Source organism: Euleptes europaea, chromosome 2, assembly GCF_029931775.1.
Source record: "Euleptes europaea isolate rEulEur1 chromosome 2, rEulEur1.hap1, whole genome shotgun sequence".
NCBI lineage: Eukaryota > Metazoa > Chordata > Lepidosauria > Squamata > Sphaerodactylidae > Euleptes > Euleptes europaea.
In genome coordinates this window covers 116,460,116-116,748,473 of record NC_079313.1, presented here as the reverse complement: position 1 = coordinate 116,748,473, position 288,358 = coordinate 116,460,116, and the positions used below count along the sequence as shown (strand labels likewise).

General features: G+C 43.3%; 2 protein-coding genes across 3 annotated transcripts; one reads left to right on the top strand and one right to left on the bottom strand.

Moving 5' to 3' along the window:
* Positions 1-69,121: 69,121 nt before the first annotated feature.
* Positions 69,122-199,546, top strand: SULF2 (sulfatase 2). 2 transcript variants are annotated; one of them, XM_056867450.1, is made up of 20 exons: positions 69,122-69,362; positions 82,949-83,188; positions 110,528-110,679; positions 124,650-124,819; positions 128,761-128,911; positions 133,626-133,801; positions 143,392-143,520; positions 148,960-149,016; positions 150,216-150,345; positions 166,472-166,679; positions 179,081-179,330; positions 180,341-180,437; positions 188,936-189,030; positions 189,798-189,857; positions 191,862-192,031; positions 193,443-193,585; positions 195,957-196,080; positions 197,641-197,671; positions 197,934-197,990; positions 199,333-199,509. In XM_056867450.1, exons 1-20 carry the CDS (start codon positions 69,170-69,172, stop codon positions 199,361-199,363), a joined length of 2,664 nt encoding a protein of 887 aa, XP_056723428.1. In that variant the 5' UTR covers positions 69,122-69,169; the 3' UTR covers positions 199,364-199,509. The 2 variants fall into 2 exon arrangements, with proteins under 2 accessions (XP_056723428.1, XP_056723427.1); XM_056867449.1 differs by lacking the exons at positions 197,641-197,671; positions 197,934-197,990 and having other exon boundaries at positions 199,333-199,546.
* Positions 199,547-205,394: 5,848 nt separating this feature from the next.
* On the bottom strand, positions 205,395-238,338 carry NCOA3 (nuclear receptor coactivator 3). Its single transcript, XM_056867453.1, has 21 exons — positions 238,244-238,338; positions 237,434-237,606; positions 236,548-236,648; positions 233,455-233,629; positions 230,933-231,121; positions 230,652-230,753; positions 229,770-229,907; positions 227,943-228,090; positions 226,734-227,122; positions 225,099-225,961; positions 224,007-224,145; positions 220,316-220,510; positions 219,411-219,647; positions 218,952-219,078; positions 216,276-216,447; positions 214,845-215,141; positions 212,294-212,398; positions 211,009-211,240; positions 209,941-210,115; positions 207,833-207,974; positions 205,395-205,426 (listed from the first exon to the last, which is right to left on the bottom strand). The coding sequence occupies exons 1-21, from the start codon at positions 238,330-238,332 to the stop codon at positions 205,412-205,414; spliced, it is 4,203 nt and encodes a 1,400-aa protein (XP_056723431.1). The 5' UTR covers positions 238,333-238,338; the 3' UTR covers positions 205,395-205,411.
* Between the last annotated feature and the right edge of the window lie 50,020 nt (positions 238,339-288,358).

The window sequence follows — 288,358 nt, the reverse complement described above, 5'->3', positions numbered from 1 at the left end:
CCCAGGAAAAGTTTTCAAACTAAGCAAACTTCCTGCCTCATACTTTGCAATCCCTTGGGGGGCTATCCGCTTTAATTTGCAGCGTATTGTAATTTCAGTTCTTTGTTGACTCTTAATTCCATTCCATCATAACTCCGTGCATCATCTGGCTGCTATTTTTCCCAAGGTTTGCAGCACCCACACCCACAACACCCGTGGCATGTCACTTTTGATTAAGCATTCACAAAGCCCTTTCCCCAGCTTCTAAAGGGTAAAAGTCAAAAATCAATAATGTGCTAGTCCTCCCTGAGTGCAGTAGCAGTCAGAGGTAAATGAATGATTAAACATGATGAATAATGGTGTAATGGAAGACGCAAAGTAGGGGAAAGTGCTCACTTTAGCCTAAACTCTGAGATTTATTGCTGAGTACTACATATAATGGAATCATCAATCTTCCAAGGACTAAAAAAGGCATCTGCTACAGTAACTTTAAAAAAGGAGTGAAAGAAATCTTAGCACCTCATCCTTGATAGTTGTCATTACCCATTTAGCACTGTCACGATACCCAATTAATAAGTAAATAGGAAGTGTTAACTATACCATGGAAAGAGGGTGTTGATGTGGTAGATGCCACCAGAAGAACAGCCTGCATTAATTGTTCCCTGGGCTAAATTCAGAGCTCTTCCAAATGTGCTTGGCCTTTATTTAACATAGTTCAGTTGTCCATTTGACTTCTGAAAAATGTAATGCAAAAAAATAATAATGCCCAGGCCTTATCAGATTAGTTGATCTATGTATATCTTTGTGTTTAAACAGCCTCAAATTAGCCAACAATAAATTCATACATAACTATGGTGGGATTGTAGATAACGGCCAACGTACAATATTGGTCTTTTGCCAATTTTAATCATAGATAAGGATATATCTTTTAAAAAATATTATGTTGCACTGGGAAAAGCTTGAGCATTTGGCTTAGGGAGGATCACTGTGATAAACGTTTTATAATGTCTGTTTTTAAGCATTCAACCTTTTAAAGATGAGCAAAATTCCTTAACTAACAGCACGCACAGTCATCTCATGACCTTGACTCTAAAACCCATATGTTTAAATTTACACTCATGCCACAGCTTCATTCTTCCTTGTTTCACTTACTGAGCTGGAATATTCTTCCAAGTACATTTGCTTAGGTTCACAACCAGGGTTGGCATAAGCTATTGAGGTACCTAGGGTTGCCAACCTCCAGGTACTAGCTGGAGATCTTCTGCTATTACCGTACAACTAGTCTCCAGCCAATAGAGATCAGTTCACCTGGAGAAAATGGCCGCTTTGGCAATTGGACTCTATGGCATTGAAGTCCCTCGCCTCCCCAAACCCCACCCTCCTCAGGCTCCACCCCAAAAACCTCCTACTGGTGGTGAAGAGGGACCTTGCAACCCTAGAGGTACCCCAAGAACCCACCTCCCATGCTGTTCTGGCAAGTTCCAAAGCAGGGTGCAGAGGAAGTAGCTCTTCAGGCTACCTTATATCCAAGGTGACACTGGTACCACGACAGGAGATGAAGACAATCAGAAGCCTTATGTGTAGGGTTGCCAACCTCCAGGTACTATCTATAATAAATGGCAGCACATGGCTTCAAAGATAATATAATGTGAAATATACCAACTGGAAAAGAAAACAATATTATAGAATATAATAATTCTATTTTTTGGAAAATCCAAAACACAACATATATTCATAAACACTGTGTTGAAAGCCACACAGAAACCTCACTGGGTCTGAAATAACAGAAAATGTATATATACAGATTGCTTTTAACAACAAAACATGAACAACATAAATTCAAGAATTATTTCTGTGGCCTTAACAAAGGTTCATGTATACTCAAGAATTATAGTCCATGAAAAATCACGAAGAGACGAAGAAAGGTCCAAGGTGGGTCTATCACAAGTACGCGTTTCAGAATCCAATCCTTCCTCAGCTTGGCGACCACAACGATTTTTAAAGAGACCAATAATAATGGCTTCACTGCTTTTCAAAAAGTCCAAAGAATCTTCAAAAGGAAATTCATGGGAACAATTTTTCCCCATATGAAAGGGATCTAGAAAGAGTAATCAACCCATTCAGAAGTCAGTTTTCTTCGAAGAATACTGACTTCTGAATGGGTTGATTACTCTTTCTAGATCCCTTTCATATGGGGAAATGTTTTCCCCATGAATTTCCTTTTGAAGATTCTTTGGACTTTTTGAAAGGATTGGATTCCGAAATGAATGAATGAATTTTATTTGCGGTCAAAGACTAATAAATACACACTATGGGGGTGGGGGTTAAATATGGAACTTTATGCATGTAAAACATGTGGTCTACCACTGTGCTATAGCCTTCCTCAAAAAGAGAGAGCGGCCCATTTGCCTCTGAAACTCAGATCCAGAGTCTTGGTGTTATTAATGTATGCAATGCTAAACAATGGTTAATATTGACAACGAAAGGTGGAGAAGAGGGGGAGAAAAGTTGGAGTACATATTTCTGGCTTCTGATTTGTACTGTGTATATGTGTAAAGTGCCGTCAAGTTGCAGCTTTATCCCCATAAGGTTTTCAAGGCAAGTGATTAAGCAGAAGTGGTTTGCCATTTCCTTCCTGTGAAGAGTCTTCCTTGGTGGTCTCCCATCCAAGTACTGACCCTACTTAGCCTCTGAGATCTGACAAGATCAGGCTATACCATACCATTCCATGCCCCAATCTGTACAATACTTTGCAGAAATACAGTGTTCTGACTGCACTGGGGTCATCTGCTGAAGCTGGAGGGTGAGATATTCAAAACAGATAAAAGGAAGTATTAATTCACACAATGCATAGGTAAATTGTGGGGCTCCCTGCCCCAGGATGTGATGACGGCTGCCAGCTTGGAAGGCTTTAAGGAGGAAGTGGACATGTTCATGGAGGAGAGGGGTATTCATGGCTACTAGTAAAAATGGATACTAGTCATGATGCATATCTATTCTCTCCAGGATCAGAGGAGCATGCCTATTATATTGGGTGCTGTGGAACACAGGCAGTATAATGCTGCTGCAGTTGTCTTGTTTGTGGGCTTTCTAGAGGCACCTGGTTGGCCACTGTGTGAACAGACTGCTGGACTTGATGGACCTCGGTCTGATCCAGCATGGCCTTTCTTATGTTCATATGTTCACTGCGTTGAGTTGCTCCCAAGTCCAATATTCTTCATTCACTGTACTGTTTAGAATAGGCAACGAGAGCCAAAATGTTATGGCTAAGCAAATGACCACTGACACAGAAATGGATATTGGTGCAGGGGAGATAAGCAACATCCAGACCTGGATGGCCTGGCTAGCCCGATCTTGTCAGATCTCAGAAGCTGAGAAGGGTCTGCCATAGTTATTACTTGGATGGGAGACCACCAAGGAAGTCCAGGGTCACTATGCAGAGGAAAGCAATGGCAAACCACCTCTGTTCATCTCTTGCCTTTAAAACCCTACAGTATCACCATAAGTCAGCTGAGACTTGGCAGCACTTTCCACCACCACCACCAAGCAATTGAAGGTTAGTTTCCAGATAGGCAGTAAGAACAGAGAGGTATAAAATAAGAGATGGGGAAAATGTAAAATAGGTTTGAGAAAGAAGCTGTTACCTCCTTTCAAGAAAAGGCCGTTTAATTTCTGAGGCTCTTCTTTTTCATCCACAATGCCTCTCTAATTCTGTTTCACTCTGGGATCAAAGAGCTCGTACATCAGTGCCCTAAGGTCTGTTCTCTCCCAAGCTGGCTCGCCATTTATTACGTAAACAATTAATTTGCCGTGGGGTGGTAATGATATCGATCCCCCACCCTAATTACAGTCAGTAATAGGTTAATTCCTGTTCCTATATCTTTTTCTCCTTCTCATTAATAACTGCTGGCTAATCTGCATGTTTTCTCTAATGTGCTTGAAAAAGGCCTATAGCTAGATCATTGCCTTTGTCATGTTCCACGATAGGGTTTGAACTACAGTCAGTTCAGGGTGAGAATCCTTTGTGTATGGGTGATGGCACTTCAAAGAACATGAATTAATTCTTTTTTCCTCCTCATGTTGCTGTGTATGTACTGTGGCCATGGACCTAAGAGAAATATTGATGCTATCAGACTTGCCGTAAGAAGTTCAGCCCTCTTCTGCTAGTCTCCCTTGGCTTGATTTAGACTACACACCATCTGTTGCTACTTGCTGGCTTTCTTTCTCTTAATGACACTTTCTTCTGGTTTTTAATTAACTCCTTTTTGGGGGGGAATGTATATTTAATGTCACCCCCCAGTGCTAAAAATTTCCCATGCATATTTAATGACTAAGTACTACAGTAAAAAAAAAACCACCCCTTATTCTTTCTTTTTTTGCAAAAACAACAACTTTAAACACATTTGGCGTCTTAGTAACAACTGAAACTGTCCAGAATGCCTTGTTTATTTCACAATTTCCAACGAAGAAGGTAGACTGGTTGCTTCTTCCAGAGGGCAGGAAAAGCCCATCATTCGTTTGCAGACATTTACTTAAATTATGCAAATTTGAAATTGCCCACTAAGAAGCATTAAGACTTGAGCTAAGGAAAATCGGTGATGCCTTTTCAAAACTAGTCAGGCAGTAATCGTGTGTGTGTAATAACATTCAAGCTTCTGGATTTTCCATTCGTTGGGAGGATTTTCTGTTTCTAGGGATATTTCTCTTGAGCTGGAGACTGAACAGGCAGCCATCTTTAGAGCACTTGTTACTGTGCTGTGGTTATGGAACATTCTTGTTGATGCCAATACACATAATTCCAGTTTCTAGCAGACTTCAGTTACAAGGCTCTAGTCCCTTTTCTCCATTTCTTTTTTTCCCTCCCTCCTCTAAAAATACCTTGTTTGCCTTGCTATCGTATGCTTTCTCCTAAAGAAGTCTCAGGTGAAAGCAGATGCTAACAGACCAAGCAACTTAATTGTGCAACAAAAATACAACAAGTTTCCTGTTTTAGCTTTTGGGAGAAGGGAAAGCCCTCCCTTTTTCTGCAAGGCTACAGAGGGATAGAGAGAATACTATATATGCATATTTTATAACTTGGAAAATCTGCAAAAAATGTTGGAAATTTTTATTTGGGGTGAATTCAGTGCTCCAAGCCCAGTTCCTAATTCTACATATCACCAAGAAAATCCATGTTTGTGACAGTAGAAGTGAATGTTTCACAATAGCCAAACTTTGGACCCCAGATGATAGAAAACCCACACAACCCGTGAATGAAAGTATCTGTCATTATCATTCATCATCATTCATTTATTATGGTCAAGGATCAGCCAACGCCAACATAACAGCTCAAGTTAAACACAGGTAAAACATAAAAACAATAAAAAAATCTTAACCTCATTTATCACTCAATTCAGTAATACAGGGTGGTTGTTAAAAGATTGGAGTATCTGCTTCCTTATTGGCCGAGCCAAAGTACAAAATTTGGCCACTTTAAGGGTGGTTTCATTAAAGCAATCTGCAAGAAAAATAGATGTGTAAAATTTATCAGAGCTGCCTGGAAACTTAGATAAAACTGGAGTGATATATAAGGAACTAATATCCTTGTACAACGAAAAGTGGAGTAGCATGTGTTCAACTGTTTCGGCTGCATTCAAGTGGCAGAACCACAAAAGTTGAGAACATTTTCTTGCAACAGAACTGAAGGTAAAGTGTTAAAATGGGCCAAAGTAAAAAGCTCTGTGGTATATAGGAAATTCTAAGGTGCGAAGCTGGTATGACATTTTGGGTATGATTCCCTGTTGCCAGATAAGAGTGGACCAAGGCTCCATCAGGGAAGGGGGGCCAGGGAAAGGGGGTCTGGGAAGGGTGAGGGTTAGGGTTAGGGTTAGGTTTAGGGAGGACAGGGAAAGAGGGATAGGAAAGGCGGGCCAGGGAAGGGTTAGGGTTAGGGTTAGTGTTAGGGTTAGGGTGGACAGGGAAAGAGGGATAGGAAAGGGGGGCCAGGGAAGGGGGGCCAGGGAAGGAGGGGCCAGGGAAGGGGGGCCAGGGAAAGGGGGCCAGGGAAGGGTTAGGGTTACGGTTAGGGTTAGGGTGGACAGGGAAAGTGGGATAGGAAAGGGGGGCCAGGGAAGGGGGGCCCAGGGAAGGGGGGCCAGGGAAGGAAGGTTAGGGGGCCCCGGCATTTGGACTGGGCCCACCCACCCTAAGGAGGGGGAAGGGGGCCAGGGAAGGGGGGCCAGGGAAGGGTTAGGGATAGGGTTAGGGTTAGGGTGAACAGGGAAAGCGGGATAGGAAAGGGGGGCCAGGGAAGGGGGGGCCAGGGAAGGAAGTTTGGGGGGCCCGGCATTTGGACTGGTCCCACCCACCCTAAGGAGGGGGAAGGGGGCCAGGGAAGGGGGGGCCAGGGAAGGGGGCCAGGGAAAGGGGGCCAGGGAAGGGTTAGGGTTACAGTTGGGGTTAGGGTGGACAGGGAAAGTGGGATAGGAAAGGGGGGCAAGGGAAGGGGGGCCCATGGAAGGGGGGCCAGGGAAGGAAGGTTAGGGGGGGCCGGCATTTGGACTGGGCCCACCCACCCTAAGGAGGGGGAAGGGGGCCAGGGAAGGGGGGGCAGGGAAGGGTTAGGGTTAGGGTTAGGGTGGACAGGGAAAGAGGGATAGGAAAGCGGGGCCATGGAAGGATTAGGGTTAGGGTGGACAGGGAAAGAGGGATAGGAAAGGGGGGGCCAGGGAAGGGTTAGAGTTAGGGTTAGGGTTAGGGTGGACAGGGAAAGAGGGATAGGAAAGGGGGGCCAGGGAAGGGGGGCCAGGGAAAGGGGGACAGGGAAGGGTGAGGGTTAGGGTTAGGGTGGACAGGGAAAGAGGGATAGGAAAGGGGAGCCAGGGAAGGGGGGCCAGGGAAGGGTTAGGGTTAGGGTTTGGGTGAACAGGGAAAGAGGGATAGGAAAGGGGGGCCAGAGAAGGGGGGCAGGGAAGGGTTAGGGTTAGGGTTGGGGTTATGTTGGACAAGGCAAGAATGATAGGAAAGGGGGGCCAGGGATGGGGGGCCAGGGATGGGGGGGCCAGGGAAGGGGTTCGGGTTCGGGTTAGGGTTAGGGTTAGGGTAAACAGGGAAAGAGGGATGGGAAAGGAGGGCCAGGGAAGGGGGGCCAGGGAAGGGGGGCCAGGGAAGGGTTAGGGTAAGGGTTAGGGTTAGGGTGGACAGGGAAAGGGGGGTAGGAAAGGGGGGTCAGGGAAGGGGGGCCAGGGAAGGGGGGGCAGGGAAGGAAGGTTAGGGGGGCTGTATCCCAGATTTGCTGTCTGATTGTTTGTTTAGCTCTCAAGAACCCAAGACTGTAGAGCTGGAGTAAACCCTCAGAATCGTAATTTCTTCTCAATGACTTCTGCCCAGCCTGAAGGAAAATTATCTAAAAAAATTAAAGGAGTCAGTCCAAGAGGATTAAAGTTTATGTTACCCCAGAAGCTTGCCACTTGGTACCAGTTGTGTGCTTCAAGTTATCTATCATTATTAATCACTGACATTGGTATTTGAGGATTATTTTTCTGTCTCTAAAAATATCTGTCTGTAGTGAGGTATAAGTTCTCTAATGAAAGCCCATGTTTGTGCCAAGCTGCTGACAACTATAACCGTTGACTTTGTGCTTATCGGGATCACTATTCCTATGCAAAACATTACATTTACTGGAATATAAAAAGGACTCAGTGGCACAGTAGATTTCTGTGGTTGTTTTATCTTCCAAGCTGTTTTCTGTTTACAGAAAGAAAATTTCAAGTGATAAGTGGCTATACTTCAAGAACATTGTTCATGCAGGTGTCGATGTCATAGTAGGATTGTTATATGGATAAAAAGGAGGAGAGGAAACTAATGTAAGCTGTTTTGGTCCCCACGGTAGAGGCTGCAGGGTGGGAGGAGATGGTAAAATTAAGACAGAGGGGCAGATAAAGGTAGGTTGGCTGTTGGGTGGGAAGGAGATAAGATTGCCAACTCATGCCTGGAAAATTCCTGGAGATTTGAGGGGTCGAGCCTGGGGAGGGTTTGAGGAGGGGAGGGACCTCAGAGGGGTATAATGCCACAAACTCCACCCTCCAAAGCAGCCATTTCCTTCAGGGGAACTGGGATTGCAACCTCCAGGTGAGAACAGAAGATCATCCAGAATTACAATTGATCTCCAAATGACAGAAATCAATAACCCTGAAGAAAATGGCTGCTTTGGAGGGTGGGGTCTATGGCATTATACCCTGCTGAGGTTGCTTCCCTCCCCAAACCTCACCCTGCCAAGGTTCCACCCCCAAATTTTCAGGAATTTCCCAACCTGGAGCTGACAACCCTACAGGGAACTGATCTCTGTAGTTGGGAGACCCGCTGTTGCTGTGGGGTGGGGGGAGAAGATGGGCGGCTGGGAGAGTGATGGGGGGCAGAAAGGCATGGAAGAGAGAGTAAGAAAGGGGGTGGCAGGAGGGAGAAAGAGTAAGAGACTGAGACGTAGAGGGAGAGGTAGGGTTTCCAGGTCCTTCTTCGCCACAGGCTGGAGGTTTTTGGGGTGGAGCCTGAGGAGGGCAGGGTTTGGGGAGAGGAGGTTCTTCAATGCCATAGAGTCCAATGACCAAAGTCGCCATTTTCTCCAGGTGAACTGATCTCTGTTGGCTGGATATCAGTTGTAATAGCAGGAGATCTCCAGCTACTACCTGGAGGTTGACAACCCTAGGGAGAGGGGAAGAAGCAAAGGTGGGAGGAATGGGATAGCTGCTCCCGCAAGTTTCTTATGGGTCCCCACTTGTAAATGTTTTAGTATGGGAAATAAATGCATACCTTTATAGCTTGCATATTAGTATCAAAAGTCATCTTGTTGATCACAGTTGGAAACTTACTGGGCTAAATGGACCTTGATGTAATCAAATAAGGTAGTTCTTAGGGCGCTCTGAAGAATAAGTTTATCATTCCACATGGCAAGCAAAACAGAAATGTTCAGGAGGGTATTTTTGTAAAGGGAGTAGAACTGTAGCAGAATGGAACAGTCCAGGAGGGCGCCTTTAGAATGGAATAGGATTGTATTCCATTGCAATGGTTATTCTATGTATTCTTTTGCTTTTATTGCAGTGTCTTTTACCTTTGTAATTCTGCTATACATTGCCTAGGCGGTATGTTGCTCACATTGCCTTCTAATTTTGTACAATTGCATTGTTTATTGCACGTCTTATGCAGTATACATTGGGGCTTTTTAAAATTCTGTAATCTTCCTTTAGTCTCAAAGAGAAAGGCAGGCTATAAATAAAGTAAACAAATTTATGAATGTGTTTAAATATGTTAACCTCACTTTTCTCCAACCCTGGGGAACTCAGCATAGTTTCCAAGTACACAAAACAAAATACTGTTGAAATAAAGTCATGCAACCCAACAGATGCAGGTAATATACATTGGGAGAAAGTGGTAAACCACAACGTCTTCCCAAACTGGTGATGGTACCACCACTGTAGCTCACAAAGGGCGAAAACGCACGGTCACTTTAGCCTCCTTTATTCCCTGTTTCAGCCAGGATTCAGCCAGGATTGAATGCAGTTCAGTGAAAACGCATGCCTTCGATCCTGGCTGAATCCTGGCTGAAACAGGGAATAAAGGAGGCTAAAGCAACCATGTGTTTTCGCTCAAAGCATAATGGCTGCAAGCCATAGGCTAAGAGTTCTTGCCCATTCTCTAGCCCTGCCCTGGCTTTAAATCACCCCCAGAAAGGTAGAGTCAAATTGCTAGGACCCAGGCAACTGTATACTCCCTAAAGGTGAAAGCACTCTTCTCTTTTTCTTTGGCTATACAAATATCATGCTATACTGTACAAACAAACAAACTTCACGCAATGGTGAATGGAGTGTTTTTAAAAAGACAGAAACAACCTCTCAACAGGATGCACTTTCCCAGTGAGCAGGCAGAGACCATATCAAACTCTCTTTGAAATACAGATATTCACTGATGTGATCCTTCACATAGAAATGAAGGCTTAGCTCCTCGGCAGCTGGTTTATTTGTATGTGGTGAGTGGTTGCAATGTTGGCTTGTCAGGTTCTTTATTTTCTCCTGGAAGTACACATTTATATAGGAGTTCTGATCTACTGAGTGTTTTATGCGATTTTTTTAAAATTTATGTTAAGTTGCTTTAAAACACACACACACACACACAATGTTTCCGGGGGCTTAAAGATTTCCAAGGGCTTAAATAATTAAGGAAAATGATTTTTAAACGCAAGCCAATTGATTGTCCTGCTGCAACACCAGATGACTTGAAATAAATAAATCATTAAAGCCGCCTGATACTTCACAGCAAAGCACATGTTTTGATGGGCAGGCCACGAGCCGATTCAATTAGGGTAACAGCAAGCAGTGTTGGGTTTGACAGCTCTGTGTAAAAATGCAACCTGGGCATGTTGTGGAATTTGCAGAAATGAACTCCCAGTATATTTCAAAGGGAGGTTGACAGTAGCCTCCCCCTGTTCCCAGGACAGGTACACCTTGCTGAAGGATTGTGAAGTGTGTGTGTTTTTAAATCCCATTATCCAGACAGTGATGATTATGAGTACTGCAGCACAATATAGCCAGAAGAATACCACTTTGAACATCTGGGACAACCTGTTAAGTAGACATTGAAGTTGCCCCAGTTCCGCTGCACTTCAGCATAGCAATGAGGAGCTATGCTCTTAATCTGGGCCATCACACAGAGTGCTTTTACCAGCTGAAGTGGAATTATTTCAGCGCATTTGAAGATGGGGGAGACAGGCATCAAGTGAGCAAGTCGGAAACTTCTTTAAGGCTCTTTCATGTAGCCGCAAACCATGGTTTATTTTTATAGGACTCTGTAATATGGTACAGAGCAGTTATCCTCAGTTTTGCCCATGGGTGCCATTGCTTGCCAGTGTGTTTCATGGCTCCTACAACAGTAAGCCATGTGGCGCAGAGTGGTAAGCTGTAGTACTGCAGTCAAAGCTCTGCTCACGACCTGAGTTTGATCCCAACTGAAGTTGGTTTCAGGTAGCCGGCTCAAGGTTGACTCAGTCGTCCATCCTTCCTAGGTCGGTAAAATGAGTACCCAGCTTGCTGGGGGTAAAGGGAAGATGACTGGGGAAGGCAATGGCAAACCATTCTGTACACTTAGTCTGCCTAGTAAACGCTGGGATGTGACATCACCCCATGGGTTAGTAATGACCGGTTGCTTGCACAGGGGACTACCTTTACCTTTTACTTTCTTCATCCCCAAAGCAAAGAGCCATCCCCCCCCCATTCACTGGAGTAGGAAGTGCTTCAGAAGAGCCCAGGAAGCATCACCTTTGTGTCTGTAGGGAACGTTTTGTTGACCCTCCCAGCGTTTCCGTGTTTTCTGTCAAAACAAAGTCTTTGTAGTGGCCATTTTGTTGTGGTACCAACAACCCATTCTCAAAATGCAAGAGTGTCCACAGGTTCAGTAGTATTAAGGACAGCAGCTATGGCCCAAGCAACATAGTTCTTGTTTCCCATAAATCTGGACAACTGATCACTGTATTGGGTTTCTCAAATGTTACTTTAAAAAAATCTAGTCTATTTGATACTCTGCTTTTTATCTAGCAGCAGGATGAATGTAAACTGGTTATGTTCTTTTTAAAATGACTGGCATGTACTCGCAGTTCAAATCAAAGAGTACCTGATAAATATGTAACGCTGGGCATGGTTCTTAATGAAATGCACTAGAACTTATTTGGTGCTGTTTGAAATTCAAATCTGCTTTTCCTTTAGTTGGTTTTTTGAATAATGGAGTAATTATTTAAAACCTTAACAGCCGTTTTGACAAACCAGTTCTCCTATACCCTCTGCTTGTCTCCATTATTTGTTTGTTTTAGAAACTAGTAATCTTTCTTAATGGCTTTCTATCTTCCATGGCTGAGATTTGTTTCTAAGATAGAGTTTCGTAGGACATCATGCATATATGCTTTAGCTCATTTATTGAGCTTACCAGGGTATAATTCTTTGGAAACCTCAAAATGGGCTTACAGGCACTGTATTTCTCTCTGACAGTGCAGAACAGGGTGACATTTGTTTATGGAGAAGTTCATGGGACAAGCTATGATTCACTTTTTAAATAGTGTAGAAGCTCTTTCGTCCCATCAAACAGATACATTTCTATTTTTAAGCTTTTATTTTACATCATTTCCAGACATGAGACGGATATGCTGTAAAGCTAAGTTACTTCTAAAATAAATTAGTTATTCCCGGAAAAGCCAAAAGCGGGCTTTGTTTGTGGAATGGGTAAAACACTCCTTTGAAGCCATAAAAACTTGGTAGGAAGTCCTGAAACAGGGAACTGTGTTGATGCTATTTACAGAACCAAATGAAATACCTGACCTGAAAGCGGTACAGTACCACTGACCTGGAAGCTGTAAAGTAGCAAGCCAGTGGCTCCCTCTTCTAGAAATTTATAGTGAACAAGAGAGCATTGGTGCCTTGGTCCCAAGCATGAGATAGCTGAAGTCTTACACACATCCATGTTTTTGGGGGTGCATACAGGAGAAAAGGATGCATAGCAAACAAGTCTTTTTTCCCCTAGTGTAGCCATTCATACTATGCTAAAGAGGCAGTTTAAAATCAGTTGTGCATGAGTGTGTTACTTCAGTATTGCAACCTCAGATTAATCTTGTATGAACATTACTGCTGAAAGCAATACCACATGTGCAAGATCCTACTTCCATATTCCAGAATATTTAGTAGATCTGGATCTGCACTCAGTTTTCTTGTGCATGAGAAAATTTAAATGAAGATTAGTTATGATGTTATAGTCATGGCAGGGATGCCAGCTTCCAGGTAAGGCCTGGGGATCTCCAGGTAAACAGCTCATCTCCAGACCACAGAGATCAGTTCCCCTGGAGAAAATGGATGCTTTGGAGGGTGGGCTCTATGGAATTGTACCCTACTGAGGTCCCTGTCTTCCCCAGGCTCCATCCCCAAATCTACAGGAATGAGATAGCAACCCTACCCACCCCACCCCTACTCCCATGGGGGGACCTGACAACCAATACTGCTCTCTTTTCAATGCATATTTACTGCAGGGAGTGTGGATTCTAACTATCTAATTGTGAATGGTAGTTACTGCAGGTTAGCTTGGAGTACCAGGTGGTACATTCAAGTATTATGTGACATGGGGCCATAGCCAAAAATTTTGAGATGAAGGTTACTGTGTAGGTTACCTATGTAGGTAGGTTACTGTGTAATAAGGTGGAATGCACTTTGCGTATGCCTAGAAGTACTTTCTGTACCCATTTGCAGTTTTGGCACTGGGATCAGGGCTTGTCCTTGGCTCGAATTTATTTGGGTTTCCGTGCTAAGATTATGGGACTTAAGACTGCCTGGTTTTTATGCCCTCTTCACCCATGCCTTTGTATAATGTATTTTTGGTGAGAGGATCTAGAAAGCTGGAAATTCAGAGAAGGGGTTATGTTTAGTGGGGTAGACCACTACAAGCCCCGCCCCAGTCACAACCCATACTTTATCTATGTACTCATTCTGAAAGTGTGCATAAAGTAGTCTCCTCTGCAAAAACAATTGGATAAACAATATGTTTTAAAGCCCCTAAGGGAAATTTAGCCACATGACTGAGAGTATGTACACTTGAATTGTTGTTGTGCTTCAGTACATTTGCTTGCTGCTGATTTAGTTCCCGCTAAAGCATAACAAATGGGACTTGCAAAGGAAACATAACTGTGTAGCATGTCCACTACTTTAATTTGTATTTGAAGTTCGCTTCCTTTTTTAGATCACAATGGGTAGCCGTGTTAGTGTGTCTGTAGCAGTAGAAAAGAGCAGGAGTCCAGTAGCTCCTTAAAGACTAGCAAAATTTCTGGCAGGGTATGAGCTTTCATGAAAGCTCATACCCTGCCAGAAAGGTTGTTAGTATTTAAGGAGCTACTGGACTCCTGCTCTTTTCTACTGCTACAGACAGACTAACACGGCTGCCCATTTTCTACCCATTTTCGACTACTTCCTTTTTTAGTTTTAATTGTGTTTTGTTGAAAAATAAATAATATACACAGTTAAAACAAAAATACCAGTTAAAACATCACCTTAACAACAAACGACGGTGGAATGCACTGCCTTGAAGGGTGGTGGAGTCCCCATCTTTGGAGGTCTTTAAGCAGAGGCTGGATGGCCATCTGTCGGGAGTGCTTTGATTGTGGGATCCTGCATGGCAGGGGGTTGGACTGGATGGCCTTTGTGGTCTCTTCCAACCTTGTGTACTTGTGAACTTGTGAACTCTGAAGAATTAAAACAACTGGCCAGCTCCCCAGTTCATAACACTAACGAAAGGCTGCACAAAACAAAGAATTAAAACAACTTGCCAGAGACCCAGTTTGTAATGTTAACCAAAGGCAGCACGAAGCAAAGCAGCCTTACATGCCCTACAGAATGCTGGAAGATCCCACAGGGCACAAACCTCCCCAGGGAGCTGGTTCCACAGAGAGGGGGCAACCACTGAAAATGCCCTTGCCCTGGTGGTTGACAAGCGGGCAACTCGCAGGCCAGGCACTTGTAGGAAGACCCTGCGATAATGATCTAAGGAGGAGAGGGGGGTTATACTGGGAGAGGTGGTGGCACAGGTAGGATGGTCCCAGACTATTTAGGGATTTATAGGTCAAAACCAGCACTTTGAATTGGCACTAGAAGCTGATCGGAAGCCAGTGCAGGTGCTGAAGTACTGATGTTATATGTGCAGACCGGCGAGACCCAGTCAGCTAACAGCCGTATTCTGAACTGCCTGAAGCATCCACAACATCTTCAAAGGCAGCCCTATGTAGTTGCAGTAGTCTAACCTGGAGGTGACCAGCACATGGATCATGGTAGCAAGGTCAGAGTGGGACAGATAGGGAGCCAGCTGGTGGGCTTGGCGCAAGTGATAAAACACTGTCTTTGCCACTCTGGACACACCCCTAAGTAGGGTTGCTGACCTCCAGGTACTAGCTGGAGATCTCCTGCTATTACAATTGATCTCTAGCCAATAGAGATCAGTTCACCTGGAGAAAATGGCCGCTTTGGCAATTGGACTCTATGGCGTTGGAGTCCCTCTCCTCCCCAACCTCTGCCCTCCTCAGGCTCTGCCTCAAAAACCTCCTGCCGGTGGTGAAGAGGGACCGGGCAACCCTACCCCTAACAGAATCCACTGCAGAAAGCTAGACTCCATCAAGCACATACGTAAGGTTGCCAGGCTGTGTCCAGCAACCAGCGGGATGCACAAAGGCATGGAGGGGGGCAAACTAGCATGTGAGTTGCTATGGGGAAACCCAGGAGTGATATAGGTTAACTCTAGGAGTGGCCAGAAACGTTATGATTTTATGATAAAGTTTCCGGTGATTCGTAGAGGTACTCTGTGTCACTTGTGGGCTTTCCCTGAAAGTGATATAGTCACGCGCACAATGCCAACTTTTCCCCCCCTCCAGCTGCCACTTGGAGCTTGGTAGCCATATGCATACCTGTTACTGCGTTTAAAGTGTGGCTTGCAGAACAGAATAGGATCTCAGCCTCAGTACAGTGCCATTCTAAGCAAGTCTGCTCAGAATCCTACTCAAGTGTACCCAGTGGGGCTTACTCCCAGGAAAGGGTTCTTCAGATTGCTCCGATTGAAGCCTAGCTCTCAAGGTAATAATTATTCTAGGAATAAGATTCAACAGGAATTGCAGCGTGTTTTGTATGCATTAAAACTATTGGAGAAATGACAAATAAGGTAATAATGAGATTGTTGACAGCATGGCCTTTTTTTCTCATTACATCTGCCTGGTGATTCTAAAATGACAGATGTTTAGACAAACAGATTTTTGGCTGCAGTCACTCTTTATTTTTGATTTTGTCCTTCAGCGTTTAGAATAAAATACTAATTATAGCCTGAGTACATGCAATCTGTTATGTACTAAAAATATTATGTCTTACATTCTTTCTTCCACAGGTGCTACTAAGCTTTAAAATAAATGGTGTAGGGTTTTAAAATATATCTATATATTGTTATTATTTTGGCCCCTTTATGAGAAAGCAGCCAAAAGATTTGAGGAAATAATGGCTATTAAATAACAAAAGAGACTGGAATTTCGCTAATTGCTTATGAAATTCATCACACACAAAAAGGAAACGCTTTGTACTTCTGTAATTATACGGAGGTGTTTTTCTAAAGGGAACGGATGATTACAGTAGCAAGCAGACTTGTGTGTTAGATCATTAGCAACCAGCCATTTAAAATCTCTAATCTTGCACTTTCTGAAGGCAATTAGGTTTGACTATTCCTTTGTGGGATGCAAAACAGAAGTTAAAAGTTTGAAGAAGGTATCCATAAAAGGAAAAATAAGGGGGTGTTATACGTAGCACACATTTTGTGTGAGGAGAGCAAGCCAATAGTCAATACGGAGAACCATTTTTCCAAGTGTTTCTCCACACACACAGTGCGCCTGTAAACCATGTAGCGTGCGTGTAATCATTTGATAAGCCAGTCATTTATAATGCCCTGCCAAGTGATAAGGAGGATTCGATCACTCCTGCAGCTTCCTCAGATATCTGATGTGCTCCTGAAGTGCAAAAAAAATTCTTCTCACCTCTTGGAGGGATGACACAGTTGAATGGTTTACGGAGTGGTTACATCCAAACTGAAATGAGTTGCCACCTGGTAAATTATTGAATTCACCTTAAGGTGGAATGGGTTTTTCAATACATTTTATACTCCCTTCCCTCCTCAAAATGGCCCTCCCATAAAATCAAGTAGCAGATCAGTACTGTGGCAGCTCTCCAGTCTGATCCATGAAGCTACAGTGTTGGCATCCGGGAAGAGCCTGGAGCTAATGAATCAGTGAAAGTTTCTTTACGAAATGGGCAATAGGCCAGGTTCACCACACAGAATCCAAGCATTGTTCACCTCCAGAAAAAGCATTGATTTGAGGAGGGGGAGCAGGTTGTATGTTAGAGCAGCAGTAGGCATGCAGGGACCCTGGCCTGGATAGCCCAGGCCAGCCCCATCTTGTGAGATAAGCTAAGCAGGGTCAGTGCTGGTCAGTATTTGGATGAAAGACCACCTGAAAATACCAGTGTCACTATGCAGAGGCAGGCAATGGCCAACCACCTCTAGGGTCTCTTGCCTTGCAACCCATATGGGGTCACCATAAGTCAGCTGTGACTTGACTGCAAAAAAAAAAAAAAAGGAGGCTGGGAAAATCCATGGAAGAGTTAAATTCAGGATGCAGATAAAGGCCGAAAACGCATGGCCGTTTTGTCCGGCTAATCTCCCTGGCATGTCATGAATCTCTCAAGTCAACACGCATGGCCGTCTCCAGCCTGCGTGATTGACCCACCCAATTCCGGAACTTCCCCAGGTCTTTAAAGTGCTGGTTTATAGCGACTTTAATTTAATTTCCGCAGCAACCTTTAGAGTTTCAGCATCCGGGTTGACTTCCCCACCGTAAGAAGCCTCACTGGCCCGACAGCAACAGCAGCAGTGCCCCCGGAACCCATGCCCCTCTCTTTCTCTCTCCCCCTCTCCCCCCTCCACCCAATGCCAGCTTCCCCTCACCTCCACCGAGGGGACAGCAGGGTGGAGGAGTGAAGAGCGGCGGCAGCTCCTTCTGCTGAGGCAGCTCTCTCCAGCCCCCAGAGACAGGATAGAAGGAATGCCCAGAGCTTTTTTCAGGTGGCTAGTGCTGCTGCTGCTCTTGTGGGTGAGAGGGGCAAGCAGCTTAGTGCCACCCCCTCGGCAGGCTTTCTCCATCATGCATTCAGTTTTTTTAATGTGGGATGGAAAAGTGTGGGACATCACAGGGATGAAGCAATGACTTTCCAGCCATGCATTAACAGCCAAAGATGGTCAGGAGGCAAAAAACAAGGGGCTATTTTGGAATCAGCTCCCTGCAAGCTTGTGTCTCTAGTCCTTGAGCAATGATAGGCATTTGGAAGGGCAATAGTAGAGGGCTCAATCGCTGCATTGCATTGACACTGGGCAGTGTGAACAGAAAGGACTTGTAGAAATCTGTCAGTTGTGCTTAAGTGTGGTTTTACAGCTGGGATAGAACTTACTATAGGGAGTCAATCTCCAGCCTTCACATATTCAATGCACATAACTCTTACCATGTGGGTTTATATTGCTTACTATAGAGAGTCCAAAATTTGTGGGGTAGAGAAACCAGAGAGTCTTTCATTAGGTCTTGAATGCTTCTCAGAGAGCCAGTCTGGTGTAGTGGTTAGGCTGCTGGGCTAGGATCTGGGACACCTGGGTTCAAACCCTTACTCTGCCCTGGAAGCTCACTGGGTGACCTCGGTCAGTCACACATTCTCAGCCTAACCTACCTCATGACGTTGTTGTGAGGATAAAAAGAGGAGAGGAGAACAATATAAGCCACTTTGGATCCCCATTGGGGAGAAAGGCAAAGCATAAATGAAATAAATGAGTAAATGAAATGTATCCCATATTTTTCACCTAACCAAACCGGATATTGAGCTTAGAAAATCTTGGTAGGACTTGGGCATGAACTGACCAAGCCAGGCTGAGTGACTCCTGCCAAGCTAAGCAGGGCTACTGGGGCTTGGTTCTGTTTGTTCCTGGGCACCAGCAGCCCTCCAGGTCAGTGGCTCGTCAGGAACTTTCCAGCCTGCCCCAGATAGTACTCTTAATAATAAGCCATTTAAAAAGCCAAATTAGATACTTCTCAGCAGGAAGACTGCCTAAATTAAGCTCAGCACACCCTAAGAACATAAGAAAGGCCATGCTGAATCAGACCAAGGTCCATCAAGTCCAGCGGTCTGTTCAAACAGTGGCCAACCCTGACTCTAGACCTGAGCTTCTTGAGATTCATAAATGGACAGGATGGACTACTGTTCCTGGCACAGATTGTCCGTATCTACTGTGCCAACTATATTGACTGATTTTTCCTCAGTACACATCTGGGTTCCAAACCAAGCCACTGGCACGACATAGTTTACATCAGCTGATTGCTTTTATCAGCGATATATACATATATATTGCTGTCAAGTCACAGCTGACTTATGGCAACCCTGTTGGGTTTTCAAGGCAAGAGACGTTGGGAGGTGGTTTGCCATTGCCTGCACATTATGACTCTGGTATCCCTAGGATGGTCTCCCATCCAAATACTAGCCAGGGTCAGGGCTGAGAGTGTGTGACTGGCCCAAGGTCACCCAGAAAGCTTCCATGGCACGGATGTGGTTTTGAACCTGGGTTTCCCAAGTCCGAGTCTGACACCTTAACCACTACACCATGCTGTGCTGATTGGTTTTTCCAAACATGCAACAGCATCAAAATCAAAGAGAAAAGAATGAAACCTGGTCCACAACCAGCCAGTGCGTGCTTAGGCAGGCACAACTTAAGGGACCTTAAATTCAACATCTGAGTCCTTGAACAACATCAATGCTTTTATTGAGAAGCTAACATTGCAGGACCAAAAGGTTTAATCATTAATTAGAAACTGAATCCATTGTCTGAATCTTTGTCCTCCTTGGCTGCTGCAGTCAGCAGATCCTGGCAGTTGCGTTGTAGGTGCCAGCACGCAGTTCTGGCAGCAGCTCAACAGGGTCATTCCAGGTAAGTGCAACATCGCTGGTAATACACATTGAGCTATGTTCCCAGTGTCTTCAGCAATAAAAAGCAGAGCAAAGAAGACTTGGGTGTGAAGTATTTTAGTGCACTCCCAACTTTTCTGTGCATTTTAGGCAGAGTTCAAAACCAATGGCTCTTATTCTGATTGAGAATGTTAATTGGGTTCCCTAAACTCTTTCCATTAGCACAGCATCTGTGGTTTAATGTAAGCTGATTTTTTTCACAACCCTTTTTCTTTTCCTATCATTATCATGAACAAGGAAGTGTGGGGAGGGAGTCTGTAGAACTATCCATTGCTCAAGACATTGTACTTCCTCTTTGGAAAGGACTTTCCTAACTTCTAGCTGAAAACCTTAAGTCTTTTTCAATGTGCTGTAAATTCAATAGAGAATATATGCTGTACACCTGGGTGCTACTCAGTGGTCCAAGAGAGGCCACCAAGAATTTTACAATAAAAGTAAAATTACCAGTGCTGGAAATACTTGGAAGCATAGTGCTATGATGGACAGCTTTATTCCAAGGTGTTGTCCTGGTCATAGAACTCCCTGTCAATCACAGGGGTTCTGTGATCAGGACAACTCCTTGGAATGCAGCTGTCCATCTCAGTGTATATTGGGAAAATTTCTTCCATTTTTTTCTAGGTGGTTAGGGCCACGTACTCAGGTCATTTGCCACACCTCTTTTTTTAATTCACAAAAAATGTTGTTACATTATGTACAGGGCTGGCCTGACCATATAGGAAAGCTAGGTGGCAACCTAGGGTAGCAAGCTTTAATGGACACCAAATTAGACAGAAATGAATTTGTTTTCTGTATTTAAAAATATATTAATATATTATCATGGTTTTATCTGTATTGAATGGGGTAGGTAACGCCAAAGTCATAGTTTTCCTAGGGCACCAAAAACCCTGAATGTGGATTTGGTTGGCCAGGAATGAGAGATAATACTTAAGTTTGCCCTGACCTGGATGGCCTAGGCTGGTCCAGTCTCATCAGATCTCAGCAACCCTGTCTAGCCTGATTATGTCAGATCTCAGAAGCTAAGCAGGATTGGCCCTGGTTGGTACTTGGATGGGAGACCCCCAGGGAAGTCCAGGGTTTTTATGCAGTGGCAGGCAATGGCAAACCACCTCTTTTCACCTCTTGCCTTGGAAAACCCTACAGGGTCACCATAAGTCAGATGCGACCTAATGGCACTTTCCACCACCACCACAGTTCAGTTTCCTCTCTTGGACACTCATTCAGAAGAGGCCTTTATACACTCACTTGGATAAACTGATGTAAGAAAATAGTTCATTATGTTTTTGAGCCCAGTTCCAAAATCTGGACCCATGTTATACTTCCAATAACATTATCAGAAGTGAGAGAGCAAAGAAAGCTGCAGAACCATTTCTTTTACTACATGTTCGTGTCTTCCTCACTGTGGCTGCTTTCTGCTACTTGGAATGAAACTGCGCCGCAGCCATGCAAAAAGCTTCAGGGCATTTCGTACCCAAACTGAAAGAGGAGGTGACAACAACAGAGCAACCTTCCAGTGGTTGTATCATATACCAGCATTGGATCCACTAAGAAGCACAGGCACACTTACATTAAAATGATTGTTCCAAGCAAATTCGCAGGATTGAGCTTCCTTTGAATGTATGTCTTATGCAGCCCACCAATATCTATTCATGATTAAACCAATGCACAAGACCCAGGTGTGACAGCCAAGAATGCAATTTCAGTCAGGTGTATTCCCCCATCCCAAAGTGCTTGAGAATACTGCAACATAAAAAGCTTCCTGATACTAAGTCAGACCATTTGCGTCCAGTGTTCTCATCTTTGACTGGCAGTGGCTGTCCAGAGGCTGAGGCACAGGTCTTTTTATCCATGCTACATGGCAGGAATGTCCAAGGTTTTTTTTCAATAGTTGGGCTGCATGTTCAGAAATCCATATATGTGCTGTCTGCATTGTTATTAATAACAATGGTGAAGAATAACCTGTCAGCTCTTCAAAACTTTTTTTAGCCATTCAAAACTGGATTTTTAGTAGGAACACAAAAGCAGACCAAAAACCAGCTTAATCAACTTTATTCGTACAAAAATGGCTCAGTTACAGGCCTATTGGTAGTCACTGATCAGTTTTGCTCAAGTCAGTAGGGATACTGGTATTGAACAGGCTGGAATATTTTCAAGAAATGATGGGTGTATTTTGTCAGGGCACACGGTGACTCTCAGCTTCGATTTCAGCAGTTTAATGAAAGAGAATGTACTTTCAGAGAGCCAGGTAGACCCAAATATTGCCCAGTGTTTGGCCACATAGTCAGAAATTTCAGGATAGTTCTGGGATTCTTTTATTTTGTTGTTTTTTGCTGTCAAGTCACATTTGACTCATGTCGACCCCATAGGATTTTCAAGGCAAGAGACATTCAGAGGTTGTTTGCCATTGCCTGGCTCCATGTCACAACCCTGGTATTCCTTGGCAGTTTCTCATCCAAATACTTGCCAGGGTCAACCCTGCTTAGCTTCTGAGATATGATGAGATCAAGCTAGCCTGGGCTATCCAGATCAGGACTGTATTCATATAGCATGGTGTAGTGGTTAAGAGTAGTGGTTTGGAGCAGTGGAGACTGATCTGGAGAACCGGGTTTGACTCCCCACTCCTCCTCATTAGCAGCGGATGCTGATCTGGTGAACTGGGTTGGTTTTGCCACTTTTCCAGATGAAGCCAGCTGGGTGACCTTGGGCTAGTCACAGCTCTCTTAGAGTTCTGTCAGCCCCACCTACCTCACAGAGTGTCTGTTGTGGGGAGGGGAAGGGAAGGTAATTGCAAGCCGGTTTGATTCTTCCTTAAATGGTAGAGAAAGTCGGCATATTAAAACCGACTCTTCTTCTTCTACTTCTCCTCCTCCTCCTCCTCCTCCTCGTCTCCAAATTTCCAGGGATACCATGTCTTCTTGGTGGGCATAGTTTGCTGTCAGCTTGATCAGTTCCTCTTGAAACTCAGCTTGAAGGGAAACCATTAAAGTGTGATCTCTCTCCAGCAGCACTGAAACCTGGTCATCAGCAATAGTGATGAACCTATGCTCATTCGCTGCCTCCTCCCATACCGCTGCTAGCCAGGTCTGGGTCGAGCAGCAGCTGCAGACACAACAAGGGACAGGTAAAATGACCTAGCAGCAAATGGACCTGAGCAACCCCTAAAGTAGCCACTTCACTCAGCTTGCTCCTGAGCCATTTTAGCAGCTCATCTTGTCCTGGCAGAAGCTCAAGCTATAATAGCAGTTGGAGGTTGATTGAATCATTGGGGAATGGTATGGCTTCTCTCGACATAAGGTGGGCTGAACTGTATCCATACACCCAATTACAAACATCGTACCATCCCTTTTCAGTGGTTTGTTCTGCACACCCTTCTCCCTGCCGCAACAAGGCAACGGCAGCCGTGCAAAACATAAAACACCGTTTTATTAAATTAAATAAGTTGACCTCAGAGACTAGAATAAGACAAGGTCTGTTAGCAAGAATCATATGAGGATGATGCTTCTGTTTTCACAGTTGATTTTGTTCCCAAAGTACTCTAATTTTGTTTATTTGCAGTTTATTTTCAGTGCCCTTTTATGTGGTTTCAGTATGATAAATGCATTTGAACCGTTGCTTTGAAAGAAACCAAATGAAGCCCCAGTTTTGGTCTAAAAGATAGCAATATTTATCTTGATTACCCTGAATTTGTTAACCTTCCAGAAATGGTGTAAAGCTTGAAATGTTTTGCTTAGCTGCTTTTAAGGAGGGAATGGTGTTATCTGGGAGAATCGTTCGTGGAGTGTGCAAGCCCTCCAGTTCAGGATACAAGGGACAGAATGTTTTTGAGTGATCATGAGAATCTTTGCAATGGGCAGAGTTTGTAAGAAAAGGGGAAGCTAGAGAGAATTCCCGAGTTCCATCTTTCCAGGTGGTGCTACTTATTGTTCAAATAAGACTGCAGGGGACATTTTCTTCTTTGCTGTGTTTTTTTGGCAGCCTTAGCTAAGAGCCCTGTGGCGCAGTGTGGTAAACTGCAGTACTGTAGTCCAAGCTCTGCTCATGACCTGAGTTCGATCCTGACGGAAGTCGGTTTCAGGTAGCCGGCTCAAGGTTGACTCAGCCTTCCATCCTTCCGAGGTCAGTAAAATGAGTACCCAGCTTGCTGGGGGTAAAGGGAAGTTGACTAGGGAAGGCACTGGCAAACCACCCAGTAAACAAAGTCTGCCTAATAAACGTCGAGATGTGACGTCACCCCATGGGTCAGGAATGACCCGGTGTTTGCACAGGGGACCTTTACCTTTTACCTTTTAGCTAAGTAGCAATAAAATATGTCCAATGGGACAGGACCATGCACTTCTCCCCTTTTATAAGGATCATACTTTTATTTTAACTGACTTACAGAACTTTTTAGCATATGAGAATCAGGTTACTGTTCATGAATCTATAAAATCTTATTATATTGGTTTAAACCCATTGATTAAAAAAAACTGCTTGGTATGAATAAGATCCTGGAAAAAGTCATCCTGTTCTTGCTTCATCGAGCTTTCCCTGAGCAGAAGTTAACTTAATAACATACTTGACCTTTAATCTCCTGGTAAGAATATTCCCATGTGTACAATTAAGCTGAAGGCGATAAAGGGAAATATTAATAAAGCTGCAGATATCAAAGGTGTTGAGCAGGCTTTGAAGATGCATCAAAACAGATTTATTAAACTGGTTAAAGTCAGCACTCCATGTATATACGTGACAGTGTTGCTGTTAGACTCTGAAAAGCGTGGCCTTGCACAAGTGTGAGGAGAGAGAGAAATAAGGACTATATATTCTTATGCCATAAAGTTTTCTATACTTAAAGTTACACTTGTTTTTATTGTTTTACTTCATCTTAAGTGCATTAAAAAACAAGAATTTGTGCTGTGTGTGTAGTAGAATATGAGATGCAAGCAAGAAATCAACTTGAGTTTGTTGGATTCCCAGTGGGCATAGTTTACCAGGAAATTCTCCTAAACAGGCCCCATGGAAATGAATGGGAGTTGTTCAAGCCTGTGTTTCTCTTGGATTACTCCAATTCATTTCAATAGGACTCACACAGGAGAATTAAAGTCAGCACTCCATATATATACATGACAGTGTTGCTGTTAGACTCTGAAAATCGTGGCCTTGCAGATGTGTAACGAGAGCCAGTGTGGTGTAGTGGTTAAGAGCAGTGGTTTGGAGCTCTAATCTGGACTCTAATCTGGAGAACTGGGTTTGATTCCCCACTCGTCCACAAGAGCAGTGGATGCTAATCTGGTGAACCGGGTTGGTTTCCTCATTCCTACACATGAAGCCTGCTGGGTGACCTTGGGCTAGACACAGCTCTCTTAGAGCTCTCTAAGCCTCACCTACTTCACAGGGTGTCTGTTGTGGGGAGGGGGAGGGAAGGTGATTGTAAGCCAGTTTGATTCTTCCATAAGTGGTAGAGAAAGTCAGCATATAAAAACCAACTCCTACTCCTCCTCTTCTTCTCCTCCTCCTTCTCCTTCTTCTTCCCAGTGAATGGTGCCCAGTGTTCTAACTTGCTACTGGTGAGCCATGCCTCCATCTTTATAGCATACAAACTTCTGGAAAACTATTCAAGTCATCTATTATTTATTTTTAAAGCAGTGGGCCAGCGTGGAGATTTCTAATAATTTTGCTATAACAGAGAAAGAGGCATTATGCTCCATTGTAGCTCCCTACCATCAATCTCCTCTGTAGCCAATATTATGCCCTCTGGAATAGCTGTTGGAGCTATAATCCTTAGGCTTTATGATAATGGGTGAGGGTGAGCATGAAACACTTCAAAGATTAAATTACAGAAGGAGCCACCTTTTTACAAACACAGATGTAGCAGAGTGGCCCAAGAGACCTTTTTTAAAAAAGCAATACATTTCGAGTTGTAAAAGCTACTGAGCCTGGTTATTCTTATCTTAACTTTTATTACACCACTAAACATAACCCAGCGTTTCATGAGCACTACCGCAGACCAATGCAAATGGAATTTATATGGCTTTCTGTATGATTTCACAACTTAGGGGAAGAAGGACAGGTCGTGTGGTCTGTGACCATAAAGCCAGAGACAAATGAACTCCTCCGGTAACGTGGATGTTTATGAGGCTCAGAGAAGGGAAAACGTGGAAAGAAAGGCAAATATGCATTAGTGGTCACACTGCTGATATTTATTTAGTAAGGCTCGGTCTGCACCGTTAACTGCTTTACCAAAACATTTTAGGTGGCTTCCCATCCATTCACACACCTCTCACTCAGTTTTAATAGCTTCAGCAACCCCAGGAAACTCAGCCTCTTAATTCTCCTTCATTCAGCTCAATTGAAATGATTACAAGAGTTCTAATGAACTTCCTCTTGGGATCTGTATGAGTCATAAACTCATAAGGGCAGAGACAATGGGGTTTAAAGTAGCCACTCTGTAATCATAGGGCTGTGCTGAGTGAATTCAGAGTAGAGAACTCTACCTGCAAGCAGCAGCAGCACCTGCTACTTCTTTGTATCCAGACCGGTAGTTTTACAGAAGGAGAAAAGACAGAGGGCTTCTTCCATCAGCCTGACTGGTCCACCTCCCACACGTCTTATTCCCCCTCAGACTTTAATCAACAGCCAACCATTTTGCAGGGGGTGGGAAGAGAAGAGAATCATTTTCCGCTGGCCTGCTTTAACCTGTGTTATTTTTATATCTCATATTAAGAGCCTTGAGTTTTTTTTCTGTTGAAAAATAAATGTGAGAGACCAAAAAAACCCCCAAAAAACCCAAACCAAAAACCTTGGTTGTGTTTCATAATCCACTTCCAAAAGCCATAATGATACAAGCGAATGGACTCCTGTAAATGTCTGCAATGCTCCATAACAACAGACACTGTATTTTTAACTAAAACCTCAGATTAATAGATAGCTGCGCTAAGGAGTCAACGTGTTCAAAATAGAGTAGGAATTTAGGACTTATGGTACTCTCTAGCTGTTCCCTTGCAGAGATATAAGGGGAAAGGCACATGCTCCCAAGGTATGGGGATAGAGACTTACTTAAAAAAAATGAGAGCTGGGAATTCAGAGAACCTGCTGCCCCTACTGTTACAATTATATATATAAAACAGTATTCTAGTGGTGATTATTTTTTAAGTGGCAAAAGCCCTGGTGGCCCCGGGGAGGGGGAGGGGCCACTTCCGTGGGGATTGGAGCAGGGAAATTGTAGGGAAACCTGGCATGTCGAAGACCCATTTCTGCTATACTTCATCTGCAGCTAGGGTTGCCAGCCTCCAGGTGGTCTAACTAACAAAAGACACAGCATTTATGACCAAATGTATGTAAAACCATAAATTAAATCTGAGTACGCTATATATAAATCAACCATATATGTGTATGCATATATAAATAGGATGTGCATAAGTATAACCAGATCCAAGAATCATCACAGTTGTGCTCTACAATTTTTAATGTCAACCATGTGACCTCATGGTTGACATTAAATTCTAAATTGTAGAACACAACTATAGAGCACATTTGGTCACAAGTGTCTTTTGTTAGAGCCTCCAGGTGGTATCTGGAGATCTCCTGGGATTACAACGGCTCTCCAGGCAACAGAGATCAGTTCATAGGGTTGCCAGGTCCCTCTTCGCCACCAGCGAGAGATTTTTGGGGTGGAGCCTGAGGAGGGCGGGGTTTGGGGAGGGGAGGGACTTCAATGCCATAGAGTCCAATAGCCAAAGCAGCCATTTTCTCCAGGTGAACTGATCTCTATCAGCCGGAGATCAGTTGTAATAGCAGGAGATCTCCAGCTAGTATCTGGAGGTTAGCAACACTATCAGTTCACCTGGAGAAAATGGCTGATTTGGAAGGTGGACTCTATGGTATTATATCCCATTGAACCCCTTCCCCAAACCCTGTCCTCCTCAGGCTCCATTCCCAAAATCTCCAGGTATTTCCCAACGTGGAGATGACAACCCAATCTGCAGCAGCACCAGCAACAGGAAAACCACAAAATCCCATCCCTTTGTGGAAGCCACCTATAAGATCACAGCAGTGACACTGATGATTCATTGCGTAGTTTGTGAAGCAATACCAAAATGCAAGAAATATTGACCATTTTGCCTCGTGGAGCCCTTGCTTCAAAGCTGTATGAGTGCAGATGGCAATTGTGATAATTTATACTTCAAAGCAAGCTTCATTTAAGTTGTTGTTTTATTTTTCCCCTTGACTCACATAAGATATCAGTGCTTCTCATGAACAGATGCAATGGTCTTCATATTACATGGGCTTCAGATACAGGAAAAAAATCTGCTTGTGTGTGTGTGTGTGTGTGTGTGTAAAGTGCAAATGTTAAACTATGCCTTAGATACAGTTTCCACTAATTTCCACTGACAAATGTGTGTGTTCCGTCTTTCATTAATAACATTCACACGTTCAAAAATAGCACAAAAGTGCGCAGTGCTTTTAGTGTTTACTTGTGAAAATGTTCCTAAGTGTCCAGGTCAATCCACAAACTAGTTAAAATGCAGTAACACTAGGGTTGCCAACCTCCAGGTGGAGGCTAGAGATCAGTTCAACTGGAGAAAATGGTTGCTTGGGAAGGTGGACTTTATGACGCTATGCCCCAGCGAAATCTGTCCCCTCCTCCTCAGGCGCCACCCCCCAAAATCTCCAGGTAATTCCAAGCCTAGGGCTAGCAACCCTAAGTAACACAGGCATTAAGTAATAGCAGTTGTAACAGCAGGAGATCTCCAGCTACTACCTGGAATTTGGCGACCCTATCAGTTCACCTTAGGGTTGCCAGGTCCCTCTTTGCCACCGGGGGGAGGTTTTTGGGGCGGAGCCTGAGGAAGGCAGGGTTTGGGGAGGGGAGGGACTTCAGTGCCATAGAGTCCAATTGCCAAAGTGGCCATTTTCTCCAGGGGAACTGATCTCTATCGGCTGGAGATCACTTGTAATAGCAGGAGTTCCCCCGCTAATACCTGGAGGTTGGCAACCCTAGTTCACCTGGAGAAAATGGCTGCTTTGGAAGGTGGACTCTATGTTATTATATCCCATTGAACCCCCTCCCCAAAGTGCAGACATTACTAAAACTGCACTTAGGCAATGTGGAAAATATTCTATGCCCTGCTGAACTACTGACTGGGATATAATTTGCAATCTTCCTCTCTTTGTATAGGATATGTTAGGTACTTGTGAGAACAAGGCCCACGATATTAGGCATAAGAGAATGTTTTGAAGGTCTGAAGGTAGAGACAGGAAGAAAATTGAAATCGCTTTGAGAATTTTTCTGGGTGTTTTTTCTTTTAATCATAAAACTAGAATCCGTTCTTGATTGCATTGCCATTCAGAAAGAGCTCTGAAGTCACGGTAATTTAGTGAAGTGCTCGTTTCTGCTTTTCACTTTAACACATTTCTAACTTCATAGCAAAGTGTTCTAAGTTTTAATGCCATAACTTTGAATTTGTGCACATAGTATTAGCCAGAAGAAAAATGTTTGTGCTGTTCATTTTTCTTTCTGCACCTAGCAGTGGGAATGCTGAATATCATGAAGGTAGGGAGAAAAAAGACAGGACAGTGAGCACCGGTTTCCATTACAAATTACGAGACAAGGAGCAATACTCTCAATACTCTCAATAATCTCTTAAATTTGCCATCTTTATTTTTCTTTCTGTGTATTTTTGTTCTTTTGCACAGTGTGGCAAATGCCAAAGCACTCTGTGACAGTCTTGTTATATCGCCAGTTAATGTGCAGAATTTTGTTACTAGTTATGTTAATTTGGTGCTTTGGTGGCCCCACCAAGGATATTTGGATCCCATCTAGGGTTGCCAGCTCCAGATTGGAAAATACCTGGAGATAGGGGGTGGAGCCTGAGGAGGGCAAGGCTTGGGGAGGGAAGGGACTTCAATGGGGTGTATTGCCATAGAGTCCACCTTCCAAAGCAGCCATTTTCTCCAGGTGAACTGAGCTCTGTCGCCTGGAGGTCAGTTGTAATAGCAGGAGATTTCCAGCCACCACCTGACATTTCTCATTCTTAGGGATGCTTGGTTGGCAGCCCCCAGGAGGATTGGGGGGGGTGTTCCTATGGAAATTGGTGTTGCCCGATGCTGCAATTTCTGGATAAAAAACCAGAAGTGATGTCACAGTGCCGTGGAATGCTCTAGTAATCTCCCAGATCTTTTCCAGGTACATAACCAGAATTGCCATTTCACATCACATGATGCTGATTCAGGCCCCTTTATTTTGCTCCATCCGGTGGCAGCAGGAGCCCTGGCTCCCCTACTCTTTGCAAAAGACACCAAGACATTCTGTGTCATCAAGATTTTATTAGGCATAAACATAATATGCTATGAAACAATATTTCATCAGCATACATACCTTAATAGTATAATCCATCAATTCAGTGTATGCAGCTTTCTGGTATGATACATTACACATCATGTGGAGCTTTTGCATTTTTAATTTTCGTATTTCTTATGGAAACCAAATGAATGGAAGCTGCAATGCATTTTAAATATGCATCTGAGATGCCTGCCTCCTTTGTTGCCTTGCCAGGCAAGGTCTAGGCCCAGGTAGTATAGTCCTGATTTGGCTTTAGAGTTTTTTTTTCTCTGTAAGGCAGATTCTGCCAAATATTGCTGAGGAATTGTTGCTTGACCTCTTGGCCTCAAACTGTTTCCTCAAACTGTTCACTGTTTGTATGAAGTCACTGGAAAGATAATCTGGACATTAGGGGGAACAATGATGATGCACAGCCATACCTCTTGTCTAGGGACAGGGGAATTCCTGACTTACTTACCAGGAACCCACATGACAGGAAGGAGCAGGTAGCTGCCATTGACAGGGACACTGTCACTCCAATAGCTGATCAATGGCGTCCTGAGATGGTCCTCAAGGACAGAGGGTGGGGGCCCAGCCATGGAATTGAACAGTGCTGCTTCCATCTTCATGAGGGGCCAAAAGCAACTGGGTATGTGTAACTTGCCAGGGGTCTTTGAAAGGGGCTGGGAAGCAGGCTGAGGTGGACCAGCAAGAGAGAGCGCCAGAGGATAGGAGGAAGAAAAACCTATGAAGCTGCCTTACACTGAATCAGATCATTGGTCCATTAAGGTCAGTATTGACTGCAATGACTGCCAGCAGCTCTCTGGAGCCTTAGGGAGAGGTCTTTCATATCACCTGTTAAACGCTACTTTTAAATGAAGATGCCAGGCCAAGAGAGGAAAAGGGAACAGATAAACCCAAACTCCACCTCTCTTCTTGCCAACTAATTATGGAAATTGTAAATCATAGTTTGAAAGCTATGAAGAACTGTATGAGGATCAAAGTTGAAATTTAGTCCAGAATACATGGAAGTGCTATGGGTTGGGAATATAGCTGATACTGGAACAGGTGTGCAGAGTATTCTGGGTAGGGTTTTCCCACAGGTGCACAGATGTGGTCATCTTTGATGTATCATTGTTGTTGGCTAGGAAGATGGCAGAAGTTGTTCATTGTACCATTCCTACTTCAAGCATTCCCCCGGTGTGGCCATTCCAGAAGAAAGCTGATGTGGGCCACTATCACACTTGCCCTGGTAACATACTACTGTATGTTACCTACTGTAATGCTCACTTACAAGGGCCTACCCTTGAAGATAGTGAAGACGCTTCAGCTGATACAAATGGCAGTCAGAGCCCTGAGTGCCACCTGTTGAAATAACATATAACAAGAACAGTCCAAATTGCATTGGTTTCCGGTTTAATTGCCAAGCCTGATTCAGTAATTCTGGAATGGCTTGAGAAGAAAGTAGGGTTGATATTAAAGTTTTGTTGATCCCTTGTAGTTGAGGGGCATGTTGACCCCACCCCACCTCCACTTCCATGCATGAGACAGACCTAATGCCAAGTGCAGGTATAACTCAGTTTTATTGTCAAGGATTGGTGCAGTGTGTGTAGACTTGCGGTTCACCAAAGCCATGCTTGTCATCACTCCCTGGTTCTCCTCTTTAGAGGCGGGATGCCTTCGTGGCCCCCTCTTCCTCCTTCTCTTTCCACTCCAGTCATCTACTTCCAGTGTCACTCCCACTCTGGTGTCTCTCTCCAGTCTCACTCCAGTCTCTCTCTCCTTCTCCATCTCTGCCTCTCCCTTTACTCATCATACTCTCTCCATACTACTACAAGGAACCTGTGCCTTCTCCGTCTCCTCCATTGCTGCTCTTTACACTCACTGCTGTCTTGGCCTCTTATCCTTGCTCCTCCTAGGAAGTCTTCTTCTGTCTGCTTAGCACCCTCCAAGCCCCCTAGTTGGGTTTTCACAATGGCTCTAGATGGCCAAGTTCCTCCAGGTGTAACTTCTGGTATGTCTGCTAGCCAAAAGCTTTTTTTTAATTATTCTTTTAAATTATATTTTACCCCGAACAGAAAGAAAAATATATAACAAAATATAATAACAATGTGGCAAGCCTACAGATAAGCATCTATAAAAGGTTTCCAGGTATCTAAAAAATATGTCCATGTGCAGTTGTCATCTATATGCCATATGTTGAAATGTTGATAAGTTTATAAGGTCCTCATCCATTGGATTATTGGAGATGGGTATTTATCTTTCCAGTGTCGTAATATAAGTCTATTAGCAACAGCAAGTGCACAGAGGGTCCATTTCTATTGACCATCACTTCGTCTCCGGAAGACAGGCAAATAGTTTAAAAGTATGTAGGTATCCCCAAAGATCAATTAATATTCTAATACCAAATTGGTGTGAATAATGACTTCTTCCCCAAAAGACCAAATAACTGGACATGCTCAAAGTATATGTTTCAGAGACGTGCCTTGTAAGTCACAAAGCCAGCAATCATACACTTTACTTGGTCCTTCACTAAAAAGGCTTTTATTATTATATATTTTAATTGTCATTTATTTTACCCCAAACAGAAGGAAATAAACCATAAAGTCTACAGATAAGCATCTGTAAAAGGTTCCAGCCAAGGAGTTTGGTTCCGGACACTGCCCAAATCGACCAGGCCATTTATCAGCCGGGCATGGCTGGAGGTATTGGTGGCCCTTCTACACCCCTCTGAAGCTGCCTCAGCTTCTCCTCCTGGGTGAGCCCTTTTCTGTAGCCGCAGCATAGTTTATTTTTTTCATGGAAGCTCTAGCATTATGGAACCCTTTCCCCAAGGAAGTGTAGAAGGCCCCTACACAATCTGCTTTTCACAAGAAATGCAAGACTGTCCTTTTCAGGCAGGCATTTAGGAGTTAATCTGTAACCTTTCTTGTTGCCTAATTTTGGTTTTCATTCTTGTGGGTCGGGTTTGTAGTAAAGCTCCTTGAGCTGCCATGGTTAGGAAAGGTGGCATATACATATTTTCATTTTAAAAAAACAAAAAAAACAAATTTGCACATTGAAGTTTTTATTGCCTTGACAATTTTTTAATGGTTTTTATTGTCTTGGCTAGGCTTGTTTGGTATTGTGTTAGTTGTGAGCCACCTCAGTCAGGTTCTGGAGTGGCAGCATACATATTGTCTAAATAAATGAAGTCCAATCAACATGAATCCAAATTGTCAGGGCAAAAAATGAGAATTGTGTTTGGTCCACAATCAGGTGCCTAGTGCTGCATCATGGGTGACATGAGAAGAGCAAGAATAAGGGCAAGATGCAGGCCTAGGGTTGCCAACTTCCAGGTACTAGCTGGAGATCTCCTGCTATTACAGCTGATCTCCAGCCAATAGAGATCAGTTCACCTGGAGAAAACGGCCACTTTGGCAATTGGACTCTATGGCATTGAGGCCCCTCCCCTCCCAAACCTCACCCTCATTGGGCCCCGCCCCCAAACCTCCCACCGATGGTGAAGAGGGACCTGGCAACCCTATGCAGGCCAGCACTAGGCAATGGTAAGTCTGTCTGTAAGCATGAAGTGCTTAAGAGAGAGCAGTAGTTTAACAAGGGAATAATGTATGCCTTCCATCTGCAGAATGTTCAAATTTGCTGCTCCTTAAAATTACCTGAAGCCTGTTCAGTTCCTTCAGACCATGTTGGAGAGTAGCTAATATTCTATAAAAGTCCATCATGCAGATCTTTCGGGTTTGTGAGCTTTTGTGGAATCGCTAGCAACCTACATGCCAAAGGTGCTTCTGTTATAGGACTCTGGTGGTAGAAAGTGCCTTCAAGTCGCAGCCGACTTATGACAACCCCATCAAGAGATGAACAGAGGTGGTGTGCCATTGCCTGCCTCTGTGTAGCAACCCTGGACTTCTTCGGTAGTCTCCCACCCACATACTAACAAAGGCCAACCCCGCTTAGCTTCTGAGATTTTATGAAACCGTGCTAGCCTGGGCCATCCAGGTCAGAGCTTCTCCTGTGTTGCAATTCTATTTATTTTTCCTGTGTTTATTTTCTGTATTACATCCTTTGACCCAGCTGCCATTGAACTCAGCGGTTAAAATTGCCATTGATTTTGTTTTCTCCCACTCTGGGTGGCTCTTACACTGTGAAAGAGAACTAGAAATTAAAAAGCTGTCCTTTAGTTATAAAGGGACAGTGCTGGGTGTGCAATAAAATCTGGATATTCTGAAAGGCTCGTTCAGTCTCAATCTGCCAAATATAGTCGCTGCCTGTAATGATGATTACTTGTTTCTAAAAAAGACAAACATAAAACGGAGTGACAAGCGTCTGCCTCCTCTTCGAACGAGGACAGGAATTAAAGCTTCTCATGACTCCGTGACAATATTCAATAACAAAGAGAACTGGTTGGAGTCTCCAGTGTAGTTCCTATTAATAAAACCAAGTGAGATATAAATCAGCCAAATGGGTAATTATGCCATGTTTAATACTGGTTGAAACTCAGATAGTTAATTATTCGGAAGGCTCAAAATGCTACGGAGTGTATCAGAGTAATTATTACCAACTTCTGTCAGACTTGAAACAAATTTAGAGTAAACAGAAAACCGTAAGGTTACGAACAGAGAACATGTATGAAAACTCTTCTAGTGGTTTGGATACTTGTGGATTGTAATGGGATGATTTATTTTTGCGAAATACAGGAATCAAAGAGCATCTTTGACTGGAAATGTATTCTGAGGGAACAGAGAGCTCAGAGGTCTGTACCTATGTCACAATAGATATGTTGATATACCAAGTTGTGCCTTCTCTGTGTTCGTGCCACAGTTCTGGAATTTACTCTCTTAACTATGTCATTGTACCTGTTTAGGCATTTAAGGAGCATTCCATTTTATTCAGTGGGCCTTATTCCCAGGAAAGGGTTCTTAGGATTACACTGTAAATTCTTGGGGTGGGGGGTGGGGGAGTGGAGGGCTATAGCCACATTTTCTCTCAAAAATATTTTTGTGGAGCAAACTTTTTTTTCATGAGGTGCAAAAATGCCTGCCCAAACACCCCACTTCTCTGTCCTGTTTTTGCAGTTCTTTGTGGCTATTGTTCCTAGGATTGCCAACTCTGGGTTGAGAAATTCCTGGAGACTTGAGGTGGAGCCTGAGGAGGGTGGGGTTTGGGGGGGGGACAGGACCTCAGCAGGGTATAATGCCATAGAGTCTCCCTTCCAAAGCAGCTGTTTTCTTCAGGGGAACTGATCTCTGTTGCCTGGAATACAGTTGTAATTCCAGGGGATCACCAGGTCCCAGCTGGAGGTTGGAAGCCCTAATTGCACCCTAATCTGGTGTAATTTCTGTGCCATTTTTAAAAGCACAGAAGACTCGTTTTTCTTTTCTGCACCATTTCTCCCAGTCAGGGATTGCATAGTGAATGTGATGATGTCACAGAAGTGCAATACAGTACAGAGAGGCAATATTTGCAAATGTGAGTGGAGACCATCATTTCTGTTTTCCCATGCTATGCTGAATCAGAAAATCCTATATTCAGGTCTTGCCTTACCCACAAATTTACAATGGGGCTTTGCAAAGCAGCATAGATATAAAGCTGGGAATAACAGCCAAGCTGTTGAAGCAATATGGATTCCTTTCCCTCTGTTGACCCCTAGAAACAATTTTGTACACTAGAATATTTCCCAAAGTGGTGTGAGCTTTTCAAGATATAAAATTGTTCACAAATAGGGTTGCCAACCTCCAGGTACTGGGGAGAAAAACGGCACCTCTGTACTCGTACCTGGAGGTTTAGAAAAACAATACAGGAAACTGTATATACACAAAGTGCAAATATTTATAAGCTACTGAGGTGAAACATAGACCATATACGTGACATATACACAACACAATTATATACAATATGTACAGTTCACACAAAAAATGTAGAGAAATTTCCAAAGGTCTCAACTGAGTACCAAAAATATATAGAGGAAGTTCCAAAGGTCTCAACTGAGTACCAAATGAATGCTAATATTGTAATCCTTGTGTAAAGTTCATATAGAGCCACAATCATCGATGGATACGGCCGTTTCAGATCCACAGCAGTGGAAATCTTTCTTCAGTCCTTTTAAAAATTAATATATTACCATCAGTATATAAATATATAAAGATTATGACTATTAAAAATGAGTCAATACAATATACTTACAATACAAAAGTGCTGTTACATATTCATCATTCCTTCCCACACAGGGTAAGTATAAGCAATTACAATCAGACGTCAGTAAAGTACATCACATAGTGCAGCTAGTAAACTAGTGACAGCTAGTAAACAGTGACAGCTAAAATATACACTGTCACTTTAAGAATTCTAACCTACTTCGGGGATGCATCATCAGCAACACCTGGGTTTTCCTATGTATTTGATTAAGACTCTGTTCTAGTTTACTAGCTGCACTATGTGATGTACTTTACTGACGTCTGATTGTAATTGCTTATACTTACCCTGTGTGGGAAGGAATGATGAATATGTAACAGCACTTTTGTATTGTAAGTATATTGTATTGACTCATTTTTTAATAGTCATAATCTTTATATATTTATATACTGATGGTAATATATTAATTTTTAAAAGGACTGAAGAAAGATTTCCACTGCTGTGGATCTGAAACGGCCGTATCCATCGATGATTGTGGCTCTATATGAACTTTACACAAGGATTACAATATTAGCATTCATTTGGTACTCAGTTGAGACCTTTGGAACTTCCTCTATATATTTTTGGTACTCAGTTGAGACCTTTGGAAATTTCTCTACATTTTTTGTGTGAACTGTACATATTGTATATAATTGTGTTGTGTATATGTCACGTATATGGTCTGTGTTTCACCTCAGTAGCTTATAAATATTTGCACTTTGTGTATATACAGTTTCCTGTACTGTTTTTCTAAACCTCCAGGTACTAGCTGGAGGTCTCCTGCTATTACAACTGATCTCCAGCCGATAGAGATCAGTTCACCTGGAGAAAATGGCCACTTTGGCAATTAGACTCTATGACATTGAAGTCCCTCCCTTCCCCAAACCCCGCCATCCTCAGGCTCTACCCCAAAAATCTTGCACTGGTGGTGATGAGGGACCTGGCAACCCTATTCACAAAGCAGCCTCCTCTTCTGTTGATAGCTAACATGGTGTAGTTGCTGAAAGTCTTGAGCCGTGAGCCAGATAATCCTAAATTCAAAGCTTTACTTTAGCCAAAGACCCACCGAGTAGTCTTAAACAAACCATTTTTATCTCTTACCTCCCCTCTGTAAAATGGTTTAATAATACTGACCTGTCTTTCAGGATATCTTTATTATACCAATTTGTATGCAATATTTTTTGTAACATCCAAAAAGAACTGTATACAGTTCTGCTGGTTTATTTGTTTGTTTTCTGGTAGGCCTTTGAGGATCATAATAACTTGTTGTGCTGACAGCTCTGTGGTAGACTGGTCTTGTAGGGTTCCAGTAGTATTACAGATTTCATGATGCTATTTTAATGGTGTGTTTTGAATTGTTTACTGAATGTTCTGATTTCTTTGTGTTCTGTTCAATGTGGGAGAGTTGTATAAAATTTAAACGTAATTTACATGAATCTCTAAATATACGCTTCTGTCTCTGTTGAAAAAATACACATCTGGAGCCCAGATGCCCTGTTGGTTTAGAAGTGCAAGAAAAAGGGCTCTTTAGAAAATGAACAGCAATATTCTGTGTCCTTACAGGTCGTTCCTCACATGGATTGTTCAAAGTCATTGATAGAATCATAGTGCTAGAGTGGGCATCAAGGTTTCCAACATCTGACCTCATCTATCCAAAGTCCTGTTACTTTACACATCTACCAAGACTGCTCCCATATAACCAAGAAACAGAGCACAAGAGTTATTAACAGTGCAATCCCAAGGAGAGTTACTCCAGTCTAAGCCCATTCATTTCAGTGGGCTTAGACTGGAGTACCTCTGCATAGGATTGCACTGTAAACTGCAGCACATAGCAATATGGCTGCATTTTACAATGGCATTTCTATAAAGGGAACAAGGCTGTAGTATAATGGAATGGAGGGTCCTTTTATGAAGGGAACAGGATTGCGGTCTATCCCACTGTTTACTGTATTATTATCTTGCTCTTACTGCATTGTTTCTGCTTTTGTAATTCTCCCCCCCCATTGTTTATGACACATATAATACTTTTTTTTGCATTGTTTCTAATTTTTGTGATCCTAGTCCTATTTAATTGTTTGCTGGGTATGTCATGCTATTTCACTGCATTATACTCTGCAATCTTCCTTGATTCTCAGAGAGAGAGGCTGCCTACAGATAAAGGAAATCAATACATAAATGAACATATGTTCTTCCTACAAGCAATACTATGCTCACTCTACAACTTCACTCTGTGCACAGACACTCATACATATGGGTCATCTAATGGCAGTGTCAAGAAAGCAAGTTTTCCTTCTCGCCATTGAGGGAAGAAGTGTTGAATAGGTAGAGTGGCCCTGCATGATGAGACAGGATTGAGCCCTGTGAAGTGATCCTCCCATAACCAGTGTCAGTATAGGAAAACAAGATCAAAGCCTTTCCTGAATTATCCACAATGTCACCACCTAAGGCCAGGCATGGATTGCTGGTTGTTCTGGCCAAGTATACAAAATACATTGCATGGGACGGATTGACAGAACTGCTGGAGGCAAGACATCGTGAGCCAGAATTAATTATGCAATGCTCGTGATTACTCGTACAGATGTGGTCCTGGTACTTATAAAAGATTATTTGTTTGCATTCGTTTGGACAGAGCTCTCCTCTTGAAGACTTGAAAACCTGGATACTTTAAAGTGGTATGTTTGTATGGACATCATAGAAAAAGGTGAGGACAGTTAAGTGGATATCACTGGGTTTTAGAAGCAAAACCCAGAAGAGTTCAACATTTGACAGACACCAGGCCACAGATTTGTTTGCTTGTTCTTTAACAATATATAGGAAAAATTGTATTTTCCTGGCCATCAATAGGATATGCTTTAGTTTCTTCATTTTAATTGTGGCAAACAAGGTCAGGGTTCCCTTGCGTAGCTCAGAACTGTTTTGAAAGCCAGTGCTTTACCTGTAAAGATGCACAGGGATAAAGAGCACATCGTTTGCTCTGATTGCACAGCCCTGAGTAACTACAAGCAAACCCAGCACCTCTGGGATTAGGAGAGAGGGTTTCCAAGGCAAAGATGATATTTCCAAGCAGGTTTGAGTCCTCAGAATCTCTCGTTTTAGTTCTTAAACACTGAGCAAGGTTTGTGTGCAAACATGGTGTCGATATTATGCCGGCATGGGAACTGTTCGCTAAGAAACCCCAGAAGTGGAAATGATCATCAGAAGGGAGAATTTTTGTGTCTAGAATCGTTGATGAGGAGTTCCTGTACACAAACAACTCCCTCAAGACATATCGCATGGAAAACTCTCCTGTTCTGATTCCTGTCAAGGGATCGAAATATCGGACCTTACAATATGGTTTCTACTTTTTTATGGAAAACATAAAAGAACTGAGAGGTTATACAAAGAACTGAGAGGTTATACAAAGGAACATTTAGAAGCAAAACATTATGCATCAAACCTTTCAGATTTATTCCATTTTCTATCAGAAACTGTTTAAGGATATTCAATTATTTTCCTTCCAAGTTCACAGTAACCGCCACTGCTTTCCCCATGTCGCCTTGCCTTCATCCCTTATACAACTGTATGCATTTACGTGCCATCTAGTGCCAAAGTAAAGAATTGCTGCTTTGCTGTTATTAATCACAACACTGTAGCTGCTCCAGGGTTTCTCTTGACATTTTCTTTTCCTTTGAGCCTGATAGGTTCATGTGCTGCTCTTCACAGGTTGGTTCTCCAACCACAAAGAGCAAAAAGAATTACAGGTAGAGACCCTCGCCTTCTATGTTGGGTAGCTGGGTGGGCTGCTTAATCATGAGCAAAGCCTGCTGTTTGAACACTGCCTGGCAGGTTTACCTTCCCCAAGTGTAGTGAAGACAAGGATCTTGAGGAGCTAAATGTTCATCCTGATGAGTTAAATGGACCTAGACCACATATTTTCTACCCTGCTGTTTGAAATGACAGACTATGATGCAGAAACAGAATACATTTGCATCCCCTAGCTTGCCATCCCAAGCTTGCCACGAGTGGAGTGTAGTGGTGTAGTGGTTAAGAGCAGTGGTTTGGAGTAGTGGACTCTAATCTGGAGAACCAGGTTTGATTCCCCACTCCTCAACATGAGCGGTGGAGGCTAATCTGGTGAACTGGATTTGTTTCCCCACTCCTGCACATGAAGCCAGCTGTGTGACCTTGGGCTAGTCACAGATCTCTTAGAGCTCTCTCAGCTCCATCTACCTCACAGGGTGTCTGTTGTGGGGAGGGGAAGAGAAGGTGATAGTAAGCCGGTTTGATTCTTCCTTAAGTGGTAGAGAAAGTTGGCATATAAAAACCAACTCTTCTTCTTCCTCCTCCCACAGTGTCTGCCAAGACATCACAAGGAGCCCTGAGAGGGAACTAAATGTCTCTTTATTGAGGCGCTCCTCAGCTCTGCCAAATGAACATGGAGATCTGATGACAAGGGGGGAAATCCAACTGACCAGAGAAAAAGCCAGTCCTACACTTGCGCTTCTAACAGAAGAAAATCAGGGAAGGTTTTCATAGCATAAATGCCAACTGTTTATTGCAGCTGGTCCAGCCAGCATTAAAAGCACACAATTGAAAACGGTGCTGGGGGGGGGGGGGTTGGATCAAAAGTTGGTTTATTATTGATTATTGATAAGCACAACTCAGATGAGAGACAGATTCCTCCAGCTGTCCCAAATAATAGCCTGGGGGATACAGTTGTACAGACACAGCATAAATGTGCTTCTATAGATCTGCGTTTTGTATTTCTTTTTAAAAATTCAAAAAGGATATGACATCCAGAGGGAATCTCTTTTGGAATTGTTCTTGGAGAAAAAAGTCTCAGGAACCCTGCATACATTTAATCAGCAAGTTCCATTGGATTCAGTAGGATTCCTCTGTATGTATACATAGGGATCAGGTTGTGCATCTTACAGTGGTAAAGCTTTGCAGGTTGCATTTTGCTGTGCACATGGCTTTCCAGAAGGCATCTTGCCAGAGCATGGGAGAGACTGGGTTTGGGGAGGGGGGGCTGTCTTAGAAATTACTTCTTTGTTGTATAAATCCTCCTTTATTCATTCAAATGGTCATTTAATCTGCATCTTCTGTATGGATTTGCACTTGCTGCTGTCAGCTTATTAATCATTTTAATACTCAATTATACATTTATTAATCTAGCTTGCATGCTTCCATTTCATTGCAGTAATAACATTTTGCATGTTAATCATTTCAGAGGGAAGGGTGGCTGGACATTGCAGGAAGATAGATTACTATTTTGTTAAGCAGCTGGGTGAATTGTCATATTAATCAATATTATCTCAGTAATTCAATACCACTTTTGCTGTGAGTCCAGATTTCCTCAGCATCTTCACTTCCTAGTTATTACCAGCCAATAGTCTGCTGCTAAGCAACATATATGCATTATTGTGAATTATCACAGTTATTTACATTGAGGCTTTTTAACTTGCAGATTAGACTCCTGTTCATGTGATATTTACAGCAGGATCCTATGCATGTTTACTTAGGAGTAGTTTCCACTGAGTTCAGTGGAACCTTTTCCCAAGGGAAGTATGCATAAGAATTAGCGCCTGCAGATGTTTTAAATTCCATAATGTAATTTATTCACAATTAAGTAAAAGTATTATAATGTATTATCTAACCTCTCCGTCAATCATGTGCAATGCATTCCTTTTAAGATTCATTGTGTAATGGCAAGGAAGTTCTTATTCTGTTTTGCTGCTTTTATAATACTTCATTGCAAATGTGGCTGATTTTCTACTGCTTTTACCTTGTTCAGTGAAAAGACTAGCCATAAGATTCAATTTGATAGGGTGACCCTGCTGTCAGCCATCTAAAATGCTGTGTGGGATCATAGAATCATAGAGTTGGAAGGGGCCATACAGGCCATCTAGTCCAACCCCCTGCTCAATGCAAGATCAGCCTAAAGCATCCCTGACAAGTATTTGTCCAACCGCTGCTTGAAGACTGCCAGTGAGGGGGAGATCACTACCTCCCTAGGCAGTCAATTCCACTGCTGAACTACTCTGGCTGTAAAAAAGTTTTTCCTAATATCCAGCCGGTTCCTTTACGCCCATAATTTAAATCCATTATTGCAAGTCCTAACCTCTGCTGCCAACAGGAACAGCTCCCTGCCCTCCTCTAAGTGACAGCCCTTCAAATACTTAAAGAGAGCAGCCATGTCCCCCCTCAACCTCCTCTTTTCCAGACTGAACATTCCCAAGTCCCTCAGCCTTTCCTCGTATGGCTTGGTCTCCAGGCCCCTGATCATCCTCGTTGCTCTCCTCTGCACCCACTCCATTCTGTCCACATCCTTTTTGAAGTGAGGCTCCCAGTACTTCAGTTGCAGCCTGACCAATGCAGTGTACAGCGAGACTATGACATCTTGTGATGTTATGTTGAGATACACCCCAAGATCACAGACCTTTTTGCTGCTGCATCACATTGGCTGCTCATATTTAGTTTACAATCCACCTGTACCCCCAAGATCTTCTTCACACACACCGCTACCCAGAAGTGTATCCCCCATCTAATATGCATGTTTCTCATTTTTGTTACGCTAATATAGAACTCTGCACTTATCCTTACTGAATTGCATCATATTCACATATGCCCACTTTTCCAGTGTGTTCAGATCTTGTTGAATTCTATTTCTATCTTCCGAAGTGTTTGCTGCTCCTCCCAATTTGGTGTCAGCTGCAAATTTAATGAGTAGTCTCTCCACCCCTTCATCCTAGCCCTGTGGCACCCCACTGGACACCTCCCTCCAATCAGATGAAATTCTGTTGACAACCACGCTTTGGGTGTGGTTCTCTTACCAGTTCCCTACCCACCTAACTATCCTAGTCTAGTCCACAGTCCTCCAGTTTACCCATCAGAACATCATGGGGAACCCTTTCAAAAGCTTTACTGAAATCCAGGAAAACCCTATCGACGGTGTTCTGATCTCTAAGAACTTGTATTTAAGTTCATTTTCTCTCAGTTTTCTTCATATTTACCTTGCCAACCCTTTGATTAATTAGGCACAATCATACTGAACAGTTCTCATCCTAGTCTTCATCTTAAACAAGCCTATGAAGTAGGGTAGGCTGAGAAACAGTGATTGTACCAGTAACCTTTATGGCCAAGAGTCCATCCTGGCTTCTGTTCTTACACATATTCTTACACATCTATGGCTCCCGCTCCTTCAGATGTTGGAAATGTAACCAGGTATGCAATGTAGGGCAGTGGTATTCACTCTGCAGAACATGGAGAGCATCAACCAAAAGACCCCACATTTATTTTTTATTTGTGGCAGGAGAGGGGGGGCTGGCAGCTCACCTGCTGCTCTGGTGGCAACCATTTCATGGTGGGAACCACTTGCAAACTGCAACCTCCACTTGCCCTCTTTCTTGAACCATGAGGCAGGTGCCAGGTTGGGGAAAAGGTGCTAAAAACTTCAGAAGAGACATGGGTGGCATGTCAATGAGCCACATGTGGCTCTTGAGCTGCTGAATGAGCATCACTGGTGTAGGGTCTCTCCTATTGACCTGTTATTTTCCCAACAAGTAACTTATCATTACAGAAATGTTCAGGTGAAATTTTTGAAAGTGGTTGTATCTATAATTCCTGCTGTCTACATATTGGGATATGACATTTCCCAGGGAGAGGGGAACATTATACTATGATGGACTTCCATCCTTAAAAGAAGAATGACACCCATGGTCTTCTGATGATAGCTAATTCTTTATTGGTCATTTTGAGAGGCAAGGGGGCTCTCCAGTTGTATCACTGGAGCCCTTCAAAGATTACATCCCAATAGCAGCCAGGAGGCCCATTGGGATGGATCAATATCTTCCTTTCCCAACTGTTTTCCTGCCGTGGTGTCATCTACCTGCTTCTCTTTCTCCTGACCCCTCTGCTCCTTTGGGTTTTCAAAGAAGAGGAGTTGGTTTTTATATGTTGATTTTCTTTACCTTTTAAAGAGAATCAAACCAGTTTATAATCTCTTTCCTCTCCTCACAACAGACACCTTGTGAGGTAGGTGGGGCTGAGAGAGCTCTAAGAGAACTGTCACTAGCCCAAGGTGACCCATCTGGCTTTCATGTGTTGGAGTGGGGAACCAACCCAATCCACCAGATTAGAGTCCATTGCTCATGTGTAGGAGAGGGGAGTCAAACCTGGTTCTCCAGATTAGAGTCCCTGTCTTAACCACTATACCAAAGCTGATCCCATCCACAAGAGCTGTCCTGATATAGGTGCTCTCCATAAATGGGCACCTCTCTCTACAAGAGTGGCAAGCTCTTAAAGTGGTGAGAGATGTCTTGAGAGACCAGCAAGGGTGGGCATAACTCTGGGAACCCTGGAGGTAGTCTAGACTTGACCCAATGCCAGGAGAAGAAAGGCCTGTGTCAAGCTAGGGATGCTCATGTAATGTGTAGTGCCAGCCAGGGAGAAAAGAACTTCACACCTCCTGAAGAAAGTGCAGTTGTGAGTTAAACCAGGCTTGGGTCTCACAAGGGGGGGGGGGGTCTTCAGTCACTGCTGGTCTTCTTCTTGTGTAGTTGAAATGCCAATTCAAACCAAGCCATAGGCACAACTGCATTTGCTGTGCTAGTGAATGGATCTCCTCAAATGAAGGACAGTCTGTTTTTCTCCCCTAGGGCTACCTCCCGAGCTTCTAGTTCAGTGATAAAAGAGGCAGGCTCAGAACATGAGAATCTGGTGTCGATATACCTTGAGCTATATGCCTTGATTTTACTTTGTGCATTTGGCTTGCTGCAATTTGCCAGTGTGCGCTCGCCAGTTCTTCCAACAGAAAGCGAAACAACAAAGTCTTAAACGGATGTGGTCGCAAGGCAGGTCATGGTGCAGCCGTTACACAACTGTACTGAGAACCCAACTCTGCCAGACTTGCTCACCTTTTATTATCCTCCTTCCAGTTTGGTTGGGTTTTTTGCTCCCTCCTTTCATCTTCTTTACTTGCTCACAGCTAAAAACTAGCTCTTCCTTGTGATGGTTATCTCTACTTCTCATCTGACCATTTTCCTATTTCACTACTATTTTAAACTTAATTGAGCAGTTTATGCCAAAAGGCAGTTGAGCAATATCTTGAATAAATAGAGCAACTAAATTAAACAGTAACTTGCCATGTTCCTAAAAAGCTAGGTAGCATCATCCCTTACCCTTAGCATCTTGAAATTCAGCAGTGGTTGTTTTTAATCCCATGTTGCGATTTGGAAACAGAGGCTATTACTTGTGTGTGTGTTTTAATTTAATGCTATCATTGTGCCTTACAGAGTACAAGGCAAATCAATAACTTGCCTAATATTACCTTGAAAAATCTATGGCTTTGTTGGGATTTGAATCTGGATTTCCAGCACTGGCATATAATGAGAGAGGCGTAATGTGGGATTCGAGATGTGGTGAGCAGGGTAAGGTTCAGTGGAGCAAGCAATGTACCCCACCCCCAGAAAAACCACAAGTAGAAAAAGGCTATTTTACTTATCATTTAAATAGCATGTAAAGTGCATAATAGGCCTTAGCTCTTTCTTTTGCATTTGCATTTTGTGTGGGAGACAAACTATGATGATTTCCACGTTACAGATGGGGTAGTAAAGGATAGAGAAAGTCAAGCCATTCAATGATACTATGGCTGTCATGTGGGTTCTTCCTTCAGTGGTATGTAAAACATAGCCATATTTTTAGGGGTCCATGCTTTGCATATAAATTTGTATGTACATATAAACAGGCGCATGAAAAAAAATCAGGCAGAAAAGTAAAAAACGCCTTCTAGCAAGATAAGTACTTATCCAAAGCTACAGTGATCGTATTTTTCTGTAAATTTCACAAAAGTGTTTTTCCTTAAACCGTATTTCCAGTGCACTTTAGATACTTAAAATATCTTTTTTAAAAAAAAAATGCATTGAGTGAACTGTACTAAAGCTATCAGAACAATCTCACTTTGACAAAATAGTGCCAGGATGAAGTCACTTTGAAAACTTAGCACTAAACAATTGCACAGCAAGCTAGCTCTTTTGTGACATGAAATGGAAGACCCCTTCGCTTCCTATGGGAAGCCCTAGTTACTTTGAAAGCTTGTCACTAGTCAGGGGGGACATTATCCTCTTAATGCACTTGTGTAACTTCCATTAACATTGATTGGAATTGCATGTACTTGCTGAGAGAATATGTATTTTTGTTAAAATGGAAGCAACAGTCCATTGTGACTGGTTTTCATATGACGTTAGCAATTGTGTCATTGTTGTATTTTTATTTTTAAGCTTTGCTGGCTGCTGGTTAATGCTTTCTCTTTTAAAATAATAAAACAGAAATTTGGTATTTAAAACTGCTTTTCTGTGCTGGCCTGAGAAACTCACAGCTCATTCCTGAGATCTGACGGCAAAAGCCCTTAGGAAGTTAGGAAGGCGCTGCACTGGCATCCAACCCCGCCCCCCCCATACTGACATCCGGGCAGCAAATGCTGGCGTTAGTGGGCTGAACGCCGCCGGGAAGGCCTGGACACTGGTTGTGGGGCACTGCCATGGCAGCGCCGGCCCAGGACACTGACGGAGCCCTCCAGCGGCGCTCGTAACGGCGTCCCAGGAGCCCTTTTGGCCCGGGAACGCCCCTTTTTATTTTTGGTGAGATACGCCACCTTTTAGGTTAAAACACATATGGTCATTAGCATTGTGTTTTTTGATTAATTTTTTTAGCGCCATCCTAAGGGGGGTAGTAGCCACGGGGACAGCGCAGCCACACTGCCTCCTGAGCGATTTGCTGCACAGTGTCCAGCAAGCTGAACAGGAAAATTCCCCAAATGCCTGTGAAACTGCTGTATGCAGTTCCATGGGCTGCGCCACCATTTTTGCTGGTGTAAGTTCACGCCTGCAAAAGGGGGCGTTCAGCCCCCCCCCCTCAGGAACACCCCCTTTGGCGCCAGGACGAGCCCCTGCGCCAGAGGTGCACTGCGGCTATGGCTGCACCAGCACCCATGTGTTGCACTGCCACACCATTCCCCAGCACCAGCATAAGTGGCCCGGCACCGACATAAGTGCCCATTTCAACGGCGCAAGTGGCATTTACCTAAGGGTCACACTACCTCCTAAGCCCTTTTGGGGCTCCCCACTTAGGACTGCACTATTAGTCTGTGCTTTCAAGCAAATTTGTTTCAGTGTGGGATTCTAAAAGCTGGAAAAAATATTTCTCCATCATTTTACAGACTATTTTCACAAGGGTCACTAATTTGGTTTTTGCTTTTCTGTATGTAATTTGAATGTAATTTTGGCTAGATTGCACATGTAATCTATTTATTTACCACATTGGTTGGTTGCTTGTTTCATTTATATCCTGCCCTTCTCCCCTAAGATTTATGGTGGATTATAAAAAAAAAAAAAAATTAAATCAGACACCATAAGACAATGAACAATGCAATAAGACTAGGATTTCTGAATTAGAAAACAGTGTAAACAAAAAAATTGTCTAAGGCATTTTACACCGTACTGTAGAAAGTGGATTACAAAGGACAGTGCAGGAAAAACAAGGTAATACATAAACATCGCTAACGACTACAATCCTATTTCCTCCTGAACTGTTCCATTATACCACGATTCCATTCCTTTTATGAAAATGCCCTCCTGAACATTTAAGATCTGTTAAGTGGAACATGCAAGCACAACAAAAAACCAGGTTTGTGCCCATCATGAACAGTAGGCAATGGGTTGGATCTGGACTACATTTTCTGCTAATGGAGCTGTAATTCCTGCCAATGCCCTTCCTATTTGCCACTCATGTCATTCCTGAGAATTTCCTGTTTCCAAGGAGTAGCATTTCAGGGAGTACAGTGGGCTGCAGTAGAAAGAGAGGCAGGAAAAGTGTTCTGCTGGTAGAAGAGCTTTCCGTTAGTGGACAATTAGTCTGGATCCAACCCAATATCTACTTTTATCCTAACTGGACAACACAGATATGGTATAACCCCATTTCTGCTATTTCAACAGTTATAAGAGACACCTTCAAATTAAAAGGCATCCTAGTGAAAATACATGACGAATGTTTAATAAAGTTTGATTCCGTAAATTTAGTGTACACTCCCCCTACAAAGAAGAGCCAAGTGTCACCATTAAAGTTCTAAAAATGTATCACAATAAAATTAACAGTGCAATCCTATACAAAGTTACACCTCTTTAAGGCCAGTGAGCTTAAAATGGGCGGAACTTTGTTTAGGATTGTACCATAAGAAATTTTCTTTATGCCCAAGAGTTTATAAAAAAAAACCAAGCTAAAAGCTATTATTTAATCTGGGACAGGGAGATGGCGAGAGGGAATAAATCTACAGACGGTCAGACTTAATCCTGTGGGCGATCGAGCTCAATTTAACTGTTTTACAATACTTTGTTGGCAGCGGTGGAGTCACAAGCTTGTGCTCGAACCTCCTACTGAAATCAGTGGGCCTTTGAAAGTGCTGAACTTTGTCTAGGCTGTATATATTTGAATGATGCATAAATGCATTTACTGATAGTGAATTCAACCTGACAAATGCTGCTATGTCCCAGTGCAGATCTCCCAGTTCTGTGCCTGGTGCTTTATGTTCAGGACCGCACCTTCTCCACTATTTTATGTTTTAGTGCTGTTGCCAGGACCCAGAGGCTCCAGTCAGGATCAGGCCCAGTCTTGTATCACTGCAGCGCTCCCTCCCCAGAGGAGCTCATGCTCAAAATTTAGGCGCCACATCTGGCAAAAATCATAAAAGGAGCCTCGCTTTTAAAAAACGAAGCAGTTAAAATCAGTCAGGGTTTCCTGTGATAAACTAGATTATTATTATTAATAATAATTTTGCAAATGAAATCATGATTTGCAGCTCCCCCTAGAGAGTGATCTTTTACCACCTACCGTGTAGGGCAAATAATAATAATCTGCACAAAGATCCTGGGCAAGTTAGACAAGTGCTTGGCATTCTCTGAAGGGAGGTTTTTTTTCCCAACAAAAGGGGGGAAACTCCCTCCTTCGCTCCTGGAGAAGAGGTTCCGCGCCAGGCAGGCGCTTCTGCTCAGAGCTTCCTCTTCCAGGGCGGCATTTTACTTTGCAAGATCAGGATTGGGCTTTGAGGGACGGTTCCTCTACGCTTGTCCCGGCAAGACTCGCTTGGCTTCGCGGCTGGGGAGGGGGCGGCGGTGCGGACCCTCGCCCTGGGACGGTGGCCCTTGTAAGAGGCACTCTGGCTGTTGTGCCTTTTAAGGAGGGAACGGGCCGGTGCTGGAGCCAGTCGTGGAGATGAGAACTGGCAAAGGGGACGTGAATCGCCTGCGATGACCGGCTTTGCGCCCGGCTATGACTTTTCGGGCCAGGTCAATCTCCGGCCGGCACAAGCCTTCAGCCTGCCGCGGCTCCTGCTGCTTCCCTTGGACTTTGCACAAACGCCGGGGGCCGGCGGAACAGGTTTCCACCCCCTCCGAGCCGCCCGGAGAATTGCGTCAAGGTTGGAGAGGAGGATCCTCCTGGAAATGAATTAACTTGCAACCAAAAAAAAAAAGGGGGGGGTTTCCGAGCTCGCCTCTCTCGGCTGGCTCCTTCTCCTCCTCCCTCCCTCCCCCCCGCCCCGTTTGGAAAGGGGATGCAGGCGCTGCCTTTCGCCAGGGCTTAATCGCCTCTCTGCCCCGCTCCGATGCGCACCGGCCGCGGGGAGAGCGGCGGCTTCCTCCTCGCCCGGCGCGGAGAGGCAGCTCGCCAGCCGGGGGTCGCCAGCCCGCCCCGGAGAGCCGCCCGGCGCGCCCCGGCCCTCTCCGGCGGGGAGTAGCCTGCGGCTGGGCGGGGGGGGGGAGAGGAGGAGGAGGAGGATGGGACGCCGGAGCGGCCGGCCGAGCTCGCCGCCGGCTGCAGCCCTGGCCGCGGCGGCCGGGAAGGCGAGCTGAGCCGGAGGCAGCGAGGGGCATGGTGCCGCCGCCGCCGCGCCTGTCCTCGGGGCCAGGTGAGTCGGGGCCAGGTGAGCCGGGGGAGAAGGAGCCGCCTAACGGGAGAGCGGCAGCCCTGCAGGAGGGCGAGGGCTGGGGGGGGGGGGTGCGCCGCCCGGGAGGAGCGCGCCGGGGACCTGGCCGCGCTGCCGGGGAGTCGCTGGCTTCGCCTCGGCCGGCTGGACGGCGGCCTCGCCCAGCCCGGGCTGCGAGGAGGCGTGGGCGGGGTGCCTGCCCTCCTGCCGGGCGTGGCGGGCCTGGGTCCCGGGCGCCGAGGGGCTGGAGGCGAGGGGAAGCGGCTTGCCAAGCGGCGGCTCTGGGCTGAGCCCCTTGGGCATTTCGCAGAAGAGGGGCGCCGGGGTGGGGGGAGAGCCCGTCCAAGCCATGCCCGCTTGGCGGGTCTGCCTCGCACGTGCCCTTGGGGGCTGGGTGACCCGGGGCCGAAGGTGGGGCTGGCGGCGGCGGGGAAAGTCCTGCCCGTGCGGTTGGACCCGAGAGTGGGTTCGCCCCGGGACTCGGGGTGGAGAGGCAGGCGCGTCCTCAGACCCGCCGGAGGACGATGTGCGGACAAGCAGCGAGTTGAGGTCCTCTTCACGGATCTGCGCTTCCACGCGCGCGGGTTTTTATAGCGGCGGGATCGTCGTCGAGGTAGCGGGAGAGTCGGCAGCGGTGTCCCGTGTCCCGGCTCCGCGAAGGGCTATGGCAGCTTGCAAGCGGTTTTGCTTTCTGCCTGGGAACTTGCGCTTTCATAAGCGGCTGCCACTTTGATCCGGATCGTGAATTGGGGGGGAGGAAGAACCCATTGGTTAGACTTGCTCGAAGGTGTGAAAGGCTGCTCTGCTTGTGTGCCCTTTGCCACGAATGCAGACACATGGGATGGGATGGGAATTGGCCAGAAACAATGACCTCAAGTTGTTAGGCGCTGACCTGGCTGGCCCAGGCTAGCACAGTTTGACCAGATCTAGTGAAGCTAAGCAGGGTCCGACCTGGTTAATATTTGGGTGGGAGACCACCAAGGAAGTCAGGGGTTGCTATGCAGAGGCAGGCAATGGCAAACCTCCTCTTTCCACTCTTGCCTTGAAAACCACCCCATGAGGGGTTGCCATGAGTGAGCTGAGACTTGAGGGCACTTTACACCCACAAAGTTGTGTTTTTTAAAATGGATCATCCTAATTTTTTTAAGATTGTCTTTTAAATACAAACCCTTGCAGCCTCATTAGAAGTATGATCACTTATTTCAGAACCGTTTAGCTCCATTAGATAGCTTTATGATGGAAACTGGTTTCCCAATGTGCCTTATGTATGCATGGAGTGTAGAAACCTTAGTAGCCTGTTTTAGCAGCAGAGTTAGCATTCATGGTTTTTCATTTTTTAAGGGTGAATTTAAGGCACTACTGGAAGAAATCCTGAGGTCTTTTGGCTTGAGTAGAGAGGGATGAGCTTTTCCCATTCTGCTGAGATATAACAAAGGGGCCCTATAACTTTGGTATTTAAGAACAAAAAGTCTCCCAGTCAGGTTCACTTGTAAGTAAATCCCATGTTTGTCAGTTAATATTTGTTCCAGAATGTCTACTTAAGATTGTAGTCTTCATTGCTCAGGGTTTTAAATTTAAATGAAAAAAGTCTTATGATAGTAAAGATATTATATGTAGGGAGAATATTAGGAAGGAAGACATGTTCCCACCTATAAGGGTGAGGAATGTGAATGTTGGTTGGCAACTTTTATTACCTGCAGTCTGCAGTAATTCGTATCTACCCACATGCCTAGATATGTAATTTAATGTTCAAATAAGTACCTAGAACAGTTTCTTCTCTTCTGATGAAAACTCAGACACTCGCACAAAGGGTATAATTTTTTTTTCTTTTTCCGACTGCCTAAGGTATGCACATTTGTGCTGTTGGGATAACCTTCAGCTGTCAAGGTTAGCAATGGCTTGGCGGGGGAGGTTTATTTTTGTCTTACTTTAGGATTACAGTGCAGTCCTATGCAGAGTTGCTCCAGTATAAGCCCATGGATTTCAGTGGGCTTAGACTAGAGTAACTGCATAGGACTGCGCCATTCATCTCTCAAACAGGAAAAAGAAGCCCGCCTATAAAAGCTACAGTGTGAAGAACAGATTTTGAAAGATGAGCTTCCATTCCTGTTTGTGGGCACCCAAGGAGCCATCCAATGAAATGGTGAACTGAAATTGTATACTGAGTTGGGAAAAATGCAATATGCAACCTTTGCAGGGTGGAGTGGGAGGGTTAGCTTAGTTGGAAAACACAAAAACTAGTGACCACTGTTTTACCTGAATGGTTGCTAAGGAATTAATTCTCAGCATGAAATTTCCATCATTATGATTACAAAATGTGATTTAGTCCACTCTGGTAGCACACCTGCTGAAAACCTACAGCTGCTCTGCACCTCTTAACAGGTGTGAGCTGCTGTGTGCTAGGGCAGGCTATATTTCCTAATGTATTGATGACCTGTTTTCCTTCTGTGTTTAGGCCACTAACTAAATCATATTTCCCTTGGATCTCTATCCCAAACAACCTTAATTTTGCAGTTATTACCACTGAATTAAATGGGACTTGCAACCAATTAGGGAGGCATAGGATGGCAGCCCCTAGTGTCTACCGAAAATTGTACAATTTGTGTTTTGGTGTACTGATCTGTGAAAGGGGGTGAGGGAAATCATTATGGAAATCTGCTTTTATACTCCTGTCTAATGCACTGTGAAGTAAAAAATGTTTAATTTTGTACCACAGAGTTAACCATAGAGTTATTTACTATAACACTTATATCCCACCTTTCCTGTGGTTCAAGGCAGCTTACAATAAATAGTTTAAAACATTTTCAATCAAAGCCAAAAATAAAATAGCAAGCTCCAAATCTCTCCCCTCTCCTCCCTTGCATGGGGGACATGGTTTATTTGCTGCTAGAATGGGGAATATCACATTTAATGATGCAGTCAATATATGTATGATAAATATTTTTAATAGTGCAATCCGAAGTTGTACCCTTCTAAGCCCCCTTACTCCAGTGGATTTAGAAGTAGAATTGCAGTGTAAATTTCTAGTAGTAGCAATAAGTTTTCAGTGCCTAGTACACCTTTATGTCCATAGCACTGAACTATAGCGCCAAGTCATGTCATCTGTTTACCCTTCTCCTGTTTCCTTACCTATACTTTGCTTTGCCTTATTCTTTCTAAAGTAGTTGCCTCGAATCATAGAAACCAGCAAATGTGTCCTCAGTTATGACGCTCCCATGAAGTATGATACCCCTGGCTAGCTTTCCACTAGGCTCCCATACATATGTCAAAAAATTTCTGAATCCACCAAATGCAGTTGGGATAACATGTAAACATGGCTAGCTGGGTCACTAGTACGTAAGAGTCCAACAGCTGTGCAGCTAAGTTGACAGAAGAGGTGGTGGTGGTGGTGTTCTGGACATCCTGGAAAGAGCACTTGATTTCTGCAGGACAATTATTTATATTACCAATACAATATAAATAGAATTCTGAAATTCTGCTTGGTGTCAGTTTTTGAAAATAGCTATTTAATTGGTTGGCATAAAGAAAAAAATCTAAAATGCTTGCTTGCGAGAATGGCCACACTTTCTTCGATCTTGTTCAATGACATCGTTATCTCCACTGCTATTTATTGTTACCTCCGCTGTTGTTTCTTGGGTTAGTCTTATGGGCCAACCCAGCTAGTTGAGGATCATGTAGTGGATGGGATAACATCACAACACTACGTAGCCAGTCTGCCTTGGTTGTCTGATGACATCACTAAGGCAAAGAAAGTCACCAGAGGAGGAAAAAGCAACAATTAGGCAAACATTTTTTTGCAAGCATTTCCAAAATAAATAGGTAGAGAGGAACTTTTCAACACTACTGAAATGTCCCTGAAATGAATAACCATTTTTAAGAGCCTTACTCAGTTCTTACGATATTTAATAGGGATCCCTCTAGTCTAGTTACAACCTCTGATTAGTTTTTCAAGCTGTTCTTTGGAACGTTGGTTCCTTAGAAATTTGTTAGTGGCTGTTTGTTGATATCAGTAGGGGTGGCTGGCAGGTTCTCCTGAAATACAGAGTTCTGTGGTTGAACTGCTCTACAATTACCATGGTCTCCCATTGCCAAACAATATTGGACATCTTAGATGGATTCTTTGTTTTCATAGGACAAAGGGGCCTTGCTAGTGTCCATGTGACATGAGAGAGAATCTTGCACACCTCAGAACATACCATGGTTAATGTTCCTCACCAGAGAGATCAGTATGGAAATGGTTCCATAATGGAAGGAAGAAGAGTTGGTTTTTATACCCTGCTTTTCTCTGCTTTAAGGAGTTTCAAAGCGGATTTCCTCTTAGGCATCGTGTTGTTTCCATAACTTGTTTCTGTACACACTTCCATTGTTTTAAGTGGAATCAGTACTACCCAGTGCTAGCCTATGAATCTAAAGCCCTGACATTCTTTTCAGAAAATTCTTTTAGTAAGAGGCTGGCGCTTACAAGCCACCACTACACTGGAGCCAGTTGCAGAGTTTAGCATGGTTCAACCAGTTCTTATTAAAAGCAGACTCCTGGAATCCTGGTCGGCCTTGCACATTAACAAGGAAACATCAAGCCTCACAGGTATTTGGATGGGAGACCAGGGACGTAATGCGAAGACTGGCAATGGCAAACCACCTCTGATGGTCTCTTGCCTTGAAAATCCTATGAGGTTGCTATAAGTCAGCTGTGACTTGATGGCCAAAAAAAAAAAAAAGGCACCCAATCCACTAGGGCCTGGGAAAGTCCATTCTCATGATCTTCATAGTGAAGTAGGTGGAACTACACCACCACCCAGCTTGTGCCCAAATGAGCCAGAAAGGCAAAAATTTCCTGCTAGGCTCCAAAAATGGACCAGCTTGTGCCTTTTCTGAAAAGTTGGGAAGAATGTTGGGTGCCATATCTGGAGGGAGGTCAAAGAGGCAGGTGGCGATGTGATAGTGCCTTAAATCAGCCACCTCATGTGCCACCACCCCATGTCACACAGGCATGCTAAGGCATGCTGGCTTCCTTCCACAGCCCACTGGCAAACCCCCAACCCTTTGCCTCACCATTTGCTGTGGGGGGCGGGAATGGAGTGGCAATCTCAGGATATCTGATGTGGCAGCTGCTGCTTGTACTGTTCTGGCATCAGTAGCATTCCCAAGAGTCTGTCTTGTGCCAAGTTAAGTAGGGCTTTTTGAGTGCGCTGAGCAGCTTTCTGTATCTCTGGTGGATCATTGCATAGGGCCACCACTTTGGGTGCCAGAGGAAGATTGAGGTTGATGTAAACAATGGCCACCATGCCAACAATAGTCTAGAAGACTGATTTTCCAGAAATGAGTTAAGCAGCGGCTCAGTATGACGTGAGTTGAATGGCATGTCTGATATGCTGAAGAGCAATTATACCAGCACTTTGCCACTTGCCAAGGGGTGCCATGGATCTGTTCAACATGCTTGGCAGTTTTACTAATGTGAATTGTCCCTTGCTTTTTTTGGTGTGCCTCCACACAATCCTACTTTCACCAAGTTTACTGAAGAAGAAGAGGAAGAAGGTTGATTTTTATATGCCTACTTTCTCTACCACTTAAGGAAGAATCAAACCGGCTTACAATCACCTTCTCTTCCCCAGACACCCTGTGAGGTAGATGGGGCTGAGAGAGCTCTAAGAAAGCTGTGAGTAGCCCAAGGTCACCCAGCTGGCTTCATGTGTAAGAGTGGGGAAACCAACCCAGTTGTCCAGATTAGAGTCCAGCGCTCATGTGGAGGAGTGGGGAATCAAACCCGGTTCTCTGGATTAGAGTCCACTGCTCCTAACCACTTCTCTTAACCACTGCACCATGCTGGCTCTCAGTAATTGAGAGCCAATAATTGGAAATAACTTAGCAGTGATCATTTTACTCTAGGATGGTCTCTTGACCACTCTGAATGCAGATACCTCTTCCAGTGCCACTTCGATGAGAAATGTTGAGCTGTTAATTAGGTTTCACAGCTAATGTGGCGTTAGCAGCAGCGTGTCTCTGCCACATTCAAACACACATTTCAGGAGCAAATAGGTTATTTCATAAAAAAATTCTTCCAGGCCTACCTAGTTATTATGTGCAAAACACATTCTGATTGCAGGCTTTCAGTTCTTTGCAAAAGGTACTTATGAAGAGTACTTATTTTGATAATGACAGAGAAGTAATGTGTGGAAATAGTTTAAACATCTGTGTAGGGAAGGTAAGCTGGAAAGTAATTATTTTGGTTAAAGATGTTTGAAAGCGAACACATCGCTTTATGCTCTCACAAATAACTGTAATTTTACAGCTGTAAACATCCATAAGAAACTGTAAGTAAAACCATTTGAGAAATAACGTACATTTGCTACTCTAGTCCTTGAACAAGAAATTCCACAGACAAGTATTTTATCAAAAATGTGAAATCTGCCTCAATCGGCTTGCAATTTTATTTTAAAGGCAACAGAGATTCAAGGCAAAGTTAATAATAGTGATAATGGTTGAAAGAAAGACATTGGTAAACAAAGCCATGAAGGTCACATAGCATCATTTGACTTTCATATTTTTCTTTTGAAAAAGCTAACTAATAATGAATGAAGAAGAAAAGCAAGCCCTCTGTATTTTAAAGGATATACTTATAATATAAAAATAACGAAGTCATATGGTTCTTTAATAGCTGTCTGTGATAATTACTTGTTTTAGTGATCTTAATAGGTGATTTTTTTGCATTGTATTTGTTGCTGTGAGAAGATCCTACTTTGCCAAGTTCACTTAATAATTGGCAAGGACTCAGCTGTGATTTTGACTTGGGTCTTAACTATGTCAGGAGAAGTGCAGGCCATATAAATACTCTAAATATTGTAGCCTTAGCTTTTGTGAGCTAGAATTTGCTTTGTCCTGTGCATGAAGTTCATAATTGAAATGGGTTCTGTTTTCATGAAGCCTTATGCCCCAATACCGGTAAATTTCCTAGTCTTTAAGGTGTCATAAAACTCTTTCGCTTGGAGGCATGGTGCCTAATCGGTGATGTTCCTGACCCTTCCTCTCTTCACAGCAGTTTTTTGGTCCTCCTGAAATGAAGCTCTCTTGCATCAGTGGCTTGAAGGTACATCATGGGGGCCCTAGTCAGTTGCTGCAATGAGAGGGGGAAATCAGCCTCCATGCACAGAAATGGCCCTTTGGATCAAGCCTTTGTTTTGGCTGCAACTGACTAATGTGGAAAATTCTCTGATATCACGAACAAACAAAGTTGTTCATGGCAGGAACAAACTGATTAATTCTTCATTGTTCACATTTCTCCTTCTTCCAGCTGTGTAATAAATCAAGACTGAAGATGGAAGTTCATTAATTTGAATGGCATGATTAACAGAACATGGAAATCTTGTACCCCTCTAGTACATTAATATCTTATCCTTCTTCCAAGGAGCGCAGGGCAGCATGCATTGTTCTTCCTACACCAATGTGGTGTAATGGTTAAGAGCGGTAGTTTGGAGTGGTGGAGTCTGATCTGGAGAACCGGGTTTGATTCCCCACTCCTTCACATGAGCGGCGGAGGCTAATCTGGTGAACTGGATTTGTTTCCCCACTCCTACACATGATGCCAGCTGGGTGACCTTGGGCTAGTCACACTGTCTCCGGCCCACCTACCTCACAGGGTGTCTGTGGTGGGGAGGGGAAGGTGATTGTAATCTGGTTGGATTCTTCCTTAACTGGTAGAGAAAGTCGGCATATAAAAACCAACTCTTTTTCTTAATTGATCCTTACAACTGAAGCAGAGAAGGCAGAGAGTGTGTGACTGGCCAAAGGTCACCAGGAATGCTGCAGGGCGGAGTGAGGATTTCAATCTGGGTCTCTCAGATCCTAGTCCACCCCTCTAACCACTCTTCCACACTGGCTCCAGCTGATGTGGTATGGGCATTAATCTTCAGCTAACTCCAGTCTTGGCAAAAGTACATGAGGGAAAGAGGGAGGAAGCATGTGAAGCTGTCAGAAAACCTGCTTCATGCACAGGACAAAGCAAAATAGTTTCCATCTAAACATTAGGAAGAATTTTCTAACTGTTAGAGCAGTTCCTCAGTTTTCTAACTGTTAGAGCAGTGGAACAGGCTTCCTCGGGAGGTGGTGAGCTCTCCTTCCCTGGAGGCTTTTAAGAAGAGGTTAGATGGCCATCTGCCAGCAATGCTGATTCTATGACCTTAGGTAGATCATGAGAGGGAGGGCATCTTGGCCATCTTCTGGGCATGGAGTATGGGTCATTGGGTGTGTGTGGGGGAGGTAGTTGTGAATTTCCTGCACTGTGCAGGGGGTTGGACTAGATGACCCTGGTGGTCCCTTCCAACTCTAGGATTCTTCCCATTACGAACAAAATTCTGTTCATGACCCAAGGAACAGGGCTGTTTTGCGCACTATGGGTTTCCTACATAGATATTGCTTCTGGGGAGTAGCATTAACAGGCACATCTATTTCACTATATGGCCTTTCATACATTATGCTGTACTGTGCATACAATTGCTTATGTGGATGACATTCAGACAGATTTTGTATCGGGGATCAGTAGCCTCAAAAATCCAGATTGCATGTACTTTGGTACGCACAATGAATGAACATGTATACAGTCGTAAGAATAGTGCCATACAGGCATTAAAAATTGTACGTGGAGCACACACATGGAAGGAGTGGAGTTCTGCCTGCTGGCCTTGCCTCCTCACATGCATTCAGCCAATTGTTTGTAGTAAACCACTTTGTGCATACAAGGAGATGCTTGTAGTTTATCCAGGTAGCTGGGAATTCTGCTTTCCTAATCGACATATATTATTTATGCTATTTGTGTGTACTTGTAGCACATAGGGCTCCCTGCAGACATTTGGCTGAACCGAGGACAGTGAGAATGGGACGAGTGGGACAATCCTGCTGCACTCTGAATGTACAGTGCATGAGATTTTTAAAGTCTGCGTAGGGATAGTGGTTTTACGCATGCATTCTCTGTCTAGGGTAAATACTAATTGCATCTCCAGTTAAAGGGACTAGGCAAGTAGGTGATGTGAAAGACCTCAGCCTGAGACCCTGGAGAGCTGCTGCCAGTCTGAGTAGACAATACTTACCTTGATGGACCAAGGGTCTGATTCAGTATAAGGCAGCTTCACAACTGAATGTGAAAAGATCTTGTGTGAACAAGGCAGAGTTCTCAATTACATAATGTGTCAATCTGTACTACCAAACACTAGATGAAACAGGTAAATTCCTGCACACTTGAGTCCCCTGCATGTAGGGGATCTGCCTGAATTAATTTCTAAGACCATTTATCATCCACCTCTACCACTCCTCATTAAGGCGGTTCACAATAAAATCAAAAACGAAACAGAACTAGTCAAATCAGTGGAGTTTGAAATCAGAACTACCCTTAAGCTTCCAAAGTGCTTCACCCTCTGCCTAGGGTTGCCAACCTCCAGGTACTGATACAAAGGTAGTAAATCCCTAAGGAAATAATTTCAGTACACAGCCACTAATCGTTTTAACTTATGCAAATTTACTTATATTTTTTCACAATATGCACATGTATATTCGTAGCACTCTTCTCACTAAAGTTCTGAGCTGCAAATAGCCTAAACGTGTTGAAAATTATAGGCTTAAAACTCTATGTACATAAACAATTTTCTTCAAATAATACATTCATCTCAGAACATACAACCCCCCGGGGGAATCATTCTTACAACCAGCAGTCGGGTCGCAAAGTCTTATTGGATATATTTCAATTCGCCACAACTCAGGCAGTATAAATCAAGATTGTTTCCAATCGCGGTCAGCTGATCCCGCGTAAACCAATCCGGTGGCTCCAATCCCGTTCCTGCTGGTAAACCGGTTTCAAACGCTAGCTTCTGTAACTTCCCGTTGTTGTTGTTATGGTAATTATGGCACAAAATATGGTTACAAGTTCCCGGTTGTCTTATCCTTGTTTCGCAGAGTAAACTTCGCTTCATCAGTCTGTGCCCTTATTCATTTCTGACTGCAGCCTTGCAGTTCACAGGCATGACCCATAGTCTCTATTTCTTCTCAGAACTTTAGTGAGAAGAGTGCTACGCATATACATGTGCATATTGTGAAAAAATATAAGTAAATTTGCATAAGTTAAAACGATTAGTGGCTGTGTACTGAAATTATTTCCTTAGGGATTTACTAACCTCCAGGTACTAGCAGGAGATCTCCTGCTATTTCAACTGATCTCCAGCAGATAGAGATCAGTTCACCTGGAGAAAATGGCCACTTTGGTAATTGGACTCTGTGGCATTGAAGTCCCTCCCATCCCCAAACCCCACCCTCCTCAGGCTCCACCCCAAAAACCTCCCTCCGGTGGCTTCCACTATGAAGGCCAGGGAGAATAAACAAGTTCAGAGTCTTATCTCTTGCTGCCAGCCCTCTCTGCCTGACCCACAGAGAGACTGGTCTTACCAGTTCATTGGCATCATCTTCTGGAGCGGTGGGTCAACCAGAAAGCTTATAGCTATGGGTCTCCTCTTCACTTTATAATCTGGACACTCTTAATATCAGTTTGGACTCTCTGGGCTGTTGTGAAAGTTGCTTTACAAGTTTGACTGCCTGGCCAAGGGCTGATAATCCTGCATCTTCTGGGTAAAATGGAGCTGAGCAGTACATTGTTTCACCATCTCAGCTCTGAGGTCTAAACTGGCCTACCTTCTTTGCTGTGAATCTGATGTGATGTTTGCTGTGTTCATTGTTGATTCCGAAAGTTTCACTGGAAGGAAGTAATGAGGGGTATTCTGGACCAGTGCCCCTCTGTTACATTTGGGATGGATAGCCATGTTTGTCTGTGGCTGTAGAATAGAGAAGTTTTATTCTTGTGTCACGTCTAGTTTTTCCTCTGTTCTTCTTCTTCTGTGTGTGCCTCAAAAATATACTAAGATCTTTAAAGGCATGGTGAGATTAAAAAAAAAGATGCAACAAGGGGCACATTTCCTGCTTGAAAAAGCAGGTTGGGGTGCCTGCTCACAAGCAAACTTGCATGCATGACATTTTGCCTGATAATATCTAGAAACAAACTACGTTCCTTAGGATGCCTTCTGTTTGCTAGAAAGCTTCTTTAGTAAGGCACTGACTCTTGCAGTAATTGACTTTTGAAGCCCTACATGGCTTACGAATAACATACTTTAAGGGCTGCCTACTTCCATATGAACCTACCTGAACATTGATGTAATCTATAGGGGCCCTGATACAGGGGCTTCCATCATCTTAGGAATGATGGGTGGCAACCCAAGAAAGGACCTTCTCCATCATGGCACCACAACTGTGGAATTCCCTTTCCAGGGAGATTCATCTGTCATAAGAAGAGGCCTTCTGGATCAGACCAGTGGTCCATCTAGTCCAGTATCCTGTCTCACACAGTGGCCCACCAGTTTCCACTCGGTCCCCCTCTATCACTGTTTTGCTTCAGCAGGTGAAGACTTGTTTTGTTTTGTGTGGTGTTTCCTTATTGGCCTTTCTGTTGGTTTTGGTTGCTGGTTTCATAATGCGTATTGTTTTAAAGTTGATTTTAACATGTCTTTAACATGTCTCCTTGATGGCCTTAATTGGGTAGAAAGGTGGGATGCAAATGTTTTAAAATTTAAATAAATAAATAAAAGAGCCAGAATCTAGCATGCCACCACTTGCGATACAGTTCAGACTCATATCAGATGTTACTTAATGTTCTGATCCAAACAAAACATAAGGCCTGGCACTGTTTTTCAGTATGAATTTAGCCTGTACTGCTAGTACTTACCTGGAAGTTTTCTTTCTTTCACTAGCAAATTCTTCCTCTCTTAAGTGTTTAGGTTGTGCCAATGGTGATGTCAAAGTGAGGTGTTGTCCCCAAAGGGGCTTGTTGGAGTAGGTGATGAAACTGATTCTCCCCCCCCCCCCACCAGCTCTATCAGAGCACTCATGTCAAGAAAAGCAACATCGATCTTGTAGTGGTCTTCAGCGAAATCGCTTCCAGTTCACTGTAGCAATTTAATGCTGCTTTTCCCTCCTCTGCAAGTATATGAAAGCTTGATCATAATTCCCCAGACCAAGAGTTCTGTCACAGCTTGAGAACCTTTTTAATCAAGGCTGATCTGAGCCAAAGGAGTCTCTGGCAGAGATGCACTGATAACATTGCTGTGAAATAATCTACCAGGAAAGGGAAAGAGCTTTCTGCTGTTGCTTTCTAAACAGAATGCCGGCTTCATTTCACTAAGCAAAGGCTGCTGGGCTAGGATTTATCTTTTTCCCCCCTACTCAGCCACTTCTGGTCCTCACAAAAAGTGGTTTCCCTCTTGTGTAACCTTTGATTGATTCCCTTCAAATTAGTAGGGCTAGTTTCTTGAACTAATAATCATAATTGTGTGCCGTTAAGTTGCAACCAACTCATGGAGACTATGGGGTTTTCAAGGCAAGAAATAAGCAGAGGTGATTTGGCGCTGCCTTCTTCTGCATAGCAACCCGGGTCTTCTTTGGTGGTCTTCCTTCAAAGTACTGACAAGGGGCGAACCTGCTTAGCTTCCAGGTTCTGTTGGCCTAGAGGAAACTAATGTATCAGGAATGAGTAAAAAACGGACTTGTGAATTCCTTGGAACTTGATATGCCCAGTGCAATTCCTTCAGAGTTTTCCCTCTTATTATGATAAGAACATTTCTTTTGGATGGAAAATTGCAAGGAATAATTATGAAACTGAACAAATCATATATTAATTTAAACTTCAAAGCCTACTAATAATAGATAAACTCTGTATGTGGAGGTTTTGTTTAACTTTTGTTGCAGCACATCTTCCATTCCTGGAAACTTTTAATAAAGGCAAAAAGTCTACCCTGTGCATCTGTTCAATGGATTTCTATTTTTCTATCATAAATTTAAATAACTCCTCATGGTCTTGTTATAACCCATTGCAGTGTTTCAAATGACATGCTCAATGGTCTATAGTTCTTAGTATTAATAGAAGAAGAAGAGTTGGTTTTCTCTACTTTTAAGGAGTCTCAGACTAGCTTACAATCACCTTCCCTTCCTTTCCCCATGACAGATACCCGGTGAGGTAGGTGGGGCTGAGAGCGCTAGCAGAGAACTGTGACTAGCCCAAGGTCACCCAGCAGGCTTCATATGTAGGAGTGGGGAATCAAACCCAGTTCTCCAGATTAAAGTCCACTGCTCTTAACCACTGTACCACTCTGTATCTATAATTGGAACTTGCTTGAGAGCTATATTCTGTTAATAATGGAAAATAAAAAATAGAAGCCATACTGTGCAATCCGAAGCAGGGTTATGCCCTTCTAAGTCTGTTACAAGACAGGAAATACAAGGAATGATACAGACATGGCACTCCAATTTTTATGTCAGTGTAAAAAAAAGTTATGTTCTTTACAATCCTTCAACCCATATCTTTGCTGATATGTATGACTGTTATAAAATAATGGTACTAAATAATTTCTCAAATCACGATCCAGGGGAATCTGAAAATTTCCAATGGCTAGTCCCAAATGTCTTAGATTGAGAATAAAATGCTTTATACAGCAAAAAAAGGTTGGACCTTGCAGTAGATTTCTGCCCGTGGAAGGTGATATGGTTCTTCCCCATCTCTCCCCTTCCACTGCAGACTGCCAAGTTGCCCTTAGAGTCCATTTTGGGGCAGCATTTTGGGGAACAGGGAAGTACTGTTCTGCTGATGAAAATCACTTCCCCAGTGAACATTACATTTGGATCCAAGCCAAAGCTTCATGATATACATGAAGCTGCCTTATACTGAATCAGACCCTTGGTTCATCAAAGTCAGACCGGCAATGGCTCTCCAGGGTCTCAGGCAGAGGTCTTTCACATCACCTACTTGCCTAGTCCCTTTAACTGGAGATGCCAGGGATTGAATCTGGGACCTTTTGCATGCCAAGCAGATGCTCTACTACTGAGCCACAGCTCCTCCCCAGTCTATGTCTGTAATATGTATGATAATCTATGTATGTAAGTGCCATCAAGTCACAGCCAATTTATGGCAGCCCCAGGAAGCGGCTTTCGAGGCAAGTGAGAAGCAGAGTTGGTTAGCCATTGCCTTCCTCTGCAGAGTCGTCTTTGGCAGTGTCTCATCCAAGTACTGATTAAGCTATGCAGCCTTCCCTCCATGACAATCCAGGATCCCACTAAATTAGTGACACAGTGTCAGGGTCGCTTGGAACATTTCAGACATGGTTATAGGGGGTGGAGGAACAACTAGCTTTTCCTTTTTGCTGGCTTCCTCCTTACCTCCCCCTGGATATTTTTAAGAGAACTGGGGTACTTCTGCGTGGTTACAATAAAGCAGGAATGGGTAATGGAGGGCTGGGGTCTCTTGCCACTCCTCTAATTTTCTTAGGGTTGCCAGCTTCGGGTTGGGAAATACTTTGAGTTTTGGGGGCGGAGCCTGATGAGGGCAGGTCTTGGAGAGGGGAGGAACTTCAACGCCATAGAGTCCAGTGGCCAAAGTGGCCATTTTCTCTAGCTGAACTGATCTCTATTGGCTAGAGATCAGTTGTAATAGCAGGAGATCTCCAGCTACCACCTGAACACTGATTTTGACGTCATGTTTTCTCTAACTTTCCTTTAACTTCCTTCTGGTTTTCCTTAAATTTCTTTAGAACTCCTTAAGAATTTCCTTAAAACTCCTTAAGGGTATCCTCATCCCCGTTGAGAAGATTGTAAATAATAATTTTGTAAACAACAACTTTCCAAATTAATCAAAATAGAATGAAAGTACTATTGGCATGCTGAATGGCTGTTCCTTTAAATGAAATAACCTGACTCATGCACTAGGTGTGTGACTGCAGCTGACGGTGGTTTGCCACCAACCGCATTAAATTGGATCCATAGCAGAGACCACTGAACCTCAGGACAAAGAAAGTGAACCCATTGAGGTTTTGGTGGTCTGAATCTTATGGCAAGCATGATGATTTGCTTTTCTGATGCTCCTTTAATAATAATAATTCAAGAGGGACTTATGTTATAGTAAAAAATGTTATTTTTTGTAGAGGTGCTTCTCACTCTTTGAAGTGGTTGAATACTGGCAATTTGCTGTGAAAACTGCGTTGCATGTTGGCAATTTGCCATGAAATTATACAGAGACCAGCTTACTGATGAAGCAGTCTCTTTGGTGAAATACGCACTAATCTAGAGGTGGCGTCTGGATGTTGGACTCCTCCGATTCTATCCAAGTCTTCTCTTTTCGACATACCATCTTGGCAGGGGCACGGGGCTCCGTGCTCCTTAATTAAGCCATACGAGTATTTTTCCTGAATTAAGTTTTGCAGTTATTTCATATTGTGTTTGGAGAGATTTGATTATACGTGTGTTTTGAATCTTGTTTGTACATAGCCATCAGTTGTATATTATTTCATGCAAAGGAGTGTAATGAATTAATTACATGTAAAAATTGTGGTCTACTCAAGAGTAAAAATTTGTGGTCTACTCAAGAGTAAAGATAAGACTTTAACATTGCATATATGCCTCATGCTGTTGTTTCTTATTGGGAAAAAAACCACCTGGAGGTTGGCAGCCCTAAATATTCTCCTTTTATTAACTTGGCCTGCCCTGCCCTCGATCTGGCTCATGCTGCATTCCATGTCATAGCGAGGAATAGGGTAAGTGAGCGAAACTTGAAAAACTTGGCCCCAAAAGATTTCTTGCAGAAATGAAGCCTGCTTATTTACATCCGTTATGGCAACTTCCTCCAATAAGTAGCTCAGAATGACAGCTGTGCTGATAGGGAGGAGCATGCACCCACATGTTGGCCAATTTTTAAGAGTAGGGATGGGAAACTGAAAATTCACTTGAAATATCTTCTTCCTGATATTATTCTGCCTCATCTCCCCAATGCAAAGAACATTGGCTTGTTACAAGTTTGCCTTTAAGTGCATTTTAGTGTCAATCTGTGTTCATTTCACAGTGAATCTACTTGTGGGTAAACAACTTCCATTTGTGGTTCTGAAAACTATCCATTAGATTGTTGTATGCCATCGTTACTTCAAGAGACAGTTCACCCAGTATACGTCATGTCTTGGTGAGGATTTGAACACAGGTCTCCTAATCTGACAGTAACCTCTAAATTACCGCTAGCTTTCTGGAATTCCATGTTGCAATAAGGCATGGGGGGATCTGTGCCATATACAACACCTTTTAATTAAAGTACTCTTGCCTTAGACATAGTCCTGCCCCCTATTCATAATACATGTTAGAGGCTTTGCCTTTAACAACAGAAAAACTGTTATGTCTCACTGTTATATTTTCCCTTCACCCTTCTTCCAAGGAGCTCATAGTGACATATATGATTCTCCCTCCATTTCATTTTCACAATGACCCTTTGATCTAAGTTTGGTAAGAGAGATAGTGGAGATGTGACCCATGGTTGTGTGGAGATAGGAACCTCCAGCCAGCCATGATACACGACTCATTTGTGTCTGAGAATCCTCTGATATGAATCGCTAAAAGAGTGAAAGCATTGTGTGTGGTTGCCCTTTGAGAGTCACTGGGCAAAAACGCATGGTCGCTTTAGCCTCCTTTATTCCCTGTTTCAACCAGGATTCAGCCAGGATCGAACACATGCGTTTCGCTGAACCTGCTTTCGATCCTGGCTGAATCCCGGCTGAAACAGGGAATAAAGGAGGCTAAAGCGACCATGCGTTTTAGACCACTGTGGCATAGTGGTCAGAGTGCCAGACTAAGATCTTAACGCCCCCTGTTCAAATCCCCACTCTGCTGTGAAAAGTCGCTCGGGCCAGTCACTTTGGCTCAATCTAACCTACCTCACATGTTGTTATGAGGATAAAACAGAGGAAGTGAAAGATGCTGTAAGCTGTGTTGGGTCCCCATTGAGGAGAAAGCAGGCTATAAATAAATGAATTCTATGTGAGGAGAAGTGGAAATGGAGCAGTGTACAGGGAGGAAAGAGCAAACGTAGTGACTGAAGAGAGGGGGAAAGAGAACTGAGAGAGAGGGTATAGAGAAGGGCAGGGGAACAGGAAAAATGAGAAAAGAGGGGAGGTAAGACATAGGGTGTGTGTGCTGTGGGGTCCAGGGATGACATGGGGTGATGAGAGAGAGGTGCCGAGCAAACAATGGAGCTGGAGGTGGGGGAGAGAGAGTTGTTGAGAGCTTGTGGTACTGAGAGAATTGTGGTACAGTGTTTCATAGACAAGAGAGTACACGGGCAAGAGAGACAAGTACATAGAGTACACAGAGCAAAAGGGTAACTAAGGAATGAATCAGCAGAGAGGTCTGTAGGTCTGTGGGGAAATTGCAGAAAAGGGGTAACTGAAAGATAGAAGAGCAAACCTGTCAGAGTACAAACATGTTATGAATTAGGTAGTCTCAAAACAGCACTGTGGACTAGAGAAAGGGCAAAATAAGTTAGCAGAGAGTGGGTTAAAACGAAACTGAGCTGTGATCCTCTTGAGTGAGTCAGATATTAAAGTTTCCCTCAGAATGATTTGTGTACCCTTGTGGTTGGACTTCTTTTTGCTCACCAATGTGATGAATGACTGGACTGTTCACAATTTGTCAAGTTAAAAAGGAGGCAACCCTAGTGTCTACTCAGCAAGAGGATGGGGTTAGGGAGTGATAGTTGCTGCCTCTTGGTTGAGGGTAGTTGCAGATAGGAGATGTGTTTGGCAGTTGTTGAAATGTTCAAGACTGGAACTCTGTGGTTTGTCTCCTCCTTAAAATGAACCCAAAGCCCTGAGAAAATGACCCAAACGATGTTGACCTAACACGGAATATCCACCCACATAGTCAGGAAGTTCAGATTTAGTTTTGTAATACTGGACTAAATTAATCCTGGGTTCCACGTGCCCTGGAAGAAAAAAATCAGTTGTGGTGTGAAGAAGAAATGGATCTGTTTGGTGTGAGTCTGATGCTGCATTCCTGCAACGTTAGGTGATTAACTGGGGTGTTTTACTGCCGAAGGTATTGTTTCTGCAGACAATTTAGGGCATGTCAATTTAAGCCATCAATTAATTCAATTTCACTTTATTTTATAATCTGTATTCAATATGGAATATGTTATTCCAGATAAGTTTTTCTGTATAACAAAATAAAATAGACATAGGATTTTCAGTGTTTTCAAAAAGTAGAAATTCACATAATTTTGGTCTTAACGTTAAATTTCCATGCTGAAGGTACATTTTGTTTGAATGCTGCAATCGGTAAACTCTTCATGGGAAGCATACGTGTAGTATGCTACATGTAGCAGTTGTGTGCATTGCATACTGCACAATTGTTTGCTGTAATGAGCATTTAAAGGAGAGATTCTTGTTTTCAAAGCATTTTAAGACATGCTAGCAACCGCTTAAGACTTGTGCTAGCAACTGCTATCTGCAAGAAATTCATTGCGTGTTTCCAAGCATACACTTTGCACACACACTTTAGTCCCCAACCTTTTTGACCCTGGGGGCACCTTTGGAATTTTGACACAGGGAGGTGGGTGCAACTACAAAAAGGCTGCTGCAGAAGGGAGAGCCAATCACAAATGTCAGGGAATGAGGTTGTGCATAAGTCAGATAGCTAACTCGTCAGCATTTCAGGCAGAAGCTCTGTTTCACAAGATGCCTTTTAAAATGGACATAGTGTTTAAAAATATTTTCTTGCATGCTCACAAAATAGGTATACCTATTGAGCTAGCTAAGGAACCTGCATCTGGCAGTATCTGTTTTAATTTTGATAGCATCTAGCCTGGCTATCCCTTTTACATGAGCTGGGCAAGAGCCCCATGTGGCTCCTCCCTTTGTGAAAAACACTTGACAGGCTCCAGGAAAGGTATTGGTGGGTACCATGGCGGCCACATCCGCCATGTTGGGGACCTCCACTTTATACTGTGTGCGTAAAACAAACATAACTCTCATGTTTAATTTCTCTCTGAATGTCCCCCTTCTAGTGTGTACAAATAGATGGCGGAGACTTTATAAACTCGGATTATTTATAGGTCTAACCTTGCAATCCTAAACAAAACAACACCATTCTAAACCTATTGACTTCCATGGATTTAGAAGGGTGTCACTGTGATTAGGGTTGTATTGTAATTGCAAGAAACTCTGTTGTCTTCCTCCTTAAACCCATTTTTCATGAGGTTTTTGTTGCATGCACATTTACCTACTTGCTTCTTTTTTTGCTCTGTCAGACCTGCCTTTGAAGAGAAAATAGAAGACATCCCCACACCTTTGTTTGAAGAGCATGCAAAATCAGAGCAATATGGCACAGCATAGCATTGCCGTGGGATTATTTGTAATGACTGTTTTATCCTTGCTGGATGACAGTTCAGCTTTCCTGTTAAATCAGCGTCTGAAAGGAAGGTTTCAAAGGGATCGCAGGAATATTCGTCCAAACATCATTCTCGTCCTCACAGATGATCAGGATGTGGAACTCGGTAAGAGCTAAGGAGGTTGGCGCGATAGTGATTGACAGATGTGCTTTTTACTGGACCAAGAATTTGCCCTTGCAGGATTTCACTTTGATTGCTAATAGTATGGGTAAGAATTCAGTTACTTCGTTGGCGATTTTAAAAGGAAAAAAAGTCATCCAAGTAGTTTTTATTTGTTTTGTTTGTTTGTTTGTTTTTAAGTAAAACCTTTCCAATTTCAAGGTTATTATTTTAATCCCTGTATTTTTCAAGTAGTCAGGCATTCTGTAGCCATTGAAAGAGGGAACTCCAGCTTGTCATATAGATTGGCATCCATCAATAACAAAGGACTCAGTATTGTTACACTGTGCTGATTCATGCTATGGTTTTACCAACACTGCTGCAGCCTATATTCTTTTAATGTCTATTTTCAGATGTATGTGTGTATGTGAGATATCCTTCCAACCTTATGCAATATTTTCATATTATTTTTATAATACTTTTGCCTTATTATCTCTTCTCTAAATAATATGAAAATATTGCATAAGGTTGGAAGGATATCTCAAGGGTATTCTTTTTCTCAGTTTTGCTGCTTGTTTATATATTTTTTTTTAAATCTTCTGGTGTTTCCTGCATACGTAATGCAGTTCTTGCTCAATATGTTTTGCCATCAAAACAAGGCCCTCATTTCCAATGCTGATAGTCCTGTGCACTAGTTGAGGACATGACTGTTTAGAGGAGATGATAAATGCAGGCTTTTGACCTGGAGATAACAATATGAATCTAAACAGAATTGCATATAGAGTCCAATTGCCAAAGCGGCCACTTTCTCCAGGTGAACTGATCTCTATTGGCTGGAGATCAGTTGTAATAGCAGGAGATCTCCAGCTAGTACCTGGAGGTTGGCAACCTTGTGCATCACAGTGGTCTAACCTGGATGTGATTTGTGAGTACTTAACCATTGCCAAGTCCCACTTTTGGTGAACAGGCCAAAGATTGTTAAAGATGCTTGGTGCAACAAATGAGATCTATACTTCCACCTGAGGATCTGAATCTAACAGTACCCAAAGCTGTCAATGTTCCATCTCAGAGGAAGTGACACTCTGTCCATAACAGACTGACCCTTAACCTCTGACTGGCATCATTTTTGACTAACAGACAGTGTCTCCATTTGACCTGGACTGAGCCTAGCATCATCTACCCTGTTGCTGCCTCCAGGTACCAGTTCAGAACATTCACCATCTCATTTGATTCGGATGACAAAGAGAAATATGGCTGAATGTCATCAGCGTATTAATGACACCTTATCCATATCTTCAAATGATCTCTCCCAACAGTTTCTTGTAGATATTTAAAAGTAAGGGGGACAAGGTCAATCTCTGTGGTACCCCATGGTTTGAACAGAAGTTGTCCATTCTGAAACTGATCAGACAGATATGAATGGAACTATCAGTGTGTGCTGCCCCCAATCCCTATTCAATCCAGAGGATACTGTGACCCGCGATAACGGAAAGTTGCCAAGAGTTCCAGCAGAAGCAACAGAATCATACTGCCCCCTCCCCTGTACACGTTATCCATTAGGATGACAAAGGTGATTTTTGTACCATAACCAGGCATTAACCTAGAATGAAATGGGTCTGGAGAATCAGTCTCATTCAAGCTGCCTGGATGTGCTTCACTTGAGTACCTTGCCCCCAAAAGAGATACCCCTCAAAGGACAATAGGTGCTTATGTGGCTTTTCCAGAAGGGATTCCACAATTACCTCTTCCTAGCTCCAGGATTCACACAGTTAATTTTCCTCAACTTCATGGATAAGCCATGAAGGACAAGGTTCAAGCTCTGAGGATGCTGGCCAGACTCCTCCAAGAAATTTATCCACATACTGCAATAACAGAAAGTGATTCAAGCAACTGCAAAGTGGGGAATCATGCAGTGGCTCAGATGAAGGGTCATTATCATCGACTGAAATTTACATAAACATAAGACATTAATGCTGATTTAATAAAGTGCTAACATCACCACATAGAAACCCAGAAGTGGAACCATAATTAGGGATGATTATGCAATGGTGTGGACCGTGAGAATTATTAAAAAGTATTTGTAGGTGCAAACAATTTTGACAATTGGCTGCTCTGTATGTATTTTTAGTAGTTGAACATAGACACCATTTTATTTTTGATATAATTTTTTTTGCCTATATATGCAAGAAACATAAACCAAGGGTGTTTTTATTTTTCTTCATGTGCATTAAAATAAAATTTTCATATTTGACACATTCATGCAAGGAAAACCCAAAGTGGCATTGTTTGCCTTCCACAGGGGCAGCCACTGTTACAAATAAGAAGATAACCAACAATGGCTGGGTTTCAGTGATTTTGTTCATGGTTCCCTTTTGAATCAGTCCTTCTGTCAAGTGCTATTCCGGTTTTCCTTGGGGGTCATAAAATGACTAGAACATTTATCTCACTGCAGTAGAATAGGAATTAAAACCTTAGTTTAAAATGAGTCAAGGTTAGGTAAGGATTTTTGTCATCTATTTTGGTGAGAACGTTGTGTTTTTCAGAGCTAGACAGACCTGTTTCAATAATGCATATACCAAAAAGCTGTGCACATTATCTTGGAGTCTCCTGTGACTAAAACCCAGAGGGTGGTCCTTAAAAATTTATCCTCTATCTGTTTTACGCCAGCCAGCTTGTCTCTGATGCAATTGTCGATGTCCTTTGGGCGGCACGTTCGTTTGCTCTGTTGTCTCTTTCCAATTTCAAGCCCAATGGCCCACGTGTCCACACAAATTAAGATCTGTTCAGAGAAAATGTGTTTCCTGAAACTTGTAGGGGGGAATTGTCAGGTCCCTTGAGATCTGTGAGATCACATCGAAATAAGAACTTTCTTTGAAATGGCTTTAGGGCTGACATGTCTAACTTTATCAGTCTAAAATGGACAAATGGAGTTAAAACATGAAGATGGATGCTAGCAGTTTGGGTAGTAAGCAAGAAGTGAGCTTTTGGAAGAGTTTGGTCATGCTTTGCTCCTGCAGATAGAATGAATATTTACTGGAGCTCATTGCTGAGAGACTTATGCAATTTATATCAGTGCAGTCCTAAACAGACTTACACCCTTCTGTGTGTGTCGTCAAGTCGCAGCCGACTTATGGCGACCCCTTATGGGGTTTTCACAGCAAGAGACTAACAGAGGTGGTCCATTAAATTAAGCGGATTTAGAAGGATGTAACTTTTTAGGAATACACGGTGTGCTACCTCAAGCTCTTTAAAAATCTATCCTTTCAGTTTATAGTTATATCAAAGATTTCATCATATACTGAGGAGGGTTTCGTCTCAAAGTACCAGTCTTCTAGATTCAGAAGGTTTTACAAGCAGGGGCAAAAATCTAGGAATTTATTGTTTGTTTGTTTTAATGCAGATAAGATTTTTATCTGGATTCCTATTTCCTAGGATATCTATTTACACTGATGTTAGCGAATACGGAAAGAACATGTGTAAATAATCTGAGTTGTGGACAACAAAATACCAAATTGGACCCTTACACGATGTTCTTTCTCTTTTCTTGTGTTTAGCTGATGAGAGAAAGAAGCTGAGTAGAAAATGTAAGGAGAAATCCTGTTTGAAAGGGTTTCGTTCTCCCACGAATTTCATTTATATTTGACGAGTGTTGCTCCTATATCTAGCCTTTAACTGTTGCTTCCATTCCCCAACTGTTCTGGTGACCAGGACATATGGAGCCTGATCTTGACTATAATTACCAGTGGAACCAGCTGGGCTTACTTAGGGGACTTGCTTCCAAATAAGTATGCGCAGTCATGCAACTTTAATCTGCCTTTCTTTAATGTAACCTGCTGCCTCTTGTCAATGGCAACCAAGAAAAATAGATACTTGTCTTCTTTGTGGAAGCCTGTGAAATAGTTGAAGATCACTATCCAATTCTTTTCTCTGCTTACTTATTTATTGGTGTTTGTTAGCAACTTCTCAAAAATGTTTGAAGAAGCTTACAAAAACAAACACAAAAAATGTAAAAAGTGGAAATTAATAGATAAGTTATACCGTAAGTAAAATCACATGTTTTAAGGCCCGGTTAGCCCTGGTCTTGCTGTGTTTGTTTGTTTTAAACAGGCTAATTGGGATCAATTTCTCCAACTATTGTGTTTTTGCTATTGCAAAACTGGATGCCATAGAAGTAGGGTTGCCAGTTGGGGTGGGGTGTGTGTGTGTCCTGCCCCTTTCAGAGAGGTTTAATTACCGTAGTCGAAATGGACAGTTGAAGCTTTTCATGGCATGGTTACTTAATGGAATAGTTTTACAGGGGAATCCTGAGCAGAGTTACAGCATTTTAAATCCACTTAAGTAAATGGACTTAGAAGGATGTGAATCTGTTTAAGATTGCATTATTAATTGCTGAGTAGATCCCTAGTCAGCAGCTAATTTTGCTAAAATAGAATTTTGTAAAAGGGGGTAAAAGAAGATGGGTTATATTCCAATAAACGATACCCTCCACACATTCCTTTTGCTTCTGGGCCCAGAAGTTACAAGTTTCTAATCCTTAAAGATGTTTTATATGTTCAAGAGAAATTGAAATAGGTTGTTCGTTCATACGCTTATTCAGGAGCTAAAAATGAGGCATGAAAGATTCATATTCATCTTAACACAGAGATTGCACGAGCAGCTTTTTAAAAGCAAATTAAAGGAGAACCTAGATGACAATTTATATATCAAAAATGTTCACATGGAAAGTAACTATTTATGACAGTCCTATAATTACATTTTTTCAGAAAGACTGAGCTGACTTGCCCACTTACAGTTGCAACCTCCCAAATTGTAGTTAATACAGACTCACTTCAGACTTTAATTCATACTCTTCAGTACCTTGAGCTGTCAGACCTGGCGTTAATTGCATGATCACTAGTAATAAAATGCTAGGTGGAGAAAATTCAATATTGCTTCTACAGAGGGTCAATACATGATACAACTTTGTGTAATTCAGCACATCTCCATGATGTATTTATAATGGACAACACTTTCTTTGCATAGGCATTTTTGGGGGGGGTTACATATTTGGTCTTTTTTCTACTTGCACTTCCAATATTAAAACATCCTTTATGAACATAAACCATACAGCCTGGGAAAGTATTTTGCAATATTACATTGCAATCTTTTTTATTTGATATAAATTTATTGTACTGTGTGAAATGTTTCACTGTTATCTTCACTTACACAATCTGGTGAGGCAGACCATTAATAGTCTCATGTTACATTTTGCAGAGTGGGAAAAGATTGAGAGCATTTGATTTGCCTAAGGCTATCCCAGGAGCCTCTTATTGAACTCATATTGAACTTAAGTCTGTCTCCCAGCCCTATATCCAGTATAGTCCACTACACCATACCGTTTGAGAAAGTTGACAAGCTCTCTGTATGGTGCAGAAAATAAAGAGTTCCTCTTTTCAGTGATTGGTTCTGTTGCAAACCATATCTTTTGTGTATTAGGCGAGTGCAAGTGTTATTATTTTTTGCCATCAAGTCACAGCTGACTTATGGCAACCCCATCTAATTTTCAAGGCAAGAGATGCTCAGAGGTGGTTTGCCATTGCCTGCCTCCGCATCATGCCTCTGGTATTCCTTGGAGATCTCCCATCCAAATACTTACCAAGGTCATGGCTAGGAGTGTGTGACTGGCCCAAGATTGTTAACCTTTTTTTTTGCTATCAAGTCACAGCGGACTTATAGTTGACCCTGTAGGGTTTTCAAAGCAAGAGACATTCAGGGGTGGTTTGCCAGTGCCTGCCTCCACGTCATACCACTGGGACTCCTTGGAGGTCTCCCATCCAAATACTAAGAGTGTGTTACTGGCCCAAGGTCACCCAGTGAGCTTCCATAATAGAAGTGGGGATTTGAACCTGGGTTTTCCAGATCCTAGTCCAACACTTTAACCACTACACACATTGGCATTCTCATAACATAATAATTTCAGTGGGTAACTGTGTTGGTCTGCAGTAGAACAGTTTAGGGTCCAGTAGCATCTTAGCCACCAATAAGATTTTCAGGGTATAAGCTTTCGACAGTCTGATGAAGAGACCTTTGACTGTTGAAAGTTATACCCTGAAAATCTTGGTCTCTAAGATGCTACTGGACGTTAACTAAAATAGTAACAATGTAGGGAAATTATGATTCTATGGAGGAACCAAACTGAGGTCTGAAATTGGTATTGGGTGTAGAATATATCATCCCAAGAACATCAGCAGTCTTTTAAAACAAACCTTCACTTTCTTTGTCCTTAGCACTGCAAAGGCAAATGAGAAATTCCTGTTCATATCTCAAATAGAGTGGGAGCTTAGCAGGATTTTATTTATGACATAAATATTCCACACATCTTCCAAGAACCTCAGGGGAGCATACATGATTCTTAAACACCTTGGGTAGGATCCAGACTAAATTTTCCATCAGCAGAACGGAACTTTACTGCCAACCCTATCTCATACTAGCCCACTAATTTCTCTAAGATGCAGCTCTGAGGGATAGGGAATCTTGAGGAACTTTATACAACGTTGGTTTTAGGGAGAAGGGGAAATCCGCGGAAATTGCCTCTCCCCTTCCATTAGTGGAAAATTTAGTCTGGATAATTTGTTGAGGAATCAGGGATCACCTGAAGTTGAATGGATCAACCAAGGAGCCCCCTTCTCCCCTCCTCAACCCACCACCTCCTTTCCACCTGCCCTGATTAGCCTGTGGGTAGGTAGGGGGTTTGGTAAACTACTACCACCACCTGGCTTTTTACATGAGAGGAACCGAGGTCACCCCCTCCCCCTTTGTTCCCTCAACCAATTGGATAGCATGTGAATCTAAGACATAGAAAAGCTTCCTGCCAGGTTTTAAAGGGTTGCATGCAGAGTACAAAAGCCAAAAAAGGGTAAACAAAAAACCCTGTGAGGAAATCCACACAGCTTACGCCATCTCCTACATGAAGTCACATATCCCACTGGCAACACTCTTGTTAATATTTCCAGTATGCCGGACTTCCTGGGATGAGATATTTGTAGATTGTCCAAAGTCTCTTCCTCTCTGCACAAAATTGGAGTGCCGCTAGTCAAATAAATGGCTGTTTGATAGTGGTTCACATATCAGAGAGGGATGCTGTGGATGTCTGAGCAGGCCATTCTGTCAAGGAAAGGTCATAGAAGCCCAGGAAATTCAGTGACAGGTTGGAAAGAATTATAATGAATCCATGGCCTTTAGGCCCTTGATTCATGACTGAAGGTGGGTAAGGCTAGGAGGCAATGACTAGACCAAGGTTTCCCAGCGCATTGATGGCTGGGTGGGGACTTGATCCCAGTTTTCCCAAGCCCTAGTCCAACAGTGTAAACCATTCCAACACCCTAGTTCTACAATGTTCAGTGCATCAAAGCAGGTATACTCTGTATCTTTTTGAGGTCTATTCAGAGGGGTTTACTGCCAAGAAAGTGTTCTTAGGATTGCATTGTTGATGCCCTACATTTCTGTTGTTCTTTCCCCAATCTAGCAGAAGACTGGGCTCCACCATATAGGCCAACGCATAACATCACCATACGCTTCTAATCTTCAAAATGTTTTAGTTGTTGCTCTGATTTGTAATTGGAGATTGCCTTCCATGTAAGATGCTGACATTTTTCAAAGGCACAGTACTTTGGAACATAACTGATGACAGTCTAGAAGGCTTTTCCTGCCCCAGAGACAGATGTTTTGCTTAGATTGCAGTGACTGATTAGCACAAAGCGATGCTCTACAAAGGAGAAGAATCCAGTTTCTGTTTTTCCTTTTGCATTTCCAAGTTTGTGTTGGGAGGCAGTACAGAGGGAACAAGTTTTTGTTGGATGAGTTGACATTGCTTTAAAATATTTAAAACTGGCCTAATTAAGATAGCACTGAAAGGATATCCTGGATTTTTTTTTTAACCTTCCAGTGACCTGTCACTCTGTGTTAATTCTTATACAGTGAAAGTAGATTAGATCATATGTTTCTGTATTAAAGACTGTTGATATATAGGGTCTTGTCATTACAATGGTTTTATTAAAGGAGGTTAGTGTACCCATGGGGAGACTTAACATGTAGTGTTATTTCCGCACAGATGCCTCCATCATTTAAAGGGGTGGTTAAAATTGTGTTTTAATAGCAGTGACAAAACATTGATTCAGCCGAGGTTATTTTGGAGGGAGGGAGGGCTCCCTTCTTAAGCATGAGATGGGAAAGCTAACATCTCCCATTTCCTGACTGTCTGCAGCTTTAAAAATTGTCTACAAATGGTTGCTCCATTTTTGAAAAAGGAAGAAAGTTAGCATTGGAAGAATGAAAGTGCCAACCAATGTAGTGTCTGCTGAATTTGCAAAACAGGGGGTTGCATTTATGTTGTTGTTCACTGCATGCTTTTCTTGTTGCCAGTCTTTGAAATGACATGTGAAAAACAGACAACCTTGATTCTTTTTGGGAATAGGGTTGCTGTTGCAGCATTTTCCATACCTGAAGAAAGGCTATCTAGGCTATTTCAGTTATTGGTTCACCGATTTAAGGAACCACAGTTGTCTCTGATGTCTGCACTGAGCATAAGGTAGCTCACTTTCCCCTGGGAAATTCTCACAATAGTGGCCTGTATCCAGCCACACACCCTGAAGACCGGGGGGTGGGGGCACTGAAACCTCCTAGATAAAAATGAAAGGGAAGGGCTCAGTGAGCTGCAGCTTCTCCATCGTTAAGTGTTTTAGGTCTCACTGGAGTAGATCCATCCACTCTGCTCAGCAAAGACTAAAGCCTTCTTCCCAACCTAAGGAGACTTCCTCCAACTTAAGTGGCTGTTCCTCCAGTGGAAGAACTTAAGTTGGGGGAATGTTCCTTAGGCCGAAGGAAGGCTTCAGACTTTGCTCAGTGGAGTGACTGGATCCAACCAGGATTTCTACCGGTGAAAAAGGAAAGAAAAGGTCCTGTTTGACCACACAAAAGATGGCTATGATGAGGGTCATGAGAACTGCATGGATAAAAAGTTGTGTCAGCCTCTTTTTAACCTGTACCGTGGTTGCCTCTCCTCATCTAATTCATCCTTGTAACATCCTTGTGAAATAACTCATTAACACATCATTCAATGAGTACAACAACAACATTTAAAAGAGACAGTAAATGAAATGACTGAAGTACCATGCCTAGAAGGAGGCAGATGGAGAGAAAAAATCCAGTATAATGCCCTACTAATGCAATACAGTTTAAAACATCAATGCAATAGGTAAAGAGCCACAGTTTGAACCGTATGCATGCCTCCTTGAGTTCTACAGAAGAGAGGTGTGATATAAATCAATAAATAAAGAAGGGAACTGTCCTGAGGTTAATCTTGCAAGCATTCTGGTGTATAGCTTGCACTCCTCAAAGATATAAACAATATAGCCGCTAACCAGGTCACAGGTAGTCTAATTGTGTGGTGTGTGTTTTTTAACCTAACAATAAAAAACTTGGGTAAGCAGAATAGATAGGGCCAGCGCGAGAGTAGGGTGACAAAATTCTGGCGGCCCTGGATATCCTTGGGGCTCATAGAACATAAGCAAATGGGGCGCAGTGGTTAGTCTGAGTATGATCTGGGAAACTGACGTTTGAATCCCCCACTTTGCTGTGGAAGCTTGCTGGGTGACTTTGGCCACTGTCTCTCAGCCTCACCTACCTCACAGGTTGTTGTGAGGGTAAAACAAAGTAGGGGAGAATGATGTTAAAAGCTTTCGGTTCCCCACTGGGAAGAAGAAGAGAGCATTAAATAAATGAAAATAATATTTGGATTGGGTCTGTGACGGAGGCCCCAGGGAATCTTTGTCTCTTAGTGGTCCTGAGAACAGAAGGCACTTGCCGCTCTACCTCTGCAAAATATTTTCTGTCAGCCCCAGACGATTTACAATAAAGGGATAATATTGACTCACTTTACAGAATTGTAAGGAACATTAAAGGATATGTTTGTAATATGTTCATCAATCTATACCGTTACATGCGTGCTAAGTATTTTTATTGTAGACATCACAAAATCACTCCAAAATAACTTTATGTCTATAGGGGAAGTATCTGATTTAGGCAAGTTCTATCATCAGTCCTTCTAATGCTGTTGTACTCTGGCCTTCCACCAAGAAACTCAAGTTGGCATACATGATTTATCTTCACAACAACCCGATAAAGTAGGTTAGACTTACAAAGAGAGTGACTAGCCCAAGATCACCCAGCACACTTCATGGTACAGTGAGGATTTGAAACTGGTTCTCCCAGATATTAGTTCTATGTTCTAACCACTACACCACACAGGCTCTTTTAAACAAAATATGATTTGACATAACATCTGAAAGTTGATTCAGATAGCTATATTAACTAGCTGCATCATAGCTGTGCTTTCTGTACGTTTCTGATACACAAGTAGATTGTTGCAATTATCACACCAGACAGATCTGATTGGCATGATGGGTACTGAGGGAGTTTTCACACATGAGGGTTAAAGCAACTCTTGGGTCAGTCAAGTTGGTCGTGCAATGGTAAAACCTAACATGGTCAGAATTATTAAAATTACAAATGTTTACCCCTCTCGTTTCTCTTCTGTGTAAAAAAAAATTATCAGCATAAATAGCTTGAGAAAGACCCCAAGATGGCTTAAAACCATATGAAAATGCTCACAGTCCACCATGCACTAGATCCATTTAGGCAACAATGTTTATATGCCAGCCCTGCAATACAGTGATAACAAAATATTCCCTCACAGTTGGAAAGTCTAGTACTCTCAGCCTGCGCTGTTAGACTCTTTGATTTGTCCTATTGTTACTTGACTTATCTATGGAGAGGTACAATAACTGCTTCTTACATCTTCTGGCTGTCTCATCTCTCTTAGGAACTAGGTAGAGATGCCCTTTTTATCACAGAGTGTTGCCCAGAGCAACATAGGTAACTGAGCTCTCTTTGACCTTTGCTAACTGCTGATGGAGAGATCAAAGAAAACCACATGGCCCTAAGCCTGCTGAATCTCCCTTAATGCAAACCTCTTGTCTTGAAAAGGTGTTATTATAAGTTTTACTCATATTAATTCTCACTGTATTTTAGCCTGAGGCCCCCCTCCCATTGGACAGCTATGCACAGGTAGGGGGCTTGCAGGCATACAGGTGCGTCCCTTGGTGCCCATCAAACATGAAAGGCTGTCAAAAGAAGGTTTAAAGCAGTTTGACCTTGTGGCTAGTAGAGATTTCAGAGAGATCTTTCTTTTCTTTGTTTAATTGTTAAATGTATAACACACAGCTTTCTTCTGGAACTCAAGAAGGAATACCTAGGTGTAATATTCAGAAGTCCATTTCATGTTTTATTATCGTTTCAGCTGGGTACCCAAATCTGGAGGAGTTCCAGACCAGGTTTTGCTCTGGGTAATCTGCATCTATGCTGCATCTAGGGAAGAAGTCATAATCAGGGCATGGAAAGAACAGCCATCAAATTCACACATGTGCATGTCCAATTAATATTCTCTAACCCTGAAGCTGAAAAACATTCAGTCCAGAAACTGTGACTTTCTCTCATCTGTCCATTAGGAAACAAAACCTCCCGCTAAGTTGCATCTGATGTGTATTGCCTGCTTAAGATAGAAACCATAATGGAGCATATCAAGCTATGAAAATCCTTGGAAAGGCAAATTAAAATTTGAAGTGCAGCAGCTGCTTTGGGATGAACTCCTAGGAGAATTATAAAAAGAAATAGTGACATTTGGGAACAGACCAACATTTTCAGGGTGTCCTTGTTTCCTTTTTTTGTCAGCCCTCATTAAGATAAAGTAACTTCTGTGTGTATGTAAAGGGTTGCAGACAACTTATGGCGACCCCGTAGGGGTTTCAAGGCAAGAGACTTACATAGAGACCTTGGTATTCCTTGGCAGTCTCCCATCCATTTACTAACCAGGGTCAACCCTGCTTACCTTCTGAGATCTGATGAGATCAGGCTAGCCTGGACCATCCAGGTCAGGGCAAAGTAACTTCTAATCTAGGCAAACCATATACCTTGAACCTGCTTTGGAACAGGAAAAAGACGGAAAGAAGCCATTGTGCTTTTATTTTTAGAAGGGTTTAATATAAAGCATCTTCCTTGTCATCCATAGCCATTTTGCATAATTCACTGTTGGTTTGGGGGTTGTGTAAACTCATGGGGATGGAAGGAGATTACTAGTTTCCCCCAGTGTTTGCTGTATTGATTCAGTTTCTGGGCACTGTAGAACTAGGTTTGCCAACTGGCTGGTTTTCCTCCAGCATGACTGGTTTTTCTCCTTTCTGGCTGGTTGCTTTTTTTTTTTTTTTTTTTTTTGTATGATGGGAGGAATAGAAGAGAGGTTAGTTTTAACTGTTTAATGCCATTTAAGGCAAAGGAATACACAGTGTTGAGCCTTTTTCAGCTACCTTTAAAAAAAATTCCATTGTGCCTCGAAGGCAGATTCTCTAAATACTGCAGCTCTTAGCTATTTTTTTTTTTTGCTTCCCTTTTCTTCTGGATATCTCCATAGCCAGAGGAAAAGAGAGTGAGTACTGAATAGTGCCACTATAAAAAGCATCCCATTTTGCTCCTTTTTTTGTGTGCCATCCAGTAGGTGAGAATAGAGCATTATTTTCAAAGCTTAAGTTAGATATTCTATTGATTTTGACTAAAAAGCTTTTCCAAGCTCACTGACTAGGGACCTTCAGTGATGTTCTATCTGTGGGGTTATATACATCTTATCTTGGGTCCTTTATGCATGGGTACTTTCACTCACGTTTACCCCCGGACTGACTCGATTGTTCCTTGGAGTTATGCATGAGTTTTCCCTCCATTAGGGCATCCTAAGCGGTGCCACTCTTCCCAAGTCCTGTTGACTTCAATAGACTTAGAAGAACTTAAAGTCTTCTTTGGATTGCACTGCAGGTCTTCAAAACCTGATGTTTGAATTAACCTCAGTTCTAGAGTTGATGTCATGATGAGTGCCATTCTGGCTTCTAAATTCCTTGAGCAGAGCTATGAGTGGTAATGAGGGCAGGATAAATTGTTGATTCTCGAGATGAGAAAGCTAAGCCCTAGATTTATGACATTAACAAGGCAGTTTAAAAAAATCCTCCTCTAAGTAAAAATCTTTAGATGACCCCCCACCCAATCTATGTGCAACACAGTTGGCACATAAGAGAAGCGGAAGGAGGTAGGATGACTTGGACCCCACCTTAAATTTCCATGGATGGATGGGTTTCCATCCACAGAGCTGTGATTTCCCTTTGTCCCCACTGCAGGCCAAAAGGCCCCCTGAAATGCTATTCCTGAAGGAGGCAGGATCCCCCAGGGATAGCTTGTGGAAAATCAGAGGTCTGTTGCAGGAAGGAGAACTGGTTAAAATCCACACACACACACCTTGCACAGGCAGAAATTTTAGGCAGGATCCAACCTGATATATCTACCAAATGACATCCCCCCCAACATCATTGTTCTCATTGCAACATGATGTGTTTTCTTTTGCCTAGCATTTACTGAATTAACCACGTTACAGATGGTTCCCTCAACTGAAAAATAACAAAAGCAGCTTCTTTATCTTGTTCTCATGTGATGTTCTTTTTTCTTCTCCCTTTCCTCAGGTTCAATGCAAGTGATGAATAAGACAAGGCGGATCATGGAACAGGGAGGGGCTCACTTCATCAATGCCTTCGTGACAACGCCAATGTGCTGCCCGTCCCGCTCCTCTATTCTCACAGGGAAATATGTCCACAACCACAACACCTACACCAACAATGAAAACTGCTCCTCTCCATCCTGGCAAGCCCAGCATGAAATCCGCACTTTTGCAGTGTACCTCAATAACACAGGTTACAGAACCGGTAAGCAGCATCTCTAGTGGGTTATTCACCTCCCTTGACTTGCCTGTTGCCTTGAAATCCTGGAATGCCATGCATAACTCCTCACTAGTTCTTGCCTGGCAAATGGACCTGAATTTCTTTCATGCAAATGGACGTGTGTGTGTAAAGTGCTGTCAAGCCTTAGCCACGTCATGGCAACCCCAGTCAGGGGCTTTCAAGGCAAGTAAGAAGCAGAGGTGGTTGACCATTGTCTTCCTTGGTTGTCTCCCTTTGACCCCACTTAGCTTCCGAGATCTGATGAGATCGGGGTATGCCATGCCACCATCTCTCCCGCAAATGGTCTTTGCTCCATTTAATTCAATAGATATCACATCAGTTGTTGGGACAGGAGAGGAGAACAGAAAAGGTTCTCTTAACAGTGAGGAGTGGGGAATTGGATGTTGAGTGCCATAAAGGGTTCCAAGTGGAAGCCGAATTTGTGACATGGGCCACAATTCCACCAGGAATCTCTCCTGCACAAGTTGTGTTGAAATGAATGGTCATCTGTCAGCAATACTGATTCTGTGACCTTAGGCAGATCATGAGAGGGCATCTTGGCCATCTTCTGGGCATGGAGTAGGGGTCACTGGGGGTGTGGGTGGGGGAGGTACTTGTGAATTTCCTGCCTTAGGCAGGGGGTTGGACTAGATGATCCTGGTGGTCCCTTCCAACACTGTGATTCTATGATTATGTGAACGGGCTGTGTGCAAGGCCACAATAATGCTCTTATGCAACTCCTGTTCACCATTTCAACATAGCTTAAGCTCCCAATGGAAAGTGCTGCAAATTGTGTGTGAGTGCCTGACTGTACCATTTGGATTTGCGTCTCACGAATGAAAATGCTTTGGACCAGCGTTAAATGCTTAGGCTGCAGTCCTAAACATACTTACTAGGGACTAAATCAGGGGAACTTACTTGCAAGTACACATGCTTAGGATTGCACTAGTGGTGGTGTGGCTGTTTATGTATTGGGCTAGTATCTGGGCGACTTGGGCTCAGATCCTCCCTCTGCCATGGTGCATTTTGGGTAGCCTTGAGCTAGTCCCCCTCTCACTTAGCCTAACTTACCTGACAAGATTGTGGTGAGGATAACATGGGAAAGAAGGACCATGTATGTCGCCCTGAACTTGTTGGAAGAAGTGCATGATAAAAGTGTGCTAGATATATAGATGCTTTAGAACAGAAACTCTACTAGATTCTCTATGTCATAGATGCCCAGGAGGAACCATGCCCATTGTTAATTCCCTACAGTCATCCATTTTGATATGGAGGAAGCTAGTAGTTAGCTTGTAAATATGCCTTTCATCAATCCAATATTGAACATTTTTAGTATGGAAAAAAAAGGTAAAGGTAGTCCCCTGTGCAAGCACCGGGACATTACTGACCCATTGGGTGATGTCACATCATGCTTAATAGGCAGACTATGTTTACAGGCTGGTTTACCATTGCCTTTCCCGGTCGTCTACACTTTACTCCCAGCAATCTGGGTACTCATTTTACTGACCTTGGAAGGATGGAAGGCTGAGTAAACCTTGAGCCGACTACCTGAAACCAACTTCCGTTGGGATCAAACTCAGGTCGTGAGCAGAGCTTGGACTGCAGTACTGCAGTTTACCACTAAATATGGGAAATGGATGTATTAATCAGTGTATCTCAGCTATAGTTAATATCTGCCAGCTGTGAATTGGGATATCGGTCTCTGAGATGGTACATTGTAACTAAGCCTGTTTACTAGACATTCAGATACAGCAGGCCCTAAGTTAATAATGACAAGTTGAGTGGATGTATTTATACTGGTGCTTATGGTTAACTACTATTTGTTTGGGTGACAGGCAACGATTTATTTCATGCTTCATGGAATAATGGCGTTTTCTCACTAGACTGGAGTCTCAAGATGTTCTTGTGATTTAAAAGTGAATGCAACAGCTGTATTTTCTAACTTCTCATGGTGTTTGTACATGGCAAGTTTCTACAATCTGGAAACCGTCAGACAAATTAAGCAATTTCCCTGTTTTTGTTCCACTCTGATAAAGACCTGAATTAGTCTGGAGACAAATAAATTGAAGGAAGTGGGGACACCCAATTGCTTTGTTACCATTTGCTTTTGTTTTATTGCAAAGGGGCATTGATTCCTTTGAACCTATGAAACATACCATAGATAACAAACACCCTTTTTTTAAGTTAGCACCTCTGTACATAATGGACTGGTACATTGCTGCTGTTGCCAATTATGGTTGCTGGACTATTCTGTGAAAAACTGTACTATCTACTTAAGGAGATGTTTGAAATACGGCTCTGAACTAGCTGCATTGAGCTGTATTAACATGCTTAAATTTGAAATAATTTCTTTCTTAGGCACTGCTATCCCTCTTTTCTCCCCACCGTGGAGACTTGAAGTGACTTACAAAAAAATATATAAAAATGATATCATTCAGACGAACATGCAAAGAAAAAATAAATATAGAAATGATATCATTCAGATGAACATGCAAAGAAAAAATACATACATCTGGTCCAACTCACAGGTTCACAGGCAATAGCCAAGAGACCTTTGGCTTTTGCCCTTTAGCACACACTAAAGACTCATGCTTTGACCCACTCCCAGGATAAATATCTGCAGCAGAGGAGGAACAGAAAGTCAGCCTAGATCTCATGCAGCTGGCACAAAAATACAGACTTAAACCAGATATTCAACTGATCCTGTTTGGGGTTTTTTAATGATTGGCATTGTGTTTTAAAATATTGTCAAAGGCTTTCACGGTCAGAGTTCATTGGTTCTTGTAGGTTATCCGGGCTGTGTAACCGTGGTCTTGGAATTTTCTTTCCTGACGTTTCGCCAGCAACTGTGGCAGGCATCTTCAGAGTAGAAACACTGAAGGACAGTGTCTCTCAGTGTCAAGGGTGTAGGAAGAGTAATATATAGTCAGAAAGGGGTTGGGTTTGAGCTGAGTATTGTCCTGCAAAAGTATTGTCCTGTAAGTATCAGTACTTACAGGACAATACTTTTGCAGGACAATACTCAGCTCAAACCCAACCCCTTTCTGACTATATATTACTCTTCCTACACCCTTGACACTGAGAGACACTGTCCTTCAGTGTTTCTACTCTGAAGATGCCTGCCACAGTTGCTGGCGAAACGTCAGGAAAGAAAATTCCAAGACCACGGTTACACAGCCCGGATAACCTACAAGAACCAACGGCATTGTGTTTTATTTATATGTATTATTATTATTTAAAATTTAATTATTATCAGCATCAGCATCATCTCAAGCACATTCCAAGATAATATAAAGACAAAGACTTAATTGAAAACACAATATTCATCATAATCCAACAAGGTAATGTATAAACCATATTTAACATGTACACAAGACATTACACAGGCAGTCACCCAATCTATAAGGCCCTCAAACAACCGCCAGTATTATCAGCTGAACTAGAACACTAATTTATTTCTACCTTATGTGTAAAGATTCACAATAGATTAGGACCCAGTAATATACAAAAACCCCTACATGCAATCTGGGCTACATTTTACTACACATGCCGTTTCCACTTTCTTCCTTAATAGCAGTGAAGTAAAAACAATAACCCTGCTGAAGTCTGCAGTCTCTTCTGGTGGCTTTGCTCATGGTCCCAGTAGAATGCTGAGTGCATTTAGGATATCTTTTGGGAATTTGTGTGTAGACCAAATCAGTGTTAGCAATTGGGAAGCATTCTGTCATCTGCTCAGAGAACATATGCAGCCACCAAAAATCAATGGATGACATTACTGCACAGCACTTAGCTACGGTAAAGGCACTCCTTGAATGCCTTTTTTGCATACCTTTAGAGCAGGACAATTACTTATTTTAATTCACCAGTAAGGAAGAGTTTGACATAAGGTTGCCAACCTTCATGTGGGGGCCTGGAGATCTCCCAGAATTACAGCTGATCTCCAGACTAAAGAGATGAGTTCCCCAGGAGAAAATGGCTGCTTTGGAGAGTGGTATCTATGACATCATATCCCTGTTGAGGTCCCTCCTAAAACCCCACCCTCTCCAGGCTCCACACCTAAAGAATTCGCCAACCCAGAGTTGGCAACCCTATAATTTGACCATTTGCAAAGAGGTGTGAATCAGATGCATCAAGAGAATCAATTCCCTCCCCTTCCCCATAAGTGTTAAAGAACTGATCAGAAGCTTTAGGATAAGAAAAAGGTTTAAACTAGCTGAGGAACTTTTGAAGCCAAGGACAGCAACAATAACTGATATATCAAGATTTATTTTTAGCACATGGATGTGGAGAGGAACATGTGCACATGGGGAAATGGAATGTGGTTTTTTTGTTTTGTTTCTGCTGCTTTTAATTTTCAATCCAGCCACTTCTTCTTTCTTTTTCTTTTGGTCTTTTCCTCACAATGATGTCTTTTTGCATCCTTCCCCTTTCCATCATTTTGGGATCCAGGCCTTGGAGGCGCTAGGGACCTACGTAATAAATGTACTGGTGGATGTTTTTGGAAACCTTTACCTTTTTCTCCTGTAAGTGGCTGCTCTAGAACATAATGTTTTCTGAGGGGAATTTTTCACGGAGATTTGCTGCTGTTTCGACGCTGATTTGCGTCGGAGTCAAATTTTGGTTATTCACTGCAGATCCGGCTTTTCCCTGATAGAGGTATAAAAGCCGCATTGTGTCAGCAGCAAACCAAACCACTTCTGAGCCGTACTTTCCAGTAGAAACGCGTTTTGTTGCTCGGATGCCCTTGAAAAAATGTTTGCTTCGGTTCCGCTGTCCTCCCCTTGACGTCTCCTTTCTCCTCCCCCAAGAATGGTGATTGGCTGGGGGAGTTTTGTGCTCGGGCAAGAATACCGCCCCTTTTTCTGCCTGTCTGCCTGCCTGCCTAGAGTCCTGGCACTTCTCTCCGTCCCGGAGGCTGGCTGGCGGGCCTTCCCCGCTGGCGGGCGGGACTTACCCGCCCCTCGCCCGGGGTGGGCCTTGTAGCTGGGCCCACACCTCCAAGCCCAGGGGGACATCGGACGGACGGCTCCAGGGGGAGACCGGCGGGGCCACGCCATGTGCTCCTCGTGCGCTGGGCACCACCACGGTGGTGGCAGCTTGGTCTAGGGCAGCTGGACCCGTGGGGGGGATGTTCAAGGGAAGGGGCTGTTGGCTCCTCTACCCCAGCGGGGAGGGGGGATTTTTGAGAAATCAGATGGGAAAAATGTGCATCCTGAGAGCGGAAAACCCAAGGCAAAACTCCCTCCCATCACTCTTCTGAAGAGTGGCGACCAGCCTGCTCTTATCTCCCTCCTCTCTCTCGATGCACTGTGGCCGGATCATGGCCTGCGCGCAATCCAGGGGGCTTCTTTCCTCTCCCTTCCCGCCATGCACACTGGCTGGATCGGGGCTGGTGCGCAAGCTAGGAGCCCTCCTGTCTCTCACGATGCAATGTGGCCGGATCATGGCCAGCTCGCAATCCAGGGGCCTTCTTTCCTCTCCCCCCCCCCCGCCATGCACACTGGCTGGATCGGGGCTGGTGCACAAGCTAGGAGCCCTCCTGTCTCTCACGATGCAATGTGGCCGGATCATGGCCAGCTCGCAATCCAGGGGCCTTCTTTCCTCTCCCCCCCCCCCCCCCGCCATGCACACTGGCTGGATTGGGGCTGGTGTGCAAGCTAGGAGCCCTCCTGTCTCTCTCGATGCAATGTGGCTGGATCATGGCCAGCGCGCAATCCAGGGGCCTTCTTTCCTCTCCCCCCTCCCCGCCATGCACACTGGCTGGATCGGGGCTGGTGTGCAAGCTAGGAGCCCTCCTGTCTCTCACGATGCAATGTGGCCGGATCATGGCCGGCGCGCAAGCCAGGGGCCTTCTTTCCTCTCCCCCCCACCCCGCCATTCCCACTTTCAGCTAAACACTTCTCTGGGCACATGGATTCCCTGCCCCCCCCCATCCTGTCTATCATTAAAGGGCAATGGGTTCCACACCTATAAAAAATAGAGGGAAGCTTTGAGGAAAGCGCTGCCTTGCCCCCCCCCCCCCCAATTTGGAATCTGACTGTTCCAAAAGCAGAACAGAGCGAGGGTGGAAGAAAAATGGAGACCAGAGGGACTGGTGCTTGTTTTTTGCGCTGGGGCTGGTGAACCGCACGAGGTAATCTGGGCGGAGTTGGGGCGGAGCTGGGGGCAGGCATAAACAATGAGCCTGTTGGAAGGGGAGGCCTCCTGCAAAAGGGACAGACCAAACCATTGTCAAATACAGCGTGCTTTGTTCCCATGAAAAACCAAAACTACATCGAGATTGACAGGGATAAATCGCTGCCATGAAAAAAACATTTAAATCGTGTGTTTTTTTAGTCCGTGGCAAAACAGAAGCAAAATCTACCCTGAAAAATGCCCCTGAGTTTCTCCTCAGTTACTCTTCTCTCTCTTGCCTGCCTGTCTCATCTCGTCCACTTAATAGTGCTTTATTGTTTGATTTGACCTAAGTGGATGAGCCCTCTACAGCAAACTATGAAAAACATCTAAGCCATCCATTAACCTCTTGTCCTTTCTCCTCACACACTGCTTTACTTGTACCTTTATTTAGTTTGGTGGTGGTGGTAATGGTGGTAAGTGCCCTCAAGTCGCAGCTGATTTGCCTTGAAAACCCTACGAGGTTGTCATAAGAGACATTCAGAGGTGGCTTGCCATTGCCTGCCTCTGCACAGTGACCCCGGTTTGTCTTGCTGGTCTCCCATCCAAATTCTGACCAGAGCCAACCCTGCTTAGCTTCCAAGATCTGATGAGATCAGGCTAGCCTCGGCCACCCAGGTCAAGGCATTTAGTTTGTTAGTACATTTTATCCTGACCTCCGTCCAAGTATATATTGTTCTCCCTTCTCAATTTTATCCTCACAACAACTCTCTGTTTGGTAGGTAAGGCTTTGAGCAGAGTGACTGGCTCAGGGTCATCCAACAAGCTTCACAGGGATTTGAACTTGGGTTTCCCAGTTCCTAATCCATTTTTAGCCACTTCACCAAATTGGCATCTTATAAGGTCTGATGTCCCACTGCTGAAATCTACGAACAAAATCCCACCTGATGTTTTTAAATTTTCTAAATAAATAATCATTGTTAGCATCTCTAGATATTTATCTATTTAAAACATTTTTAGGCTATCTTTCTACCCAACTTAGGATCCTCTAGGCAGTGAATAATAAAAACAATGAAACATGTTAAAATACCTATATATACATAGAAGTGTGTGTGTACACACACACGCACACACACGCACACACACACACACACATATATATACACACACACACACACACACACACAAAACAATTTAAAGCAATTAAAACAATTGTAGACACGTGAACAGGAAGGACAGTCACTGAGAATCAGTGAGGGAATGCTAAATAAAACAGAAATGTCTTCACCCACTGGTGAAAAACAATGGTCATTTATGCATGGGAGTTTTACTTGGAGTTCGAAGCTTACTCGTCCCACACTTTTCTGTTGTAAATCCAAAAATTGCTATGCACCAGCAGAGTCACCAAGCTCAAATCAGAAAGCATTTGAGTCCCTGCCCCATGAAACACCAATTTGTAATTGGCTGTAGTGCTTACTCTGAGAAAACCATCCAATTCCCCTCTCCCCTGCGGAAACCCAAGTGCCATTTTAAAAACCAACAGAGCTCTTTAAAAGGGACCGGGTGGGGGGGAACCCAAGCGTGTACTGGCTTCGTTTTGAAACCATTTTTATGTGACTGCTCAGAAAATAGAACTCTGTGTGGGAAACAAAAAAGCAGGAAGCATTTGAGTCCCCACCACTTAAAAAGCTGCTTTGTAATTGGCTTTAATGCTTACAGAGAGAAAAACATCTCACACACACTCCAGCTCCCCTCTCCAGTGCTTTTGCTTATGCATGGAGATTTCACCTGGGCTGATCTCAGGGGAGATCGAAGAACAGGAACGAGAAGACCTGGGATTTGTGGGGGCTGGGTATGAGGTAATCTCTAATGGATGGAAAACTCATGCATAACTTTAAGGAACAACCGAGTCAGTCCAGGGGCTAATGTAAGTGAAAGTACCCATGCATAATGGACCAATGATAGAAGGGGACAGTCAAATCTCCCTGGGAAGGGAATTCCATAATTCTGATGCCATGACCAAGAAAGCCCATTCTTGGGTTGCCACTTATGTAGCCTCAGATGGCTGGGGCAGCCGAAGCAGAGCTTCCAAAGGAGACTGGAGTGGATGAGTAGGTTCATATGGGAATAGGTATTCCTTAAGATATGCTACCCCCAAGCTGTAGAGTTTTTAATGTCAACACTAGCACCTTGATTTGAGCTGGAAGCAAATTGGCAGTCAGGGTAGGTGGAACAAGACTGGAGTGATATGAACTCTATGACCCACTCTAGTTAGAATTCTGGCTGCAACATTATTAACCTATTGTAGCTTCCAGACATTCTTCAAGAGCAGCCTCATGTAGAGTGTGTTGCAGTAGTCTAATCTAGATGTTATCAGATCAATCACTGCAGTGTCAAGAACTACATATGCAAATGAACAGCAAAAAGCTGCATTGGGGACCAATTTAGATTAGAGACACTGCACAAGGGAAGGGTGGACATGGTACTGGGGAGAAGATTTTAAATTATAGCACCATGGCCCTATCCATATCATCTTCCCCACACCCCCAGCTGTTGTTCTCTCAGCTCAGTTAAATGTCTGGAGAAACAAATATGTATCCCTACCGTCACTTTTGGAGTGTCTCTATATCTTTGCTGTATATAAGCCTGCTCTAGAAGTATAGCTTCTTAAGTCTTAAGAGAAGACTAAGTACCCATCAAAAATATTAAGGCTGGAGAAAGACAAAAGATTTATTTATGTTTTTACCCCAGAAAGTTAATGGCAGGTTGAAAGACACATTACAATGGTGTAAGTTCATCCCACTTTGGCCTCGGGTAAAGTGATTTTTCAGGTTTATGTATTGTTTTAAAAAACCTGCAGAGGCTACAATGAGGCAGAACAAAGACTGCAATGAGAATGAAGGGTTTTTGTGTGTGAGTGTGATATATACACGCATATATACCATGGGGAACTACATTTCCTTAAATCTCTCTCATCTTGAAAACATTTCTGTCTCTGGTCAAATTTATTTCATATTTATCTCCAAAGATCTCAAGGGTGATTTACTTAGGGTGGGTCTCGTTTTACCCTCAAAACAACCCACGTGAAGCTACTATATACTGAGTCAGACTAGTGGTGTACAAAGGCCAGTATTGTCTACTCTGACTGTTACCCAAATCAGTTCCTGTGCCAGGCCTGTCATGTCAGAGCGGGCTTTTCCGCATTCTCATTTTCCTCACTTCTAAGTTCCTGTTTATTTGGGTTTTTTTTCCCAATTCTACACGTGTTTTGCTCCCACTGTATTGCAGAAACCAAACAAAAGCAATCACACAATCGTAATGCAGAGTGTGTTACTTTAAGCCAAGTGCCCAATTAAAATTAACCTTTAATCCAAATTATGTTCTCACTTAGCTAGTCCAGAGCAAACCAACCCAAAGAGATAAGTGATGGACATCCCAAACTGGGCCTAAAAGGTACATTGTGGAAAACACGAATGGAGCTTCGGATAAGGGGAAAGGAGTCCCTAACCAGGATGCAATGGGGAAGGGCTGGCTGTAGTTGGAACAGTAGACGGTAAGAAGAAATAGAAGAGCTAAAAGAGGGGAACCAGGAAGAAATAAGTGAAAGGTTAAATTTGGGAAGTAATCAGAATAGGTTGAAGGGTCCAATGTCATGTTCATGGTGATTGAAAGATGGTTCTGGATTGGAGCTATCTACAAAGGTCACTTGAATTTACCTTGGTTCCTATGGGGAAGGGTTGCTATTGGCCCAATATTAGGATCTTTCCTGGCATTGGACTTAACTGTCATTGGTGGACTTCGAGCTGGATCCTGATTGGTACGGTTCTGGATGAGAGACCCTAGTGGTATAAATTGAAAATTTTGGACTATTATAGGATAATGTAGCCAGTCTATAGAATAGGGGGCATTAAGGTGCACCTGGAGTAAGTGTTAAAACATAGATATGCTGATGTTGAGAGATGACCAAATTGTCCTTCCTGGGTTGCTTATTGTATTATCCTGGAATTCCATTTGCAAAGGAAATTTTAGTGGCTTCACTGGAATACCTGAGTCATGCTTCATGGCCAAGAAGGTATGAGGGACTCTGGAGCTTCAAAAGGACTTTTGATCCATGCATTTCTGCTGTATCTGGGATGAGAGGTTGTTCTCAATTAGAGCATGCCCTCTATCAATTACTTCCTTTGATAAAGAGACCTTCTTTTGATAGGAAAGAGATGCAGTTTCCCTCACATCTGGCATCCTGTGGCCAAACATTCTTGGGATAGTCAAAAAGGGCAAGAGTCCAGTAGCACCTTAAAGACTAACAAAAATATTTTCTGGTAGGGTATGAGCTTTCGTGAGCCACAGCTCACTTCTTCAGATCTGAAGAAGTGCTACTGGACTCTTGCCCTTTTTGACTACTGCAAACAGACTAACACGGCTACCCACTGTGAATTCTTGGGATAGTTTCTTTCCACACTCCTGCTATTTTAAAAGTCAAAAGATTTTTAGAGAGTGCTGACCTATGCCTCTGGGTCTGTTTAAGCCAAAGGGTCTTTTTGGGGTGCACTCATATCTGATATTAATGTGGGGCTAGAGGGCTGTGTAACATGCCTGGCAGCAGCTCAAGCCAAGACCTTTCCCATCAACTGCTAAATGATCCTTTTCACTGGAGATACCGGGGATTGATCTTTATTGCTGAGCAGGGCCTTCTTCAACTAAGGCTTCCTTGTAAGTCAAATACTCTGTTCAGCATATCACATTGACCCATTATGACTTTTGCATGAACTGTTGTATTAAGCCAATAACTTTTGTGTGTCCAGATGCATTTAACCATATATTTGTTTTTACAATGTCAGCTTTGTGGCCATAGCTTACCAAGGAGAAAGTGCTTCTTCTGTCATATGTATTCTAACACGCTTTCCAACTCTGATGTCAATCCACTTTACCTAAACCCTTCCCTGGCTGCTGTTTGCGGATGTATTTTCTTTGTGGTGAAGGATCATCGTTAACCTGTTCTTTTATTTGCAGTGTAGAGCTGTAGCAGTTCTTTCCTGGTAGCAAGAATATGGTAGACATACCCAGACTTGGCAGCATCAGTCAGATTTCATATTGGTCCTGCTGCAGCTGATACTGTTGGAAAAATACTGTCATGTGTGTGGTCAAGTGAACTAGTATTAACTGGGATTCTTCCACACATTGTAGAGTGGGAAATTGTAGGAGTGAATGGCAATGTACAGTCGGCTATCACTGGACAGCACTTTCTACCACAAAAACCCTCACAACAAAATAGTAGCCCTAAAACATGACTAAAATCAACAGCATAAAAGTAGCCGTTGATTAAAAAAATTAGCAAATCAAAATAGTAGTGTGGATTGAAAACAAAGAAGGGAAAAAGAAATGCCAAATGCCTTCCAGAATATTATAGTTTTTACATATTCCCTGAAGGCCAAAAGGAAAAGAGCTAGGTTCAGAGCCCATGCAAAGGGCATTCCACAGTTTGCGGCCAAAACCGAAAGTGTCCTGCCCTGTTTCTTAACACTTGGGGGGGGGGATTCTGACTTAGAGGCGTTCAGCCATAATCCCATGTCCTGCCCTGCATACTTCTATTAAAGCAAGAATAGGGTACTACCAACCAAAGCACTGGTAGATCATGTGGCTGAATGCAATTAATTAGGAACTGCTAAATGAGATACCAAAACTTTACCTAGAAACAAGATGGTAACCAATGAATGTGGTAGAAGAAAAAAGAGGGGAATGAAACCCAACCTAAAAACAAAAGCTGGGTACCCGAGGTTGGGTGAAAGGAAAATTTATGTAGGTCTATATAAAAATATTGCAAGTATAATTTATTAGAAGTGCTATCAGTGGTTAGTTAAAACCTTTTCTTAAGTCTGCACACATATATGCTTCACCAGGTTGATACCTGCACACAAAATATACGAGAGACTTATACTAACCAGTATTCCAACAAGAACCCAATATACCAGTTGTTTGAATAATTGAGAATAAACTTTACAACATATTCACTTGCCTGGTTGGGTTTTAAACTGTTTGTATTTGCATTTGTTTACATCATTGTATTTCTGTATATGTGTGCAGACTTAAGAAAAGGTTTTAACTAACCACTGATGAAGGCCCTAGAGGCCGAAACGCGTTTGGTTTGTGGTTACAGATATCAACCTCAAGATTTGCCATTGTGCTATTTTAATGCTTTTAAAGAATTTTAAATTTTGTATGGTGCTTCTAATAAATTATACTTGCAATATTTTTACATAGACCTACATAAATTTTCCTTTCACCCAACCTCGGGTACCCAACCAATGAATGTGGACCAAGACTAGTGTGTAGTTCTGTGGTGGGCACTTCTTAGAGCCCTTGCGGCCACATTGTGGATCGATTGAAGTTCCTGTTCTTCAAGGGCAAACCACAGAGCACAATACAGCAAACTCAAAAGAAGGGAGCCTTCACTTTCTCTCTTGTTGCTGCTGAGCCTTTGGAGACCATGGAATGCTTCTCCCGGGCTCTTTTTGCATGAATTCAGCTGCTATCTGGAAAATGCCCACATTGTAACGAAATATTAAGGATATGATGTCATATCTACATATGTGCTCCATACCGACAGCAAGTTCTTGCATTAAAAGCAACCCTACCCCTAAAAGAGTGTTTAATGTCTCTGCTTTTATTTCAATACTGTGGGAAGTTGGGCAGGAAGGAAATTTATGTAAACATGTCAAGTTAGTTGAAGGATTAGTCGGTGGAAGATACGCCACTTGATGAATCATCAGCACGTAAAGAAAGAGGCCAATGATGCTCTTGGATTAAGAGGATGTGGCGAAAAGAATGGAGGAGAAAACAAAGACCTCTTGCAATGGGGATTTCTCAGTGTCAGAAACTGACTTTGCTGAAGATTCCTTGTATAAACATTTTACAAAACGAATGTTCTGTTTCTCTGTTTTCGTGCATCTCTTTCCAGCAGAGAGCATTTAAATTGAAGAATGAGATTGGGAAAGATAGATGTGAGGGTGTGGTTGACTGATTTCCCTTTATAACTAAAGTACAAATATTTGAGCTTTTAGGAAAAGCCGTTCTCTGTAGTCATTTTGGCTGCTGTTCTGATGAGAGTAATTTTTTTTCAATTTTCACCCCTACCCCCTACTGTTCATATGGGTTTGAATCCAAAGGTGCTTTTTAACCAGGGTAATGGCACATAGGCTAGCAGATCACCACTTCCACCGATAGAGGAATCAGGTTTCCCAGGGCTGGAACTGGCTGCTGGTGAAGGGGAATGCAGGAGAGATCTGCAACCACTGGCACCTTGTGCTGATGGATCCCTGGAAATAACCGAATGTCACAATATTACATAGGCAGTTATGGCATTAAAGGTAAAGATAGTCCCCTGTGCAAGTACCGAGTCATTACTGACCCAGGGGGTGACGTCACATCCCGACGTTTACTAGGCAGACTTTGTTTACGGGGTGGTTTGCCAGTGCCTTCCCCTGTCATCTACACTTTACCCCCAGCAAGCTGGGTACTCATTTTTCTGACCTCGGAAGGATGGAAGGCTGAGTCAACCTTGAGCCAGCTACCTGAAACCGACTTCTGTCGGGATCGAACTCAGGTCGTGAGCAGAGCTTTTGACTGCAGTACTGCAGCTTACCGCTCTGGGCCATGGGGCTCCTGAATTATGACATTGTTGTGGGCAAAGGAAGCCAGTTGAGAGTAAAGGCTTCACAGAACAGCCACATCAGTGAATGGGAAGACATTATTATGACAGGTAGCCAAACAGATTTGGTGTGGTTTTATGTCACCAAAGTGAACCACAGTTAAAACAAACCATGGTTTTGTACTTATGTCTAAACCTAGCCACTATATTATATTTTTACAATGTATGGGGGTTACCGCACTTGTATTCCCAGCAATGTATTAAGAGTTTGAAAACGTTATAAAAAATAATCTTCGCACTTTGTTTGGCCCCTTTAGCTGTGAAGACGTCTTCCAACCATTTATAAGCCGTGGTATCCAAAAACCCTTTTAAAGCGATGTTTTTTACAACATTTTCAAACTCTTAATACATTGCTGGGAATACAAAGTGCGGTAACCCCCTATAAGTCGCTAAAATGTAAGCATAATTAGGGCTGTTTACATTAAAACCATGATTAGAAACACCATGCAAATTCTTCCTGGTGAGCCTCTAAAGAACCATAGCGGTTAAGCTGACCAATCACTGCTGCAGTGCCCAAAATGACACTGTTAGAATAATATCTCCTGTCAATGAGTGGTTTATTGTACAGGAGCAGAAACTGCTCAAAGTCAAACAGACGAAGGGCAAATGACGGAAGCGTGTTACCTAAGGTTGTAAAATGTCAGAGACAGGAATAGGAGCTCTGGTCTCTGAGTCACTGTTCTGTGTGCTGACTCTTAACCACTAAAACCAGATCACTTCCCGCTGGGACTTCTCAGCTTAACTCCGATGTAACGCATATGCCATAAAAAGAAAGCCTGAATTCCACAGGGAATTAAGTATGGGATGTTTTATTCTATTCAAGGATGGCCTAGCTAGTACTCCTATGAGTAATTAATTCCCAGGTGCTTATCAGTGCAGTCCTAACAAGAGTTACACCTTTCCAAGCCCACTTCAATTTATTTATTTACATCATTTGTAGTCTTCCTTTCTTACTGAGACTCAAGGCGCGGATCACGCAGCGTGAGACAATTTAAATGGACAGGAATAGAACATCCAGTAAACAATGCAGTAGGGCTTAGTGGACTTGTGTGTGTGTGTTGTGTTAAGTGCCGTCAAGTCGCTTCTGACTCATGGCGACCCTATGAATGAAAGTCCTCCAAAATGTCCTATCTTTGACAGCCTTGCTCAGATCTTGCAAATTGAAGGCTGCAGCTTCCTTCATTGAGTCAATCCATCTCTTGTTGGGTCTTCCTCTTTTCCTGCTGCCCTCAACTTTTCCTAGCATGACTGTCTTTTCTAGTGACTCTTGTCATCTCATGACATGAGCAAAATACAATAGCCTCGGTTTAGTCATTTTCGCTTCTAGGGTCAGTTCAGGCTTGATTTGATCTATAACCCACTGATTTGTTTTTTTGGCAGTCCACGGAATCCGTAACACTCTCCTCCAACACCACATTTCAAAGGAATCTATTTTCTTCCTATCAGCTTTCTTCACTGTCCAGCTTTCACACCCATACATAGTAATAGGGAATACAATGGCATGAATTAATCTAGTCTTGGTGGCCAATGACACATCCTTACACTTCAAAATATTTTCTAGCTCCTTCATGGCTGCCCTTCGCAGTCTCAATCTCCTTCTGATTTCTAGCGGACTTAGAAGGGTGTAAAGTGTCTTTAGGATTGTACTGTATGGCAAGATGTTATGTTGAATGCAACATTAGAGCTTTGCTAAAAGCGGATCAGCACTATTGTCACACTTTGTGTGTGTGTAAAGTGCCATCAAGTCACAACCAATTTATGGCGACCCCATAGGTTTTTCAAAGCAACAGCAGAACAGAGGTGGTTTGTAATTGCCTTCCTCTGAGTAGCACCCTTGGACTTCCTTGGTGATCTCCTATCCGAGTACTAACCAGGGCTGGCCCTGCTTATCTTCCAAGATCTGATGAGATCAGGCTAGCCCGGATCATCCAGCTCATGGCCATCACAGTTTAGCTCTTCACTATTTCATAATTATCTTCACATATTTCTCATATGTGTTTCCTGAAGCCTGAGTTCTGTCATTCTCCAAAGACCTGCCTGGGGCAGTTATTTATATTTTTGCTATGGAAATCACGGAGGCACACATAGAGTTCCAGGAAATTTTCCATCCAGATTCCAGCCAGACTCAAACCTGCTTAGATTTATCTGCATACATAACACAAATTAACATGCTAAAATATATATTGAGGAGAGGGGGTGAAATGGCAAGCACTCATCATAAAGAGAGCCCCAGATCCATTGTTAAAAGGTCACTAGAAATATTTATTTATTTATTTGATTCATTTATACCCCACCTTTCTCCCCAATGGGGACCCAAGATGGCTTACATAATTCTCTTCCATTTTATCCTCACAACAACCCTGTGAGGTAGGCTAGAAGAAGAAGAAGAGTTGGTTTTTATATGCCGACTTTCTCTGCCACTTAAGGGAGAATCAAACTGGCTTACAATCACCTTCCCTTCCCCTCCCCACAACAAACACCCTGTGAGGTAGGTGAGGCTGAGAGAGCTGTGACTAGCCCAAGGTCACCCAGCTGGCTTCGTGTGTAGGAGTGGGGAAACAAATCCAGTTCACCAGATTAGCCGCCGCCGCTCATGTGGAGGAGTGGGGAATCAAACCTGGATTCCACTGCTCCACTACTCCAAACCACCGCTCTTAACCACTACAAATCGCTGGCTGAGAGAGTGACTGGCCCAGGGTCACCCAGTGAGCTTACATGGCATGAATGGGGATTCAAACCCAGACCTCCCAGGTACTATTCTGATACTCTTAACCACTACACCACACTGTACAATAGCTAACAGGAAGTATCTCTCATATTGTTACTACTCCGTTGAGGGTACCCATTTTTTTCCTTTAAAGGGTTATGACAATCTACAGATGTTAGTTATAATTTGTAGAGTTAAATCTCCTAGGGGGTAAGCACTGGGGGGGGGGTTTAGAGGAAATCTGGCAGTTTTTTGTAGGAATGCTGCATCTGGGGCTCAGCCTGAAGAAAGGATGGGGGGATGTCATTGATATGGGATCATGAAGTACTTGAATTCTTGGACTGCCATTGAAGTAAATGAAATAAGCTTCTGGTAAAAAATAGTGAAAGCTGGAAATCAAGAAAACTGATAGGAAGAAAGTAGATTCCTTTGAAATGTGGTGTTGGAGGAGAGTGTTACAGATACAGTGGACAGCCAAAAAAACAAATCAGTGGGGTATAGATCATATCAAGCCTGAACTGACCCTGGAAGCTAAAATGACTAAACTGAGGCTATTGTATTTTGGTCACATTATGAGAAGACAAGAGTCACTAGAAAAGATAGTCATGGTAGGAAAAGTTGAGAGCAGCAGGAAAAGAGGAAGACCCAACAAGAGATGGATTGACTCAATAAAGGAAGCCACAGCCCTCAGTTTGCAAGATCTGAGCAAGGCTGTCAAAGATAAGACCTTTTGGAGGACATTGATTCATAGGGTCGCCATGAGCCGGAAGCGACTTGACGGCACTTAACACACTCACACACACACACACAAGATAGTGCCCTGACCTGGATGTCCCAGGCTAGCCTGATCTCGTCAGATCTCAGGGTTAGTCCCGGCTAGTACTTGGATGGGAGACTACCAAGGAAGTCCAGGGTCACTATGCAGAGGAAGGCAGTGGCAAACCATCTGCAGGTAGGGGCACAGACAGCAAGCCTTGTGAGGAAGATCTTAGCTAGTGGGCTGAACAATATGGAAGGAGGCAGTCCTACAAATACCCTAGCACCAAGCCACTATGGTAAGTAGGGCTGTCAAAAAAAAAAAATTCGGTACAGTTCGGATTCGGCCGAATTTGGCCCTTGTGGGTTCGGTACGTGCCGAAGTCCAAACTCCCCCACTTCGGATCCGTTCAATTCGGCGGGAATTCAAAGTTCGGAAAAAAAATTCCGCCGAATAAAGCCATTAAAAACACAATCGTGCCTTTCCGCGGCTCTGGGGGGGGGCATTTTTGGGCTTAGAGGTCCCAAACTTTCAGCAGAGCTTCAAAGGACGTATATTGAAAGACTCGCCAAGTTTTGTAAAGATTGGGTCAGGGGGGGCTGAGATATGGGCCCTGAAAGGGGTCCCCCCCACCCTTAATGTGTATCTCTCAGCAGAGCTTGCAGCCCACCCACAAAGCTCCCAGCCCCGACAAACAGCTGATGAGAGCAAGGGCGGGGCAGGTGCTAAGAACTTTGCAAAGCAACACAACTGAAAAGCAACACCTTTGCAAACATGCAAAGGGCGGGGCAGGTGTGAAGAATTTTGCAAAACAATACAACTGCAAAGCAACACAAGCACGCAATGCAACACCTTTGCAACAGTGCAAAGCAACACCTGACACCTGGGAGTTTGCATACCATGGAAAGGGACAGAGGCAGCTAGCTATGCATAATGAGCAGGAGGGGGTGGAATTTCTCCTTTTGCATTGGACTTGGGACCAGACAGATGCATTCTTTAAGTCACCATTTGAAAACCAGTTTTGAGCAAGCATCAAAATAACCTAACTGATCTTATGAATGAGGAAAAACCTGAAGAATAAAAATGAAGCCCCCCCTCAAACCAGGGAGAGAGAGACTGGAGGGGGAACACACACCCCAGGCAGAACCGGCAAAAGCCCCCTTTGGCTCCCCCACCCACCCACAGAAACTGCTCCCTCCCCACACACACACACAGACCCTGCTTTCCCCCCCCCACACACACAGAAAAGAAAAATTATAGATTAAAGCCCCCAAAGGGGTCTTACTGTGGCTGTCTTCTGTTCCAGCAGGAGGGGGTGGGAGGCTGGGTAATCCAATATGATTCCATTTGTATCCAATATAAGATCCATATGTATGCATCTCTCGAGGGTGATCCATTCATCCCAATAGGGAAAAGGGGAAAGCCCATATCTCGGGGGGCCTTGACCCAATGTTTACAAAACTTGGGTGGTCTCTTAAAAAGCCTTGACTGAAGCTCCGCTGAAAGTTTGGGGTCAGCACACCCAAAAATGCGCCCCCTGCAGCCACGGAAAGAGAAAAGGGGAGGAGCCGATATTTCAGCCCCCACTGAACCCATCTTTACAAAACTTGGGTGGTCTCTTAAGAGGGATTCTCTGAAGCTATGATAAAAGTTTGGGGGCTGCACCCCCAAAAAAGTGCCCCCTGCAGCCACGAAAATGGAAAAGGGGGGAGAGGAAAAAGGGGTGGAGCCCATATCTCGGGACCCCCTGACCCAATGTTTACAAAACTTGGGGGGTATCTTAAGAAGCCTTGTCTGATGCTCCGCTGAAAGTTTGGGGTCGGCACACCCAAAAATGCGCCCTCTGCAGCCATGGAAAGAAAAAGGGGGGGAGCCCATATCTCGGGACCCCCTGACCCAATGTTTACAAAACTTGGGTGATCTCTTAAGAAAACTTGTCTGAATATCCCCTGAAAGTTTGGGGTCTGTACCCCAAAAAATGCGCCCCCTGCAGCCACGGAAAGGAGTGAATGTGCACATGCACCCCCTCACACACACATGAGGATTTCCCTCTCTCTCTCTCTTTCCCCGGCCGGCCGCACATCAGCTGATTCCTCCAGTACTCAATCCTGACTGATTGGCCAGAAGAAGACCCAGCTTGGCCACCGATTGGCCGGGGGAGGAGAATGCTGCTTACTGAAGGTTATGCTGCTTACTGACGGCCCCGAATTGGCCGAATTTATTCGCGAACTCCCGAACTCGCTGAATTCGGCCCCCCCGGTTGCCTGCCAGTTTTGAGTTTGGTTCCTCCCGAACTAAAAACCGCCGAATCAAGGGAAATTCGGCTGATTTTCAGTTCGGGCCGAACCGAATTGACAGCCCTAATGGTAAGAACCTGCCCTTTTCATTGTGCCCTAAACAGACAAGCAGCCAATGTAGATCCTTTCTCCCATCTGTTGTCTTTACTTCTCACCTCGTAAACTCCTCAGGGCAGGGTCTTGTGACTTTTGCTTATATTTCTCTGTGAAGAGAAACATGTACACAGATAAATGTTATATAAATAATAAATAAAAGATAGCCACAATGAGACTATTTGAACAGCTTCCTTTGTTTCCAACCTGATAGCTTTAAAATGAAGCCAAAGAATCAGCACAGACACCAAATGTTCTCAATGCTCGTCCACAAACTATTATATATCTATTTTCCCTTCTCCTCCCTCTTTATTTTTATCTGAATATATCTGTACTCAATGTATTTTTAAATTATCCAAATGGCCTCTCCTTTCATTCTTCCCTCCTTGATAATGTATTGTTCCGACAGCATGCCAGCACCTGCATTTAAAGAATAATGTTTCCTCATATTGATTTATCATTTCAGCCAAGAAGTAATATTTAGTTTGGTATTTCTTCAAAAATGGGATTCTTATCTTTCAGCCTTCAGAACAGCAAAAGGCGAAGCGGGCTATTTGTGCGTTTGTCAAAAGCTTTCCATGTTAGATTTAGATCTTATAGGGACTGCAAAAAATAAAAATTGAAAAGTCTTATCAGATTATTGAGCTTGTGCCTTTTCAAAAGAGTAATATAGATTCCCTAAAGGGAATTACGTGTGTGGGTTTTTTTACAGACTAAGAATATACTTTGTTGATACTGCTGAATCTGCCCCCGTCCCATTCTTGGTCTTGTTTTGCCATTCTTTTGCAAAGCTGCTATTTTAATTATTTTAAAAGGCCAATAGGGATAGTGTTAATAGCCATATGGCCAGAGATGCTTTGTTCAGACGCTTGGTTAGTGTGAAAGTATTGAGTCATTGCATCAGGCACAGAGACCAAACAGACACACTGGTAACATTTATTGAGAAGTATAGGAGCTTTGCAGTTATTAAAATGTATGGGTTTGAAGAACAGCTCTCTGGTTAAGCATCCTAACCCTTATCAATGAACCTCACCCATTGCTGGCTCCAGTCTGGAGAGAGAGGTTTCTGGGAACTGTCCTAGCAATTCAAGCTATGTAAATGGCTCTCCACACCCTGTTCTCTTATTGGCTGCTGTGGATCTCTTAAATTTGTAGCATGAAGTTCTTAATTAATAAGTCTCAAACTCTTCCAATTTTTAACAGAAAACAGAACCTTTATTGGCATTAACAGTAACAAAACAAACATGTAAAGCAGCTAGATATAGATCTAAAAAAGAATAAATACACAGTTCATCGGTAAATATTATAATAAACAATTAAATGAGGGTTCCCCTCCTCCTTTCTCCCTCCTTTAGGACCTTGGCCAGGAACTCGGCTACTTGAGTGGTAACTTCAAAGCTTTTGTCATCCAATAAATGGGCTATGTTTCCAGTAGTCATTGCAATAGTAAATTGAGGAAGGGAGCTAATTAAGCTGCATCGAAGCTGTGTGAAAAGTGGACAGTACAAGAGAATATGTTGTATTGTGTCAGGTTCTTTGCATTGACACCTACAATATCTTGCTTCGCGGGGTATTCCCTTGTATCTACCACTAACAACAGCTGAAGGGAATATATTAAATCTGGCTAACAAAAATGCTCTACGGTGAGAGGGTATAGTTAAGTTACAAAAATACTGGGCCATAGAGTTTGTTTGATAAGAAAGGCCTAAAAAACGAGGGGAGCAGATACCTTCAGCACCGGCTTTTATTATTTGGGAATCACTGTCCCATATCCTTTTTTGGATTGACCTAAAATTATATAATTCACTGGAATTGGACAAGGAATCAAGATCAATCCCGAGTGATCTGATCCTATTTAAGATAAGCCGAGACCATCTAGAAACAGTTGAGTCAGTATGTAAAGCTGCCAATAAACTACTTGGGGGGGATCGAAAATGAGAGCGTAACCAGTATTTGATAGTAGTGATCCAAGCACCAGATTCTATCGTGTGCAGTCCCAGCTCAGCGCACAGAGAGAAATAACAAACAGAGTTTGTGACGCCAAGGATGCGTCTCAAAAAAACTGCCCTGAGACGCTCCACTTCTTTATTAAAACCCTGGATCCAAACTGGGATTCCATACAAAAGTTGTGGAATCACAGTGGCTTGGAAAATCTGTAAGGCGGCCGGAACAAAATGGTTACCCTTCTTATAGTAAAAACGAGTTATTGCAGCCATCTTATTTTTGGCCAAGGTTAGGGACTGATTACGGTGTGCAATCCATTTTAAATTATAATGAAAAGAGACCCCCAAATATTTGAACGTTTTCACTTGTTCGATTTCTCTTCCCTCAATTTTCCAAACTGATTGCTTCCAAGTCTTAGAAAAGATCAGGATCTTGGTCTTATCAAAATTAATAGATAGAGAATTCCGTTTACAGAATAGGATAAAAGAAGCTAATAAACGTTTAAGACCCATCTTTGAAAGGGATAGGACTGCTGCGTCATCCGCATATAACAGAATAGGGACTTTCTCAGAGCTTAGCTTAGGTGCATGACCATCAGTATTAGCTAAAAAAGCAGGGAAATCTGAAATAAATAAATTAAATAAGGATGGTGCCAGTACACAGCCTTGCTTTACGCCCTTTGTCACCGGGATTTTTTGGGTTAAAAGGCTCCCCTCATTGAATCTAACTTGACAGGTATTGGATGTATGGAGGTTACGTAATAAAAACAAAAGGCGTTGGTCAAGGCCCATATGGCATAGTTTCTCCCATAAAATCTGTCTATCGACTGTGTCAAACGCTCTTTGAAGGTCGATAAAAGCAACATATAACTTTCCTCTAGGGAACTTAAGATATTTTTCTGCCAAAAATGCAAGAACTGTGCAATGATCTGTTGTAGAATGGTTAGGTAAAAATCCAATTTGCTCTTTCCCTGGGAGATTATGAAGGGCCATCCATTCAGATAATTTCTTGAGGAGATGCTTGGCATAGAGCTTTCCTATAATAGACAAAAGACTAATTGGTCTGTAATTTTCTGGTTTACTGGGATCACCTTTCTTAAACAATGGTATTATGATAGAATTCAGCCACGAATCTGGGAGGATATCAAATTTGTCTATAAGCGTGAAGAGGTGTGCGAGTGGCGGGGCCCACCAATCGGAATTACTCCTTAGGAGCTCTACAAGAATACCATCGGGTCCCGGGAACTCTTCCAATTGTACACTGCTCTATTTGGTCCTTCCATTTTTCTTAATTCTATCTTTGCTTCAGGTTCAACTCTGACCTCCGTGTACTGAAACCGTAACTTGGTACATAAGTCATAAGTACGTATTTGTAGCATGCATTTATATCGCAAGGCTGGACAAACAGGGGAAAAAAATAAACAACATAGGATTTCAAATGGTATTTCTAACTTTCCTTGTAGAATACAGATGTCTGTGTTTCTTGCCAAATTTTCTCCAGAAAGAAGCAACTTTAAAACGTCTCTGTAGAATCTTATAGTTTTTCTGTCTGAAAGGGCTTCTAGAGGAGTGGAATATTTGTGGTTAGGACCAGCCGGACTCTTAATGGATGGGAGGTTTCTCTTAATTAGGTTTGTTAAGACTATACTGTTTCCTTTGTCTATTTATTTATAAGCCCGTGTTTTTCCTAATGCTTCTTCCAAGTTTATTGCTTATTGGAACAGAATGGATTCTGTTTTTCTAGGGATGGATATGTGTGTGTGTGTGTGTGTGTGTGCACACACACACACACACACATAATAAGCTGGTGAGTTTAAGTTAACTCTCAGAGTTGATTCATTAAACTTTTTGCGAGCAAAGTGTTAAAAAATAAAATTGTTAGCCTTGCAAAGGTCACTGTAAGTTGTCATGAGCAAGAGTCATGTATTAACTATAGATTGAAATCCAGTAACACCTTAGAGACCAGCAAGATTTTCAGAGAAAGAGCTTTTAAGAAGCAAAGCTCCCTTCTTAAGATACAAATAGTATATAAAAGTTCCTACTTGTATCTGATGAAGGGAGCATTGACTCTCGAAAGCTCATAACCCCAAAAATGTTGTTAGTCTCTAAAGTGCTACTGGACTCAAATCTAGCTGTTCTGCTCCAGTCCAGCATGGCTACCTTCTGAAACTATTAACTATAGAGTACATTTTGCAGCTTTGGTTACACAGAGCAGACTGCGTTATATTTCCAGGTAAGAATGTAACCATTGTTATACTAGATAGAACTGAGGAATCGTGATCAAATAATAAGGGAAGGTAGGGCCTTTAGGGATTCCAGAGTGTGGCTGGGAAACACTTTGCTCAGAGCTGAGCGAAAGGTCTAGATCTGGTCAGGATCTGGATGGGAAGCCTCGTGTAATGGGAAGCCACCTTGAATTACAAAGGAAGAAAGGCAAGATGGTACAAGCCAGTACATTCCTAAAGAATTACCAAGTACCAAGTACCAATTACCAAGTACCAAGTAAACTTCATCTGGCCTTAGTAACTAAAACTCTACCACCAACTCTGCCTCATCTCTCAGAGACAGATGGGTCTTCTGTAGGGTTGCCAGGTCCCTCTTTGCTGCCAGCGGTTTTTGGGGTGTATCCCGAGGAGAGCAGGGTTTGGGGAGGGGAGGGACTTCAATGCCATAGAGTTCAATTGCCAAAGCAGCCATTTTCTCCAGGTGAACTGATCTCTGTTGCCTAGAGATCAGTTGTAATAGCAGGAGATCTCCAGCTTGTACCTGGAGGTTGGCAACCCTAGTCTACTCTGTGACACCATCCTGAGCTTTGGATATGTTCGGAGCACACCCAAGTTCCAGTAGTGAACTGACAATTACTTTGTGGACCTTTGTGCAAAACGGATGTAATTTCATATTTCTTCATATAATACCTATCTAAGATGTAAGAACGGGGAGGAGAAGGTGTGTGATGGAATTCAAGGAATAAAGGCAAAAACGTCTAGCATATTTTCACAGTCGAGAAAAAAAATTCAGTTGTCCTTGGCAAGCAGTAGTCAGATAGGTATGGCCCAGGCTAGCCAGATCTTGTCAGCTCTCAGAAGCTAACCAGGGTTTGGCTGTGGTTGGTACTTGAATGGTAAACCACCAAGGAAGGCCAGGGTTGCTATGCAGAGGCAGGCAATGGCAAAACCACCTCTTTTCTTGAAAACGCTACAGGTTGCTGTAAGTCAGCTGTGACTTGATGGCGCTTTGCACACACTCATGCAGCTTTTGTTTCTGAAGCTTCTGATAAGAATAATTTAATTGCCATTGAAGGAGTTATGCTAACTTGTGGTCTGTAGCTAGTCCAACTACAGAATTTAGGTTGCTGAGTCTAAGCTGGTTTTTCATGGAGAAATTGTAGACACAGTAGATGTAATATAGTGGAGCTGCACAAAAAAATTTAGACTGTTGTGTACAATCCTGCCACTGTGAATAAGAATCAATATCAGAATCCATTATCTCTGGATACCAGGCCAGTAGGAGAAATCTACTCCAATACTCATTTACCATCTCGTTATTGTGGATTGCATTTCGCTCTCTAAATATTGGAAGTGGCTTAGAAAGCAAAATAATTTGAGCAAGTGTTTTGCTTTGCACCATTCTCTCTTGAAAGAGCAGGGGCAGATTTTTTTTTTTTGCTTCAATCCCTACACAACAGTTTTGTTTTGTTCCTTGCAGTTATTTTAGCCTGACCGATATGGGTGACCTAAAGGCAAAATTGTTGAGACTTTAATGGTCAAAATGATGGACTGGAATTCATTAGCACACCTCTGACTCAGCTTGAACTTGGAAGCCGGTTAACTGTTATGCAACTTTGTTGTCCGTCTATAAAGTTTTTATGCTTACCTTTTTGCAAAGTGCCTGGAATTTTTGCATGGTGTCTCAGTGTGCTTTAGCCTGGTTTGCTGAGGCTTATTTCTGTGCTGATCTTTGTTCCTCTAATCCAGGAAGAAGCTGGCTGCTGCCAGTGTGTGTGTGGGGTGGGCGGGGGGGGAGGTTGATCACAGCAGCAACCATGTCAGGGATGGAAGGGGCTTTTGCAGGTAGTGCTTGCCACTATCAGTGTCAGTGATTGCTGCAACTACTCTAAGGCTTCTCACCATGTGAAGACTCTTTCTGAAATAAAAATAGTTCACTAGTTAGGATGCTTAATCTCCACTCCCCCCACACACACAAAGGGGATCCAAAGCAGCTTACAACGATAAAAATGCAATCAAAACTCAATGCAGTAAATACATGGTGGTGGAAAGTGCCGTCAAGTCACAGCTGATTTATGGCAGCCCTGTAGAGTTTTCAAGGCAAGAGACATTTGGATGTGGTTCGCCATTGCCTGCCTCTGCGTGGGCTGAGAGAGTTCTGAGAGAACTTTGACTGGCTCAAGATCACCCAGTAGGCTTCATGTGGAGGAGTGGGGAATCAAACCCGGTTCTCCAAATTAGAGTCCACCACTGTTAACCACTACACCACACTGGCTAAACAAAATAGCCAGCTGTATCTTGGGCTTAGGGTTGCTGACCTCCAGGTAGTAGCTGGAGGTTATTACAACTGGAGAAAATGGCCGCTTTGGCCATTGGACTCTACGACATTGAAGTCTCTCCCCTCCTGAAACCCTACCCTCATCAGGCTCCACCCCCAAAAATCTCCAGGTATTTCCCAACCTGCAGCTGGCAACCCTACTTGGGCTGCTTCTGAGGCTAGTGTCCTAGGCCACAAGGCATAAACCCCAGGTGAGGACCCAATAGCCCCTTGGTTCTTGTATTACACTGGGCCCCCAAGGGCTCATGCCCCTGGGCACACCCTAGGGTTGCCAGTTCCCTCTTTGCAACCGGCAGGAGATTTTGAGGGCGGAGCCTAAAGAGGGTGGGGTTTGGGGAGGGGAGGGACTTCAATGCCATAGAGTTCAATTGCCAAAGCAGCCATTTTTCTCCAGGTGGTCTGATCTCTATCGGCTGGAGATCAGTTGAACTAGCAGGAGATCTCTTGCTACTACCTGGCAGTTGGCAACCCTAGTGCACCCACTCTTTATGCCTTCAGTCAGGAGACAGGATGAGCAAGCAAAAAGATCGCTTTAGAAGATGTTGCTGGTAGTAGTGGCCCTCCAAATCTTCCTTCCCTGCTCACAGCATCTGGCCAGTATTTTATTACTAACAAAAGAAAAAGAAAGAAAAGGATAGCTAGGATTGATTAATGTCTTGGATAAAATGGAATTACCAACTTTACAAGTTACAAAAGTCCTTGGATCAGGACATTTCAAAAACTGTTGGGAGTGTTTTTCGGGAACTGTCTCCCAAAAAAAGAGCTGTGCCGAAAAGGAAGACAGTTATGAAGCAAATGCAAAACAGCCATCACACTATGTTTAACCATTTTTGAGCTTAAAAAATATTTTTGTGAATAGGTCACAAATATTCACTGAAAGTGACAAGGCAAGAAACTACGTATAAAGCCTATAGTGCCTAGGCAGGATCTGTGTCCATACCTAAGGTTCTGTGAGCCCTAAGTAAAAATAGAAATAGCAATTTTGCTTTGATTTTATGTGTTGAATAAAATTTTCTGGGTTGATGAAAACAGCAGCACTTTGCATAAGAGGTGTGAAAATGAAAGAGTTCTGAATCATATGCTTATCTCTGAGGCACTCATGCCTATTGCCTGTTTACTATGCTTTTTCTCTCCTCTACTTCCAGCTTTTTTTGGAAAGTACCTAAATGAATATAATGGTTCCTATGTGCCTCCTGGCTGGAAAGAATGGGTTGGATTACTTAAAAATTCTCGCTTTTACAACTATACCCTCTGTAGAAATGGAGTAAAAGAAAAGCATGGATTTGACTACTCTAGGGTAAGTCCTGTTGATTTATTCTAATTTTCCTCCCTTGGCCACAACTGTGAGAACATTGCAGATGCTTTATGGCATTGGTCTAATTAAAGTATTTGTTTCATATTTGAAAGCCACTGCTGGTAATATAAACTGCAATCCATAAATGTGCTCCCTTAGACTGTACATTATCGTTTTACTTCTGGAGGGATATATAATTTAAAATTTACTTAGTGACAGCAGGCAGTTCCTGAGATGGTAAACACTCTAGTATGTCCTACCAGCTAAGAAATGGATTTGATTGTAGCTTGACTCGTATTGTATTGAGTGGGGCTTTCTGCTTTAATTAACACAGAGAGATATCCTCTGATCTGCTGCATGCATGTAATTAATTCTCTAATTCAGAATCACTCTTTCTGCTGTTGTGGTATGCTGATTTGATTTTTGGAATGTGCTGGGCTACATTCAGATATCCTGATAAACTGTGCTTTATAAACCTGTGATTTGATCAAACCTGGATTAATTCAGTAAACCAGTGGCTTGGATCCAATAGAACATTTCTGTGGATGGAAAGATTTCTGCCCACAGAGTGTATCACCTTCCTCCCCCCCCCACCTGCAGGTCAAAATACCCCCCAGCCAGGTAGGCAGAGACAAGAAAGTCGTACTCCATTGGTGGAAATCTGATGGATATAAGCCAGCATTTCAGACTATGATTTGTACATGAGTTGTTAACCTTTTTTGTTTGCCATCACAGCTGACTTATGGTGACCCTCTAGGGTTGTCAAGGCAAAATATTTAGAGGTCAAAATATTCTGGGAAAGGCGCTCTGATGGAGGAGGATTCAGTTGGGGACAGACCCAGTGACAACCACCAGGGATTCACCTATCCACACTTGGCCCGGTGGTTGGCCTCCACGCAACTGTGCTTGTCCTGGAAGCAGCCACCACCCAAATGGGCCTGGCCCAGGCAGCCACTGTATAATTGGATCAGGCCTGCTGCCTGCCACTGTGCAACTGGGCCAGGCCTGGCATGGTGATGGCAGTGACCATTGTGCAGATAGGCCAGGCACCAGCAGCCATTGTGCAACTCAGCCAGACTTTTTCTGAAGAGAGTGTCCCAGGGTGAGGGAAGGAGGAAAATCTGGGGAGCAGATAAAGGTAGTGTCGAAGGCTTTCACGGTCAGAGTTCATCGCTTCTTGTAGGTTATCCGGGCTGTGTGACCGTGGTCTTGGTATTTTCTTTACTGACGTTTCACCAGCAGCTGTGGCAGGCATCTTCAGAGGAGTAACACTGAAGGACAGTGTCTCTCCTGTGTTACTCCTCTGAAGATGCCTGCCACAGCTGCTGACGAAACGTCAGGAAAGAAAATACCAAGACCACGGTCACACAGCCCGGATAACCTACAAGAACCAGTTAAAGGTAGATTGGCTGGTTGATGCAAAGAAGAGAAGGAAACAGGAGAAGAAAAGACACTATGGGGACTTCAAGGGAAGGGAAAGAGGAAATAGCGGGGGAGGTGATACAGGGGGAAATGAGGCACCCTCCAAAGGTCCTTCCTGGTCCCCCCTCTTGTAAGATACAAATTTTCTTCTCTCCCCCACCCCCATTATCATCATGGCCATTTTACTGGTTCTTAATATTTTAAAAACCGTATGAGATTGCTTCTCATAATCCAATTTATTTAGAATATATATATGCCTCCTCTCCAGAGACCACTTGAAACTGCGTCTATGTATTGGATGCTGTGTGGTGTTTTGTCTGAAACATTCACTATTGCTTCTCAAATTTATAATATCATAAGTACTGTATATACTCACGTATAAGCCGAGTTTTTCAGCCCCAAAAAAGGGCTGAAAAAACCCAACCCGGCTTATACGCGGGTCAATACGGTAGGGGGGGAGGGGGGGAGGGGGAACTTACCGCCGCCACCGCTGCCGCCGGCCCACGCACCTTCCCTGCGGCCTGGGAACGGCCAGCGGGGTCTCCAGCTGATCAGCAGGCCTCGTCCTCCTGCCTCTCCCGGTGAGTAGGGGGTTCAGGGGCTCTTCCCCCTCCCCCCCTAGGGTGGCACTGGGGTCGGGGTGAGTCTGGAGGGCCCGAGCGGGAGGGCGACCCGGGGCAGGGGCGTTGTATAAGCCGACCCTTGGCTTATATGCGGGTGCCTAATTTTCCCCCATTTTTGGGGTGAAATTAGGCACCTCGGCTTATACGCAGGTCGGCTTATACACGAGTATATACGGTAGTAGTTCCAAGTTACAGTGGAAAGGAGTATTGGGAGATTCAGCTCCAGATTACTGTCTGATGAAAACTCATTTGACGGCTTTAGATATGTCACTCTTTCTCCACCTCCCCTCTAGATCTGTAAAATGGAAATAAATGGGAACTTTAGTTTACAGTAAGGATGTGCAATTCCGATATGGAAATACTTGGAATTCATTCAGGATTTCTGCATTCAGAATATCCTGAATATTTCCACATCAAGACAATAGGAATATTTCTAGATATTCAAAATCCTGTGGACTCCTATAGAGAGATGGCTGGGCTGCCTGGGAAATGAAGGTGAAACATATTTTACCAGGCAGCCTGGCAAAAAAGGGTGATGGAGGGAAGGGAGATGAGTGTTCCCTGATTGGTTTTGCCAGGCGAGGAGGGAAATGTGGTAAAAGCAATGCCTGAGACTGTTGCCTGTCTGTGCTTATGGGATCCTGAGGCAGGCCCGGACAACAGAAAGCTCTTTCACATTAGGTCCTTTCCAACAACTGAAAGGCAGGCATAGCTGCGTTATAACGGACCTGGTGTCCCCTGACCACTTGCTGTTGAATACACTCTGCATGCTGAAAGAAACTTCCCTGTGTCCCTTTTCCAGTATCTTATCCTACAATTGCTTCCCTTAGTCTATGTAGTGACTTAGTACTTTGATATAAGATTTTGGATTAGTAGATTCCTAGACTAATTAGACTGTACATTAATAGAGAGATTTAAATTAGGATCTTGGATGGGGGGAATATAAAGCATGGTTTGTTGGATATGTGGATTACATACACATGCACGTGAAGCTGCCTCATACTGAACCAGACCATTGGTCCCTCTAGGTCAGTATTGTCTACTCAGACTGGCAGTGGCTCTCCAGAGTCTTAGGCAGAGGCCTTTCACATCACCTACTGCCATGTTATTTCACTGGAGATTCGTGAGATTGAACCGGAGACCTTCTGCAAAGCAGAAACTCTTCCACTAAGCCACAGTGTCAGGTTCTCCAGCCAACCTGGGCAATTTCCAAAAAGCCACTCACTCAGACAGCCAAGTCAGAAGCAGGTTAACTTTATTGAAAAGGCAACAAGGGCAGCTCAGGTAACTTGCAGAATACAAAGCTGCTAATGAGCTAGCCAGACTACAGAGCCTAGTTAAAACGTGGTAACATGATTACATCACAGGTGCACATTCTAGCAAGCTGGGAAAGGAATTGATAACAACGCCTGGGGGGAAGGAAAGGAGGATAAGGGAGAGTGGGAAGACACAGCTCGTTAGCTGCTCAAGGCTACAGCGACGGGCGGAGGGGAATCGAGGGTGAGATCAGCACAGCAAATATGTAAACAACTGAAACCAGGCCTGCACTCATGCCAGGAGCCTAACCGCCAGACCCAGCATGAGACACAGGCTAAGGAAGTAAGGACGGACACCCCTGACATTCTGCCCCCCTTAAGGCCCCCCTCCCATACCAGTGGCAGGACGGGGCTTCTGAGGGTAAGCAGAGTGAAACTCATGCACAAGACGGGGGGCCGCAACATGAGGGGCTGCCACCCACTCATCCTGGACAGGCGCTAAATGTTTCCAACGAACCAGATAGAACAACTTTCCCCTCTTCAGTTTTGAATCCAGAATCTTAGTGACCTCCAAGTGTACCTCCCCCCCAACACCATGGTCGGCACTTCGGGACTGGGCACCGGGTGGAAATGGGGAGCTGCTGTGTAAAGTTTGAGGAGACTGACATGAAATACTGGATGAACCCCCATAAGAGTCTTGGGGAGTTCCAGCTCGACCGCCACTTCATTGACCACTCTGGTGACTGGGTAGGGAGCAATATACTTCTCACTGAGTTTCTTACTGAGACGTAAGGACTGTAAATTCTTCGTGGACAAATACACCAGGTCCCCTACTTTAAACTCCCCACCAGGGGAGTTTATCGGCTTGTTCCTTATACTTGGATTTGGCCCGTTCCAAATTCTTTTGGAGCCAGGGCCAGGTGGTTTGAACCACATGCACCCAGTCCTGGATTTCTACTGCTCCCTCCCCCTCCGGGGAAAAGGAAGCGTTCCCAAAAGGTCCAAACTCTCTGCCATACACCACACGAAAGGGACTGAACCCTGTGGACGAATGAGGAGCATTATTGTAGGCATATTCAGCAAAAGGCAACAAATCCACCCAATCATCCTGATGGTAATTCACATAACAGCGCAAATAACATTCAATCACAGCATTGGCCCGTTTGGTTTGACCATCTGTTTGCGGGTGGTAAGCCGAGGACAACCCTTGCTCCACCACCATCAGTTTCAGGAAGGCCCTCCAAAACTGGGGCACGAATTGGGACCCCCTGTCGGAGACCACCTTCCGTGGGACCCCGTGCAATTTCATCACGTGCGTAACAAACAAGTGTGCCAACTTCTGGGCAGAAGGCAATCCCGTACAGGGAACGAAATGCACTTGCTTGGAAAACAGGTCCGTTACCACCCACAATACAGTGTTCCCCCGGCTGGGAGGCAGGTCTGTAATAAAGTCCATGGCAACCACCTCCCAGGGAGCAGACGGAACTTCCAGAGGCTTGAGAAGCCCAGGGGGCTTCCCCATGAGTCGTTTAGAGGTTGCGCAGGTGGGGCAGCTACGTACAAAGAGATCCACATCAGCCCACATTCCCGGCCACCAAAACTGACGATGCAATAGGTACAAAGATTTGACAAAACCAAAATGTCCAGCCATTTTTGCCCCATGCACCATTTCCAAAACGTCCTTCTGAACAGCTTCGGGTACATAAAGCTGTTCCCCATGCAACCAGAAATCCCCTTGACAAGTGAGAGCTTTGGGGAGGACCTGTTTGGTTTCCTCCTGACACAAAGCTTCGCTCAATTTCAACCGGAAAATCTCCGGAAGTCCACTAACAATGGTCGAGCCCTTAGCCCGGCTTTGAGCCCGGGTAGTTACAGCCAAACCCGACACCTCCCCCCGCTGCTCCGGAGTGAATAGAGAATCAACAGGACAGTCACTCTGTCCTCGGTACTGAGGGAGGCGAGATAACGCATCAGCTACGGCATTGTCTTTTCCTGCAACATGTTTTAAAACGAAACGAAACTTAGCAAAGAATTGGGCCCAACGAACTTGCTTCGCGGACAACTTTCTTGACCCTTTTAGGGCCTCTAAATTTTTGTGATCGGTTCAGACCTCAAAGGGCACCTCAACCCCTTCCAGAAAATGTCTCCAAATCGTAAGAGCATGTTTCACTGCAGCCACTTCCTTTTCCCAAATGGCCCAATTGAGTTCAGACTGTGAAAACGTTTTGGAGAAATAGGCACACGGTTGCAAACACCCATTGATGTCCTTCTGCATCAGCCCCCCCCCCCCATAGCAACATCAGAGGCGTCTACCTGCACAACAAAAGGCTTTTCGCAGTCCGGATGTTGCAACACTGGTTCAGACGTGAACAACTGTTTGAGAGTATCGAACCCTAGTTGACACTCAGGGGTCCACTGAAGCCGAGCAGACGGCAAAGCGGCTTCAGGGCCCTTCCCTTTAGTTCGTAAGGAGGAGGTGAGGGGTAAGGCGACTTGAGCAAAATGAGGAATGAAGTTCCGATAGAAATTAGCAAAACCGAGGAACTGTTGCAACTGCTTACGAGTAGCAGGAGGCTCCCACTCCACAACTGCCCGAACTTTCTCGGGATCCATTTCGAACCCCTGATGCAATACAATGTAACCCAAGAAAGTCAGAGATGATTGATGGAAATCACACTTGGACACTTTGGCAACTTGTGAGCGCGCAGTCGCGCTAAGCCTTCCTTGACCAGAGCTACATGTTCCTCCATCGTTTTGGTGTAAATTAAAATGTCGTCTAAATAAACAATGACTCCTCTGAACAACAGGTCATGTAGGACTTCATTAATCATTTGCATGAACACACTAGGAGCCCCCGTCAATCTGAAAGGCATGACTAAATACTCAAACATTCCAAAGCAACAAGAGAAAGCAGCTTAATGTCAGGTTCTCCAGCCAACCTGGGCAATTCCCAAAAAGCCACTCACTCAGACAGCCAAGTCAGAAGCAGGTTAACTTTATTGAAAAGGCAACAGGTGCAGCTCAGGTAACTTGCAGAATACAAAGCTGCTAATGAGCTAGCCAGACTACAGAGCCTAGTTAACACGTGGTAACATGATTACATCACAGGTGCACATTCTAGCAAGCCTGGGAAAGGAATTGATAACAACGCCTGGGGGGAATGAAAGGAGGATGAGGGAGAGTGGGAAGACACAGCTCGTTAGCTGCTCAAGGCTACAGCGACGGGCGGAGGGAAATCGAGGGTGAGATCAGCACAGCGAATATGTAAACAACTGAAACCAGGCCTGCACTCATGCCAGGAGCCTAACCGCTTGTACAGGCCAGACCCAGCATGAGACACAGGCTAAGGAAGTAAGGACGGACACCCCTGACATTCAGCCCCTCCCTGTTAGATTTATAAGACTTTGTGTATCTTTGTGAGAGAGGGACTTTAATCTCTCTCTCCCCCCCCCCCCCCGCATACAGTAACAGATGTTGATTTGGTGGGAGTCCACTCTTATTCATCAGTGACTAATGAAGATCTTCCTGGAAGAAGTCAGATAGACAAAGAGGAAACTCACCGTGCTGTCAGCACCCTTAACAGCGAAACCCACCAACTGCCTCCCATTGTCTAAAGTATCCAGTGATTAAAATGTGGAATTTGCTGCCCGAGCATGTAGTAATGACCACAGGCGTAGACAGCTTTAAAAGGGTATTAGAGAGATTCTATCACTGACCAGAAATGCTGGTTAGTTAGACATAGAATGCTGGTTTAGTTGAACTTTGGTTTGATCCTTTGGATGGGAAACTAAGATGTTAGAGCAGGGGGTAGTAAGGTGCACTTGTTAGTATATTTGGAGTGCTAGAAATACTCAGTACAAGTTGTGGCATCTGTATGGGCAGATAAACATAATCAAGCGTCACTAGTATATGTTTCTTGTGAAAAACGTTTTCCAAAGTTTATGTGACTTCACAGTGAATCTGCATATTACTTTTTTTGTATTATGTGTTTGAAAAGACAGGCTGCAATCCTGAAGGGGGGGGCGAAGCTCCTCAGGAGCCGACGTGACCTTGCACCAGCGTAAGTGCCTATTTAACCCATGATAAGGGGCACTTACACTGGTGCTGGGATGCCTCGCCACGGCACAGGGCTCGGGCACAGGTGCTGCCTCCTGGCAGCCTGCAGTATCACAGAAGTCCCCGCGTCAGCATCCTGGGAGGCATTCCTGGGGTGTTCCTGGGAGTGGAGCTGCCTTTAGGCAGCTTCCTAACCCCTTTTGCCCTGCGAATACCCCCTCTCACAGCTACATAGCTGATGGGAGAATTTTCCCTCTTCTCCCTTTTCTTGGTTCATTTTATAATTGGAATTTCTCTGCCTGCTTTACTCACCAAAAGCGAGGACCAGAGAATGTGATAGGAAAGACAGACCTTTTTCACAGATACTCTTTAAACACTACACCAAAACGTATAACAGTGAACCATCCAGTTTATTAAACTTACAAGAGAAATATAAGGCAAAGAAAGAAGCAAATACTTGACTAAATATATAAGACAGAAATTAACAAACCGGCACACATACAGACAGACAGTTACAGAGGCCTCTGGGTCACTTCCAAAGAGAGAGACAGAGATGGCAACCATTCAATGGGTCTGTGGTCTCTCCGTGGAAGGACGCCGACTGGACAACTATACTAGCTTTTTATGGCCTAAACCGTGAGAGAGGGTTTCAAACGACCCCCTCCTCCTAAATTCTCCAGGAGATGAGTTTTCACAAATTATGACTACAAATTGTTTGGAAATATCCTGTTCCAAAATACGTTTTCCATGTCCAGGTCTCTGATAAACTGCCTGTTCCGCCCGTCAACCAGTGTACAAAAACAATCCCCCCCCCCATGTAAGCAGGCAATTTGTTGCCTGTTCAAATAACCTTGTTATCACAAACATAGTTTAGAGCATCCGATGTGTTTTGGGTGATTAACTCCAAGTAATGTAATCTCCTATGCCCTTTAGGGTCAGGATCCTAATTGGAGCTAAAAGTCAGGTCTTCATATGGCTTCTAAGCTACAGATTAATAAACTACAGATTAATAAAATTGGTTCTTCTTAAGCCAAACCAATGTTTAATATAAAATAATTCTCGCCACAATAGCTACGACATCTTTTTTGGTGTCGTAGCCCTGTTGAACCCTATGGGGGCATTTTCCTCTCTCTCTTTTTCTTTTTAAAAGAAGTTACATTTCTTTTTGGCGGCCGGGAAGCCACTGTCGTAACACCTCCCCCCTTAGGAATGGGATGCCAGTTTTTTAAAGAAAAGACTAAAGTAATTGAATGCTTGTCGACAACAGTAAGAAATATTTCTCAGTTTGGCAGTTTGTAAGTTTCTTGTTTTCTTGTATTTTACATATCACTGTTTTAGGGCATCATTTTAATGGTTGGATTAATTTTAAAAAACACGTTATATTCATAGTTACGTGTAAACACTCAATATTGTGCCTCAAATCTGAGGCAATTGCCTACTGTTCATTGAAGTGGCAAACCAGTATCTGGGCTGTTCCACCATTAGACAGCATGTGCAGGGTGGGGGGTGGGGAGCTGGAGGACAGTTTCTGCCTCATGCTCCTGACAGAAATGGTCTCAAAACAGTGTGTCCAAAGTAATGAAATTGCTTCTGAGGCAGTAAGCAAAATCCTCGTGCTCTTGATGTCAGATAGGAAAATCAGCTTCTGAATGGATATGGAAAATGGAATTCTGAATGGATATGGAAAATGGAATTCTGAATGGATATGGAAAATGGAATTCTGAATGGATATGGAAAATGGAATTCTGAATGGATATGGAAAATCAGCTTCTGAATGGATAGGTCTGCCTCTTGTTTGTTTGTTTTTCTACCTCTAAAGGAACAAAAAGGAGGAGGGGGAGTGTGAAGCATTTATTTCTTCTTCATGTTTCTTTTCTTAACAATGATTATTTAATAAGGAGAGAGAGAGAGTGGTTCAGCATCAACAACTTGAAACATGAAGTATCATTCCCCCCTCTTATGACAGAGGCTCATATGATTGAATTTTCCTTATTAAAAAAAAGCTTTCCTACGTGTAGAAAATTAGGACATTGAGAAGAAGCTTAGTCTCCCTCCACACAGAAAACTGTGAAGGACCATTCATTCATAGACCCTCTCCCACCTGTATTCTGAAGTAGTTTTACCACTTCAATGAGAACTAGGCCTGAAAGTAGAGTTACCAGGTCTCCTAGATTAGTGGGAGACCTCCTACTGGCAGCCCTGTTCCCCTGCTGCCACTTGGTGGACTTGGCACCTGGGGGGGAGGGATGGGGGGCAGTGCTGGTGACATGTTGGCATGACCCAACCCGGAAGTTACATCACCATGCAACCCAGAGGTTATGTCATCATGTCCCCAGCAATGTCGCCACATCACTGGTGAGGGCATCCTGTGATGGTAGGTCTCTCCTGCCAGTTGCCAGCCTTTGGCTGGCAATCCAACTTGAAAGTAGACATGAGGTAATATGTGTCCCCCCCCCCCCGCACAGAGTTGTCTACCAGATGGTAAGGCTAGACAGGACCACATTAATTCTGTATTTTTTAATGTGGGTAACGATATACATGGACCACACACAAAGCAATTTGGCTGAGAATGGTACATACATAAGAGATTCTGGAATAATCCAAATTGAGAGGATCCAGTTTCCATGCAGTCATTCTGGATCTGGCTTGAAACTTTCCTGTGTCAATTCCAAATAAATCTGATAAGTGGAACGAAATGGGTGGCCTCTTTGGAGTAGGAAAGAGAGGGGTTTCCTCAGTTCTATTCCTTGTGTGTTCTGGAATTTTGATCAGTTTAGCATTCTACTTTTCCTTAATCCCAGTTTAGGAAAAAGAATGTCTAAAGTGAACTTTGAGTTAATTTGCAACTTCTTCCCCCCTCTACCTTACTAATGTGAATGTTTCCATTGATAAACACTGCAAAAAAATAGCTAAATTGATCTGACTGTACATATGTTGTATCAAGTTCGGTCTGTTTGTGTGGTTGTTTGCTGATATGTGCATGCACCCTTTTGCATTGGTAAAATACTTTATGAAAGAGTAAAATTCAAGTCCATTAGTACGTTAAATACCAACAAGATTTCCCTGGCTACCCACCTGAAACTACTATTTGAAACAATCTTGGCACAGTGGTACAATTACATTAAAATTACATTTTTGTTTGTTCGTTTCATCTCTGCCCATGTACATATTAGTAATGTAGAGATGGCAAAAATGTAGACAAACTGAAAACTCTGGCAAATGGTTAAGTGCACAACACTCAGTACAATATACAACATGTTTGTGTGAAGTGCTGTCAAGTCACAGCTGACTTATGGTGATCCCCTAGGGTCTCCAAGGCAAGATACCGTATTTTTCGCTCCATAAGACTCACTTTTTTCCTCAAAAGTGAGGGGAAATGTCAGTGCGTCTTATGGAGCGAATGCTGGCTGGGCGCGTGCGCGTTGGGACAGCGCGAGCCAGTGTTCCCCACCCCGACGGCCAGCTGGGAGGCGGGCGGGGCCGCACAGAGCGAGCCGGCGCACGCGCCCAGCCGGCTCTGTGTGGCCCTGCCCGCCTCCCAGCTGGTTGTCGGGGCGGGGAACGCCAGCTCGCGCCGTCCCGACGCTCACGCGCCCAGCAGACATTTGCTCCATAAAACAAGTTTTTAGAGGAGGTAAACAAGATTTTTTCTTGTTTTCCTCCTCTAAATACTAGGTGCGTCTTATGGAAAGGTGCGTCCTATGGAGAGAAAAAAACGGTACTTACAGAGGTGGTTTGCCATTGTCTCCCTCTTAATAATGACTCTGGAATTCCTTGGTGGTCTTCCATCCAAATACTTACCAGGGCCGACCCTGCTTAGTTTCTGAGATCTGATGCAATCAGGCTAGCCTGGGCCAACTAGGTCAGGGGACATTAAAAATGAAATGTTGGATGATTACTGATGGATTGGTTCTATTTTGGGATCAAAATCTGGTAATCCAGAAGTCCAAAGTTGGGGGAGAAAATTAGAGGAGAACTTTTGCGGAATCCCTAAATCAGAGAATGGGAGATACAGAGCAGTGTCTGAAACCTTTAGGACTGAATGTAGGGTGATGATTTTGTACTAGTGGTAACATCATGTCGATGCCTATAGCCCAAACCAGTGATAGAGCTGCACAGAGACCCAATCTTGATGTAATTTGAGATTGGAATTCGCTTTTCAGATATCTGGGGAAAATTTTTTATCTCTAAATTATTTCTGGTCGAAGTTTACCCATATGCAGCATAAACCTTTTAACTGCCAGCTTTTGCAGCTACGTGTGAAAGGAAAGGAGGAGACAGGGATTTTTAATTATCATTTCTAATTGTTTGGGCTGCTAATAATGGAACTTTTTTATAATTTGTCTTTTATTGTATTTTTAATAGTTATGATTGTGAAACGCCTCATCAACCTGTATGGGTTGCAAGAGCAGCATAGAAATATTTCAAATAAGTAAATCACAAAAACAGATGCTCTTAGTATAACATTATCAACTGAAGTGAAGCATATTAGGGGAGGGGCTGTAGCTCAGTGGTAGAGCATCTGCTTGGCATGCAGAAGGCCCCAGGTTCAATCCCCTGCATCTCCAGTTGGGACTAGGCAGGTAGGTGATGTGAAAGACCCCTGCCTGAGACCCTGGAGAACCGCTGCCGGTCTGAGTAGACAGTACTGACTTTGATGGACCAAGGGTCTGATTCAGTATAAGGTGTGTTCATGTGTTCATATGCTTTTTAATTTCAATGCTCAACATGGAGTGAGATGTGGCCATTAATGATAAAGGGGAACGCTTCTCAGCCTCTGTACCCCATGCCTATTAATCTGTGGATGAATGCTATTGATTTCATTGTCCACACACAGTACTGTGGTCTAGTCCAAGTAAGAGAAAAGCTTTATTATGGATAACGTATATTTGAAACGCTTGGATAATTTATATTTGAAAATAAATGTATCTAATCTACATTCTTTTTGTATGCTGTGAAATACTTGTGAAAGTAGTAGAAACCACCGAAAATTATGTTAATGTCTCAATCAAGGTTCGGAGCCCCTGCTCTTGCGCCCACTCGCGCCGGCAGCCGGGCTGCGGAGCTGGCGCGCCTGAGAGAGAGAGAGAGCGGGTGCGGCTGGCGCGCTGTCTCTCCATCCCCCCCGCCATGGAGAATGGCCAGGTCCCCCTTTCCCTTGCCCTCAGTGGTTGGGAGGCTAAAGCCTCCCCTCCCCTCTAGCCGCACAATTGCTGGGCGGGCGGCTCGGCGGTTCCTGGCCCCCCCCTGCCTATAAGCTGTTGGGCGGGGCGGGCTTCCTTTGTAGACCTGGCCTCCGGCTGAGTCCCATTGGGAGGCCATGTCTACCCACTGGCTTTCTTGGCGGTAGACCTGGACTCCAAGGAGGGGGAAAAGTCCCCCTTCAGAGGCCTGGTCTACCAATTGGCTTCTATGGGCCTCCGGAGGCCAGGTCTACTGCCAAGAAAGCCAATGGGTAGACCTGGCCTCCCAATGGGACTCAGTCGGAGGCCAGGTCTACCAATAGGCTTTTATGGCGGTAGACCAGGCCTCCAGACGAGGACTCTGGACGGGGAGGGGGAAATGGCAGGGACTTACAATTTAATTTTTATCAATAAATAAGATCACTATTAAGTAGGATATCAAGTTTTATTCAGTGTACCTATAGTTTAATTAAGACTTAAAACTTTAATTAAAGTTTATTAAGTTAATAAACAGTCTACCTACCTATATAGTTTAAGTTTAAGAAATTTGGCTCTCAAAAGAAATCTCAATCGTTGTACTGTTGATATTTGGCTCTTTTGACTAATGAGTTTGCTGACCCCTGACCTAGATGGACCAAATGGTCTAATTTGTATGAGGCAGCTTCATGAATGTTCCCTTCTTCCACCTTGTTTCATGAATAGGACTGCTATGCCCACATAGCAATCAAAAGAGTAGAGCCAATAAAGAAGAGCAGTGGAAGAACAGGCGAAGGATGATGTGGTTCTTGTACCTCCCACTTAAATCAGTAGAGACAGCAAGCTGTAAATTACAGTCCGGCAATCCTATGGGACACTATTAAAAATTATATTACAAACCAATGCATCCTGCTTATGTGTGTGTGTGTAAAGCGCCATCAAGTCACAGCCGATTTATGGCAACCTAGTAGGGTTTTCAAGGCAAGAAACTAACAGATTTGAACACATGAACACATGAAGCTGCCTTATATTGAATTAGACCCTTGGTCCATCAAAGTCAGTATTGTCTTCTCAGACCGGCAGTGGCTCTCCAGGGTCACAGGCAGAGGTCTTTCACATCATCTACTTACCTAGTGCCTTTAACTGGAGATGCCGGGGATTGATCCTGGGTCCTTGATGCCGGGGATTGAACCTCCATGCCAAGCAGAGACTCTACCACTGAGCCATGTTCCCCTCTGCATAATGACCCTGATATTCCTTGGTGGTCTCCCATCCAAATACTAACCAGGGCCAACCTGCTTAGCTTCTGAGATCTGATGAGATCAGGCTAGCCAGGGCCATCCTGTTCAGGGCCCTGATCACGCACATAATTATAAAAGTAAAACAGGATTGCTTTCTGGGGTTATAGATGGCTGTTGCTAATATACCATTCAGCTTTCTCTTTCTCCATTCTTCAGGATTATCTGACGGACTTGATCACCAACGACAGTATTAGTTTCTTCCGAATCTCAAAGAAGATGTATCCTCACAGGCCAGTTTTGATGGTCCTCAGCCACGCAGCCCCTCACGGCCCTGAAGATTCAGCCCCACAATACTCTCATCTCTTCCCCAATGCTTCTCAACACATGTAAGGAAACAAAAATCCCGAGCCAGTTCTTTGCATTTTCAGATGCTGGCATAAAATTCTCACAAAATAATTTGTGAATAATATTCTGTTTTGGCATGTGTATATCCAAAGCAGCTAAAATAGCATCATATGGTATTGTTATAATTTTTATAAGCAACAAATTTTGGTGTTTGAATAACAAATTGCAATTATGCAAATTCATCACAGTATTTGGGGGGAATTGTTGAGGGTTAGAAAGTAATAGAAAAGGAGGGAATGGATCTCAGATAAATAGATGTGATGGGTTCAAGTCTGGAATTGAGAACAGATTAAGGGAACTAACACAGTTCAGAGTTCTACCAAGATCATTGCTAATGTCTTTTCCTGTCCTAGACCCTGCTGTCTTTTGTGCATTTTATAACTACTGTTTTATTCATATTGTAATCCACTTTAAGTTCCGCCAGGTAGAAATGAATATTTTAAATAAATCCATGCTTTCAGGCTTTTCTCAAAAGCTTTGAGAGCTAGAAATATATGCTTCAAAAGCTCTGATCACAACCTGAGTTCGATCCCGACAGAAGTCAGTTTCAGGTAGCTGGCTCAAGGTTGACTCAGCCTTCCATCCTTCCGAGGGCGGTAAAATGAGTACTCATCTTGCTGGGGTAAAGTGTAGATGACTGGGGAAGGCACTGGCAAACCACCCCATAAACATAGTCTGCCTAGTAAACGTCAGGATGTGACGTCACCCCATGGGTCAGTAATGACCCGGTGCTTGCACAGGGGACTACCTTTACCTTTTTTTCGAAGATCACTTAATGTGGAATTACTGTTTGTTTCTGAATCAGTGACCTATGTGATGCAAAGATCACATTGCTGCCAACAAAATTTGTCTTCCCTTGTATCTTGGTAAAGTGAGAAAGAAGCTAATTTTATGGCCTCATTCAGTTTCTCATTCAGTTTCCCCGCCTCCATTTAACTTCATTGGTTGCCATTGGGGGGGGGGGGGCAGGTGGGGAAACTTGGACCACAGTGATATCACATCACATGTTTTACTTTCCTTGGACGTTACCAGGAGCTGCCATTACATACCTCAGAGCATTCAGTTAAAGATCAGAAGGACAAATGTGTTTCAAGAACAGTTACAAAAGGGTAGTTAAATTGCATTGAAGGGTAATTCATGAGCAGTAAGTAGCTTAAAGCCTGTGTCCAGAACGTGCAAACTGAGCCCGTCCAGATCTCAATATTAAGCTCATATTTCATTTTTCCACATGCTGCTCACAGAAAATGCATGTTTAACTTTTTTGAAAGTTGCTTATGTATGATCATTGGGAAGGCTTTCTGAGGGCTACTGTGGTTGTATCTGCAAGTATTTTACAGTCTCATTTTTCAAGGTCAATGAGGATTTGCAGCGCAAACCAGGTTCTCACATTTTCCCCCTCTTCTGAATGAATTTGAAGTGGATATTTTTGTTCAGCTTCCAGAAATGTTGTACTTTGTGTATTTGGCCATAAGACTGACAAATCTGTTAAGTATAAGAGGGTTACATTTGTAGTAATCAAAGACGATCGTGGACTTCGGATGGATTAAGCAGTGGGAGGTTTCAGCTGAGCCAAGAAATCACAAAGCAGACTGGAAAAGGAATTTGCCAAGCATTTTAGATGCATTCAGGGCACTGCATAGCAACAGTTTCCCTAACCATCAGCATTTTCAAAGCAGCAATGTCATTATGCAGCCACAATAACTTTCTGAAATCAGAGAGAACATTAACAATGTAAAGAAAATAATAAGCAGTCTTTCTTCCCCAAATGAAGAATCCTCTCAGACCCCTTTTAGAATGTTTTTGTTTCAAAGAAGCCGTCCACAAAAAGCCCATTGGCTCAGTTAAGACACCACACAAAACCATGGTTTAAACTATGGTTAGTATGATTGTTTGAGCGTAAGCTACTCAATTGATAATGGTTATTTAGGGACTGTCAAACCAGGATCTGAAGTAGGCTTACTAACTACAGTTTTGTGGTTTCATGTAATGTACAAATGCAGACACCCTAGTTTAATCCTCTCCTGTGTTGACAAAGTCCCAGTCTGCAGAAAGGGAAATGAAACAAGCATTTGTTGAGGCAAACCAGGATTTGAGCGATTGTCTACGAGCAAAACCCTGATTTCACACACTAACCAAAGTTAGAGGTGGGGGCTGTGAGCATTTAAATTCCAAGGCTCCTGCTCACCAGAGGCTGCGTTTTGATTCAGTTGAGCTGAGCTGGGGACTACAGGCAGGGGTGAGTTTAAACTTTGCCTTTTTTTAAAGGCTGGGAAGCCTAACTAAACTGAGAATTTAATTGAGGTTTGGTGGGAGAGGGTTGTGCCAGTGGGTGATTATGGTTGATTGCTGCCTGAAAGCTTGATTGTTACCTTGTTAAGTGGGGTTGTTGTGATTGGAGCTTGTGTGTGAGAGGTGGGGGCTGTGAGCATTTAAATTCCAAGGCTCCTGCTCACCAGAGGCGGGAGCTGAAGGGCTCTTGCCTTGTGGCTTGGCAGAGTAACTCTCTCCATCCAGTTGGAGTACCGAGCAACTTGAATATCTATGTGAATTAGCAGCAGATAGCTGCAGGGCAAGGAACTTCGGCACTCAGTTCTTATTTGGTACAGGAAGAGTGCAAGGGAGTAAAGGGCAGGGTTGCAACACCAAAGAATAATATAATAATTAATTAATTAATAAAATACCAGTTATGAAGGTAGAAAGCCAACAGGGGTCAGGGGGCTATCCAGTGTGCTGCATGGAGTGTCACATGTATGATTATCTGCCTGCTGGACAGAAGTCGTGGGTGTGCGCTCGGTGCAGGGAGCTCCTGGCTCTCAGGAAGCGAGTTCACTTCCTTGAGGCCAAGGTAGCTCAACTGGATGAGCTGAGGCAGGCAGAGAGAGAGGTGACTAAGGACTCGGGGGATGAAATAGTCACATCCCAATCCCAAGGTGAAGGCCCTGGCTCTCGTCGAGGACAGCCACACACTCTTAGGGCCAGGGACCACCAGTAGGTTGTTATCTGATGATCGTAAAGATCTTCGAGGGGTATACCAGGAGAGGCGGTCTCGCAGATACGAAGGTCCCAGGCCGTGTAAGGCTTTAAAGGTCAAAGCCAGCACCTTGAACCTGATCCGGTACTCCAGCTGGAGCCAAACTATGGTTGAAATATGACTGGTTTATAAAAGCAGGATTCTGCTTGTAGACAAAAATATGCTAGTTCATTTTCCATTGTCTTTTCCCCACAGAAACCCAGCTGGTATCCCTGTCCTGCGTGCATTGGAGGGAAGGCAGCATTAAGCCAAGGTTTCCATAGCCACATGCAAAACCACAGTTAAGACTTAAATGTGGTTATTAAACCAACTTTAAATCATGGTATTATATAACCCAAGCAACCAGGGGTGGTCTTAGCCATGGGACATCCAGGGCAACTGTCCAGGCCCCAGACTGGGGGTGTGACTGCTGCCTGTGGCCCAGTCTCTCTGATGGAGGAGGAAAAAAGGAGGAAGAGACAGTGGTGGGCTCAAGCAACAGCTAGCTGGCTCATCCCTCCTAGGCTTGGGCAGCGGCGCCATTCATTTCATACAATATTGGGGCAGATTGCTCTTTGGTTCATCATGGTACTGAATGAGCTGTGGAATGCCTTATAGGTCGCTGACTGCCCATCAATATGATTTCTTGCTCTGTGTTGGATTCTTCTTTGTGTATTCTGCAACTTGTAAATAGCTGGCTTGTCCAAGGTGTGGGGAGCAGGGGAGGTGTAGTGATTCTGGGGCCCTATCTTGGTCTTTTGCCCAGGGTCCCAGAATCACTAGGACTGCCTCTGTGAGCAACCATAGTTAATGATGTAGTCTGTGAATCCATTTATAGTATTGGTAAACTAGGATAAGCCACAGGGATATATATGTTTGATTGACAATTCTTCATTACTTCTGTTTCTCTAGCACTCCCAGTTACAACTATGCTCCAAACCCAGACAAACATTGGATCATGAGGTACACTGGACCCATGAAGCCTATTCACATGGAATTCACCAATATGCTACAGCAGAAACGCCTTCAAACTCTCATGTCTGTGGATGATTCTATGGAGGCGGTAAGATCTCTCGTCCCATTCCCCAAGCCTTTGTATTGCACTCCATCCAAGATGTGTTCAGATTTGCAAAAGCTAAACACAGATTGCATAATCTCAAGACTGTCAACTTTTTTTTATAAGACTGAGCTGCTCCAGGCAGGTCAGTAACCTCATCTACTAGAATTTAAAAAATAGTATAATATCCCCAAACAGCCATTGTGGAGCGACCGATACAGACAGACAAAATCATACAGGAAAGGGAAGCTCTGTCTTCTCCATGCAGAAAAATAGAAACATAGAGCTGGAAGGGATCTCAAGGGTCATCTAGTCCAACCCTCTGCACACAAGGCAGGAAATTGACAACTACCTTCCCACTCCCCCAGTGACACCTGCTCTGCCCAGAGGAAGGCAAAAAACCTCCAGGATCTTTGGCCTGGAGGAAAATTCCTTCCTGACCCCAAAGTGGCCATCACCATTACCCTGTGCATGTAAGAAAGCCAAGCACTGACTCATTCCTTCCTGCCCTCCCTCCCTCTCACGATCTGTCTAAGTTCACAGAACTTAGAGATCTATTGGCAGTTGCTCATTATTTTGGTGCTACCTTGGTGAGCACACCAAGAAGTAAAAGCTGTTTGATAAACTTGTGTGTGTGTGTAAAGTGCCGTCAAGTCGCAGCCAACTTATGTCAACCCCTTTTGGAGTTTTCATGGCAAGAGACTAACAGAGGTGGTTTGCCAGTGCCTTCCTCTGCATAGCAACTCTGGTATTCCTTGGTGGTCTCCCATCCAAACACTAACCAGGGCCGACCCTGCTTAGCTTCTGAGATCTGACGAGATCAGGCTAGCCTGGGCCATTAAACTATATAAATGATCTTATAGTTTATATAAACTATATAAACATAAACTATATAAATGATCGTATTGGTTTTCATGGTGCACCATGTGATTTAGGACTGGTGAAAGCTGTTGAAAGTTTGGGTTGGGTGGGGGGTATGTTCTTGAGCCTAAAAATCACTTTCCTCCCCCCAAGAGATCACAGTGCCAGTGGTTAGGAGCTGCTTTGGGGCTTTCTGTCTAGGTAAGCCATCCATCACTCTCAGATATGCGTAAAGTGGACCCCAAAGTCTCCTTTTGCCAGGTAAGGTGTGGCAGCTCAGTAATCAAGTGTATGTTTTGCGTGCTAAAATTTCAATCCTGGCCATTTCCAGTTTGAAAAGAGATAGATTTTATAGCTGGGGAGATTTCTGCTTGAGAATTTCAAGATCAGCTGCCAATTTGGTATAAAGCCACTTTGTAGGTTATCTATTGCTTGGTAGTTGCCTTGAAATTAAGTCTGAGGCATATGCTGTTACATAATGGAGCTGTTGCAGAGGAGAGCGATGGGGATGATCGGGGCCTGGAGACCAAGCCCTACGAAGAAAGGCTGAGAGAACTGGGAATGTTTAGCCTGGAGCAGAGGAGGTTGAGGGGGGTATGATTGCTCTCTTTAAGTATTTGAAGGGCTGTCACTTTGAGGAGGGCAGGGAGCTGCTCCTGTTGGCATCAGAGGATAGGACTCACAATAATGGGTTTAAATTGTAGGTGGAAAGGTACCAGCTGGATATTAGGAAAAAAAACAATGGAATCAGCTACCTAGGGAGGTGGTGAGCTCCCCCTCACTGGCAGTCTTTAAGGAGAGGCTGGACAAACACTTGTCAGGGATGCTGTTGGCTGATCCTGCATTAAGCAGAGGTTTGGACTAGATGGCCTGTATGGCCCCTTCCAACTCTATGATTCTATATTACAGAGTAAGAAACTCACAGCACTAGCTAGCTGTGCCTCTGAACTGATGCAGCGTTCATCTCAGCTGGTTCCTTTGGTGAAAATTGATGTGCTTGTTTTTAAGCCTTTAAAACTGCCCGTCTTAACATGGAAATGAAACAATTTATTGCTTCTAATCTCCAGATTTTTTAAAAAAAAGCATGTTAGTGATTCAAGACAAGGTTAAGATTATATAAAGGCCCTGCACCAGCCTGCTTGTGATTATGATGATTACCATTATTGCTGATTGGTGGTTTGCTGAGGGAAGATATAATCTCTCTCAAGTGCTATTGCATGCACATGGAGAGGGGAGCATTCAGTGTTGTAACTTGCCTAAAGAGGTGGGTTGATTTATTTTTAACCCCAAGTAAGCCAGCTGGAATTGAACTTGTAATTACAAGGAGCTTCGACAAATTTTTAAAAATCCATTCAGCTAGTCAAACTTAACCTCATGCTTTGTCGCAAGCTCATTCCCAAAGTAGTTGTGTCTTGACCTGTTTTTCTAAATTAAACAAGGAGGTATCTGGGTCACCATAATGTGTCTCAGTTTTCATACTTTATTACCCAGAGAAAGACAGATTTTTAAGGAAAGAAGCATAGATTCATGTCTACATTTGGAGGGAGGGAGAATATACTTTATCCACTGTGTATTATCCAAGGAAAATAAAAGTTTTGCCATAAATCTATAAAACACAGTCTGCTATTAACTTTTGTGAGCTAGTTATGGTAAATTCTAACCCTTGGGACCCAGTTCATACTAATTGTTTAGAAATTTTTAACCTTGGAATGATCCATGTGGGTTAAGGATAGATACATGCTTCATTTTAAGCGACCTGAGTTCATTGGTTCACTAGAAGATCCATTTTGTGAGAGCATTATATTTTAAGAGAAGGTTCTTAAAGACTGCACAGGTGTCAGCCAATCAGAGCTGTGCATAGCATAGCTGGCTTCTGCCTCATACTTGCGGCACTAAGAGCTCAGTCCTGGGTAGGAAAAGTACTCTTGGACTGAATGTCGTGAGAACACTTGCAGATCATTCCTACCATTCTAAGACTGTTAAGTGTGCCTTTTTCTCTTTTTCAGTATTATATCTGCTTTTGGTTTAGAATTAAGTCATGTGGACTGTTGTGCAAGAAACTGTTGTCAAGATCATAGAATCATAGAGTTGGAAGAGGCCATACAGGCCATCTAGTCCAACCCCCTGCTTAATGCAGGATCAGCCTAGAGCATCCCTGAGAAGTGCTTGCCCAGCCTCTGATTAAAGACTGCCAGTGAGGGGGAGCTCAACACCTCCCTAGGTAGCTGATTCCACTGTCGAATAACTCTTACTGTAAAAAATTGTTTTCCTAATATTCAGCTGGTACCTTTCCGCCCCCAGTTTAGACCCATTATTGCAAGTCCTATCCTCTGCTGCCAACAGGAACAGCTCCCTGCCCTCCTCTAAGTGACAGCCCTTCAAATACTTAAAGACAGCAGTCATGTTCCCCTCAATCTCCTCTTCTCCAGACTAAACATTCCCAACTCCCTCAGCTTTTCCTCATAGGGCTTGGTCTCCAGGCCCCTGATCATCCTTGTCGCTCTCCTCTGCACCCACTCCATTCTGTCCTCATCCTTTTTGAAGTGAGGCCTCCAGAACTGCACACAATACTCCAGGTGCGGCCTGACCAATGCAGTGTACAGTGGAACTATGATACAGCCTTATTTATCTTGCTCTCTTTTACGTTTATCGGATTCATGGGACCCAAATAATGTAGCAATTACATGGCTTTTGGTCCGCTTCCAAGCCCAATTCAAGGTGTTGACTTTGACCTTTAAAGCCCTACATGGCTTGGAATCAGGGTTATCTGAAGGGCTGTCTTCTCCCATGGGTTCCTGCCCAAGTACAAAGATAACAGGGAGTGACCCTCTTGACTGTCCCATCGACCAGAGAAGCTGGGTACACGAGAGAGGGCCTTTTCTGTGGCAGCTGTACAGTTATGGAACAACCTCCCCAAGGAGGTGCACCTGGCCCCCTCACTCTTGACCTTTAGGAGGCAGCTGAAGACAGTTTTATTCAGGAAGGCATTTGCACAGTTAAATTGTGGAACTCCCTGCCCCAGGATGTGGTGATGGCTTCCAACCTGGAAGGCTTTAAGAGGGGAGTGGACACGTTCATGGAGGAGAGGGGTATTCATGGCTACTAGTAAAAATGGATACTCGTCATGATGCATACCTATTCAAATCAAATGACCTTTATTGACATATTCTCAGAAATATAGCATAGAGCATACCTATTCTTGTCAGGATCAGAGGAGCATGCCTATTAGGAGCTTTCGAACACAGGCAGGATGGTTCTGCTGCAGTTGTCTTGTTTGTGGGCTTCCTAGAGGCACCTGGTTGGGCACTATGTGAACAGACTGCTGGACTTGATGGAACTTGGTCTGATCCAGCATGGCTTTTCTTATGTTCTTATGGTTAATTTTAGTTCTTCTGCCTCCTGGCAGCCTTAAATTATTGATTTTAAATTAGTGGTTTTATGTATTGTATTGTGTTTTATTACCATTTATATTGTAAGCCGCCTTGAGTTCCTTTAAGGTAGAATTCCTACTAATAAATATTGTAAATACATAAAATAAAAATAAATAAGTTGCCAGACAGAAAAGGGAAAAAGCATCAAAAGACAGAAGATGAAATATCAGGATTATAAATAAGCTAATCCTGTTCAGGCACTTTGATAAACAGAAAGGTTCTGAAATTTCCTTTGGCTTGGAAATTTCTCTGAACAGATCCCTGAACAAATTTAATTTCTGACTCAATAGGAATGGTAGTTCATGTTGTTGCCATATCATTAATATGGTTGTATTCATCACTAACTTTGTGTGTTGGTATGCATAATACTATCATTTTTTTAAAAAAAATGGAATGTTGTGCTTCTATTCATTTACTTTTGTTTTCAGATCTATAATACATTGATCGAAACAGGTGAACTGGAGAATACATATGTAATATATACCGCAGACCACGGCTATCATATTGGACAATTCGGACTGGTGAAAGGAAAATCTATGCCTTACGAATTTGACATCAGAGTTCCTTTTTATATTCGTGGTCCTAATGTGGAGGCAGGATCCTTGTAAGTTCATGGACTTTATAAGAAAACAATCTTATTGGTTCTGCATGGCCTTTGTAAGATGTTCTTTGTTTTTTACCATGTCATGTTCACAGTCTTTCTGTGTGGTGTGGTGGTTAGGAGCGGTGAACCCTAATCGGGTGAACTGGGTTAGATTCCTCGCTCCTCCACATGAGCGGCGGACTCTAACCTGGTGAACTGGGTTGGTTTCCCCACTCCTCCACATGAAGCCTGCTGGGTGACCTTGGGCTAGTCATAGTTCTCTCAGAATCTCTCAGCCCCACCTACCTCACAAGATGTCTGTTGTGGGGAGAGGAAGATAAGGTGATTGTAACCTGGTTTGAGACTCCTGAAAGGTAGAGAAAATTGGGGTATAAAAACCGACTCTTCTTCTTCTTTGATGACACTCCAACCAATATTCTTTGCTGCTTAGAAATTATAGGGGGCATATTAAGATAGTGTAGGATATTATTGGTTTTAGCTTTAAGTCCCAGTGTAGCCTGGGTAGCTTCTATTCCTCGTGCACTAAAAATGGATACAAATAATATTATAGAAGGCTGCTATAGGGATGAACAAAATAAAGATTATTAAGCACTTTGTGTGTTAAACTGCCAGAACGGATTGCTGCTGGTTACACTACATGGGAAAAATAATTGTTTCCTTTTTTTGAGGGGGGGGGGGAAACAATTAAACTTAACATTGTTTTATAGTGACAAAATAACAACAGATCTTTAGAATGAATGCTTAATTATGGCAACACAATTTCATGCGTCTTATTGCTTTTCTTCTCCCTCTTCCAATTTGGGTTTGGATAATATTCATTCAGTGGGGTATCCATGTTGTTTTTTTAAAGTATGAAGTGAGCAAGTTAGAAGAAAGAAGGGGGAGGTGGAAGGTATAGTTTCTACAGAACATCTAAGGAACATTCCACACCAGGTTTCCTAGACTCTTATGAATGAATACCTCGTCTGACAAAACCTCCTCTCTCTCAAGCTCTGTATTGGTGTAGGATGATCAGCAGATTTCCATTGATATTTTTACTTCTGCATACTACCATTCTCCTTTCTTGCAGTATTAGGAAGCAGCAATTGAGCTCAGAGTATTTACATTGAAATACCTTCTTTTATGGAGAGAGAAAGAAGAGAGAGAACCCAAACTGTATCCATCCTGTTTCCTTTTTCTCCAGTTGTCCCTCTATACATCTGAATGCTAGATAACTCCCATACAGGATGACATTACAAGCTACCCCTTGCACATGGGAGGTGTCTGTAAAAAAAATCTAACTTGTCCAAAATTTTGCCAGTCATGCTGATGAAACGTCCAGTCCTTCAACTAAATTCCGGTCCGAGTCACGATGTTTCAAAGTAATAACATTGTATAATGTTCACTGCCTTAGTGTGTCATTATCATCAGATGTTAATTAATTAATACAGTTAAATCCCTGTTCTCTCCTCTTAAGAGAAACCCATGCAATATTTACTTGATGTTCCATTTACCCTCTTCCCTGCCAGATAAAGACACAAATGGGTCTCCTTGGTTTATCCTTTGAGATTAAACAGTTACAAGCAGTTCGTCAGTGACATACAAGAATACAGAGCACAACTATTAATTAAAATGATATCTTTGATCAGCTGAGAAATTATGTAAATATACTTTCTAAGTAATTATTTTAATAGCAAATATTTGCACTGAACCAATTATTTTGGACACAGTGCCACAGTATGCAAACTTAAATGTATGGCAGTATGCATACATCAACATAATTAGCACTCACATTTTCCCACCCTTAGCTTTTTTTTTTCCTTTTAGTTTATGGAAAGCAATCTAAGCAAGCAAGATCAAGAATTCTGCGAACATGTGATTTTTAAAAATATGCAAATAAATATTCCTTGGATTTTCAACCTAAATGCACTGCAACATTGTAGACGGGAAAGGAGCCCCTCAAAAAACACATCATGTTATCATTATTGAAAATAGTGGTATATTTAATATGACAAAAATACAAAATGTCTAAAAAGGGATGACTTGAACGATAGTGCAACAGCATGTAGAGATTATTACAAGTGATTTATAATTTCAAATCCAAGTGACCTCTGAGTATTGGGGAGATAGCCAGGATTTTTTAGCTGTGTCATTCTGTTTCCTCTTAGAAAGCTATAAATGCATCCCCTTCTAGCCTAGCATTCCTCTAACTATCTACAAGCATACACCTGTAGTAAGTAAATACAGCCTTACAACAGTGACAGATTACAAAACTGCCTGGGGCAACTGGATTCCAGGGATTCTTGCAATGCCAGAAATTGTGTATGTGTCCAGGTTCCCATGCTGCTCCTGGCATAGCTGGTTCCCTGCATGAATCGAGGAAACATATCAGACAGTTATGGGGCACTCTTTCAGCTCATTCAGTAGTGTCTTCCCCCTGCCCTACCTAGGACGGGGTGGGGGAAAGCTCTTTAAGTTGGCCCTGCCTGTCTCATTCATCTGCAGACAACACCTTCCGCCATTTGATGATCAAATCAAAACCTGAGCTCTCCCTAGAAGATAAAATTACTAAACCGAGGCTATCATACTTTGGTCATATTATGAGAAGACCAGAGTCACTACAAAAGACAATAATGCTAGGAAAAGTTGAAGGCAAAAGGAAAAGAGGAAGACCCAACATGAAATGGATTGGGTCTATAAAGGAAGCCACAGCCCTCAGTTTGCAAGACCCAAGCAAGGCTTAACGATAGGACTTTTTGGAGGACATTAATTCATAGGGTCGCCATGAGTCAGAAGCGACTTGACAGCACTTAACGCACTCACTCAGTTGATGAAGATATCTACAGGGCTCTGCCTTGCCTGCCATTCTGGAAAGCCTTCAGTGGCTATCATGCATACCAGCACTTCCAAGTGGTCTCTCGAAGTGGTGCTGCATTCCTGAACATCCTTCATTCTTACGATGCTCTGCATTGGCTCTTGTGCAATAATAGACAGAATTATATCTTAGATGGTGGCTTCACCATAGAGTCCAATTGCCAAAGCGGCCATTTTCTCTTATGGATCCACAAGTCCTCTTATGGATTGAGAGCTGGCTGAAAAATAGGAAGCAGAGAGTAGGAATCAATGGTCAGTTCTCACAATGGCGGGATGTGAGCAGTGGGGTCCCTCAGGGATCTGTGTTGGGACCGGTGCTTTTCAACCTGTTCATCAATGACCTGGAGTTGGGGTTAAACAGTGAAGTAGCCAAGTTTGCAGATGACACCAAATTATTTAGGGTGGTTAAAACAAAATCGGACTGTGAAGAGCTCCAGAAGGATCTCTGCATACTGGAAGAATGGGCATTAAAATGGCAAATGAGATTCAATGTAAGTGTAAAGTGATGCATATTGGGGCAAAAAATCCCAGCTTCACATATACACTGATGGGATCTGTGCTGGAAGCGACAGACCAAGAAAGGGATCTTGGGGTGGTAGTGGATAGCTCAATGAAGATGTCAACCCAGTGTGCGGCTGCTGTAAAAAAGGCAAATTCTATGCTGGCCATAATTAGACGAGGAATAGAGAATAAAACCGCTGATATCATACTGCCCTTGTACAAATCTATGGTGAGACCACACTTGGAATACTGTGTACAGTTCTGGTCACCACACCTAAAAAAGGATATTACAGAGCTTGAGAAGGTACAGAAAATAGCAACCAAAATGATTAGGGGACTAGAGCAACTGTCCTATAGGGAGCAATTAGGACTCTTAGGGCTGTTTAGCTTGGAAAGAAGGCGGCTAAGGGGAGACATGATAGACATGATATAAAATTATGCATGGTTTGGAGAGAGTGGACAGGGAGAAGTTTTTCTCCCTCTCCCATAATACTGTAACACGGGGTCATCTGCTAAAGCTGGAGGGCGAGAGATTCAAAACAGATAAAAGGAAGTATTTTTTCACACAACGCATAGTTAAATTGTGGAACTCCCTGCCCCAGGATGTGGTGATGGCTGCCAGCTTGGAGGGCTTTAAGAGGGGAGTGGACATGTTCATGGAGGAGAGGGGTTTTCATGGCTATTAGTTAGAATGGATACTAGTCATGCTGCATACCTATTCTCTCTAGTATCAGAGGAGCATGCCTATTATTTTGGGTGCTGTGGAACACAGGCAGGATGGTGCTGCTGCGGTCGTCTTGTTTGTGGCTTCCTAGAGGCACCTGGTTGGCCACTGTGTGAACAGACTGCTGGACTTGATGGGCCTTGGTCTGATCCAGCATGGCCTTTCTTATGTTCTTATGTTCTCCAGGTGAACTGATGTCTATCGGCTGGAGATCAGTTGTAATAGTAGGAGATTACCAGCTAGTACCTGGAGGTTGGCAACCCTACTGATAACCTTGTGAAGATCTTTAGGGTTCCCTGGAGTACAACTTGAAAACCGCTAGCTTAAAACATGCTAGGAACCATGGGATAAATCCAAACAATGGAACTGAAGGAGATGTGTATCCAGTGTGCATACAATCCCCCTATAGCCTATATATGCTTGCCATTTCACCCTTCCCTGCTTCCCTGTCTGCACTGCAGATGAAAGAAACCTCAGGACCTGCGGATTTACATACCTACAGTGAGGGTACCTGCTTATTTAATTGCCCAATTCATCTACCTTCTGCACTTCTCCTTAGTGCACCAAGTGCCAAGCAAAAAGCACAGGAAGTTTCTACCCAGGCATAAGCTTAACCTTGAAAAGAATCCGTTTCCTCTGAACTTCCTTTTTGATCCTGAGATGTGGTAGCATTTTAAATCACAAACAAATTATGCCCTGCAGGAGTCTCCCATTTTGGTGCCTTCTGAGAGTCCAAACCTTTTTTTATTATGGTCACATAAATCAAAGCCTGAAAAGACCTGATAAATCAGAGGTCACCCTTGAAAGAAATTGGCTAAGTCATGCTTGCAGGTACTCCAGGAGGGGATGTATCAGATGTGAAATGTATGCAAACTTAGAGCCCCTATTTCCATAAAGAGGGAAATGCCGACGGCCGTGTCAGCTTTGCCATTGCCTACACCTTCTACTTTTCACGTAAACTAATTGCTGACTGTCCCTACTTATCAGCCCTGATTTAATAGCAATTGCTGTAGTGAGGCCTCATTACCATAGGTTCATTACTTTTACCCAGATACGCTACATCACATTAACTAGTAATTAAAATTAAGCTCCACTTGTCAAGCAAATGAACAAATGTATCATCCTCAGTTCTCGTCATTGTTTGTTTGCTTTCAAATCCAGTAATTCACAAATGGCCTCGTTCATTGTTGCAAATTAGGATGCTGCTGCCTCGCTGTGTCTCTAAGCTGTAAATAGGTATAAAGGCAGAAAACGAACCATATGGCGCTGTCTTTGAACTGTAATTTCTCTCTGTAAATTACGGCAAGTGTGTGCTTGCCCTCAAAGATCTGTATAATTGTATGTTGTTGTTTTTCTTTAGGCATAGTTCCTCAGCTTTCTCTTTTGTTTTTAGTAAGCATCATAATTAGCGATGCAGCATACAGCTAAGAGACTTAAGCTCAAAATCTGGAAGTCTCCGGTTGGAAGTTTGTCATAAACTCACCAGGAGGTCTTAAACAAGGCATTCCTTCTCCATCAAGCCATTCTGAAATATGGGGATAGTTATACAGACCTCCCTTACGGAGTGCTTGTTCTGGACTGGAACAAGATCATGTATTTGAAACACTTCGAATCCTAAAATGCCATATCAACGCCAAGTTGCTATTAATTGACTTTCTTCCCAGAGTGGTAAAAGACAACGCTCATTCTGACAGCTAGATTCACAGTTAAATTCCATGAATTTCAAGTCTTCAATTTGTGCTTACTCAAGTTATTGTCATGACTGGTAAAGTGAATATGAGACTTCAGGTGGAACTGAACACACAGCTGCTTCTGAAAATGACAGCTGTATGTGTAATTCACCCTACAACCTACGCATGTGGAACCCCCTCCCTCAGGATGTGGTGATGGCTGCCAATTTGGAAGGCTTTAAGAGGGCAGTGGACATGTTCATGGAGGTGAGGGGTATTCATGGCTACTAGTCAAAATGGATGCTAGTCATGATGCATACCTATTCCTTCAGGGTAAGAGGAGCATGCCTATTATATTAGGTGCTGTGGAACACAGGCAGGATAACACTGCTGCAGTCGTCTTATTTGTGAGCTTCCTAGAGGCACCTGGTTGGCCACTGTGTGAACAGACTGCTGGACTTGATGGACCTTGGTCTGATCCAACATGGCCTTCCTTATGTTCTTATGTCCTGCCAATCACAGTGTTGTATGTATCTTTGCCCCTGCTCTGCATCGTTGGCTAGTGAGGAATAGGAAAGCTGTAATGTGTGGACATGGGTCAGTTTTACTAGAATGTTATGGGGAGAATCGCACACGTGGCTGGTGTTTTCAGTGGCAATGGCGCCTTTTAATGTATCGTCTAGTTCGGTGGTACCCATCCACATCTTGCAGAGAGCCACACTTGCAATTACACAATCTCTGACATGAGGCCTACCCCTCAGGGATGCTTGCAGCTTACTTGTGCTTCTGGCAAACAAGCCCCACTAAGGCAAGGGCCTTGTCCGCTTCCCTGAAATGTGGGGCAGACGCCATACTGAAGATTAGCATAGCCACATGTGGCTCCCAAGCCAGTGAGTAGGTATCATTGGTCTAGTTCAGGGTTCCCCAACATGGTGCCTGTTGGGGGCCATGATGTCCACGACTACTTCATTTGGTGTCCACCAAGCTTTTTAGAAAGTGGGTGGGTCCATTGTAAGGCAGGGCTTATCTACTGAAGGATGAGGAGGACTGGTAAGCAACTGGGATTTCCTCAGTTAAGTGTGTGGTTCCATTCCCCTTTCAGGATTTCCCTCTTCTCAGGAGGCGTGTGGAGGGAGGTATTTCATTTGGCTTTGCTTCCAGAAGCAGCCATTTTGGGTTTGGCTCTGCCTCCTGTGGCAGCCATTTTGGGGTGATGCTCACCACACCCTCTCAAAATTCCAAATATGCCCATAGCCTCAGAAAGGTTGTGGACCCCTAGTCTAGTTCATTCCTTTCTGGTCTGCACTGTCTCCTTCACATAGCATGAGGTAGGAAGACAAGTTGCAAAGTAATATTCAGTTAGCATATTTCATTTAGTATGTTTTCTCACCCTTCCTCTGTGAGGAGCTCAGGACGGCATCGACCATTCTCTGCTGTTCCATTTTATACTCGCAACAACCTGAGAGTTGGGTTGAGAGAGAATGACTGGCCCAAGGTCATCCAATGAGCTTCATGGCAGAGCAGTGAGTTGAAGATGTGTCTCCCAGATCATAGTCCAACACTGTAACTAGTATGCCCTGCTGACTCTCTGTAGAAAAATAGACTGGCAAATAGTCACGCCAGTGGCTTGGTTGGGCCAATATGTCTACTAGCATGCAACCAAGTTACAACATAGCTCTGATCATGTGGGTTGCATGTGCATCAAGTAAAAGATTATGTACACACAGCCTGAGGCTTTGTATGGGTATGGAAGCACCCTGAATAGAGGGACAGACTGACAAAGAAGCATGGTCAATGTGTGAAGTTACCAAGAGGGATTTAGGATTATAAACATATTCTCTGAGATGTCTTTGCAGAAATTAATTTGGGATCTAACACGCTTGACCAAGGTGGTAACAATTTTAGTGAGGAAACTTTTTTTTTTTTTTGTCATCAAAAAAAACCCTGGTAGGGTTTTCAATGCAAGAGACATTTGGAGGTGGTTTGCCATTGCCTGCCTCCACGTCACAATCTTGGTATTCCTTGGAGGTCTCCCATCCAAATACTTGCCAGGGTCGACTCTGCTTAGCTTCTGAGATCCGGCAAGATCAGGCTAGCCTGGGCTATCCATTTCAGGGTGAAACACTTCTGTGGTGGAAAGTGCAGTCAAGTCACAGGTGATTTATGGTGACCCCATAGGGTTTTCAAGGCAAGAGACGTTCAGAGGTGGTTTCCATTGCCTGCCTCCATGTGGGCTGAGAGAGTTCTGAGAGAACTGTGACTGGCCCAAGGTCACTCAGCAGGTTTCATGTGGAGGAGTGGGGAATTGAACCCAGTTCTCCAGATTAGAGTCTGCTGCTCTTAACCACTATCCCATGCTGGCTCTCACTTTTACATTACTTAATTTGAGGCACATGTTGCAAGACCCCTATCACCTGGCTTTTGTGCCAGTGTTCATCCCTGGAAAATGTGAAAGGAAGCTAAAGGAGAATGTTTTTCCTGAACACTGGGTAAGAACAGCTACTGTACAACACACTAACCAGAGTGGAAAGCTTCCAGTCTTGGACACGTGACTCCCTTACACATGTAAGCTCTCGAAGGACACTAGGAAATTATGAAATATACTCATTTCCTATCAGCATCATTGTAAAATGAAACATTAATAACCTGTTAGCACTTTTCTTGTTAGCAGTTCTGATCTGTTTCCTCTCGTCTGATTTCATCTCCATGCTCTCATCCATCCTTCTGTTCTGCTGTCTTCTGAGTCTGTTCCCACGGGAAACAGGATGACCCATTTCTTCCTTAACTAACACAGCTTCATTGCAGTGAGCATTGATGTTAAATTCTGTACTGTTTTCGGAAGGAACCAGACCATAAGGTGGCAGCAGGTTGCCTCTACAGTAAAAAAAAAAAATATCATGATTCGGGTTGACAGGATGCACCTCAATTCTCAAGGCAGAAGAGGAGCTTTATGATCACATGCTTTTTCATAACAGAAGTTTAATTTCACCTTCGATCTTGGTTGCTGGCTAACTTTTAGCTAGTAAAAAGATTTGCATATTCAACTTTGATGTTAATTGTGCTTTATTTCTAAATCTCCACATTATGCTCGGGTGCTTTTCAGATTCAGCTGTGGAACGGGCTGGGGGTTACTCTTCCAGAAGTTCTGTTTACCCAAACATTTAGTTACGTGCTGTATTTTTAATCCTTTCTACTTTTACTGGGTTGGCTCTTTCAAGCCGTTCATGGAACTGACCCCATCCATCTCCTCATTCTCAGGGCAGTCTATTGCACTCCCTGAAGTTCTGCTCTTAGGGGGTGAGGCGACCTTCAGAAACGGAATGGAATGTGACAATGGGAGGGGGGGCTTTCGCAAGATGGAGAAACTGGCAGAAATTGCTTTCCCCCCACACCTCTTGCACAAATGCTAGTTTTGTTCATGGAATTATCTCATGCAAAGGGGAGGAGTTGTGATTTCTGAAATCTCACCTTTTTGATGCAATTCCTCAACCACATCCCACTTTGTTTCTGGGGGTCCCCAGCCCTTTTTTTGGGGGGGGGGGTTCCTAAGTAAATTGTAAAGGGCTGTTGAAAACCACTCTGCAAACTCCTGCCACTCATAGTCTGCAGGATCTAACCCAGTTTTTGCTGCTTTTATTGGATTATTACTGCTTTTCAGTTGCTTTCAATAAATGTTTTACAACTCTTTCTGTTTCTTTTATATTTAATTTTGTATAACTGTATTGTTTATAGAGATGTGAGCTGTAAATAAGAAGGCATTTATAAAGACTATACACATATAAATGCTTAATAAAGGCAATGATGATAATGATGATGGCTGTGCATATGTGCTTCTTTTTCAGGAATCCTCACATCGTGTTGAACATAGATCTGGCTCCTACCATTCTAGACATTGCAGGCCTGGACATTCCGCCTGACATGGATGGAAAATCCATTTTAAAACTGCTGGATTCTGAAAGACCAGTTAATAGGTAAGTATGGAAAATGCATTGAACACAACTTTATGTTTCCAGCACTTCATAAAGAGGTGGGGACCTCAGTCCTAAGTCCCAGATCTTGACATGTCAATGATGTTGTCATAATACTGCTATAGCTATTCAGTATCATGTGCTCCCTCAACAGAAGAAATGCCCCCCCAAAAAAACCCCACTAAAACTATTCCTAGAAATTGAGAACCTAGCAACTGCACTAGAATTCATAGCAACACACCCCATACTGATTGTGTTCCTGTGTCTGCCGTATATATAGTCGGCCAACCAATGCACGGCTATGCTGGGAAAACTGGAGATAAGGGAGTGCTTACCTTTTGGCAGTAAGAATTAATAGGAGCAAATGGAAGGAAGGAGAAGGACTACATTAAAAAGTATTCCTCTGACCACATACGTAACTTGACACTCAAGAAAAGGACACATATGGAATCTTCCATTTTCCATGGAGTTGAAGTTAGCTATATATGCCAGAACAGGAACAACCGCAGGAAAATTGTGAAACAGCACCAGCTTATTGTATTGTATCAGGTCCCTAGCTTGTGGTTAGCTACCAGAGGGGCTTGAAATAATCCCAAGCACAGCTGAAGGAAGAGGCTGTGGCTCCGTGGTTCCAGGCTCAATCCCCGGCATCTCCAGTTAAAAGGCCCAGGCAGTAGGTGATGCAAAAGATCTCTACCTGAGACCCTGGAGTGCTGCTTCCAGATAATAATGACCTTGATGGACCAATTATCTGATTATGGGTAAGGCAGCTTCATGTGTGTGCAGTCAGAGCACATGGGCACTCACATAGACTCAATACGCCAGGCTCCAGTATTTTGCTTAGCACCTTCCCATGTAGCCATTACTCCACTGCATTTGTAAGAGTAATTATTGCTATCTGCATCCCAAAAACTCTTATTCTCTGCCTTCCCTCCTTGTCATATAGCCTACATGGCTTAGCGTACATTAGCTGTGATCAGAAGGATTGTGAACCTGGAGGAGTCTGTCCCTTCCCCTCCTTGGAAAATACCTGTGCAGACCCTTGCAGCCACTTCACAGTGTAAATCCCATGCTGAAAACAACAAAGGTTAATAATTTGTTTATTTATTTTATTTAGATTTATTTTTGTGCCTCCTCTGCAAGAACCTGCCTAATGAGGCTTACAAACTTTTTAAAAACATATAAAAGCAAAACATTAAAAGAAACTAATTAAAAATCCAGCATTTTTAAAAAAAAGTGCATTAAAACATAGACCATAAAAACAAGACCAGTGACAGTGTAAAATAACAGTTTCCAAACAAAAATAGTATTTAAAAATTAAACCCCTTAATTCAAATCCTGAGTGAATCGAACCATTTTGGCCTGGCGCCTAAAAGAAAGCCTCAAGGGGAAGGGTATTCCATAAGTGGGGTGCCACTACTGAAAAAGCCCTATCTTTAGTTGCTACCCACCTTATGTCTGAAGGTGGGGAGCACAAGAAACAGCTTGTGAGGCAGATCGTAACTGGTGGGCTGGACAATATAGGAGGCGGCAGTCCTTCGAGTACCCTGGCCCCAAGCCATTAATGAGCATAGATTCCCTGAAACAATCCACAAATTTGTTAAAAGGAATCAGGAATGGAGTTTTGAAGGGATGGGGTTGCCAACTCTCTCAGTTTAACAAGGTTTCCTTCGCCTTTAAAAGCTGCATTGACAGACAACAGAATCTCATGCAGAACTATCCCTTTCACTTAATGCCCAAACTGTTTAAGGGAGAACGGTGGTTGAGCTAATTCACAATAGGTATATGTGACAGTGGGCAAGAAGTTTGTAGTAGTCAAAGTTTGAGACAGAGGATCCCTTCCCTTGCTTAACTGTGTGGGGTACATTGTCTCTACATCCTCAGAGGACGGAGTGGAGGATCCAGGTTTGTACCCTCAGGTGCATTACCTGCAAGGTACTGAGCAGCATAGTGTTAGCAGTAGGTAGCAACAACGGCCTTTTATGCATGGCTGTTTCATCCACCGTCACCCCTCCAATGACTTCGGGTCTTTGTTTCGATTATGCATGCTGTTTCCGTCTTCAGAGGTTGTCTCTCTCTTCCCCTGCGTTTCGCCCATGTTTTCAGAGGCCTGTTTTATCTCGAATTTGAAAACATGGAGAAATGCAGGGGGAGAGTGAGGCGACCTCTGATGGTCAGAAATGGCATGCATAATCAACACAAAGACCCAAAGTTGCCAGAGGAATGATGGTGAATGAAACAGCCATGCATAAAAGACCAATGTTTATTCTTATCCTTGGCTTTTAGGCAAATTGCTCCTTCCTTCCTTCCTTCCTTCCGTCCTTCCTTCCTTCCTTCCTTCCTTCCTTCCTTCCTTCCTTCCTTCCTTCCTTCCTTCCTTCCTTCCTTCCTTCCTTCCTTCTTTGCAAAGTGCCTTTTCTCTAGAGCGGTGGTTCCCAACGTGGCAACAGTGAATCTTTTGCATTTCTTATGGTTCTAGGGGCCTCATATACAGTATATAAATATATATTGTGACATACACATTTTAAAAATTAAAATCAGAATGTACACGGTGGTCAGCTGGTGACAATGGAGAGGGGGAAAGCCCGCTAATAGAGAGGAGTGGTGAATAGGAGTTCACTTTTTGAATAATAAGAATTATATGTCAAGGGGGGGCATCAGGATTTTAGAGATGCTTAGGTGGGGCATGGCAAAAAAAAGATTGGGAACCACTGCTCTAGAGCTTTCATTACCAGAGTTCTCACCTCCATATATATACAGGGGGGGGGGATGTTTACATGTTCTAAGTATTCCCAGTGAGAGGCCAGAACGAAGAAGATGTCATGCACCTAAGGTCTGGCTGTCTTGCCTAGGGATTATGTATAAACTCAGGAGAACAGTGACTAACTGTACATTTAATAATCTGAGATACAGCATGACTTGGGGGCATAATGTTAGGGGCAGTGGGTGGGGTGGTGAGGATTTATTTTTAGTTCCCATTGGATTTGATGGGAATACTTAACTGAGCACTGGAGACTGAATGCGCGTAGGAGGCCAACCAAATCCTATTTCTCCCCCAACATACCCTCAATGCTATCAATTTTGGTCCTGTATATCAGTGCCAGATTTACTAAAATATATCTGCTGACATATATCTGTATTATGTCAGCACGGGGCTTAGCTGCCATCTGAGATTTGCTACAGGATTGTGCAGTTAAGCAACTAGAAAGTAAACTGGATTAACAGAATGGTGGCTAAGAGGAAGGAACGTCTTACCTTATAAAAACTGTATTTGAAAGAATGCTTCTGTGGCATTGTTGAAATGTTCTGATAGTTTAATGGTGCCTTTTGCTACCCAGTTGTTACCACATCTAATTTTTGTTTTGTTTTGTTGTTGTTCGTGGGTGTAGGTTTTGAGGAACAAAAACATTTCCATGTGAATTAACAGGTTTTGAATTTCTAAATGGCACCGTTTTTCATGAGATGCATTTTTCAAAACTACTTCAGTTGCATATAACAAGTTGGATCCAGCCAATTTTTCCTCTTAATCTTTCTCAGTTCTCCTACTTACTACAGCCCATATCCCACATGGCTTTTGTCCCATGCAGGTCCTGTGATTGCTAGCATAGCTTTTTTTTTACAGTGGTCAAAGGGGACACCACCCTTTTTCAGCAGTGGAAAAGCTGATTGGATCCAACCCAATCATAAGAGCCTCATCTGTTTTCTGTGCAATTGATCAGGGCAGGCTAACCAGTTTTTCTTCTGCTAGCTGCTTTCTGTAGGGCTTTAGGGAACGGCGGGCATTTCAGAGCCATTATAAGAATAGGGATCTATTGTTGTTGTGTGTCCAGCATCTGATTTTGTAGTCCAAAAATAATTATTGTTTAGAGCAGGATGCATGTATTGGCTTTGCACCCAAAGCACTAATACCTAACATGCTTTGGATCTAAGTTCAGTTTAGTTCTCAGTCCTGACCTTTGGCCAGTGCACATGTAATGCTAAATTATGGTTTGTTTTCTTAACCATGTTTAAGCATTTAATTGAATACCTAAACCATGGTCAAGGATTGGCCAGGGTATGAACCAATGGCTTGAATTCTGTTTGCAACGTGTGGCTTATATTTACCATTATTAGGTATTACAGCGCACCCTCACCATTCGTGACTCAGACCAGGCAGTAGGTTATGTGAAAGATCTCCCCAGCATCTCCAGTTAAAAAGTACCAAGCAGTAGGTGATGTGAAAGATCTCTGCCTGAGAACCTGGAGAGCCACTGCCAGTTGGAGTAGACAATACTGGCCTTCATAGACCAATGGCCTGATTCAGTATAAGTCAGCTTCACGTGTGTTCAATTTCACTTATTTATGGTCCGCAGTCTGTTCATGTGATGTACTCTCCAGCTTGTTTTTGCTCCCAGCATGCCATTACTATAACCATTACGTTTTGCAGGAAATTGGTTGTTTTGCTACTGGGAAGCAGGAGAACCCAGTGAATGGCAAGGGTCTACTGTAGATCCACACCCACTTATAACCATGGTTGAAGCCTCTCTGCCTTAGTAGCACCCTGTTTGCAAGGTAATGGGCAGATATTATTGTCAAGATTTAAGTCTGTGAAGTACAACATAATTTCATGGCATGTTCGTGGTATTTATCAGAGTTGAGACAATAAGCCATGACCAGCGCTAATTGTAGTTAAATGTTCCATCTCCACCAGTTCTATGCATCAGCATCATTTGCAGCTACATTCTGTGAGCCAGCATGGTGTAGTGGTTATGAGCGGCGGACTCTAATTTGGAAAACCAGGTTGGTTTCCCCACTCCTTCACATGAAGCCTGCTCGGTGACCTTGAGCTAGACTCAATTCTCTCCAAACTCTTTCAGCCCCTCTTTCAGGGAGAGGAAAGGAAGGCGATTGTAAGCCAGTTTGAGTCTCCTTAAAAAGGTATAGAAAGGTGGCATATAAAAAGAAGAGTTGGTTTTTATATGCTTTACTTTCTCTACCACTTAAGGAAGAATCAAACGGGCTTACAATCACCTTCCCTTCCCCTCCCCACAACGGACACCCTGTGAGGTAGGTGGGGCTGAGAGAGCTCTAACAGAGCTGTAACTTGCCCAAGGTCACCCAGCTGGCTTCATGTGTAGGACTGGGGAAACAAATCCAGTTCACCAGATTAGCATCCGCCGCTCATGTGGAAGAGTGGGAATCAAACCCGGTTCTCCAGATCAGAGTCCACCGCTCCAAACCATCGCTCTTAACCACTACACTGTGCTGGCTCTTCTTCTTCTATATAGGCCTTACCCGAGTGAGAGCAAATATCTCACATATTATCTTGTAACCGTGTCTGTCAACATTTGCCTGCCAGGTGCATTCTAATTGCACATCTTCAAGGGAGGAGCCAAGTCATGTTTCTGCTGAGGCAGGGCCCGGGGACTTTGTTCGACTTTCATGTTAAGCTTGTTTTTCCAGGTTCCATTTGAAAAAGAAGATGAAGGTCTGGAGGGATTCATTCTTGGTGGAAAGAGGGTAAGTGTTATTTACAGAGTCCTAACCTTCAAAAAGAAAAGGTCACTGAATTGCCACAGCCAAACCAAGTGTAGCCAAAACCAATTGCCCCTGTTTTTTTTGTGTGTTATTTTTTTTAGTTATATTTGTGGAATTGCTTTATGCTTTTTTTAAAAAGAACTTAAAAAATTTCATGGGAATGATTGTATAATAAGAACTAGACAGTTTTAAAAAACAAGTGTACACACACACACACACCAATCCGCCCATCCTTAAGTGTTTGTTTCATGAAATAGGCAGATCCTGCCAACTGGCACCTTTTTGCCTAATTTATAGGACAGCCAACCACTTTTTCCATTTGTGGTGATGTTGCTGTGTTGTGTTGAGGATGTGCAGGAAAAGCACATAAACATGACACTGGGTACCTGACAATCTCACCTTTCACATTAAGAAAAGAATAAGTTTCTAGCCCTTCTGGCTGCAGGAAGCAGAAGTAATGTCTTAGTAATTGGGTTGCCAACCTCCAGGTGGGGCCTGAAGTTCTTCTGGAATTCTAGCTGATTTTCAGTCTGCAGAGATCAGTTTCCCCAGAATAAAAAGGCAGCTTCAGAGGGCGGACTGTATGGTTTATCATAGATTATAGCAGAAATCCTTTCCTAAATCCCCCCCTCTACATGTACCACCCCCAACTCTACAGGAATTTCCTGGAGCCTGGAGTTGGCAATCCTAATCAGTAACCTTCTCCATGATTTTCAATACCAACATAAATAGTATGGAACAATAGTGGTTTTTTTTACAAAAACAACACCAGAGTGGCCCAATAAATTATGCAAACGGAGAGACATTATGCAGAAAAACTCAGTTTTCATACTTTATTCACATTGCAGAATTAAGCGTTTCTTGGTGCAGAAACAATAAGCTTTTCAGGGTATGGAGGTAAATAACATCCCATTAAGCTTCTATTAAAGGACAGGACATTTTTCTCTAGGCCAGTTGGCAATCCTAATTAATGGTCTTCCACATTGACCTGCAATACTTAGCATGTTTCCTGTCCACCTGTGATTTCTCCTTCTTGGTTCCACATCGACCTAGAATACCTTTTGCTAATTTCCTTTCTCCTCCAAGGACTTCATGCTTTTGTTACAAAGATTAATGCTGAGTTTATTAACCTAAACATTTTCCAGTGTTTTTTGGCATAAAATTGTTTCTTGCATTTCCAGGAAACTACTGCACAAGAGAGAAAATGAAAAAATGGATGCTCAGGAAGAAAATTTCTTGCCCAAGTACCAGCGGGTGAAAGATCTCTGCCAACGAGCAGAGTACCAGACTGCATGTGAACAGCTTGGGCAGGTGAGGAACCTCTCGTTCCCAAGTATACACCAGTGTAACTACATTGTGGATGTGCCATTTGAGAGAGTTTAGAAATCTTGGTTGCATCCTTGTTAATGATAATAAATAAGTGCTGTCAAATTGCAGTTGACATACAGCAACCCTTCAAGGGGTTTTCAAGGCAAGAGATGAGCAGAGGTGGTTTGCCATTGCCTTCCTCTGCAGAATCTTCCTTGGTGGTCTCCCATCCAAGAACTAACCATTTTATTTATTTATTTAAAGCATTTTTATGTTGCCTTTCCACCCAATCAGGATTCACAAGGCAGTGAAAATAAAAACAGTTAAACAATTAAAAATACAGTTATAATTATAAAATTCAATTAAAAACACATAAATAAACAAACATGGCCAACCCTGTTTAGCTTCCAAGCTATAACAAGCGTGAGCTGGGCTGGTCTCTTCAGGTTTGTTACTGCGGAAGAAATAATGTTTTCAGACAGGGATCCCCCCCCAGTTGGAACACAGTGTGCTCCCACTTTTGTGGGGAGCTTCCACACCATGTCATGCTCTGTTCACCATGTCATGCTCTTGGGAGAAAAACCTCCTTTGCTCCAACTTAAAGGGGAATTGACAGGTTGGCTGTAGACAACCAACCCAGAGAGTGGGGTGGAACTAACCTCCTCTTTCAAAATGGCAGAACTAAGGTTCGTTTCTTTGCCCCCCCCCCTTCAGCCCTTTGTTTGGGTGAGGGTTGGTTGCAGTGCCTAGGAAGATTAAAAGGTATAGTTAAGGTCCCCTGTGCAAGCACCAGGTCATTCCTGACCCATGGGGTGACGTCACATCCCGACGTTTCCCGACTTTGGGGAAGGCACTGGCAAACCACCCCATAAACAGTCATCTTACCTTTACCCCCAGCAAGCTGGGTCCTCATTTTACCAACCTCGGAAGGATGGAAGGCTGAGTCAACCTTGAGCCGGCTACCTAAACCGACTGCCGTTGGAATCGAACTCAGGTTGTGAGCAGAGCTTTTGACTGCAGTTTACCACTCTGTGCCACGGGGCTTACTGCCTAGGAAGATTACCAGTGCTTTTCCACTGACACAACAGGGTGGGGGTCTGGGGTCTGGGGACTGTAGTGAGCAGCATGGGGACAGAGCGTGCATACCCTGTCCCCGCCTACTTCCACCCAACTTGTTTCTGCTTTCATAGTGGAGGAGTCTTTTCCCACCTCCATGTGGAAACAGCCTTTGCCTGGCTGCTGCTTTTTCACATGCAACCAGTGAACCTTGGGAGATTGGTGTAGCTGAAGAATGAGGGCAAAAAAATTTTTAGGAGTTTGGTTGAAAATAAGAAAGATGCAGTTTGGCGGGGAGTTGTTCCTGGTAACATAAAAAGATCCCTGGTGGATCACGTCATTAAGTTTACTTTTCAAATCCTACTAAATTAGCATTCATTTTTCTATACACAAATAGCATAGGCTGTATTAAAAGTTTGGGCCAGTACTGTAAAATGTGTACAAAGGGTCTCTCTTTTAAAAAATATACATGAACATTTATTTTTGCAGATGAATTTCAGAACAGTTACAGGAAGAAACGGAAAATGAGAGCTGGTTTAGTGTAATTACAGCACTTTAGTACGGTATACATTTGACCAACAAATACATCAAGAGAACCTGTAACAATCAAGTTGATTAGAGCCAGTTCTAATTCCACAAAGAGATCCTACGCCACCATGCATTTAGCTAATCTTCAATACCTGTTGCTCTGTCTGTACAAGAAATGAGGCAGCTGAAAGAACGTGTGTGTCTGAGAGCCAACACCACTTTCATCTATATATAGCTGAACTATTATTACTCTGTCTGAGTGAGTGTGTGTGTGCATTTCTTTTTTTTAATGTGCACCATGGCTCTTTAAAGACGCACATTACTTGGTTACCTTGTTCAGTGCCAGAAAGATGCACCACTGTGCAGTTTCTTTATTATACATGCATATGGACATGTAAAAGTGCATTGTACTGGTTCAGGCCATTGGTCAGTCAAGCCCAGTATTGTCTTTTCCAGACCTGCAGCTACATGTGATCCAAAGTTGCATGTATATTTCCCTTGACATGTTAACACCAAAATCAACTAAGCTTAAAGTGGTGGGGGGAGAGACAGGAGGAAAATATACCCAGCAGTGTGCGGCTTCAGCATCCCTTGGAAGTGGCTCCCCAGGGGCTCAAGAAAGAGTATTTCCTAATCATGTTGCCGACGTGCCCCATAGATCAGATGACAGACAGGATCCTCTTGATCACCTCTAAAGCTACAAAGAGTAGAAAAAATGAAAAGCAAGGAATTCAAAGACAGTTGTTACTCTTTCCTTCCTCCAATGAACTCAGAGAAACACATGCGGAATTCCAGCATGGGGAAGATGGCTGCTTAGTTGTAGAGGCAAAGCTGTATTGGGCATCTTAAGACAGTTTTCTCTCTCCCTCTCTCCCTCTCTCCCTCTCTCCCTCCCCCTCCCCCTCCCCCTCCCCAGATTTAGGATTTCCACAGTCCTGTCTTTGCTTTCTCCTTTTCCCTTCATTTCCAAAACCATGCCCCCAAACCAACTTCAGAAGTTTTGTCGCAGTAATAGGAAAAATGTGTCAGATTATCTTAATCAGTGTGGAGATGTATAGTAGGAGAGGTGATAGCCAAGGTTACCAAGTTCTAAACCCTACAGAATGTTATAGATAGAACTCCACCCCTTTGAATTTGATCCAAGAGTAAGCTAAAATCTTATACGGGCTTCAGAGAATAAAGGAACTATGCTTCCTATGGCTCATTTTAAAGAGGAGCCTCTGACACCTAGACCTTTGGAAACATTAGAAATTAGCATGTCTAGTTTCCTGGTATGATGTGTCATCTTGTAGCAAACTAGAGCTTTGGATACTCTTGAATTAATGTTTGGCCTCTATGTTCCCGGTCATCTGGATAGGCCTTGTATGAATGAAGAATGCTTGTAGTATAAGGTGAATGAGGAACTTGGTGCCTGTCATATTTTAGGCAATTTAGAAATTGTAGTACTGAATAATATTTATTTTGGTTGGTTATTTGCCATTTATCATTATCACTGATGCTAATGTTAGATCCTAGATTGCGAAGTTATTGTAACACAACCATGATATCAGTGCAAAAAGGTGTCATTCAAGGATCTAAAATGAACGTGTTCTTCATTCACATGTGAAAATATATGTATTAAGATCACTGCTGAACTGTCTCTCATAATGTCATTGCTTTCAGTGCTCTTTGGCACTTTCTGTAGGATCTTGGAGAAAGCGAACCACTTCTATCCACTGACCTATGTTAGCAAGCTTTTTAAGAGCCAATTAAAGTAACAACTCTCCTCTTGTGGAGTGTTCTGAGAAGCTCTAGGGTATCATCATAACAGTTGTACAAGGACTCTGTTTAAGAAATTTGCAAAGTTTATACAGATTTGTTTGTGTGCTCCGTCCAGTCTTCTGGCAGGCTATTGGAAGGGAACTTGTTTTGCATTCTAAACTGAGTGGTTTAAATCTTGAATGAGGCCCTGTAATAACTAAGAAAAATACTTTTCCAAAACAGCTTTCTTATTGCAGCTCTTGCATCCCAAGGGTATCAAAAATATTTTATGTACCTGAGCACAATTGTCTCACAGTGTAAGACACATGGCATGTCTAGTCTGTCTTAAGTATCTCTTATTTATTGAGAAAAATTCAATGCCGCCTTTCCAGGAACTTGCACAAGGTGGCTTGTGTGTGTGTGTGTGTAAAGGGCCATCAAGTCGCAACCAATTTATGATGACCCCAGCAAGAGGCTTTCAAGGCAAATTAGAAGCAGAGGTAGTTTGCCTAAGACATCCTCTGCAGAGTCTGCCTTGGTGGCATCCCTTCAGTACTAACCCTGTTCTGCATCTGAGCTCTGATGCGATCAAGCTATGCCATGCCACCCTCCTTCCTCCAAGGTGGCTTACAAAGCAATAATAATGAAAACAAAACATTAAAATATGATTAATTAAAACCCACCATTGAAAACCCAGCCCAGCATAAAAACATAGACCACAACAACAAACCACTGACTGCTTAAAATAACAATTTCCAGAATACTAAAATGTGTTTTTTTAATCAACCCCTTATTTAAAAGCTTGGATGAACAGAAATGTTTTGGTCTGATGCTTAAAAGAAAGGTGCCAGGTGCGCCCCAAGGGCCAGGACCTTCTACAAGGAAGGTGCCAGGTGTGTCTCAAGGGTCAGGGTCTTCTACAAGGGAGGTACCACTACTGAAAAAGCCCTGTCTCTCATTGCCCCCCGTGGAGGCACAGAGAACAGGGCTTGTGAGACAGATCTTAACTGATGGGCTGGACAGTACAGAAGCAGGCGGTCCTTCAAGTACTCTGGCCCCATTTGGCACATATATAAGCAGTGGCGGACCTAGATTTTTGGGGCCCTGAAGCTTGAACTGTTATGGGGGGCCCTTCACAACCAGCAACAACAGGGCAACATCCAACAAGGTCCAAACAGCCTTGTTGCCCTTGCGAGGCGCCCATGAGGCCCAAATGGTGGAGAACGGGGGGGGGGGAGTCCTTGAAAACGGGCCATACAGTGATGAAATAAAACTATAGAACTATTAAGCCATGCACCAACAAAGGATTTAAGGGCCCAGCTGCCAAAATGTAGACTATGAATAGATTCTGGTGAGCTCAGAGAGCCCATACAGCGGGGGGGTTCGGGTGCTGCAAGCCCCCGAGAAAATTTTGATATTTGATCAATTACAGGGACATTTTGAGGCCATGTGAAATGGGTATTAGAGCATATTCTAAGGTCAGTATTAAGTACTTCAACCCATTGGCTTATGAGAGATTCAAAACAGATAAAAGGAAGTATTTTTTTCACACAACACGTAGTTAAATTGTGGAACTCCCTGCCCCAGGATGTGGTGATGGCTGCCAGCTTGGAGGGCTTTAAGAGGGGGAGTGGACATGTTCATGGAGGAGAGGGCTATTCATGGCTATTAGTTAGAATGAATACTGGTCATGCTGCATACCTATTCTCTCTAGTATCAGAGGAGCATGCCTATTATATCAGGTGCTTTGGAACACAGGCAGGATGGTGCTGCTGCACTCGTCTTGTTTGGGGGCTTCCTAGAGGCACCTGGTTGGCCACTGTGTGAACAGACTGCTGGACTTGATGGGCCTTGGTCTGATCCAGCATGGCTTTTCTTATGTTCTTACTTATGTTCTTATGATTCTATCGCTTAAAAACCCCATCGATTTTGTTGAGAAATTCACTCATTAAAAAAAAAGTTGCTTCAGGGGCCCCCTCTGGGATTAGGGGCCTTGAAGCTTAAGCTTCATTAGTTTCACAGTAGATCCGTCTCTATATATAAGCAATGTGACTGATAATATTTTCCAGTGGAATGAATTTACATCACCTCTGTGTAAGTGGAGAGGGGCTGTGGCTCAGGGGTAGTGCATCTGCTTGGCATGCAGAAGGTCCCAAGTTCAATCTCTGGCATCTCCAGTTAAAAGATCAGGTAGCAGGTGATATGTGTGACCTACCTAAGTCTCTAGAGAGCTGCTGCCAGTCTTAGTGATGGACCAATGGTCTGATTCAGTATAAGGCAGCTTCATGTGTTCATGTGTCCTTTTCTCCTTCTTGCTGTCCTGAGGTCTGTTGGACAAAGGGAGACTATTGCTTAATTGCCATAAATTTCCAAGAGTTTTTTTGGAGCTCTGCGGGCGGAGGGGGGAGAACAGCAGTCTGATGGTAAGATAACCCTCAGAGATCACACCTGTGTAATTGCAGCCTGTCTCATAAATAAATTGAAAGAGAGAGAAGACTTATTGATTATGACAGTGCATACCTTTAGTAAGCATTTAGGGAATCTCTTGGACTATAGTCTTGAGGAATAAATGGCTGATTACCATCAGTAGTGTTTAGTTCATGAATCCCACACACAACATTCATCATATCAAAGCATCTGGTTAAATACCTGATGCCAAAGGTAGTATGTTTTTGGGTTTTTCATTTATTCCTAGAGTACCTTTCTCATATATCTCTGACGGCTCCTGTAGCCCTGATTTGAACCTCAGCTGTCTCTCGATCCCATAGTGCCTTTGCAAATTCTTGGCTTCTCACTATCTGCTTTTCTCAGTATTCAGCTAAGTGTGGATTCAGGCAGAAGCCATATTTTCCCATCAGACGCTGATATTGTTTTTTTAAGGAGTTAAGAATATCCTGAGATGTCTGAAGAAGACACATTTTTCAAGAGCAGAAAATTGCCCTTGAAGAGAAGTGGATTACTCAGATATGTTGAGTACATTTTAAGTCTATTCTCTCCCCCACCCTTATTCTCTAATAAATTATTCACAGCACTTTGGAGGTTTTGCTGTTCTCTCTTGTTGATATGGTGTTGTCTGGAAGTTGTTTCTCAGTTACTCTAAATTATTTTCTGCTGGTAGCAACATGATCACTGGTTTTGCTGTGTGGGACAGTGGAGACAGCTCATGTGTTGTGTGGGTCAGTGGAGGGGCTGTGGCTCAGATAGGATACACTTCAGTCCCGCAACCATTGACTATCTTATGGATCTGATAAGTTTTCACCTTGTTAAGAACATAGTGACTTTTGAGTTTTTATTTTCATTCCTTCCTGGAGAAGGATTCAGGTTCAATTCCCGCCACCTCCAGTGAAAGGATCTTAGGGAGGAAGTGCTGGGAAAGACCATTCTCTGCATTTGTTCAAGGAGGTAGTTGTGAGTCACTGGGCAAAAACGCATGGTCGCTTTAGCCTCCTTTATTCCGTGTTTCAGCCAGGATTGAATGCATGCGTTTTCGCCGAACGTGTGTTCAATCCTGGCTCAATCCTGGCTGAAACAGGGAATAAAGGAGGCTAAAACGACTATGCTTTTCCATGCACTGTCTCTCTTTGTGTGATTCATTCAACTGGTTCATCACTAACTTCAGTGGACTTAGGGTGTAACTCTGCTGAGGGTTGCATCATAAAACACACTGCAGCATTTTTTGTGTCTGAGCCCACTCTGAGATTTTTGAAAATAATGGCTGGAATTAGATTTTAGTGATGGGGTTTCCCAAGCACTAGTTTCCTCCAATGTGCAAAGCAAAAACGGGAAGGCGTTTTAGGGAAGTGGTGAGTGAGCAGGAAGGGGATTCCCAACCCTTTGCCTATAGTACATCCCTGCAACAATTCCCCCTTTGGAAACCAGGTCTCAGAGCTGGGGTAAGGGAGTAATGACTGAGGTGGAGGGGGACAAAGAGGTGAGGGAGGGGTTATGTGACAGATGCAAATGCAGAACTGGGGAGGGGCTTTGGCTCAGTGGTGGAGCAACTGCTTGGCATGCAGAAGGTCCCAGGTTCAATCCCCTGCACCTCCAGTTAAAAGTAGCTAGGCAAGTAGGTGATGCAAAAGACTGCCTGAGACCCTGGAGAGCTGCTGCCGGTCTGAGTAGACAATACTGACTTTGATGGACCAAGGATCTGAGTCAGTAAGGCAGCTTCATGTGAATCCTATATTTTGTCTCTTAAGATCTAGGCCCATCTAACCCCACTGAGAAAATAATAAGGGCCTTTCCACATGACATTGGAATATCATGATTGGCACTCAAGACATATTATTGGGCCCTAAAAAGTAGCTACAGGAGTACCCAGTATGGATCAGGGCCACAGCTGTAAATGAGGAAAGTCAAATCTTTCTCTGCGGTCTAGTTTCCAGAGCAGTGTGTTTGAATGGGGGCTACTCCATACTGCGGCTTACAGTAACCAAGTGGACTCCAAAGTTATATGTCGTTTGACCCTAAGAAACTGGACATGCCCTGTTTTGTGGGGGAAATGTCTGGGGGAAGAGAAACTATCCTCATGTTTTTAGAGACAATGAAGCAAGCTGCCTTGAAGAGATGAAAATTTACCTTTCTTTGGAGAAACATGGGACCTGTTGCATAAGTATAATTAAAAACACACACCATTCATTCTCTTTTTAATTTTGCTATTTAAATGTCTGAAATGTCCAATATTTTTCTAATGCCAAAGGGATTTTATTGCAAATAATTATGTTGACTGCTCTAAATCCACTAAGGAAGAAAGCATTTCTACCACTTAACTATTAATAGCTAGAGTTGCACCTTTCAGATGAGTGTAAATTCAAGTTGTGGGTTAATCTTTCTGATAAACAAAATTAGAACAGTGAAGTGATTTGATGGTTGTTGTATCCAAATCTGCAGGAACTGAACTGGTTAAGCTTCTCTGCCCTTTAATCCAACAGCAGTATTCTCAGATTAAAACTGAAACCAGCGAATTGCCTCTAGTAATAGAAAAATCCTTCCAGGAAGGTCAGAGCTGTTTATCCCTGATTGGAGCCCTATATAATGAGTTCGAGTTAACATCTGTAATTGCTGTTGTTGCAGGAAAGCTCTGAAGGGCAATAATGCAAAACTACTTGGTGTGGCAGCAGAGGTTTGTTATGAGGTCAAGCCTTCTCCATTCAAATACAGATCTGGCCCGTGGCTGGCAGGGAGGGCTAAATTGAGGGTATTTGGAGAGGAAGCGAGATGATACAGTTGCTCGTGAGCATAACTGGGGGGGGGGGGCAGACAGGACCCTGCTTCTTCTTGTGGGTGTAAAGTGCCGTCAAGTTGCAGCCAATTTATGCCAGCCCAGGAGGGTTTTCAAGGCAAGAGACTAACAGAGGTAGTTTGCCATTGCCTGCCTCTGCATAGCGACCCTGGTATGCCTTGGTGGTCTCCCATCCCTGCTTAGCTTCTGAGATCTGATGAGATCAGGCCAGCCTGGGCCATCCAAGTCAGGGCTCCTTCTTCCTACCATGCTGTGAAATTGGTAACGTATTAAAACATGTTGAATAAATATTAGCATAAGCTGAACACTCACACTTAAATAAAAGGTCTAATGTGTGTGTGTGTGAAGTGCTGTCAAGTCACAGCTGACTTGTGGCAACCCCTTATGGGGTTGTCAAGGCCAAAGACTAACAGAGGTGGTTTTTCAGTGCCGTCCTCTGCATAGCAACCCTGGTATTCCTTGATGATCTCCCATCCAAATACTAACCAGGGCTGACCCTGCTTAGCTTCCGAATTCTGACGAGATCGGGCTATACCCTCCCAGAAGAGGTCTAATAGGCAATATTAAATTATAACCAAAATTCAGTTGGTTGAGACCCAAAAATAACTTCTACAAATGGAAGGCACTTGTTTGTGGAATGGAACTTCCCTACTCCCCCTCCTGCTGCAACCCAGTGATAACTCCAATGTGCTGCCCGCTTGGGGACAAGGGATCCCCATGCTCAACATGAGAGGTGAATCGGAGGTCCTCCCTTGAATGAGCAGAAATTATCATCAGGATCCAATCTAGTATCTTCTAGTGAAAGGCATTTTAAGCTGTTTATCATCGTTGTCATCATGATCATCATAGTTCACCTTTCTCACTGGGACCCAAGGAGGATTACAAGTTTTTTTATAATATGCATAACATTCAAATGACTGAAGTGTTTAAACATAACTAGCAATCAAGCATAACTTGCAATTCATATTGTTATAATTAAATTTTGGTCATGTTGAAGTCATGTGTGCCCATGTATCAGTATGTTAAATTTTTGTCCAAACTTAGCCAGAGATGTTATATTTTCCCTTTGTGCATCAATAATTCTTGCAGCCATTACTAGGATAAAAACAAATTGCTATTTGGGATTTAGATTGAATTTCTTTGAGATCACATGTGTCAGAAATTTATATTAGTATTATCCCAGGAACATTTTAATTGGGAGGGGAGGTATTAGCACTAGCTACAACTGTCGTCAGTTTCCTGGACTTTTCCAGTGGGTATGTTATTATTCTGCTCTGCTGGTTTCTTTAAAGGAGCCTGTTTTATTGAAATGCACCTATAAATGCACTTCTGATACCAGGGGCACATTACTCAAGAAAGAAAGAAAGATTTAGATTTGAAAGAGGAGTGATTGCATTAGTGTAGAATTCCAGAGAGGGTTTCGGCATGCAAATTAACTGTTCTGGATTTAGAAACAAATTATTACTAGCCGTTTGGGATATTAGTTTGAATGACTCCTTGTCTGCATTTATTTGAATCTAACTTACGCTAAAAAGAATCTTATTTACCAGGGCTGAAAGCATGGACTGATTAATCAGTGGAATCAACTGATTGACATATTGCAATTTATGAGCCATGACTTGTTTTCTTTTCTTTGCCCTTGTTAAGACCTGATGCGTGGCTTTCTCCTTAAGTTATGCAGTCCTAGCTGCTACAGTATGTGTACTAGGTTTGTAATTTTCTTATACCATGGTACAACAATAATTGTTAAGCTCCCTAAGCCATGGGACTTTCTCTGTGGTAGGAGGAATGTTCAGAAATGGCCTACCAGAATGGGTGTGGAAGGGGCCTTCCTTGGCTTCCTTTAGGAAGGTGTGCAAGCCTGTTGTGTTTCAGAGGGCATTTGGAGGAGGGTGAACTTTTTTACCAGATTTGGCTGTGGCTCAGTGGTAGAGCATCTGTTTGGCATACAGAAGGTCACGGGATCAATCCCTGGCATCTCCATTTAAAGGGTCTAGGCAGGTAGGTGATGTGAAAGGCCCCTGCCTGAGACCCTGGAGAGCCGCTGCCGGTCTGAGCAGACAGTACTGACTTTGATGGAGCCAAGGGTCTGGTTCAGTAAAAAACAGCTTTATGTGTTCAATCTGCGTGTTTTTAATATGTGTGTTGTATTTGTTTCACTAATAGACACTTAAATTTTGCGTCCTTGCAACTTGTGTTGTGCTGTCAGCCTCCTTTGAGTCTAAGGAAATAAGGTGGGGTATGAATGAATGAATGAACGAACAAACGAACGAATGAATGAAGTACTTTTAGAAGCAATTAACTGGGACTAAATCTCGTGTCACAGATTTAGAAGAGGACGGCATACGTTAACAGAAATATTCCAAACTAAAGCTGGGGAAAACAAATCACACATGTTCTCTGGCACTGAAATCAGTACTTATTTTCCACGTATCCTCATAGTTGGTGGGGAGTTTAAGAATCTATCAATTCTTTTCAGCATTTGAATTGTCCAATCTAGAAGAGATCACTTGTATGGCTAAAGTTAAGTAAGTCTAAAGCTAGGGTGCCAACCTCAAGTTGAGAAATACCTGGAGATTTTGGGGGTGGAGCCTGAGGAGGGTGGGGTTTGAGGAGGGGAGGGACCTTGGTGGGGTATAATGCCATAGAGTACACCTATGGCCATTTTCTCCAGGAGAACTGATCTCTGTCGCCTGGAAATCAGTTGTAATTGCAGGACATCTCCAGCCATCACCTGGAGGCTGGCAACCTTATCTAAAGCTAAGGAGTGGTAGGAGCATCATTTTTATTAGCAAAGATCTAATGAAAGCCTTTGGTTTTTATACCGAACCAAACCAGATGAGCTGCTGGAGTATCTGTGATTGGATCTCCCCAGTGTTCTTTAAAGATTAATTACAGCTGCAGGAAATCTAGGCTGCTGTGCTGAGGGAAAGAGCAATAACTCCGTCCCAAAGCCGTTTTGACCGAGAATGGACAACCCCTACTTGTTGTTAGTCTGGAAGGAAAAAAGGGGAATAGGCCTCACCCAAAAAACAGCCGCCGTCAGCCTTTCCAGATCCAGAACTCACCTCTAATCCCAATTCACAGTGAAGCAAAAGTGTCTTCAGTCACTCGTTCACCATCTATTCGCATCATCATCACTAACACTGTTGTGTTTTTTTAAAAAAATAAATCAAAAAGCAAGCCAGAGCCTGTATTTTTACCTCATCTTAAACTCCAGGCAACATTCAAAGTTTCTGCTAGGAACCATTGTTAATGAGCAGAATGATTTTGTATTATTAATTCAATTAATAAGTATTATGGTAAAGATCAAAAGGGCGGGGGCAGTCAGGTAAATTTTTAAATTGAAAATACCCAACTGTGTTTCCAGACTGGAGGCACATACCTCTGTAGTAATTGAGGAGTCAGGGACTCTGTACACCTAATAATCCTACCTTCCCCTCCCCTGCCCGCAGACTTAATGCTCCGATTGTTCAGCTCCTGATCCTGCACTGGCATTCTGTTAAATTATCCCCAGATTAAAAAAAAAAAAAAAAGAATAGGGAAAAACCTATGAAGAAATAGCCATACGGGCCAGGAAATTGCAGTGAGAAGGAGGAGGAGGAACCTGGGGATCCCCCAGAATTAAAGTTCCCCTCCAGACAGCAGAGATCAGTTCCCCTGTAGAAAACAGATTCTTTGGAGGGTGGACTCTATGACATTGTACCCAACTGAGGTCCCTGTCTTCCTAGGGTTGCCAGGTCCCTCTTCACCTCTGGCAGGAGGTTTTTGGGGCAGAGCCTGAGGAGAGGGGTTTGGGGAGGGGAGGGGCTTCAGTGCCATAGAGTCCAATTGCCAAAGCGGCCATTTTCTCCAGGTGAACTGATCTCTATCAGATGGAGATAATTTGTAATAGCAGGAGATCTCCAGCTAGTACCTGGAGGTTGGCAACCCTATGTCTTCCCCAGGCTCCATCCCCAAATCTCCAGGAGTTTCCTAATCTGGATCTGGCAAACCTAGCCCCCATTCCTCGCTGGTGGCCATGGAGGAGGGGCTGGCAACCCTATGCCTCTTCCATCAGAGAAGCTCTGCTGACATAAAAGGGAGTAATCTCTTTCCCTTCCCCCTCCTTGCTGTAGCCCACTGACTTGGCTAATTCAAGTCTCTGGAGAGATAGCATATGAATTTTCTGCATAAAGAAATGTTGGTCCCAGACATGAAGTGTCCCAGAATCAGAAGGGGACTGCAGGGTGAGGGGAAAGAATCCGTGATCCTTGTGCTGGATACAACCCAGTAGTTAGAGTATGGGACTTTGCCCAAGGAGACCTGAGTTCAAATCCCTTCTCATTGGCCATTCACATGTAGTCAATATAACCATCTTTACAGAATTGTTGTGAATATAAAATAGGGTAATCTTAGTTCCTTGTATGAAGGGTGGCGCGTAAAAATGTTAAAAGAGAGAACAGTTGCGTGTGCACGGGCTCACTTCACCTCAGAGCAATAGCAATTGATTCTTACTGCAACTTATTGCCATAGCAATAAGATTCTTCAGGAAATCATGAGAACAAAAAATCTGGAAACTTCACAATGATGCAGAGGCATAAATCTAGAAATTCATAATGCAGAATAACCAGGGATTGTCAATACAGACCTGTGCAAAGTTGTGTGTGTGTAAAGTGCCTTCAAGTCACAGCCGACTTATGGCAACCCCTTTTGGGGTTTTCATGGCAAGAGACTAACAGAGGTGGTTTGCCAGGGCCTTCCTCTGCACAGCAACCCTGGTATTCCTTGGTGGTCTCCCATCCAATACTAACCAGGGCTGACCCTGCTTAGCTTCTGAGATCTGACAAGATCAGGCTAGCCTGGGCCATCCCGGTCAGGGCTGTGCAAGGTTACTTCAGTCTAAACCACTGGTTCCCAACCGCGGGTCCCTGGACCCCCAGGGGTCCGCAAGAACTAAATTAAGGTCCGCGAAACAAAGTTATAAACCCATAATAAATTAATATTTTCAATTAAAAGTTCTCTATTATAAAACTATATATTCAAATATTATTCTAAGTTTAATGTTTAACTAACAGTTATGATTAAAGTTTATTTTCAAATTCTCTGAATTTTTATTTTGAACCTTGGGGTCCCTGCACCGAACAAAAAAGTCCTAGTGGTCCCTGGTCAAAAAAAGGTTGGGAACCACTGGTCTAAACCTATTGATTTCAGTGGTCAGACTGCAATGGCTCTGTATAGGCTTTCAGTGTAAGAGATTGGGTTTTTTTTAAAGTAAAATAACGTGGAACAGCAACAGACACCTGTTAATATTTAAGTTATTGGAAAATGGAAAATGAATGAGTTTTTACTGCAATCTTAGTTAAGTGAATCCTTGCTCCCCACCCCCCACCCCCAATTCTCCTTCAAAGTAAGAATAGGAGCTGACATAGCCGCACCTTTCTCTTTTCGTCACCAAATGTTCCCCAGCTCCACTTGGTAGTGTTTAAGTTGCCGTATCATACCATCCCCTTCTCAGATTCACAGTGCTTATCTTGTTCTGGCAATTTAGAGGGAAATAGTACAAAATACTTTTCTAATGGCCAACATCTATGTTTGAAAGGGTTCATTTTTAAAAAAAATCAAAGTTGTTTCACAATTAGGCTGGATTAGGTGTTGCTAGATAGTTCATGATTGTTGTGCTATAACACTAGTTTGCAACATGATTTTCCTGTGCGGACTAGATTGCTGTAGCACAACGATATCATAATATCCAACAGTGTGTGGGTGCAACCTTCACCTGGAAATAATTCCCATTGATCTTGAAACTTTTGCAGGAACGTGCATAGGATTGGGGTGTGTGTTACCTTTATCTGCCGTATATTTGCTCAAATCTGAACTCTGCCAATAGATTGGATATTAAACTCTATATATGACAGATGTATATATAGTTGTACCTTTGTTTACATGCATTTTGCACAACTCTTTAGCCTCCATTCACTATGATATTCTTCTTCCATATATCCCTGTTTCCATCTTTCTATCGCTTTGCCACCTTTTAGGTGTCAAGCAGGAGAACGTATGCTTCTTACACCTACCAATGATAATGCAAGATAGATGTTGGGACAGACCTCACCGGAACTGCCAAAATTGTCTCACTTCCCAAGGGCAGTATCCACAGAAGATGTTTTGAAGTTTCTCAGGCTGTTGTACATTGGCTGTGGTCAGGGAATAAATTTTGTCAGTCTTTAAGGCCATCACAGGACCCCAGTTTTTTATTTTGCTGCCACAGACAAACATGCTTTTTATAAACAACAACAACAGAACATTGTTCTACTAATGACATTCTTAACAATAGCCTTAGTAATAAAAACAGCAGCCTAAAATATCAGGAGGATCTCCATGGGAAGAAGGGTCCAGAAACACCTCGGACCTAGCCACCCATCTTTTTTTCTAAAGGGAGGGGGTCACAAATTGCAAGAAGGTACCTTAAGCTGGTGGATTGCTTCAAACTTTGCTGAGCATAGTGATAGCATCTATGCCAGTGTCAGACACCAACCAAATTTTTTTTTAAAAAAAATATATTTTTATATAAGGGGATACAGAAAGAGAAAAAAGGGGAGGGGGAGAAAAGTAAAGCATAATTCATCATCCAATCCTCAGCATGATCTATACCACTGGTTCCCAAACAGGGGTCCGTGGACCCCTAGGGGTCCGCGAGAACTAAATTAAGGTCCGCGAAACAAAGTTATAAACCCATAATAAATTAATATTTTCAATTAAAAGTTCTCTATTATAAAATATATATATTCAAATATTATTCTAAGTTTAATGTTTAACTAACAGTTATGATTAAAGTTTATTTTCAAATTCTCTGAATTTTTATTTTGAACCTTGGGGTCCCTGCACCGAACAAAAAAGTCCTAGTGGTCCCTGGTCAAAAAAAGGTTGGGAACCACTGATCTATACTTAAAGAAATACTGTTACCATAACTTTTGACATTCATCCTGTACATTAAAAGATCTTGGTACTCACTGGAACCTGTTTCGTCCTCCCAGCCTCAACATGAATTAAGCTTGAGAAGAACTAAAAACCATAACTTCTATCATTTATCGTAAACTTTCTAACCTCTTAAATCTCGCTGAGCATTTTCTTGTAATAAGTCATTAGTTTGTTAGTTTTTTACATTATTTACTTATCACTCAGTTTGTAATTTTATGCTGGCCATTGGCTGTAACAAATAAACAACAAATAAACAACAACTTATCACACAGGTAGTAGTCGTAGAAGGGTTGCCATTTCAACACACATTCATCTACCAACCAAATCTTAATATCAAGCACATATCATCATCATATATTACAATAGAAGAGTGAGATTCGAGTCCAGTAGCACTTTAGAGACCAACAAGATTTTCAGGGGCATAAGCGGTCGAGAGTCAAAGGTCCCTTCATCAGATATACTTTGACTCTGGAAAGCTTATACCCCGAAAATCTTGTTGGTCTCTAAGGTGCTGCTGGACTCAAATCTCGCTCTTCTACTGCTGGTCAGCACGGCTACCCTCCTGAATATATTACAATGTCATTTTGGGATTTTGGATTTCAGAAATGGCAGTGTGTGGAAGACTCCAGCGGGAAGCTGAAGCTGCACAAATGCAAAGGGATGGCCAGCCTCACAGCTCCAGGCAGCAGCAAAGGTCTGACCAATCTCATGCCCAAATACTACAGCCAGATCAGTGAGGACTGCAACTGCGAGGAGAATGAATACAAGCTGAGCCCCATCGGGAGACGGAAGAAGCTCTTCTCCAAGAAGAGTAAGTAAGGCTTTTGCACACTCCAGAGAAACTGGGCGCAATTAGGCTTCGCTCTTCAAAGGTTGATATTAACCTGACTCAACTTTAGTACATCATTTTCGACTCTAGATGGCTTTAATTAAAGGCGAAGGAGTGTGGGATGGCTTCCAAAGCATTCACTAGATCTATGGTTGGTAGAGTTTGCTGTTTTTTGTTTTGTTTGCTGCAAGCAAAACTCAGGATTAATTAGACCGAACCCAGCCCGACTGCATCGGGTTCCATGCCCTAGTTTGCAACAGAACTGCAGGAGACAAGTCTGGAAGAAGACAAGAAAACCACCTGACCCATTTCCCACAAGCACTGATACGCAGGAAGTCCATCAGGCGGGCTGCACATGGCCCGGTGAGGATCTTTTCCAAAAGGCATGATCAACCCTGAAATAATAGATGGCTAGATGGTGCATTACAGGCATACTAAGTGACGACACTCACTGTTCTAGGGAGGACTCCAGGTTAAATCCCTGCATTTCATATAAAAGGATCTCTGGTGCAGCTTTTGAGGAAGGCTTTTCCCTGCTTGACATCTTGGTGAGATGCTGCCAGTCAGAGTATTCAGTAACCAAGGTAGAAGGGTAGAATCATAGAGTTGGAAAAGGCTATACAGGCCATCTCATCCAACCCCCTGCTCAATGCAGGATCAGCCTAGAGTATCCCTGACAAGTGTTTGTCCAGCCTCTGCTTAAAGGACCAATGGTCTGATTCAGTAAACAGCAGTTTAGAGGCAGTTCAAAATGCCCTGGGTTGTTTTGAGCGTTTCTCAGGATGTTGCAGCACTTGTTCATGCTTAACAACACACATAAACACTTGAAGCTGCCTTATACTGAATCAGACCCTTAGTCCATCGAAGTCAGTATGGTCTACTCAGACTGGCAGCGGCTCTCCAGGGTCTCAGGCAGGGGTCGTTCACATCACCTACTTGCCTAGTCCCTTTAACTAGAGATGCTGGGGATTGAACCTGGGACCTTCTGCATGCCAAGCAGATGCTCTACCACTGAGCCACGGCCCCTCCCCCAGAAAGGATGTGTATACTTTCTGTTCCCAAAGCCACTTGCCTCTTGTGTTTTCCGAACAGGTTCAGCCAAAGGTGCCAAGGTTGATTTTTCACCAAGCCTGCCTTCAAAGCAGATTGGCTGTCCTTGGCAGAGGCCGGGCTCTTTTCCACATCGTCCATTCCACAGGCTCTGCTTTTAAAACTGGAGTCAAGTTAATATCTATATTTGAAGTACATGGTCTAATTATAGATTAAAAGAGCCAAACAGCAGCTCAGAATTATTATTCAGCTGTAAAGTTTCTTTTCGACTTGTTCCACAAATGCAGAGCCTTAATTATTTAGCAGATTAGGCTTTCTCGGTAATGACCTGGCACAAGCTTCAAACAGAGTTTAAATTGATTTTCTCCCTTTATATTTGCCATGCAAGCTGATTAGTAACTACTAAGCTAATTTTTAGGTGAATAAAATTATTGGTTTTCAGGTGAAATTGCATGAGAAGCTCTTGCCGCTTAAAATTTGTGGCACAACAGATAATCTTCAAATAATGCTTGAGTTTGAAGTTCAATTAACTTGTTCTTGAAGGGAAGGAGCATTGGAAACGTGAGCATGGGGTTAAGGCAAATTTGCTAGTAACTATGGAGCACTGGAAGACACTAATTTGGCAGGTAAACCTGATATTTAAGAGGGGGAACCATGACACCCGTTTAGAGACTAAGCATTTATCAGGCACTCAGCAAAGAATTTATTAGCACCTGTTCTAATCCCCATAACATCCCTGTTAAATGGGCAATTATCTCTGTTTTAAGATGCCAGAGACCTGAGGACCTTTCCAGGAAATCTTTTTTTTTTTTTAATGCACTAAATGCACAGCATTTAATTCAGGAGTGTGAGAGCCAGATGTCTTCCTTCATAGTTAGCATATTTTTGCTTCTAAAATATTGTGTGTTCCTTGCACTCAGACCCTAATATTTTGTCATGGGGGAAAGAACTGCTTTCGGTATTTGCTTTCATGATCTTTGAGCTCCCAGCATAGTGGAGAATTGAGTTTGCTTTTTTGAACTCTTTTTGTAAAATGAGTATTCTGGGGGAGGAGGAAGTGTACCTGTTTTCTCAACATTCCTTCCCGGTCCATAACATTAGTGCATGAATGCTGATGGTGCCATGTGTTTACATTTTCTTGTGTGCTTTACTTCTGAGTAGACCTGCTTAGGATTGCTCTTTATGTGATTTCTCCTGGGATTTATGGCTTGGTTTTACCTACAGCCATGCCCCAACAGTATTCATGGTGGAAGGCGACTTGGAAATTCAGTTGTTCGATCAAATGTTAGATCGGGAACAGTGATATTTGGAAACAATGCCTTGGGTACTGCGACATTGTTCCCCTTACACTTTTCTCCAGTTGCTACAGAGGTTGTCCTTGCATGTCCTCTGCTACTTGCACTTGATCTTGAGAGCCAGCATGGTGTAGTGGTTAAGAGCAGTGGTTTGGAGCGGTCAGATCTGGAGAACCGGGTTTGATTCCCCACTCCTCCATGTGAGCGGCGGAGGCTAAGCTGGTGAATTGGGTTGGTTTCCCTACTCCTACACATGAAGCCAGCCGGGTGACCTTGGGCTAGTCACACTCTCTCAGCCTCACCTACCTCACAGAGTGTCTGTTGTAGGGAGGGGAGGGGAAGGTGATTGTAAGCTGGTTTGACTATCCCTTAAGTGGTAGAGAAAATCAGCATGCATAGATATAGATATAGATAGATAGATAGATAGATAGATAGATAGATAGATAGATAGATAGATAGATAGATAGATAGATAGATAGATAGATATATTATAAGGCAGACCATTGTGTATGCTTGCTTGGACAGAAGTTTAAATACGTATTCCTAGGAGGTAAGAAAGCTTATGAGAGAAAGTATCATATTTCTATGCTAGATTTCTGGAGTTTCTTTTGAACATCTGCTCCCACAGCTGGAGTAGGCATTGAGTAGAAGCACCAGGATCAAATTGAATCCATGGGATGAAGGATTTAGACAACTCTATTTTTTTCTTGTTAGAAAATTCCCCCTCCTGTGTAGTATGGCATCCTCCAAAAGAATGCTGCCAGTATATGCACTTTCTCTATTGATATAGAAACCCCGCCTGTCAAGTTGGCTATGACTTAATTGAAATTGCCAGAGGGAATGGAATTATCAAAGCCTATTTGAAATTAACATGCTCTTTGACAAGCAGGAAAGTTGGTCGCCGTGTCCCAGTAACAATGAGCACCAAAGTTGAAATAAATAGATACTAAAAGTTGGTAAGGTTTTTTTTGTAGGAATCTGTAGACATATTGATATCTATTTATCTAGGGTTAAAGTTTCCCGCCCAAGACTCTTAAGGGTTAAGGCTTCTTAGATCCATACAGAGCCTCTGACAAGCTGAGCTTACAGACAAGGAGCCTGCAAGCATCAGTTCAGAAGAATGGAGGTTTATTGATGAATGATGTTGTGGCGGAATGAAAAACGCAAAGTACAGTTGATCCTTGCTATACCCCACTACTGGCCATTAGAGTACTACATTGCTATGTCTGAAAGAGGTATCGCCTCACCAACATGTCTGTTCAGCGAATGTCAGTGCTCCTCCTCTTCCTCCTCCACCCCCCAAGAAAATATTAATCTCAGGAGGTTGGATCTAGTGATGTGTGTGTGTTAAGTGCCATCAAGTTGCTTCCAACCTATGCTGACCCTATGAATTAATGTCCTCCAAAAATTCCCCTCTCACCATTAACAGCCTTGCTCAGGTCTTGCAAACTATGGCTTCCTTGCATCAATCCTTCTCTTGCTGGGTCTTCCTTCTTTCCTGCTGCTTTCAACTTTCCGTAGCATTATTGGCTTTTCCAGTGCCTCTTGTCTTCTCGTAATGTGACCAAAGTATGACAGCCTCGGTTTAGTCATTTTAAGTTCTAGGGAGAGTTCAAGCTTGATTGAACTAGAACCCACTTTTTTTGTCTTTTTGGCTGTCCACGGTATCCGTAACACTCTCCTCCAACACCATATTTCAAATGAATCTGCTTTCTTCATTGCCCAGCTTTCACACCCATATATAGTAACAGGGAATATGATGGCATGAATTAACTTGATCTCGGTCGCCAGTGACACATCCAGTGGAAGACTTCCACTGATAGAGGAGGAGGATTTTCACTGATTCCCCCTTCAGGCTGTTCCAGGGAACAGCATTTTGGGGAACATTTCTGGCTGCAGCAGAATTGGGTGGGTGAGAAAGTTCCGTTCCGCTAATGGAAATCTCTTCCATCAGCAGAAGTCACTGATGAATCTGACGCAGGGAACTAACTATCCAAGAGGCATATATTTGCAAAGATCTGTGAGTGCAGCTCGTAACTTTCTGCCCTTGTTTCATATCCATCCTCCTACTGACAGCATTAACTGAAAAGTTTCCATCTCTGAAAAGCTCTCATTGCTGTTTTTCCATAGCACTCAGTTTAGCAGGCGCAAGACCCATTTTAGTCCTGTTCTGCTGAGCTCTTCCAGTTACATCAAAGCCTTTTTCATTGTGTCATCCTGTTATTTAAATAATATGGTATACTACCGTTTTTCACACGCAGTAAAAAAAAGCACACAATCACAGTGCATTCCTGAGCCTGAAGGGCAAAAGCCCTTAGGAGGCCAGGAAGGCTCTGCACTGGCGTTCGGGCCCCCTGCGCCGGCGTCTGGGCAACTTTCGCTGGCGTTAGTGGCCCCAACGCTGGGGGGAAGGTCCAGGCGCTGCCAAGGCAGCACCACCCTGGGACACCGACAGGGCCTTCTGATGGCATCCCACCAGTGTAAAATCCCGCACTGGCATCCCAGGAGGCATTCCGGCATCCCAGAAGGCATTCCTAGGTGTTAGGCAGCTTCCTGTCCCCTTTTGCCCCGTGAACGCCGGCATGGAAATGAGTGAGGCTGCGCTTGTTTTTTAGCAGGCGCAGCCTCGCTTTTCTTGATGGGGTGAAAAGGCCCTGTTTCACCAAAAAAAAGGCCTTTAAAGGGCTTTTTTTTCCCCACGGCGTGCAGGGAATGGCTTTAGGAGGCAGCGCGGCAGCGCCTCCTCCCCACCGTCCACGCATGCCGAATCTCAGGAATGCGCTGTCAATGATAGTTCTTCAGTTTTGCTGAAAGATCTTCAAAAATATTCAACAAATATGCTCTCAAGACCCCCAATTGGCTAATGCTTTCAGCCAGGTATTTTTCCATGGGATTTCACGCATGGAGATACAGAAAAGATATGGCACATGTGTGCCTTTCTTTCAAGTGTTTTAGAAAACCTGTGATTAACTTGTGGTAGTTCTTTGATACAATGCTTGAAAGTGGCCTTGAGAAACTCTTGGGAGGAGAGAAGAAAGCATCTACTTAGAAGGAAATCAGATGGTTTTGATAAACGTTTTGTAATTGAAAATTAATTCATACGAGCATCTTATTACCCAAACTGGCCCAGCAAGAGTTTCTAGGACTATATTTCAAGTAGTTCAGTTCCATGATGAAAAAATCAGGCTAAAATATCCTCACAAGAATTGGTGTTGTCTCTATTCTACTATTCACAGCAAAGGATTATTTGGCTATCCAACAGAGTGTGGAAAGACGCTAGTGTGAATGGGAACTAGTTACTTGGAAAGTAATTAAAACGCGAAGCAGAACCAAACTTGTTCCAGCAGACCATGGGAGGAAAGTGAAATGTAATTATGCCAGGAAAAGAGGATTGCACCCAAAGTAATCTTCTGAGAGGGCACTAGAGGTGGAGAAGCAGAATACAGTTAGAACTACTTTCAATTTTACAGCTCTTTTCAAATTAAAGGCACCTAATAGCATGGATGAAGCTGGGCATTAAAAAAAAAAGATACCAAGAATGAAGGGGAGATTTTTTTAACATGGGCAGAAGGGAGATATATTGGACTTGAGCCAGTTAAGGCTTTCTGGTGTAAAGGAAAAGGCTTGGGTTGGCCAGAAGGGACCCTAACCCAAAGTCATTCAAGTCCTTCCAATCGTGGGAGAAACAATAAATGAATTTAAACATTTAAGAACTAGAGTCTCTATTTACTTTATTCCCTTCATTATAAGGAAAAAAACTTCTTACTTGGCAACCAAGCTGAAAGAGGGGGGAACCCAGTTATGCCAGGGGAAATCTGGTTGAATGGCAACCCCGTTGTGTGTGTGTGTGTGTGTTAAGTGCTGTCAAGTCGCTTCTGACTTATGGCGACCCTATGAATCAACGTCCTCCAAAATGTCCTATCTTTGACAGCCTTGCAAACGGAGGGCTGTGGCTTCATAGAGTCAATCCATCTCTTATTGGGTCTTCCTCTTTTCCTGCTGCCTTCAACTTTTCCTAGCATGATTGTCTTTTCCAGTGACTCTTGTCTTCTCATAATGTGTCCAAAGTACGACAGCCTCAGTTTAGTCATTTTAGCCTCTAGGGTCAGTTCAGGCTTGATTTGATCTAAAACACTGATTTGTTTTGTTGGCGGTCCAGGGTATCTGTAACACTCTCCTCCAACACCACATTTCAAAGGAATCTACTTTCTTCCTATCAGCTTTCTTCATTGTCCAGCTCTCACATCCATACATAGTAACAGGGAATACAATGGTATGAATTAACCTGATCTTGGTTGACACATCCTTACACTTAAGAATCTTTTCTAGCTCCTTCATGGCTGCCGTTCCCAGTCTCAATCTCCTTCTGATTTCTTGGCTACAGTTTCCCTTTTGGTTGATGATGGAACCAAGGAATAGAAAGTCTTCAACAATTTCAATTTCCTCACTGACAACCTTAAAGTTGTGTAATTCTCTTGTAGTCATTACTTTTGTCTTCTTGATGTTCAGCTGCAGTCCTTCTTTGGCACTTTCTTTTTTAACTTTCAGCAGTAGTCGTTTCAAGTCTTCCCTATTTTCTGCCAGTAATGTAGTATCATCGGCATATCTCAAATTGTTAATGTTCCTGCCCCCAATTTTCACTCCACCTTCCTCTAAATCTAATCCAGCTTTTTAATGATATGTTCTGCATACAGATTGAAGAGGTAGGGAGATAAAATACATCCTTGTCTAACAACTTTGCCAATTGGAAACCATTCTGTTTCTCCATATTCTGTCCTAACCGTGGCCTCTTGTCAAGAATACAGGTTGCGCATCAACCCCGTTAATCCATATATTATACATTTTCAGAGAGTGAGGGATAGTAGAGTCTATATTACTCATTTCCCCCTGTTTTCTGGGGTTTCAGCAGCACAATAATACTTGGAATACAATACTTGGGTTACAATAATACTAGCTTCCATCAGTGCAGCCAGTGGTACTGCAGCAAGTGTGCATAGACACTTTGGGGACCACTGCAGACATCCACTGACTATGACTGGTCATTCTCCAGAGACGGTTGTGATTTTATAATAATCATAGGGCACAGCCCATCCAAATTTAAGTGCTAGCAAGATTTCAACAGTGTAGCTAAGCACTTTATCTCCTCTTAGTCTGGATTTATTTAAACAACGAGTTGAGCAGCTTTGCTTAACCAGCTGGATTGTGATCAAAGTTTAAAACAAATCAACAGATCCTTATCAGTAAGAGCTGGAAACCTAAAATCTCTTACACTTTCTAATTCAAGAAGTCTGAAGAAAGGTGAAGGGTAGGTTATGGGAAGGCAGGAAGATGGCACTTAAGTTCTTATATTTCGGTGAAATGTTAGCACATGTTTTTGGATATATTTGAGGAACTCTGTCAGTTGTTTCACCATGTTATCATCACTACTTCCAGTAATAAACTGACTGACACCCTGTGAAAATTCCTAAACTCCCATCCCCCAGTAATCCTTTCTGACCCTAGGAAAATTTATTTCCCAGGATTGAGGGACTCGCATAGACACATGGGTTGGAAGGCTGCAGAGGGGAGGGAGAAGGGGGCAAAATGACCTCTCTTCCCTCTTCAGCCAGTGGCACTATGCTGACGGAGGAGGCATATTTCATCCCCAGACCTCTCCCCACTGCATAGCTATTAGTCCACATTGATCCTGCGAGCCCAGGAACAAACTTTTCAGGGGTCAGAGAAGATGCTGGGGGAATGGCACGCATAAAAGATCTATGATGCTCAGCAACTTCTGCTGACAAATCATTGGATCCAACACAAAGTAGAGACCTCTATATGCTCGGGGGACTCCCCAAATGTGGAGAAGGTTCTTGACTTTGGAAATTAACCAAATGAAAAGGAAAAAACATTTTAAAATGGCCTGATGAGGACCAAATATGCTTCTGAAGGAATGGGATGTTGAGAGCAGGAAAAGGGAGAGAGCAGCGTGTACAAACCTCAGAGAGAATCGGGGGCGGGGGCTGGATTTCTAAGTTGTCCCTGTCCCACAATTCCTTGCGGGCTCCCACCTTTCTTTATTCATTGACCAAGCCTAGCATATTCATTAACATTTTAATACTTAGTTATGCCTGGGTTTTCAGAGTTGCAGCATAGTTCTTCCTGCTGCCAGAGCACCCTGAAGAATTCCTGTTGTTTTGGTTGTTTTTGGTAAGGCTTTGGCACAAGAGTATTGAAAGGAAAGGTGATAGTTGTTGAAAGCCCTGGGTAGATTTAAAAAACTGTTTAATGTTTCTAAAAATTATTGAAGTATGTGAAAGAATGAGTTCGGGCATCTACAGGATTAAAGAAAAACTTTCCCCTTCTTTCCTAGGTGTCCCTTCCTAGTGAAATTGACTGGAGCACATACTGCCTGATGGTCCAGTCCTGTCACTGGGTTGGATCTAGTGCAAAATGTCCCCTTCTGCTAGAGCTGTTGCACAAACGAAAACATAAGAAAAAGATTGCAGTAACTTCTTCCTCTAAGTCAAACTTACTGTGTCCCCATGTACATTTTCTCTTGCACAGGACATTGTGCAATTAATTTCTGAGCACTATTAGTTAGAGGGAGGGAAGCTCAAGGTGTTGCACAAGATCTCATGTAAGTGGAACTGCTCTAAATCCACTCATGTATCCAAGCCATTGACTTGTAAGGAGAACCAGCTATTAGCATCAGGATAGGAATGATCAGCATTTCCCCTTTCCCGTGACATTTGTACATTCATCCTCTTGCTCTTCAGAAATTGTATCTTCACAGCCTTACATCCCAAACCTATGGTTGTTTAAGTAAGTGCCGTGGAGGGGCCTACTCACAAGACCATGTGTACAGGATTGCAACCTTGGACTCTTGCTACATATAGGAAAAAAACATATGCTTTAGGGAAATCCTAGGTAAAGTAGCTCTAGAGGAGTTATTCTAGACCGTCTATTCGTGAGGTAACCGCGAGCACCTCATGATCTCAGGTATACGTGGGTTTGGCCGTTGTCAACTAATAATCAGGTAGGAGTGATGAGTTATACATTTATTAGAAAACATTACCTCATTTGATTGTGATTTTGTAATTGTTTCAGGTGTTGCCATGTATTTTCGGCACACAACACAAAGCATCAGATATTACTTCAAATTTATCACAGGTTAAAGTTTTGTGTGTGTGTCAAAGTTAATCTGCTCAGAGTGGATTTCTACTAAAAGTTTTGTCCTGCCAGCTAATCTAGGTAGGCTGCACAGTTTATAAGGTGGTTTATACACCAGGATTTAATCAAATTCTGGTTCTTTGTGATGTATGAATACAGGCACTTCCAACAAACCAGGGTTTGGTAAAGGATGGTGCCAAACCTGGATTTCGAATAAAAGGTTTGTAACTAGTTTGTAAACCAGAGTTGTAATAATTGTGAGTTGTGGTAAAATTCACAAAACACAGTTTGGCTTTAATCATCAAGGCCCTTTTCTGGGATTAAGCCTTGTAGAATAATGTAGGACTTACTTCTGAGTAAATCTGTTTAGAGTTCCTGGATTTATGACTTGTGTAGATTTATGAGTTTGTGCGCAAACCATGGGTTAAACAAACCACGTTTTATTGCAATGTCTGAATACAGACTGAAAGTTGAAAATTATATTAGTAACACATCAACACATGAAGCTGCCTTATATTGAATCAGACCCTTGGTCCATCAAAGTTAGTATTGTCTGCTCATACCGGCAGCGGCTCTCCAGGGTCTCAGGCAGGGGTCTTTCACATCACCTACTTGCCTAGTCCCTTTAACTGGAGATGCCAGGGATTGAACCTGGGACCTTCTGCATGCCAAGCAGAGGCTCTACCACTGAGCCACAGCCCCTCCCCTCTAAAAAAAAAACCACAAACCTCTCCAGTGTTCCACTTACCCAATCTGTTCTTTGAAATATCCTCTTGGGGAGGGGGGGCTGCTTTAAAAAAACATTTTATTCAGAACTAAGAGGATCCACAAGAATGGGAAGTTAATTCTTGATGTAAAAGAAGAAATGAAAAAGATTAATGGTTTGGGTGTAACTCTGCAATTTCCTGTTGGAATTGAACAGGAAGGGAGTTCCCTCATTTCAGCCAAATGTTCCATGTTTCTGCTTTTTTTTTTTTTTTTTCCTTCCTCTGGGCTATGATTCACCTGGGAAAGCTTGAATACCAGGTGGGGAAACCACAATGAAATCATCAGTGTGCCACTGAAGTATGAAACACAAATTCAGTTTTAAGAATCATTGGAAAAGGGATCGGGGGAAAAAATAAAAACAAATATCAGAAGATCGTAACATTAATATTTTAGTAATAAGTTTGTATTTATTTGGGAGGGTTTTGTGTCAGAGTTCGATGCACTTTTTTATATGTTGTCTTGTTAATCTTTACAATACCTCTGTACGGTTGGTCAGTATTATTATCCTAGCGGTGGGTGCGGTGGGGGGGTTGACCCTGAGACAGACCAGCTTTTTGAAAAATAGCCTAAGGAGAGTGGAACTGAATATTCCAGTTAACATTGGACTGCCCCTTCTGAAACACTGAATATAATTGTACCCGTATACTAACTTTATTACAGTGCTTGTTTCCCCATCACTGTTGAGAGCAGCCAGTGATATGTAGTAGACTGAGATGAAAGGAGTTAATCAATAAGAAGTTTGTAAGTATAGCCTACGACGATGCCCCAGAGGTTCATGTACAGAGACAATATGGGCCTGTTTGCACAGAAGTGAAAAATGTATGTGCACTTTTGAAAAGGAAAAGTATTGAATTGTAGATGTGAATGGGGATCTGGTTTTGATGAAGGAGATCAAGCGCTGCTTGCTGGATAGGAGGGAGTTGAAATTTCGAAAGAGAAGTTGGAAGGGCGACTGTGTTTTTCTGGGATATGCCTCAGCACTGTTGCCATGGGAAAGGGAAACCCCCCTCACATTGGATGACCTTTCAGTCTGAAGGGGTCAAAGGCCCTTGGCATCTTCTTAAAAGGTTGTTGCCATGACATCAATTCTGGAAGTTGGAGCTGTATAAATTTCTCATCGCTTCCATAAAACATTCTAAGCTTTTGCTGCCACCTACAGACTCTGTGGGTACAGTGTTAGAAATAAATGTGATAATATTGCACAGGGCCTAAATCCACAAAACGATTGTATACTTAAGACAGAACTTTATCTATATCAAATCCAGCACTCTAACATACATTGTTGTTGTTATATTTTAATGTCTCAGAAGCTGTGGGTTCTGAGGCTGATCCTACTGGCCATCTGATTCCTAAAATGTGTATTATCCCAGATCAGTAGAGGTCATACCTGAGCCAGGGATGGCCATTGTGGGTACCCAGTGAGCTTTTCACCGGGTAAAAGAAGAGAGGAGAGAGAAGGCAGTGTGCCAAATTTCAATTGAGTGTGCCACTAATTTTGCATATAATAAAAGATTATTTTTCTCAAATGTTGTAAAAGAGCCAGTCTTAAAAGCATAATAATGTCTTTGTCCTATCTATCATTTGGACTTCAGATAAGAGGTCCTACATGTACTTAACCCTGACCTGGATGGCGCAGGCTAGCCCAATCTTGTCAGATCTCAGAAGCTCAGTAGGGTTGGCCCTGGGTATTATTTGAATGGGAGACCACCAAGGAAACCCAGGGTCGTTATGCAGAGGCAGGCAATGGCAAACCATCTCTATATGTCTCTTGCCTTGAAAACCCCATGGGGTCGCCATACCTTGGCTGAGATTTGACAGCATTTTCCACCACCACACCTACTTTAGGATATTTGAAGCCACTTTACCATCGATGGTGACTTTATTGTAAAACTGAGTACATTAATTAGGAGTTGATTTTTGCAGGAAAATGTATTTGTTGCTACTTGAAGCACTTGGCTGTCTGAAGAACAGAAGCTGCCTGCTCCTCATGGTGACTACAGAGGTTGGCCATTCCTGAACTCACCTATTTCATATCCAAGGCAGGGTTTTCTTTTTACACATCTGCTGCTTTAATACAAATAAAAGGCAAGCTGTGTTTCTCCGCCCCCCTTTCCCCAGAGTACAAGGCAAGCTACATTCGGAGCCGCTCGATTCGCTCTGTGTCTGTTGAACTGGATGGAGAGGTCTATAATTTGGATTTGGAAGATGGCTACCAGCCTGTTTTGTCCAGTAATATCACAAACCAACACAAAAAGGTCAAGGGTGCTGAAGGAGACGATGAAGATGACGACAAGGACGTGGGAGAATATAGTGGTACTGGTGGAATTTTAGAGAATGCGGCCCCTAACTTAATCAAAGTGACTCACAGGTAAGGATTCATGGGGTTTATTTAAAAGGATTGTTGTTGTAAGTGTTGGCACTTGGATGGGAGACCACCAAGGAAGTCTAGGGTTGCTGCACAGAGGTAGGCAATGGCAAACCACCTGTATTTGTCTATTACTTTAAAAACCCTACAGGGTTGCCATATATTTGCAAATTTCCACCACCACCATTATTTGCACAGCAATATGTGGTACTTTGCAGAGTGATATACCGCAAAAATAGTGCCTGAAAGAGCTTATGAACTAAATTTGGGTAGTATGAAGGGAGAGAGAAAAATATTCAAAAGAACAGACCACTGCTTTCTTCAGCTATTAGATTTGAACCCATAACCCCAATGGGTCCAAAATTAGAATGAACAGAAACATTAAGCAGGTGAGCCCCGTGTTCCTGTCCAACATGTGTGGGTCATACACGCCTGGGGACTTTACGATAGCTACAAGGCTTCAAAGCATCTGAGAGCTGCACAGGCTACATGGTGATCAAGTCCAGGACAGCTTCCGGGGACATTTCTCCTCATTCTTCATAAGCTCTCTGCTTGATGCACCAACCATGTAAAGTTGGACTGACATATCAAAATGCAAGGAAGTTGATGTTGCATAGTCAGGACCATTCAAAGATGAATCCAAAGACCCTCACATCCATTTTCAGGTGGGTGCAGAAAGCTGTAACACAAAATGCAAAGCAGTATCTCCCTTGAAAACTGAGATGTTGAAAAGAAAAGCTGGTGAGATTAATTGGGACGTTCTGCATTTCAGTTCAACATCTCGACTCTAGTACCTGTTTTCAAAACGGGGGGGGGGGGAATGCAAAATAAAACTAAGATCTCTCGACTGTGCTAATATATATATTCCATGAGTATGATCACACCCAAAGCAAAAGACCCTGTTGTCCAACCTTAAATAAACTACTGCTTGAAGAATCCTTATAAGCATACTACTTTAATAAGTTGTTGTGCTTGCCCACTTCTCTCTCTCTCTTCCCCCCCCCCCCGTGCAGATGCTACATTCTAGAGAACGATACTGTTCAGTGTGACACCGATTTGTACAAGTCATTGCAAGCATGGAAAGACCATAAACTTCATATAGACCATGAGGTTAGTGATTTTAACAGCTGCATACCAACTGGCACCCATGGTGATCACGGCTTTAATTTCATTCCTAAATGCTGGAGCAGCAAGATTCTGTTTGAACTGGTTGTTTAAGGCCTCGAACAACTTCCGCCCCAAGATGTTAGTGACCTCATTTTGTGAGTAAGTAGGCCGAAGATCACAGCCTCAGAGAAACTTCCACATCTAAACTGTGGCTGCCTCCTTTTCTTCTAAAAATTGGTTATTTTATTTATATATTTATATACTGCTTTTCTCTCCAGTGGGGATTTCAAACCATCTTACAACATTGTTCTCCCTTGGAGAGGTGGACTCTGATCTGGAGAACTGGGTTTGATTCCCCACTGCTCCATATGAGTGGCAGACGATAATCTGGTGAACTGGATTTGTTTCTCCACTCCTACACACAAAGCCAGGTGGGTGACCTTGGGCAAGTCACAGCTCTGTTATGAGCTCTCTCAGCCCCACCTACCTCACAGGGTGTCTGTTGTAGGGAGGGGAAGGGAAGGTGATTGTAAGCTGGTTTGAGTCTCCCTTAAGTGGTAGAGAAAGTCGGCATATAAAAACCAACTCTTCTTCTTCTTTTGAAATTGTCATTTCTGAGAGGTAATCCGCAAAACCACACTAATTATTTCAAAAGAGAAAATATTCTACTCACCTCACACACACCCAGTTTCCATATTGGGAGAAAACAATATGTTGGGTCTGATGATCCATCAGCGGATGGTGCTGTCCTTTCCCGCTTGCCCTTCCCCTCCAGCAATTCTTTCTGCTCTGGGAAAGTTGTATCCAGGAATCATGGGACCTATGTGAATTAATAGCCATGTGGGCTGTTGATCAGCAGTGGAATGAAATTGTCTTTCCTGCTTCTGTCAGCAGGATTACACAGAAGAAAGTGCTATGTGGCTGTTAATCTACGCAGGTCCCACATCACTTCAGGAGTCAACTTCCCTGGGGTCAAAAGGGACTGCTGGGGAGAGGGAAATGTGGGAAAGATCTGTGATTTTTGTGCGAACAGATTGCTGGACCCAAGTCAATCCCCCCCCTCCTCTAATTTTGCCATATCAGATCAATCAAGATCAGTGTGGGCAACATAACTTACTGCAGCTCTTTAGGGTCTCTTGAGTTTTTCCAAGTGATGTAATTAAACTTTAGAAGCCGTAGTTCAAACTTGGACCTAACACCCACAAAGCACGTCTCTACCACTCAAGCCCCTTCCCTCTACAATGAAAATGAAGGTCTCATTATAACTTCAGACATGGGTGTCCCTTGCTGAGAGTACATCGGTGTCTTTTGTTTAAGGGAATGTGACAGTCTTCCCTCAGTCTGAAAAGAGAAGCCACACACACACACACACACACACAAACACTTCAACAACAAAAAATGAGTTTCACTTACCTGTAACTGTTGTTCATCTGGTGGATCTTCTATGCAGGCACACATTGGGACTGCGCAGGCGCAGGCCAGCCATGGATAAGATTTGTCAGCTTCTAGCAAAATCTAAGAGAGTGCTCCCCCTCCCCTTGGGGCATGCAATCTCCCTGCCCATCAGTCACATGACCCAAGGGGGAGGGAGAAATCTTCCCTCCAGTTCTCCAACCTGCCTTCACGGAACCAACCACCGGTCTAGCGAAGTGGTCCCACAGAGGGGATGGAGGGAGGGATGTGTGCCTGCATAGAAGATCCACCAGATGAACAACAGTTACAGGTAAGTGAAACTCTGTTTTTCATCTGCGTGGCTTCTATGCAGTCCCACATTGGGAGAGTAGCGAGCTCGCTTACCAGGACAGTGGGTGTGGAACAGTCACCGAAATAAAGACTGCAGTATGGCACGTCCCATGGCTGCATCTCTTGCTGAGTCCACATCCACAGCGTAGTGTCTCATAAACGTGGAGGGCGTGGACCAGGTGGCAGCCTTACAGATGTCCCGGAGATCTATCTTGGAAGAAAAGGCGATGGAAGCCGCATACGCTCTGGTAGAATGTGCCTTAATCATAGGAGGGCATTCTTGGTGAGCAAGATCATAGGCCAATTTGATGGTTGATGTGATCCACCTCGAGAGGGTCTGAGGAGAAGCACAACGGCCTTTACCGTGTCCCCCAAAGCAAACAAAAAGGTTGTCATCCTTATGGAAATTCTGAGACCTCTTAATGTAAAAAAGAGGGGCTCTTCGGACATCGAGGGAGTGTAACGCTCTATCAGCGTCGGAGGATGGGTGAGGGAAAAACACAGGGAGGACGATGTCCTGGGTAAGGTGGAAGGCTGATACGACCTTGGGTAAAAAGGAGATCTTTGGCTTCAATACCACCCTATCCGAGTGGAACTTAGTATAAGGAGGGGAATGTGACAGCGCTGATAAGTCGCTTACTCTCCTTGCCGAGGTAATTGCAACCAAAAAGGCCACCTTAAATGATAGTAGAGCCATTTCACAGGTGGCTAAAGCTCAAACAGAGGTCTCATGAGCTGTGAAAGGACTAAGGATAGACTCCACTGAGGAACGGGCGGAGTGATGGGAGGATACAAATTAGTGAGACCTCTCAAAAACTTTTTGGAAAGGGGATGAGAAAAAACTGAAAAGGAGTCGATATCTGGGTGAAAAGCCGAAATTGCGGCTAAATAAACTTTAATGGATGAATTAGATAAACCATCATCTTTGAGGGCTAACAAATAAGCAAACACAGTAGATAGTGGGCAAGTAGTTGGCGACACATCTTTGACCTTAGCCCAATTAGAAAAATGTCTCCATTTAGCGTCATAGGAGGACTTCAAGGAGGACATGTGGAGGACTTCAAGGAGTGCAATAATACCTTAGCTACTCTAAGACCACTGCCCTGGGGCTGCACCCTCCAGGCAGCAAGTTGCAGGTCCGGGGGGGAGTGGGAGGGATCCCTCGGAAGGAGGATGTAGTTCCCTTGCGCAAGTGACATGAGCACTGCGAACCACGACCTCCTGGGCCAAAACGGAGTGACAATGATGGCATCTGTCCTGTCGTGGTTCAACTTGCCTAGGACTTTGTGAAGTAGGGGGAATGGGGGAAAGAGATAGAAAGAGCCCCGTTCCAAATCGCTTGAAAGGCATCCCCCAGTGAGCCCGGGCTGGCTCCCGCCCTCGAGTAAAACCTGTGACACACAGAGTTGAGGTGTGTAGCAAAAGGGTCTATTTGCGGGTAACCCCACTGATGGAAAATTTGGTGGAGACAGTTGTTGCTTAAGGTGAGCTCGTGTGTTTGGTTGGGAAGGCGACTCAGAGCGTCTGCTAACGTATTGCTCTTGCCTGTGATGTGAATTGCCATGAGAGTAGCGTGGTGAGCTATGGCCCATTCCCAAATGTCCCTGGCCTCTTTGGAGAGCGAAACTGACCCTGTGCCGCCCTGCTTGTTTATATAATACTGGGCAGTGGAGCTGTCCGTAGCGATCTGAATGTGATGTCCATCCAGATGCCCTGTGAATGAAGACAGAGCGAGACGGATGGCACGAAGTTCTAATAAATTTATGTGCAACCTGGATTCTAGGTGCGACCATGTACCCCATGATGTAAGGTTACCACAATGAGCCCCCCATCCTGAAAGGGCAGCATCTGTGAACAGGTGCCTCTCAGGGGAAGGACAATGAAAGGGGACTCCTGAGAGGATATTGACATCATGCACCCACCATTGCAGGGAGGAAATAACGTATCTGGGAATAGATAGGCGTTTGAGTTGGGGACTGACATTGAGCCTGAATGCCCAGAGGAACCAGTTTTGGAGCGGGCGCATACGGAGCTGTGCAAACTGTACCACAGCCGTGGTGGAGGCCATAAGGCCTAGCAACTGTTGAATATGATAGGCTGTCTGAAAGCATTTCTTAGTGAACCTAGCCACCAGTTTCTGAATGGCACGACCTCTTTGTACAGGGAGGAAGGCCCTGGCTTGCTCAGCATCCAAACGTGCTCCAATGAAGGTCTGTACTTGTGCAGGGACAAGTTTGGACTTCGAAAAATTAACTAAAAGACCCAGATTGTTAAGGACTGAAAGGACCAAATCTACTTGAGTGGCCAACTCCGACTGAGACGGACCCACGACTAACCAATCGTCGAGGTAGGGAAATATTACACAACCCTTCAGGGCAAGGTGGGCTACCACAACCGCAAGGCACTTTGTAAAGGTCCTGGTGGCCGTAGACAAACCAAAAGGCAACACATTGTACTGGTAACATTTTCCTTTGCAGTCAAACCTTAGGTATTGGCGACACTCTGTGTGAATCGCGATGTGGAAGTAAGCATTGCGGAGATCTAACACTGCGAACCACATATGCCTGTCCAGGAGGGGAAGCATTTCTGGGAGCGAGAGCATACAGAATTTTCTGGTCCTAATAAAGGCATTAAGGACCTGGAGATCCAGGATAGGGCACTTCCCCCCCCCTTTTTATCCACAAGAAAAAAGCGGGAGTAAAACCCGCGGTTCTGGTCGGAAGATGGAACCTCTGAAATAGCCCCCTTAGAGAGGAGACTGTCAACCTCTTGTACAAGTAGGACAGGGGCCGGTGTTGGAGAGCGGCCCAAGGGCCTATGTGGAGGCAACGTATTAAACTCTATGAAGTAACCGACATTTATTATTTTCAGAACCCAGACATCATTGGTAATCGCAAACCAGGCATGGTAGAAAGCAGACAGGCGATCACGAAAACAGATGGACACGTCTAGTCATGCCTGCTTCGGCTTTTTGAAACGGGCCGGAGACCCTCTGGGGCCTTTGCGGACCCTGGGTTTGTTTTGGAATTTCCTTTCGTGTTGAGGATGAGGAAAGGATGGGCGAAATGAGGGCTGTGTAAAAGAACTCTGGAAACGGTATGGGCGGGAAGACTGGGTCGTTTGTCGGCCAAAATAACGGCGCTTAAAGTCGGGCGCCTGAGGGGTAATGCCTAGAGACTTTGCATTGGTTTTATTCTTTTTCAAGCGATCTAGGAAAGTATGAGTTTGGTCACTGAAAAGGGACATCCCTTCGAACGAAAGGTCCTCGATATGTGACCTAGTATCATAGGGGAGCACAGATTGACATAGCCAAGCGTGTCTGTGAATGACTATGGCGGAAGCAATGGCTTTACTGGACGAATCCGCCACGTGACGTGCCGCCGTGAGTTGCTGTCTTGCTAAAGACATGCCCTCGGACTGAATGGCTACCACCGAAGGACGCTGGTCGTCAGGAAGGACGAAAATTTGAGGGGATACACGATCCCAAAGGGAGTATTGATATCTGGCCATGACCGCAAGGAAATTGGAAATGCGGAGGCCTACCGCACTAGAAGTATAAATTTTCCTAGCGAGGGCATCTAGTTTACGGCTCTCTCTATCCTGCGGGGAGAAATGAGCTCCTGACCTATATTTACCAGGCAACACCTCCACTATTACAGAATTAGGAGGGGGATGCTGGGAACTCTCCACTTTCCCTGCGAATCTTATATAGATTCTCAACTCTTTTGGTGGATGAGGGGACTGAGGCAGGTTTAGCCCAGTTGGTACGGACCACTTCGAGAATGCTTTTTATCATAGGAAGGGCCACAGGGCCTACATCAGGGCTATGCAGGATATCCATAATATCATCTATAGGACCGGAATCCTCCGGTTTAAAATCAATTTTTAAAGCCTTCGCCATGCAAATTAATTGTTCCACGTATAAGTGAACATCTCCCGTAGGAGAAACCGGTTTAGATTCCCCGACAGTGTCCTCGGGTGAGGGAACTGAAGCGTGGGATTCCTCATCCGACCCAGGAGAGAAGGAGGCATCATATTCGGAATGATCAGTGTCCCTTGATATAGAAGGAGACCTGGATAGAGGAGGCTTGCGAAGAGGCGCTTGCCTTGGACAGACAGAATCTTTAGAATGATCATCAGGATGGCAAGACCGAGTGTGTCGATGCTGACGAGAGCCCCCAGAAGGCGAACGTGAATGGGAGCGGTGGCGACGGTCGACCAAAGAGCCCGAATACACCAAAGGCGTAGGATATCGGCGTCAAGAGACATCTCGGCGTCGACGGGAGGGAGACCGGCTCCTAGAGGAGTAACGGCGCCTCTGAATGACTGGACTGCATGAGCGAAATGAACGGCTATGTCCGGTAATTGACTGTTTGGATGATGAAGGCGTTTCTGAACGGCTGGAGTACGTGAGCGGAGTGAACGGCTATGTCCGGTAGATGACTGTCTAGATGAAGATCAGTGAGATTGGGAGCAGCGAGAGGTAGATCGGCACCGACGATAAATGGATGGCTCCGACTATTGGATCGGCTCCGACGATGGGATCGGCTCCAATGATGGGATCGGCTCCGATGAGAAAAACAGCTGCGACGAGCAGATCGGAGAGAGGATGATCAACGTCTATGAGAGACGGATCAACTCCGACGTGTGGATCAACGTCAAGAAGAGGACCGGCTCCAACGGATAGGACGGCGATGGTGCGAAGCAGACCGACACCGACTGGATCTGGACGAAGCCGGGCTTCGAGAATGGTGTCGAGAAGACGATCAACGCCGAGGCCGTTGGCCAGGTTCGAGATGAGACGAACCTTTCGGTGACTCCACTTGGACCTTGTCGGCCGATTGCCGGGAGTCTTGGTGGGTGCTCACATGAGGGGGTGGTTGAACGGCACCCTCCTGGAACTCTGCAGGTTCTGCCCGAGGCCCTTTATCATCAGGCCGTGGGGACTTTGGAAGCACCGGAGGCACATCTTTGTAGAGATGAAGGAGGTGCTCTTTGAACTCATCCGAGTCTTCCTGGGCCCTGCTCGGACACAGAACTGAGGGGGTAGCCAGGGAATGAGGAGGTGAATCCTCGATAGTAATGGGCTGCTGTGCAGCTGCTTTGGAGGCGAGCACCGCCGAAGGATGAGACGACTTGGCCTGGGATCGGCGTTGAGGAGATGCCGAGGGTGATCGGCATCGAAGAGACTTCGGCGAACGTGAAGATGATCGGCACCGAGGCGATCTGGAGCGGGACGCATGGCGCGAAGAGCCGCGGCCACGGCCATCTTGCTAACCCGGAGCAGGAAACTTTGCCGGACGAATAATGACCGAGGAGGGCTTTTTAGACAGGCCACCCCACTTGGATTTTTTTGTTGAAGGTCCCGCTTCGGACTGTGTCTTACCGAACGAAGGACCAGGGTCAGAAGATTGACCTCATGGACGAAAAGACTCTTTGTAAAGATGAGAAAGCAGGCGAGTCGATCAAACCCTCAGGGCCTTGTTGAAAAGTTTGGAGCAACTTTTACCAGTTGCAGGAATGTGGCCTTCCCCCAAACAAAGGAGGCATTTAAGGTGAGGATCAGTCTTCGCCATCTTGGTACCACAAGAGGTACATTTCTTGAAAAGTGGAGCTTTCTTGGACTCCATGGCTAGAGAGGAAGCTAACACGTTCTCTCTCCGTGGCGGCAGAAAGAGAACTGGAGAGAAGAGTGCTCCCTCCCCCTTGGGTCATGTGACTGATGGGCGGGGAGATTGCATGCCCCAAGGGGAGGGGGAGCACTCTCTTAGATTTTGCTAGAAGCTGACAAATCTTATCCGAGGCTGGCCTGCGCAGTCCCAATGTGGGACTGCATAGAAACCACGCAGATGAATGTAAGTTAAAGACAACTATTCCAAATACTCAACAAGTTGGTATTAAGACCAGGTGTCCTGTAGTGTTCCCTTGGAATTCTTCAATGATTATATACTTAGTAGAATGCAAAACCACCTTACCAGTGACGGACCTATAGCTCTCCTATCCTCAGTACCATGATGAAATTAAGGAGACCCTACCCCACTTCCCAGTAGGACACTCAGTCAATGAAGATAGGCTTCTGCCTAGAAATTACTCTTTCTTTTTCTGCAGTTCCCAAGTCCATCCCTTAACAGGTTCAAGAAGCAAAAAAGTTGACTTCAGCTTTGCTACCTGCCTAGAGTTGCTCTCTTGTTTGTGCTTGGTGCAACAACAAAGACTTCCTGCTCTTTCCAAAACAGTAGGAAATGCAACAAAAAGCTGTGTGTTGGGAATGTAGACATATTTAGAGTAGGGGTTCCCAACATGCTGCCCAAGAGCACCACGGTGCCCACCAACACCTTTCTTGGTGCCCACTGTGCTTTTTAGAAAGTCAGCAGGACCACGTGTGTTGTTGCCCACCAGGGCTTCTGATTGGCCACTGAAGATCTGATTGGCTGTGCATATTAAGATAATGTTGTTTCAGTAGGAGCTGCCACCACTGAGCTGGTTTTATTCTCTCAATCGCCTCTTTTCCAGTATATTTTAAAAATTACCCCTCTTCTCCCCTGCACTTGGGCTTCCTCTGTGTATGGCTCTGCCTCATGTGGCAGCCATGTTGTGATTGCGCCTGCCATCTTGTGTCAGAATTCCAAAGATGCCCACAGGCTCAAAAAGGTCAAGGACCTCCTGATTTAGAGGCTGTGAAAGTGGCAAATGCCAAAGAGAAAGAAACCTAGCCCATTCACTGGAAACATTCTCTCTGTGTTCTTACTACCTTTTAGATCGAAACTCTTCAAAATAAAATTAAAAATCTGAGGGAAGTGAGAGGTCATCTGAAGAAGAAGAGGCCAGAAGAGTGTGACTGCAACAAAATAAGGTATTCCTTTCCACCCACATTGGAAAAGCAAGACTTAATATGCCATTTACGGTTGTTCAGAGTCTCATAGGCCACAATTCAGTCACTGCAACCTCCATGCTTTTTCATCGTCCATTGGTCATCCGAACTCATTAAAGTCTTGGAACAGATCTTTATACAGCAGATGAAGAGCTAAGCGTGGTGTTGTGGTTAAGAGAGGTGGACTCTAATCTGGAGAACCAGGTTTGATTCCCTACTCCTCCACATGAGCGGCTGACTGTAATCTGGAGAACTGGGTTTGATTCCCCACTCCTACACATGAAACCAGCAGGGTGACCTTGGGGTAGTCACAGTTCTCTCTGAACACTCTCAGCCCCACCTACCTCACAGGGTTTCTGTTGGGAGGGGAAGGGGAGGTGATTGTAAACCAGTTTGATTCTTCCTTAAGTGGTAGAGAAAGCCAGCATGTAAAAACCAAGTCGTCTTCTTCTTCTAAGCCTGTTCTTGGACTGTACTCTTTTAGTCAGCAGGTAGGTGCTCATGTTGACAGTGCCATCCTATGCAGAGTTATTCTAGCCTAAGGGCACAGCTAGATGTGATGGTGAACAAAGTTTGGATCTCGGGGCTACAACGCCATCTTAGCGTCTAACAGGGGAGGTTTTAAAAAGCGGTGAAGACCCAATCCTGATTGGACCTGCAGCATGCTTCCCCCCCCCCACCCCTGCACTTGAAACAGCCACAGTGGTGTGTGTTTTTTTAACTAATTGTACATGTGGGACTTTTTACAGCTTCCATTCAAAACACAAAGGCAAACTGAGGCACAAGGGGTCCGGCCTTCATCCTTTCAGGTAAGTGCAAATAAGCATCCCTAGAGAAGCAATAATGGCACAATAATCCCCAGAGAAGCAATAATAGCAAAATACACTTCAGTTACCTTCATCGGAAGTCTTAAATGAGGTCTCGGGAGAGGTCTACGTAAATGATGCGATTTTCTGTCTCCAAGCCAGAGACTGACACATTTGTGTCTTGATCATGGTTAACCATTATAGGAAGGAACAGAGAGAAGGATCCTGACAGCTGGCTGTGCCTCCCAGGTGTTTTGAATACCAGACTAGAATCTGGGTGACCCCGGTTCTAATCCCCATTCTGCCATGGAAATTCACCTGGTGACCTTGGGACAGTCACTCCTTTCGTACAGGTTGCAAGGATAAAATGGAGGAGAGGAGAAATATGTTGTGAGCCCCAAATAAATCTCATTTTCTGTATGTGTTGTTTGCTTGTGCTGCTGAGACTAGTACCAATCTAGAGGAATCTGCTCAGTGCACAGAAAAAGGGTTAAATTCACACAACAGAATTCTGCCTGGCTTATTTTCTTAAAATATTTGTGTACCACTTTTTATCCGTGGTTTTCAAAGAGGTTTACGATACCACGGTATCAATTAAAACAATTAATGTATTGGCTGATACTGATGCAAATGTAACCCTCACCGTGGCAAAAATTTTATTTATGGCTTTTAATGATACTTCTTTCTAACTGTATATTCTGGATTTTGTATTTCTGTATGTTTAATTATCTCTGTATTACCGAGTTTATTGAATTTGTTTTGCTCATGACCTTTTGGTCTGCAAGCATAAAGGACAGAAATAAAAGGAAAAATAAAACAATTAATTTAAAACTGCACTTGTAAAATCACAAAACAAAGGAAAACATAATTTCAGATCTCCAAAGTGGTTTGATTTTATCTAACAGAATAAAAGAAAGGCACAGTGAAATGAGTAGATCTGAAAGGAAGGCAATTTGACCTCACATGGCAGGGGATTCCTCTGCTTAGACGCCACCATCAAATAGTCTGTTCTGCTTTTAGACTCCAGGAATGCTAGAATGTTACCACTCACATAAAAAACTCCCTGTAACACATAACAGAGTAAATCAGTCTTTTATCTCTAATGGACTAATTTTCCTCATACAGGAGTCTTTTTTAACTCATAGGATAGCATACAGAAATAAGACTCCCCACCACTGTCATCTGAAGTGCTACATGCCAGCACTCCACCATCTCCATCTGCTATGTTGTGCCTGTGTAGGACAACCACTCCAAGACCCATATGAATAGGAATTGTAAAGATTTTCAGTAGCACAAGTTTCCCTGCAAATTATTACTTCTTTGACTTGAGTGGTTACTTCATCACCTTGGTGTGATATAGAATATTTATTAACTCTACATGGAGTCCATCTTTCTTGCTGAGACTCGAGATGGATTTCTAAATTTGAGCCCAGTAGCACATTAGAAACCAACAAGATTTTTGAGGTATAAGCTTTTGAGAGAGAAAGTTCCCTTCATCAGATAGGGATGAAGACAGCTTTTGACTCTTGAAAGCTTGTGTGTTAAGTGCCGTCAAGTTGCTTCTGACTCATGGTGACGCTATGACTCAAAGTCCTCCAAAATGTCCTATCTTTGACAGCCTTGCTTAGATCTTGCAAATTGAGGGCTGTGGCTTCCTTTCTTGAAAGCTTATACCCCAAAAATCTTGTTGGTCTCTAAAGTGCTACTTGGCTTAAATCTAGCTCTTCTACTATAGACCAACATGGCTACTCACCTGAAACTACCACTAAGAGGGTTATTCTAGGCAAATGCTTTGCTCAGTGATAGAGAGGGAGATGGTAAAAGCATTGCACGACAACTTTGCCATAATGAAAAAAATTAACGCATGGCTTGCCCACACACACAACATAGACTTCACTTATAAAGCCAAATTTGGCAAAGTCCATGAATCAGCTTTTGGAGGCTTGTGTTTGTTTGTTAGTTTGCACAGCAGACATCCTGATGCTGTCCTCAATCTCTGTGTTATAGGAAAGCCTTGCAAGAGAAGGACAAGTTGTGGCTCCTTCGAGAACAGAGGCGAAAGAAAAAGCTGCGCAAGCTGCTGAAGAGGATCAAAAACAACGACACGTGCAGCATGCCAGGCCTCACTTGTTTCACCCACGACAACCAGCACTGGCAGACCGCCCCCTTGTGGACATGTAAGGGTCTCCATGCTTTTAAGCTGAACTCTGGAGGGTGTAATATATTGCATGGCCTTCGGGAGACTGTGTGTATCTACGCATCAAGCCACTGGAAGTGGTCAGTAGGGGTGTGCATTAAGCCGAACCAAAAAAACCCCAAAACTACCAGGGTTGCCGGTTAAAAAATGGAGGCAAATAAAGGGAGCTGAAAAAGTGGATCCTGAATAATGCCGAATCTTTTGGCATTATTTGAGGCCCTTTGGCACCACTGTCATTTCCCCCTTCCTCCTTAACTGATGGCTGAGTCCTTGCTGCTGCCACCTTTGGAGACTTTGGAGGCAGTGGCAGCGAACGGAACCGTCTCTGAAGCCCAGCGTCACGTATTTTTCAGGTTCCGGTTTAATTAACTCAAAATCTTTCGAATATTCAAAAAAACTGATACAAGGATTTGGCTTTTTATTTTATTTTATTCCCCCCCCCCCCAAAAAAAAAAATCCTGGGTTTATTAAACCCAAACCTGAAAAATACCGACAAAATGGAGCAGACCACTAGATCTTTGTGGTTGCTCTACAGCAAACAGCTGTGACTGCTTAATTTCTTAGGGATGACCCTTGAATACGTATCTGTAGGGATAATCTGTGCTGTATGACTTCAACACATAGGCTCCAGGCTCTGCAAACAGTTCAGTGCATGGATGGTTTGGGTTTTTTTGTAAGTAGCCTCTTTGCAAGGAACAAGTAGAAAGCCAGCGTGGTGAAGTGATTAGGAGCAGTGGACTCTAATCTGGAGAATCAGGTTTGATTCCCCACTCCTCCTCGTGAAGCCAGCTGGGTGACCTTGGGCTAGTCACAGCTCTTTTAGAGTTCTCTCAGCCTTACCTACCTCTCAGGGTGTCTGTTGTGGGGAGGGGGAGGGAAGGTGATTTTAAGCCACATTAAGACTCCTAAAGGTAGAGAAAAAGCAGGGTGTAAAAACCAACTCTGCCCTGACCTGGATGGCCCAGGCTTGCCTGATCTCATCAGATCTCAGAAGCTAAGCAGGGTCAGCCCTGGTTAGTATTTGGATGGGAGACCACCAAGGAATACCAGGGTTGCGGTGCAGAGGAAGGCACTGGCAAACCACCTCTGTTAGTCTCTTGCCATGAAAACCCCAAAAGGGGTTGCCATAAGTCGGCTGCGACTTGAAGGCAATTTGCACGCACACACATAAACCAACTCTACTTCTTTCACATTCATTTTAACAGAACCACACAAGCAAAGGAATCTGCTGCTTGGCTTGAAATAAACGGGGAAAGTTCTTGTAAGCAATGGAGCTCAGTGTTTGTCCCTTATGTCCCACAGCTCTAAGGCGATCATTGCCTTGGGTTAAACAGCAATTTTTTTTTAATATTTATGAATACCTTTAACTAACGTCAACGTTTATTTTGCAGTGGGTCCTTTCTGTGCTTGCACTAGCGCAAACAACAACACATACTGGTGCATGAGGACAATCAATGAGACTCACAACTTCCTGTTCTGTGAATTTGCTACTGGCTTCCTTGAATACTTTGACCTCAACACTGACCCTTATCAGGTATATGCAAAAGGTGGCTTAGAGTCTGGAGGAAATGTAGAACCCTTTTTTTAATACGGCAAAGAATAGAAACCAATTAAGTTTATATTCTAACTGATTTTAATAGATTTACTTTGTAAAGTCATAGGGACACAGCAGTCAAGTTGAAACAGACATTCCAAAGGGAACATGCACGTCTCCAACCACTGGGGGGGCAGGCACTTGGAGCCTATCATTGGCCATAACTTCCTGGTGCAAGACCACTGTGTTCACCTTTCCTTCACGCTTTATTTACTGCATCACAAACAAGTGGAACAGTGTGAGTGAGAAGGCAGACACTGGGGGTGGGGTTACCATATTATGTGTTCCCACCGATGTATTAAGAGTTTGAAAATGTTATAAAAAACATCGCTTTAAAAGGGTTTTTTGATACTACGGCTAAAAAATGGTTGGAAGACGTCTTCACAGCTAAAGGGGCCAAACAAAGTGCGAACAGTATTTTTTATAACGTTTTCAAACTCTTAATACATCAGTGGGAATATATAGAAAGTGCAAACAGTATTTTTTATAACGCTTTCAAACTCTTAATACATCGCTGGGAATACATAATGCGGTAACCCCCATAGTGGCTTCTTAAAAGACTTACTTATTGTGTCATAAGTTTCTGAAGTCACCACCAGGTACAGTTGCCAAATTTAGTAGTACTACACTTGATCTTAGCCAAAAGGCCGAGAAGCGATAGTATTCGATGTTTTTGCTATCATGCCAATAAATAAGGTTATGGAAGTGGAAAATTTAGTAGTATTTGCTTTATCCCCTTCTTTCTACAACTTTATTCCTTTAGTAAAGGAATGCACAGATGCCTAAGTGGCCAGCTAGGCAAGTCCCCCTGCTGTGGAGATACCCACTCCTTGGGTAAAATGAGCCTGTGCTCCCAGGGCGGGGAGATCTACTCAGAGCATTATATACCATCTCCAGCATCTGTCTTAGCGATTTTCAACTCTGTGTTGGCCAGATGGCTGTTTCCTTTAGAGCAGTGGTTCCCAAACTTTTCGGGACACTGCCCCCTTGGTTCCACAAACTCAACCCCAGCACCGCCTACCCTATCCTATAAAAAGCATTATTCAAAACGGGTTTGCATGACTCACTAAAGAAGATAGTAATAACATTTCAAAACAGTAACAATTAATTGTACATCTATTCAAAATCAAATTAAAACTTTTTAGTTGAAATTTATTCAACAAAACTGATGAACTTGATCCAGTGGTACCAGCTGTTCAAAGTCTGGAAAAATTCTGATAGTTTCCACCAAATTTGCCGTCATGGTGCCATAGCTTGATCTATTGTAAATTAGTGAACAACACAGTTAAAGAGAGGACCACCTCTAGCGTCTCCTGTTGCCCTCTTGCCTCTTAGTGCCCCCCTAGGTAATCCCCCCAGGGGGTGGTACTGCCCACTTTGGGAACCACTGCTTTAGAGGCTCTGCCCTGGCCACAAACAGTACTCCTGATTTCTTGTACCCAGGCGCCCTTAGGGCAATCCTCATTTATGTTCTTGTTCCACAGAACTGTACTTCCTTCCTGTGGTCCTATCAGCAAAAAATGTACATAACTTTAGGCTTAGTGTCCCCAGTTCAGAAACCCTTCTGACCCAATGGTAAGGGATACTAAAGAGCAGTTTCAAAATTAGTTTCTTCCATGGAGCAGTAGCCATAAGTTCAGATGTGGTCCCTGCAAGTGTAGCAAGGACCAGTTCCAGTATCAACTGAGAAAGTGATGCACTGTTAGTGGTTTTGTCAACTCTGCTGCCTTCACTGTTCATAAAGGTAAAGGTCCCCTGTGCAAGCACCGGATCATTCCTGACCCATGGGGTGACGTCACATCCTGACATTTTCTAGGCCGACTTTTGTTTACGGAGTGGTTTGCCAGTGCCTTCCCCAGTCATCTTCCCTTTACCCCCAGCAAGCTGGGTACTCATTTTACCGACCTCTGAAGGATGGAAGGCTGAGTCAACCTTGAGCCAGCTACCTGAAACCAACTGTTCATAGTGAAGCATAAAAGCTATGAATAGAGTGTCTTTTTCCAGAAACCCAGCAGGTGCCCTGGTTCCTTAAAGAGAGCAGGAGGCCAACCAACTAAATGCAGACTACATTTTCTTTTTGCACTGGGGAGTCTGCTTTAGTGATTTCATGGCTTGCCCTGCCCCTCTCCCTCAGTAATCTGGCCCAAGGATAAGGCTTTGGAAGAGAAGCAAGGAGAAGACAGCTATGTCTTAAAAGCGTGCTGGAAGGCAACGACACAGAGAAGTGTTAAACACAATGTAGGTTCCAATGAGAAGAGATAGCTGGTATGTATGAACAGTATTACTTTAAAGAGAATGTCTTTATTTTCAGCTAATTAATGCGGTGAACACGCTAGACAGGGATGTGCTCAATCAACTGCACGTGCAGCTCATGGAACTAAGAAGTTGCAAAGGGTACAAGCAATGCAACCCAAGGACTCGGAACATGGAACTGGGTAAGGGTCTCCTGGTTTTTGCCTCTGGAAAGACTTCCTCAGCAACCAAGATATTACTGTTTCATAAGGTTTTTGAATTAATCATTAATTACATGAAGTAGAAAATCAGATGAGGAATATGTAATGGGAGCTAACATGGTGTAATTGTTAAGAGTGTTGGACTAGGATTTGAGGCATCTTTGTTCAAATTTCCACTCTGCCATGGAAGCTCACTGGGTAACCTCGGGCCAGTCACATGCTCTCAGCCTAACCTACCTCACAAGGTTTTTGTGAAGATAAAATGGAGAAGAGCTTTGGATCCCATTGGGGAGAGAAGTGGGGTATAATTGAAGTAAATAAACATCGTAAGCAGATGTCCTTATAGTAGTCTTCTTATAAACTGATGTTGAGAAACCATGACAAATGTGGATCACACAAGATTTCCCTGGGCACCTAGCCAAGTGAGAAACCATTGTAGGGTAGCAGTTTCCCACATCATCTTACCTTCTCGAGTGGGTGACAAGAAATGAAGAAAGGACCAACTGTATGAAAGAGGATATGGTCACAGTCTTTAGGAGCAAGCCAATAATGATATTGACGCTACTAGAAGACAGGCTGCAGTATAGTAGGGAATACTCACCTTGTCTATTAATTCTAACAGGCAGTTGTAATAAAGAGCCCACTTGGTGTGAGTTAGGGACAGTGCAGTGGCTATGTGTGTAAAGTTAATTGCTCTGCCCCTTTACCTCTGTCCCAAATACTGTGCCTTCAGATGCAGGAGACTGTAGATGAACCCCAAACACCCTTTCTTTACATCTTCATACAAGAGGACAGGTTGCTTGCATGTAATTGTTGTTCTTCCGAGTGGCCATCTGTGCATTCAGAGAAGGTAGGACAAACTATATGGCCTATGCACAGAAAACCAACAAATGAAATTTAGCCTTTTCAAAAAAATGAACAAGAAATGCTAGGTCTCAGCAAACATGATTCAGAGGGGCAACTCCTCCCCTTTGGGCATGCGTTGTCCAACCTGTGTTTTTTAGGGTCTGTGATCTTTGTCTAAAAGCCAGCTGTAGAAGGCTCCAGATCATGTGATGCACGAGGAGTAGTAACTCAAAATTTGCTTTGATGCCCTTTAAATCTGCTTATCAGTGAGAAGACGAGACACTGGAAAAGGCAATAATACTAGGAAAAGTTGAAAGTGGCAGGAAAAAAGGAAGACCCAACATGAGATGAATTGACTAAATCAAGGAAACCATGCCCATCAGTTTGAAGGAACTGAATAAGGCTGTCAACATAGGATAGGACACTTTGGAAGTCATTAATTCATAGGGTCGCTGTTAAGTCGGAAGCAACTTGACAGCACTTAACACACAGACAATTCTGCTTATTATTCCAACCTCTTGGTTACACTTGGTATGCTTTGCTCACAAAACATCTTAAATTCGAGACTGTCACCAGCAGCCATGTGTTTACAAAATTTAAGAAGTCTCCTTTATCATTCCATGATGTGCCTTGCTATACACTCTTCCTCCGTCTTGTAGCTATTCCTTAACAAGTTATCAATTTTCTCCTGTTTAGGCCTTAAAGATGGAAGCTACGAGCAATACAGGTACTGCTTAAAGTAAAGCTTTAATTTTTTTCCCCATATGTTACCATATCAAGCACTGGGAGGAAATGGACATCAGCTCTCTTGGCTTGGGGTTGGAGTCAGAATTAGTCCACAGAAAATGGATTTGTTATTTTGAAGGGCTGTGGGCTTTGTATTCAAACACATTCTTTATAAAAAAACCTCTTTTCCATCTTGTTTGGTCCTGGTGGAACTCCTGGTGAGGGTTAACTTTTTTTTTCTCCTTTTATGGCTTAAAAAGTAGGCAATTTCAGCGACGGAAATGGCCAGAAATGAAGAGACCTTCATCTTCCAAGTCGCTGTGAGTTGGGAGTACACACATGCAGCCTTAACTCTTGACTTTCTTCCTTTCTTTTTGCATGTAGTACACAATTTGCTTTAGTCTATTCTCACTCTTAAAATACCTACCTCATAGGAAATCGTGCATGAGAAAGATGGGTTTGTAATTAATAATGGGTGTCAGTATTCCCTAGTTAAATAAGGTTGGGATCATGACTGATTCTGAACCTTGCCATGGAACTGAATGGATGAATCAATTTGTGTATTGGAGGTTTGATAGGACAGAGAATCTCTCGCTTCTGATTTGATTCCCATGTGTTCACAGGTAGACTAGTAGCTGTAGTAAAACTGCAGTTAGGCAGTCTGATACAGCTTCTCTCAATTGGACTGATTTGAAACCAAAACAAATAAATGAAACTGCTTTATACAGTCACGCCACTGGGCTTATTCTCCTGACTGGTAGCAGTTATCCAGGGCCCTGGGAAGGACCTTTCCTGACACCTTCTACATGTGGACCTGTAACTAGAGATATAAGTATTAAAATGTGGGACCTTCTGCATGCAAAGCATGTGCCCTTCCACAGTCACCATATAACATGCATGCAAGTACTGACATCAAAGGGCTAATAAAATGCTGTACTAGATCCCGTGTCCAATATTACTTCAGTCTCAGACCTTTGGGAAAAAAGGCAAGGGTTACATGAACAGAAGGTCATTGGGCTAAGAGGAAGATGGAAAGCCGACACCAAAGCAAGAGGCTCTGACATGGATACGAGAAGCTCCCTTCAGCTCCTTTACTGTTTTATTGTGCAATCTTTCCTGAAATGTGAATTTAAATGGCCCACCCTGTAGACCAGTGGTTCCCAACCTTTTTTTGACCAGGGACCACTAGGACTTTTTTGTTTGGTGCAGGGACCCCAAGGTTCAAAATAAAAATTCTGAGAATTTGAAAATAAACTTTAATCATAACTGTTAGTTAAACATTACACTTAGAATAATATTTGAATATATATTTTTATAATAGAGAACTTTTAATTGAAAATATTAATTTATTATGGGTTTATAACTTTGTTTCGCGGACCTTAATTTAGTTCTCACGGACTCCTGGGGGTCCATGGACCCCTGGTTGGGAACCAGTGCTGCAGACACAAATCAGTGCCAAAGGTGGCGTTTCAAAATAGGTGAAGAAATATTTTTGCTCAAGTTATGAACTACAAGGTGGGAGAAGCACAGACACTTAAATGTCCCAGATGTCTTTCACCTGCATGGCCTTGCTGAACACACATTTTCTCCTTCATTGCCTTTTCTACTTGCACGACAGGGAGAGGATGCTAACGGTCACGTGTTCTTGTTTTCATTTTACAGAGGACAGCTATGGGAAGGCTGGGAGGGCTAACCTGCAGATGCTGGACCTCAGTGAGGATATAAACTGGCCAGAACTTGAATCTTTGTACAGACTTAATGAAAGTGCATATGATTTCAGACCGAATTATAATGTTAGCCTGGAGGACTGGATGAACTTTTGACGCTAAGGTAGATAGGATGTTTGCACTGTTATGCAATCGGAATAGAAACAATGACCGCCCGGGGACTAATGCCATCAAGAGTATCTAGCTGTTCTTGGAGTCCACCGGTTCATCCGCTTTTGCTTTGGATTATACCTCACTTGCTTCACAGGCTGTTTTGCTTCCACCAGTCACTACAGATACAGTTCCAAAAGGGAAGCAGAGAAATGCCCCACTGACCCACAAAGAATCATAAGGGGCGAAAGCAGACCGAGCACTGTTTAAGAGGAAGCCAGCTCATAGCCCCTCTTCAGTTTCAACTTCAACTGGCATTAGACAGACACAAATGGAAAGATAAGAATGTGGATTCCCCACCACCACCACCACCTTATGCTAGGCAAGTCAAAGTACAGAAAGTAGAAGAGAGGTATGGAAGGACCCAGGATCTCAAGACAATATTACTGAACAGATGCACAAACCGTAACATTCTTCAGGTGTTTACTTTTATGGAAGCAATTTACTTCACTGTTCACTCACCTACCTTGGGCTATAAAGAAAATAAAGAAACCAGCTTTCCAGCATGGTACTGTAAATATTTAGTGTCCTGTTTAAAAAAAAAATCCAGAACAATTTTGTTACTAAAGTGTTGGCATGCCCCAGTACCATTTCTGAAAATGTCACCTTCATTGCATAATAAAATTCCAAAATTTATCCATTTTTAAAAGCACTGCAAAATTAAAAAAAAAAGCAGTTTGTGTATGTCTTGACAATTTTAACAAAGTTGGATTTGTATTAAGTCTTTGTGGTTATATTGTATGTTCAAAAACCAAAACAACTATAAAAGAAAGCACTTGTTTACTTTTATATTTGTGCGGGGTATTTCGTTTTTTAAAGAAAAAACCTTTTTAATTATTCTTCACAGGCCATGAACACATGAGCACATAAAGCTGCCTTACACTGAATCAGACCCTTGGTCCAACAAAGTCAGTATTGTCTACTCAGATCTGCAGTGGCTCTCCAGCAGATCAGTAATTTTAAAAAAACCCTAAACTTGAAAAATAAGAACACCTGATGTTTTATTTTTCATTTTAACTATAATTTTTGTTGGCCACAAAACGATAATCTATGTAATAATCTGTGTACATTTGAAAATCCAAGACAAGAAAGTAAGAGCCGCAATTCAGAGGACAGTTGGGCCTACTCAGTTCTATTTAAACCAAACCTAACTCAGTGCCAGGTTTTGTTTTCTGAGTTTTAGCATCCAGAAGTCCAGTGACACCTTAACTATTAATAACATTTATTTATTCTAGACTTACAGTCAATACTAGGCAGTTATTCTGGTCTAAACCCCTTGATTTAAAGAGGTTTAGACGAATAACTCTGCGTAAGATTCTGATAAACTTGCTTGTGTGTTCAACTGTACCCAGATCTAAGTTTCTATTAGTTTTCCTTTCTAATATGTGTTTTCAAGTCTATTCATACTGACATGTTGGAGGGGAGAAAAATAATATACTAAATTGTTTATGACAAATGGATTGTTATTTGTCATATTCTTAGGCAATCCTTAAACAGGGATTGGTATTCCTGACTAAAGGGTTTCATCAGTTTCTATCGCTAGAGGGTGACATTGGATCTGTTTTAGTCCCCAGTATGTTTAGAACATGGGTGTCAAACATACAGCCCAAGGGCTGGATCCAGCCCCTTGAGAGCTCTTATCTGGCCCGCAAGCCAGCCACACACACCCCTCTCGATCTGGCGAAGCATGGCCCTGCCCAACCAAGTGACATTTACATCATATGTGGCCCTCGTAACAAATGAGTTCGACACCCCCTTCTTTAGAAGCTTAAAATAAACTATTAACCAGAGTTTAAGGTGCTGCTGTGATATTTGATTTGAGTTGGGTACATCTAACATGTACGATCTTTTTAAAAAATATGCCGCTCATATCCACCTTGATGTATAATTTGTGCCAGATTACATTTGCACATGAACATGTCTCACTGAATTGCAGCATGCAACTAAGTGAGAAAACATGCAGGGGTAAATTCAGCGGAGTACACATAGGTCAAGTAGATATGGGTAGCAAACTTTTCCTAATGATCATGCACGTTTTCATAGTTCTGACATAAGAAACAGACATGCCAGCAAGGCTATTTTCCCCTCCTTTGTCTCCTGTGATCATCTACGGAAGCCCATTAACATTACGATATCCGCAATTTCCTTATATACAGCAGGTACATCCAATTGGTTTCAGTTACACACCAGCCCTTATTTTAAGTCAGCATTGAGGGTGAAGATAAGAGCCACTAACTGCTGTGTGTGTGGAAATAGGTACCCACCAGGTATGTATCATTAAAACATTAAGGAGATCACCGAAACCCTTCTTAAGAGCTACTATTATGAGCAAGGAACTGTTTAAGTAACTTCACTCCTGAAAAAAAGAAAAGTAGTGTTAATTTCTTTAATTGTTGAAGCCAGATTTCCAGTTTCGAATAGAAACCTTTATTTACATTATTGACATCAAACACACACAAAAATCAGAAAAAACAAGACCATCTGAACAAACTTTTTAATAGATCAACCCACAAGAGGCTTTTCTTCCGTGATGTAAAGACTGATGATTACAAGCAATATTCAATGTAAACTAACTTTAGAGTCAATTCTCAATACTGTCTGCTTTTCTCTCCTGAGATATTTAAAAATATTGCTTAGTTGAACTGTTTTATAACCTACTGCACCGCTGTCAACCAACAATCTGCTATTACACTCTGCGTGCTAATCTGTGCAACAAATAGTTTTCTTACAGCGGAAAAAAATCGCTTCTCATTGACCATTTTAAAAGCACAAATTAAAAATAAGGTAGATAAGTGTATTTTTCAACAAATTCTGTTCAATAATTTATATAGAAGTGGTACTTTTTTCTTTTTAGAGACATGGGATGAACTCTATGACTTTGCTCTACACCTGTGAGATTTCTGCTAAGTCCTCCCAATATAGACCCTCCTCACCTACTCCCCAAAAAAAACGCCTGCTCCCCAGCAACAGAATTTCAAGGAGCATAGCTGGCTACAGTGATAAGGGAAAGGAGGAAATTCAATTTCACAAGTGATACAGCACTCATGGTATATAGAATCCAACCCAGTAACCTCAACAGAATCAATTTCAAATCAACCTCGTTGTCCCATTACGCCACATTTGCTGTTATCCAGCCTAACCACACCACATATAATCCACACTCCAGAGAGATATTGCATTGAAATATAAACAAAGGCCTGCGTATTCAGACTTTTGATACTAGATGTGATCATCTGAATAAGAATTGCCCAAAGCACAGCTAGTTTCCATACATTTTTTTACGGTCTGATTAGTTTTCATCAAGTTGAAATTAAATTCTTTGGATTCAGCAAGAAGTACAAACCTGGAAAAAAATATATAACATTCTAAAAAACAGATTAATTAGTGAACAGCAGGTACCACCTCATTTCAGAAATACAAACGATCACTCAAAATGAAAAGAGGGCAACCACTAAGAGAATACAGTGTAGGAAGTCACAAGCTACGGGCTTTCACATCAGTTATCATGAGCTACCCAAGAAAGTTACTTTATGGGCTTTTTGAAAAAAAAATTAATATGCTTGTGGAGTCTGAATGAGAATGCATTGGCTAACATTAGCAGGGACTTCTGAAAAACTAAAAAAAAAAATCTAACTTTAATGGTAGGACCTTCAATAATAACTAGAGAAATACTTTTTAGGCACCTTGTATGCACAAAAAGTTCCGATACACACATGGAACGTCTGCACATGTGCAAAATCTTTCTTGCCGACCCAGATGTTCCTAAATGTGCTATTTTGTTTCATTTTAATGTCAACGTTTTATTCTTTTTCATTAGTTGAAAACTCAAAGCACATTACATCTTTTAAAACATCCATAAAGCAAATAAACCAATCTGTGCAAACAAATTAAGCAATGCACTTTTAAAAAAAAAAAGTAAGAAAGCTTTTGAACGCAGAAGGACTCCATGTTTACATCAGAACACACAGAGAATTTTCGACCAGAGCCCAGGTATTCGAAACGTAACATTGCTGAAAGTTAATACAGTAGCTAGGAAGAATTCACACAGGACAGGCAGCATTTAAAACCTGGGTTGGGGACTGTAGCAGCTTTCTGGGGATAACAAAACAATTTCTGCACTAGAGACTTTTTATTAATATAAACTCACAAAACTGTGAGCTTCTGAACAAAGCAGAACCTTCATTAAAATAATGAAAATAACAAAAATTACAGTTCAGTTTGGAGAAACTAACTTGAATATGCAATGGAAATAGTAAACAAAACAAAACCACACCACTTCAAACATTTTGGCCTGTCTTTCTACAGAAAGATCCTGTGACAAATCGCTACAACTTGTGCTTAAAACTGAATCTACCAATGTAAGTTACATTTTATGACATTAAACTGTTAGAAAATTGGGATATCTTCTGACCCCCCCAACTTTCCACATTGATATGAAGGGAACTGCCTGAAAAATAAATGCATTTGTTACCAGAATAGCAATTAAATGTGATAACACCTGCATAATTTCTATAAACAATTTTCAATATTTATGAATCATCACGTCTTCTGATAAAGAGAAATTTAAAAAAGACACAAACATGTTCGGAACAATAAGGCTTAATTAAAAATTAACCAAATGCCCTAGAGCAGAGGTTCTCAATTGAAAAGACAGGTTGTATTTAAAAAGTCCACAAATCATGACAGCTAAAAGAGCCGCTTTGTCATCAAATTGCCCTCTTAAGAAAAAGTAACAAAGTGCACTTTAAACAAATGATTTTAAAAAGTTACTCCATCAAGTTGTAAATAAACTGTCAGAGATCAATGAAGAGGATCAGGGCTACAGTCGCCTAATTCTGAAACCATTTAAATTAAAAAAAATCTATTTGAACAACTTTGACTAAACTGAGTTTACAGGAACTCTCTTTGTTACATATTTAGCTTCACAAACTCTGCAAAAATGAGTCAGTGATCTACAAAAGTCATATATCTATATATATATATGTATGTATATATAGTACAACATCTTGAGATCATATTTACAACACTTATTCACAAATAATTCCCTCTTCAGACTGCAATGCCTTGCCTTGAATTTTCTTCAGTTTAATGGCAAAAAGATGAACAATTATTGCTCAGATTTATACATAAGAGGCATTTTGTGCAATATTAATTTACACAGGGTTTGAAAGGGGGCATTGAACGTACTTTTTATAGCCATCTTTTTTATTTAAGATATTGCATTTACCCATTATGTTCAGCATATTATAAAGTGCACACAGCTGCACATCAATATAGAAATATTTACCATGATTATATTTTAAAATTTCTCTGTAACCCTTCGGCACCAAAAGGTAAGATAACGGATTTTTGCCCTGCCTCTTGCACAGAGTTTCAGAATCTGCAGGTAAGAGTAACAGTAGCATACCTGTTCTGAGAGGTTTTGGGGTTTTATTCTCCTTTTTAGATCAAGGGCAGAAACTACTACATTCTGTCAGAGGCTCTGACTAGAGAACTCAGACTATTGTCGAGATTTCTTCAGGCACGTTGGTCTGCCTACAGTTAAGGACTTTGGATAGCAGAACCAGTACACAGAGAGTCTACCAACTGCTTTTACTCAAACACCATTGTTAGAGGCAGAGTGCCAAGAACAGTATTCATTTGACCATTCTGTATACACCACATCATACAGTAACAGGTACTTCGTTCCCTCCCCACCCCTCCCATTCATAACTTATATAGTCACTTAAGAATATCTTCATGATACGTTGGGAAAAGTGGTATTTCCATAAGGCCTGGAGTTGTTGACATGAAGTATGTGCACACGCTTCTCTGCTATACTAGTTCATCACCATCTGCCTACTGGGAGTCTGCAGTTGTAGGTGTCAGCAGTATTTCTGCTGCTGCAAAAAAAGGAAGAAAAATGTACACAACTTTACTTCCCCATTCAGAAAAATGCAAGCTGAAAATACAAGCTAAATATAGGGCACTGATACATGTTGCATTAGAGTGAGAGCTGTTTTATGAGGGAAAATGCACCTTTACTGAGTTTATGATTACTGCCTCTGAGTCCAGGATTCAAAACTGTTATGGATTCCTTGCGATTATCTCGAGTTGTGATTCTGTATAGGTTAACAGACAACAGTTATTCCACTGCAGGCTTCACCACTGGGGTTGAAAAAGCCAGTGACAACAGAGAAGCCACCAGGCAATGGAGAACTGAAAGGCTTGGGGGGGGGGAATGTCTATTACATTTCTATCTAATCATTTCTCCAAGGAGCAAAAACAGGCAACAATATCATACAGGTGGGGAACCTGAAAGAACTTGCAGGGGGCACCTCGTTTCCCCCGTCTCCCCCTCCCTGCACTATTTCCTGCTTTCCTCCTCCTGGTATATAGTCACACACAAAAATGTCTAAGCTGTAGAAGGCTTGGCAATTCCTTGGCAATTCCTCCTCCTGGTAGCATCTCCCTCTGCTTCCTTCTCTCCTTTCCACATACCATCCTTCCCTGCCCCCTTAGTCTTGAGCTCTATTTATTATTTGTTTATAACCTCACTTTCTTCTTGACAGGGACTAAAAACAGCTTATATCATTCTCCTCCATTTTATCCTCAGAACTACCCTGTGAGAAAGGTTATGCCAACAGTGAGTAACTGGCCCAAGGTCGCCCAGTTACAGAGTGGGGATGTAAACCTGACACCACAGTGGTTTCATGGAGTGGCTGCTGTCAAATGGTAGTGAATCGTGCAAGTTGTGTGGTACTGATTCTTTTGATGGTTGCTACTGGACCTGGTCCCAATGAATCCTCTTCCCTCCAGGGCAGGGGGGGAGGGGAGCAGCGTTGGCCTGTGAGGCTTAAACATCCTTGGAAAGGGCAATGCCCCTCCTCCTTCCTTGAAGCCCAGGCCTTGAAGGTTGGCAATATTGTTGCAGTTGCCTAGCAACCCTGACAACAGCCACTGAATCTGAGAGGGCATCAATGTCTTAAAGCTACAGAAGCTGCTTCTGTCAGTTGGGAGGTTTTTAATCTCCACCCCCACACACAGATTTCATATTTTTCTGCAAATCAGGGGCTTTCTCATACTTGTAGAAAGATCTGGCTTCCCTGCTCAAAGCGCCAGTCTTTGGACTTGTATTCAGAGAGGTTATGTTGACTATTAGATATACTGATTGACAAGTGGAGCACTCAAAAGAACTTGAGAGGGGGCATCTTATTTTTCCCATCCCCCACTTTTTCATCTTTCTCTTCCCTGAAAGCCCCATAGGCTCTCCCTCTTTTCCTACTTCCTTCTCTTTTTCACATCCACCAACCAACCTACCCTTACCTGCATCCCATCTTCAGTTTTCTCTCCTTCCCTCTCCTTGGTAGCCTCTACCTGGGAAAACTATCACCCAAGTTGTGTGGGACCAGCCACTGGGCCAGGCCCAGTTGTACAGTGGGGAAACCCTCATTTTTTCCTTCCACACACGATTTCCTCTTTCCCTTCTCCTGGCAACTCCATATCCTCACCTTTCCTTGGTTCCTTCTCTTCTTCCCACCTACCAACCAACTTACCTTTTATATGCCCCCCATATTCAGTTATATGTATTATTTATTCATTTATACCCTGACTTTGTCCACAACGGGGACCCTAGCAGCTTACATCCTTCTTTCACCTTCAATTTTATCTTTCTAACAACCCTGTAAGTTGTTAGGCTAAGAACATTTAACTGGCCCAAGGTCACCCAGTGAGTTTCCATGGCAGACTGGGGATTCAAGCCTAGGTCTAATAGAGTCTGAAACTGTGACCACTACGCTGCACTGGCTTTTGTGGGTGACTGTTGTTAAACAGTGGCAAGCTGGGCCTGAGAAAGTTATGCAAGTCAGAGGGCAGAAAGTTGTCCAGTGGATGGTCCCAGGGCCAAAACAACCCTGGAAAGGGGCCCTGCTTTTTACTGACAGAAACCAAGGCTGGAAGGCTTGCCAATACTGTTACAGTTGCCTGGCAATGGCCACTGACAGAGCTTGTTTCTTGAAGCTAAAGACATTGTATCTATTATTTGGGGGCAATTTAACCCCCTGCCCCAAAAAATCTTATTAAAAGATTTCAGATTTTTCTGGAAACCTGGGGCTGTTCTCAGGTTCTATGGGTCTTATTTCTGGATTTAAGTATCCACAGATGGGGCCACATTGAGAATTAGATATACTGATGTATTTTCTGAATCAGGAGATAAAAAGTTGAAGAGTGTCTCTGGATTCTCTGGTGCTTTGAGGGGTTGAGCGATAACATTTGCAACTAAAAACCAGTTATTAGAGTCATTTTACCTGGTCTGGCCCCATGGGTATTCCTGACATAGGCATTGCATTTATGTTAATTTGTCCCATGTGACCAGCACTGCCATTCATGTGCATCATATTGTAGGTTGCAGGGTTCCCTGGATGACTGAACTGCTGCTGTGGAAAAGAACTAGAGAACACAAAATTGACATATCAAAAGGCACTCTTGGTCTATATAGTCCATCTCTGTATATATACATTCCCCTTCAGTCAATGGGCATAATACAACAACACTGGCAATAGATTTCAACATTTTTTTCACTACTAGCATCCTGATCACCTTTGATACAGAAGGCTTCAGGTATGCTTCTACACTACCTGTTCAGATGTATTAAAATTTTAACTTGGAGATTTGTTTTAAGATGTCTGTTTCCTAAAATATCTTGCTCCAAGCCCTTATAATTGACAATTCCTTGCTAAAGTATCTGCGTCTTTAGAATCTAGCTGACCTTTGTGTTTCAGTTGAGCACAGCAGTCATGTACAAAACATAGCTAGGAATTACCAAGCTTCTTTCTGGCCTTCAGTAAGCCATTTTTGCATCAAACTAGCAAAAAAGGGCTTTGGATATCCAACATACAACTATAACGGCCCCTTTAAAGGTTAACAACACCTTGAACTTAATCTGTTGTTCAACTGGGAGCCAGTGCAGCTGGAGGAGCACTGGTCTTATGTGCAATCTCCATGGGGTCCCAGTAAGGACCTATACCGGTGCATTTTGGACCAGTTGAAGTTTCTGGGGCAGCTTCAAGGGTAGCCCTATGTAGAACAAGTTACCATAGTGCAAGCTGGAGGTGACAGTTGCATGGATCACTGTGATTAGATCAGAGCGGGACCAATAAGGGACCAGCTGTTTAACCTGGCAGAGATGGAAAATCACCATCCTGGCTGTATTTGTTACCTGTGCCTCCAAACAAAAGGAGGTGTCCGGAGTCACACCCAGGTTCCTGACGATGGGAGTTGCTATCAATTGCACACCATCAAGAGTTGGGAGCTGATGTCCCAAACCTGGATCGTCCCGGTCCAGCCACAGAACCTCTATCTTTGATGGATTTAATTTCAGCCAGCTCTGTTTCAACCAATCCACCACAGCCTTCAGACACCTGGACAGAATATCAGGGACTGCACCCTACTTACTGGCCATCCATCAACAGATATAGCTGGATGTCATCTGCATACTGATGGCAACCCAGCCCAAAACTCCGGACTAGCTGGGCAGGGGGGTGCATATAGATATTATAAAGCATTGGGGAGAGGATTGCCCCCTGTGGGACCCCACATACCAACAGGTATCATGATGAAACCCTTTTCCCTAGCGCCACCCTCTGTCCCCGATCTTGAAGAAATGAGGTTAGCCATTGAAGGACTGTCCCATGCAACCCAACAACTGCAAGGCAGTGGTCAATAGATCATTGTCAACCATGTCAAATGCTGCCAAAAGGTCGAGCAATAACAGCAGCGCTGAACTGCCTCAATCCAGCTATCTACAGAGATCGTCTGTGAGGGCAACCAGCACTGTCTCCATCCTATGGCCAGGCTGGAAGCCAGACCAAAACTTGTCTAGAGTCGGTGTCCTCCAGGAAAGCCTGAAGCTGTTCTGCTGCTGCTCTCTCAACTATCTTACCTAGGAACGGAATGTTGGACACTGGATGGACACTAACCTCCCTTGCATCTAATCTCCCAAATCTGAAACGCCACCCCTAGATGGGATGCTGTTCAGAATGCCTCTCAGAGAGGCCTCTCTATGGACATAACCTCAGATGGGGGAGAAGTTCAGTCCATGCTTAGATGTCCAATTTTCAAATCACATTGTTCCTTGATAAGTTATTGCATTTACTGTGATTTCACCAAGCAAAAAAAAACGTGACTAGGCCACAGTTCCTTGGTTAAGTGAGTATGTTAAAAATTTAAATTTTCCACAAGAAATGGGGTTTTTTTTGGTTATATGTCATCATCAGCTCTGACGTGGAATCGAGACAAATTCTGTCTTTGCACAGAATTCAGATCCTTAACCTGCATTCTTTGGTTCATTTAAAATGGTCCCTGTGTGGCACCCCTGGGCTTATTTTCAAACCACCAGCTGTGTTCCTGTTCTCACCTGCTCCTGGCCATGCTTCCTGATGGCCAGCCCTTCATCTCAGGGGACTGATACATTGCGGCCGCCTGAGGGTGCTGCATCATCGGATTTTGAGACGGTCCAATTCTTTGAGCCATCATGGAATTTGGAGGGCTTGATACCCTGTTGAAAGATGGATCTGGCTGCTGGTTCATTCCTTACAAAGCAAATGAGATAACAGATTTTGGTTTATTTTCAGCAGTTGTTGTATTAGCTACTTTTGCTTATAAGGAGAAACGACTTATAAAGAGGTAATACAGCTGTGAGAATGAAAAGAGCAAGATAATTTTTTAAAGAAGAAAGCTGAGAACTACTACATTATAACAACAGATTGCTGTAACGGTATTGTGCTACAGTAATATAGACATTCCTGATTTTTTTTGTAAAAGCTCCTGGGGGGAGGTAGCTGCAGGGGGCTGAGACAAGGAAAGTGCAGGGAAAACTGTGTGGGTGCTCTTTTGCAAATAAAAACGCCTCCGCATTCAATGCAGCAAGAAGTACACAGAGAATCGTTTCCATGTGGAAGCAGTGCTGGAACAGTTAGTTTACTTTATTTGTTCTCCTTTTGCTTGTGATAAACTCTTGACCTTCAGTGAAAAGTAAAGCATTTAGAGCCACAGACAACAGAGGCCAGAGAGAAATGATACTCTTGGGACAGAGGTGATGGCACTCAGGCTAACTGCACCTTGGATACCATCTTAATGCTTCAGAGATCCAAAATCTCATAAGAACACCTTCCACCAGTAAACCACTCTGCTTTCCTTCATTTCATTCAGTCCTGAGGATGCTGCATCATTGGATTTTGAGAGGGTCCAAACAAACAAAGATTTGGTCATTTGACCAACTCCCGAGCCCAACTTCATTATTACAGCTATGACATAACAATTCTCTTTTAGCTTAGCTGGCTACCCAAAATAACCTCCTTGTTCTTTACTGTTGTATTTTATATCCCGAGTCCTTGATGTGAGTTTTAAGATGTAACTTGTTAACTCGCGTCAAGGATCTGGGATGGAAAGAAATAACAGGAAACAGAAAAGGTGGAACAAGTACCGTAATTCGCTGGGTAGGAAAACTGCTGGGGCGGGACTGGAGCCATCGGAGGGCCTGCGAAAGAACCGTCCATGCTGCCCGAGGCCGTGACGTTTGGAGGGGGGCTGAAGGCCTGTTGTTGCTGCTGCTGCTGCTGCTGCTGAATCATCATTGCCATCCTTTGCTGTCTGATGTGGTGACTTATTAGCTCTCTGTTTCGCTGAGCCACCATCTGAGCATTAAGGAAGCCTTGCTGTTGGCAGCCCAACATTAAAAAAACATGCACACACATTGGAGAATACAGAGAAAGAACTATTAAGACTGAGACACCAACCATGCTTCAGTGTATAATGCTCATAACTAGCAAAAGAGTGTATATGTTAAAAAGTTCTGTGGCAGATGAACATTTCTCTCTTACAAACCAGTTGTACCCAGAATCTGCAGTAAACCACGGGCTGGTATTGCTGCACTAGTATGCATCACAATCTACACACAATGCTAGACCAGCATCGAGAAACTAGCAAGTTGCAATTCCTTGTGTGCTGGAATGCTCACAGGTCAAAACCATAAGCCAGTGAGCCTTTTTCTGATACAAACTCCTGGACAATTTTTGCCTACCCATCGCTTGTTCGTTCATTCATTCAATCTAAACATTTTAATGCCACCTTTCCACCCAATCAGGGTCCCCAAGGTAATAGACATATTTATACCCCAACTTTTTCCCCAGAGGGGTACCCATAACAGGGTATACATCATTCTCCTCTCCTGCATTTTATCCTCACAACAATCCTGTGAGGTAGGTCAGGCTGAGAGTACGTGACTGGACCAGAGTCACCCTGCATGTTTCTAGGGCAGAGTGGACATTCGAACCTGGGTCTCCCAGACACGAGCCTAACACTCTAACTACTACACCACACTGGCTTGCAAGTGAGGTTTCAAAACAGCAGTTATACAGTAATGCTAGAACTCCTTTTCAGAGATTCAGAAAGAGGCCAAGATACATAAAGAAGGTGGTGTGGAGAAAGAGACAGGAATCATAGAATTGGAAGGGACCTCCAGGGTCATCTAGTCCAACCCCCTGCACAATGCAGGAAATTCACAACTACCTCCCCCCCACACCCCCAGTGACCCCTACTCCATGCCCAGAAGATGGCCAAGATGCCCTTCCTCACATGAACTATCCAAGGTTACAGAATCAGCATTGCTGAATGTGGTAGAAAGACAATGGCACAAGGGGCTGTAATCGTATTTGAAATACTGCTATGTAGCTATGATGTAGGTATCCACAGAGCCAACAAAGACTCACCTGTGACCCCATTTGGGGAGGCATAACAGGCCTCATCACCGACGCACCACCAGGGTTGGGGTTCTCCATTTTAATATCCAATGTCTGACGCGTCTGATTCAAAAACTTAACGAGAAAACCATGTAAACATAACTGCTTACGAATAAACATTTCTGCAAAAGTCATGCTGTAAATACAACTCCAAGTAAGTAATTATTTTGAAGCCCTGCCCAGTGAGTTTTACCCCCACTCAAAATGTATACAATTAAAATGTTTATGTAACACAATCTACATTAGATAACGGTTATTCCTATTAGAGATGTGAAGACCTAGAATAATTTTTTTCCCAATGGATAACTGTGGATTGTAGGGGAGCACTGAAAACTACTCGGGAATATGTGGGATGCTTTCAAGACTTTATCAAGAGATACAATTTGAAGATTTTTACGTAAGGCATTACATCATAATTCCTATGTATATTTTCAGATATGTTTATTAACTATAAATAATTTTATCAACAATTAATGTGTTATAATTTGTTTGATATGTTAAAGAGCTCAGAGTTTTCAGAGATTTATTTTGATCTCTGTTAGGATGATCTTACTATCTTGTATTTTTAAGATTTTGCATTTTTTTATTGAGATTTGTTGATTGATCATTTATTGAACTGTTATGAGCCGCCCTGAGCCCTGTGACACAGGGGAGTGGCAGGTATATGTCTAAAATAAAGAAGAGTTTAACTTGGGATCTAAATATGCTGGTAGCCCTACTGTGACTACAAGACTTTTCTGCCCAAACATACACACACCTTTGTTTACCACAAATCTGTTTTCTAATTTCTAATTTTATTCCCCCTACCTTTCAAATGGCAAAACAATACATGTACTAAGATAGTACAGGGTGCAGATGTTCGTGCTCCCTTCTCAAGTACTATCTGCAATTTTGCTTACAGAAAAGTATGACTTTTATACTTGTAATTTCAATAATATTAGTTTTTATACATCTAAGTATTTGTTTTCATCATGACATAATTACCAGGAAAAGTTTAAGTTTTTTTAATCAACCTAAAACCATAGAGAGTATAATGTCAGATCAGCAGTTCCCAAACGTTTCAGTATGGTGGCCCACAAGCCCAAATTTTCTTGGTATGGTGATTCATCCATGACTGGTGCAAGGTTTTTTGGCGCTCTAGGCAAACTATTACCTTGGCACCCATCTAGTTCAATATTCCATTTGCGACAGTGGCTAACCAGATGTTTTTGGGAAACCAATGGATATCTCACAAATCTTCTCTCACTATGAACTGAAGGAAGTAACATTCCGACATAAACGGCCTTCACATATGAAGATTACATTCCGGCCTTTGGCCATCCTCTTCTTCTCCAATACTCCCCCCTAAAATTCTAAAAAAACTCACTCTAGGAACCATCAGGACACGTTTTACTTGCTCAACCAATGTATATACAGTGAAGAAGAAAAATACCAACTAATGTATGACATGGAAGATACTGTTTCCAGATACAAGATGTTGGTTTCCAAGATATAAAAAGAGAGCAATGGAAAGGCCAGGGGCAGGCATGAGGGAGGGCTCACCTACAACCCACTTGCAGAAGCTTCACAACCCACTTTTGGGTCCTGACCCACAGGTTGGGAAACAGTGTAGGGGTGGATTCCTTAAACTGGATATAAGAAAGACAGGACTGGATCCAGCAGAGGGCACTGACAGTTGCCCATCTCCCCTCACCCCCCCAGCAATCCTTTCTGGCCCTGGGAAACTTTATTGCTGGGGTCACAGGACCCCCATGGAGTAATGTCTCAGGAGGCAGAACAGAGGCAAAATTACTCCTTCCTGACTCTAGCGTGAGCAGTTTCACCAGCAGGAGAGAAAGTAAGGAGCGATTTCACTCTCCACACTGCAGCCTCTCAACCTGCATGGCTGTTGCTCCAAATGGGTCTTAACTTTCCCAGGGCTGGAGATGGGAGAAGGGAAAGCCAAAAAGATAGGCAACCTTCACATGGTCCTTGCAACAGATGCCACTGGGTATACAAAGCAGCCTTCATGCTCTTGAGAATTGGCATGTTGGGATGAAAGGAAGTAACAGTGTTCAAGTTCAGTTTATTTACAGTCATTTGACCAGCAAACATCAGAACAAAATTACAATTTTAAAACCTCAACTGAGGATCTCCATATCTCACTGGCTACATAAAAGAGATAAAAGCATCTGTATCTTCTAATAAAAAATTAGCAATAAAATCATCCGAATTGCTAACATTCCCAAAATGTCTGGTGAACACAGGTAAAATCAGCTTATTTCTAACCTCTCTATAAAATTCACAATGTAATACAATATGTATAATTGTCTCAATTGAATTAAAATTGCAGGGGCATAATCTGACCTCTACAGGTATATGCTGAAATCTCCTGCTGAACATAGCCAACGGAAAGGCCTCTTGAGAAGGCCCATCGAAAACTAGAAAATGTAATGGTTGTTAAATAGGAAGTAACAATGTGCTTCAGCGTAGGTGATGCAGTTCACTAGTTTGCTCTGTTATGAGAAAAAAAATGGGTTACCTGCTGCCCTTGAAGTCTTTGCTGGAGCTGCATGCGAAGTTGCTTTGGCGCGTTCGTTCTGGGCCTCATCATGCTGGCTCTGGGATGCATATTTTGCATCGGGAAATTGTTCTGTGGGTTCATTTGATTCATCACAGAGTTAAAGGACGGCTGCTGGCCCTGTATGGCAGCAAAACCCGCTGGCATTGCTGCCCCCTGCCCCTGGTATGGCTGACCGTACACGGGAGGCTTCTGGTCAATCATTACTGCGGATTCTTGGCCATGAAATGATTCTTGCTTGGGTTCCAAAGCTTGCCCCTTTAAGATAATGATGATGTGAGTTGAAACTACATATGCTACAACAACTTATTAATAAAGTTAAACAGAAGAGTTTTCTTAATATTGTTTGAGAATGTAGGGGGGCTTTTAATGGTGTCATTTTGTAAGGAAAAAATTAGTGTCCTCAAATACAATTTGGGGAGGGGCTGTGACTCAGTGGTAGAGCATCTGCTTGGCATGCAGAAGGTACAAGGTTCAATCCCTAGCATCTCCATTTAAAGGGACTAGGCAAGTAGGTGATGTGAAAGACCTCTACCTGAGGCCCTGGAGAGCCGCTGCCGGACTGAGTAGACAATACCCGACTTTGATGGGCCAAGGGTCTAATTAAGTATAAGGCAGCTTCATGTGTTCAAATACAATGCGGGCCTGGAAAGGCATGGGTGAGCATAGGAACCACTACTGGCACCAGTTCCAGCACCTGATATCCTTTGAATACTGCCAAAATAATCCAGGAATCCAGTAAAAATGTCAAGTTTAACTGTTTGTTTAGGGAAATCCCATGTGATATATAACTGTAGACTCCAAAAAGCACAGGGCCCTGAGCTTTTTGGGTTAGCCTATTCAGAACTGCATTTATCGGAATCCATCTTCCGTCAGCAACTTTTGACAGTCAAAAGCCTCAGTCACTTAGAGGTACTTAACTATCACCAATTATTTGATAACATTACCAGGAGAAAAGTTACACCCATCTAGACTTCTAGATTAGAGTACTTAGACTGGATGCATTAGAAAATACCCCCATTCTCCCCTTACCCTTTTTTAAAAGGTCACAGAAGCACCTTGCTTATATCATGTAATGTCATCATAGCCTGTGGATCTAGTAAGCTGAACACAGCCTACTATTAATATATGGCAGCCCATCAGGAGTTTGTTCAACCTGCTGTTGCTATTTGCCTGGGACTGCCAGTAGTCAAACATCTGGCAGGCCATAATACACACCTGCCGGGCTGTGTACAACTTGAGAGCCCCTGTGTTATATAAAACCAAATTCTCTTACTCAGAGAGCAGAATATACAGATGTAAACTATTGCATGAAGTATGCGGAGATTAACCCCCTCGCCCCACCCCTGAAAGATCTGGCTAATAAGGACCTCATGAGAACTGGGAACTTACTTGATTTACAAGATCAGGAATCCCTAAGGCTCTATCAATTTCTTCCAGGCTGGTGACATCTGTATTACTCAGCAGCATGTGAAGTTGGTCTAGAAGAGCCCTTTCATCACTTTGGCCTTCGACATTCGGAACATTATATAAGAAATCATCCAAAGTATTTCGAACTAGCGGTCTAGAAAAGTCAAAATGTTACAATTACTTTGTTACTGAAATCTGACATCATCAGTTATTCAGCTCTTCACCCTCACAGACCATGTATGGCTAGATGGCCATCTGTCAGCAATGCTGATTCTATGACCTTAGGCAGATGATGAGAGGGAGGGCACCTTGGCCATCTTCTGGGCATGGAGTAGGGGTCACTGGGGGTGTTGGGGAGGAGGTAGTTGTGAATTTCCTGCATTGCGCAGGGGGTTGGACTAGATGACCCTGGTGGTCTCTTCCAACTCTATGATCCTATTTTCCTACTGGGTCCAAGCGCTACCTAAACAGTGAGATGCGAGCATTATCATCTGGCAAGCAGGCAGAATTTAAAATAAAATTCTCTTCACCCAACCAGACTCTTATTGACCTTAACAGGTATTAGGCTAATATTCAGACATTGTTTTTTAAAAGATATCAAGTTGACACGCGCATGAACCAGCTTCTCCCCTCTCTTCTTGGACAGAAACCAACTTCGGTTCCTCTGGTGTATATATGCAGCCACATCACTTTGTTAAACAGTCAGTCTTAAACCAAGCCCAGAACCAGGATTAGAAACCTAGTTTGTGCAAGGGCAGATGGAGGAGAGCTAAGCAAGACACACAAGCGTGGCAGCAAGCTGGGCTCCTACTGACGCCTTCAAGTGACATCTGAATGCAGCCCTGACATGCATCCTCATGAACATATCCAAGGCTACTAAGTCAGGAAAGATAACAGAAAATGATATAAAAGTTGCCTTGTTGCATCAGCCCAAAGATCTGCGTAGTCTAGCATTCTGTTTCCTACAACGGCCAGGCAGATGTTTCCACTTGTTCACAAACAGGAACACAGTAGAGAGATCTAACCCTTTTTTTTACTGCCAAGCACCTAGTAAATATACTGTGTCTATTCGGAACTCATCTTACAGAGCAGCGAAGTTTCATGCATTTTTTCTTAAAGGAATTGCATTGTTTCTCAGAAGCACGCTTATTGTTCACAAGACGGCTAGAAGAAGCCTACAAGGATTGGGATATTGGGATATTAGTCACACTAAATCACCATGAACCCCTTACTCTCTTTCTTCATCTCATTTTGTAGGTACCTTTTGTTTTAAAGTTGACACAAGGCAGACTATTGAAAGCACACAGATTTAGTGAACTACAAAATATTTCATAGACTCACAGAGTTGGAAGGAACCACCAGGGTCATCTAGTCCAACCCCCTGCACAGTGCAGGAAATTCACAACTACCTCCCCCACACACCCACAGTGACCCCTACTCCATGCCCAGAAGATGGCCAAGATGACCTCCCTCTCATGATCTGCCTAATGTCATAGAAACAGATGGCCATCTAGCCTCTGCTTAAAAACCTCCAGGGAAGGAGCACTTACCACCTCCCGAGGAAGCCTGTTCCACTGAGGAACCACTCTGTTAGAAAATGTTCTGTTAGAAAATTTCAGAATTCAGTGAATCTTGGGCTGTACAATTATGAGGTTTTGAATATTTTGGTGATTTGGTGCATCTCCCGTGCATCTTTAATAGTCTGCTTTGTAACATCTCCCGTGGAAGTAAAAAAAAAGGGGGGAGAGTGCATCCAGTGAAACATTTGCAGCCCCCAGCTTGGGTGCTACCACCCTCTCTTGTGGTCTTTAATACTGGCAACAATAACAGCAATCAGGTAATACTAACATGCTTATTGCGCTGCAGACAACATAGTCAACATTAAAGCAAAAAGGAGCTCATGACCTACTTGTAGAGTCTAAGGCTTCCTAGAGTACTCTACAAGGTCAGAATACCATGAAGTAAAGAAAATCGCACCATAGTTTCCCAATACATTTCTACAGAACAGGGAACTCAATCTACTCAGTGTTCCTCCTATGCTCTGCCGCGACAGATCCACTCATCCGGCAGAGCCTTCTACAGGTGGCAGCCAGCACATGGACAAGATCAACAAATGCCTGTGCGTGTGCATTCTCAGTTGCGAGCCCCACCTCAAAAATTGGCCTGTCTGAGGAGGACAGGAAGGTTCCCATGTGCCTGTTCTTCTGCAAACTATGTAAAACAGAATGGTTCAGGGGGGCATTTTTATAAAGGTCATAGGGCTACATTACAATCGAATGGTTCAGGAAGGTGTTTTAATAAATGAAATGGGACTGTGAACTACGCTACTGCATGTAATATGTATTATCTGTTTGCTGTATATATTAGCCTGCTCTTACTGCACTTTTTTCTGCATAGTTTAATACTTAATGCTTTGTTTCAAATATTAGTAAAACAAATATGTCCCAAAATAAGGCTGAGCCTTTGACTAAATAATTGTTGTATAACATCAGTACATTGTCAAACAGCTAAAGACTTTACAGTAACTTAACACACACCTTTTCAAACCACATTTTAGTTTTACATTGGTTTGATCAAATATCTTAACAATGTAGACAGAGGCCAAACAATAAACTGGTAACCCGTTAATGATCCATCTTGTTCTGAGCCTTGTCATACCTGGTTTGTGAGCCTCGAGGCCCTTGCTCCATAGATAACATATTTTCTGGCCATGCACTTGACTGGTTAGATGGTCCTGGATGTGCATAAGGATTTCCTCCCATACCAATATTAATATCATTTGGTCCTTTAAAAAAACAACAGAAAGCACATACTTATTTCCAGGGTCCATTTTGCTAGGCAGGGAGAAGTTTACTCCAGAGACCATATAAACATGAGGAGAAACAGAGGACAAAAGGGGGAGGGGAGCATCCAGTGAAATATTTGCAGCCCTCAGCTTGTATCCTGAGCCCTTCAGCAGTCATTCAAGCGGCAAACTGAAAATATCTGGGTATTCTCCCCTTCTAATACACCCCAGCACAAGTTCCGCCCCCCTCCCGAAAGAAAGACTCTTTCTCAAGCCCAGTACTTCCTGGTGAGTGGATTCCAACAAATAAACAAGCGCTCGTAAGAACTTACTCATGTGGATCATTTGTTGTTGGAGCATAGATCTGGTGCCCGGCATGCTGTTTGACCTCATGGGCAAACCAGGCATGGACCCTCCCATTGTGGACCTGGAAAGCGATGGGTTGCAGTCTGGTCCTGGCCTGGCCACCGGAGCCGAACCCGTCGGTTCCATCCTGCTAACCTTTGGGTTCTGCAGGTTCCAGTCGCCTCCGGAATTCTGATTCACAGACACATTTCTGTTTGAGCCACCTGTAAAAATTAGCACACTTAAATAGATTGCTTCCTTTTGAAAAGTACGAAGAATGCTTTGATACCACAATCATTTTTACATTTTATTTTTCCCCCCCTGCCCCCGCAAGAAAGGGCCAAACGCACTGGGCTTTTCAGCACCCAAGTTCCAGAAATAGCCCCCACCTGTAACAGAATCATAGAGTTGGAGGGGACCACCAGGGTCATCTAGTCCAACCCCCTGCACAATGCAGGACATTCACAACCATCTCCCCCACTTCTCCCAAAGATCTAGGACACCCCACCTGGAGCAGCCTGGGCCTACTCCCAAAAGCAAACATCCACAAACCGCAACTTCCCCATATGCTCACACAGGCCACTTTGGATCCTAGCTATATTTTCCCCCTTTTGCTACACCACGTTAAATATAAATTAGATAATTAAAAAAAAACTTGAATTACGTTTTTAATACGAGGCGTGAACTAGCCCAATAAAAACCTTGGCCAAAACAGGCTAGCACAATCAAATCCTCACAACTATTCTTGTAGCTAAGAGTTGGATCCATCTTATCAAACTACAACGTTAAAACATTGTACAATGTTCGGTTTCACATTATGATGTTTCTAAAGTCTCAAGGTTTCAGAGTTTTCAGATAAAACAAAAAGCTATTTGCATGGAAATTCACAAACCTATATTCGCTCCAAAACTGTCCTGATTTTCAATCATTCTTGGACTTCCAGCTATCATGCTTTGCTTTTGTAACATGGAAAACGCATTGACATTTCTTGCAGACGGGCTTGAGCCCACAGATACAGGACTGTCTAAAGACATGGCTCTGTTGAAAGGAGGACGGGCGGTCTGCACAGATTGCGGACTTCTCATACCTGTTAAAGAAATGGAAATGTATTTGCAACCATAGCAAGAAGAAACTAACCTACTGTATGAATGTTTACGGAACATTTAAAAACACTACAGAGGTTTACAGCCTTGAACACATACATTTCTATTGGAAAAACAAGAAGAAGAGTTGGTTTTTATATGCCGACGTTATCACTTTAGGAAGAATCAAACCAGCTTACAATCACCTTCCCTTCCCCACCCCACAAGAGACACCTTGTGAGGTAGGTGGGTCTGAGAGAGTTCTAAGAGAACTGTGACTAGCCCAAGGTCACCCAGCTGGCTTCTTGTGTAGAAGTGGGGAAACAAATCCAGTTCACCAGATTAGAGACTGCCACTCATGTGGAGGAGTTGGGAGTCAAACCCAGTTCTCCAGATAAGACTCCACTGCTCCAAACCACCGCTCTTAACCGCTACACCATGCTGGAGACTACAATGGTATGCTTTTTAAAAGATCTGATTAAATTCCTCAGAAATTCTTCAGTTGTCCAAATACAGAAGCAATGTCTCCGAGAATAGCAAAAAAAAAACCTTTCATTCTCCTGGCTTCTGCACACCTTACTGTCAGTTTCTTTAACAAAGCCACTTTTGCAGCTCGGGCAGAGCAATCCTAAGGGGGGGGGGTGTTGTTGAGGGGCACCCAGGGACGGCTCAGCCATGCTGCCTCCTGAGTGGTTTACTGCCCCAGAGCAGCAAGCCAAAAATGTAATTTTCTCAAAACCTTGTGAAACGGCTCCATTCAGTTTCACAGGGCTATGCCACCCTTTTTGCAGGCACATCTTCGTACTGGCAAAAGGGGGCGTTCCCAGGGCGAACGGGCTCAGGGAGCTGACTGCGCCAGCGTGGTGTAGTGGTTAAGAGCAGTGGACTCTAATCTAGAGAACCGGGTTTGATTTCCCACATGAGCGGCGAACTCTAACCTGGTGAACCGGGTTGTTTTCCCCACTTCTACACATGAAGCCAGCTGGGTGACCTTGGCCTAGTCACAGCTCTCTTCGAGCTCTCTCAGCCTCACCTACCTCACAAGGTGTCTGTTGTGGGGAGAGGAAGGGAAGGAGATTGTAAGCCGTTTTGCTTCTCCTTAAAAGGTAGAGAAAATCAGCATATAAAAACCAACTCTTCTTCTTCTAAAGTCAGCCCCACCCCTGGGAACACCCCCTTTGGCGCAAGCCCTTGCACTGGAGAAATGCAGCTGTGGTGGCTGCACCAGTGCCCATGCGTGGCGCTGATGTGCGGCTCCCTAGCACTAGCATAACTGGCCCTGCACCGGCACTACTGCTCACTTAGCCAGCACAAGTAACACCAACGCCAGCACAGGGAGTCATGCCAGCTCCTGCCACTCAGCCCCCCCCCCCCACTTTTCAGGATTGCTCTGTAAGACTAGAGAGTTTGTCAAATCAATGCAAAATCTTAATAGGCTTAACACTACCAATGTTCACTGTGCAGATACTGTCGCGGTTCGGGCCGTTAAGTGCCTACACTCTTAGAATGTACCATTTACTGAGAAATGGAGTTATCTATTCAGCGAGACACCACTAGACCGGAATCAACGGTTCCTAGAAACTTGTTATTGTTCCTAGGACATCTCTTGAACACGCCAATAAATTTATAATAATGGACAAGAGTAGAAGTATATATAAAAAACACATTTATTTACATTATACAATATATGCTTTTTGGTTGCAAAGCCTTAAAATATCATATAAGGATAGACATCATTAGTCTTAAACATGTTTATGTAGCAAGTAATCATTCACATTCTCTATGCCTCCATAAAGGAGTATTTTAGTCAGAATATACTCATAAAGTATCCTTAGTGCAATGCACCTTCATTCAGAATATAAGGTTACAGAAATCCTGTCAAAATATGGTTAATTCTTTGGAGAAAGATTTGGTTAGAAGCATCCTAACTTAAATAATTCAAAACATCATAACATTTCTGTACAGAAGACACACTATACCTTGCTGTGCCTATCTGTGTATGTGCATTGTGCCTATCTCACAGAGTACAGAAAGTTTCCTTTCCCTTCAGGAACATTTCTAGTCTCTTGCTCTGAGGAGGTTCAGAAGTCCCTCTGTTAAGTAGAGGACGTTCTGACACAATCTCAGAGGTCTAGCTATTAGCCCTGTATTCAGGATGCTTCTTAGCATTGGTAAGCCAAATAGGCTTAGTTTGTAAGAATCCATAAATCTGATGGACTCTCAGTGTTCCAATACATGGAAAGATCACTGCACTTAGATTCCTATTCAAAGAATAGGAATTCTAAGGGTCTCTATCCTCTTCTAGGAATAGAGCAGTCTCACAAGAAGACTGTAAGTAAGATATGTTGAAATATCCAGATCTTGATAATTCAAGATATCTTTGAAAACTACTGTCCACGCAAGAACAGAGTTTCAATGTTTTACATCTCAAGCCTTTTGAGATGGAGGTGCTACACCAGACAGCTGCAGTCTGCCAGCCATAGAACTCTAAAGTGCCAGCTGTACTGTGGCTGGTATTTATACAATTTCTAGACCCATTAAGAGTGAAGAGTGTTCCTTTTCCCCTCTTCCTTAGTCTTCAAAAGGGTACCTTTATTCCCCTTTCTTATCCGATACCAGGAGCTCAGTGGCATCTGCTCCTGTCCTCTGATATCTTATTGTCCAAATATGGACATCCTTTCCTTTCACTCCTCTGTGCTTAAAGTATAAACCCTCATTTCTGAGGTACATGATCACGTTACATATTTAATTTCTATACCATCCTCTTCGTTAGGACTATACGCATTAAATGAGACTACTTAGAAATCTGTAGCACAACGTTTAACTATATAACTAACAGAACACAATTATAGCTGACACTGTCACTTTGCAAAGTGTTTTGTTTACATTAGTTAGCAGGTTTGCATCTGGCAAGATTACAGTAGAGCAAGGAAGCATATTACTCTTATCTTTGAGAGAACTATAATGCCTTTAGGCTATATTTTAAGCACAATTTCAGCTATTAATGCACTCTTAGTACATTAAGATATCTTAAGACCTTGAAAAGGCCAAGTATTCTGACATCTGGCAGCTGAGTCAGAAAGGTGACTTTTACGCTGCCCCTTCAAGGGAAAGCCAGAGTAACTTTAGTAGTTAGCTTTGAGAGAGCTAACCTTGAGAGTAGTCTGTCAGCCTGACACAGAGCTAGCCTGTCAGCATGACACAGACTTTCATTATACATTACACAAACCTCTGTATGTGTATAATGTGTTTAAGCTCTATATGGAATTAATTCTGCACATGTTCACAAGATACCATGATCATGTCAGGGCCTGTCATAATACTGCAAAACACACCATCAACTTGTTTGATAATTCCAATCTACTACAATGCACATAAAGCCCTTTACATGTATCTTCTGGGAAATTAAAAGTGGAAAAGAAGGGTTATACACATTTCATCTTATGAAAGCCACATATTCGATGTCATCGGAAAGGTGACGTTTACTTAATATTTACTTACCCAGTGGTGGATTTCCTTGACTCAAGAGTTGCTTGTTCCCCATATTATTCCCATTCATAGTCATAGGATTACTGCAAAAATCTGAGCTACTCAGATCACCCAAAATTGCATCTAAATTATCGACCAAATCACCACCCATCTGAAAAGGAAGAGGAAAAACTATTTAAACAGACAGGCAGGATTATTTTACTGATTTGGGAGGAGGCAAAAACTGGATTTTTAGTTTGGTATTCTGTACTCGTTTGATTACAGGAAACACTATCTCCAAATTAGGGATCCATGAACAGACTTTAAAAAATGATTTTCAAAGGCACCACTAGTTAACTGGCCAGCAGACTTTTAAAAAATTGAGATAATATTTTTACAAATGGACAAATCCATGTGTGGCAAGGCAACTTCTAAGAAGAGAGACTGCCTCTTCTGAGATAGTGTCTGCTGTGACATATACATGCATCATCTAAAAACAAAGGATGCTTTTTCATGGCTGTTTTGTTCAAATGTAAATTTATGCAGATCAAATGAACCGTTAAAAACTTAAATTATTAACTGGCCAAGACCTCTTTTCACGTAAGCATGAAAACTTTCAATTGCATTATTTCAATTATACCGGCAGCTGAAGGGCCACAGCTATAATGTTAACTCTTAATCACAAAGTTACACTCTATAAATAATACATTATTTAAACATGATTTAAAATTGTTTTGCTACAGCACGAATTGGACTTCAGTGGTTTGTCAGTGTTTAAGCACAATGGGTTAGATCCAGTGCAAAATTTCCACTTGTGCTAGAGCTCTTGCGCGAGTGAAAATGCAAGAAAAAAAAACCTGCAGTGGCTGCGTGTGCCAAGTCTAACTTATCGTATTCCCCACTCCTGTTTCTGCAAGATCTTGTGCAACCAATTTCTGGGCAATATAGTATATAGGTAGAAAAGCACTAGGTATTGCAGAAAACCTTACACAAGCAGAACTGTGCTAAGTCCGTTTATGTTTCCACTTGCATCCTACTGGAAGAAAGCGCAACGTTTTTCATTTCAAGAGATTATTCATATGGCGAATCATTAACCGAATTTCTACACAAAAGTTAGGACACTACCTCGTCTGTGGGTTCTGTTTTTATTTTAATCTCTTTATCTTGGCTCGAAGTAGGCATGGCGGAACTGCTGCACTGTCCCATTTTGCTGTCCAAACATTCCATTTTAGGTTTTATCTCTTTCGAAAGATCCTTTCCATCGTCCTTATCAAGCAAATATCTGAGCAGAGCATGGTTCTCTTTCTTTTTTGGACTCAGCTGTTCCTGCTTGACCACTCCTTCACCACAGGAAGCTGAGCTGTTGTTATCATGGTATGGATCTTTACCAGTGGCTTCTGCTGTGATTTTGGCTACTTCTGCCGGAGAATTACCATTCCTTAACAACTTATGTAAAATCTTATGCTTCTCTTGTATATTGGACGAAGACGACACCCCTCCTGAGGTAGAAGAGGAAACTCCTGAGGAAGGGCTGGTGGCATTCGTGGAAGGTTCTTTGCAACTAGAGTCCAAGGGGGAGTTTGACAGTGCTGAATGCCCTCTCTCCTCTGAGGAACAAGTCAGTAACTGAAGAAGTTTTTTATGGCCTTTGCTCTCAAGCGGTCCCCTTTGCTCCGAGCCTTCGAGGTTCTCCTCTTTGATATCTTTGTTACTAAGGGACTCCCTGTTGTTTGACTGACACATTGAACTCTCCACTTGATTTTGTTCGCAAAACAACCCAGGAGGGCTTTTAGAATCCTGGTTCCCCATTTTACTCGGCTGCGCAACATTCATATTTGGAGAATTGTCTAGTTTCGGTCCTGGTGAAGACAGCGTAGAAAGAAGGGAAGTTCCAACGCCCTCACTGATGGCCTGAAGAGCACTAAGCGAGCTGCTTGAAAAGTTGTTGCTGCTTGTGTTGCTGGCAGATCCCATTGGAGAGTGCACACCTATGAAAAAGAACAGAATTAACGCTGGAGGGAACTCACCTCTCAAGTGACACCTTTCAGTGAAGTACTTCATTTTAATAAATAATTTACTTTAAACATGAATGTTGTGAATTGCAGCCTTTTGAAAAAAGGTCCGGAGGATAGGCTAATTACGTTTATTGCAGAAAATACTAAAAAGAGTCTTATGGCATCTTAAAGAAGAAGAAGGGTTGGTTTTTATATGCTGACTTTCTCTACCACTTAAGGGAGAATCAAACTGGCTTACAATCACCTTCCCTTCCTCTCCCCACAACAGACACCCGGTGAGGTAGGTGGGGCTGAGAGAGTGTGACTAGCCCTAGGTCACCCAGCTGGCTTCATGTGGAGGAGTGGGGAAACAAATCCAGTTCACTAGATTAGCCTCCGGCGCTCATGTGCAGGAGTGGGGAATAAAACTCGGTTCTCCGGATCAGACTCCACTGCTCCAAATCACTGTTCTTAACCACTCCACCACGCTGGTTCTCTTAAAGATCTGAATCATTGTTCCATCATAAGCTTTTTTGCATCTGAGAAAGCAAACTCTGGTTCATTAAAACCTCTGCAGGAATAAAAAAATGCATTGGTCTTTAAGGTGCCGCAACAGTCTTGTTGGTTTTTTGCAAAGCCAAGTTTAAAACTACCTTTCATATTTTTCTGAGCACCACTGCTTTTCATGGTGAACAGAAGAATCACATTGAGTTTCAAACTCTGAAGACAGAGGGGGAAAAAACAGGCATTTACAAGCAATAGCTACCTGCTACAGGGGAAAACTGGTGTGAGTTCACTTTTGGGCTCCCGCGATTCCTAGGAGACATCATTAAATTCTGCTGACTGGAATTTAAGCCTGGGCTGCCGTGTGGTGGACTGCTCATATTCAATCCATAGCTATTGCTCTGATAGGGAGAAGACTGCATCTGTTGTCCAGAGTTCATTGATCCCATATTTCCGGGACCGCCATATCTAGCACCGCCCATCTGTCCCATTAGGTTGGGATCTCCCATGCCGTAGTTCCTAATCTGCATAGGCATGTTTTGCCCAGGTGACATACTCATCACACCACCGACTGAATTTGTGTTCCCCGTCGAAGGTGCTCTGATGCTCTGTCCCATCGGACTGGGATTTGGTCGATATCCATTTTGTTCTCTGAAAGTTACACACAGACAATATGAGAAACTGAAGAAGAGTTGGTTTTTATATGCCAACTTTCTCTACCACTTAAGGGAGACTCAAACCGGCTTACAATCACTTTCCCTTCCCCTCCCCACAACAGACACCCTGTGAGGTAGGTGGGGCTGAGAGAGCTCTAAGAGAGCTGTGACTAGCCCAAGGTCACCCAGCTGGCTTCCTGTGTAGGAGTAGGGAAACCAACCCGGTTCACCAGATTAGCGTCTGCCGCTCATGTGGAGGAGTGGGGAATCAAACCTGATTCTCCATATCAGAGTCCACTACTCCAAACAAACGCTCTTAACCACTACACCACACTGGCTCTCATTGACCTTCACAAATAGTGGATTTAACAACATCACCCTCCTTATACTTTCTTCCATTATTCAGTATTTAAGTCTGCTGTATCCTATGCTTTTTTTTTGTTTTACTCTTCCCAAACACCAGAGTAGGTAATACTAAACTACAGGGACCAAAGGTCTGATCTGGTGCGTGGCAACTTTATATGAGATCCATGTGTCTTAAGGTGATGTGACAAGCTGAACCAGTACAAATAAGTGAAGAGCAGATGGCTGTTCATATGATATAATTTAAACCCAACAGAAGAAGATACTGTATTCTGGAAATTTTTAGGCATGTCTGACAAATTAGTAATGCACTTCTAACCACTTAAACCATTCACTAACCACTTAAACCATTTGCTATCTAACATGCCTCATAATGCCTTTTCAGTATTTATACATCTCTTGAGTGGAATGAAAACATGTTGATATTTCAGAACGAAGGTTACACATTTCACCTTTGAAGAAAATGGGTGGAGATATATCCATGCCGGTCATTGGTAACTGGGTTTCGGAACAGTTTACTTTTGGTTTGTGCTGTCACTAGCGTTCCATCTGCTAAGGAGAACCGATAGAGGGGAGTTTCGGAGTGACCTTGAATATAAGCTGTTGGGAAGAACAACAACTATAAACACAGCAAATTACACATTACAGACACCAGGAAAACATAATTGACAGTACCATCACTCATTTCTTCCCAAAATAGCTGCACAAGAAATGAAACATGGGGGAGGGGGGAGAGAATAAAGTCACAGTGCAACAGTTCTGCAACATTAAAAATTGACCACCCAGCAAGCTTCCATGGTAGAGTGGGGATTCAAACCTGGAGCTGCCCTGAGCCTGACTTGGTTGAGAAAGGGCAGAACAGAAATCTAAACAAACAAACAAACCCTAGTTTGACAGTCTAGTCCAGGGGTGTCAAACTCACTTGTCACAAGGGCCGAATATGACATAAGTGTCTCTTCATTGGGCTGGGCCATGTCTCACCAGCCCAGATTGAGAAGGGGTGTGTGGATGCCTCGGCTGGCTCATGGGCTGGATTAGAGCTCTCAAGGGGCTGGATTCGGCCCCTGGGCCGTATGTTTGACACCCCTGGTCTAGTCACTATACAATGTTGGCTCTCTGTATGAATATACTTTCATAGCTGTCCAGCCACCTTCATCCCAATCTGTCACGTCTTTACAAATATCAAAACAATATTGATATTGATATTAACCATATTGTTGCTCTCAATACACTAGCCACTAAACAAATTGATTTCTTGTAAATGCATCTGCTACTATAGCTACTCAACACATTAATTTTAAATTACTCCTAGATGTCTTCAGTTCAATTTATTCAAGGACGATGTCCAAAAATACCCACTGGCTGTTGGACTCGCAAAATGTAGCATTTGAGCCTGTATTACTTAAGAAAACTATAAGTATGTTAAGATATAAACTACATTACATAGAAAGAATGAACGACTTACAGAGCAAAATACATTTTTAAACATTTTGTTTATAAAAAAAAAGAAGAGTAGAATTGAAATCTCTCCTAGAGACAACAATACTCTGGTGCAAATACTCAGAGCGGCAGAAACGTATTTAGCAACAGCTTTTGTGACCTTTTCTACCATTATCAGCAAGAATGTTCAAAAGTCGGTAATCCGCAGAATGTAGAAAAGAGTAGGAGTCCAGTAGCACCTTAAAGACTAAATTTCTTGCAGGGTATGAGCTTTCATGAGCCACAGCTCACTCACTACTTCAGATACAGCTAGAATGTCTTTTCTACTGCTCTTTTCTCCTACTCTAGAATGTCTTTTCTCCTACTCTTTTCTACTGCTAGTGAGACTAACATGGCTACCCATCATGATCTAATCTACAGAATGGTAAGGATAAATTGCCAGAACAAGAGCAAGCAGGGAAGCGCTGGGGTTAGCATACAGCTTGCAAGAAAAGAAGTGGGAGACTGACTCCAACATCAGGCACACTCTCTGGGAGTTCCAGCAAACCTGCCATGAAGCACCGCCAAAGGGAGTGCATTAAAACGGGCTATCAAAAAAAGCCACTGATAGATGGCAACCATAAGATTGAATAAGTAATTGCTACAGGTAAATGGGGGTGAATGCATGAAGCCCAAAAACATAGGAAAACACACTTATTTAGCATCAAAGATACTGCTGATCTGAGTTCTTCAAGCTTTCCAATCATAGAAATACAAACTTTATTTAAGACTCCCAGATGTGAAAGCAAACATGATATTCTTTTTTTTTTAATGTAGTTTTCTGAAATATGGGTTTTTACCTTCTTGATAGTGGCGTTTATTTGACCATGGCTGTCCTTCATTTGCACATAAAAATCTCTGAATACAACGACGAATTGTATCTTCAAATCCAGGTCTCATAGACCTTAGGGAGTTTGTATCTATGTTAACCAGTTTACCTGTCAAGGAAGAAAAATGAGGAAGAGATAAAATCCATACATAATGATAGATAGATAGATAGACAGACAGACAGACATATAGAGAGAAACAACTAACTAAACAAAGCAGTTTACAGATAAGGGGAGGAAATTGTCAGAATAGATACAGCCAACAATCTTATGCTTCCCTGCTCTTAAAATCTTTTACTGATTATGCTAGGAAACTGGGCTAAATTACCTATTAGCTTTGGCCTGTCTGTGGAAGTCTCCCCTAAGTTTCTCCCTTTGTGCAGTAGAGAGCCAAGTCATACCCCTGGTACGTACATCAGTCTGAACAGAATATATGTGCATCAAACAAAGTGAATCTGGCCCAAATGAAGACGCTGATTTCAAGTTTGAGGGCAGGGAGACTGGCCAGAAGATCTGGGACTAGGCAAACTGGCTGCAGACACACAAAAACACATACAAACTACCCCTGCAGTAATGCCCAGAAGGATAAGGGAAGCTGGGTACATTCAGTTTAAAACACTCAGTGGGCAGGAAAGCACAATAATGGTATCCTCTACACATCTAGGGAGAAAGCTGTGAAGTGTGTTGTCTGATTCGACCCTTTGATCTGGAGAGATACTGAGATCTGGAGAGATACTGAGAAAGTTAATATAAGAAAATATTTTAAATATTACAAAATCATACGAAGACAGACAAGATCCGTATAGCTTTGCTATATTTAGGAATGAAGAAATGTTCTCCACAGATGTTTCTCACCTGAAAGGTCATGCCTGGTAACAAAGCTCTCTGTGATTGGTGAAAACACCCTTTCCATTGTAGAAATACGACGGGCCACACATATCATACAGGATTGCAAATCTGCAATTAAAATCATATTGTTGCTCCAAGTGTATTGCTGATATTTTGTTATTTAAAACAAGGGCATTATTGTTCACTATTAAGGCAGAAGGCAGAAATCAGCTGAACTGCATATACTGTAGTGTAAGTTATATATATTGATCAAAATTCACAGAAACAAATCAATAGCTTGCCATTACCTTCTCCTTCTTCCATCATAGCTCTTGGCTGAGACAAAGCAAAACACTGCATGGTTTCAAATCGCTGATGTGACTCCTGGTTGCTCCCTACATCGTCCAGAAGATCATGCATGGTTTTCACCATCATGCGACAGTTAAATGTATGACTCTTCTGTCTAGGTGCTTCATTGGTCCAAGAAACGCCATTCACTGAAACCCAAAGATTTACATTTTAAAAAAAGATTCAAAATAACTTCTGTTTCAAGAAGAGAGGGAGCTTTGTACAAGATGCGGAGTCTGCAATCTGTAGTAGTTACCTGGGGATGGGGGCTAGAGTGATAGATCACCGATGCTGAAGCATTCCTAGAGCAAAGTGGATGCGGAGCTGATCAGTAATTTAGGATCTAGACACATGACTGGATCCTACCAACATTTCTGGTGAAAATATTGGTAAAGGATCCCCTTTTTGCCACCCAAAAGACTATGCTAGGGATTATGGGATCTGCCTGGACAAAAAAATCACGAGGAATGCCTGCTGTAATAAGGAGGCGAAATTGGCAAGGTTTAGTGAAAACGTTGGCTGGATATAACCCACTGTTACTTCAAATGTGTTCCACAAAAAGTCACGGGGATTCCTAGCATGAAGCTGAAGGTGCCAATGTATTGAATGTTGCAGCTCTCTACAAAAGCAGTAAAAGATTCTCCCATGATTAGAATGCAAGGAAAGGGCTGCTAGGTCTAGGGAAGTGAAAAGAATATTCAGCCTTTCCATCATGTACTCATTCATGGTAATGCTGCAAACTGGGCATGCACCGCCTGACGGGTATTTATTTATTTACTGTATTTCTGTGTTGCCTCTTCAGAGTCCTGGCTCAAGGCAGCTTACAATTAACACCAGGTCACAATATTAAAAATAAGCCACTATAAATATATGCCGCATAAAAACTATCCATACAACAGAAACAAAAGCTGATAAGATTTGGGGAAAACACAGTTACAAACCTGGATTAAAAAAAAGATACATTTTGGCACTGAAAAGATAGTAAAGTAGGTGCCAGGTGAGCCTCAAGGGGAAAGGCCATTCCAAAGGCGAGGTGCCACCACAGAAAATACCCTGTCTCCTCCAAAGTTGGGGGCACAGAGAGCAGGGCGTGACAGGTAGAGCTTAAATGATAGGCTAGACAACTCTAACCAATGATTGATGCTAGTTCTGACCCACCCCTAACATGGCAAAAGGAAAGTACAGGCACTAGACTCATAAGTACATAAGAAAGGCCATGCTGGGATCAGACCAAGGTCCATCAAGTTCAGCAGTCTGTTCACACAGTGGACAACCAGGTGTCTCTAGGAAGCCCACAAGCAAGACAACTGCAGCAGCACCATCCTGCCTGTGTTCCACAGCACCGAATATAATAGGCATGCTCCTCTGATACTGTAGAGAATAGGCATGCATCATGAGTAGTATTCATTTTGACTACTATGAGTAGTATTCATGGACAGCCCTCTCCTCCATGAACATGTCCACTCCCCTCTTAAAGTCTTCCAAGTTGGCAGCCATCACCACATCCTGGGGCAGGGAGTTCCACAATTTAACTATGTGTTGTGTGAAGACTCCCTCAAGTTGCTTCCCCCTTCCCTTTTCCAGCTGCCTAAAATGATATTAATGTGATCAGAGATGAAAGCAATGATCACTGCAAGCACAGCAAATGTGTGGCACAGATTTCTGTTTTCTGGATCAGGATTTTAGGCAGTAATGTACAGATCAAGCATAAATTCTGATGGACATCAATAGGATTTAAATAAGCTTGCTTGAGGATCTAGGAGCCCCATGGCTCAGAGTGGTAAGCTGCAGTACTGCAGTCCAAGCTCTGCTCATGACCCGAGTTTGATCTCAATGGAAGTTGGTTTCAGGTAGCCGGCTCAAGGTTGACTCAGCCTTCCATCTTTTCGAGGTCGGTAAAATGAATGCCCAGCTTGCTGGGGGTAAAGGGAAGATGACTGGGGAAGGCACTGGCAAGCCACCCCACAAACAAAGTCGGCCTAGAAAATGTCGGGATGTGACGTCACCCCATGGGTCAGGAATGACCCGGTGCTTGCCCAGGGGACCTTTACCTTTTTTTACTTGAGGATCTAGATTGAGTGTTCAAAAGACCGTTACAATTTACAGTACTATGTTTCAAAAGCTAAGTCACATTCATTGTTCTATTATCCCAATTTGAAAGAAAATACAAATCCTCTACACTACATGTCAAATGGAAGCCTTTTTAACTCCTTGTTAAGCAGGGTGTGGAATGATGGGTGAAGGTAAAGAATTCGAGTTTGCTAGCTATATGCAAGTGAACTGCAAGTATTTCAATCATAATGCTTGATTTTACTTTATATTTTAAAAAGAATGTGTCAATAAATTATCCCCATTAAAAGGCACAACCAAAAGGTAAAACCAATGCCTGTAACATTTAAAAAATGAATGCTTTGCACAACGACTAACCTAAAGAGATCTTTTCAAAAAGAAAACGAAAATTGACCACTAAAAGCCTTATTACCTGCAGATTTGGGTAAATTTTTAAGAAAATCCTTCCGATCCTCTTCATGCAAGATATTGTAAACACTTGTATTAACCAGGTCCTCTTGTTTGTATTGCAAATACTGAGTAACGTTTTCTGATACAAACACAATGTTCCCATCTCGATTGACTACAAATAAGAAGCCATCCAATGCCTAGAAACAAGATGGTAGGATGTCATCAAGCACAGACATTTTGCATAATTCATTCTGTAATTTTTATTATTGTGCTACTTGTGCTACTTCTAGTCATGTGAAGGGCTACAGGAAATTTTTTTAATTCAGTCTGAGGCAGCCCAGCTTCTTCTAGTGTAGTCTTATTGCTTCTACAGAAAGAAAACAGGGACAAAGGATAAGATTTAACACATCAAAATCAATATGACACAAAATCTACTGTCTCAAGTCCTAATATACTAACACAGCAATACTCCAGTTTAAACCCAAATCAAATTAAAAGCTTTCTGAAATCAGAAGCTATCTATTCACTTTTTTATAAAAGCCAAAAAGAGGATTCCAGTAAGCCTCTCGGGGCAACACTACCAAGGCTCTGTAGCTTGCAGCCACCCTCCAACACTTCAAATAAAAGGGGCATTCACAGAAGAACCTGCTCAGACAATTTCAATGTGCAGGTTGGCAAAATAAGGAAGGAGGAGTCAGTGAATGACATGAGCAGATTCTAAATGGTATATGGTTTTAGAAGTCAAAAAGAACACTTGGAATCACATCCAAGAAAAAAAAAGGACCAAACATAAAACTTTTTAGGACCAGAGCCGTGTAGCCTTACAATCTGCACCACCTAAAATTCTGGCCACTGCATTTTAGAGCAACTAAACTTTTAGATCAAGTTCAACTATCATTTTAGATCAAGTTCCAAACTCTCTCTCTCTTTCTCTGCCGCATACTACTTCTTAACTTAATAGTTTTAAGCTGGTTATTAAAATATAAAAAACTAGATCACATCTGAACAGCTGCAAAAATCAATCACAAGAGCATAAAAGTTTGCAACTGGAAGAGCAATAGGTCTACTATTATCTTCTAATAAAAGAGGTAATATCTCCGCTTGATCTATATTTTGGTGCAAAGGAAAAATTAAAGGATTTCTAGCCTCAGTAAAATAGTTATATTAAAAAGTCACGTGGTAAAGAGTATCTACACTACCTGTACCACAGTCACATACTCTATCAGAGTAGGGTATCTTAAGTCCCTTGCAAGACTCTAGATCAGTGGTTCCCAACCTTTTTTTGACCAGGGACCACTAGGACTTTTTGTTCGGTGAAGGGACCCCAAGGTTCAAAATAAAAATTCTGAGAATTTGAAAATAAACTTTAATCATAACTGTTAGTTAAACATTAAACTTGGAATAATATTTGAATATATATTTTTATAATAAGAGAACTTTTAACTGAAAATATTAATTTATTATGGGTTTATAACTTTGTTTCGCGGACCTTAATTTAGTTCTCGCGGACCCCTGGGGGTCCATGGACCCCTGGTTGGGAACCAGTGCTCTAGACGGTAAGGCATTTAGACACACCAACATAAAGGCACACCTATACTGAGGAACCATCAAATATTGAACAGTAGTTGGGAAGCTGGCCAGATACCAACAAATTGGGTAGAACAAACACGTCATGCTCTGATCGCACTGTTGTAATCGTACCTAAATAAATGTTTCTTAATCATGCTCATAGCTTCCTGTCTGGTGACTAATTGAAGGGAATCCAAGAAAAGATTGAGGAGCTGAAGCCGTTGCTCTACAAGTGTATCCCAATGGGACACTTAAGAATCCTCCTTGATCAATCCAGGGTATCCCGCTTGAGTGTCTGCGTATATAATTCTAACTTTAAGAGAAAAGGCCTTCATCCAACCCCGAACTTCAAGAGAAGATTATGGCAATTCCGCTTGGAGGGCCACCCCAGCTACACAATTTGGGATTCCAAAGATCAAACGTAGGAATTTAAGAAGAAATGAAGGACTCCTTCATTTAGTCAATCCAGATACCAGCCCCATATAAACTTGGCGCAGCCACCTTGGCAGTGAACAGTTTAATGGCAGCTGGGATATACTGAGCCCCAGATGAATAAAAGAAATGACAAATAATATTTGGTGTCGCTATATCCAGTCTTTTAACTTGAGCGGCTTGCACTGACTAAGTTAATCGCTAGTCAAACCAAGCCCCTTTGTATTTAAAATAGGGGTCCTTCCTTGATATCATAACCACAGATTTGCCACTTATGGTATACATGAGATTTTTTTTGCCAAAAACAACCTTGGATTTTTGATAGTTAACTATCAGACGTTCTTCTAGACAATAAGAGACAAAAGCCTTTATCAGATAGTCCTGATGTTGTTCTTGATAGGAGAACTGCATCATCAGCAAAAAGGTAGAATAGGAACTTTAATGTTGGCAATAGATGGAGAATAACAGCCCTGAGTAGAGACAGCAGAACTCATATCATTAACATATAAGCTGAACAATAAGGGGGCCGGGCACACAAAATTGAAATTGAAATGCACAGTGGAAATTGAAAGTTCTAAACAATCTTTTAACAAGTATCCCCTGTGCAGAACACATTATATTAATCTGCTCTAGCAAGGCAGATGGAAGCTCCTGCTTTGGCTGGAGGAAGCATAAAAGCACTTTTCCGCCCCGTGGACAGATGGAAGGGCCGTCAAGCATTCTAGGCTTTTAAAGAGGGCAGGAAGGCTGTGTGCTCCCTCCCATCTCTCTGTTCAGCCCTTTCATTTCATCTTGTTCAACTCCCATTTATTCTAATGGCCCTCATGCCAATATTACACCTCCGGGGGAGCGGGGGGGAGACTCTATGAGGATCCTTTCATGTGACTAGGCAGGGAAGAATCACATTCCTAATGCTTAAAGTGCTTTGCCGTAATTGTTATCAGTCATCTTCATGAGTCACACACTAATGTGTCTTTATTACAGGGGAAGGGGAGTGAAGTTTCAGTGTCCATGTACACTTGTAGAACTGGTGCTTATCAAGTGATTAAGTATCATTACAATATATGTTGCTCTCATCTAGCAGTACAAACACAGAATATCATCTGAAACTTGCCTGTAATAAAAGAGGCCCCAGGGAATCCTTGTCAATAACACCTTGACCTGTTGAAGACACATCAGCCTTCTGGACATCATCATCTGTAGAAGCTGTTTTTCCTAAAATTGCAAAGCAAGTTTTATAAATGGCACTGCATGTAAGCACCCTGGCAAAATTCTGCAATGCATTCAAATTGCCTGACAGATGAACAAAAATCAAATAGGCATTGGGCTCTCATGTTCTGCCTTCTTTCTGTGTTTTCCCTGCTTCTCCTCGCACAGAGGTAACACAGATAACTGCTTTGACCAGGGACCGGCTCTATCCTTGCAAGACAGACCCTGCCTACTTGGAAATCTCATTAGTTCACTAGTTAAATTCCAGCAAGGAAAGCAAGGGAGGAAAACAGAATGGGCAAAGGAAGGAACATGTGACCCTAAAACTGATTCCTTAACCAACTACAACTCGAGTCTTGAAGACGAGTCAAGAAAAATGCTCAGTTATCTATTATTTTATAGTAGCTAACACAAGATATGGGGAAGGCACTGGCAAACCACCCCGTAAAAACAAAGTCTGCCTAGGAAACGTCGGGATGTGACATCATCCCATGGGTCAGGAATGATCCGGTGTTTGCACAGGGGACCTTTACCTTTTTTAACACAAGATAACAAAGATTAGAAATCCAATTTAGTATTGTATCAATGAGTCTTCCACTTTGTTCATTCTGCCCCCCAAAATCCTTTTTTGATAATGTTAATGCTCAATGATAGCATTCTTTAGGGAAATCCACATTTGGCAGCACCTTACACTGGTGGTTGGCTAGATCCAACCCATTGTGCCCAATTGTATGACAATCAACACTTAATGGAATACAGTTTCCTTTATAATTTAAGAATAAATGTCTTGCCTTGTTCCTTTATCTGCCGTATCTGTCTAACAGTTTCCTTTAAAATTGCACATTTATCTGGCTTGACATTGAAGTTATCAATGTCACTCAGGTTAGCGGATATCAGTTCAGCCAATTCTTCAATATATTTGCTTTCCTGTTCCCGTCGACGTTTCTCCCCACTGCAGATCAAACTAGAAAAGATAACATTTTTGCATAGTCAAGCCTCATGATAAAACAATCTTCTTTAATACAATGTGTATACCATCAAAATTAATGTAAATTTATAGATGTACATTTGTGATATAATTTTTATTAAGGTGGAAAACTAGTTGCTGAGAAGGTACACAAACCAATGTTTCCCCTTCTTGGTATCAAAAGAGAAGTAGGGGGAGGGGGCAGTGGGAAAAATAAAGGCACTTAATTATGCCTATAGGAAAGCCCAACTAATAGGAAGACACCTGAGCAGGACTTTCTCAGAAATGCTTTGAAGTGTATGGGACATCCTGCATTTGGCAAAGACTGAGAGCAACAGCACATTCAAACAGTGACAGAGGAGGGGGGGGCGATCAATACACTGCATAACCCAAATGGATGGGGAAAATAGTTCGGCATGGCAGTATTTCAGATGTAGCTTTGTTAGGCAGCCACTTTGGTTCTGGTAATGATATGAATTGTTTCAGGTTCACATAAAAACTTCAGAATGTTTTAAACAGACCACCCACTGACTGACACAGTAATATTAATACACATCTCAGTTTTAAAAACCAAAACCCGAACTAACTATTCATAAGTATTCCATAATAAGTATCAAAAATGAACAGTGTGTACCCTGGTCCCGGGGTATCACAGGGCAACGGCTTACGCTTTCTTGAATCACTGGTCATGCCGTCCAAGGTATTTTCTCCTAATCCGCTCATCCTGCTCAAACATCAGCACCTGAAAACATGAATGAATATCCAAGCTGAAAATTTCTTAAGAATACAGCCATGCTGTTCAAAAACAATAAAATCAGAAACTTGGCTCAACTTTCAGTGACCAGGTGGTAAGCAACAAGATGATACCAGAATGCGGGGTCACCTGCTGAAGGGTGAGAGATTCAAAACAGACAAAAGGAAGTATTTCTTCACACAAAGCACAGTCAAATTGCGGAGTAAAATTGCCTCTCTCTTTGTCTATTTTATCACTTGAGCATCTTATGACAATGAAAGTGCCACAGGTGAAACAGGTAGGGAAACGGGTATTTATCTGCTTTCCCCTCTATATAGCAGCTGTGTTCCATGGCTGGGGAACACCCCTCCCTTCCTCCAGAATTGGTTTTGGGGGCTCACTTGCAGCTACCTGGTGAAGTTGGTGATGGGAAAATTAAAACCACGAAGACTCAGTGTCCATGTGATAGATACCACGTCTTCTACTATAAGCACAAACACGTCAATTCTGAGTGTTCTTCCAATTCAAGCAACAGAGGAGCAAGGAGATGCAATGGCATCAGGTCTTTGTATCTGAAAGTAGTTAATGGGGTCCACATATAAGTGGATTAGTATAGTAAAAAGCATTTAATTATTTCCATTAAAAATTGTTTTATAAATCCTCCATTTCTCCCTAATTTAACATATATTGTTTTCTAGTAAATTGATATCATATATAATTCTATTTCCATTATAGCCAATCCTTTTAACCAATTGCTTTTCAATCATAACCAGTAAAGAAACTAGACTCTTTAAATTAGTCCCTTTATCCTGAATTTCCAAAATTTCCTTCTTTTCAACATTAACAATAATTGACGAGATCCAGACATTACTAGTGTCTGTTGGAATACTGGTGAATTCTATATGGTAGCCTGTTGAGACTACCTGAAAGACCCATGAATCGGTGTAGGCGTGTGTCACCTCCGGTGAAAACATTGGAGTCTCCCCCCCACTGCTATTGTCCTGGCATCATTGTCTAGAATTTTTGGAGAATTTGTCTCCTTTGCTGCTACTGAATTGCTGTTGTCCCTGTTGGGGACAAAAAAACCTACCTCCTCCTCTACAAAAGGAACCTCTATTGTTCCAATTTCCCCTGCGCTGGTAAGGTCTAAAGCACGCAAGGGAATGAAAGGATCTGAAGCTAGGAAAGGAGGAGGAGTGGGACTTGCCTTCCTTTCTATAGGACTTAGGCAGTATCTTTTTCTTATCTTTGTCTTCCACAAGGATCTTTTCAAGTCTTTCCCCAAACAATTTTCCGCCTAGAAAAGGATAGAAAAGTGTGAGAGACTTCGTTTTGAATTCGTTCTGCCAGGGACATAACCAAAGGGCCCTTCTAACTGCCACATTGGAGGAGAAGGCCCGGGCAGCAAATGTCATGGTGTCAAGGGAAGAGTCTGTCATGAACGTAACCGCTGTTAATAGTCTGTTGAGGCCCTCGGCTATTCCGCGATTCTCCCCAGTGTAAAGCTGTGCTATCTTCCTGGCCCAAACTATAGAGGCTCTGGCCATAGTGGAGGTGGCGGCAGAGGCCTAAATGGCCAGGGCAGAGGCATCATGGACTTTTTTGGATAGTATTTCTGCTTTCCTATCCAAGGGGTCCCTAATGGTTCCCATTCCGTCCTCAGCAGGTAAATCTGGGGAATGGACTGCGGCAACAGGGGCATCTATTAATGGTGTTTGCAAAAGTTCCATCGCCTGGGGCACCATTGAATATAATTTCTTGATGCCAGCTGGAAATTGTCTGTAAGCCAGAGGCTTATCGAATTCCGCTTTGACCTGCTTCTCAAAAAACTCCAGGAATGGGATGGCGTGGCTTTGGGACCAGGATCTGGGGGAAAATTCCTTGGTTCCCTTCTTTCTGGCCTTAGGATTGGGATCCGGGGCTGGCTCGGGATCCTCATCCAAATCCAGGGCAACTAGCACTTTGCTGAATATCCTCTGGGGGGAAGAGCTGTGGCTGTTGCTCTTCCAAAATAATTGGATTTTCCTCGTCTGAGTCAAATTCGCCATCTTCTCTGCTTTTCCTATCAGAATCTGCCCAACGCCCGAGGGCACAATCCTCCCTGAATTGGTAAGGGAGGCCCTGGAAAGGAGCCTTCATGGCTGCCTTGGTGGGCCATCTGGATACGGATGGGATAGGTTCTGCCATGGTTTCCCCCCTGGCTTGGTCTCTAGAACTACCCTGAGGAGTTGAGTTTCCTATGGCTTTAAGGAGGGGAGAAAGGGAGTCACTGAAAGCCTGCAGCATTTGAGACTGTCTATCTAATGGAGTTCTTCCACCAATTCCCTCCTTTCGCTCGTCATTGCTCCCGGGAGCGAGGGGGGAGGGGGAAGAAGAAAGGGAGGGAATAGTCTTGGAAGATGGAGGACGGGGTAGAAGACGTACAAGGAGAGGGGCTTAAGCAGAGGAGGCCGGGGGATTGAGAAGAAAGGGAAAGTAGATCAAAAATTCCTAATGTACTGGAGCTCGGAGACAAAGCTACCTCCCTAGAGCACGGAGGACGGAAACTGGCTCAGGCGGTTTTCCCGCCCAGAAAGACAGGAAGTTAAAAACTTTAGTCCTGCCTCCCTGGGCACGTGACAGCAAAACCACTGCTACAAGATGCCTGGAGACCCAGAACGAGAATAGCAATGTGTGACAGTCTTCATTTTTGGGCTGAAGAAACCAGCAAATACATTTCTTCCCAGCCAGAAGCCAAGGAAGCCGACACTCACTATCACACATGGGAAGGCTAAATCTTCTAACTTTGCAAGGCCAAAAGGGGCCACAGTACAACATCAGACTGTCCCTGACAGACATCATCAAATGAAGTTCCATTTACAATCTGAACTGAGACTGACATAGCAACTTTGACAAACCAAAAGAAAGAAAAGTAAAAATTCTCCTAAACTTCCAGCACCACACAAAAAATAGAAAAAAAGCCTATCCAAAATTTAACTTCATTCCTTACCAATATTATCCCAACACTTTCAGTAACAGTGTACATTTAAAGCTCTGGCACACATTAGAAACATGAGCTTTTGCTAACACTTTTAAGGTTCTCCCTATTTCAGGATCAGGGTTGCTGATCCTAGATTAACTCTTTAGAGTCGTCGTCCTGCCCCAATAAGTTGCAGGATTTTTCCTACAAGGAAGTTATTTTCTTGCTTGTTGGTATAACACACATAGAAATAGACATGCATCGGACAGATAGACACTTATTAACTTCAATTGCTTGTAATATAAGAGACTTCTATTATGGAAAAAGTAACACCAGCCAAAGCTAGCACAAGGCTCACCTAAGCCAGAAAATGAATACTAAATAGTAGTTCTCAGTTTGGAGCTTTCTTGGAGAGGCAGCATCTAAACCTACATAAACAAATCTAAATATAGCTCCACTTGGGTTACATTGCTTTTTTTTAGGCTGCTTCACCCCCCTTTTTTTTACTCTGTTATGACAATTACAAATTTTAGACAGTCCAAGAAAAACATATTGTAAGTTGCATGCTTGCCACTAGATGGCAGGGCAGCATCAAACATTTGGGCAAGGGGCATTTTAAAGAACAAAACTCACACACACACGCAGACACACAAACACACACACACACACATATACATAGAGAGAAGAGGCAGCTTTTAAGAGAAGATAGAATGCCAGCAAACATCTGTAGCTCAGTCATGCAAAAGATACACACCAGACCACACAACCTTTACTGCTTATGTGGTAAGGGAGGGTATGTGAGCACGTTTGTTTTTATGTCGCAAACCATGAAGTGGTGTTATATAGATGCGTACAGATTGCAGTGTTTGGTGCTGCTCTCATAGCAACGGCATTCCTAAGCAGAAGCAGAGTTTAGTAGTCCTAGAAGCTGCCCTGGAAAGAGACAGGAAACGCCTAGAATAAAATAAAGGACTAGGAAGAAGCTCAGGAAGGGCGAGGACAGACATCAGAAATTAAATAACTGCAGTTTTGTATGAAGAGTAAGCCCTTCAACACCATAAATAAATTCGAGATACTTCATATTAATCCAAAGATTAAACAATGTTAAAGTGAAGTTGCACTTTCCAATGTACCACTCAACAAAGAACAATTGCAGTGTAAGGAATTATGTTCAAGAATACCTGTTGCAGAACAGCAGAAAGGCCTGTGGCATCTTAAAATTAACCAATGTATTGTGGCAGAGGTTTTCACAGCCCAGAGCCCAAGAAGACTCTGCAGCAACAAAATTTCGTCAGCCTGTCTATAAGGTAATACATGAAAACGCTTTCTTTTTTGGCTGCAGTATACAAACCATGTCCCTGTCTGTGATATCTGTTGCACGAGAAAATATATATATATATACAGAACGTGTAAAAGCACATTTTCTTTTTCAATGGAAGGCTCGTTTAAAATTCTGCATAATGGGTAGGATGAGAGTTTGTTCCTTGCCTATCTTACTACAATATGCCTCCCCCCACCCCACCTTGAGGAACAATTTTAACTGGGAACAAGGTCCATGGAGCTGACAGAACAAGATGTGTAAAAGGAAGGGCTCTTTAGGAGTTATGTTAGGTTTTATTTATGCTTTATTTAGGTGGCTGTATTCTTAAACAAAAAAGCTATATTTTAAGGAGCTTATTCTAAAACAAGGGGCACTGCTGTAAAATGACATCCTTACCAGATATTTCCCTCGTAACAGTTCTGTAATATATATCCTGTGCAGTCCTCCATTTTTTCCTAATAATATCGTTACTGATCGCGCATGAGACGCTGCAGCAAATCTGCCCCAGAAACCCAGAGAGCCTGCTCCCTTGCTGCTGAGGATCTCGTGCTGAAAATGCTTAGAAACGCTATTTCTCAGGCAACAAGAGACCTTCGCAACTAAGCCAATTATCCGATGCATTATTAATGCAAAAATCACTCATTAGGAACACAGCAGCAACATTGTTGATCCGTCAGATATGGAGGCCAAATGACTACTGTTGCTTAATTTTATTGAAAGTATACCACCCCACCCAGTGAAAGCCTCTTTAAAGAACAGGGCAGTGAGGTTTTCAGTCTGGGTCAGTCTCAAAGCACTCCGCGTACTGATTTATTTATATATCTATTTATTAAGCTGGGCAATTGGCCATTCCAAGGTTACTAGTATTTCTAAACACTATGAAAATGTGTTCTTTTCCATTGACTAATTTCATAAAACCGAAGTTATTTTAATAATGGCTACTATAGCTCTGACACTATCCCTTAAGTAGCATGTTGCAGTTCTCAAAAGCAATTCAAGAAGTTCTAACCAAATCAATTCTAGGAGGCTGTCTTGAAATACAGAGGGGCTTGTATTAAGAAATAGGCAGAACTCCTTACACAAATGAAGATGGTGCTGTTCTACTGAGTTAGAAGAAGAGTTGGATTTTATATGCCGACTTTCTCTACCACTTAAGGCAGAATCAAACCGGCCTACAATCGCCTTCCCTTCCCCTCCCCACAACATACACCCTGTGAGGTAGGGGGGGCTGAGAGTGTGACTGGCCCAAGGTCACCCAGCTGCCTTTATGTGTAGGAGTGGGGAAACAAATCCAGTTCACCAGATCATGTGGAAGAGCGGGGAATCAAACCCGGTTCTCCAGATCAGAGTCCACCACTTCAAACCACCGCTCTTAACCACTACACCAGTTAGCCATTGAACAGCCTTATATATTTAAGAGCATTCTTCTCTATGCTTCATCACGACAGCTAAAATTCATGAAGACTTTCTAGTGTTTTCCATTCAACTAAACCCCAAAAGCGAGGCAAAGGCAATGGATGCTCCCCAATTACTAAAATCCCAGTCTTCAAGAACCTAAGTCCAGCCACATGTATTTTTAAGAGGAAGTAGCTCCAGACTTCTACAGTGTAACTATGAAAGGAGGAGGGGGCTTGTGAAAAAGGTTGTGTGATGCAGGAGCTTTGCTTGCCATCATTTGCCATTAAGCTTTGGCTAAAATACTGGGAATGCAGGAAGCTTCAGAATAAAGGGCTATGCCTAGGGTGACTGTCACGGTGCTGACAATTTCTGGTGAGAAGGGGATTCTGTTTTCAAGGCAGTTTCAGCTCCAAATTTACCTTTCCGCAAACCTCTATAAACGCCAACTGTTTCAAACCTTTAAAAAGTGTCTTCAGCCACAGAAGCCGTTCGTTACCTGCAAAAAAAAAGTCTTGCAAGGTCACCATTATGACACACTAGTTCAGTGACTCTGATATTACTAAATATTTTAATGACCGTTTGCTACAAGAAGAGGGCAGAGGTTAGACATTGTTTTGTAAAACTGTACAACCAGTTCTTTACTATGAAATCCTGATGTGACCTATAAACCTCCTATATATACACAATCACCACTGTTCTCCCTGACAGAACCCCAAATGGGTTACACATTGTTCTCCTCACCTTTTATCTTCACATCTTGTGAGGATATCCTGTGAGGTGGGTTAAGCCAAGAGAGAGTGCCCGGCCCTCAGTCACCCATGGCAAAGTAGGGGTTTCAATATGGGCCTCTCAGATTCTACAATGGTGTAGTGGTTAACTACACCAGGCTTTACTGTGCCATTTGCCAAACATTGCTACTCGTATAGTTGAATTGGCATCATCAACATTGGCCAGTCAACCTGGATAAAGCCTAGATCATGCTATAATCTGTGAAGAAAATTACTACTAAAGACGTCCAGACAACCTCTCTTTGGGATTAATTTAAAAACCAGATGAAAGCAAAGCCATAGCCGGAGGTGCTTTGAGGCCATTGAATACAGTGTACTCCTGTACCCGAAAAACTGCTAGCATTTCACTGTTTAGAAAATTAAAAAGCTAAGTGAAATTGTGGAACAGTTATTCTATTTGGCAACAGAATATAGGGCAACTATCAAACACATAGCTAAATACCTTATTTTATATTGTGCCAGCTGAATCAAAATACCTGTGACTGAAAGACCACTTACTTTTTATGCTGCTGCTTTTGTTGTTTATCGTTGCCGGGTTCTATTGTTGCTGCTTTTAGCTTTTGTTGTAAGCACCACCTTGGGGTTCCTATACAGGATGGAAGGATGGGGTATAAATGTTTTAGTAAATAAAATAAATCTTGCAAAACGTTGTCGTGTAATCTTTTTGCTAACTTTTTGAGAACAAGTTATTACTTTTTTTAAAAATAACTTGCTTATCAAGCAATCATCTCTACTGATATTCTGGACACAAAATCAACCTAGTGTCAGACCAAATTATACTACTTTTGATTAAGTGTTGGCACTCAGGACTTTGCATCAGGAATGAATTCCAGAAGAGGCAGAGGATGTACTATTTCTAGCTTCTACTGTTAAGGCATTACAGGCTGGTTTGCACTGTGACATTGTCCTGTTCCAGCAGTTTGCTGGAGCTTCAAGAGGTGCTTCTGGGTCCTGGTACTACTAAAGCCATATACGGTCCCTGCACATAAGGGAACTCCTCTAAAGTGAAGTAACATGATATATGTATAAAGACAACATCTAAGTTCCATTAAGTTAAGTAATGTGTGTATAAAGTGCCATCAAGTTGCAGCCGATTTACGGTGACCCACTAGAGTTTTCAAGGCAAGAGACTAACAGAGGTGGTTTGCCATTGCCTTTCTCTGCATAACAACCCTAGACTTCTTTGGTGGTCTCCCATTCAAGTACTCACTAGGGCCAACCCTGCTTAGCTTTTGAGATCTGACAAGATGAAGCTAGCCTGTGCCATCTAGGTCACAGCAAGTTAAATAATAGCCTATCCTAATTTCTGGAGCTTTTTAGGGACACAGGAAGGCTTCATGGGTTTCTCAGAGACGCAGTATGGTGTTGACAGGGACGCTGCTACATGGAAAGACTCAGAAGCAGCTCCACTCTCCAAGATAAAGTTCACCAATCCCCAAACCCAATGGTTCAACAGCTAACACAAATGCTTTTCACTAACCAAACTGGCACAAGCCAATTCAAGTACAGTTACTTCAATAAGCCCTTATGAATTCTAAGAAGATAACTAACCAGTATTGCAGCCCTAATAGCCCAGACTAGCCTGATCACCTCAGAGCTCAGAAGCTAGGCAGGGTCAGCACTTGGATGGGAAGTTAGAAGAAGACAGTGGCAAACCACCTCTGCTCATCTCTTGTCTTGAAACCCCCATGAGGTGTAACTTCGTGGGGTCAAGGTGGAAATCTTCCATGGGATCCAAGCTATGCTCCACATACTTCCCCCCTTATTCCCCTACATCAGGTATTAAGTCCTTATCTACAGTTGTACAAGCTAAAATCCAAGACCTAACGATTAAAAACCTTCAAATGTTTGTCATGGTTAAGAAAAATAATATCTACAGTGCTTTAAGAGTAGCTCAAGAATTAAGTTAAAATTTGTGTAGCTCTGTGTATCAGTGGGGCTTAAAACTGCTTCAGTTTGATTGGAGTGTACCAGAGTAAGTGTGGTGGAGTTATCACAGACTAGGTTCTGGGGAGACCCAGGATCCAATCCCCAATCTACCACAGAAGGTTGCTGGGTGATCTTGGGCCAGTCACTGACTCCCAGACTAACCTCACAAAGTGGTTATTGTGAGGATAAAATGGAAGGGGGAACATTGCTTAAGTTACTTTTTTTAAAAAAAAATATTTTTATTGATTTCTAGTATTAAATAGGAATACGGGAAAGGAAAAGAGGGTGGGGGAAAACATTAACAAGAAAGTACATATTTTTACCCCCTTATGCTTTAAGTTACTTTGAGTCCCCACAGCACGTGTGCGGGGATAGGTTATAAATAGCTAAAATGAACTAAACAAAATCCAGTTTTTTTAATGTGCATAGCACGGAAGCTCTCACATATACACATTTGAGATTTTCACTCACTAACAAGTCCATAAACTCATGCAAGTATACCACTTAGAGAGCCAGCGTGGTGTAATGGTTAAGAGCAGTGGACTCTAATCTGGAGAACCGGGTTTGATTCCCCACTCCTCCACATGAGCGGCAGATGCTAATCTGGTTAACTGGGTTGGTTTTCCCACTCCTACACATGAAGCCAGCTGGGTGACCTTGGGCTAGTCACAGCTCTCTTAGAACTCTTTCAGCTCCACCTACCTCACAGGATGTCTGTTGTGGGGAAGGGAAGGTGACTGTAAGCCCATGTGATTCTTCCTTAAGTGGCAGAGAAAGTCGGCATATAAAAAACAACTCCTCTTCTTCTACACTGTTAACAGCTACTCAGGGTACTGTATCACAGTATATAAGAGAGAGAAAGAAAAAGAGAGAAAGGGGGGGCAAGAAACCTTGTAGAATAGTTTCAGAGGATAGCCTTGTTGGTCTACAGTAGAACAGCTAGAGTCCAGTAGCACCTTAGAGACCAACAAGATTTTGGGGGGTATGAGAGTCAAAGCTCCTTTCCTCTCTTTCTCATGTTAAGGTAATGCGCAGAGACTGTTTTAATTCATATTTCAGGATGTCCTTTATGCGACGTAGCGTTACCAAGCATTCTGAATGTTCTACAGAGAATGACAGTAACCTTAAGTAAAAGTTTTTAACAGCTGTGGGTTTGAATAGATTTATTCAAAACCCCCTGAAGCACCACAGAGCACAGAGACTGTTTAATTAGAAAAAAAATTGCTCTTGGGAAATATTTATGAGGCATTCACATGTAAAAGCCCACACTATAGTCCTATGCAAAATCCAGAGTTTCAAAATTAATACTTTTAACTCAGTCTACTTATAGATAATTATTAGTAGTCAGGTGAAGAGCTTTGTACGAGCAGATAATTTCTTAAGAAATTTAAGTAGGGCCTTTCATCTCAACTAGTTGCATATGCATTTGTATGCAAGTTTAACCATCTCAGTTGACAACACTGACAGTAGCTGCATTCAGATGAACAATACCAATTAGAGAGGTGATTGGCAACGTGGTCACATAGAGATTAGCATCTAGACTCAACCATCTCCTAATTTGCACCTCTGCAAAGCTTTCACGGTAAACACCCCAACCCCCCAAGAAAACAGCAAAAATACAACCAAAATACAAATTCAAAACCCTGAAATGTAGAAATTCCCCTGCCAAAGATCTGAATTCACTCAGCTATCTGAACAATTAAATCATATCGCAGAGACTTTCCTAACGTTTATGAATCTGACTAATAAGCCTTCCAGCCATTGGTCGAAGGACCTGGCAATCACTGGTACAGGGACCAAGATGACATCTACGGCTGCAAATTGCAGAGATTTCATCTGGCTGATTGGAGGCAGTACAAAATATACTATCTTAACTGTTAAAGAAATGGTTTTGCATACAATATTTTTCAAAATCCCTGTACAGGTACTGCAAAAATATCAGAAGATACCACTTTTTAACAGAAGGATCCAGCTCTGTCAATGCAATAGTTGATTTGGGTAATATGGTATATCATAGTATTCTACAACAATTAAAAGATCAGCAGAGGTGTTTTTAGAATGGAGATTACCAACAATTACATAGTGGCAAGCCTGTACAGATTATACACGTCCATTCAAAAAGATTTTGTCAAAAGACCTTTCATCCACTTAATAGTTGTAAGATATGGATACAATCCTATTACAGATCAGCACAGGAAGAAAGTAAGACCAAAGAAAGTGCTTACAAGCTAGAAAGCAAGGATTTCTGTGTTTGATTTTAATAACCCTAAATCACTTAATCATTATACAATCAATCGTAGATAACAAGAGTATTCAGAATGCGGAGGTCTCTAGCCGTTTCTAAGGAGCTCCAACAAACAGGCTTTGCCAAAACACAGTGAATTTACACAAGTATGATAGATGAAATTCAACGTTAAGTGCAAAACGATGGACCCTAGGACACTTTCAAAACAACACATACCCCAATGAGATCTAAAACGACTGACTACCCAAAAAGGGTCAGCCCTGGTTAGTATTTGGATGGGAGACCACCAAGGAATACCAGGGTTGCTGTGCAGAGGAAGGCACTGGCAATCCACCTCTGTTAGTCTCTTGCCATGAAAACCCCAAAAGGGGTCGGCATTAAGTCGGCTGCGACTTGACGGCACTTTACACACACAATAGAAAGTGCACTAAAAACTTTCTTCGCAGTTTTGTAAGGAATTAGATATGTACATATCTTCATTCACATGCTTTCAGCTCCTTCAGTCCAAAGTCAGCTCCGTACTATCCAAAATTAGAATAGACCCATGGGATGACGTTACATCCCGACGTTTACTAGGCAGACTTTGTTTGCGGAGTGGTTTGCCAGTGCCTTCCCCAGTCATCTTCCCTTTACCCCCAGCAAGCTGGGTACTCATTTTACCGACCTCGGAAGGATGGAAGGCTGAGTAAACCTTGAGCCGGCTACCTGAAACGAACTTCCATTGGATCGAACTCAGGTTGTGAGCAGAGCTTGGACTGCAGTACTGCAGCTTACCTCTCTGCACCACAGGGCTCCTAACAACCTTACTACCCACCTATTTATTTGTTTACACTTATGCCATGCTAGCTTGACACTGCTTTATTCCCATCTGTGCCCCATTCCGACACCCCCTGCCAAGCATTCTGTTTTTTACTTTCTGTAGGAGTCAGACTAGCCTGATCCCGTCAGATCTCAGGAGCTTAGCAGGGTCAAACCTGGCAAGTATTTGGATGGAAGACCTCCAAGGAATACCAAGGTTGTGACGCAGATGCAGGCAAAGGCAAACCAGTTCCGAATGTCCCCGAAAGAAAACCCCACCAGGGGTCGCCATAAGTCAGATGTGACTTGATGGCAAAAAACCAAAAGGTCATCTGGCCTCAGGGCATATTTTTCATATGCTGGCTAGTAAGGAACCTCTATTGGATAAGAAGAGTTGTTTTTATACCCCTATTTTCTCTACTTTTAAGGAGTCCCAAACTGGTTTAAAATCACCTTCTGAGGGAACTGTGACTGACCCAAGGTCACCCAGCAGGCTTCATGTGGAAGAGCAGGGAATCAAACTCGGTTCTCCAGATTAAGAGACCGCTGTTCTTAATCACTACACTATAATACAGTTTCAGCTCCTTGCAAGCCAGAAGGGATTTCTGAGTCTACAAGTATTCTGATAAGAATTGGGAGTCCTGTGCATGATAAAATAAACTGGAAATAACTAAAGCAGAAGCAGTTCTTAAATGTTAGAGTGAGGTTCTAAAAAAACTGCCAAATTTCAGTAAATATAAGGGTATAATGGTTATGAAATTACATGCAATCATACGGAAAGTCCAAAGTGTATACAATCCTTTTTGCATTAATGATAATTAGTATGATATATATTAGAGCTTCTTAGAAGATAAAAATGGGGGGGAGCCGATGCCGAAAGTGTCACTGATGAATTAATTAACTACGGTTTGTCAAAGCAACAGTTCAACAAGTATTATAAATACATAGGCAGAAAGGAAACTGCACCAGAAAGGCTTGCTCCAGACTCCAGAAGAGTTGTATTTGCTCCAAGAAAACCAACATTAGTTTCCTTGTTTGCACTTCAGTCAGTTCCTTAAAGCAAACTTCTTCAAGTTATCCGGTATCTAATGTCAACTTGAGGGGGGGCGGGGCTGGCAACCAACTCATCCAGACTAAAAGGTATGATTTTATCATCTGCATGAGATTTCTTTCAAAAAAGGAAGACAATGACTTGTAAAACCGCACCAAGATTTTCAAAAGAGAGAATATGATCAGTAACATGCACAGAAGTGATAACTACACAACCCATGAAGGCCCACCTTACTATATTATTTTAAATACTTATAAACATTTTTACATCCTACATTCTCTCTTGGGAAAAGGACATCTGTACAGGTTGTGCACCCTTTCCAAACTTTCATGCATTATTTTGTAAATGCTGTTCAATAGAAAAGTGTTAATTTTCACTTGCAATTAAGCAGAGTCCTAGCCAGTGTATTTATTTTTAAAGTTATCATTTGTAATGCTGCAGTGTGGAAATTAAGACTATGAATGGGGCAAGATTCTCATAGGACTGGCAAAAAAAATGGAGAGGCTAAAAATAATGAGAGCCAATCTCAAGCATTTTCCTTTACTAGGAAAGGGACACTATTTACAATTTCCTCTTTTATACTGGAATTAGTAACATGCCTTTTGCTTCAATATGTTAAATTTTAAAAACTTTAAAAGACTGTTATGCCACCACAACACTTTAAAAATATTCAAATATTGTTTCAGTATCACAGTATTCAATCCCTAGTTTTAAAAAACATGTATACTGCAGAGAGCACCAGCCTTAACATTTTATCCTTGTTAGTTTCATATTGCACACACTGTGCCAAAAGGTGCACGCTGCAAAAAACCAGAACTGTAATATGCTAATAATGAAAGCTGCTGGATGAAAATTAGATTACTTCTATGACTGTGCTGCCTTTTCAAATAAGCCATTAGTTCTGGCAAGGCATTGTTCTTGACAAACAGTTTTTCACATACCAGCTGATGCGGATATGAGAGTACTTTACCTTTGAACTTAATAGCCAAGAAAATAATTTCCCCTTAAAATGGAGAAAGCAACATTCCAATTACACAACTCTTAACATTCAACTTCAAAGTAGTTGCCAGTTTCTTGCTGCAGAAACTGTCCTTTTCATCCCGAAGACAGAACACGCCACTCTTAACACTCTCAGGAACTAAGAGAACTTGGCATTCTTGGCACAAACAGGAAATGTCTTCAACTAAATCATACACCCCAAGTCACAAAAATAAGGAAATCTGTTGTCCCAAGTGTCAGAATACACGGTTTTGTTCCACAGTTTGACTACTCATGCATACTCAGCAAGGATTCAAAAATATATCCTCTCAGGCAGCTTCATGGATTTCCCCAAGTGCCATGTCATTGTCTAGCGGCCTTACTAAAGCACTGCAATTAGCATTAACTCCTCCCTTTATCCTCTTGCATTTTTTATAAGTGAATCAGGTTTTACAGAGCGCTTTCTGACTCATTCTCAGAGCAGCGTTACATAAATAGGTCTAGATTCTGAACAGATATCTTTCAGGTTTCCCTTTTTGCAGAGGGTTATTTTAAAAAGTGCCCTGACCTGGATGGCCCAGGGGAGCCTGATCTCGTCAGATCTCAGAAGCTAAGCAGGGTCAGCCCTGGTTAGTATTTGGATGGGAGACCACCAAGGAATACCAGGGTTGCTGTGCAGAGGAAGGCACTGGCAAACCACCTCTGTTAGTCTCTTGCCATGAAAACCCCAAAAGGGGTCACCATAAGTCGGCTGTGACTTGATGGCACTTTACACACACACATTTAAAAAAGTAGTGTTAAATTGTTTCAAGGAACCCAGATGTTTTAAGTCTTTTGAAACAGCAACACTAGCTTCGTTGGGAGGCAGCCCGTACTCTATATAAAGAGTAGACAGGAAAAGGAACAAAAAGGGGGGCCCTCAAAAAAAAACAAAAAAACATTAATCCCATGATCCACTGAAGTCATCCCCTTGTCCTGACACTGCTTCAGAAGGGGTTACAGAAGCTGATGAGCCCTTAAGGACACAGTTGTCTGCTTTAAGACATCTCTTAGGGCCAAGAAAGACTAGTCCACTGGCATCTCAAGAGTGCAATAAAAGAAGACCAGGGAGCAACATGGCTTCCACAGCATTTGGCACTAAGTATGGATCAGATTTTTTTTTAAAAAAAAACAACAGATGGGCATCATAGGATGCCATGCTGGATCTGACCAAGGTCCATCAAGTTCAGCAGTCTGTTCACACATTGGCCAACCAGATGCCTCTAGGAACCCCCAAAGCAAATTGCAGGGGGAAATAATGTCAAGGCATGACATGTTAAAATCATACCTTTTCCCATTCTTCTCTGGTTACTCTTACACAGATCACACCCTTCTATTCATTACTACTACAGAATTATTGTTGCAATATAATTTATAAGATTTATTATTTATGCTGTAAATTAGGAATAACTGCCACTCTGGCTCTGTACTCAATATTACTAGAACTTAATCTCGTTTAAAAAAAACCAGACAGCACCTAGCACAACAGTAGGCAATTAACTAAGTCCATGCCTGCCATGAACAAACTCTGATTTGTCTGTGGCATTTGCTCTGAGCCTTAAAAAACACAGCAATAATAGTTAAAAACAATTCACACAAATCCTCCCTGTGAATTCACAACAGAATAACTCAGGCCATATATGCATGGGAGGTTTTGCCTTGGATTTGCCGCTTTCTAGATGCACATTTCCCCCATCCAAATGCTCAAAACTCTGCACGGGGGGCTTATTTTTTAGCTCTGAAATTCAGACCATGTTCAGACTTGACACAACCATGGTTAAGAGAGAAAAAAATGTGCGCAAGACCTCCTTGTGGTATATCAGAGGCAGTCTTGGCTACCTCTGTTATACACGAAATGCAGGAAGTGGCTCTCAGCTGCCTGGTATCAGGCTCTGTGAGGGGAAAAAAGCTTTTGGCTGCAGATGTTAAGGTGTGGCTGGGATCTTTGTTGGGAAGAATGTAAGACAATAGGAGCATATTGTGTCAAAAGGCACTTGATTAATGGTCTGAAAGCCCTGGCCCAAGGTGGATCCAGGATCTCTGAGACAGTCATTGTTTTCCAGGATCAAAATGGGTGCATCTCCCCTCCTGCCCCTGCCTCTGCCTCCTCTTCTGCCAGCTGACATGCTTTGTCATGGAGATGGAACAAACCTCTTTCAGAGTCTCATGCAACTCTCTGAAGAATGGCTGGTCTGGGAGCCAAGAGAGAGAGAGGGAAAAGACCGCTCCTGGAAGGCAACAGATTGATGGATTCATCCAGGAGGCATTCTGAGCGGAAGTCAGTTCCGCTAAAACATACAGCTGGCTTCTACCAGCTGCTGATGACTTCAGTTTGACGTCAGCAACTCAGGATCTTGGGCAGCCCCTTGCTGACTGCTATGAAACGCACATGCTACTGCGTATGATGTAAGCAGCACAGCCACAGAATACATAATACACATTGATGCACTGAAAAGTGAATACAAAGGTTGAAACATACATGCAGTAAGCATGAGTGTGTGTGACTTTTTAGGCAAACATTGAAAGCCCATGGTGCCTTTGCAGCTGGATATCCCATCTGGATTTACTTTATGGCACAAGGCTCTACTTGAATTTGGGGGAAAGGGGTTGCCTTCAAGTTACAGCTTACTTATGGTGACCCTCTAGGGTTTCCAGGCAAGAGACGTTTGAAGGTGATTTGTCATTGCCTGCCTCCACTTCACTCCTCTGGTATTCCTTGGAGCTCCCCCATCCAAACACCAGCCAGTAGTGGGGCTGAGTGTGTGTGACTGGCCCAAGGTCACCCAGAAAACTTCCATGCCGTGAATGGGGATTTTAACCCAGGCTTTCTAGGCTTCCTACGTCCTAGTCAGACACCACGCTGGCTTGAGCTACAGCAAGTGAAATGCTACATCACGCGCAAACATGTTATCAAACATGTTGGCATGCATTCTCTTCACAACATGATTTCTACACACACACAGCATGACACTCAGCTGACAACAACTTTCTGGTGGTCCCTGGCCCGAGAAATATCTGGCTGTCCTCAACCAGGGTCAGGCCTTTTTCAGCCCTGGCCCCAGCCTGGTGGAACTCTCTGCCGAATGAGACCTGCGTTCCACAGGACCTGTTAATAAAATATTTCGCTGGGTCTATGGTTGAGGGCAGCGACAGTTTTACAGCAGCTGGCAACCCTTTCCTCCCTGTTCCCTTTCCACCTTTATTTACCTTTTCTCTCCTTCTCCCCACTGGACCCTACTGGATCAATTCTATGCCTCCTGAATTATTTTCATTGGTCTTCTGCTATTACCCTCTAGGACAAATTTTACCCTATGAATGAATGATTTCCCCCTATTTCTTGCTTGGCATAATGAGGGAACCATAGTTAGGGTGCCATTTTAGGTAATTTAACATTTTTAAGGATTTTATAGACAGACAGACAAATATTGCGTGCTGCGTTTGTTGTTCCATGAGCCCAACTTGTGTTGGGAAAGGGAGAGGTAGAAATTTAATAAAATAAAAATAAAATAAAGTAGCCAATGTGTTTTGAAGCAGTTTTTGAATAGCTTTTCAATATATACATGAACATGAGCAAAACGTAAACCTCCCATCCAACTGCCAAAAAACAAATCAGTGGGTTATAGATCAAATCAAGCCTGAACTGACCATAGAAGCTAAAATGACTAAACTGAGGCTGTTGTACTTTGGTCACATTATGAGAAGGCAACAGCCATGTGGAGGAGTGGGGAATCAAACCCAGTTCTCCAGATCAGAGTCCATTGCTCCAAACCACCGTTCTTAACCACTACACCTCGGTGTTTAAAAATGGAAGACCTAAAGAAATGTATTTAGGCAACATTTTTATTTTTTAATATCCTATTTTTATTATATAATAGATATAAAAAGATACAGAAAAACAGAAAATATAACAGAAATACAAAAAGAAACGAGCCTTGGATACTCACTGTGAAGGCTCCTTCTGCTCTGGAATACGGAGGTCATCTGTAAAGTGGGTGTTTCCGTTCCTCTTGCTTCTGGGAGGCAGGACTAAAACTTTGACTTCCTGTCTCTGAGGAAACGCCCCCTCATTTCCAGTTTGAAACTTTACGAGCTATAGGGCACAAGAACGCCTAAATTCCTTTTTTTTTTTTTTTTAAGGACAGGAAGGTTTAAATAGAAGGAACAACAGTAACTGTGAGAAGAAAACAATAAGTGTTAGTAACAGCAACTCAACTAAGAGCCGTGGCTCCATTGTGGAAAAGGCAGGAAGTTGCTAGATCCCCAAACGAACTAGCTAATCCTGAACAAAATGCTAAATTCCTGAGAGGTGGGCCAGATGACCTCTGTATTCCAGAGCAGAAGGAGCCTTCACAGTGAGTATCCAAGGCTCGATCTCGCTCTGGAAGAGGAGGTCATCTGTAAAGTGGGACTTACAAGAGCTGTCCCTGGCCCGGGTGGGTTAAGAATTTTGCAAAACGCTCTGAAGGACTCTGCGGCCGAAGGCCGCGTCCGCAGAAGCGAACAGATTCAATTTATAATGACGGACAAAAGTGGAGACGGACGACCAGGTCGCCGCCTTGCAGATTTCCTCTAGGGAAGCCTGTCGATGGAGGGCAGCTGTGGTAGCGGCACTCCTGACAGAATGGGCCGTGATGCCTTGTGGCACGGCCAACTTGTTGGAGCTATAGGCCTGGGAAATGCAAGATCTGATGGTGCGGCTTATTGCCGTGCGAGACAGGGGTTTGCCTTTATTTGGGGCTGACAAATTGATAAACAAGGATTCAGAGGTCCTGATGCCCTCAGTGCGTGAGATGTAGATCTTGAGTGCCCTCCTAAGGTCTAAAGTGTGCCATTCTCTCTCTTTGGGATGTTGGGGGTTGGGGCAGAAGGAGGGCAGCACTAATTCCTGGTCCCTATGGAATTTGGTGTTAACCTTAGGGAGGAAGGACGGGTCTGGGCGAAGGACCACCTTATCCCTGTGAAAGGTACATAACTCTGGTCTAACCGAAAGAGCCCCCCAACTCTGAGACCCTTCGAGCCGAGGTAACGGCCGTTAGGAACAAAACCTTCATTCTCAGGTGTCTTAGGTCGGTAGAACGTAAAGGTTCGAAAGGTGCCTTGGAGAGGGCGGATAAAACCGTATGGAGACTCCATGTGGGAAATCTATGGGCCACTGCTGGGGAGGAGAGACTGACCCCTCTAAGGAAGGCCCTTACATGAGGATGTTTAGTTATCTGGATGCCTGAGATCTTGGGAACTAAGGTGGCTATTGCGGCAAGTTGTCGGCGAAGGGTGGCTGGCTTGAGACCCTTGATTCGTCCATCTTGGAAAAAGGACAGCAGGTGAGAAACTTTTAAGGGTTTTAAGGGGTTCACGTGCTTGCGGGTGCACCACCTAACGAAGGTCTTCCAGGTCGTGCCATAGATGCGACGCGTGGATGGACGCCAGGACGCAACGATGGTGTCCGCAATTTCTGGATTGTAGCCTAAGGCTAAGAGCCGGTCCCTTTCAACAGCCATGCGGTCAAGCGGTACCACCCCAGGTCCGGGTGGCATTATGGGACCCTGTTTGAGTAGATCGTGTCGCACTGGGAGTCTCCAGGGATCGCAGATTGACATCTCCACAAGGTTTGGAAACCAGGGACGTCTTGGCCAAAATGGTGCGATTAGAATGATTGACGCTTTCAGAATCCTTACCCGTCGCAGGAGTCTGGGGATAAGTGGAAGAGGAGGGAAGGCGTAGAGAAGAACTATTCGGCCACGGAGACAGCAAGGCATCCGTCATTTCCGCCTGAGGATGATAGTAGCGGGTAAAGAATGGGAGCAGGTGGTTTGTAGCTGATGCGAAAAGGTCTACCTGCGGGAAGCCCAGGCGCTGGGAGAGGAGAAGGAAGGTTTCCGGATGTAGGGACCACTCTGACTCGTCCAGATTCCGTCTGCTCAGCCAGTCCGCTTGTGTGTTGACTGTCCCCTGGATATGTTCCGCTGAAATGGAGGTGAGATGGATCTCTGCCCAGGATAGGATGAGCTTGGCCTCTCTGTGCAGGTTCAAGGACCGAGAGCCCCCCTGTTTGTTTATGTGCGCTTTCACTGCCACATTGTCGATCCTGATGAGAACGTGTTGGTTTTTTACCTGAGCATGAAAGTGTTGTAGGGCCATCCGGATGGCTCTGATTTCCAGGGCGTTGATGTTCATAAGTCGTTCCTTCGAGTTCCAGAGGCCCTGCGCCGGTTGGTTGAGAAGGGAGGCTCCCCAACCCGAGAGGGATGCGTTGGTGAACAACTGGATAGGAGGAGGAGTGATATATTGAAGACCCTGAGAGAGGTTGCTGGGACAGGCCCACCATCGGAGGCTCGACTTGACAGCTTTGGGTATAATCAAGCGTTTGCGAGACCTGAGGGAGATCTCCCTCTGATACGGGCGAAGGAACCACTGCAAGGTCCTGGCATGAAGTCTGGCCCACTGTACTGCTGGAATGGTGGAGATCATAAGGCCCTGGAGTTTTGTTAGGTTGATGATCTGAGCTGACTTGGAGAGAAGAGTGAACTTGGCTAAGGAGGAGATCTTGGTTACCTTGTCCTCTGGCAGTGACAGAGTGTTGAAGACTGTGTCTATGTGGACGCCCAAGTGAAGCAGATGCTGGGAAGGGGAAAGATGACTCTTTTCCTTGTTTATCAGGAAACCATGGACTTCCAAAAGCTCCATGACTATCCTGGTGTGGTTGAGGCACAGATCCCTTGATGACGCACAGATCAGAATGTCGTCTAAGTAGGGGTGCAGTCGGATCCCCTTCTCCCGTGCCCGGGCTATCAAGGTTACAAGCACCTTCGTGAAGACCCGGGGGGCGGATGACAAGCCGAAGGGGAGCGCCTGGAACTGTTAGTGTCTGAAATGAAAGTGGAAACGGAGGAATTTCCGATGGAGGGAATGGATCATGACGTGTAGGTAGGCTTCCTTTAAGTCGATGGATGTGAGGAAGTCCTGTGGTCGTAGAGCCTCTGTGATTGAACACAGTTTCCATCCTGAAGCGTCTTCTGAGGATGTGTCTGTTGAGGAACTTGAGCTCGAGGATAGCCCTCCAATCTCCGTTTCTCTTTGGCACTGTGAAGAAATAGGAGTAGACTCCCGATGAGTGCTCCTGTGGATTGACTGGTTCGATGGCTTGGATGTCGAGTAGATGACGGACGGCTTCTGATGTTCTGAGTTGCTTTTCTCTGTTTGAGGTGCGAGTCGATGCTACCAGACTGTCTGGAGGAGTGGAAACCAGTTCCAGCTGGTAGCCCTGATGGATGACGTTGAATACCCAGGCATCTGGGTGGGAGGTTTTCCACCGGTGACGGAATTGGGTCACCCTGCCCCCCACAGGCTGAATGGAAGCGTCATTGTTTTGATGGACGAAAGAATTTGTCGTTCCTTTCTCCCTGGAAGTTGGTAAAGCGTGAGGGTTTGGAAAAGCGGCCCCCCCTCCGAAAGGAACCCCTGGAGGAGCTCCACTGACTTCTTCTTTGTTCTGGTCTGTACCTAGACAGGGTGTGGGAGGTACGAAAGGAACCCTGGGAGGAAAAGCTTTTTTGTTCTTTACTGAAGACCTTGGGTAAGGCCTTCTTCTTATCCTTGGTTTCGACCAATATCTCTTCCTGCTTTTCCCCGAAAAGCTTCTTTCCCTGAAAGGGGAACCCCATTAAAACTGTTTTGGATCTGTGTTGTACTTGCCAAGGGCGGTTCCATAATGCCCTTCTAGCCGCCGCCGTGGTTGCCATGACTCTAGCCGCGAAGGCCATCGTGTCTAAGGAGGAGTCTGCTAGAAAGGACACGGCTTTTAGAATCCTGGAGGCCCCCTCCAAGGCATTCCTGTCGTCCTCTGGGATAAGTTGACTCAGTTTTCTGGTCCAGACTATTGCCACACGAGAGACAAGGGCTGAAGTGATGGAAGCTTGGATGGCCCAGGCTGCTGCATCGTGGGACTTTTTGCAAGCCAAGTCGGCTTTTCGGTCGACGGGGTCCCTAATAAGGCCCTGGCCCTCCTCTGTGACTAGGTCAGAGGTATGGAGAGCACTGACTGCGGATTCCACTAGGGGGACCTTGAATAAATCAGCAGAGTTACTGGCTATGTTATAAAGCTTCTTAACCACTGCTGGAGGTTGGCGAGAAGCCAGGGGTTTATCCCACTCTGCATTGATAAGGGTTAAGAAATAATCAGGGACAGGGACTACATGTGGAGTAGCGTGGTGCATATGGAAGAACTCTTTGGCCCCTAACTGCTTCTCTTGAGGCTGGAGTTTTCTGGTCCAGACTATTGCCGCACGAGAGACAAGGGCTGAAGTGATTGATAGTCATCGGGGCTAAATAATCTGAGTTGCTTTTCCTCGGTAGCGAGGTCCTCTCCTTCGGAGGAGAACTCGCCTTCTTCCCTCTCATCGTCAGAAGAGGCAGGGGAAAAAGTGACTGTGGTGGTGGCTGATTTGGTCAGAGGAGACTTAAGGGCTGCTTTGGTAAGCCACTGGCTCCCTCCCTCCCTTTGGGGTGGTTGGGAACTGGGGCCCTCCCCCGGGTCGCTAACAGAGAGTTCGGAGGAGTCACGGACGGAGGAGGTAGGGGAGGTGAGCTGTACCGCTCTGATGCCTTCTGCAAAGGCCTCCTTAATTAGGGCTGAGAGTTCCGCCTTAAGGGACAGCAGTCCCGTCGCCTCTATGGCGGCTAGGAGAGGGAGCGCATTACCCTCCGAGGAGGGAGTCGGCGCCTTACCGGCTGGAAGGTTCTCCGAGGTTGCGGCGTGTGGCGCAGCTGGAGCCATCGGGTTCTCCGGCCTCATCACCATGGAGGAGAGCCGGCGCGGCCGCAGCAAGAGAGCAGGGGACAGTAATTGCGCGAGCTCTTTTGTTACTTTTAACATGAGCCTCATCGGTTCCTTTCCTTTTAATGGAACCGTCTCCCCGCTTCTTCTTGCTCTTCCCCTTAGAACCACCGGAGTGGCTGCCAGGGGGTTTTTTTTGTTGGACTTCCTGGGCTGGGACAAGCAAGCTGGGGTCCAAATCTTCCTGTGCGATAAAGGCGTCAGGAGTGTCCGCCATTTTGATTTGGCGGGAAAGCCAAAAACCTGACTAAAAAGGCCTATACTGTGCAGCAGGAAGACAGAAAAAGCAACAGTACAGATTAGAAAATAGACCTCTAAGAGGAGGAAGAAAGAAAATTTTAGAAAAGTAGACTTCTAAGAAGAATTAGTAGAGAGCTGCTGATAGAGCCTGCTCTCCCGATGCGAGGCAGGAAAGAACTGGAAATGAGGGGGCGTTTCCTCAGAGACAGGTAGTCAAAGTTTTAGTCCTGCCTCCCAGAAGCAAGAGGAACGGAAACACCCACTTTACAGATGACCTCCTCTTCCAGAGAGAGAATGAAAGTTTTTTTAAAAAGATACTTTGAGTTGATATCAAACTGAGGTTTAATCTACTACTTTTAAAACCTGCAACTGTTTCAGATTTTTATGTACCCCTTGGTCAAAGCCTCTACCTTCTATCTTAGATTGGGAAACTTGAAGAAGAGATAAAATTATGCAAACTGATAAAAGCTTATTACAGCCTCTAAATATGTTTTTATTAATCACACCACACATCTGGTCCAGCAGTCTAATCCTACATTTCTTAGTGGTTGAATGCTTACAGATTATATATAGTGTTAGCAGCTGCAAACCATTGGAACGATACACAATAAGAATTTGCATAAATTAGAAAATCCTCCTACTTTCTACTTCTAATTTTCCAACTAGCAGCATTAAGTACTTGTGTTCATCCCTCCCCTGTCCCTGCTCCACTTCATACGATGCTTTTGGCTTTTTTTTTTTAGTCAAAATACTCTTTTTTAATACATTTCCACAAGACTGCTTCAAGGACTTTGGAGGCCATTGGTAAGATGCCACTTGACTAGACTACTGGAACAAGGCCCTGCACCAGAAGACAGGCTTGGGGTGTCAATGCCCCCAAAGAAGTAGGCACATGTGTAAGTAAGCAAGCAGCAGTGTTGCACCTCTTAGCGTCACACTGTCCTAGTAAACATGCGAGTAGCAACTGCACTAAGAAACAGCATGAAAGCTGGTGTAGTGGTTAGAGTGATGGACTAGGATCTGGAATATCCAGGTTCAAATCCCCACTCTCCCATGGAAGCCAACTGGGTGCCATTCGGCCTCACATACAACCCAGCCTAATCTGCCTGAAACTGTTGTTGTGAAGATAAAACGGAGGAATGATGTAAGGTGGTTTGGGTCTCCACTAAGGAGAAAGGCAGGGTACAAATGAAGTAGATAAATAATAAGCATCTACCACTGTTCATAGGAGCCCCGTGGTGCAGAGTGGTAAGCTGCAGTACTGCAGTCAAAAGCTCTGCTCACGACCTGAGTTCGATCCCGACGGAAGTCAGTTTCAGGTAGCCGGCTCAAGGTTGACTCAGCCTTCCATCTTTCTGAGGTCGGTAAAATGAGTACCTAGCATGCTGGGGGTAAAGTGTAGACAACTGGGGAAGGCAATGGCAAACCACCCTGTAAACACGGTTTGCCTAGTAATAGTTGAAATGTGACGTCACCCCATGGGTCACTAATGATCTGGTGTTGCACACGGGATTACCTTTACTGTTCATTACTTTGCTAGGATGGACTGGGCAGCCCCTATGGCATCTAGCAAGTGCCACATCTTCCCTCTGCTTCTCAGAATAAGAAGAGGAGCTACAAGATACAGGCAGCAGAGCAAATGCATGAGTGTGCACACATCTATGGGATGTTTGTTCTGCAGTATGCCACTCTTCTTTCCTGATCTGGCAAACAGAAAGAGGCAAGTGCAGCTGCTTGCTACAAGAGGGCCAGAACCGCCCTTGTCTCCTGCCATGGACAAGGTGAGAGTGGTAGCAGCCAGTGTGGGGCCAGCTATGTCCAGTACTGAGCAAACAATGTAAGCTCAAGATTTCCCAGGGCTATCAGGAAAGATGAGCCAGCATGGTGAAGTAGTTAAGAGCAGAGGCCTCTAATCTGGAGAACCGGGTTCAATTTCCCACTCCTCTACATGAAACCTGCTGGGTGACCTTGGGTCAGGCGCAGTTCTCTCATATCTCTCTCAGCCCACGCAAAGGCAGGCAATGGCAAACCACCTCCAAACGTCTCTTGCCTTGAAAATTATAAGGGGTCACCATAATTCAGCTGTGACTTGACGGCACTTTCCACCACATTAGGAAAGATGCTTTCCTTGGGCTTCATTTAAGTGTGAGGCATGGGATACAATGGGATGGGGCATACCAGATGCAATAGGATGCAGCTGCTGGGCCCGAGTGCGACTCCCCTTCTATTGCCTTTCTTCCCCTTGAAGAATACAGCTTCTGAAATTACTGGATCCTGGGAGGCCGAGGGAGGGGACTGCTCACTTTGTTGGCAGATACAGAAAGCAACCACTTGGAAGCCACAGCAGAGCAGCGTTCTGACAACCGAAGACAGGACATCTCCTTCCCAGGCTGACAACAAGAGAACTCCACCAGCAGATTCAAAACACTGCTCTGCCAGATCTCCCAAGTGAACGTACCTGTTTTTCTTCCTACAGGAAGTTTGGGGGGGAGTGGCATAGCTTATGCGAAAGTCAGCAAATACTTGCATTGACATGATTATATCTCTCACAAGAAAGGGAAAGACATGTGCAAGGGAAGCAGTGCCCATGCAAAGCAAGTACGTCATAATGCCGCAGAACTCCACTGCTGCATGAAGTGTGTCCCATTGTGTCCCTGGGGTAAGGAAAAGAACTCTTTAGGGGTGTTCTGGAAAGTTCGTAGTGCATCCTAACAGGTATCTGGCTATAAGGATGAACAGTAGATCAGCAGAACCTTAAAGACTAACAAAATTTCTGGCAGGGTATGAGCTTTCATAAGCCACAGCTCACTTCTTCAGATACAGCTAGAATGTGAGTTCATCAATCCTTAAGTAGAGAAGAGTGAATCAGACACACAATGGCAATGTAATTGTTAAAAGCAAGTAGATGACATTAGCAGGCATGATTGGATTAGGTGTGATATGCAGAGGGGTAGTAGGCGTGGAGAAATTAGCATTGGTAATGAGACAGGAATCCCATATCTCTCTTCTCTACTTAAGGAATCCCAGATTCACTCTTCTCTACTCAAGAATAGATGGACTCACATTCTAACTGTATCTGAAGAGGTGAGCTGTGGCTCACGAAAGCTCATACCCTGCCAGAAATTTTACTAGTCTTTAAGGTTCTACTGGATTCTTGCTCTTTTCTACTGCTATTGACAGATCAACATGGCTACCCATCGTGATCTAACAATAAGTAAGTTTTTGTTCTTATTAAAATAGTTTTAATGCATTGATCTCCTGGAAACAGGATCTCAAAGTGGCTTACAAAGAGTGAAAACATAACATCAGAACACATCACAGCCAACACATAACCACACATTCGAGTAACCATAAACAAGTCATGAACAGGAGCCAAGAGATAAAACTGGCCTACATACCTAACCCTGTGTTGCCGATGGCACTTTGTCAGGTTGATCAAGATAAAAGTTCACACCTGAGAAGTCAGACTTCTGCTTGGCTTCCCCTCTACACACAGACCATGAAATAGTAATGACGAAACGGAGCCTTGGCTTACCTGTGAGGGCTCCTTCTTCTCTGAGTGAAGAGGACATCTTATGAGCGGGTGTTTCTCTTCCTATGCTCAGGGATAGGCAGGATCTTAAAGACTTTCACTTCCTGTCCTGTGGTAGAAACGCCCCCTGACTTCCAGTTCGAGGACTTCCAAAGCAGAAAATTAGGACAGAAAGCACATAACATATAACAGTAGTAATTTTAAACAACATGAAAAAACATGCGGCAACAAATTTAAACAGCTGTGTAGCCATAACCAACTTGACAACAATCAAGGTGTTAGAACTCGGGAAAACACACGTGGGATAGAGTAAATGGCGGCAAATACGTGTTTGCATCTTGGTGTTCAGCAGTGGTGCTTAGAATGTGTTGATCTTCACCCTGGGCGGGCAAGATGTCCTCTTCACTCAGAGAAGAAGGAGCCCTCACAGGTAAGCCAAGGCTCCGTTCTCTTCTCTGAGACTCAGAGGACATCTTATGAGCGGGATTTTCAAGAGCTGTACTTCTGGGTGGGATTATCTTCCACCACCTGCTGTAAAACTCTTCTCCCGAAGGACGCATCGGCGGAGACATAGGCGTTGACTTTGTAGTGCCTAACAAAGGTGGATGGGCTTGCCCAAGTTGCCGCTCTGCAGATATCTTCTACCGAGGCGTGTTTATCAAAGGCCGCCGAGGTTGCCGCACTGCGGACTGAGTGCGCGGTGATCCCCTGTGGGCAGGGGATATTGGAGTGTCGGTAACATAGTTGAATGCATTGCTTAATGCATTTGCTGATAGTTGAAGGTGTCATTCGTAGTCCCTTGTTTGGTGGATTGATCGAAATGAAAAGGGCCTCCGCCCTCCTGAATGGCTTGGTTCGTTTTAGATAGATTTTGAGAGCTCTCCTTACATCCAAGGTATGCCAGTTTTTCTCTCTAGGATGGTCCGGATGTGGACAGAATGATGGTAGGGACAACTCCTGTTGTCTGTGGAAGGTTGAGTTTACCTTGGGGATAAAGGTGGGATCCGGGCGAAGGATGACTTTGTCTGCATGGAATATGCAGAGACTGTCTCTAGATGAAAGGGCACCTAACTCTGACACCCTTCTTGCTGATGTGATTGCAACTAGGGTAATGACCTTCATACGCAGGAATGACAGCGACACCTCTTTTAGGGGTTCGAATGGTGGTTTTGTCAGTGCATTGAGCACAACGTTCAATCTCCAGGGGAACCTGTGAACCGTCGGAGGAGTTAAGTATGAAACTCCCTTCAAGAAGGTGATTACGTGAGGATGCCGAGTGGTAGGGTATCCATCCAGGTGGGTGACCACGGTAGCTATAGCTGCCACCTGCCTGCGAAGGGTGGCGGACCTCAGTTTAAGCAGTAGGCCATCCTGCAAGAAATTGAGGAGGTTAGCCGTAGAGATATTAAGAGGATCTAGGTGTTTTCTCCCACACCAACGGACAAAAACCTTCCAGGTAAAGCTGTAGATGCGCTTTGTTGACAACTTTCTGGCTTCCAACATGGTGGATACTACTTCAGCAGAATAGCCTAAGTTCAGCATCCTCTGCCTTTCAAGGCCCAGGCGGTCAGTTTTAACCACGCTGGGTCCGGATGCAGGATGGGTCCCTGATGTAGAAGGTCCCTGGTTTTTGGCAGCTCCCACGGGTCTTGAGTGGATAGCTCCCTCAGCGCGGGGAACCACAGCGCGGGGAACCACGGTCTTCGAGGCCAGTAGGGGGCGATTAGGATGACGTGGGCCTTTTCCCTCCGGATCTTCCTGATCACTCTGGGGATTAACGGAAGTGGTGGAAAGGCATATAGCGTCTCCCGAGGCCACGGTGTCTCCAATGCATCCACCCCTTCTGCCTCTGGATGCAAGAACCTTGTGAAGAACCTGTTTAGCTGTCGGTTCTCGGCTGAGGCAAAGAGGTCGACTGCTGGACGGTCGAATCTCGTGCATAGGAGTTGAAAGACTTCTTTGTTCAGGGTCCATTCTCCTTCGTCCAGCTGCTGCCTGCTTAGCCAGTCCGCTTGTGAATTTAGTGTGCCCTTGATGTGTTCCGCCCGTATGGAGGAAAGATGTTTTTCCGCCCAGTTTAGGATGAGTAGCGACTCTGCATGGAGGGATGAGGAACGAGACCCTCCTTGCCTGTTCAGATGCGCTTTGGCGGACACGTTGTCCGTCCTGATCAGGATGTGCTGATTCCTCAGCAGAGGCTGGAATTGTAAAAGGGCTTTGTGTATGGCTCTCAACTCTAATTTGTTGATATGCAGACGGGCTTCTGTTGCAGTCCACTGGCCCTGGGCGATGTGATGTTGTAGGGTAGCGCCCCATCCTTGTAGGCTCGCATCTGTAAAGATCTGAGTCGTGGCTTCTGGAATGTATGAGAGGCCCTTGGTTAGGTTGGATCTCTTGGTCCACCATAGGAGGCTGGTTCTGACTTGTTTCGTTAAGGTAAGGCGAGGGTTCCGCTTCTGGGATATCTGGATTTGATACGGTTTCAGGAACCACTGAAGAGTCCTCATGTGCAATCGTGCCCATGGTACCGCGCCGATGCAAGCTACCATGAGCCCTTGGAGCCTCACCAGGGACGATAGTCCGGTTGATTTCGAAGTCATGGTGGTTCTGGCTAGAGCCTGTAACGTGGATACTTTGTCTTGAGGCAGGAACATTTTGTTCTGGGTTGTATCTATGATGGCCCCCAGGTGATGTATTGATTGCGTTGGCGACAGGAGGCTCTTGGACATGTTGACCAGGAACCCATGTTGTTGTAGGGTTCGAATGACGGTCTCTGTATGGAGTATCGATGTTCGTTCCGAGGGGGCGCTCACCAAAATGTCGTCTAGATAGGGGAAGATGTGGATCCCCTGCTCTCTTAAGACCGCCACGATGTTGACTAGGACTTTGGTGAAGACCCTTGGGGCAGATGTAAGGCCAAAGGGCAGCGCTCGGAACTGCAGGTGTAGATGTCCGTGCGTGAATCGAAGAAATCTGCGATGTGCTGGGTGTATCATCATGACCTCTGTGAGGTCTATTGATGTTAAATAGGCTTGAGGTCGCAGCGCCACTACTATGGACCTGAGGGTTTCCATCCTGAAGTGCTTTTTTCGAACAAACCGGTTGAGGAATTTTAAATCTAGAATGGCCCTCCAGTCTCCGTTCCTTTTTGGTACAGTAAAGAAATAGGAGTAAACCCGGTGCACTGCTCTGGAATAGGAACGTGTTCTATTGCCCGGATGTCCAGGAGGTGTTGAATGGCTCCTTGCGTTCTGAGGGCCTTGTCCGGATTTTGGGAGACTGGAGAGACCAGGTAACGATTCGGAGGAAATTTTTGAAAGTCGATGGTGTAGCCTTGGGATATCAGCCGATGTACCCATGCGTCTGTTGTGGAGGAGGTCCAGGTTTTTGCGAAGAACTTTAACCTTCCCCCCACCGGTGCCTGATTGGAGTCATTGTTTGGACTGCTTGTCAGCAAATCTGCTTGCTTTGTCTGCCCCTTGGTTGAACTGGGGGCCTTTTCCAAATCTGGTTCCTCTCCTGAAGGTTCCCCTTCCTGAATTCCAAGAGTTTCGCCTCCCATCTGATCTGGGGCGTGCCATGTAATGTGATGTCCTGAAGGGACGAAAGGAATGGGAGAAAGATGGTTTGCCATCCTTTTTGAGGTACTTTGGCAAGGCTTTTTTCTTATCCTTGTTTTCCACAAGGATGTCGTCCAGCTTTGGTCCAAACAATTTTCCCCCTTCGAAAGGGTATCCCAGTAGGATGGACTTAGACCCACAATCTGCCGACCAAGATCTGATCCAGGCAGCTCGTCTACCTGCACAGGATGCTGCCAATGATCTAGCTGTAAAAGACATAGAGTCCAATGTCGCGTCAGCCATGAAGTTGGAGGCCTTTAAGAGACGTGCGAGACCGTCCAAGACTCTTTTGTTGTCCTGTGGGAGCAAATCAATGATTTTTCGAATCCACATTATGCTAGCCCTTGCCACTAGGGCAGCGGTGGCTGACGCTTGGATAGACAACGCTGCAGCCTCGTGTGCCTTTTTGGCTGCATAATCAATTTTTCTATCCAGGGGATCCTTTATATTGCCTGCCCCATCCTCCGAGATTAGGCCCGAGGATTGGAGGTCTGTTACTGGTGCCTCTACCAGTGGTACCCGCAGCAGAGTCATGGCTCTAGGCTCCAGTGTATACAGCTTTTTTATGGAGGCTGGAATTTGCTTATTAGACATGGGTTTCTGCCATTCAGCCTTAACCAGATCCTCGAAATACTCTGGGAAGGGCACTGATCTTGTTTTGGTTTGGAGTCTAGTGAAGAACTCCTTGGATCCCCTAAATTTTGCCTTGCTCTTGATGGCCTCAATGTCCTCATCCTCGTGAAGGTCAAGGGCTGCCATGACTTTGCAGAGGAAGGACTGATAGTCCTCCCCTGCAAATAAACGTGGGTGGGGGTCTTGGCCCTGGGTCCCCCCTTCTTGTTCCTCTTCTGAGGAGAACTCCCCTTCCTCTCTCTCTTCCTCAGGGTAAGGATTTTCCTGGGATTGAACAACTTGGGATAGCCTGGGCGGATTGGCTGGATGGGCCTTTTGGGCTGCTTTAGTTGGCCAGGCAGTACTGGGGCCTTGTGCTGCAGGCTCAGAAATCATTAAGCGCTCTGATCTTACTGAGCTTCTAGAGGGAGAGGAGGCCCTGGAGCTCACTGGCCCCCTAGAGGACGATTCTCCAAGGAGAGCAAACTCTTCCCTGAGGGCCCTTCGCATTAAGGCAATCATGTTTTGTTCACTCGCCCCCCCCCCCCGCCATAAGTTGGGAAAGAGAGGTTCTTACTGTGCTGGGTCCGTCGCCCGTAGCAGAGTCTCCTTCAGGGTCGGCATTACGGGCTGGTTGAGAGCACTCACCCTCGTCACCTTGCAGGGACAAACGGGGAGGTTCGGCGGCCGTTTCCTCTGCGTGCGCCTTTTTCGCGCCATTTTTAGCTTCCCTGGCCGCTTTTGCTTCTTCGGCCGGCTGCCTGCCCTTTGATCTCCCGGCGGCCGCCTCAGGCTCGTTGCGCCGCTTACTCTTTCCCCCACCCTCCTCCGTCGTCTTTTTCCGGCGGGGGGGTAGGAGTCCCGCGTCCACGGCCTCGTCCCCAGAGAGAAGTTCATCTCCGGAGCGCTCTTCCATTGCCGCCATTTTCCTCCATGAGAGGAAAAAATGAGCAGGCTCGGGTCGGGAAGGCAACAGGGGCACAAGCGGGACAACAAGGTACAGACTTGACAGGGAAGACACAACAAGGGTAGACCTTAGGCTTTAGTAGGAAAAAAGGCTAGGTTGAAATGGTAGCTCGGCTCAAAGCTCAGCAGGAGCTCGCTTTGATGGTGCTTATCCCTCTGAGGCAGGATTAGAACTGGAAGTCAGGGGGCGTTTCTACTACAGGACAGGAAGTGAAAGTCTTTAAGATCCTGCCTATCCCTGAGCATAGGAAGAGAAACACCCGCTCATAAGATGTCCTCTGAGTCTCAGAGAAGAGAATGTAGATTTCTTACACTGTAACAACGAAGTGCTTTTTACATCCATATCATTAGCGAAAATTGTCTAATTCCCTCTTGTTATATTCGTGTATCATGAACTGCTAGCTATAAGCACAATTCACTAATGCAGTCTACTTCTATGTCTCCTAAAATCTGCTCCCTTGTGAACACAATAGAGGAAAATACGACTGATTGTATTATTCAGGGGTATTCAGAGCATTAATATTGATGAGATTCAGAAGTGGATTCAGGTGCTACATAACAGCTGGACAGCAAGTTGAGCAACTCTGTTTACTGGATCCCTCCCTCTACCCATGGTAACTCTCACCCAGATTGGTACATGTGCAGGCCCTGTAGCACTCAAGATTGCCCTCCTTGAAGGCTGGGGTTACATCATCGGGGCAATGAACTTATTGGGGCCAAACTCTCTTTCCTGAGTGATTGAGTTATAAAATAAAGTTGAAATGTAACATTTCTGGAAACTTTGAAGCCGTAGTGTAGTGGGTCCTCGTTGTCCCCCTTTCCTCTTTGCTATATGCAAAATTTCTGTTACAAACTTCTGTTACAAAACTTCTGTTCTGAACAACATAAAGTACATACTTTATAACCTAGCACGTAAAATTGTACTATTTGGCATATTTATGGAAGTTAAAAGTATAAATGTCTTCATTTTCTATAAGAAAAATAGCAAGTTTATCAAATACAGGGAGAAACAGTTGCAAACTGCTTCACCCTATGCTACCATAGCACATGTATCTTAATTTTTATCATCTGGGAGATAGAAAATAAGTTGAAGATAGAGAACAAATTCTGTAGCAAACAAAAAGAAGTGTATTATTTGGACAGAAATACTCTTATACAGTACCAATGGACAGGCTTGGGTATTAAACTTTATACTACTGAAAATACTTGCCTCTTTCATAATGTATTACAGCATATTAATTATTGCCAAAACTATATATGCCAATAAAGGGTTGTGTTGTGTGTATTGCCAAAACTATTTACATTTAAGCAATATTCTTGAAAATGTTGTATACATCTACAATATGCACAAGAATCATCTTACATACAAATTTAAATTCTCTACGCTTTAATGCTATACAGTTTGGGTAAAATCTTGTCTTAAAAACCATTCATCTCATTTCAAAAGAGAAAATATTTCACAAGAGTTTTGTTTCAGTGTTCTAAGATTGCACATTTTTTTTCCTTCAAAAGGCTGAAAAAAGTCCTCAAACATTTTCATGCTATACGTTTGGAATGAGTGAAATGTTTTTAGGAATGCTTTTCTCAGTCAAAAAGAGAAAATATTTCATAGGAGATGTTTTCCCCCCAAAGGTCTCCCCAAAATTTCCCAGTGTTTCCACTGAAAAAAACTGAAATAAAGTCCTTAGATTTTTTTTAAAAAATTCTCCCTCGATGTTTCATTGTTTATTCTGGGCCTTTACATCTCTAATGCTAAGTAAGCCCCACTGAATAGCATGGAACAGACTTCCAAGCAGATCTTCTTAGCACTGCCTCCATTCAACTCAAACAAATTACTACCATAAAGGCCTAACAAACTGGTGCTTAAGTATGAGAATAATATGGTTGCATTTGCTACAACCAGTAAGTATCCATTGTGCAAGACTGTTCGCAATGAAGAACTAATGAAAGCTAATATTTAAAAAGTCAGATACAAGAGTCAGATCTACAAATCCCTGGTGCAACCGGGCCAAGGCAAGGTCAGTCTAGGATAAATACTAGGCTAGTACTGCTTAATTCTCCCTTCTGTTTACTGGGAAGTCTCTCTTTGCCACAAACTAACCTCATTCAGACAATTGCTGTAACTGAGAAATGGTGGGCATTGCTGCTGAACTAAATGTTAATGTATGCAGCTGGAATCCCAGATTTGCATCTCTTCACTGACACTCAGAACATACTCTTAAAACATTCTCTTCTCACTTCTGGACGAAAAAAAATTGCAATTTCCTTTCTTCATGATGTATAATGCACTTAGAAAGCTTTTTATAAATAATGTTATGCATTATAATTTAGTTTCATCCTACAGCGTTCCACTGCGTATAGCTCGTCTCGTAAACCAAACACATTTAAGTTACCTCCTAACTGCAGAAAAAGAGAACTGGGCAGTTTAACTGAGAAGCAATACTAACTGAAAAGTTTAGTAGCCATCTGTAAAAAAAAGTGCATATTTAACACACAGTTCAGGACTGCAGAGAAAGGGTGCAGAAAAGAATTTCCTGTTATTGTAGATATCTGTCTTTGGCCTGTTTCAGCCAGTTCAGAAGCTTTATATACAAAGCTATTCGAAACTGGCTACAGGAAAACCATAACTAGCATACTCATCTTCCTTTCACAAGTTATGTCAAAGGCTTCACAGTTTACTTGTATGAAATTCAGTAAAGAGTTATTTTACAAGCAGAATCACCAGCTAGTTGTACTATGAAAGCACAATAATATTTAGCTTTTAAAATAGCCTGAAGTAACTGTCCCATAATTAAATAGGGTCTTTAATAGGAACTTGCATTTTTCCAATTAATTTTAATTATAAAAATAACATTTTATACTAATTGATGTTATGTACTAACTGATATTAACTACTGCAACTAAGTCACTTTCATTTAGCCCAGAGTTGAGGTGCTTGTCAGTGGCTTGTGATCCAAAGAACTATACAATTATTTCTCTTGTGACCAAGAGAACCTCCATTGTGTGTCTCAGGCAGCAATTTGCCACACCAAATGGTAATCCTTTTTTGAAATGAAGCAATTCATACTATATGATTTGGAGTCTGCTGCTCAAATTGGGGGAGGGGGCAGAGAACAGAAGTGTCACAGACCCCACTGGGCACACCTAAAATAGATCTTTGCATCTCAGCTGTTGTTAAAGGGATACGTGTGTCATCGTCGTCCCCAGAAGACCAACATGCACTTTGGGTGTATGAGTGGAATTCTTGGAGGCAGGGGGTATCCCACTCATTTCAATAAAGACATACTATTTGTACCTGCAAATCAGGCCCATCTATGGGGAAAATAGGCTTCTGCGGGTGGAGAACTGGAGCTGCTGCTGCCAGAAACTATTGGGGTATTGTGACAACAGAAATATTGATTTTAAATATGATATGTGTTTGTACACATATGCCTGTACACACACACAGCTTTAAATACAATTTATACCACACATAACAGTCCTTCAATGGCTTTCCAGATTTGCCACGGCGTATTTTTAGCAGCTCATTTTAACAGTTTTAATTTATCCATCTCCCTCAAATTCTAACGCAGCATACTAAAGTCGCTGGTGACCGAAATTTTTTAATAGCCTATTCTGGCTTAATCTGGAAAGAATCAAAAGGAGCAACGGCCATAGCTGGGTGTCAAAGAGAAATTCAGAAACGATTTACACATCTGTGCCATCTCAATATGAATGGAAACAAAAGCTCCCGACCTAAGGCTATTATATAGTAAGGGGCCGACAAACCTTTTTTGCCTGTAATATGAAGGACATGAATAATGGCTTTGAATGTCATTAGGAGACATGGTGAAGTAGCATTATAAAACTAGTTTCATTTCCTTGTGCATGCTTGATAAATGCAACAAAAATACTGCAAAAGAACTAGAGTGTATTAAGAAAAGTACAAGGAAAAGCAAAAGGGAACACAGGCAGGTAAATCTGGTTGCTGAGTTTTTTAGAAAAAGAAATGAAGTCGTAGCCATAGATAACACAAGCTACTAATTTTAACACTGGCTTGCCAGATCCACTGTTGTTTGTAGAACAAGGAAACTACTCCAGGGCTCAAAGAAGTTAATCCACTAAAATGTTAGTAGAGTGGAGACAGCTTGCTATGGAAATGCCACCACAACCTGATAACAACATTTGGTAAACACACTCTATAGAGGAGATAAGCATTTCTAAAAGGTATAAATGAAAGAAAGGGGATAACAAAAAAATGAAAAAGCACGAATACAATTGCTGCAATCTACCCTTCCAATGACTATAAACCTTGAATACAATTGCTGAAATCTACCTCTCCAGTGACCGAAGGCAAAAAAACTGTGATTTGTATTTTCATTTCAATGGGCTTAGACTGGAGTAACTCTGCATAGGATTGCACTGTCAATGTATTACTTTCTTAGCTTTTAACCAAAGAGTGGTCAAATAGACTAGAAGAAGTGGGGGGGGAGGGGAAGGCTCGTAAAACTTTGTTTTCAATCTTCTGCATCTTCATACTGGGCATATTGCTCATCAATAAGAACACATGCACTGTGGGATTTCATATACCCAATTTGGTTTTAATAAATTGCATCACTAGGATAATTTACACCCCCAGCTGCATTAAGAGAAATTAGCATATCAGGGACACTGGCAAAATCATATTTCCTTCATCTTCTCATGTCTTCGATGCTTTTTATTTGCTTTTTACTTAATAAAGGCGTGATTCTTTACCTCATGCAACTATGGATGGGGTTGCAACCTTATTTGCCATGCAACTTATGACTTAACATTTGAACCAAATACCAGATTGGTAAAGTTTCCTTTTGATATGAGCAAGGGGCATGGACATTTATAGAAGAAACATATGTGATATACTTACCACAGAGAATCTTGCCATCCAGTGCATAGGCTTACTTAAAGACAACACTCTGAAAGAAGCCAAACACATTATGTGAGCACTTTACTGCTGTATACAATCAATATTCAAGTTAGTACAATTCTACAATTCAGTGTTTTAGGAAACTGGAGGAGCACCAGATACTTTCAGTCCAGATCCCAAAATAAAGGAACGGAAACTCAACAAGGTTAATCATGTTGAAGATGGGCACCACCTAGAATCATAGAATTATAGAGTTGGAAGGTACCACCAGGGTCATCTAGTCCAACCCCTGCACAATACAGGACATTCACAACTAACTCCCCCCGCCACACCCCCAGTGATCAGAAGATGGCCAAGATGCCTTCCCCTCTCATCATCTGCCTAAGGTCACAGAATCAGCATTGCTGACAAATGGCTATCTAACCTCTTCTTAAAAACCTCCAGGGAAGGAGAGCTTACCACCTCCACCTGCAATATCACTGCCAATACTTTTCCTAAATGCTACTTCACACAACTCTAGAAACTTAACAATTGCTCTGAATGACAAGGCCACTAGTACCAATTATAATTTAGTGTGAAATGGCAGGGATCTGCAATGATTAATTTGTTCACATTTCCAAGACCCAAGTAAGGCGGTTAACAATAGGACATTTTTGGAAGTCATTAATTCATAGGGTCGCTGTAAGTCAGAAGTGACTTGACAGCACTTAACAAGCGCACACATTTGTTAATGTTAACTCACAGTTTAAATTGTGTATATAACTAGTACTTAGATTCTGCTTTCCCAGATGGCGGTAACTACTATTCAGTAAACTTGTATCATTTGTGCTATTCACACTGGTATTATAGATACGTCCTAAAGCCACCTAAGAAACAAAAAGACCCCCGATTCTCCAGAAAAATAGATTCCATGTAAAACCCCTGATTTTTTTTTACTTCTGAAGCCATTTCTTAATGTAGTAAATATTAGTCAACCCTGGGAAAGAAAAAAGCCCATTATAATGATAACTTATAATGATGACCCATATAAAATGAAGAATGCAAGAATTTAGTTTCATAAACATCTGAAGCTTAAAAGCAACCTTTACAAATACTAGCAAAGCTTCATTCAGGGCACAGCTTTACTTCATCAGTAACTAAGCGCCAGATTTCTTCTGCCTCCAGCTTCTGCAGACAGTACTGGAATAATTCCTGCAGTCCCATGTTCTTCCAGGGAAAACAACACAGCAAACAGAAGCAGCAGCAGACAAAAAAGGACTACATCCAGATCCTATTCTAGAGTATGCAGAAACAAGTCCCAATGAGTTCAGTAGGGTTTAGTTCCTGAGCAATGTGCGCAGGAATGAAGCCCTAGCCAGTTTATCTGTTTCTGCCTAGTAACTAGCAACAGGAAAGAGCCTTGGCTGCTTACCGTGAAGGCTTCTTCTGCTCAGAGGGACGAAGGGCATCTTCAGAATGGGTGTTTCCTTTTCCTCTTTGCTCGGGAGGCAGGATTTAATATTTAAATTTTCCCTTGACTACTGAGGGTAAACGCCCCCTGAAGCCAGTTAAAAACTTTCCAAGCCTTATATAGGTAACTGAGAAAAAACTTGTAACATTTAAGTCATCAGTAAGTTATAAAACGATTAGTAGTAAAAGACGCTGAGAGTTTAGAGTAGTCTTAACGAGACTAAGGTCTAAGTGTAAATGGAAGTAATGAACTATGGTAAAGAACAATAGGAAATAAAGCAGACGTCTGGGAGGGCAAGATGCCCTTCGTCCCTCTGAGCAGAAGAAGCCTTCACGGTAAGTAGCCAAGGCTCTTTCTCGGCTCAGAGGGACAAAGGGCATCTTCAGAATGGGACATACAAGAGAAGTCCCCGCCCAGGGTGGGTTAGACGTCCTGTAATATACTTTGCAACACTCGTCTGCCGAATGCTGCATCTGAAGATGAGTATAGGTTCATCTTATAGTGTCGTACAAAGGTAGACACCGACGACCACGTGGCTGCCTTACAAATTTCATCTATGGGGGCCTGCCTGTCGAAGGCTGTGGAAGTTGCTGAACTTCTAACTGAATGTGCAGTAATGCCCCCCGGTATTGGTAGCTTGCTTTCCTTATAAGCTGTCTTAATGCACAATGAGATGGTGCGACTGATAGAAGCTCTTGACATGGGTTTACCTCTCTTTGGCTGTGATATGTTAATGAACAAAGCTTCTGAAGTCCTGATACTTTCTGTTCTGGACATATAAATGTGAATGGCCCTCCTTACATCTAGTGTATGCCATGTCTTTTCCTTTGGAGTCTTAGGATTGGGACAAAATGAGGGCAGAACTATGTCTTGATCTCTGTGGAATTTTGTAATGCACTTAGGTAAGAATGAGTGATCATGTCTGAGTACTACCTTATCCTTGTGGAAGGTAATGAGACCGGGGCGGATAGATAATGCACCTATTTCTGAGACTCTACGTGCCGATGTTATGGCTGTTAAAAATATCACTTTCATCCTAAGCCATTTGAGTCCTACCTTCGAAAGAGGTTCGAAGGGGGGTTTTGTGAGTGCTGTCAAGACTGTGTGTAGGCTCCAAGTAGGAAACCTGTGTTTTGTTGGAGGATTGATGATGCTTAAGCCTCTAAAGAATAATTTAATGTGAGGATGTTTGGATATTTTATAACCTGCCACTCTTGGAACGATGGTGGCTATGGAAGCTAATTGCCTGTGTAGTGTAGAAGTGGCTAAGCCCATCTGTTGACCTTCCTGTAAAAAGGACAGGATGCCAAGTGTTCTAGGTTTGAGTGGGTTAAAGCCTTTGTGTCTGCACCACCTAGTGAAGGCCTTCCATGTAGAATTGTAGATTCTTTGAGTTGAAGGTTTGCGTGCAGCCTGGATGGTATTAATTATGTCCTCACTGTAACCTAAGTTGCAAAGTCTCCTCCGTTCAATACCCATACGGTCATTTTGTACCATCCTGGATTGGGATGGCATACTGGGCCCTGTATCAGAAGGTCCTGTCTGTCTGGAAGTCTCCAGAAGTTGTTGTGAGACATTTGAATTAAAATCGGAAACCATGGCCTTCTGGGCCAGTAAGGGGCTACGAATAAGACGTGTGCGTTTAATGTTTTTATCCTCCTCAGTACTCTTGGTATGAGAGGGAGTGGAGGGAAAGCGTATAGCATTCCCTTGGGCCAAGGAGCCGTTAGTGCATCCGTCTGTTCCGCCCCCTGTTGTGCAAATCTGGAGTAATACCGGGGTAGTTGGTGGTTCGATTTTGAGGCAAATAGATCTATTTGAGGTGTCCCGAACCTTTGTGTGATGTGCTGAAATATGTCCGGGTGAAGGGACCATTCTGCCTCGTTTATTGTCTCCCTGCTCAGCCAATCTGCTTGAACATTCGTGACTCCCTGAATGTGTTCCGCCTGTAGTGAGGTTAGGTTGGTTTCTGCCCAATTCAGTATTTTCAGTGCTTCCTTGTGTAGGGCTGATGACCGTGAGCCCCCGTTTGTTCAAATGTGCCTTTGCAGCCACATTGTCCGTTCTTATCAGTATGTCCTTCCTTAGGATTAGTGGAGTGAAGCTTTGTAGAGCTTTGTATATCGCTCTGATTTCTAACACGTTTATGTGTAATTTTTGTTCCTGGGGGTTCCAATTGCCTTGGGCTATGTGCTCGTGAAAGGTTGCTCCCCACCCAGTCGTGCATGCGTCCGTGTAAATTTGCTCTGGTATCGGGTAAATGAATCGGAGGCCCCTTGAAAGGTTGTTTCTTTGTGCCCACCACTGTAGACTGTGTTTGACTTCCTTGGGAAGGAGGATGTTTATGTCTCGTTTCCTTTGAATGTCCGTTTGATAGGGTCTGAGTAGCCATTGTAGAGGTCTCGAGTGTAGACGAGCCCATTGTATGGTGGGGATGCAAGCTACCATGTGCCCTTGTAACTTGGCGAGAGCCATGAGTTTGGGCACCCTGGAATTGCATGCAGCCTTGGCTAGTGATGATATGAGAGTGATCTTGTCCTCCGTCAGGAAGAGTTTGTTTTGTTGAGTGTCTATGAGAACGCCTAAGTGTTTTAGATGTTGTGAAGGAGTTAACTTGCTCTTCTTGTGATTGATTAGGAAGCCGTGGCTTGTCAATTTTTCTACTACTTGTTTTGTGTGTTGTAGACTTTGCTGTTTGGAATCTGCACATACCAGAATGTCGTCTAGGTAGGGATGAATGCGTATGCCCTCCTTGCGTAATTCTGCCACCAAAGTAACCAGTACTTTGGTGAATACCCTTGGGGCGGAAGTTAACCCGAAGGGGAGGGCTCTGAATTGGTAGTGCATTCCTTGGTAGAGGAACCTCAGAAAGCGTCGATGTTGTGGATAAATGAGGATATGTAGGTACGCTTCGGTGAGGTCTATGGATGTTAGAAAGTCCATTGGTCTCAATGCCTCTGAAACTGACTTCAGCGTCTCCATTCGGAAGCGTCTCAATGGGAAGAATCTGTTCAGAAACTTCAGATCTAGGATGGCCCGCCATCCCCCATCTGTTTTGGGAACGGTGAAGAATACTGAATAGATTCCCAATGAGCGTTCCGAAGGAGGCACTATCTCTATCGCTTTGATGTCTACTAGATGTTGTATCGCTTCTGAAGTTCTTTGTATTTTTTGTTTGTTCTTGGATGTTGGTGATATCTGAAGTCTGTCTGTAGGTATGTGAGAGAACTCTATTTGGTATCCCTGAAGTATTATGTTTTGAACCCACAGGTCTACATGAGGGGTCAACCACTGTGGGTGAAAGTGACTGAGCCTGCCCCCCACAGGCAGCAGGTCGGCGTCACTGTTTGGACTGTTGTCCAGGTTTATTCCCTTTGTCACTTTGAAAGGAGGAGAATTTTGAATTCCTATTGAATCTATCTCCTCTCCGAAAGGAAGTACGATTTTGTCTCCACTGATTGTTTTGACCCCAATGATTTCTGCGTTGGTCAGGTCTGAATTTTTGGAGAGTATGGTAAGATCGAAAATTGGTAGAATTGGAGGAGCTTTTAAAATCTTTGTGAAGAGACTTGGGTAAGGCTTGCTTTTTATCTTTAGTCTCCACTAGGATGGTATCTAATTTGTCTCCAAATAGGCGTTTTCCTTGATATGGATAGCCCATGAGGACTGACTTTGACCGGTGCTCCACTGACCAAGGGCGAAGCCATAAGGCTCTTCTAGCTGCGGCTGAGGTAGCTAAGGCTCTGGCAGCATAAGCCATGGTGTCTAAGGTAGAGTCTGCCAGGAAGGAGACAGATCTTAGAATTCTAGAGACACCTTCACAAGCCTGTTTTTCCTCCTGAGGAATAATCTGAGTCAATTTTCTGGCCCAGATAATTGCTGCTCTTGACACCAGAGCAGATGTAACCGAGGCCTTAATTGCCAGGGCTGAGGCCTCATGTGACTTTTTGCATGCCAACTCTGCCTTTCTATCAGCAGGATCTCTGATCAATGCCTGTCCCTCTTCAGTGACTGTGTCTGAAGTATGTAGTGCAGTGACCGGAGCTTCCACCGGGGGTACCTTGAGCATTCCTGAGGTGGCCTGATCTACATTATAAAACTTTTTTGATGTTACAGGGAACTGTTTTGAACCCATTGGTTTCTCCCATTCTGACTTAATGAGTGATAGGAAATAATCAGGTACAGGTATCACCTTGTCTGGAGTGTCATGCATATGAAAGAATTCTTTCATCCTCTTTTTTCTTTGAGTGTTTGCAGTGTCAGTGTCATCTGAAAGATCAAGGGCTGCTAGGGTTTTAGACAATAGCAGAGGAAATTCCTCAGCGTTAAACACTCTAGACTGTTTTGGTTGTTCAATTATGTCTTCCCCATCCGAACTGAACTCGCCCTCCTCTCTTTCAGACATGGAGTCATCTCCCTCCTCCCCTTGCATAGCCTGCTGAGCTGAAGTGTCTTTTAGAGCCGCCTTAGTAGGCCACTTGCCGTCCCCAAGGTAAGTACTGCCAGCACTTGTTTGTTTTGGACGGGCACCCAAAGACGTATAGTCCTGCAATGTCTGGGCTTCCATGGCTGAGGAGGTCTGGGGATAGATTGGAGGAGGGGGGGGGTTGGGCTGCTCTCAAGCCTTCTGTGAAGGCATCTTTAATAAGAGCTGAAAGCTCCGCTCTAAGAAAAGCTAGCCCGCCATCTTGAAACAGGGGGGGAGGAATCCTACCGGTAGCCGGTGTCTCCGCAGCCGCTTCACGTCCTTGCACTAAAGGCGAGCCGCCATAGGACGAAGCGGTAAAAGGCAAAGGCGAGCCGCCAGCCTGCTGTTCTTCCCCTGGGAGTTGCTGCACCGGAGGAGCGGCAAGAGCCGCTGTAATCTCCGTGGCGCTAGCCGCTGCGGGAACTCGTCCGCTTCTTTTCGGAGCGCCTGTGAGCCGGGCGGCGTCTATGAGGCGTTTAGCGCGCTTGCCGCTGGTCGAGACGACCCTCTTGCGCTTGCCGCTGCCTCCGCCGCTTGAGCCGTTTTTCTTTTTATTTTTAACCCCCGAGTCAACTGGTTGACTGGTGGAGGGTTCAGAAGGACCCGGCATAGCTGTTAGAAGGCTAGGGTCCAAATCGGCTGAGGCGATATAATCGTCTTCTTGCCGATCCGCCATCTTGTTTTGGCGGGAAGAATTTTTTTTTTTTTTTTTTTTTAGCCTTCTATCTAAGATAGAGAAAGTAGAGAAAATATAGATGTGAAATTTAGGTACAGGAAAGTATAGATAGGAATAGATAAGGAATAAGAGTAAAAATTTGTTCTCCTTGAGCTGAGAGCTGCTTAGAGGCTGCTCTCCCGATAAGGCAGGAAATAGAACTGGCTTCAGGGGGTGTTTACCCTCAGTAGTCAAGGGAAAATTTAAATATTAAATCCTGCCTCCCGAGCAAAGAGGAAAAGGAAACACCCATTCTGAAGATGCCCTTTGTCCCTCTGAGCCGAGAATGTTCAGTGGAGCCAAAAAAAAGGTGCCAGTGAAGAACAGGACACACCAGGCGTGCTATTGAATCAGTTGACTACGTTCACAAAAGAAGATTAGACAACGTTATTTCTCAAGGTTGTGTACTTTGGCCACCCGTCACACTTTTTGGAGCAACCATCTCGTCCATCCAATGCTGCCAACAATTAAGAAGTTATCAGTAGAGATACTTGGGAACAGTGGTGTGGATTTTCTGGGGAAATGGGAATTGGAATTTTAAAAAAATTTAAACAACTTATTTCTTTATTTGATTTTTATCCTGCCCTTTTGCTGACTGGAGTAAGGCTCAGGGAGGCTACGTGTTTAAATAAAGTTAAATAACATTAGCAAGAATTAAATAATGTTAGCAAAAGGAGGCAAATACACCACGGAGAAGCTCTGGGGTTTGCCGAAGCTTCATATTCCAAAAGCTTCATAACCCAAATTTAGCCAACCGAACATAGTTGATTTTTAACACAACAGCCCTAACAACTACAAACTATATTAACATCTGTGGGTGGGGCAGAAAATGTTCCACCCGATATCACTGCTTGGGAGTAAACAGCATCACTGCTTCTAGTCTACATTTACAATTCAAGATTTTTGTTCTGAAGCTGGATGGCAGAGGTGTGGCACTGAACCTGGAGCGCCCAGGTTATCTATAAGCTATGCATTAGGACAGGGGTGGGGAACCTTTTTTCTGCCAAGGGCCATTTGGATATTTATAACATCATTCGCGGGCCATACAACATTATCAACTTAAAAATTAGCCTGCTATATTTGGTCAAACGTTTAGCCAAGAGGCACAACCAGAGACGGCTCCGAGTGTCTGCCACGTATAGCGACTTGCTTCTGAGCTCTGCCGTCCCCAGCTGGGCCCAAGAGATTCAGGCAGGGCAGCAAACACAAGACGGAGTGAGCGTCAAGCCACTTGGGCTTATAGGCAAAGGAGCCCGGGTCCAGTAACACCCCGATTTGGCACTTTCCCGCCCTAAGCGTCTTTTGCAGGACTTAGAGGGGAAAGAACCAGAAGGGAGAGGGAGTACCGACCAAGCCCCAAGCAGGCAGCTGCCCCAGATGACCCCCTGGCACGGGCAAGCAGGCAGGCATCCAACCGGTGGCGCACTCGCCCACCTGGTGGCACAGGATGATCTGTTGTACCAGCTGGGTGTAGCAGTCCAGCCACACACTGGAGTTACTCCTGCTCTGTATGGTCGGGGCCGGATTCTACAGCTGGCTCCTGCTACCTCTGCCTACAGGGGTGAAATGAGGACACACTGGCTAAGAACTCACCTGGCCCTGCCCCCTTTAACCCCTCCATTGTTGCCACTTCCACCCCCAGCCCTCTTGTAGTACAGAGGGAATACGTTTCCCCACGGCCCGGGTGGGAAAGGGGTAACACAGTTTCTTGGGAGATCCTAGCAGCTTCATAGCTGACAACTCTTCTGCAAGGGGGAAAAAAGGTTCCTTTTCTCGGCAAAACAAACTTGCATCCGCCTTGAATAGAGGCCATTCCTGTCCGCGGGAGGGGCCTGATGTTCCCCACCTCTGCATTAGGAACATTACAAGCAGTTATTACAAGGAGGAGAATCCAAGCTAAGGAAAAGACACAAGGCTGAAGTTGGATCTGAGTTCTTTATTTGCACAGTTCCTGTTTGCTTGTTCTGCAATCCAACCACAAACACTGATACTATTTGAAACAACTCTGCAATCCTAAACAAGCTTTGAATATGTGCGTGCGTGTGTGTGTGTATGTAAAGTGCCGTCAAGTCACCACTGGTGGCCCCTCAAGGGGTTTTCAAGGCAAGAAATGTTCAGAGGTGGTTTGCCATTGCCTGACTTTGAAACAAGCATCCCAAATCACACATCCCTGCTATTATGAGAAAGAGCTCTGACGGCTTCCATAGGGCAGTGTCCACATACATAAACTGCCTTATACTGAGCCAGACCCTTGGTCCATCAAAGTCAGTATTGTCTACTCAGACTGGCAATGGTTCTCCAGGGTCTCAGGCAGGGGTATTTCACATCACCTACGTGCCTAGTCCCTTTAACTGGAGATGCCGGGGATTGAACCTGGGACCTTCTGCATGCCAAGCAGATGCTCTACCGCTGAGCCACAGCCCCTCCCCATTTGGTCCAGTTCAAAACCTGCTTTTTCTGCACCAAAGTGAGGATGCCCCTAGAATTCCAAAGGCTTGCATTGCTAAGAAACAAAGATTGCTTTACAAGTTACTTATAATTCAGCTAGCTTGCTATAAAATCCAACGGGACACCCTGGGACACTCCCATTTCAGAGTACTTTGCCAAAACCCACGCTTCAGATCAGACGCCACTCTATGAAAGCTGACAGAGTCCTGTCTCCTCATTCTAGGAATGTGTGATTTGGGTTGGTCCAAAGCTTATACTGGAGTACAGAGCTGTTTAAATATTTGTGGCTGTGTTCGAGAATGAGGAATCAGGAACTGTAAACAGAGAACTGAAAATCAACTTCAGCCCTGTACTGAAGAGAGAACATGATCAGGCTGTACCTATGGGGAAAGTGGTAACTGGGCCTATGAGCAGACACCTCCAGATACAACGAACAGTGCATTATGCTATGCATTGCAAAGCAGTTTGCAAATGTTGCCTGCTTGGTATTTCCATTTAAATAGGTACAGCTGCTATACATCTTTACAGTTGCCTAGTTTGCACATTTGAAACTTTGGGAGAGCTGGGGGGGGGGCATGAACTCTAAACCCTTTTCTTGGCTGGTTGCAGCAACTATATTCCACTCCTTTACTGTCTCCAACACTAAACTGGGGTTTTTTGTTCCTTACAGAGGGTGTGGACAGAAGACTGGTCACTATCTTCTCCTGGCAGAGCCAGGGCAGTATCTGTTGAGTATGCTGAATCCCAACTAAATATTTACATTCAATCCTACAGAATCTTCCACCTCTCCTGGCCTTCCACAAACTATGCAAAACTGAACTGTTCAAGAGGGCTTTTCTGCCTCCCCTAGCAATGGTTGGGAAGAACCCAGCACTTCAAGATGCCCTTCCCTTAGAGCTAAAATGCTGCATATACCTTACTGTAAGTAGGGTTCTATTATGTAATTTCTACACTGCTTAATGTGTCATGTTAATACTTACAATATGTTTCATAAGAATATAAGAACATAAGAAAGGCCATACTGGATAAGACCAAGGTCCATCAAGTCCAGCAGTCTGTTTACAAAGTGGCCAACCAGGTGCCTCTAGGAAGCCCACAAACAAGACAACTGCAGCAGCTTTCTCCTGCCTGTGTTCCACAGCACCTAATAGGCACGCTCCTCTGATCCTGGAGAGAATAGGTATACATCATGACTAGTATTCATTTTTACTATTAGCCATGTATAGCCCTCTCCTCCATGAACATGTCCACACCCCTCTTAAAGCCATCCAAGTTGGCAGCCATCATCACATCCTGGGGCAGGGAGTTCCACAACTTAACTATGTGTTATGTGAAGAAATACTTCCTTTTATCTGTTTTGAATCTCTCTGTTCTGTTTCAATTCTCTCTGGTGGATCCAGACTTCTAAAATCCTAATGCACTGGTTGTTGCATGTCCCATTTTGTTGACTGTACTAACTCACTATGGGTAATCCACTTTGAGTCCCTGTGAGAAAGGCAGACTATGAATAATATGGAAGGAAGGAAGGAAAATACAGATGGGCGATTAAAACTGCAGTCCTTTTAAAGCAAGCCCTATTGAAAGTGATTTCCTGACCTCCTCGCCCAGGCCATTCCACACAGAGAAAGCACAGAGAAAGCACAGGTATGGGCAGTTGCTGACTTTGCCCACTTGCAGGTTGGCACCTGCAGAAGGCCCTCCTGACATTAAAGAAGTTGTCGTGGGAGAGCATAGGGAGAGAGGTGGTCACACAAATAAGAGGGGCCAAGGCCATGAAGGGCTCCTTATGTGATAGCCAATACCTTAACCTGAGCTCAGTAACAAATGGGCAGCCAATGGAGCACCTGCAAAAAAGGGAGTAATCTGAATGCTCTGTCTAGCTCCCACTAATAGTCGAGCCACAGAATTCTGGACCAGCTGGAGTTTCTGAGTTGATTTTGAGAAGAAACCAATGTACAATGAATTACAGTAGCCTATTCTCAATGTTCAAGTGGGGAGGGGAGACTGAAGGGCATACCTGAATGTTTTATATCTCATACAAACACATGAGGAAGTTATAGTCAAAAGATCAATGAAGCAGATAAATTTGTAGGAAAGTGTGCAGAGGCAGTGTAATTTCAATTCCTAAAGAGCGACATTCACAAAATTAGAAGAATTATGCCAAAGCCAAACCAAATATCAGTCATTTTCTTCCCAGTTTCGCCCCCACTTGTTTTTATCCCACCCTTCCTCAAAATGTTTTATATTATTTTTTTCTCCTCCATTTAATCTTAACAACCACCCTGCGGGTGGTTAAGGCAGGCTGAGATAATGCAACAAGATCCAAGATTATTCAGCAAGCCTCATGATAGAGCAGGGATTTGAACCCTGTTTTTCCAGTTCTAGTCTAAAAATGCTAACCACTGCATCATACTTCCTTCTGTGGAAATAAACTGTTTCTGACACACAGCTTAGTTCGAGAGTCACCTTGAATTTAAAGTGCTGACAAGCTGCTGCAAAAAAACAAAAGGAAGAAAAAGCTTCTGTACCCTACTTTTTGGAGGTCATTAATTCATATGGTCTTCATAAGTCAGAAGTTACTTGACAGCACTTAACACACACAGCCTACTTTAAATTCCCAGAACTCATCCAAAAACAATCCCTTGCTGTACATCTGAGATTATAACTACACTGTAAAAGTAAGCAATTTCCTTCAACAAATGGAAATATCTGAGTTTCATTGTACTGGGATGGTATTTGTTTTACTACTAATTAGCAAAAGTAGAGCTCTGACCTGGATAGCCCAGGCTAACCCGATTTCGGAAGCTAAGCAGGATCAACCCTGGTTGGTATTTCGATGGGAGACCACCAAGGAAGTCATCTCTAGGCATCTGTAGAGATGACAGGCAATGGCAAACCACCTCTGAATGTCTCTTGCCTTGAAAACCCTACAGGATTGCCATAAGTCAGCTGTGACTTGATGCCCCCCCCAAGTTAAAGTAGTATCATGAAAGAGATACCCACATCTGACGAACAGTTCAGTATAGATATAGAAAACCTGCACTTATTTGTCACACTCATAAACGCTCAACTCTCTTCCCACTTTTCCTCTAACTTAAGCCTTCCAAATATGCTGAGTGAACACCTTCTCTTCAACCAAGAGGATTAAAACGCTTAAGAATCTTTAAAAAAGAAAAGAAAGATGAGATGATCCTCAAGACAATACAACACACTAACATGGTCTGTCCCCAGAATACTGTTAGTCTAAAAAGTCTCAAATTGGTTTTCTAGCAGCAGCACCTAAAGGGATTCACAATAGCCACTTATCTTCATCCTCATGTAATTTATGTTGGTTACTTGGGCCAGAGTTACATCCAGTGGGATTCCAGATATTTTCCTCTGAACATACCCAATGTCACATTACAAGCTGCTTTAGAAAGTCTTTTGAGTCTCAATACCAGCAATATGGGGATTCCTGGAAAATCAGAAAATGTTCCAATTCAAATTAAAATAATTTAAATAAAGTTAAAATTAAATAGTTAGCAAAAGAAGGGAATCACATTATGTACAAGCATTGGAGTTTATCCATGCTTCATATTCTACATTTACCCCACCTAACATGATTGGGCTAGAGTAAAACAGCTTGTCAACTATAGATAAACAGACTATATTTACATACATTGGGTGAGAAATTTTCTACAGCAAAATATAGCAATGTAAAATTTAAATTTTCTGCAGAAATTTTTGTGCTCTGTTGTCATTGCTCAAAATTGTGTACTATGCCATTGTCAGGATGGAGGGAAGACAACAAAGAACAGAAGCCCAGAAACCAGGTGGATATGAAAAACTAGTTGTGCTGTTATTTGCCTTCTGGTCTTGTATTACAACATTAGTCAGTTATACCTGCAAAAGGAGGAAACCAAAATACTGGTAGCTCCATCAAGCCATTCCAGTGATACCCAATTCTGAATGGTAAATTTGGAACTGGAATGCATCTGCAGCAGGACCCATGCTACAGAACGAAATGTCTACAAGAAATTGATGTGAGAGATTATTAGGGGATGTGGGGTGAGGTCATCAAAGTTGTAATCACTTGTAAATCCAAATTATGCAAAATACAGCAGTTCATTTAAAATGGGTGTTACACTCACATTTGATTTACACGACTCAAAATGTAAGTATACAAATGTTCAAAATGAGAGATTTTCTTTGTTATCACTTGAAAAACTGGCCTCAAACGCACTTCTGCTGTTTTGTTTGTCCATCTGACGCACAGCAGATTATAAAGGACCTTATTAAGCCAAAAATATTTTCCAACAGTCTCTTGGCAGCTGCATTAGCACTTTCTACATTCCATTATAAGGAGCAAGAACACTTCATATTTTTGATTCACAAGCTGCATTTTAAAATATTAGGATCACAATATTTGCTTATCTACACCAGTCACCTAGAGCCTTCTGTTACCTTGCTGCAGGTCAATGTGATCTGCATATCAATATATTGAGTTACCACAGTAACACAACAGTTACAAACATGAAGCCAGTACAGGGCAAAAAAGAGATACAAAGGGACTGCCTAATCTACAACCGATTTAAAATACTAAAACTTCCTTTGTAAAAATAATATAGATGCCATTTTGAATTCTGGAACTTAATTTAAATCCTATATTATTCCATTGGGCTTTAGTGGAAGAACTGGGTTCCAATCCTTGACAGAATGGTTGTGTACAACCACCAAATAGGATCACCACAACACTCATTCCATT

Excerpts from the sequence above, each read along its gene's own strand:
- SULF2 (XM_056867449.1), top strand. The coding sequence starts at position 69,170 with ATGCAAAATCAGAGCAATATGGCACAGCATAGCATTGCCGTGGGATTA. Across the intron at positions 143,521-148,959 it reads TCTGAAAGACCAGTTAATAG|GTTCCATTTGAAAAAGAAGA; the intron begins GTAAGTATGGAA and ends TTGTTTTTCCAG. Across the intron at positions 180,438-188,935 it reads AACTTCATATAGACCATGAG|ATCGAAACTCTTCAAAATAA; the intron begins GTTAGTGATTTT and ends ACTACCTTTTAG.
- NCOA3 (XM_056867453.1), bottom strand. The coding sequence starts at position 238,332 with ATGAGCGGATTAGGAGAAAATACCTTGGACGGCATGACCAGTGATTCA. Across the intron at positions 233,630-236,547 it reads TGGGGCCTCTTTTATTACAG|GCATTGGATGGCTTCTTATT; the intron begins GCAAGTTTCAGA and ends TCTTGTTTCTAG. Across the intron at positions 216,448-218,951 it reads CCTCGAGGCTCACAAACCAG|ACCGCTAGTTCGAAATACTT; the intron begins GTATGACAAGGC and ends TGACTTTTCTAG.